Source organism: Cryptomeria japonica, chromosome 5 (assembly GCF_030272615.1).
Source record: "Cryptomeria japonica chromosome 5, Sugi_1.0, whole genome shotgun sequence".
Lineage (NCBI taxonomy): Eukaryota > Viridiplantae > Streptophyta > Pinopsida > Cupressales > Cupressaceae > Cryptomeria > Cryptomeria japonica.
In genome coordinates, this window is record NC_081409.1 from 731,483,076 (window position 1) to 731,771,433 (window position 288,358).

Below are 288,358 nucleotides of genomic sequence, written 5' to 3' on the forward strand. Positions count from 1 at the left end.
CCCATGGGTCTCTCATTTGGCATCCAAGTTTATTTTCTCTAGTGCATCTACTTGAGCATTTGTGGAGCTTGAAGGTCTGCAACTATTCAGCTGAATCATTGGGAACGATACCTCCCAAGTGATTGCATAACTGAGGGGGTGAAAGATCCTCTGAAGGGTTGCTCTTCAGAATTGGTACTCAGCCAATTCAAGTGTGCTTAATTGGAATCCTATCTTGTCAAGGTTCGATTTAGAGATCAGTTGCAAACTTACATCTTTGTTCATGTATCAATGAATGTCATTGTCTATCTTAGAAAGTCTGAAATAGTGATCAGAAATTAATTACAACAGTTGTATACTTCAAACTCCCATATTTCTGAAGCATGTATGACATCTATTTGACATAATGTCAATTCTAGTATTGATGAAAAATTGAGTTGTTCCCTTGGTAGTTAAATTGATATATGTTTCCTATATACTTTGCAAATCAGTAAAGTGCTTAGTTGAAGATTGCATGTAACTTGTTGGACAATATTCCTTGAATCAAAATCAACAATTCTTCCATACATAAGCAAGGGATACTACACAATCTAATCTGATCTTTCCTCAAACCTGCTATGATACGATGTTAAGTTTGGATCAGATTTAACAAGCAGGTAATTTCATATTTTATTTGTACTTTGATCTTCTAGAGAATACACAACGTGCTTAGGGAGTTATTGGCTCTGCTTATTGAGGAACTCTCTGATGATATTTATCTGCTATATAAGATTCAATGCGACTGAAGACATATTCATGATCTGACACAAAGAGAATTCAAACAGCCACAAGGAGTTCAATCTACTACAAATGTCTACAGTTTACTGTCAATTAACTTGGACTATATATGAATGCCGATCTGTGTGAATTAATACGATTTGCTGATTGTATATTGGATCGATCTGCTTGAATGTTGATTTGTTCATGAACTGCAATACAAACTTCTAATGAAGATATTCCATCTGCTATGTATTATCGAACAGCTATGTATTATCCTCCAATGTATATTCCGAATTTTCTGTGTGTGGATTGATCTGCCTAAGTGTGTATTGTGCCAAAACTTGTTGTGTCTAAAAAACAAAAAATACGTCCAAGAGAAAGACACATTGTCTATGTATATCAACCCCGACAGCTTTCCAATGGAAGTTGTGTCTTTTCCTTACGACATAAGTCGATTGCTTACAATAATCACAATCGGTTCTAAACCGATGCATAATCATATAATTTGTTTGTTCAATAACTATTAATCAAACCCGATAAGGTAAATTCGATAAAGCAATGTTTAAACATTAAATCGATAATGCATAATCAATCCTGATAATATTTCAAGTTGGTTCACCAAATATGTAAGGCCAATAGGCCATTCACATATTTGGTTTCACTGAGTCAGCATGAAGATTACGACCAAAGCTATATATCTTCAACAGAGCTCACTATGGAGTCAAATCAACATGTAATTGTATAGCCATAGCTATCACAATTACTGGCATATCTATGTTTGAGCATTTGAATTCTGAAAGTAGAGTGACAAGTTGTGAGATTAGTTGAAGTATGATTGTAATATCATCTTGCATTTATTCCTGTTGGTGAAGGTGATCCGGAAGTGTCTGCAATATGTTACTGAGGCATATTTACAAGACAATGTATTTACATTGGCAAATTGTTCAGTTCCGCATTCTACTGCACTTGAGCGTTATGACCTACGGTTTGAAAGGAGAGTATGTCTACACATGTTCTGTCAGAGTTTCAGGAGTTGAGTCGAATGTCCGTATTGGTGTACGTTTTATCATTAACCGAACACAGAATAAAATGTCCAATGAAACTCTATACTCTCTTAAAAAATCACCTCTTATGTTAAAACTGTGAGAAGATCATATGGTGATTCCAAGGTTTCTTTTGTCGGGTCTTGACGTGTGGATAAGCTCAATGGGCGTTGTGATATGCTAGTAATACACAAAGGGACTTACACATCAACTAGTATCATTTTGTACTTAGGCAAATTTATCGGTAAATGCACTTTGTTTTTGGATTTTCTGATTTGGGATTTCAAAAAAAAATAAAAAGGATAAGGGTTTAGGAATTCTAACTACTGCTAAGAACTCAAGAGATGGTGTAAACTGGTTGAAACCAATAAACAACACTTTGTCTCGCCACACTTAGGACAACTATGTAAAGCATGTTTAATCTTCTAAGGTTGTGCTCAAAATTTTCACAATTATGAATAATACCAACAATTGATCAATATTACTCAAAGTAGAAGTTAAGCATCCACATCAAAAGCTTAGGCTGACTTTACACATTGAATGAAAATCATCCATCCAAAGAAAGTATGAGCTAAGTTTCACCAATCTAAACTATCAATCCTTCATTCATCTAACAACTTCAAAGCAAATTACTCAAAGCAAATCTATTCTACTGTTGAAGAAAATATGCAAACATGCAACCATTTGGCAATAATAAGACTTCAAAACAATACTGATAAAGAACTTTTTATTACTCAAATAGCTCTGTGCAACAATTTCATAAATCTCTCCACACTGAAATGAAATGAGAGAATGAGTTTATATAGAGTTTTTGAAGGCAAAATGAAAGGCCGAGATAAATCTAAGATCAACGATCGAGATTAAGACAACTCAATTCTAGATAGAGTTTCCAAAACTAAAACTAGAAACAAACAAAAGCTAGAAAAGTGACACAAGGTGATATTTTTTAGGATTGCACCCCCTTCTCTTGTTGAGAGGCAGAATATTCAATGAACTTAGACACAATCTGATCAACCTCCTCCATCGTGACATGTGGCAGCATACTGACCCTAAATTCCAATCCTTCGAAATCATCTGCACATACAGCAAAAGTGATTTCCCAATCTAATTCCTGTTTTTGGAAAGCATCTTTCATGGACAAGAGGTTTGATGCCTTAGAAAAATTTTGCTTTAAGATTGGCTCAGTGGAGAAGATTCCTTGTGTCTTGACCTTTAGGTTTTCCAGCTGCATATCCTTCTCTCGGATGGTTTCTTTCTCAAGTACTTCCGCAACTATAAGGAATATCTTGTCACGAATTTCTTTTATCTACTCCTCAACTCTATCGGCATCATCCTTTACCTTCTCCAAGACCTCAATCCATGCAAACAATGTCCAATGCCAACTGCTGAAATCATATACTGCCCCTCCTTCAATTATATTCCTATCTATCAACTCTTGTTTCAAAACTCCTTTTAATGTTCTAAGGCATGGGACAGTTTTGTCTTGAATGTCTTAAAGGTCGGCCCATGCTTCTGCCATGCTTGCAATACTGGAGAGTAAAGAGGTCCATATGTCAATGCCAATCCTTCCACAAATGTGACTGCCTCTTTCCTTGTGCTTTCAATCCATGCCTTGGTCTCTCTGGCTATTGTCTTTTCTTCCTCAACATTTTCAGTGGCTTCTTGTGAATTCAAAAGTGGAGGAGCTTCTAGATTTGCTTGATTAAGTAGCTTAGTAGTCAAATGTTGAAGATAATCCCTTAGGCCCTCAACTTCTTATATTCCTTTTTCTTTTTTGTCTCTTCGTCCAGCTTTGCCTTCATGGAAGCAACTAAATTATCCAAGTCTTCTCATATTCATGGGGACCAATATCTCCCTTTGCCTTGTCTACCTTTGGCATAGCTATCTGCACTGTACGGTTGCCTGCCTCATCTCTTTGGATTGTGAAAAACTTCTCGGTGGGCTTCTTTGCTGCAACTTGTTCTAATCTGGCCAAGAAATCTGCCATATCATCTTCTTCTTGAACTTCTTCTTCTTGTGTCTTTACTTTCAATCTATCCTTTAACCAATCAGGAACAGTGCGTTGCTCAATGCCTTCCACCTCTTGGTTGCCTTATTCACATTGGATACCTCGAAGCGCAGAAATCACTCCTCCTTGAAATTCACCTTCCTCAACCTCAATTTCATTGTCCGACTCCAATACTTTTGTATCAGTAGGAGATGAAGGTTGCTCATCTTCTTGATGGATTGACTCTATGTTTTCTTCATGAACTGGGGAAGGAATGTTCATCTTTGCCAATGACATATCAATGGCCAATATGTCATTTACGTTTGCTGATGCAGTAGAACGAGATGGTTCTAGCCTTTGTTTCCTCTGAACAAGTCCTTTATTCATAATTGCCTTCCCTTTCTTTTTAGAACTTTCAATTGGTCTACCACTTTGAGATGCTTCTTCATGTGAAGAACATCCTTCTACTTCACCTATCAAGTCATAAGTCAAGGTTATATTTCTCCGTCTCAATCTGACACTGTTGATCAACCCACCACCTAAAATATTTTATAACTGGCCACATCAAGGTGGTCAAGTTTGCATGCTTTGGTTCTGACCATTTGATAGGAGAAAAAGGTGCATGCTCATAAAAGTTAGGCTGAGTATATTCTACATTGTCTTCTAGCTGATCAAGCACAAGAAAAGGTTCAATTGTTCTGATCAAACTTAACGACAGTCTGGACCATAGTCTCTTCCGAATGTCAAACTCATCAACTACATTTGCCCAAAAATCTTCTAAGTCCAATTTGTGTCTGAATCTTTCGCCATTTATTATCCCAATATTACTATGAGGATCAAAGTTAGCCCTAGACCGGTAGAATGTGAAAGGATACCATTGGATCTCTAGCCTGGCACTTTAAGCTTCTTGTGGTGTCAGACAAGACTCTTGCATATTTCCAATAAAGAATGGAAAGGTAATTGCTGCCTTTCGTCTTATTCTTTTGAAGCTCTGATATGTTTCCATTTGTCTAAGAACTTCAAGTAGGACCATCTTGTTGGTTGGATAGATTAGAAGTTGATAAGGATGGTCGTCAAAACCTTGAACTCTTATGTATGTAAATTTTGGAAACTACATAAACCAAGATCCATACTTGCTGATTAAACTTTTGGCTTCAGGAGATAACCTTTGATGAGTTCCTCCTTGTAATGTCCTTGTGATGTACATCATGAAGGCATCATTGACTCGCTTGAAATGGCTCTTCTCCTTAAGTTGCAATTGCGGGTAACAATCATAAGACCTAAATTCACCTTCACCATTACCAACTACGCCTCTACAGATCAATCCAGAATATCTATAAGTTCTAGCCAACAGGTAGATAATATAGGAGCTCATGTAGAATGACTTTGTCTGTCATAACCCGTCTTTGGACATTAGATTATTGTGATTAAATAAGTACGATAATTAAAACATTTATTAATTAACATTTAATAATATTGAAAAATTGTCTCATTTATGAGACTTCACAATTTTCCTCTAAAGTGAGAGGGTTGTCATAACCCCACATCCTGGTGATGTAATTAATATTAGATTTTGTGATTCTTCATCATAATAATAAATTATCATTTATTATGTAATTAATAATTGATGTTAATAATATTAATAGTAATAGTAATCATTCATTAATATAAAAATAATATTAATATTATAATAATACTGTCATGTTCCCTCCTAGATAGTTATATATATAATTATTATTGATTAATATAATAACTACCAAAAAATGATTAATTGGAATTTATTTACTTATTAAATATTATTATTTAATTAATATTTATTAATGTTTATTACTAGTAATATCTTGAAATATTCAAATAAAAAGATAAATTAATATTATATTATAAACACAATTTATTAATAGATATCCTTGTTTATTAGTATTTATTATTAACACCCTTATTATTAATGCCTATTATTAATATTCATGTGTATTAATGTTCATTATTATTAATAATCATATTTATTATTAATGTGTGAATGAGTATCCACAATTTATTAATAATTGACGCCATTATTATTAATGTTCATATTTATTAATTCATTTTATTAATGTTCATGTTTATTAATATTCACTACTCATTCCTTTCCCATGATAGTCAATCATTTTAATGCACCAATCTGCATTTAATTAGACTAGACATGACCCATTTGTGAGACACGTATGGAGAAGCAGGGCTTTTGGGAGGGGTCACAACCGGTCAATGGTCTTAAATACCATTGACCCTTCCTCTCCTACTCATATACAGCATACCATCACACAGAAAGGAGAAAAAGATAAGAAAACATCTGTGGTGGCAGTAAATAGGAAGTTGCAATAGGTACGAATCTGAGAAATATCATTACTAATATAACATAAGAGAATGCCGATAGCACAGTCCGATATGACTATTGTGATCGGAAGATATTGTGGTTCGGTTTGACATAAGATAATAATATATTACACATATTAAAATATATTTATCATATAACCTATGTTGCCAATATAATCCAAGGGCTAAGAATACAATACATTACTACCTACGCACATCTGTTTTAATACAGTAATTTGATACTATATTATAAGGAGGAAGACATCAACAAGTCAATAACATACTGTATACGTGAATATATACATATAGATCATGGGAAGTCAAATACTGCAGTCCGCAATATATATACATATATATAGTTCGTGACTATATACAGAAACAGAAACATATCACTACCAACGATATTAGCATCATATATATATATACATTGCATATACTCAAGTGTTAAATCAGAAATAGAAATTCATCACTCTAGGCAATAGAAAGACGTTATAGCAAATTATCCATTTTTAATTCAAATAAGGCTAACATGAGATTGAATATCAAGATCATCTTGCATATTTAATATCGGACATATCAGATATAGCAGAGATAATCTCATCAACGTGAATTGCACTAAGTGCAGATATATAGATCAGATCATCTGGCATATATGTGATTGTTCAATCAGAGATAGCAGTGATCAACATTTAATCTATATATATATTGTTCCTTGCATAATATTATTATTGTATATATATATTATATCAATTGCATAATTCAAAGTGTTATCATAGATCAAATTCATAATAATAATTGAGACTTAAAGGAAATAAGTCTCTTGCGATTGATTTTGCAAGACGGTGTCCCAAATTCACAAGTTATCCTAAAAGGGGACATCACAGTGGTATGAGAGCATTGTATTTTGTGAATATATTGCATTGTTCCTAAAATGGGACATTACATTGTCCTCTCCAAATTTATCAACTGTTCATGAAGATTGTTGCTGGTTATGCGGGACCAATCGAACATCTTGATTCCTGAAGTAATTTCATCTATGAAGTAGTATATCCATGTCTCAAATGGCGCACCCTTAGGGCTGCCTATTACTCTATTCAACAGTAAGACAATGTCACCATATTCTTCCTTGAAGTATGGGCACAACAAATTCTTTGGCACTTTCCTTTGGGGTCTTTTCTTTTCCAACCATGACTTGTTAATATTTGCCACATAGAGTTCAGACTGGTCATCATAAATCCTTTTGGTATCTTCTTTGATCTTGTAGGACATTCTATGATAGTTTGGAATTCCAAATGTTTCTTGAATGGATAACTCTGGAAGATTAGCTAATACCCTTCCATCAGGTTCAATGATCTCTCTTGATTGTCCATTGTAGTGTATAGCACACTCAATTATCAGCTCAGCACATTCTTTAGCCGGAGGAATTCCAGCTACCTGGACAATGTCATTTCTCATCATCCGGCAAGCAATGGGTGTTGGCAAGTGTCCATCATGACCGTACATTCTCTTTTTGAATTCTTCTTAATCCACATGTCCAAAGTCAGTGTCTATGACATTCTTCCATTTAGATTTGATCTTAGATTCCGGTTGTACTCCTTTACTCGCAAACTTCAATGGTGTTTTTGTAGAAGGTGCTCCTTTGGTGGTCATTAACCTGTATAACACATGAAAATTCAATATTATTTTCAAGACAACTTGCTGATTTTAATTCTGATTTTAGACCCTTTTTTCTTGAAAATTCCATTTTCAACTTGCAAAAGTTAAATTTCTCCGAAAAAACAAACTGAAAGTGGTCAAGAAATTGATAAAATTAAGAGAAATAAGACAAAATAACAAAAGAATTCAGTCAAACTTAAGATTTTGGGTCTTAGAAATTGCTCTTTGTGACTGAAATTCACCTTTGATTCTGAAAATTTTGTTCAAAACTCAGAAAAAAGCACTTAAATTATTGACTTCCAACACTTAAAAAATTTACTTCTTGAAAAATTCCTCTTGAAGATCAATTTTCACCAAAAAAAAAACGAGAGAAAACTTCTTCTCAGTTGCTCTCCAAATTTTCAACCTAAATAATGAATTTTGAAAGTGACTAGTTGAAAATATATAGAGTTAAAGAATTTAAACTTAGAAGCTTCATCTTTGTGTTTTTGTTTTTTTTTTGTTATTTTATTATATTTTTGTGTTTTAATGTTTTAAATCTTTCCAAAATGGAAAATTTAATTTCTCTCTCAAAATTCTATCCATAGTTAAACAATCTTCTAGAACTTTCTATTAATTTCCAAAATTCTTGAATTTTCGAAAATCTTTCTTAAGTGTTAAAATTATTTTCCCTTCGAAAATAATTCTAGTGTCGGAAAATATTAAAATATTTAATGTGTGAAGTTTACTTTCCAACCCGACTGTTGATTGCCCTTGATTTAATGTGCAATTTTGTCAAAATTATTTTTCTTCCAGCCATTTTTTGTCTTTCACCATGGCAAGTTGATCGTCATGTCTAATCTTCAAATCTTGGGCGAATTTTCATGCCTAGCTTAGGCATCTTCACATATTCCATTTATGCCTAGGCAAACTTGGTATGTGTCTTGCCAACTTACGTTTGTGCAATTTTTCTTGGCAAATTTTATTTTCTTCTTGAACAGACCTTGAAGTGTGTTTAGCCAAGAGTTTGGACAAATTTCTTCTTAACTTTGTCTTTGCCTTAATTTTCTTTCCTTGCAACTTTGCCTAGATGGCAGACTTGAAGACAAGTCAAACTTGATGTAAGTCTAGACAATTATCCTTAGCAATTTTCATCTTGCTTTAATCTTTTTCTGAATAGCAGTCTTTATGTCTAATTGAACATTGTCATTTTGTGCAAGCTTTAATTCATGCCATGGTGGACTTTGAGAAGTCTTGGACATGGGTAGACTTGAAGGGTGTTAGGCCAAGGCGGACCTTATCTTTCATTTGCCATCTTCTATGTGTTACCTTAGCTGGACTTTGAGCTTTATTTACCAAAATTCCTTGCTTAAGTCAAACTTTGCTTGGTCTTTGACATGCTTCTTATGCTTTGACGGAATTGGAAGCTTCTTTGCCAACATTGTTTGCTTTTCTAGATGGCGGACTTGGAAAAGCCTTGCCAACTTTATTTTGATCATGCCTAGGCAGGGTTCAAGTCATGTTTGCCATAAGTCGTCAGAGTCCACATGTTCTTGGACATGTTTGCTTTACTCGCGCTTTTCTTCTTCTCTTCATTCCTAGAGAACTTCATGTCTTCGCCAACTAGTTCATTGCATAGGCAGACTTTACATGTCTTTGGACATTCCCTTCAAGTGCCAAGGCGGACTTTGAGTAGGCTTGGACATCTTGTATGTCATGTCTTAGGCGGACCTTGAAGACACCTTGCCATGCTTTTCCACTTCTTTCTTGGCGGACTTGGATGATGTTTGGACATCCATCTAGGTGGACTTCATGTTGCTTGTGCCACACACTTGGTAGGGCGGAGTTAAAAAGTTTGATTGCCATCTTTGTTTGCTTGATCTTAACCAAAGGTAGGAGTTTGATTGACCTCTACCATGGGTTACTTACCTGAAGGTAGGAGTTTGCCAATTGTTTGCCAACTTATCCTTTGCTTGAACAAACTTGAAAGACTTCATGCCAAGGCGTACTTGGCAGCATGTTGGACATGTTTGCTCTTTGTTGGATTGAACCTCTTACTCCATACCTTCCAATTTCAGCGAATTTTTCATCTAGACAGCCATGTTGAAAATTTGAACCTACCATGTTGGACTTGCATCTATCATATTAATGCTGGATTATCTGGAACAAAACCCTAATTAGGGTTTCCACCTTGCTTTTTACACTTAAAGACCAAATTTTTGAATCCTAAAAACATAGGCAATAATGATATAGCCTAAGGACCAAAACCCTAATCCCACAAAAAAGCAAAAAAAACATGACCTTGCTTTTTGCACTTGGAGACCTAATTTTCCAAATCTGAAGACATGGGCACTGAACAAATGACCTGAGGAACAAAACCCAGGTTTAAATTTCAAAAAGCAGAAAAAAGCAAAGAGCAAGAGAAAAAAAGTTGCTTCACGGATTGTGCCCAAAGTACCAAAAACAAAACTTTCTAAATGTAAAAAAAAACAGCAAAAATTTCTAAAAATAGAAAGTTGTCAAAAATGACCTAATGAAATTGTGATCCTCATCCTTTAGATCTTCTAAGCACTTTGACAACGTTCAAATGCAATTCTAAGCAAGATTTCACTATTTGGCTTGGGATGATTTCAAAACTCTAACTCCAAACCCTCAGAGAAAATGGATTAATGAAATTGCAGAGCTACGACAAAACCCTAAAAAGCAAAAATGGGGGGTCCCCATTTATAATGCGGCAATGTGTGAAATAGGTCACAACAGTCCCCTACTAGGAGGCTGTCAGTTTCGCAAGAATTAACATACATTATTAAATATTATTATGCCTTATATTAAGCTATTGAGATTAGAGAACAACTAATTCTTCATAATACAATCAATAACCAATTACATTTAGGGTTTATCCTTATTACTTCCCTAACCCTAAGAGAAGATGGTTAATTATTGTGCTAGGGTGCTTGGAAACTACTCTATAAGTAGGCTCCCTCAAGGTTTCTGGAAAACATGTCCATACCCCATCATGGGACTTCTCCCTCAAGGTTCCAGGAAAACACGTCCATACCCAACTTGGGACTTAACTCTCATGTGAGGAATTACTCCACCTCTCCCTACACAAACCAAGCTATTCTCACAAAGGCAATAGCGAAAGATCAAGGACTAGACTGTTTAATATATTGGTCTCTCAAGTAGTACGAATGAATAAGAAATTAAGTATAAAGCTGATTTGCTTATTATTACCAATGCAAATTATTGACAATATTCCTAATATGTATTTATAAATATAATGTCTCATGTTATAGATATTTGTTCCATACTCTTAATGTTCCATATCATATAATTGCAAATAGTCACTTAGCAGTAAGTGAGATACATCATACCATAGTTGAACTACTCGCGACTCGGCTCGACTCGCCAAGCCCCTGGGAAAAAAACTCGGCGAAAACTCGAGAAAAACTCGGAAAAACTCGGCGAAAAACTCGGCAACTTAAAAACACGCTTAAACTTAGTAAAAAACGCATTTTTTTTGCAATTTTTAATGAGAAGATGCATCCAATGAGTCAATAAATGATAACACAAAAGAAACAAGCTGATTCTAGATATATTTAAATGCAAAGTGTCTACAAAATCGCATCCTCATGAGGAATGTTGATGGCAGGAAGCCTGAAGCAAAATAGTAAATTACTAAATAGTTTTTGTAAAACCAAAAGTAAATACATCATCACAAATTACAATTACAACTTCCTCTTCCCAGCTCTAGCAAAAACATGGGGAGAGGTAGAACTAGAGGGTCTAGACTGTCTAGTCGTATAAGTCTGTTGTGGGACTGGGCGTGACTGTGCCTCCTCGCTCGGTATGGTTGATTGAGACTCATCCTCCATCCTGGATGAAGCTATGTCTCCACCTGCCTCTGGCACTGGCAATGAATCCTCATCCTCCTCAATGTCATCCAGCCTGAAACCAAATCCACCCCCCTCCTCCATAGCCTGCCTCTCCAAATCAGTGATGTCAGTGTCGGAAAACAATGGAGGCTGCTCCTGTGATGTCCAATCACTATAAGGATCTATATCATCCAAGTCAATTGGACCAGCTTCTAGTTCCTCTACCTTCTTTACGCACAATCGAAGATTATATTGCACGTAGACAAGGTCATTGAGCCGTTTCTGCGCTAACTTGCTCCTCTTCTTCGTGTGGATTGCTTCAAACAAGCTCCAATTGCGCTTACAATTGGATGAACTGCAAGGCTGACATAAGACTCTGAGGGCAAATTTTTTGAGATGTGGGTGTTTCCACCCCAATTTTGCCACCAAGCATCTGCAAAATAAATAAAATGGAAAAGTTAGAAAGCAAAGAGAAAAGAGAAAACATAATTTATCAATCATTTTAGTCTTTAGATCCCAAAATCCAAATGGCAAATGTTATACCTGGGGTTTGAGTGGTTCTTCCTCTCCTAGCCAGCTCTGAAGAGAATAGCTTACCCCTTCCTCCCTCATAATTTTGGAGCTCACTCACAATGAGGTCTCTCTCCTCAACATCAGGTACCATCCTCTCAATGCATGTACTGAGGCCCTCCATGACTTCTCCATTCGAATCTGAGTAAGAACCCCCGAACCTAAAACGAGGGTTGAGGAAGTACCCTGCTGCATGAATGGGTTGGTGGAGCTGATTGTTCCACCTCCTATCAACAATTTCCCAAATGGGATCAAATTTGAGCCTATCCCCCTTGTAGTAATTTTTGATAGACTCTTTGGCCCTATCCATGGCCTCATAAAGATATCCCATTGGGGTTTTATCCCCATCCACCAAGCGAAGAACTCGAACCAAGGGCTCTGACACCTACAATTGAAAAATACAAATTACAAAAAGATCAAAATTTAAATAATGAAGTTACAAATTAGTAATGAGAGACTTGAATCAAGAATAACTAAAATTTAAAAATTAAAGTTTTGAAGTAACAACCTTCACAATCTCTGCAGCCCTTTGTGCAAATTGGTTGTCGAAGACTATGCATGCGACAGCCTCTCCTTCAGGCTTCTTTGAATAAGGTGAGTTAAGCCATTCTCCACTCACAAACATTTGTTTCAAAGAAGTCAATGCAGCAAGAATGCTTTGCAACGTCAAGAAAATCGTTGCAAACCTTGTGACACCAGCTCTCACCAAATCTTTCCCTTGCGTGTGTTGTCTCATCAAATTTAGGACCCAAGGGTGATTGTAGATATATTTGGTGATCCTCCTTGCATCTTCCACAACTGGAGTCACCCACTCAAGTTTTCCTATGTCCTCCAAAAGAAGGTCAAGGACATGTGCTGCACAAGGTGTCCAAAAAAGAGGGGTGCCTCTCTTGGAGGATTCTTCCTGCAAAAGAAGAATTTATTCTTAAGAAATATGCAACCAAGTAAAACAAAGCCCACAACAAATCAGAATATTGCTAATGCCTAAAGGTGATAATTCAAAAGGATTCTACCTGCTGACACATATGCTGCTGCATTATCTGTGATGATTTGCACCACATTCTCTACCCCCACCTCCATGATGACACGCTCCAAAATTCCAGCCAATGTTTCTGCATTTTTCACCTTGTTGGAGGCATCAACAGATTTCAAGAACACTACATTGTCCTTGCAAGCGACCAAAAAATTGATGATGGTGCGGTTCTTGCCATCTGTCCACCCATCAGAAAGAATGGTGCAGCCATAATTTGCCCAATCAATTTTTTGATCCTCCATCACTTCTCTTGCCCTAGCAACTGCATTTGTGAGCAACCTGTAAGTGCAAAGTGAAATTAGGTATTAGTACACAATTTTGATTTAGTAAACAAGAAATCTAAAAAATAATTAAAAATGAAATCAAGTGGACTATGTAGTAATTTACTAACCTCCCACTCAAATCCCTGCGAGAAGGGGCCTTGTACCCCTTTCCTGAAACTGTCATAGCAGTCACCAAATTCAGCCAATAAGCATTCTCCGCCACATTGAATGCAATGTTGTTGAAGTACCAAAAATCAGCAACTGCAATGTCAGTTTTCTCATGTACCTCCTTATTCCATCCACTAGCCTCTAATGATGGTTGTCCTCCAGGTGTGTTTCTAGGCACAAAATAATCACCTATCGACCCTGATCGTTGTGATGGAAGTGGAACAGGGCCCCGGCCAGGTACTCTACTAGAGGAAGCAGAAGCAATGGGCGAGCTGATGGTCGGTTTGCGGATACGTGGGCCACGCCGAGAGCCCACTATGCCCTCAAGTGCTTCTTCTTCCTCTTCAAGGTCAATAGAAACACCTTGAGATTCAGCTATGGTTGATCTCATGGCTAGTTTTGCCCTCTCCCTTTGCAGTTTCTTCTGTTCCCCAGCTGCAAGTAGGGCATTCATTTGTCTTTTTATTTCTTCATTGGTCCCAGGGCATGCTCTAGCATCATGCCTATCTATTCCTGCAAGGTGGTATTTGAGGCGGTTGATGCCTCCATGAAGTATTCTCTCACACTTTATGCATATAATTGACCCAGGATCGGGTCCCTCATAGGCATACCTCCATGCCCCATCTCTGGCACCTCTAGGACGGGTCCCTATAAATCCAGATGGGCATGGATCTAGTGGCCATTGCTCCCTTGCCATGATTAATGCTTACTTAACCTACACATACAAAGTGCAAAAAAAAATTAACATTTTAGTTAAACAATTTAGCACTAAGCAAACTATCTACATTAGTTTAAATAAATTTAGACATCATTCGAAGTTTTTGTTTTTAAAAAGTAGGGTTTGAATTTTTTTTTGAAAACTAGATTCTTCAAAAAAATTGTGAAAATTCAACAAGAATTGTGTTAAATCTTGTGTAAATAACTTAGAAATGATTTAGACTACCTAGGAATCATTTGTAATCAATCTAAATGCAACAAAAAATAAACAAATTGTTTTAAAAAAGCATAGAAAAAAAAATTTAAAAACTTACTTGGAATCTGATTTTCCCTTCAAATCCCCTTCAAATCCACTTGGAATCACTCAATAACCACCCCAAATCACCTTCCAAGCCTTCCAAATGAGTTTCCCCCTTCTCAGCCCAAAACATAATTGGAAAACAAAAAACAAATGAATTTTTAAGCCGTTTTCGGCTGTAAAGGAAACACAGGCGAGTTTTTTTCAAAAACTCGCCTAGTTTTTGCCAAAAACTCGCCAAAAACTCGGCGAGTTTTTGTCACTCGCCGAGTTTTCGGCGAGTATGTCATCTATGCATCATACCAATCTGTTGTCATGGGCAATAATGCTAAATCTTCTTCTAGATGAGTGTAGATTACTCATATTGTTCCTATGATATGATTCAATGGTTGAAGAGAAACTGACTGCCTACTTATATCTTGCAATTGAGTTGAGGATTCGTGTTCCATGCGACATGTCTCATATCTAGATACCATCATCTCCCTTCCTTAATGCAAATCACACCAATTCACATGTACCCGTTTAGTATCTAGTTTTTCTAGTCACAATGATTAGATTGCTTTTATTAATCCTTTATTTGTTATCGATTATGCCTCTATAGATTATGCATCGATGTAGGATGGTAGAAAATCATTAGTCTTGTGAGTAAGACAATTTTCCTAGCGATGAGATCTTCTTTCAGCGATGGGGCATGACAATTAAGGAATGATTATCTTCCATTCCTCACAGCCTCTTGGATTGTTGCACGATTATTTAGATTGTAAAGTCTTACAATTTGTAAGACAATTTCAAACAATTGGTTCGCTTTTTATTTAATGTCAGATCAAGGGGGCATGACAGTCTACCCTCCCCAAAATTGCTTGTCCTCAAGCAATGATCATTTTAACTAAATCTTCTCAATGTGAGAATCCATAACTAACCCTTGAAGATTTGAAATCTTAAGTTTCCTCTCATCCTCGTTTCTCATCACTTTGATTATTGTCCTAGTGTTTGCCTCATAGCATAGATATCTCTTAATGTTAACAAAAGAATTTAGAAGCATGACACTCATCTATGACTTAAATGCAATGTTCTTTCTAAATAAATTCATATCTTTTTTGGTTTACTCTAGTCATTCACATATTCTAGATTAACCCAAAAATACAAATCTTTTGATGATATGAATATGTATATAGTAATCATAGACACTCATAGAGTAGACAAACACATCAGGTGTGAACCAAACACAGAGCATACACATGCCAATTATTACTAGAATTTAATTATTAAGTAGAATGTATTCATTCTCTTCTTGACAATGAAACATTAAGGTTTTATGAAGAGGTTTCATCTGCCATATTTACGGGGGTGTTATGATTACTAGATTGGTTCCTCCATTAAGCTCCTAACGCTCATTGTCCCTTCTTTTGATTGTATGCTCTTAAGAATTCCTTTGGCATACCTTGCTTTTTTGCTAGGATTCTCTTTGATCTCTTCATCGGCGGTTGCTTCTATCTTATGGGCTCGACCTCTCTTTTCACATTCATGCCTTGGTTCCCATTTCTCCTTACATTTGTAGCATAAGTTTTTCTTTTCAAGTTCACCTTTATGGCAAATGTGCCCGCGTTCCCAAGGTTCCCCGCATTTCTAGCATAAGTTCTTTTTCTTAAGTTCATCTTTTAAAGAGAAGATTTTTTGGAATCTATCTTCCTTGTGGAAAGTTTTTGTATGCTCGTTTAAGGGTTTGTTACTTGTAGATGATGTTTCTAGTCTCAAGGCTTTTTTAATGGTATCCTCTAGAGATATTGGATTAAAGGCACTTAACAATCCTCGGAGTAAATAGATAGGTTAGCCTATCTTCATCAACACCTGAAAAATCTGACTGAATTTCTTAGGAATTGAGATATGTAATCCTGCACTATCCCTTTCTGTTTTAATTGAAACGGTTCTTTAAAATCTTTTTGGGGATGTTTCTGGTCAAATCTTTTGATCAGTTTTTGTGAGAATTCATCATAGGAAGTTACATTTCGGTGCCCTTGGATGTGGATTTCATGGTGACACCATTCCTGAGCCAATCCCTCCAAATATAGAATAGCAAATTGGACTGCACCCTCTTCTATCATTGGGCTGAGGGTAAAATAGGTATTCACTTTTATAACCATGCATGGGCTGTTATTTTATTAGATCCATCAAAGTTTGAAAGAGTTAATTTATTCACCTTGTCTCAAGTCTTTACTTGGATGTTTATTTTCTCTTCTAGGTGCCTCATGTTTCTTTGCTTCGGAAAATTCCCTAAATGGTATGGTTGTCCTCACACCTCAGGATCTAAACTTGTGTAAGCTATAGCAATTTCCTCAATTCTATTTGTCGGTGTATTAATTTCTTCTTCCCTCATTGGTATATCTTCCCTAGGTAGGAAAGACGGTTTTGGCATCCTAGATGTACAGGATCCATTATTATTTTCTGAATGATATGAACTTATGTCTCTCCCATTTGAGGAATTGGCCTTAAGGTCATTGATTCATATTTTGCAAGGCTTGTAGAAGCACTTGGGTTGTTCTTTTGTTCTGATCCATTACTGCTTTGGTTGCCATCTCCATGAATGTTTTCAACTCATCATCCATGTTATTGTTTTGATTGGGGTTTGGGTTTGCTGCTGGTTTCTTTCTTTCCCTTTCAAAGGCTCTTGGTGCCCTTTGGCTATGTTGCATTAACTTATCTTTCATAGGATGGCGGATAAAAGCTCTGATACCAATTGTAATGTCCCCTACTAGGAGGCTGCCAGTTTCCCAATAATTAACATGCATCATTAAATATTATTGTCTTAAATTAAGCTTCTAAGATTAAAGAACAACTAGTTCTTCATAACACAATCAATAACCAATTATATTTAGGCTTTATCCATATTACTTCCCTAACCCTAACAAAGGATGAGGAAATATTGTGCTAGGGCACTTGGAAACCAATCTACAAGCAGGCTCCCTCAAGGTTTCAAGAACACATGTCCATACCCCATCTTGGGACTTCTCCCTCAAGGTTTTAGGAACACTTGTGCATACCCATCTTGGGACTTACCTGTGTCGTGAGGAATTACCAGAGTTCCAAGACTCACATGGACTTGCCAAGACTCGGCGAGTCCCGAGCTGGGTTACCCTAGGCGAGTCCCAAGGGCCCGGACTCAAGCTCATCTAAGTCTTGGGCAAGTCTAGGCGAGTCCTTGGACTTGCTGACCCAACCCAAAACTGGCCAGTCCCAATGCCCAGACTCGGCCGACATCAAGACAAAATCAAAACATAAATTAAATTTTAAAAACATGTTTTAAGTTGTTTTTTTTCACTTATATTTTCTTCTAAGCTCTAAAAATCATCACATTTCATTCTATTCAAAAAATAGGAGAAGAGTGAGTTGTGAGGAAAAAGAAGATTGCATAGTAGGGCAGCGAGCAAAATTTCTTCAACAAATCGAATTGGGGCAGCGTAATACTTACATTTGGCACATCAAGAGCTTCTTAGAGAGGATTGGAAAGAGGCTGCATTTCATTTCAACCTTGTTCTAAGAGGTAAGATTGATTTTTTTTGGTTTTTTCATGTTATATAAACAAAATTTACGTTTTTTTTTTTCAACATTTGTGTTCATTTTCTTTCAAAGAAATCAGCAAACCCTACCATGTAATTTGCTGCCCCTTGACCCCAAACCCTCGTTAAATAATTTAGGGGGAAACTACGTCGATAAAAGTAGAGAAAATTTAACCTCTGAGTCTGATTGGGCTCCATATAAAAACATAAAGCAATTCTTTTTGGTTTTATGAACAAATTAAGATCTGCACTACTCATTTGTCTACAACATTCTTCACTTCCAAGGACATTCCTTCTCACACGGAATTGGATACCAACTGCATCATAAACTGCTTGCACAATGATTTCTTCACCTGTGGAGACGCTTAAGCGGCTACCAGGAATGAACCACACGCATTGTTTCCAATGATTGCATCATGGTAAACCACCTATTTAAGGAATCTAAGATTAGTACATCTGGTTTAACAACTAATTCTTTCTACCCAGATTCATACACAACACACTGGAAAATAACGAAGTGGTATGTGTAAATTTAAATAAACAAAACATGCTCGTGCAATGCCCATACATTCTACATGTACTTGAGATGATAATGAGTTCTCTAGTTACAATGCTCCTCTGAGCCTTAGACTTCTAGGCTCCTCTAGTTACAATGTTCCTCTGAAGTCTAAGGCTCAGAGGAGCATTGTAACTTTAAAAATTAAAATAGAATGTATTGGCTCCTCTGAGCCTTAGACTTCTAGGCTCTACCTTTTATGTTGATATATGTTTTGAACTTTTGATGCCATGGATTTCATATTTCGTGAATTTTGTAGACATTTGACACTATTCATATTTATAATTTGTTATTTAGTTTAGCTTATTTCCTTCAGCTCAAGCCTAAATTTGCGTTTATACTTATGCAATGAATGTAAACTTGTGTATGTGTTCAAAGTAGTTTCTATTTTATGAGATTACTGTGTTTTTGAGGTTTATTTATTAAAAAATGCATGAAAGAAGCTTAAAATCAATAAAAATCTTTGAATTTCTTGGGTTTTTCAATTTGTCAAGTCTTGGCCAAGTCCATGCGCCGAGTCCGAGTCCGAGTCCAAGTCAAAAATCAACTTGCCGAGTCTGACTCTTGTAACTATGAGAGGGAGGGTGAAAGACAAAGAGAGATGAATTTAGAAAAAGATACACAACAAGAGAGTATGAGAAAAGAGAGGAAGGGAGCCCTAACCATTTTTGTGATTCAATGGATTTAAAAACACTTTTTAACCATGCAATAAACAATTTTTTATTTTTTTTGTGGTGAAATATATTTTTTAAATATGAAAATTATATTTTTTATATATTGTTTTAGATATATAATATATTTAATAATATCCCAAGTAAATAGTAGTTTATCATAATTCTTACAAAATATTATTAATTATAAAACAACAATCATTGGATATGGTTATTAGAGTAGGTTTTGAGTTTATAGATTTTATATTTTTTTTAAAGAGTGATCTAGTAAATATTCATTAGTCTTGAAAATTTAATATTAGATGTGAAAAAGATGTTTAAATGGGAGGAAGTGAGCTGCTTTGGTTAATCAACAACTCAAACTTCAAAAGAAAAATTCAAGACAATGAAATGAATCAACACCTTACACGTGGGTATTTGAGTTCCTGTCATGTTGAAATAAGCTATGAAGAAATTACAACCTTGCGACCACCAAGCTCTCAATCTTGGGAACCAAAAGAAACTTCTCAATCTTGTGGATGGCCTCCATGTCTATGTTGTTGACGGCATCTAGGAAGATGAAGAGAAATTGAAGCACTTCCATGAACTTTAGCATGAATAAGGACAACCACAACCTTAAGGGAGATCGCTTTTAAGAACTCAATGAATGAATCTTAGGAAGGAAAGTAGAAGAAATGACTATGCATGCCTTTCAACATGTTGATGGTCATGGCCTCTTCTTTGTAGACATTAAAAAGAAGCAGCATTAGGCTTTCATATCCTTCCAACTTACCCTACCACTGGCTAAAGCCCATCCATAACCTCAAATATTAACAACATTAAAACGTATAATATATTTAACACAAATGCAAAATTGTGTTTACATAAAATATCATATATAACATATAAACTCAATATACAATTTTGTAATTAATAATATACTTTAAAATATATAAATATTATTTATTTTGAAGCTTTTTTACAGGCATGTAAGCACAGAAACTCAATGGAGGCCTGTAAAGTGTTTGACTATATAAAATAAGGAGCTATGTCTAATGCAACATGATTATTACAGCATAGAGAGCTTGTCACAATCAATCACCTCTTTTCTCGGTGTTTTAGTTGTATTATATTTATAAATGTAAATAAATATATTATAAATTTGTATATCTAGATTGTTTTTGATAATAAACCTGGAATGAATTCTCATAATGATTAATATGGATGTTTCCCTAGATGAATTACTAAATCACAAGATACATACAAACTACAAAGTTGCTCCTAAACTATTTTTGAAAGATGTTTTCCGTGTTGAATGTATGGTTAATCATAAACTTCTAGGAACAACGAATTATCTAGCAGGTTACAAAGTCAATTTATCAAAACAAACAACACATTGAAATAACAACAAAAAATAAGCTATGCATACATATACCAAAGATATGATATCAAACCATCAAATATACTTAATAATCCCTCTCCAAGATCTAGAAATCCATATGCAATAAAAAAGAGATCATTACCAAGATTGCAATGACTTAAAATGTCATGACATTTATCAAATCCTTAATACTAGCAAATGTGGCAACAAAAAACCCTATGCTAAAATGCTTGTCACAATTCATCACATAGAAGTTCCCCTAAAGGTCTATAAATGGCCAAAGAGACATTTGATTACAAATATCAGTTACCAATACAACGACCTCTTGGTGATTTAGAAAATGTGCTGCTTTGATGGTGACTACACTTGTACGAGTTGAAACTATAGGCAATCCTCGACACTTGTAGTCATGTGGGAATACAATTATTCAAGTTGTTAAAATTTAAAGGCTAAATATAAGGTTTTCATATTTGGTCATGCTATTGCATGAGTAAGATTGTTCCTAAGCATATTGCACGTCAATGAAGGGTATGAACAAAGTTAAGTGTGCTTTTCACAACAAAGTGTGGATTTCTCATTTCAAATAGCATTGACGATATTAGAATAATATCTTTATTATTAATTATTAATAGTCAATAATGTAATTTAATGTAAATAGCTTGTTTCTATTTTGGACGTTAGTTGTAAAGAGCAGATTTGGAGACCTACTACCCAGTCCTTTAGCTTGAGGCTTCCTTTGAAAAGGATCAAATAAAGTATCGATCGGCATGGATGGGGTGTATATCATTGTACTCAATCATGATTTTAGGGATAGGCATCTCATTAGAAATTGTAATGTCCCCTACCTGATCTATTTAAATATACTAAAATTGATAGATTTTCTTCAATAAGTTATTAACAAGTGCTTGTCTAGTTTCCTCATTAGCTGATTAATTTCATTATTCATAGTTCTTAATATAGATATCAAACCCTGCTACTACTTCAATTTTAAGGGAGAAGGGTTTACATATGTTACCAAAGCGCTTAGACACCAACTACAATAGGTTCCCTCAAAGTTTACAGATCCAAGCCCTTACCTATCTTGGGTCTATACCCTCAAGGCTTATTGGTCGCTGATCCCCACCCTATCTTGGGACTTAACCTATTGCTTGCATTTAGACTGCCACTCTTTGGAACATCTCAATCCCATCTTCTTAAATACGGAAAGTAATAACATGATTTAGACTATAAGTATATATATTTCTTATGTATTATGAATACGTGTATGAAATTAAGTATGACTATCATACATATTGCAGTCCATATTAGTATTACTATTAATTCTGCATAAGAACATTATTGGGCTTCATATATCTAATATTAAGGATACTTATTAAACACATCCCCATGCATACCACCAAAAACAAGGATGTTACTGCGTGTAACTTAATAACATTTCTGATCTGATCTGATCCATGGTGCTCTTACTAGATGCTTTTGATTCCTTTCCTTTATATCTCTCAATGTGAGGGAGAGGTCACACCTCTTCATCATGTAAGCCCTTTGGCAAGAGACACACCCTTTCACCATTCCCTTTGATAGAGTGCAACTCTTCATTATTTCTGCCCTTTGAAAGGGACACAACCTCTCATAATCAGATCTGCACTTATTATTTAAATTAGATCTGCACTTCTCATTTTCAAATTATCCCCCCTCTCATGTGAGGTTCTCTTCTCCCTTTTATATCTCATTGTTGAGGGAGTCACAACTTTTCCTTTCATGTCTTTTGACTTTTCATTAACTTAATTAATTTTTAATTAATCATATTTAATTATATTATTTTATATTTTAATTTTATTATTATCATTTATTATTAAATTTTATTTCAAAGTGGGGACGTTACAGAAATCTCATAGCAACTCTATTGCTTGCATATACATGCTGACAAAAATATTTACAATGTATGAATGATCAGATATATGGGCGATATGCAATGAAATGCAATATATACAGATGAGATGAAATGGGCGATCCATGGGCTATTCATAATGCTTTATTTCCTCATTGAACATGGTACTCTTGATATTGGACGAGGTATCAGAAACCAAGGTTGAGTGTTCCACCTGTAAACAAACATTGCAGACAAGGAAGGTTCCCCTCCATTCTGGTTCATATACGTATGGTCGAGGTATACAAATTTCTTGGAAGTGGAATTTTTTCTCCATTTGTGGTTTTGTCTATTCACATGTTTTTCCCACGTGAACCACAACCTTCTTCTTCTGTGACCTAGGACTTTGTGCGACGGATTTATTGTGTCGATTTTTTTTAGCCTGGCATGTATTATATTTGTGATTTTTCGCGACGCAATTTCTTCAACTTGCATGACTTTTTATGTCTGCAACTTGCTGCGATCTCTGGTCGTGCATTTGTTTTTCGTAGCGACTTTGCATCTCTCAATTTGCAACGATCGCGTCTTCTTTGCTCATTCCCACGTCATGGCATCATGTTTTCTTCTTCACACAACCATTCCAAGCCACGAACTCTTTCTTTAGCGAAGAGATTTGTAGAGTTTTTTGCATGCAACCCACGTTGCCTCTTCTCCCTGCACGCGATTCATACTCATCCCTGTGTGTGTCACCTAGGGTTTTCAAACCCTCTGAATTTTTTTCAATGATGGCTAGACCAGCACAAAAAAAAATTCAAAAAACCATGATCTACTTTCTACCGGCTAGGGTTTTGTAGTAAATTAGATTTTTTGTCGGAATTAATTTTCAACTGTAGATTCCTTGTGGGTTTTTATCATACTTTTTCGAGTAGTCATCAGATTTTTTGGGTCTTTCAAAATATGTGCATTGGGATTTGTGCCAATCGTACTTCATTCTATTTAGAAGTCTATCCCTGAATCTTCCTCAATTTTTGCATTGGGATCTATGCCTTAGGTTCCGTAATCAGTTTCTCACCTCTTTAGCAATTCTCGTGCCTTAGAAAGCATGCATGATGGCGTCATTGACCAACATAATGTTGGAAGGCAATCAACCATTTAAAGGCAAAAATTACAACACCTAGAAGCAGCGGATGATGACAATCTATGAATATCATCACCTTGATGATCTCAATTTGGGTAAAGAGAATCATCCTACCACAGTTGGACAAGATCACGATAAGTTTGATGAGTGCAACTAGGAAGCATTCATGCTTATCAAACTTTCGGTTACTAATTATCAGCTACCTCAAGTGCCATCCAACAAGTAAACTACAAAGATCTGGACTATTCTAAAGAATCTCCATGAGACATCAGACATGAGTCGTGTGTTCTTCCTAAAGAACTAGCTATTTTCTATCATGGCAGATGAGCGTATGTCCTTACAAGCCTTACAGGAGCATCTGACGAAGATTAAGGGCATTCAAGATCAACTAGAAGCAATTGGCCAATAAATGGAGGAAGAGGATGTCGTAGTAATCACCTTGAAGGGTCTACCTAAATCCTATGAGCACTTCATAGAAACGCTCAACATTACTTCAACGAATGTTGACTTAAAGTTTCCAGAGTTGTGCACCAAACTTCTACAGTAAGATCGTTGGAAACAATAGTTTGGTAGCAGTGCCACTTCATCCTCCTAAGAAACAAGCCTTCGCAGCCAAATCCTTTCACAAGGATAAAGGAAAATCTCAATCATCTCAACAAAAAGGTCCCAATCAGTCTCTAGATAGCTCGAAGAAGACGAAAGTTTAGTGTAACTACTGCCGCAAATATGGTCACTTGATAAAGGACTGTCGAAATTGTTTGGCTTCTAAACAACGGAAGCAAGGAGGGTCTTCACCTAAGGCCAATGTCGCAGAGCACTCAGAGCAAAAAGAATCTACATTCTACGCTTTCATGGCGAAACAACCTATAGATCATGCGAAATCTTCTGCTTGGTGCATAGACTCCGATGCTTCTCGACATTTCACTCATCGGCATGATTGGTTCATAGACTTCTCACCTTTCACTAATTCAATCATTTTTGGAGGAGGTGAAGAGTATACTGTTGTCGGCAAGGGCAACGTTCAGATTCAATTTGGTGGGAGGAATCTCATATTCCTCAATGTATACTATGTTCCCGGGATGGAACTAAACCTTCTCTCCATGAGCCAGATTATGCAGCACCCTCAGCTTGATGTGATATTCAGTTCACACAAGTGTTCGATTGTTGATCGTGCGATTCACACTACTGTGGTTGTTGGCATCAAGGATCATGGTCTATACAGACTTGTGCATACGAGTGATTCTCTTAAGCATGCCTTTGCAACTAAATCATCTTCTATCAGCAGTCTCTGGCATCAATGGTACAGCCACCTGAACATTCATTATCTTGCTCAGCTTGTTCGAGGCAATTTAGTTCATTGCTTACTTGAGATTCAGACTCAAAATCAGCGAGTTTACGGAGCTTGTCAAGCTAGGAAGTAGCTCAGGACACCATTCAAGGATGGTGATTCATGGTGAGCCTCAAAGGTACTATAGTTGGTTCATGTTGATCTATGTGATCCAATGAATGCACCTTCTAAAACTGGGTCCAGGTATTTCTTACTTTTTGTTGATGATTTCAGTCATAAAATGTGGGTGTACTTTCTTAGGCAGAAATCAGATGTGTTTACTGTATTTTGGAAGTTTAAGGCATTGGTAGAGAAAGAGTCTAGCTGTCCCATAGTCACTTAGATGGAAATCGTGACTAGGAATTTCTACGACATCATGACCAGCAAGGGATGAATTTTTAAGGTTAAAAACTTGGCATTTTAATACCACAATTGAATATAAAATGACATGCCTATTAGAGGAGATTCATATGTGCTTTAAATGCTTGCAATACATTGAATGGTCATTGTGAGGTCATAACTAAAGGACGGAAGAAGAGACATGAGTTCAATAACCTTATTTGTTATCACTAATCTTATTGGATAGTCGTTGGCATTGGAGGCTTTATTTGGGATAAAGGAACACAATTAAGATGGCATGGAAGCTTCAAGCAATTGAACAAAGTTGACACATGATTACCGCCCTTATTGAATGTACTGAAAGAGGTTCCCACCTATAGCTCGGGATATTCATTCTTATATGAATTTTGATATAGTTGTTGATAGCTTTTACCAAGAGTTTCCAAACTTAAGTGATGGCCCAATTTAGTAAACTCCAATAGTAGTTACAAGGTTAGACATTGTTAATATGTCGTCACATATTTGTCTTAGTTGTTGACTCTAAAGAAATTTTATATTGAAGTAACATTCCTAACATTTGAACTTGGTTATGAACTCTTTGTTAGTGATGTTGTTATTTAAATTTAAAAATTGCAAAGATTTATTAACAAAAAAGAAAGAAAAAAATGGACTGCCAATATATTGTTAAACAAAATATCTCAAATCATAGCCAAGAATCTACTTAGGAACTTTACAGATTAGTGGACACATTGAAGTGTGAAATCACAACAAGTACTATTTGTTCTATTTGAAGTGGCCATAATTAAGGTGGAGCCAAAATAAATGTGTGATTTACTATAGGCACCATTGTTGTCGTCATGATATTTTTCATGAACAACTATCAGACTTGTATATGGAGTCTATGCACAGCTCATTATCTCAAATTTATTCTAGAAGACATAGGAAATTTGAATGGATTAAATCCCAATGCATAAGGCCAAAAGCATCACCAAACATATGTACCAATCATACAAAGTTGTTACACATAATGTGCACCTTTGCAAATGGGAAGGAACTTCTTTGGGCAAGGGTCATGAGATTTTGCAAACAATTCCTAGCTTTGCAAAAACCTCTTTATGCCCAAAAGATGAATTTGAAATGGATGTTTATTTTGAATGAGAGGTCACAGGTTGGCTTTGTTGATCATATAAATGGTCTAAAATGTAGCAAAACATGTTTTTGCTGCAAGCTTTTGGACAAAGGTAGAGGAAATTGTGAGATTTTATGAGCCTTAGATAGTGTCATGATTAGTCAATGGGGAGAAATCCCCAATGGGCCACTTGTATGAGGTCATGGATAGGCAAAAGAGACTATTAGAGCTAAGATGGACCATGAGACACACAGATCCATGCCAATATGGGTGGTCATTAATAGGGGATAGAATCATAATATACATAATGTCCTCCCATGTTGCTAGATACTTCCTCAAGCACTTCACTAGAAAATTCGACAAGCATACCAATAGGAAAAAAGAATTTTTGCTACTTTTTGTGTTGTCGAAGGCAAGACCACTTTGAAACTAGGTATAGAATTTTCAAGATTGTTATTTTGTTTCTAAATTTTAAGTTCTCTAACAAGATAGAATGTTGACTAATTTTTGTTTTGTATGGCCAAATGGTAGAATTTTTTTGGCAAAGATACATGGTCATGCACATTTTAAGCCAGCCATGTAGTTTGTATGCTTGTGAGTGTTCTTGGAGTGTGTTTCAACACATACGCTCAAAGAAACACAATCATTTTACTAAAAAACAAATGCCTGATTTCGTTTTCGTCCACCATAACCTTCATCTTCAACTGATTAAAACTTGATAATAAGAAAAAAGTAGTATTTATGTTTGTAAGTTGCAATTATTGTTTTCTTCGAAATAGCAACTATTGTTGTTTTCTTCAAACTAATCATATGGGGAGTGTTGACCACGATCAATCGATTGACCTTGATAAGATTGATCCTGACTCAAAATAGATCTTTGATAAAGACCTTCAGATCTTGCAGGAAACCAATGTAATTGATGAAAAGCAGTTGAATCAACTTAGAAGGGAGCATAATGTTAGAGATTCATCATCAAGAACTGCAACCCTAGTAGATTGTACTTCATACTCACTAGCTTCATTGGCTCTATTGCCTTGTGTTTCTCTATAGTTCATCACTTCGCAACTTACATTTGTACTCTGTACTTTCTGATTGAGCTTGAGGGCACAAACTTTGAAGTGGAACTATGTAACAACACACCATGTAATCTATACTATAAACAACAATTTGCAACTTAATGAAAATATAAATATTTCAAAATTAATGGAGTAACTTTCCTTTACTTTCTCTCTCTCACTCTATGCAAATAAGATACATTTTGTATAAAAAAACAAATTATTTCTCTTTTTCTAAATTTTTCAACACTGTTTTGATTCTCAATATTTTTACAATATTATCTCAACAAGTTGAAAACACTTTTCTTTTTTGGTTAACTGAGATATTCTCGAGAAAGATATTTGCTTATGTGCTCAAAATCATTTGTAGATATTGTCTACAGCCTAAGTATTGTATATGAAGCACCCCTCACTTCACTAGACCATTTATTACTAATATAGCTTAGCCAAAAATGAAAACTCTCAACAATATTTGAAGAGCTATGCCACAGGGTTTCTAACTCAAAACAACTACTTCAAGGAGAGAAAAAAATTGCAAAAGAATGCTTACTACTCCACTTTTTTCACCACCTTCTAATCACCAAGATTCCTTAAAGAGCAAGGTGAGGGCATATGATGAGTAGCTAAAGTAAGCCACTATTCTAATACTACTACAATGAACACGGCCCCAAAAAGAGCTTAGATACAAATTGCAAGAATTGTGCTAAGGAAATAATGACAATACTCAAATATAAACTAAATAAAAGCAATAAAATGTTTGAGGTGCCACTAAAGGGACAATCCTTGAAATAGAGCATAAACTCAAATTACAATATTCAAAATGCCTTTCTCTTGTGCAAATACAACTATATATAGCTAACTAAAGACAACTACCATTATCCCATGTGCGTTGGATAAATACTCTATTCCAACTAACAAGTAGGGTGACTTGGAAAGTATATCTACCAAAACCTTTCTATATACATGTGTATAGAAAGGAGGCCCTCAACATACTGTAATATCCCAGACTCGGATATTGTTTCAAATCTGACGTGGGTTTTCAGTTGTGCTCATATTTTGTTCATCATAATATAATATTGTGACATGCTAACATGCAGATTGAACATGCTGTTAATGCATGATAGCTTCGGTAAGATAAATGATTGAATGAGAGATAAATGAAGTCTCTCATTCAATCATTTATCATATCGATAACTATGATAAAACCTTCAAGCAATTAATTCCTATTTGATAGCCATTCTACATTTGCATATAAATAACCTATTCATTGATAATCATACTATATATTTTGTTTATGTTCATCGATTATTAAATCTTGCATTTCAATTTATATCGATTAACATAAATTAATGATAAATAAATGATTAATGAAAATACCGATTAATATCGGGTGGCATAATAATAAAGGCTATCGATAGTTATCGGGTGTTAATCCTACATCGATAGTTATCGGTTGTTAAGACTAACATGCCGATAACTATCGGCTGTTAACCTTGTGCGAACACCGATAGACATCGGTTGTTATAAATAACTACACACCGATTGACATTATCGTTGAACATGCATTTGTTTAGTAAAAACAAAGAGGCACGATCAAGTAATGTCTTGATCGGTCATGACCGATCAAGGCATTGCTCGATCGTACCCCATTTGTTATATACTTATATTGAGTGGTATTTGTGAGATAGGACATAGAAAATATTAAATGCTCCTCTCACCTGCCACAAACAAGAAGACAGTCAGAGTCATACATTAAGGCAATAAGATATACAACAAGATTATTTAATAGAATATAACTTGTTATTGAATGTAAATTGAACATCATTTACATGCTATCAGAGCTATAGTTAAATCGAACCTGAGGCTGTTCAATTTTACGCAAAATTCAAATCAAGTATATATTCAACATCACAATCTTATCAATGGCTGGCGCTATCAGATTTGAAGATAGACTCGTAGGGGGTGACGACTTTTCCGCATGGAAATTCAAAATTCAAATGATTCTAAAAGAAAACAAAGTTGAATCATTTGTAAAGACTGAAACTAAAGAACCTGAGACTGAACCTGACCAAGCAATTTGGAGAGAAGGAAATGATAAGGCTATCAAAATCATAGTTGATGGGGTAAGGAACAATATTATGCCCATTATAAAGAAACACGAAACAGCCTTCAACATGTTCAAAGCACTTGAAGACGCTTTTGAGATATCCAATGGCAGTAGAACCTTGGCTCTAAAAAGAGAGATAAATCATATAGCCATGATAAAAGGAGAATCAGTCAATGCCTACTTCATGTGAATATCTACCTTAAGGGATGAACTGGCAACCCTTGGATATGAAATCCAAATCAAAGAATTAACCCTCATTGCTTTAGATGGGTTGCCTAGTATTTGGGAAACGTTCATCCAAGGCATCAGTGCAAGGGATAACTTTCCAAAATTCGATAGCCTAAACGTTGACTGTCTCCAAGAGGAATCAAGGCAAAATAAGAAAGAGATCAAACAAAAGAATATAGATGAAGATCTTCAAGTTCTAAATACGAACTCAAACAAAAAGGGCAAGCAGAAGCAATTCAGAAAGAGAAAAGGTCGTCACAGCAAGAACTCCTTCAAGAAGGACCTCTCTCAAATTAAGTGTTATAGATGTGACAAATTTGGGCACTATGTTGCCAAATGTCCAGAAAGAGCTAAACAAGCCACATTTGCCAAAACAGGAAAAACAAAAAGGGAAGAGGACTCCGAGAAGTATGTACTCTATTCAACACTCACAAATCAAGCATCAAACAAAGTAAACTCCTGGGTGATCGGCAGTGGCTCATCCAAACACATCACAAGATTCAGAGAAGTACTAGACTCCATGAAAGAGGAGAATGATGAGGAGGTAACCATCAAAGATGACTCTACACACCCTGTCAAAGGAATTGGAAACTGCACCATCAAACTAAAGTCAGGTGTATCATTACAACTTAAAGGAGTGCTATATGTTCCAGGCATTAAGAGGAATCTTGTCTCAATATCAGCACTGGAGGACAATGGATACAGAGTAACTTTCATGGACAACAAAGTGTTGGCTTGGCCAAAGAACTCATCCATCAAGAAAGCTAAAACAATTGGTCAAAGACAAGGCTACTTCTATGAGCTATGCGCATAGCCCAACTTAGCCCTAATTCATGAAACTACAGATGCAAATGAAATCTGGCATAGAAGACTAGGCCACCTAAATTTTAGAGGTTTATCATCAATGCGAGACCTTTTCACAAGTATACCTAAGCTAAAGCAATATCATTCAGGGGCATGCACAAGATGTGCCCTAGGTAAAAATACTAAGGGTGTTTTTCAGAGTAGTACTAGGAAAACAAGTAAAATCTTAGAGTTAGTTCATTCTGATGTATGTGGACCTATGTCTATAAATTCATTAGGGGGATTTCTATATTATGTAATATTTATTGATGACTACTCTAGGAAAACCTAGATCTACTTTCTGAAATGTAAAGAATCAGAAGAGATCCTTAACAGGTTTAAAGAATTCAAATCACTAACAGAAAACTACTCAGGAAAAAAAATTAAAACCCTAAGAACTGATATGGGGGGGAATACACATCAAAATTATTTAAAGAGTTTTGTCAAAATTCAAAGATTAAGAGGGAGTTAACAATACCCTACAACCCTCAACAAAATGGGGTAGCAAAAAGGAAAAATAGGACAATCGTTGAAGCTGCCAAAGCTATGATTCTTGATCAGAATCTAAATATCAATCTTTGGGCAGAAGCAACTAGTATTGTTGTATATATTCAAAACAGATGTCCTCACTCTCATCTCGAAGATAAGACCCCTGAGGAAGTCTTTACTAAAACAAAACCGGATATAAGCCACCTTAGGATTTTTGGATGCCCTGTCTATATTCATGTACCTAAGGAGAAAAGATTAAAATTAGAACCTTCTAGAAAAAGAGAAATCTTTGTAGGATATAGTGAAACATCCAAAGCCTACAGGATATATATACCTGGTCAAAAGAATATTGAACTAAGTAGGGATGTGATCTTTGAAGAAAACTTAGCCTTCAAAAGAGCCCAAAGTTCTCTAGATCCTGAAGTCTATATCCCCAACCCTAGCTTAGATAGAGATCCTATTCCTGAGCTTCAGAGGGAGAATCCTGAGGAAACTATGAGTTAAACTCAAAGTCCACCTAGAGAAAACCTCAAGAAAAGACCACTATGGGCCACCAAAACTTTAGAAGAAGCTCAGAAATTTTTTGCTCCCTTAGGAACCTTCAGAGAAAGCAAAAGGCCTAATAAATTCACCAGCTATGTTGCCCTTATGAATGATCTCTCTAAAACTGAACCAAACAATGTATCAGATGCACTTGAACATCAAGTATGGAAGGATGCTATGTCTGAAGAGTATTAGTCCATTATGAAAAATGATGTTTGGGAGATTGTTCCTAGGCCAACCAAGAAATCTGTGGTTTCATCTAAATGGCTTTTTAAGATCAAACATGTTGCAGATGGCAGTATTGAAAAACACCAAGGCCAGATTTGTAGCCAGAGGCTTCTCACAAAGGGAGGGAATAGATTATGAAGAAACTTTTGCCCCTGTTGCCAGCTATACATCAGTAAGAGTTGTATTAGCCATTGCAGCAGCAAAGGGGTGGAAGGTACACCAAATGGATGTTAAGACGGCTTTTCTAAATGGTGAGATCTCAGAAGAAGTCTACCTAGAGCAACCTAAAGGTTTTGAAATCCATGATGCAGAGTCTCGTGTGTAGACTCAAGAAAGCTCTTTATGGGCTCAAACAGGCTCCCAGGGCCTAGTATGAAAGAATTGACACCTATCTCTCAGGACTAGGCTTCTCCAAAAATGATGCAAATCCTAATCTCTACTACAAAAGAAATAAAGGTGATATGCTAATATTGATTTTATATGTTGATGACTTATTAATCACAAGAAATGATCACCTTATAGATCAATGCAAGAATAATCTATCCAAAGAATTTGATATGGACTTAAGACTCCTTCATTACTTCCTAGGATTGGAAGTATGGCAGAATTATGACAACATTATACTAAACCAAGGAAAGTACACCTTGGATATTTTCAAGAGATTCGGAATGCTAAACTATAGACCCATAACCTCTCCTATGGAAACCAACTTACATAAACTTAAAGATGCAGCAGCAGACTCACAACCCACTGATCCTACTCAATACAAACAGATGATTGGGTCCCTGATGTACCAAGTAAATACAAGACCAGATATCTGTTATGCAGTTAATGCTTTAAGTCAGTTTATGTGTGAACCGAAGGAGATACACCTGGTTGCAATAAAACACATTATGAGATACCTACAAGGTACCCTAAACCTTGCTCTCAAATATGAGAAAGTTGATATAGACCTACATGGATTTACAGATTCAAATTGGGCTGGAAGTGTGACAGACAAGAAAAGCACTTCAGGGTGTTGTTTCATCTAGGTTCAACTATGATATCTTGGATCAATAGGAAGCAATCTTCTGTAGCTCAAAACTCCACCGAGGCAGAATACATTGCAGCTTCTATGGCTAACCGAGAGGCAGTATGGCTTAGGAAGTTGCTTGTGGGGTTGTTTGGAGAACCTATGAAACCCACTGTAATACACTGTCACAACCAGAGCTGCATAAAACTTTCAGTAAACCCAATATTTCATGACAGATCCAAGCATATTGAAATTCCATACCACTATGTGCGAGATATGGTACATAGGAATGCAATCCAACTGGAATATGTTTGTACAGGAGATCAAACTGCAGACATTCTAACCAAACCTCTTTCCAAAGGGAAGGTTGATCACTTCAGAAAGGGTTTAGGTATGATAGAAAGGTAATTTTCTTTGTAATCTATATTTGCATACCTATAAGATGTTTAATGTGTAAACCTCTTTGTCATGATAGGACAATTTTTGGATACTATCCCTTAGGTTCATATCTAAGAGGTGACAATCTCTCAAGATAGTGAGCACTTGTATGGGAACATTATAAGGTGACGATCGTATAATGTCCAACCCAGTTATCATGTTGGATCTCTGGTGTGTCATGGATGTGCCATGATTGTGTTGTGATAAAACATTTGTATAAAGTGTTAGTGCACATATCACAACTTGCATAAGATGAGAAATTAATCTCTCTCGTATGATTATCCTTAAGTATTGCGTGTGTAGGCAATATTGATATCACATGCTTAGGTGATATCTTGTCAATCACAAGATTGATGTGATGGACTTCAGTATCACGTGTTTAGGTGATACTTCATATCATACGGTTAGGTGATACTTCATATCATACGATTAGGTGGTATGATTTCCTAAGAATGTCTAAAATGCTAACTATCAATTGAATTGTGATGCTTGAATATATTGTCTACATTCATCTTACCTAGCTAAGAGGGAGTGTTCATGCATGATAGCTTCGGTAAGATAAATGATTGAATGAGAGATAAATGAAGTCTCTCATTCAATCATTTATCATATCGATAACTATGATAAAACCTTCAAGCAATTAATTCCTATTTGATAGCCATTCTACATTTGCATATAAATAACCTATTCATTGATAATCATACAATATATTTTATTTATGTTCATCGATTATTAAATCTTGCATTTCAATTTATATCAATTAAGCTAAATTAATGATAAATAAATGACTAATGAAAATACCGATTAATATCGGGTTGCATATGATATATCGGGTCGCATAATAATAAAGGCTACCGATAGTTATCAGGTGTTAAGCCTACACCAATAGTTATCGGTTGTTAAGGCTAATATGCCGACAACTATCGGCTGTTAACCTTGTGCGAACACCGATAGACATCGATTGCTATCAGAGAAACGGGACTCGCCCGAAATCGCCTAAACTCAACGAGTCCGAGTCCGAGTCAGGCCAAACGAGTCCCAGGGGCTCGGACTCGGACTCGGCCGAGTCTGGAGGCTAAACTCACCAGACTCGCCGAGTTGGTGATTTTGGCCCAAAATCGCCAAACTTGGCGAGTCCCGAGCCCTGGACTCGGTCGGCGTTGGCAGCAAATAAAAAGTCAAAAAAAAAATAGTTTGTAAAGTTTTTTTAAATCCGTTTTTTAATGTTAATTGTCTTCTAGCCCTAAAAGTGACTTTCATTTCATTCACTTGCAAAAAAAGGAAGACTAAAGTGAGTTGAGAAGAAAAACAAGGGTGCATAGAAGAAAAACCAGCAAGGAGGAAGCTCAAGTTTTCTTCAATTTGTCACATTGGAGCTACATTGTGTTTCGATTTGGTGCATCAAGAGTTGGATAGGAAGAGTTTGCAGCTCATTTCAAACTTGTTGTAAGAGGTAAGATTGTTTTTTTTAACATTATTTTGTTTCTTATATGCAAAAATTCCATTTTCTATTCATTTATTTTGAAAGTTTTACATTTTCTTGTATGCAAGATCTTTTGTATGTTTGTAATTTGTATGTAGCATGTAGTATGTAGTTGTACTATGTAGGGTTGTATGTAGGGTTTGTAAATTTTATTTTTTTTAAATTGTAGGGTTTGACAAACCATACAATTTTTTTTTAAAAAAATTTACAAACCCTACTTTAGTTTTTTTGAATGTATGTATTAATTTTATTTTGTATTTGTAATGTTTTATTGCAGCAAACTTCACTTTATTATTTGCCTCAACTTCAACTTTCATAAAACTATCTTAAAATGTCTACTTCGGCTTCTAGACTCCCCATGAGAAAGGACCCTGCTTGGAAATATCATGAGGATTTTCCAGGGCAAGGAAAGGGGCAAACAAAATGTATGTTTTGCAAAACAATATTCCATGGAGGTATATATAGGCTGAAATACCATATTGCTAGTGTGCGTGGACATGATGCTGAACCATGCCTAAAAGCAGTCTCTGAGGCAATACGTGATTGTTATGTAATGGTTGAGGAGATTGAAAGAAAAAAAAAAAAAAAAAGGAGGATCGAGCGGCCATTGGGAGAGAGACAGTTTTAGGAAGAGGGACACAGTTAGGTTGTGTTGGAGGCCCTTCTTCCTTACCTCCATATCGTCCCACTCAGTTTGCTACTGCTGGTGCTTCCGTTTCTGCTTCTGCTTCTATAAGTGGCAGTGCCACCGCCACTTCTCATGCTCCTACCACTAGTAGTCATAGTGGGAATGTTACCATTGGACTTAGGATTCGTAAATCTAGGTTGGATTCCTTCTTTGTGCCTTGCACTACTCCTGGGTCCCAACCGTCGCTAGAGGGCATGGGTTGGAACAAGGAGGTCCATGATGCTGCTAAAATGGCAATTGGCAGGTTTTGGAGCTACAGCTGTATTCCATTCTTCGTAGCCAGGTGAATGTTTTACTTTTATATTTGATAACTTTGATTGTTTTAATTTTTATACTTAACTTATCTCATTGAATTTTTATACTTAACTTATCTCATTGAGTTTCTTTGCGACAGGTGTCCTTATTGGCAACAAATGGTTGATGCCATTACCATATGCAGGGCGAGGTTCAAAGCCCCTAGTGAGAGTGATTTGAGGGGACCCATTTTGTCTCAAATGGTGGATGATGTGAAAAAGGATTTAGATGAACAACGCCATATATGGAGCACTAAAGGTTGCACCATCATGACTAATGGTTGGACGGATAGGAGAAATAGAACTCTCCTTAATTTTCTTGTTTCTTCCGCAGGTGATTGATTAATTTTAGTTTCATATAGTCTTTAATTTTTTATTTTTTATCTAATGGTTTATTGAATGATCATTTACCTAGCTTTATTTTTTTATTTCAGGGGGCACCGTTTTCATCAAGTCCATTGATGCCTCCGCCCATTGCAAGAATGCCACCTACCTATGTGAGCAGATAGAGGAGGTGATTGAAGATGTGGGTGAGGAGAACGTGGTACAGGTGGTGACCGACAATGCAGCAAATTATGTTGCTGCGGGTAAACTTTTGATTACAAACTAATTTTGTTTGCAAATTAATTACTATCTTGTAGTTTGTACCTCCATTAATTACAATTTACAATGCAACAAATTATGTTGCTGCAGGTAGACTATTGATGGAGAGGCACCCATCTATAGTTTGGACTCCATGTGCTGCTCATTGCATTGACCTCATGTTGGAGGATATTGGAAAAATCCCATGGGTCAAGAGATGTGTAGAAAAGGCAAGAAATGTCTGCAAATTTGTATATAATCATTCATGGGTGTTGGCTCTTATGAGACAATACACAGAGCAGAAGGAGTTGCATCGTCCAGGAATCACAAGATTTGCCACAAACTTCCTCACATTGCAGTCCATGCTTAGGTCTAAGCCTGCCTTGAGACGTATGATTGTTGGTGAGGAGTGGTCTTCCTCATCCTATGCTACCACCCCTGCAGGGATAGAGATGGCAGATTGCATTTTTGATGAGCAAGGCTTTTGGGTCCCTTGTGATGAGATAGTGAAAGTAATTTTTTTATAAATTCTACAATTTAGCTTCATGTTTTATAAGTTATTATATGTATTCTCTTATTTGCTCATTTTTCTAAATTACACAATATTTTCAATTTTGCAGTTTGTTAAGCCCTTGGTGGTTTTGTTGCGAGTTGCGGATGGAGATAAGCCCACAATGGGCTATATATATGAGGGCATGGATAGGACGAAGAAGGCCATCAAATTCGTCTATGGAGCAGATGAGAGCAAGTATGGTCCCATTTGGGAGATCATTGATAGGAGATGGCATCATCAGTGACATAGGCCCATCCATGCGGTAGCCTATTATCTGAATCCGGCATTCCATTTTATCCCTTCTTTCAAGGCTGATGCGGAGGTCCTTAATGGGCTATATGCAATCATGGAGAAGATGGAACCTGCTGGTACTTCTCAGATAGACCTTTTTCGAGAGCTACAGATGTTCTCAGATGCACAAGGGGAGACCTTCTCTCGTCCTGTCGCCAAACACGCTAGGACAACTATGATGCCAGGTAAAAATAAATTGTTAGGCTTAGTTTTAGTTTTATTCAATACTATATTGTAACTTGTTAAATGAGTTCATGAGTGAGACTGATTTTATTCATTTTTCTCATTTCAAACTCAGATCATTGGTGGAACTTTTTTGGCCCAGAGACACCAAATGTTCAGAAGTTGGCCATTCGTATCTTGAGCCAACCATGAAGCGCATCAGGTTGTGAGCGCAATTGGAATATGTTTGAGCACATACACTCCAAGAGGCGCAATAGATTATCTATGGAGAAGATGAATGATCTCGTCTTTGTTCACTACAACCTCCGCCTGAGAATGAGAAAGAATGCAACAGTTGACATGTCTCCTATCATTCTAGATGAGGTTGATCTTGAAGCAGAGTGGACCAATGAGAATCAGACAGCTCCTGGGACTCCTATAGCTGTATTTAGTGATGATGACATTGATTGGATCGACCAGGTAGATATAGAGGCTGAGGCTGTAGCCATGGCAAAGGAGGAGCAGAGAACACGAGCAGAGATAGGAAATATTGAGACTCGGAGTGACACAGTTGTTCCTGATGTTGGTGAGCATGACACAGTCGTTCCTGATGTTGGTGAGCATGGCATGGTGTCACGGGGAGCAACTATGGCTGTTGAATCATCCAGGACCTACTTTAAATACCTTCGCAGGGGGCCAGGGCGAGAGGGTGCACGGCCATCTCAGCCATAGGCTTGTACACTTGTAGTTGTATTTAGTTTTACTATTTACCTTTGGTATTTGTATGAAACATTTGATGATGATCATATGATGACATGGATTTTTTATTCCATGAGTTTTGTAATATTGTGTACATTTGACAATATTTATATATCTATGTTTCTTATTTTCTTTAGCTACAATTTGCGTTTATGCTTATGTGATTGATGTATACTTGTGTATGTAATCAAATGAGCCGAGTTTAATGATGTTTTTGTGTCTTTAAAGTGTATTCAATAAAGGGTGTCTCAAACAAGTTTTAAATCTTCAAAAATCTCTAAATTTCTTGAGTTTTTCACTTTCCCGAGTCCAGCCGAGTTTGGAGCCGAGTTTGACGCCGAGTCGCGAGTCCGAGTCCGAGTCGGCCTTGCCGAGTCCGAGCAAAGTCCGAGTCTCGTTTCTTTGATTGCTATAAATAACTCCACACCGATTGACATTAACGTTGAACATGCATTTGTTTAGTATATAACAAATGGGGTACGATCAAGCAATGCCTTGATCGGTCATCGGCTGTTAACCTTGTGCGAACACCGATAGACATCGATTGCTATAAATAACTCCACACCGATTGACATTAACGTTGAACATGCATTTGTTTAGTATAAACAAAGAGGCACGATCAAATAATGTCTTGATTGGTCATGACCAATCAAGGTATTGCTTGATCGTACCCCATTTGTTATATACTTATATTGAGTGGCATTTGTGAGATAGGACATAGAAAATATTAAATGCTCCTCTCACCTGCCACAAACAAGAAAATAGTCAGATTCATACATTAAGGCAATAAGATATACAACAAGATTATTTAATAGAATATAACTTGCATATTGAATGTAAATTGAACATCATTTACACATGCAAGATCAACAATACAGGTTTTCAAGGAAATCAATCAATGTGATACAAAGAATCTAAATAAGCCAATGGTACTCTTTGATATAGAAAAGTATTACTCTTTACAAATGCATGCTGCTGTTACATTTCAAAAGATGCCTAATGCCATCAAGTAACACATACTCAGAATGCCTCCATACATAAAATAACAAACCCTCTGAAAATCTGCAAGATGGATCATTGAATCTCGTTGAAAACTGATCAATGATGTGCAACTGTGAATCTTGAGATGAATTCACCAAGTGGGCTGATCTAGGTTGTCGTCCTAGGGTTTACTGAACCTGCAAGCTAAAACTCTCAAGCTCTCAGGGAAAAGTTTCTTTGAAAATAGCAACTCAAGAATGAATCCTCATTGCACTTTTTCCTCCTTTTATAATACTTTTCCTTTTTGAAAGTAATACTTTATTTAATTTCTCTCTTAATTTACTTTTCCCCCTCAAAAGTGACTTGACTTTATAATTTGTCATTGACATTATTATAAAGTCACTTTATAAAATAAAGTATGTCCAGTTGCTGATTAATTAAATTTAAGTAATCCCATAGGACTTAGGACTAAATAACATTTAATTACTTAATTATCACTCAAAGGAAAGGGGACCAAAGAAACGGGAATCGCCATAAATCGCCTAAACTCGACAAGTCCAAGTCATACTCGCCGAGTCTCTGGGACTCGAAATCGGACTCGTCTGAGTTTGGCGAGCAAACTCGCCAAACTTGGCAAGTCCCGAGCCCCAAACTCAGCTACTGCTTGGGTTAAGTAAAATGACAAAAAAAAAACATTTTAAAAACTTTTTTTAAAATGAACGGTCTCGTCTTTGTTCATTACAACCTTCGCCTGAGAATGAGAAAAATTAGGGTTACAACATGTTAGCCAATAGAAAAATAACACCCGACGCCTTTATTAAATAATAAGTTTTTTTGGCCTAGCGGGGCGCCGCCCCTCGACCCCGCCCTGTATCGCAACAAGGAGCGCGCAAGGGGCGCTGCCACCAAACCCCCGTCGAAAAATATGGGGGGAAACTACATTGATAGAAGTAGGGAAAATTTAACCTCCGAGTCTGACACTGATTGGATCGACCAAGTAGATATAGAGGCTAAGACTATAGCCATGGCAGAGGAGGAGCGGAGAGCACGAGCACAGACAGGAGATTCAGAGACAGATAGTGACATGGATGTTCCTGATGTTGGTGAGCATGGCATGGTGTCATGGGGAGCGGCTATGTCTGTCGAATCATCCAGGACCTACCTTAGACGCCTTCTTAGGGGGCCGGGGCCGAAGGGTGCTGTCGTGCAAGCTCCTCTGAGCCATAGGCTTGTAGTTGTATTTACCTTTGGTATTTGTATGAAACATTTGATGATGATCATATGATGACATGGATTTTTTCTTCCATGAGTTTTGTAATATTGTATACATTTGACAATATTTATATATCTATGTTTGTTATTTCCTTCAGCTACAATGTGCGTTTATGCTTATGTGATTGATGTATACTTGTGTATGTAATCAAATGAGCTGAGTTTGATGATGTTATTGTTTCTTTAAGGTGTATTCAATAAAGGGTGCCTGAAACAAGTTTTAAATCTTTAAAAATCTCTAAATTTCTTGAGTTTTTCACTTTCTCGAGTCCAGCCGAGTCTGGAGCCGAGCCTGACGCCGAGTCCCGAGTCCGAGTCTGATTCGGCCTTGCCGAGTCCGAGTCCCGTTTCTTTGAAGGGGACATTACAGTCCTCCCACCTCAAGCAATCACATGTATCAAATCGACATTAAGCTCAAATCTTCCAGCCAATACCTGGATCCCAAATTAATCTAGGACCTTTGCATGGTCTCACATAAAGTATACAATGCTACAACATAGATATGAAGAGAATCTCGAAGACTCTAATTCTCAAAAGAACAATGATCCTCTTCATGTAATCAGCAAATTTACCAAAGTTTTGCCTTACTCCACCATATTTATGCTGCTCCACTCTGATATAAACTGAAAAATCTGTGTAAAGACTCTCTCTAGACACCACAGAAGCATGTGAATCATGAAAAACATTGTGTGACAAACCGCTGTCCCAAAGAAACCAGTTTTTCCATTCACCCTTATACCAAGAGTGGGGTGAATGAACATCATCATATAAGCTGCAAATGAAGGGATAAATGTCCCTCATCAAATCTCCATCAGAGAATATCACTTTAGGACTCATGGGTCTCACGAAAATCTGAAAGGTATCCATCAAGCGTGCGAAATCAGACATGCACATCCTCTCCATATTGCTGGTGCAAAAGGCAACAGCACTGCTGGAACAAAAAATCAGACCTAGAATCATCTTGGGCGTGCTTCCACTATCACCAACAAACAAGGATCCATTACCATTTCACCCCCTTAGGAAGAAGTCGCATGTTCTCCTAGATGCCTTTAGTGTTGATGTGGCTAAAATCGCGGAACTACGACTCTAAGCGGCCAACACAGAATAGAATGTACTCGCTGAGTATCCTATCCTCTCTTGAGATAAGGAAATCCCTAATGTTGTTTCAATTGATCAATGGGGATGACCTCAAGGTTTCGATTGTCAGGTCTTGACTACAGGGTAACTCAATGATTGATGTGATTTGCTAGGAGCACAAGGGGTCTTACAATTTTGCAACAAGATGGTCTACTGCAATTTTCGGACTGCAAAAAATAATCAAAAGGGAAGGGTTCAAGAAGCCTAAGGACAAGGATGATAAGAGTTGATGCAACGGGTAGACAGATTTTGATAAACCAGTTCTTATTTCGCCAGACACCCTCACAACTAGACAAAAATGGTGCAAGGTCCAAGAGATGAAGGATTTTCAGATCGGAGACACTCGTTTTGGGCACCCAATTCTAGTGCAGCCTAAGACGAACACCTACAGTTGAACTAAGCACAGTTTGGGTTTAGACTAACCATGCCCAGTAACCTACAATCAATAGACACGCAATGGTATGAACTAGAAATGCATCAAATACCCCTCTACACTTCACCATTAAAATCCTTGCACTCTAAAATTAACCAGCTGAAAGAAACCATGCAAATAGACTAAAACGAAGACAACACCATATTTCAATGTTTATATATTTGCTTCAGCTGCCATTACAACAATTTTTGCAACATCTCTATGCTATTCCTAAAATCTAACCTATTTTAACTCTAAAATCTAACTACAAAATTCTAACCCTTTACAATTAGAGGCATATTGCCTTTATAGATTTACAATTTGAACCGGTGGCCAAGATCAACTGCATCCAAGGGCTGCAACCTGCCTTCTAGAAGCTGGCAGCCTTAACCCATGCCCACTTAATTCTTAGTTATCCCTTCAACCACTATCTCAACTGCCTACCACTATTTGGGTTTAATTTAGGTCTATCTGGTAGTTGAACATAATTGTCCACAACTAAATTGTTTCCCCTCTATTTCAAAATATCTTGAGTGGGGCCCACAAGTAGTTTTACATTTAAACAATTTCAGTTTTCCAAACTGAATTTTTGGAATTAAATCCAGTTGTGCATCTCCCGAGAATGCATAATTCGGGTAGCATTCTACGTTCTTCGTCTTTAGTCCTGGTGGTGGACTTTAGCTTCTTGTTCAGCGGCACGCTTCCCAATGCTCGGTTCTAATCTTGCACTTCTGCATCTTTTGTCCTCCAGCTTCCAGCTTCGCTTGCGATCCTTCCTCGATTTGTGTTTCAAGATTTCTCCTGTTTTTTTCTCGACGATGCCTTCGACCTGCAAACAATCAAGTTCACTTTTAATAAATCAATTTGAAAAATTAATTAAATTAATTTAACAAACATTAAATTTAGTTGACGACGTCGAGCCTTGTCTCGGTGGAGTTCGGGCTTGAGAAGCTCTTTGTGAGATGTATCTTTTAAATGTTTTCGCTTCCTCTTTCAGATTTTGAGACCTTTAGGCAAGTTGAGAGATGTTGTGCTTCCTCTAAGCGAATTTCAAATGCCTTCATTAGATCCTTGGCTGACTTTGAAGTTAGGATGTCTGTAACTTCTAGTTCCCACGAATTGAAAGTTTGCCAATTGGATTTATATCGACCCATTGATATTTTCGGGCAAATGAAGGATTATTCGCAATTTTGCGTGATCATGAACCTTTTAATTCATTTTCAAGACTTAGGTGAACTTCGGCTAAAAGAAGCCTTTTGCGCGATTTTGAATGATTTTCTATTTTGAACCTCCTAAGTTAAATCACACAACTTGAGCCTTCTCCTATTTTTGGCCCCTTGCCTTCTTTTGCATGAATCTACTTGGTATTTCGGCCTACCAAGCCGATATTTTCCCTGAAAGGCACGATTTTATTTCTTCATTTTAGGCTCAAGAACCAAATCACGATTCTCACTTTGTGATTTTTGGCTTGTTGAGGCAAAATGCGAGATTTCGTTTTTGTCGAGGTTTTGCTCGGAGATTTAGCCCTACTGTGAAAGAATGATTTTCGGGCAAAAAACCTAAAATGCGCGATTTTTTCTTTTTAATTTTCGGGGCTAATGACCATTTCACGAAATTGTTCTTTCCCTCCAATTTCGGCCTAGAAGAGGTGTTTGCAAACTTCATCGCTTTGACATTTCGGCCTCCAAAGCCGATTTTGAAACTTTTCTAACTTTTCACCCTAAGTAGGAACTTTGAAAGCCAACCTCGGCCTATGGAGGAGATCAGCGAGATGTGAGCTTGCATTTCAGCCTAGAAGCTACTTTCATGCGTTTAAGTGATTTTCGGCTTGAAAAGCCGATTTTTTGAAAACTGAAGTTGCCTCTCTCCCCTCAGTCGAAAGCCAATTTTCACGACTTAGGCGCCCTTTTCAGTTTCCTTTGTTTATGAATTTCAGGCTAAAATCACAGTCTTTTGCGCGATATCAATTGGAATTCCTCAGTCTTTTTAGGCCAAATGCTGATACTGTGCGATTTTACATTGTTAGTCGTTTTCGGCTTACAAGCCGAGTTTGCAACCCCGACGAGTTTTAAGTTTCTTGGCTTTGCTAGGTGAGACAAAAAGGCAGAATGCAACAATCACGACTCTCATTTGACATTTCACTAGGTTTCACAGACGATTCAAACACGGACTCTATCTCTCCCTCCTTCACGCCAGGCAAACATAGCGGGGGTCCCCTGTCATAGAGACAGGGATGGGTGTGCGATATGCACGACACTTAGCTATTATAAAACTGATCCATACTTGTACCTCCTTAACTATTACGTTTTTTGCCTCCAACCAACTCCATGGTGAAGTACCCATCACAAACCAAACATTATCAAATTGTAGGATCTTCTTGTTAGGCAATCTCTTAGTCTCTATAATCAGCTCTCTAAGACAATATGCCTCATGTGATCTTAACAAGTATTCCTCCAATGTAATCATGTGTACAAAACAAGGAATATCAAACTTACTAATGGTTGTCATACCTTGCAAGTAGCTTAGATCTACAAGCTCCTTCTTAAGCACATCATTGTTGATTGATCCAAAAGTTGTAGCACCTATCTCACGACTGAAATTTGCATCTTCATGTGAAAGTTTCCCCATAGGTGTGGCTGCCTTGAGAATTGTTTTTCTGATTTGCATTCAAAGTCATGCCTCTTAGAATCAGCTACCTCCTTGACCTCTTCTTCACCAAATTCCTGTTTTGAAGCATTATGCCCCACCCAAGAGTCATGATGGCGTGATGCTGAAACGTAGGTGGATTCCTTGAGTACTTTGTGATGGGTTAGGTCTTTCTAATCTAAAATTATGTTCTTTTCCACGCACACTTCCACATATTCTTTCTCAACCATAGATTGATCATTCAAATCATGTTGTGCTAGAAGTCTTTGATCCACAAAACCTTCATATGTATGAACAATGTCTCTTTCAACATGGCTTAAATCTGAATGTGTACCCATGGCTACAATTTCATCATCCTTATTAGTCACAACATCCACATTTGTAGATGGATGTTCAAGTAATGGTTCTTAAAAAACAAATGTAGCGTTGTTATTATGCATAACCAAATCAAAATTAGCTTCCTCCCTTTCAGCAGCACTACCATTGCTGCCACAAGTTTCATGTGCCTCTTCTTCAAGTGAATTCCCAGCATTGGAATGATCTATATGCTCATCTTTAGTGACTTTGTTCATCGTTGTTATGCCTCTTATCCATCTTCTTAGCTTCTTCTTCCAAAAGCAATTTCTGAAACAATAATAACATATCTTATTGATATTTTTGAAATGCTTGAAAGAAGTCATTCATACCATTCATAAGCTTGTCCATATGTCGATCATTTCTTTGTGGACTTATACTATCCCTTCTATCCTTCCTTGATGGACTTGTTCCACCTTTATCCATTGTTGTAACTTTTTTTACACCTGTTGTATGTGATGTTGATTTCGGAAGGAAAGTAGGTGGAAATCTTCCATCTATAATTCTACCCATTGTTGTGACCTTTTATAAACTTGTTGTACGTGATTGAAACAACTGATTTCAAACTGACATGCAATTGATTAGAAGCAACATGCAACTATCTGGGCAGTCGCCAAACTGGCATGCAAGCTCTGGGTAGTCGCCAAAACTAACAAGCAAGTTCACTAAACTGACATTAAAGATCTAGATAGTTTCCAAACTAACATGCAAGTTCACCAAACTGACATGCACTAATCTAGGTATTCACCAAAATCACATGCAACGTTGAAACTCCAATAGGCTAGCAAGATCACCAACTCTGATACCACTATAATATCCCAGACTCGGATATTGCTTCAAATCTAATGTGGGTTTTCATTTTTGCTCATATTTTATTCATCATAATATAATTTTGTGAGATGCAAACATGCAGATTGAACATGCAAGATCAACAATACAAATTTTCAACGAAATCAATCAATGTGATACAAAGAATATAAATAAGCCAATGGTATTCTTTGATATAGAAAAGTATTACTCTTTACAAGCGCATGCTACTATTACAAATCAAAAGATGCCTAATGCCATCAAGTACCACATACTCGGAATGCCTCCATACATAAAATAACCAACCCTCTGAAAATCTGCAAGATAGATCATTAAATCTCCATGAAAACTGATCAATGATGTGCAATTGTGAATCTTGAGATGAATTCACCCAGTGGGCTGATTTGGGTTTCCGTCCAAATAGCCAAAACCTCTAGGCTTTCTGTCCTAGGGTTAACTGAACCTGCAAGCTAAAACTCTCAAGCTCTCAAGGAAAAGTTTCTTTGAAAATAACAACTCAAGAATGAATCCTCATTGCACTTTTTCCTCCTTTTATAATACTTTTCCTTTTTTAAAGTAATACTTTATTTTATTTCTCTCTTAATTTACTTTTCGCACTCAAAAATGACTTGACTTTATAATTTGTCATTGACATTATTATAAAGTCACTTTATAAAATAAAGTATGTCGAGCTGCTGATTAATTAAATTTAAATAATCCCATAGCACTTAGGACTATTTAGCATTTAATTAATTAATTATCACTCAAAGGAAAGGGGACATTAACACTGTAATATTTTGTCTATATTTTCCTTGCCAGGCTCGGTTTATTTTATCAAATTTGTTTAATATATTTGATCACATACTAAATTTATTTAAAATAAGTTCAACGATTTAGGAGCAGGCTCAAACCAAATTCAGAAGCATTTATTAATTCTTTTAATTCAAACCAATACAACTTATTCTCAGTGCTGAGGCACATGCATTGGAGAGGGTATTGTTGTGACGTATTCACACATCGCCCCATTGCAAATGGGGACCCCTACTCTTTTTGCTTTCTGGGGTTTGTTTTTCTCGGTCTTTTAGGGTTTTGTCTGTTAGCCTTTGCATTCTGAGTGTTGCCAAAGGGATCACTACGATAGAAGGCTCTGCTTGAGCCAGGGTGAGTCCACAGGGCCCCAGAATTAAGGTTTCTTTGAGAGTCTTCCTTAGGGCCTGGTTTTGCTCTTGTTGCTAATTGTGTCTTGCTTGGTGAGTGTGTATCATCCTTGAAGGTCTGAGTTAGGTCAAATTGGTGAGTGATGAAGTCTGGCATGTCATCCTGATCTTCAAATACCCTGAAATTTGGTTGTCTGGAATGTCTTCCTGATCCTGAAATTTGACTAAGTCTAGAAAACTGAAGAATCCTCCAAAAACTAGATTTTGCATTATAACTCCTGGAGGTCCGAAACCACTCTCAAGCATCCTGACAGTATATATGGAATATAACTTAAAGTATAAGAAAGAAGAAAGATATAAGGAAATGTCACTTATACTTAAATGTTATATTCCATACATGGATCCTGACGAAGAGACCAAAATGTCAAATTTCGCTCATGACCCTTTGAAAGGGTCCAGAGCAAAATTCTCCATAAGACATTCTAGTTTGACCCAAACTTAGAACTAACTCATTCCTAGGCATTACTGAGGGCAAAACACTTGTTTGGATGAAGAAATGTGAGAAATGAAATCAAGATTTGAGCCTAAATGTGAATTTCGCTCCTGACCCTTCCAAAGGGTCTAGAGCGAAATTCTCCTTAGACACCTTTTTTCTCCTTGTTTGCACTGGAAACCTTGATTCCTTGGGCATGGTAAGGGCAAATTGACATATTCTTGCCTTAGGAAGTGATTTGATGTGTTTGAAAGTGTGGGCTTAATCACATTTGGTTTATTTTGCAGATGGAGAAAACCAAGCCAGGGCAAGGATGACCTCTTCTAGTCCATCATCATCAAGGACGTTCCACGTGCAAAAAGGGAGGATTCAAGGCACTTTGAAGCTTTGGAAGACTCAATGAGTTCAAGGAATTGCCAGCTACCTCTAGAACCTTCACTTCGCCACACTAAGGAACCACAAGATGACAAAGGAAGGCAATGCTAGCATTTCAAGGAAAGGTACACCATCCATCAAACACATCAAAGACAAAGGAGCTCAAAGCAAGGGTCCGTTGAAGAAGCAGATAGTTTCAAAAGAGTTAATTAAGGTTAGCTTCTCAACATCATCAAATTGAACATCAACCAAGTTACAAGTGTCAAACAAGGTGGCATCCTAGTCATCACTCCTCCAGTCGGATTGGTCCACCTCAGCATGACCAGATTCAATGCAACTAATTTACTAGAGGCGGCACAAACTTTGATCTACCTAAACCGGCTTCTTATTGGTCCTCACCCTTGGAATGTAATTTTCTAATTGGCTAAGGAAGTTTGTTGTAACAAACCCTAATTAGGGTTTCTATCTTGTAATCCTAGCCATTGATTCTAAATCAATCAGAGTCGTCTATTTGTAAAGGGTTTCTCTATATAAGCCCTGGCTCCTCATTTGTAAAGGTTATTAGTTGGTTAATAGAGAATAGATAGTAGTGAATAATCAAAGAGTAGGAAATAATTAGAGTAGAGTAGAAAGAGAAGGCAAAGATTGTTGCCAAGATGTTGTTGTAAAGGACTTGTAAACTTCATTGAAGAAATGGTGAATTCTATGGGTCGATTCAACAATTTGCATGGTCTCTATAATTATCAAGTTTGATTTCATGTTATTAGATGAGTGGAAGAAATGTGTATGATCGATGGTGAAATTCGTATATCCATACTACTAGCAGTTTGTTGATTGCAGACTTGCCTTGTGTAGTCAACTGGAATCATTCAGCTTAAGCTTAACTTCAATTGTCACTTCTTCATTGATATGCATCAGCCTGATGGTGTCCATGCCTATAGCAATGATCTGAACATCATAAAGCTTTCCTCAGAAGATCGCACTAATCTTGTGGAGATGGTCCTGGGATGTCAAAGCAAGACTTAGTTAGAATTTCATCAAAGGCCATTCATTGCTCCTACATTCTTAATGTTAGGATTAGATCCTTCCCTCGCCCTTATCCTTTTTTCCTTTTTCAAAATCTAGGCTAGTGAAATCTTGCGTTCCAGTAATATTCAAAGCAAATCAGACGTTTAGGTCGTCAAATGTAAGTCCCCTTGTGATTCCAACAAAATCACATCATACCACGAGAAGCTTATCCACACGAAGAGAACCTACATACAAGAACCTTGGAGTTGCCTCGATTGATCCTTCAGCGAGATCTTCAGCAGTCGGGAGCTTTATTCAAGAGAGGATAAGGTACCTTTAGGTATTTTATTCTGTGTTCGCATGTGTACAAAAACACATCAACAAGTATCTATCTCATTCCCGGCTCAAGCAAATTGAGGGTTTGATTTTCTTATTGGTCACCAACACCCAGATATTATTGCTGCCTCCTACACATTAATCATCGCTGCATGTCAGACTGTCTGTGCCTAAGCGCTTTTCTGTAGACTTTCTGAGCTCTAGATTGCTAACATGAAGGCCCAATAATCACCGTCCTTGCATTCACTCAAAAAGCCACTCCTTATTACACCATGAATCGATATCATAAAGTGGCTGGGCTGCGATTTTATCAGGCAATCATGCCGCTGTCAAAGTCTGATCTCTTGCAGTAAAACTGAAATTCGAATCTCCACTTGTGTTGAGGGTTTCGTCCTGGAAAAACACCAACTCACTAAGAGGTAGAAAAGAAAATGAAATGAATGCTGAATGAATCCTCTCCTTGGCATCGAACCTCCTTAAATTCATTTCATTCTTTCCAGAAAGCTATCAGATGTGTCTAGAAAGCTCCCCTTGAGCGACTTAGGCTAGGCATTCATATATAATTAATTACTAAATATCACCCCCATGTAGACATCACCTAGGCATTAAATGTTAAGTCTTAAATGGCCCCCTTTCAATGACTTAATGAACAATTATAATAATTATTCATTACTATAGCTTTTTGGCCAATAATAACTTATTCCCTTCTTAATTTAACTAACTCTAACCCAGGGAATTAAGAGGCTAGAGTTTGACTGATGTTTGCCTGTCAAAAAGATGGGCACATTACACATACCAAGGCCTCCCTTATTATGGGGACTACCCATGCGACATGTTCTATGACTAATTTGAAGGAAAGATTTCAATATTTTGTATTTGACACCATGATGTTATGTTTGTATGGATCTGTTTGCAATTTAACATTCACCATTGTGTCTATATAAGAACAAAAACAAACAAAACCCACTGATCGCATATTTGAAAACCTTATCAAAGACTCACATTATGAACTTTCCTGAAAAAAAAGTTTGCATGCCTTTTGCAGACACATTCTAACCCAAGAATGACAAGCAACATTTCTACGTCTCTTTTACATGTAATTTCCCCACTGCAGGTCCTTGACACAAGCATTTCAACTTCCTAAACATGTTTGCATGAACATATACTACAATGTCACATGTTTCCAAGCCAAGCATGTTTACCCCGTGGGGTGGGTTATTAATATTGCATATCAACAGTTAGATGATAACCATAGGATAGAATAGTAACCAGAAACTCAGAGTAAAGCTTTCATTAATGCCAAAGTGTCTAGTACAATAATCATTCTCTACATCCGTCTCCAACAACAAGTACAAGAGCATATATAAAGACACGGTCGAGGGTTGCAGTTACCACCCGTGGGGAACCGTCGTGCAATGGACAACTACCCTCAACGACACTAACATACTTAACCAACGTAGCTTAACACGTAGTACAAAGCCCATTTTACAACCAACATCATCCCCCCCCCAAAGAAAAGTCGTCTCTGGACGACAAGGACAAAAATCCGGGACTAACACAACAAAATGGGGATAAAGTACATTGTATACAATAAGAAAATCACTGAGAAGAAGGGGATGAGGGGTCGTCCATGAAGGAGGTAGTTGCACCGCCAATGAAGAAGATGCAGGAACTGCTAACGCCAGTCAAGCCCGGAACTCATACACCTGATGCGTCCTCGCCTGAAAACCCTTTTCTGCTACCATGCGATGCTCAAGTGCGGATTTCACAAATATTGCTTCTGCAAGGAGTTCTTTTTTTCCTTGACATCACAGTCCTCCTATGCCTAAACCAAACTTGTCTACAAAACATGCTTTTCAGTCTCAACCTCCACCAACTACTACTCAAATGATACTGTCTCCCTCACCAATTTGTCCTCGATAGCCACCCGCGCTGCCCTCTCGGCATCTAACTCAATGGGTACGCTGAGCTAAGTCTCACGCTACTACTGCCTCCAACCTGGTGGTCAGCTCCTCCCGAGCCCTCTGTGCATCCACCAAGACAACCTCACGTCCAGCCGAGACATACTCTGAGTTCCTCAAAGCGTACCATTCATGCCTGGAAGTGGCCACAACCCTCTGGCACAAAGGCTAGGAGACGCCTCAAATCCTCCATCACACTCCCCAAAGGCTGAAAACTGAACTCAATAACTCCCTGGTGTCGTACGACTTCGCGTTCTTGCAATGCTTTCCCTCAAACTCTGTTTGTTTGCAACCTCCAAAATCCGTCTCCCTCTACGGCTTATGGCTTCCCCACCAATGCTTACCTTCATTCTTCTTTCTCACAGTACGGAACAACCCCAACACTTACCGTGACTTCTCTAATGCCCTTCGCCCAACTCAAAAAGTGTATTGTAGCTCAAAAATAAATTGGGGGTCTGGGGGTAGTGCATCATTTTGTGATATTTTAAGATGCCAAAAACCTTATTCTCCACTCTAATTTTTTTAGCGTCCTAGCTCAAGACTCCATCGAATGAATTTTCAATCTGGTCGTCAGTTTTTTTCTGTTTTTTTTTTTTGTAAATTAAATGCAAGCTTGTTTGAATGTCGGCGCATTTTTCATTTGATGTGCTATCACCACCGTTTATCCCTCTATGTCGTGGTATTTTTCCTTTCACCCTTTTTTTTAGCCACCGTCGTCGTCGTGCTCCTTCGGGCCTATGGTGGTATTCCATCGCCAATGACTTCCATCGACGGTGGTGCACCGTACGATGTCCCACTGCACAGGGTCCCACCGCATGGTGGTCTACCCGTGGTGGTTCCACTGTCTGGTGTCCCACCACCACTTTCAAAAATATATATATATATATATATTTTCTTGTTTCTTTCTATTTTCAATTTATTTTTTTCAATTTAATTTCCTAATCTAATTGTCCAAAGAGCCTTCGGCTCGGGTCCCATGCCTCTAGGATCGCCCTTCATTTTTCTCGGTTTGCCTCGCCCGAGAGTCTGCCACTTTGGTACAATGCCTCTCGAGTCGCTTGCCCAGCCTCTCGGGTCCCCTGCGCGCTTCTTGTGGTAGGGTTTCAATTTGGACCCGTTGATGTCAAGTCTATTTTCAATGGCCATCCGAAGACCTGGAACCATAAATTCTACAGGGACCACGGTCTCCTTCCCATACATAAGAAGAAGAAGAATAAAGATTTTGAACGCTACAGCCTTCCAGACAGGGTTCCAATCGTTGCCGACACGAATGATCTTGGGATTATCTACGTCATCGAGGTTTGTCTCCTTCAATTTTACCTCTTGATACTTGATGGGTTCTTCCTTTGGGAACTAGTGTACGATGGTGTCACTCACACAACCATCTCCCTTCCAACATTCTCTGTATTCCAACAGGTACACCTCCTATGTTACTTGCTCTGGTTCCTCTACTTCAAGCCTGTAGCTCTGGAACATTTCGTAATCCTCCATCTGCTAATGGAAGAGCCCATTCAATGACCTCATTTCATCCTCGGAGCACTCTCCTAGTTTGAGAATGCCTTCGTCGTTAGGCTCCATGCAGCCACGTCCTTCGTCCCTCGGGTCGCCTTCTCCTTCACCCTCTGATTCCGAAGATGATGCCAGTTCCTCACTAACCAACTACGTCCCAAGGTCTATGATAAACTTCCTTCCTCCATTCTCCATAGACAGAGTGTTCTTCCAGTTGTGGGTGGCCTTGGCTACCACCAGCCACCCTCTCCCTAAAATCGCATCATACCCTTTTTTCTTTAGTGGGATTACCACGAAGTCGAGTATGAAGGGTTGCGCCCCAATGGTAACTTGCTGGACCATCAGTGTCCCGATGGTTTGATTCCATGTTGATCTGCTCCCAGCAGATTGAATGTAGATGGCCACAGCGTCGGCTTCCCTAGCTTCCGCCGGGTTTCTTCTCGAAGAACATTCACTTCCGATCCACCATCGATGATGGTATCGGTTAGAATGGTGCCAAGGATACCCATCTCCACAATGGTCGGGTTCCTTCCAGTGTTAACTGCCAGCAGCCTGGGGTCTATTGCAGACCCTGCAGGAACATCTGTGTGGTGGTTGGTATTGGTGCGTGGTTGGGAGAGATTATTCAGCAATGCCATTCGTAATTAAGGCATCCTCTAGAGGAGGTCGTGTACCTTCACAGGCACCTCCAGTTTTAAAATTTGATTTAGAATAGCCTCCGCCTCCGATCGGCTGGAAGTACCTGTCGTACACTTCGCCTTCGCCCTATCTCGTATCTCTTTCTCAATTTCTTCCCGTGCTTTCCGTACCCTTCACTTCTCTGTCTCCGGGTCTAGGCACGTTGCTTGTCAGGCTTGGGCGCGAGTTACGGCCAACACTTCCTCTTCTTTGGTTTCCTTGATATTGAGCAAGTTGACGCCGGACTTCGGGCAGGTGGCATCTTCGTGGTCTCCCGGTCCGCACCATTTGCACAAATATTGTGTGGCCTCTCCCTTCAGGCAGTCTCGGGCGAAGTGCCCCCACTGGCTGCACGCTCTGCATTGTATCATCGGTCGGCCTTTGGATTCTTATTGGATCCGACTCCTTGTATTGTTATTGGTGTTATTGTTGTTTCGTCCTCCCCACCGGTTATCTCGATAGCCTCCCAAAGTTGCATTGTTGTTTGGCTGGGAGCTGTCGGTACCGCCCGATGTAGTTGGTTGTTCCTAGATAAGCAATACTTGTTGGTTTCGTGTTTTCATGTTGTAGGGGCATTCCCTGGTGGGATGCCCCATCAACTGGCATATATAACAATAGGCCTTCTTTCGGCAGGAGCCTTTCGTGTGACCGTTCGTCTTACATTCCTTGCACCAAAGCTCCCCTTCATCGGTCTTGCTCGGACCTCCCTTCATAACCTTCAGCTCTTTCATCATCCTCAGCATGTCCTTCTGCAAGGCTTGCACCTTTTTGCCGGACTCGCCATCGCTGTTGCTTCCCTCGGAAGAGTCATCATCCTCGGACGAGCTATCCTTCTTCTTTTTCTTCTTGGATGTCTTGGTCTCGCTCACGAGATCCATCGCTCTATTATAGGCGTCCTCATATGACGTTGGCAAAACAATTTTCATTTTTCTACGCAGGGAGGATCTCAATCCTTCCACAAACCACCGTTTCTTCAATCCATCCGCCGGTTGACTTTCCATCTTGCCCAACAATTCCTTTAGCCTTCGGCTATATGCGTGGATGGTCTCCTTAGTACCTTGCTTGGTACCATAGATTTCGGCTACAATTTCGTTATCGTCTCTTAGCAACCCAAATTTTGTTTTAAATGCCTTCTCCAATTTATCCCATGTGTTAATCTCAGTTTTGTCCATGTCAGAGTACCAATCAATGGCAACTCCTCTTAGCGTGGCTGGGAACTGCTGCACCCATTCGTCATGATTGGTCACCCCATTGACCAACCAAATTGTTTCACATGTACTGCAATGCCATACAGGATCTTCCTTGCCATCGCCTGTGAACTTTGGCAATTTCTACTTACTTGCCATCCCATCGTTGGGTCTCACTCCTTCGATGCCTTGTGTGCTTGTACCTAGTGATCCTCCGCCTCCCCCTCTTGCACCTGACCCTCCACTCGTGGGTCTTCCGGGGAAGGTTGTTGACTCCGAACCAAACAAATTGCCTCCCGTACGGTACCCTTGTGCTCCCCCGGCACCTTCGGCCCTACCGTCACCTTCAGTCGTCTCCCTCCGGTTGTCCCCCGAAATGGACAAGTTCTTTAGTAGGTCTCTGGTAGCGTCGATCAGGTTTAGACTTCGCCTTGTTTGTTCCACCAACTCTTCACAACTTCTTACCCTACGGTGGTATTCTGGCGAACTATAGAGTTCTCCTTCGGCACCCTCCGTGACTCCTAGGTTCCCTTCAGGCAACCCTACGACAGTGTAGAGAGTGTAATTCTCTTCGTCTATCTCTGCCTCTGCAACCTTCGTGACAACTCTTGGGTTCTCTTCGAGCAACCCCTCGGTCGATCGTCCCTCGGCAAGCTGCCTTAGCCTACGCCTTCGTTCTATTTGTTGTCTGAGATTCAACGCTCTTTGTGCCACTTCCCATTCGTCACTTTGTATCTTTTTATTTTTATCCTTATTTAGTATATTGGGCATAAATCACCTCCATACATAGCAAGCACACAACATTAACACAAACAAAACAAAACTTTTATTATTTTCCCTTTCGGCCACAATTTATGTCAACATTGTGCCAGGATTATTATAGTATTGCTTTATTCCTCCTGGAGGTTCAAGGTTCGATTTCCCCTTCGCCTCTTGCCATCACGCTCCACTTCCCAATGATGATTGTTTTCTTCGTACTATCAGAGGACCTGTTGGCGTCGCTCCTCACAGGCAATCTCCTCCAAGCGGGTTCGTTGTGCCAGTGATGCCTATGCAAGCAACCGGGGGAGGTGGTTCATCAACCGATTCACTGCTAGGCTAACTTTCAGTGCGGTCCACACGGCACTTGTTGGGACTTCAACCTCCGCGGCCTCTCTTCGGGCGTAGGTCTCGATGGCCGCCTGAAGCAAGATTGAGAATTCCCTCATTGCAGTGTCCTCTCCATCATAGAGCTCCGTTTGTGTGTCGTCGGCCTCTGGGTTAATCTCACCAACGAGTAGGCCAATCGTATCCGTACACCATCCACTCCTTCCTTTCCCGAGTATGTCTAGGCAAAGGCGCCAAATGTTTACCCCATGGGATGTGTTATTAATATTGCATATCAACAATCAGATGATAACCATAGGATAGAATAGTAACCAAAAACTCAAAGTAAAGCTTTCGTTAATGCCAAAGTGTCTAGTACAATAATCATTCTCTACATCCGTCTCCAACAACAAGTACAAGAGCATATATAAAGACACGGTCGAGGGTTGTGGTTACCACCCATGGGGAACCGTCGTTCAATGGACAACTACCCTCGACGACACTAACATACTTAACCAACGTAGCTTAACAAGTAGTACAAAGCCCATTTCACGATCAACAAAGCACAGAAAGTCAATAAAATTTCCCCACACCAGGTGTTTACAGACTAAAAAGCATGCCTGTCATAGAGGAACCCTGAAACACATGCATCTAATAACATGCAAGGGAAGTTTGAAATGTGCTTTAACTTTTGCATTAACAGAAAGGGAAAAATGTCTTCCCCTGCCAAAAAAACATGAAAGACAAGGAAACATAATGCTTTTTGTATACATATTTTGACCATCTACTTTATAGAATTTTTTAGGGCTGTTTCTTGTCAGTGTTATTGAGTTAGTTGTTAAAGAGATTTATGTATTGAGAACTTGTCTTAAGTTTGCAGAACTGTTTCTCTGATACTGGACACTTTCACTCTAAACTTCAGATTGCTTTAAGGTAATACATTATCTAAACACTGACTTCATTGAATAAAACATATAGTGTCTGTAAAATTAGTTTTACTAATACAGAAAGACTTTGAACATCTCCATTAGATAATAAAGAATTAGAAAGTTCTAATCTTTTGTCTTCTGAGCTTTGAAAAGTATTAGCTTTGGCATTTGTGACTATTGTTTGTAACAAATCCACAATTCTGAATACATACAGTTTAATTTCAAATTAAAATTTGTAAATTCAAATACATATACTCATAAAAAAAAAGGGTTGAGCATGTTCAACTTGGTCGTTTGTTCCCCACTATAAATTCAGGACGATTAGGATTCAATTTAACATTTAATAATGTAGAGCGCATACAAGCTTTACTTAAAATTAAAAAATAATATATGAGGCCAGCTGGAAAAGCCTAATCTGTAATGATTCAAAAATGAAGAAACATGTACCTTCTCTGGTAAATTTTCTAACCAGGACACTGTGGCATTAAAATCTTCAACCACCCATTTCTGTACCTCTGAAGGATTGATATCCGGTTTCTCGCTGCTGATTTCACCCATGCCTTTTGCTTTCTTCTGTGGTATCCATAAAGTCAAATAATACAAAAATATATATGGTTAACGATAATGTATGTCTACTGAATGATAGCAACGTGGAAAGAGGGAAAATATATACCATAGTCACTCATAGTGCTCTAGTCTGTCTTAGTCTGAATTAAGTGAAACTAGAAAGAATGAAAGAATTTATATTTAAGTCCACAAATGACCAACACTAAGTCAAAGAAACTGGAACATAAATCTGTCACAATAGCAAAGTACTTGGGCAAAAAGGGCCCTAGACACAATGCAAACACAACTAGAGAAAATTAAAATTTTCATAAAGAAATGGTTCAATTCATTAGCAGATGCAACTAAAGTAATTAACTGATAGTATAAGATCTTATGCAGAACTTTACAAAACTTTAAATTTATTTGTAATTAGAGAGATTCTCTAATCTTAACTCCAACAAACAGTTAACTGACAATTTTGAATACAATTGCAGCAAGCTTATGGCCAGCAGCCAGCATTGCACAAAGTGAAAGAACATTCATGAATTGTTAAAAACAGGTCAAGCTCATTATAGACTCTAAAAGATATTGTACATATGTAGCTAGTATGGGCTACAAAAAATAGATGTATGGTTGTAAATATTTTCATCGACAAGATAGATCAAATGATTGTAAGATGCAATTTGAAAAACATGCTCTCTCTCCTGTGATGTTGCCATTTTCTATGCAAGTCGGCTTTGATTTTATAATTGAATTTTAATAAACGAAGTTATTAATAATTTATAATATCATTTATTTTCTGGAATGACCTAGTTGAATAAATTTAGCAATTAATAAATATTGTTTTTTTTTCAAATAAGAATTGGTCCTTGGCCAACCTTGCTAGGGTGGTCAACTTTACCCAACCCTCTCCTATTTAAGTAGTTGTTTTGGCTCAGTTTGGGGTATGTGTGAATTTATCTGCTCTAGCTTAAGGTGGCTCCAGACACAAACCTGGAGACTCACCCAAATAGGATGTAGCCCCTACTTTTAATACTTTTAAAATTTAGATCCACCTAATGTGCGTCCAGAATTTTCCTTCGCAAGCTTAAATAAATTTTCTCAATACTTTATAATATTTTCTAATTTGGCCCCCTCAGTAATTTTTATCCTCCACACTTTCATAAATTTGTCTGTGAACTTTATCATATTCTCTAGCTCCAATATTTTATTAAAAAAATTATCTTTTCTCCACTTCCTTGATTGCTCAGATTGATGAAAGTTGGTTATGGCATAGAAGGATGTGCAATGTAAATTTTGTTAGCACGGTTAAGATAAGTTCCACTCAAGTAGTAAGAGATCTCCCTAAGTTGATGAAGCCTTATAATCCAATATGCAAGAAATGTCAATTAGGGAAGCAGACAAGAGTTACATAAAAGAGCAAACATTATAATTCCAATGGTTTGTTGGATCTTTTGCATATTGATATATGTGGTCCTTCTAGACTGAGAAGCTTGCACGCTGACAGATATTTCATATTGCTGATTGATGATTATTCAAGGATGATGTGGGTTATCTTCCTCGGGGAGAAATCTGAAGCGTTGGAGAAGTTCAAGATTGTCAAAGCTATGGTTGAGACCGAGACAGGATTGAAGCTGAAATCTTTGAGATGTGACGGAGGTGGAAAATTCACTTCCGGTGAGTTTAATGCATATTGTGAAGAGCATGGAGTTAGGAGACAGTTATCTGCTCCTAGAACGCCACAACATAATTGTGTTGTGGAGAGAAAGAATAGAACAGTTCAAGAAGCTGCTCGAAACTTGATGATTCAGGGAAATGTGTTGCATGTGTATTGGAGAGAAGTTGTGAGTACTGCAGTATACACTCTTAACCGAGTAAATATCAAAGGTGATACTGGTAAGACCCCTTATGAGTTATGGTTTGGTCATGCTCCTACTATTAGATATTTCAAAAAAATTGGAAGTAAATGTTACATTAAAAGCACTGAAGATCTTGGAAAATTTGATGCTAGATGTGATGAAGGAATTTTTCTTGGTGAAAAATTGTTGAAACTGCTAATGTGAAGGTTGATGAAGGAGATGTGAAACAGATTAGGCCTTGTAGATATGATTCAGGTGATGAAGATGTCAGTGCAGATAAAGGAAAGCCAATGCAAACTGTAAATCATGTTCAGAACGATCCAAAAAAGACTGAGAATCAAGGAGAAGTTGCAAATACTAATCAAAGAGTTCAAGAACCTGAAAATCAGGGAAATCCTAAAACTTGCAAGTATGTGAGATTGAATCATTCAGAGAATCAAATTCTTGGTGACAAGAATAGAGGTGTAATGACTCGGAAAAGACTTACAGAAGAAATTTGTTTGATGTCCAGGATTGAGCCTAAAAATGTTGATGAAGCATGTAAAGATGAGAATTGTGTTAAAACAATGAAAGAACTAAATCAGATTGAGAAAAATAATACATGGGAACTTGTTCCTGTTGACATGTTTTTTATGACAGCGTCGAACACAGAATAAAGTCACCAACAGTCACCTTATCCTCTCTTAATTAAGATGAGTCTGTATGCTAGGATTGCTTAAAGTTCAAATAGCTAATTCCAAGGTTCCTCCAGTGCGTGCACGTGACTCAGTTGTTTGATGGGTTTGTTGATAACCCAAGGGGCCTTACATGTGTTGGATTGAAGAAAACTCATGCAAGCTCAAGGATTTGTGCACGGATGATTTGCAATGAAAGCTCGAGTTTTAGATCTTTTTGATTTTTCGAAATATGCAAAAAGTAAATGAGAGTAGGGTAGAGAGGATTATGCTAAAGCTAATCTAATCCTAAGAATAGGAGATGGGATCACTCATGCAAAATCAAACCACGCTTCGTTTCGCCAGCAGAGCACAACTACACGAAGGCGGTGCAATCTTCAAAGGGTGCGTGGAGGTTTTTCAAATCACCAATATGGACCATCGAATCGAACAATCTTTACTGATGATCAAAGTTAAGCGTGCACACATCAAAAGGCTTAGACTAACTTTGCACGGTATACAACAATCAGCTACACACCAAAAGTATGAGCTCGGATTTTGCAACAAGTACTCCTATCAAATCCTGTTCTCCTAACAACATATAACCAAATCTAATCTAATTGAAGAGAGCAAGACCATGCAGATTGCGAAAATAGAACAAGAATACACCATCAAAATCGAACAATGTATTTAGTTGGCTACTTTAACAACCCTAATGCAACAATCTCAGATAATAATCTCTCCTCCCTTACAAATGAGGGGGGTCAACCCTTTATATAGGCCTCAACATTTAACACCCATTAAGCCCATATACAATTAATTACAATCCTGCCAAAAATGGCACCCATAAAGCATTAATTAACCATTACATTCAAAAAGTGCCCACTATGCAATGAATGTACCCTCATGCAAAAATCGCCCATGATGCCATAAATGCACCATCATCCCCTGAACGTGACGGCTGCATGCAAAAGATGCTCTATTAATTCTTCAAGCAATGACCGGGTCGCCATTTGGTCAAATATTCCGACAATGAATGTGCCACCATACTGCCATGCGTTCAATAGATCCTCGCCATGCAAGTGGACCCTGTCGTCGTATATCCGCTCCTGCACATCTAGAATTGTTGGAGAGAGAAATTTGATTCAGGAAGAATTGTCTTGAAGTATCTTCAATGATTGGAGAAGGTTTTCCATCAATTTTCACCATCTCCTATTTTTTAGGAATTTTCCACAAATTAGGGTTTCAAGCTCATGTGGGAGAGAATTCTCCTAAGAATCCAAATCTATAAAAATTTTGAAATTTTGATGTGACTTGATGCCCGAGAATGGATTTTTCAAAAAAAAATTCTGGGGAAATTCTGCTTTTCATTCTTCCTTGACCCTTGGATTTTCATGCCTTAGACAAATTCAATTTTCACACTTGAATGTGGATTTTCACTGGAGGGAAATTTCGTCCATTTTGAGAATCTTCCATGAATGCTTGATTTTGGTGCCCAACTGGAGAGTAGGGCAGAATTTTGACTTGGTGGATGATATTCATTCATTTCATACTTTTCATGAACATCCTTGTTTGGCGCCCTCACCTAGCACTTGGGCGCTATTCCTTCATGAAGGAGAAATTCATGGTTGTTTGGCTTCTCCATGACTCCTCTACTTGGCACCCTTCCATGTCTCTAGGCGGAATTTTCACCTGAGGAAGGAATTCATCATCTAGTGCACTATTCGTGAGAACATTTTAGCGCCCTCCTATGTTCCTAAGCAACATTTTGCACTTGGTGGGGAATTTCTTCACTTCCATGGATTCCTTGCATCCCCCAATTTGGCGCTCTTTCCCTCTCTTGGGCACTATTTCACCCTAAGGAAGGAATTCACAACCTTTCCTTCCTTCCACGACCAGTCCATTCTGGCGCCCATCCTTGGTCTCATATTTGTCTACGGGAAGGAATTCTCAACTTCTTCAATTCTCCTTGCACACTTTAATTTAGCGCCCTCCATCTTCCTAGAGTGGGTTTTTGACTTGAGGAAGGAATTATTTCATTTTGCATTCTTCCATGCCTTCATGGATCTAGCGCCCTTTGCTCCCTTTGGGCGCTATGTGGACTTAGGCATGGAATTTCTTTGTTTTGTGCTTTTCCATGATACTTCTCCTTGAGCGCCCTTTCAACTCCTAGGGTGGATTTTTTGCCTTGGCTAAGGATTCACAGACTGCGGAGTGAATTCCATGATGCATCAACTTTCGCGCCTTCATGGGTAGCAGGGCAATATTCCTCACTGGTGGAGGATTCAATGAATTTGTGAACCCTCCAAGGGACCTCCATTTTCGCGCCTATCTCTAGCCTAGGGCAGAATTTTGACTTGGTGCAGGATTCAGTGAATTTTGTGAATCCTCCATGCCTTCTTCATTTTTCCAAACAGAGAGAATTTTTTCGAGCTTTCCACTTCAGGAGTGGGCCTCCAGCACTCAACCATCTTTTGTCTTACTTTGTCTGCTTTCTGACTTTCCGGAACTAGAAATAGCTGCAAATGCCTGATCTTTGTCACCTTGCCCAGACGGTCCTATCAAAACAAACTTTCCAAAAATAGAAACCTTTAAAGTGTCAACGTTAGACCCCTAGATGATGACATTCCGAGACTCAGTAAAATCCCTAAAAAATAAGAACTTTCTAAAAATAGAAAGTTGCTCCATTTTGGCTCAAATTTTACTAGGAGGTTCCTTGAAGGGTCCTTATTCAAGTTGTATGTTTAGTTTTTCCAAAACCCTAACAAAAACCCCTAAAATCTAGGACAAAAGGCAAAAACCCTAAAAAGGACAAAACATGCCCTAGACTTCACCAAACTCGCTCAAACGAAAAGCAAGCTAAATCCAAATGACCCTCGAACACCTGCAAAGAGGAGAAACTGACGAGATTGCCACCAAAACTCACCAAAAACCAAGACCAAACGACCAAAAGGGCCTAAAAATTAGGGGGGTCCCTATCTGGGATGGGGTGATGTGTGATTAGGTCCCAATAGTTCCTAGACCTAAGGATAGAAATGTAATTGGAACTAAATCGGTTTTTCGGAATAAGTTGAATGAACAAGGTGAAGTTGTCCCAAATAAAGCTAGACTTGTGTGTAAGCGATATTCACAACAAGAAGGAATTGATTATGAGGAGACTTTTGCTCCGGTAGCTAGAATTGAAGCTATTAGATTATTTCTTGCATATGCTGCTCATACAGATTTCAAGATTTATCAAATGGATGTCAAATGTGACTTTATTAATGGTGAGTTGAAAGAAGATGTCTACATTGAGCAATAGGATGGATTTCAATTGACAGATGAAAAGGACATGGTTTGCAGGTTGAAGAAAGCATTGTATGGACTGAAACAAGCCCCAAGAGCCTCGTATGTCAGATTGGATAAGTATTTGATGAAGCTTAAATTTAATTAAAATTCTGCTTACAGTAATTTGTATTTCAAGATTGATCAAAATAACATTTTGATTGTTGAAGTCTTTGTTGATGATATTATTTTTGGAGGAAATAATTGCTTGTGTAACAAGTTTGTTGAAGATCTGCAGAAAGAATTTCAGATGTCTATGATTAGTGAAATGAAGTTATTTTTTAGATTGCAAATTACTCAGTTGGATAAAGGTATTTTCATATCATAGAGCAAGTATATGAAGGAAATGTTGGAGAAATTCCGTTTGGATCTCTCAAAGCTTGTCGGTACACCTATGGGGATCGGATGCAAGTTGACAAAATAAGATGATTCTCCAAAAGCTTATCAGACCAGATATAGATCTATGATTGGTGGTTTGTTGTATTTGACTCAAACTAGACCTGATATAATGAATGTTGTATGTCTTGTTCCTAAATTTCAAGTTGATCCTAAGGAGTCTCATGTAACTGTTGTGAAAATGATATTAAGATATTTTAAAGGAACAGTTGATTTTGGTTTATGGTTCCCTAAGTATGATGGATTTACTTTGAGTGCTTTTACAAATGCCGATTGGACAGGTGACGTTGATGACAGGAAAAGTACTACAGGTGGTGTATTCTTTTTGGGTAAGAAGTTGGTGTCATGGGCAAGTAAGAAGCAGAATGCTATCTCTTTGATGAATACATTGTTGCTGCTAACAATTGTACTCAAGTAATTTGGATGAAGCAGATGTTGAAGGATATAGGAGTTATTTATGATGAGCCTATTGCTATATATTGTAACAATTCAAGTGCTATCAATATCTCTAGGAATCTGGTACTTGTTGTGACCATTTCACACATCGCCCCATTGAAATGGGGACCCCCTCTTTTTGCTTTTGTTTTGCCTGTTCTTCTCTTTGTTTTAGGGTTTTGAGTGAGTGAGTAAGTCGTCTGGACTAGGGTTAAGCCTTAGGGTTTCCTTTTTGATGTTTTCAAGCCGAAGTCCAGTCCAATTTTGAAAGATTATTGAGCATCCTCGCGTAGATTGCAATTTTGAAATAGGATGAGCCTGCCGGGAGGTCAAGTATGTCTCAGGATGAGTCCAGTCGAGATTTTGAGGGCAAATTCAAGTTAAGTCTAAGTGTTAGCATTTTTGTGATTAAATTGTGCAATTTTGTCTGGATGAATTTTGACCAAATTTTGTAAGTAAGGTAACCAATTCCTGGCCTTGGAGACGACTTGGCCCTGCATGATGAAGTGATCTGAAGACCTAGATTTTGATATTTTAACTCTAAAATGGCAAAATCGCTCCTATCCCTCTCCCAGGGACCAGGGCGAAAATGATACTTTGTGCATTTTGGTTATTGACTTGTTTTATTTGCTTTTTGCAGGGTCGCCAAGAGAGACAATCGAGCATGAATTGAAGATTTTGAAGATTTTGAAGACTCAAAATGACAAGTTTTTAAGGTTTAAGGCCAAATCGCTCCTGTCCCTCACTGAAGGACCAGGGCGAAATGGCTCATCTTTATCATTTTGGGCCTCATTTGATCGAACTGAAACGTCAAGGACGCGACAAAGGATGAAATGAGCATATAGGAGTATCCAGACTTGGTCGTTGGCAATGAAAGATTGAAGATTTGACCTTTAAGACAAAAATCGCTCCTGTCCCTCACTGAAGGACCGAAGCTTGATTTCCAAATTTGCACTATCCTTGCAAGACCAGGACAATTTTATGATTGGAAGAGATCAAGAAGGACATGTTTTGTCCATTGAATATAATTTGAGCGACCAACTAGCAAGGAAATATGCTAAGAAGACAAAAATCGCTCCTGTCCCTCATTGAAGGACCGAAGCTTGAATTCCAAGTTCGCCTTATCCTTGCAACATTTGAATGATTTCGCGATTTGGGAAGAACAAGGAAAGTGTGTTTTATCCGTTGAATATAACTTGAATGGACCACAATGGAGAAAATCGATCCAAATTGGCTAAGGCGCTCCTGTCCCTCTCTCAGGGACCAAGGCGATTTTAAAGGAAGCTCCTGTCCCTCTACCAGGGACCAGAGCGATTTTCTCAAAAGACAAGTTTTTAGCAAGGGTGAAGCAAGTTTTACGTTTGAGATGAGTAAAGGAAGGCATAATAGCTCCATTGAAGATAATTTCGAAAGTTTGCAAAACACAAGTGGAGCCTATTTTGGCCAAGGCGCTCCTGTCCCTCACCCAGGGACCAGGGCGAAAAATGCATTATCAAGTTTCCCTTCCAACTCTGGTCGAATCCAGGCCAAGGCACAATATGAAGATGATGTTTGAAAAGCTTCAAGGGAAAACAAAGTTGCAAAGACCACACAACTGGACGAATAATGGCCAAAGCGCTCGTATCCCTCTCCAAGGGATGAGAGCGAAATCATCATATTTGCCTGATTACCTAACATTTTGAAGTGCCATTTTCGTTTAAAAGACTCGAGATGGATTAAGGAACAACATTTTATGCCTTGAGGATGATTTGATATTGATATGATTAAGGATTTTTGCCATGGATTAAAGATCGCTCCTGTCCTTCACTGGAGGACTAGGGCGATTTCTATAGAACCAGTCATTTCCTTCCAAAACCCCGTCAAGGCGAAGTCTTGCAAGGTCCAAAATGTCTTTAGGAAGACGATGAACAAGGAGTTAACGTCAAAAGTCGACAATTTTAAGCTCAAAAGCAAAAATCGCTCCTATCCTTCATTGAAGGACCAGGGCGAATATCCTTGGAAGAGCTCATTTGGTATTGAAGAAACGAGTTTCGCGCGCATAAAGCAAACAACGAAGATCATCGATTGCCTTGCAACATGAATTGGCGATTGGAAAAGACGAAAACCAAGGCTAAATGTGAAAATCGCTCCTGTCCCTCTCCCAGGGACCAGGGCAAAAATGTTCCAAGGTTCGCCCCTTCCAAAGATCACATGAATCAAGCCCAAGATTCCAAGCGAAAATGCCATTTCAAACATCAAGGATGAAGTTTCAAACGTAAAAAAATGAAGGATGGAGGACTAAAATACATGGGCGCTCCTGTCCCTCTCCGAGGGACCAGAGCGATGTTGATAAATGTCCCTTATATCTCCTATGCCTAGGCGCCAATAATTTTTTGAATTACATTAAATGCCAAATTTGCTAAAACGTGAAATATTTAATTAAATGGGCATTTAATAAGTTCGCATAAGGCATTTAATAATTAATTTAGCCTTTTAAAAAATCGAAACTTTAATTGCAAAGGCATTTTAAATTAATTATTATTAAAATTAAATAGAAAGGAGTGCTCTTGGGGTTTATTTTAACATTTTAATAAGGGTCGGCCTCCTCTTTTATTTAAATTTTGTTTATTTTTTGTTTATTTTCCAAGTCGGCCTATGGGGATTGCAATGCATGAGCACCTATATAAGGGAGGTATGTTATAGTGTTTTAATCCATCATTCAATCATTGTTTAAATGCGATTTGGAGAAGCAATAGAAAGAGCAAAATCTCATCCAAGGAGAAGTGCGAATTTTGTTAAAGGTGGAGCGAATTTTCCTTAAAGCGTTGAAGACCCCAAAGGGTGGCGAAGTTGAGAAGGAGGCGCACTTGCTAGAAGACTTCGATCTTCATTTTGCCTAGCGAATTTCCTAATTTTGCATCTTTTTTAGAGTTAGTTCTCAAGAGAGGTATGGCAAGATCTCCCTTGTCCAAATTTTGAATTTTGAATCGTCCTAGCCTCAATCTTGAATTTTGAATTTTGAATTTTGAATTTCCAAATTGCATCGTTATATTTAGGAAATGATAATTCAAGGATTTATCATGAAGTTTCCTAAATTCAAACTTTAATCTAGTCTATATTTCTACATTGCAAAATCTATTACTCATTATGAAATGTGGTGTAGGTGTCACGATGGCGACCCCAAAGGCAGGAGCATCCACCAGTCGTCCAGCCCTCATGAAGGAAGATCAAAGGAATGAAGAAATGGAGACCAAGATCGTGTCGAAGTGGAGCAACATTGGAGATACCAACTTGGGAAACTTCAGTGTGAAGAAGTTTCGAGAGGTCCCTTACATTGGCAAGCCATCACCTGTCGCAAGGAGAATAATTGAAAGTGGCATTATTAAGGCGGCCGGCTTCCCTTCAGCAATCCAGTGTTATGAGTTCATGATCGAGTGTGCTCGCCATTATGACCCACAATCCAGATCGATCGTGTCCAAAGAAGGAAACACTTTGGCTTACCTTTCAAAGGAGGCTATAAGTGAGGCTCTCCATCTTCCGGAGCATAGAGATATGATTTACAAAAGCTTAGAAGGAGCTAGGTCTATGTACGAAGATGATCCAGACACTTGCTTGAGCATCATCAACAAGAATTGGTTACTCAAGAGTCGTCCTGGCCTGAGCAAGATTCCAAACACACCACATAGGATCGACTTCCAAGAGGAGTATAGAGATTTGATAACATTACTCAACCGAGTCACAGGAGCTCCTCAAGCCTTCTATTTTGAGAAGTGGATGTTCTACTTCATCCAAGTGATAGTTCAAGGAAAAGGAACAATTCATTGGGCTAGAATGATTAGCCATTGCTTGGACGTACAGTTAAGAAGACTGAAGGCTACCAAGTCCTTCCACATGAGTTCATACATCATATATGCCTTGATCAGGAGTTTTGAATATGCAGGACTACCTCACAGAGGAGTGATCGGAAGAGGGCCTGGGGAAGTCAGAGTTTGTGTTTCTTATGTTCATTTGCATCATCCACCAGGAAGTGACTACAAGTTAGTCAATGATACCTTCACGATGAAGATCACCAGGACATTGCAAGGCGGGATTCACAATCGGCTATCTCAAGATGCACAAGAGCTTGTAAAGAGGTATGGTGCTTGGTTCATCCAATTTCAAAAATTTACTTATATTAGAGTTCATGGATGTCCTTCACCTCCCTACATGTTGCCGAGATATCCGACAGACAGAATAGTGTTACTTGAGGTAACTAGGCAGTTGGCAGCTTATGCGAAGGCATTCAGACACAGGCATGGAAATGGAGTTCCTGTGCCTATCATACTAGGAAATTCAGTTGAGGTATGTCCTAATGTTCCAGCCATGGATGATGCAGAAAGGGAGTTGGCCTTATATTCATTTTCATTCTTTGCCTTGAGAGAGAGTTTTGATCCTTATGGGTATATAGAGGAGACAGTTGGTAGAAAGTACAAACACGAATCTCAGGTAGAGGACTTTTGGATGAATCTCTCAGATGATTTTGAAGTAAAAAGAAAGATGCATTCCAAATTGCCTTTAGATTTCATCAAGAAATGCAAAATTTACAGAGTAGCAGATCAAGCTCAGGACAGTGGCAGACATCTCCAATCATCTTATGACCAAGAAAACAAAGCAGTAAGGATAGATTGGAACGAACCTGAGGTTTTGGATCTAGATGCTTTCAAGTTGAAGAGATTATCCATCCGATCCAGGACAAGGTGTTTGAAGTATTATGTACTATTCTTGGCAGGAGGATCGAAATTGAGACAGATGTGGATTTGCAAGAATTAAAAGAAAGAGTCAAGGTCATCTTTTGCAAAGATGAGAATGTTATTACAGATGAGCAACGGGATCAGATGTTTGCCACCATGCTCCTAATTGAGAAGAACAAAGAACTCGAGCCTGGATGGGATGCAGCTCTTCTCAAGGCTTTCGATCAAGTCATCCATTTGGAAGAACGAATGAGGAATCTTCCTGAGATTCCTATTGCTGAGATCAAAGGGATTGTGTCCAGATTCGTTGCATATGCTAAGAAAGAGCATTGGAAAGGGAATAAGATTCTAGAAGAAAGGTTGTTGTAGATGATGTGGCACCTTAATTATCATTGGTCTATGTTTCCTAGGTTTTTGTGCCAAATTAAATATTTGGCTATGCATTTAATATTGTTCAATAAAAGGGGAACTTTTGTAATAAAACCCTAATTAGGGTTTAGGTGTCAGAATCTCAGCCGTTGATCTTCTTTTGATCTGGGCCATTCATTGTAATTGAGGATGCTATTTATACCCTCACTCCTTTTCATTTTGGCATTAGAAAATTAGAAAGAGAGAGCAATAAGAAATAGTTAGAAGTTTAGAGCTTTTGAGAGAAGAAAGTATTTGTAGCAAGATTGAGCTTTGAAGAAGGAATTTCAAGCAATTGTTGTTTATTTTGGCTTTGAGATCAATAAAATATTGAAGTTATGGTGTTTTATTGCAATTCTTGTGGCTATCTTCATGGTTGTTTGTCTTCTTCAATCATTCTCAATCGAAGTAATATTTAAGTTTGAAGGACTAAGTGTTGGGCTTAATCTTTGGTGAGATTCACGTTCCAAACCACTAGCTTCTTGCTGATTGTAGGAAAGCCTTGCGTGGTCAATTGGAGAGACTTGAATCACCTAAACCTTCAATCGTCATTGAACTTTGGATATGTGCCTTTGTGGTAGTGTCTATGATCCTTGACGAATTGAAAGATCATTTGTTACCTTAGAAGATCGCATCAATTTCAGTTGAGTTGTTATTTCATGGCAATATTGAAGTTGGTAGAATCTTACCAAGTCCAGCCTACATTGAGTCATTCTTAGGATTAGATTAGAATTTACCCCTTGCAAACTCTATCTTTTGATCTTTTTTCAAAAACTTGTTAGTTTAGAGAAATCTTGTTCCTGCAGCTCGGAAGACATAAGGCCCCTTGATGAAACAGCAATCACAACGACCACTGGTGCTTATCCACACGTAGAGACCCTACATAAAAGAACATTGAAGTCACCCTGATTGATCCTTTTTTGCAACATCTTCAGCAATCAGAGGCTTTATTCAAGAGAGGATAAGGTACCCTTGGGTATTTTATTCTGTGTATGGTTGTGTACAAAATACACATCAACAGTACTGCATTCTAAGACAAAGCATATATCTATCAAGTATCATTTCTTGAGAAAACGTGAATGAGGAAGAAGTCAGATTGGAGTATGTATCTACAAAGGAATAGATTGCAGATATTTTCACGAAAACTTTGGCTAAAGATACTTTTGAGTATCTCCGGGAGAAGTTAGGGGTGACTGCCCCTCCTGATTAGAAATGAGATGCATGGATTTGCATCAGTTCCGTGAACTTCACAAAGATATCTTGTGATACGGATTGATGTGAGGCTGCTACTCAAGGGGGGTAGTTAGTGTTGTATGGTTCGAGCGATCAGATAGTCCCTTCGGCAAGAGAGAATTCTGATTTTTGAGACTTTGTCATTGATGTCAAATGAGGAGAGAAGCTTATGAAAAACATTGAAGCAGTTTGGAGTGATTGAGTTATTGGTCAAAGGGCAAGCCGATCCTTCTGATTTTGGGGGAGATTATTTTCTTTCTTTGCATTGATTGTTTTTCACATTCATATGTTCCCATCAATACCAAAGGAGGAGATTGTTGGATATTGCTTGATATGTTGTCATTGATGTCAACATATATGTGGAGATTGTTCATATGTGCATACTGTTTCAGTATTGATGTCAGATTGAATGAGTTGGTTGAGCCTATATGTTGCAGATGAGCTGATGTGGTTTAATGGGCTTAGAGATACTTATCTATAGTTGATTCAGCAGAAGTTTCAAAAGTCCGCATAATGTTTTGATCCAGTTATGAGATCCGGTATCGTAGTTGGTTTTTTAGTTGTTTAGTATTGGTAGTTTTGGTGAATCTGTATGTATTGCTTCGGAATTGCAATATCTTTTGTTGTGGATGTCTGGGATATGCTTTGGAATTTGATGTGTGTCCTCAGTTCGAGTGGTTCATAATTTGGTGATCCATAACAATATCTTTTAGTTTGACAATCGGTTATGTTGTTGTTCTTGAGCTCCGGTAGTGAGATGATGATGATTCTAGTAATATGAGTTGTTGTGGTTGTTGCAGTGTGATTCAAGTTGCGTATGGATGTTTCTAAATTGTGTGCTATGCGTAATGGTGGCCCGCATTGATTGTTGTGCAAGTCATTGAAGATTTTATTTGTCTAGTGATGTTCTCTGTCTTATGCGACATTCACAATGTTGTAACATGTTGTGGATGATCGAGGCATAATTCTTGAAGGTGTTTCATATTTGCGGTGGATGTTTAGGTCCAGACTATGTCTTAGTCGACATTGTTTTGGTCCGCATGCATTGTGGTAGTGTGTGATTATATTTTTGTAATGTGTAGCGTCTAGTGAAACGACCTATCTTCCATGGGCTAATGATGTGTATAAATAAGCATTGTAATTGTTGTGTAAGGTGTCTCTCTATGCGAATAATGACCTAAACATTTGGCAGTTGCGCAAATCTGTGAGAAGTGTGTTGCAGAGCAGATTACATAGTGAGCTTAAACGGAACTATACTCAGGGATGTGAAGATGCTATTTCATCAATTCATGATTCTCCGGATGTAATCCGAATGCTTTTGTAAGTGGATGAGACTTTGTGTAAGGTAGTGAACCTTCCTTAAGGGTTGTAGCCCTTCCGAGTTTTGTAATTTGAGCAGTGAGTTCTAGGCAGTGTGCCTGAATGCATGTGCATTCCCCATTGTAATATTTTGTAATATCCCTTGCCAAATCTGACTGAAAAATTTCTGATTTAAATGCTCAAGGAATATTGTAAAACACTTGTCATGAAACTTATGTATTTCCTGATTGTGGTTTCTTTTTGATATTGTGAGAAGTGTGTTGCAAAGCAGATTAGATACTGAGCTTAACCAGAACTGTACTCAGGGATGTGAAGATGCTATTTCATCAATTCATGATTCTTCGGATGTAATCCGAATGCTTTTGTAAGTCGATGGGACTTTGTGTAAGGTAGTGAACCTTCCCTAAGGGTTGTAGCCCTTCTGGGTTTTGTAATTTGAGCAGTGAGGTCTAGGCAGTGTGCCTGAATGCATGTGCATTCCCCATTGTAATATTTTGTAATATCCTTTGCCAAATCTGATTGAAAATTTCTGATTTAAATGCTCAAGGAATATTGTCAAACACTTGTCATGAAACTTATGTATTTCCTGATTGTGGTTTCTTTTTGATATTCTAATTTATGAGATGATAATATCCATTCATTGAACTCAAAAGGACATATATCAAAGTCTGAAAGTAAATGACAATGTGTGACTGAAATCGTATGAAATATGCATCTACAGTTGTTAGACATTTCTACGGCATGCATTCTAAGAGACCAAAATGCACTTACAGCAGATTGTCATTAACACAAACACTTGTCATACATACATGTAATTCTCAAGTGCCAATGAGTGGTACTAACAGCAATAAATGTAGCCTCCAACAATCTGAAAATCGCTCTTCAAACCCCTTTAAATTTATGTAGATTAACTCTTCTAAAATGCATTAGTACTACAGTGTTTACTATTCACGGGTACTGTTCACAGGCACTGTAGCAGCAAATAAACCTCTAAATATAATCCCTTTCAATATGTCAATATGCAAACAAACTCTGAAATAAACCCTCCAATCAGCTCAATATTGACTCATGAACGAAGCCAACTTTCACAAGCATAATCAAATGATATCGCACACCCTCTATATGTTGTTACAATGAAGAAGCCACGCTCTCCAATGCCGACAAGCCTTGAATCCTGCAAAAACCCCTGGTATTCTACACTTCAACGCTCCAAAGAAACTTCAATCAAAAACTCCAATCACATAATGAAGTTCGATTCCTTTTGCACACTTATATTTCTTCAAGAAGTTCGAACTTCTTCAAAAAGCTCTTAATTAACATTAAAATGTTATAATATTTCATTGGCATCAATAATGTAATTAAACCTTGGGTTATGTGCTCATAAATTATTAATAAACTTGGGCCCCTTCTCATGATAAATAGACCCTCATTTAAGCACTTTATAATATAAAGTCATTTTATAACTAAATAATATAATCTCCAAATAATTAATGTTTAATTGAGCCAATTAAACATTAATATCTCCATGAATACCTTGTATTTTCGAATGTCGTCTAAACTGGGAGCTAACATGAGGAGACTGCATATGACCATACCCCCTTTACTAAAAATAGCAGGGGTCCATCTCTAACATCACAAGACTTACTAAAAATAGTAAGTAGAGCAAATGATGTCCGAATGATGCCAAACAAAGACCAAACTGAAGCACTCTAAACACTGGGGATGATACCAATCCTCAAAAGACCCTCTAACCAACCCCATTAGTCTACGAGGGTTAGGGTAATAGGCTAATCCTCACTAAAGAACTGAGGTCAACAAAAAGGGGACATCACATATTTCACTTACTCCTAACAAGGTATTATCTCATTGTGGGTAGGTTTCCACCGTGGTTTTTCCGTTAACTAGGTTTTACACATCAAAAATATTGGTGTCATGTGTGTTATTGATGTGGTGTTGTTTTATGTTTTAACTGTTAATTATCAAATCTCAATTATCAAATCTCTATTGTGGTTTAAGTTGCAAAATTTTTTGAGCAAATCGATTCAACCCCTCCTTTTCACTTTGTTGCTTTGTTGCAAACAATTTGTATCAAAGCTAGATCCTTTGAAAGAAGCTTAACCGCTTGAGGAGATCCGAGATGGCAACATTTGCTTTCAAGAAACATAGTCTGAGATTTGATGGAACAAACTACACTCTCTGCAAGAGTCGGAGATGCAATGTCATTTGAGATGCATTGAAGAAAAATACTTGAAGATCACTAAGAATGTCTATAATGTTTCTCAGAATGGTCCTACCACTTCAGATGAGTTAAAGGAAGTAGAATACAATATTAGAGCCAAGGAAGCATTGTTGAGTGCCTTGACGAATTCTAAAAAGAACTAATGTGATGGATCTTGAAACTGCTCATGAGATTTGGATAACGTTGGAAACTTTGCATGAAGGTGACAATCATGTGATTGTTGCTAAGTTGCAGAGCTTGAAAGAAAAATATGAGAACCTGAAGATGAGTGAACATGAGAATATTACCTCTTTTATGCAAAAAGTGAATGAGCTTGTGTGCAAAATCAGATGTGCTAGTGGAGTCCTTGAAGAATCTGAGATTATTGCTAGAGTGTTCAGATTGTTGCCTCCTACATACAAACATAAAGTTGTTGCTATTGATGAGATCCGGATTGTGACAAAAGTGACGAGACATGTTGGTTGGCAAGATCGCTGCTTTCCAGCTAAGTGAGTTTTGTGACTCTCTTCCTAAGACTGAATCTGCATTAAAAGCTACTGTATTTGGGAAGTAGAGATATGAGCTAGGAGAAAGTTCTACAAGAGTGTCTAGATATGAGAAAGAGATGAAAGAGATGGAAGATGATAAAAGAGAGCTTGAGGAGCTTGAAGCACTTATTGCTAGAAGATTGCCTAAAGGTGTTGGTAAGTATGAAGGGAAGTTGCCTCTTAAATGTTTCTCATGTAATAAGATAGGACATTTTGCATCAAGATGTCCAAAAAGAAATAGAAATCCTAAGAAGCCATTTAAACCATATATGTCTAAATATCAGAACAAGTGTTATTATGCTACTGATGAAGGTGTGACAGATGATGAGTCTAACAAAGGAAATTATGGAGATGAATTTGTGTTCATTGCTATCAAGGAAGATGATCCGGTTAATACAGATTCTACAAGCTGCATTAATGAAAAGAAAGCCCTAGTTGCTAAATTGAGGAGAAAGATGAATGGGTAATTGATAGTGGTTGCTCCCATCATATGACAAGTGATAAGAGTAAGTTTGTGAACATGGAAAAATATGATGGTGGTGTGGTAAGATATGGTGATAACAAACCTTGTGTAATCCGTGATAGAGATTCTATTTCTCTTGATGGTAAGCATAACACTGATGATATCTAGTATGTTGAGGGTTTAAAACATAATCTTTTGGGTGTTGGTTAGATGGTTGATAAGGGATTTAACTTGCAATTAAAAAATGGCAAATGTAAAATCTTGAGTAGCTCACGAACTGAAATTGCATCAGGTACTAAGACTAAAGGTAATATGTTTCACTTGAATGTTGGTGGTAAAAGTTGTTTGATTGCCTAGATTGATGAAAGTTGGTTATGGCATAGAAGGACGTGTCATGAAAATTTTGATAGCATGGTTAAGATAAGTTCAACTCAAGCAGTAAGAGATCTGCCTAACTGGATAAATCCTTCTAATCCGGTACGTAAGGAATCTCAATCAGGGAAGTAGACAGGAGTTACATATAAGAGCAAACAGTATAATTGTAATGGGTTGTTGATTTTTTGCATACTGATTTATGTGGTCCTTCTAGAGTGAGAAGTTGCAAGGTAACAGATATTTCATGTTGCTAATTGATGACTATACAAGGATGATGTGTGTTACCTTCCTAAGGGAGAAATCTGAAGAATTGGAGAAGTTCAAGATTTTCAAAGCTATGGTTGAGACCGAGACAAGATTGAAGCTGAACTCTCTGAGATCAAACAGAGGTGGAAAATTCACTTCTAGTGAGTTTAATGCATATTGTGAAGAGCATGCAGTTAGGAGACAGTTATTTGCTCCTAGAACACAGAAGAAGAAAGGTGTTGTGGAGAGGAAGAATAGAACAATTCAAGAAGCTGCTCTAACAATGATGATTGAGGGAAATGTGTCACATGTGTATTGGAGAGAAGTTGTGACTACTGCAGTATACACTCTTAACCGGGTAAATATCAAAGGTGATAGTGGTAAGAATCCTTATGAGTTATGGTTTGGTCATGCTCCTACTGTTAGATATTTCAAAAAATTTGGAAGTAAATGTTACATTAAAAGAGCTGAAAATCTTGGAAAATTTGATGCTAGATGTGATGAAGGAATTTTTCTTGGTTATTCTATTAGAAGTAAAGCTTACCAGTGTTATAACAAAAGACTAAGAAAATTTGTTGAAACTGCTAATGTGAAGGTTGATAAAGGAGATGTGAAACAGATTAGACCTTGTGGATATGAATCAGATGATGAAAATGTTAGTGCAAATAAAGGAAAGGCAGCGCAAACTATAAATCTAGTTTAGAACGATCCAAAAAAGACTGAGAATCAAGGAGAAGTTGCAAATACTAATCAAAGAGTTCAAGAACCAAAAAAATCAGGGAAATCCTAAAACTCGCAAGTATGTGAGATTGAATCATTCAGAGAATAAGATTATTGGTGACAAGAATAGATGTTTAATGACTAGGAAAATACTTGCAGAAGAAATTTGTTTGATTTCCAATATTGAGCCTAAAAATGTTGATGAAGCATGTAAAGATGAGAATTGCGTTAAAACGATGAAAGAACTAAATCAGATTGAGAAAAATAATACATGGGAACTTGTTCCTAGACCTAAGGATAGAAATGTAATTGGAACTAAATGGGTTTCTCGGAATAAGTTGAATGAACAGGGTGAAGTTGTCCCAAATAAAGCTAGACTTGTGTGTAAGGGATACTCTCAAGAAGAAGGAATTGATTATGAGGAGACTTTTGCTCCGGTAGCTAGAATTGAAGCTATTAGATTACTTTATGCATATGTTGCTCGTAAAGATTTCAAGGTTTATCAAATGCATGTCCAATGTGCCTTTCTTAATGGTGAGTAGGAAGAAAAAGTCTACATTGACAAACCGGATGGATTTTAGTTGACAGATGAAAATGACATGGTTTGTAGGTTGAAGAAAGCATTGTATGGACTGAAACAAGCCCCAAAAGCCTAGAATGTCAGATTCGATAAGTATTTGATGAAGCTTAAATTTAATAAAGGTTTTGTTGACAATAATTTGTATTTCAAGATTGATCAGAATAACGTTTTGATTGTTGAAATCTTTGTTGACGATATTATTGTTGGAGGAAATGTTTGCTTGTATAAAACATTTGTTGAAGATATGCAGAATGAATTTGAGATGTCTACGATTGGTGAAATGAAATTTTTCAAGTATATGAAGGAATTGTTGAAGAAATTTGATTTGGATGGCTCAAAGCTTGTTGGTACACATATGGTGACCGGATGCAAGTTGACAAAAGAAGATGATTCTTTGAAAGCTAATCAGACCAGCTATAGATCTATGATTGGTGGTTTGTTGTATATGACTTAGACTTGACCTGATATTATGAATGTTGTATGTCTTGTTGCTAGATTTCAAGTTGACCCTAAGGAATCTCATGTAACTACTATGAAAAGGATAATCAGATATTTGAAAGGGACAGTTGATTTTGGTTTATGGTACCCTAGTCTTTTACAGATGTTGATTGGGCAGGTGATGTTGATGACACGAAGAGGTACTACAGGTGGTGCATTCTTGTTGGATAAGAAGTCAGTGTCATGGGCAAGTAAGAAGCAGAATGCTATTTCTTTATCTAGTGCGAAGGCTGAATACATTGTTGTTGCTAGCAATTGTACTCAAGTAATTTGGATGAAGAAGATGTTGAAGGATATATGAGTTTTTATGATGAGCCTATTGCTATATGTCGTGACAATTCAAGTTTTATCAATATATCTAAGAATCCGGTACTGCATTCTAAGACAAAGCATATATCTATCAAGTATCATTTCTTTAGAGAAAGTGAATGAGGAAGAAGTCAGATTGGAGGATGTATCTATAAAGGAACAAATTGCAGGTATTTTCACGAAACCTTTGTCTAAAGATACTTTTGAGTATCTCCGAGAGAAGTAAGATGCACGGATTTGTATCAATCTGGTGAACTAAGATGCATGGATTTGCATCAGTCTAGTGAACTTCACAGAGATATCTTGTGATCCAGATTGATGTGTGAGGCTGCTACTCAGGGGGTAGTCAGTGTTGGATGGTTCGAGTGTTCATATAGTCCCTTGGGGGAGAGAGAATTCTGATTTTTGAGCCTTTTTCATTTATGTCAAAGGGGAAGAGAAGCAAGTGAAAAACCCTCAAGTAGTTTGGAGTGATTGAGTTATTGGTCATAGAGGGAGTTGATCCTTCTAATTTTGGGGGAGATTATTTTCTTTCTTTGCATTGATTGTTTTGCACAGTCATATGTTGCCATCAATGCCGAAGGGGGAGATTGTTGGATATTGCTTGATATGTTGTCAGTGATGTCAACATATATGTGGAGATTGTTTCAGTTTGAGTGTTTCATGATTTGGAGATTCGTAAGAAAATCTTTCAGTTTGACAACAAGTTATGTTGGTGTTATTGTGCTTCGGTAGTGAGATAATGATGATACAAGTAATATGAGTTGTGGTGTGATTCAAGTTGCGTATGGATGTTTGAAGATCGTGTGCTATGCGTGTTGGTGGTCCAAATTGATTGTTGTGCACGTTATTGAAGATTTTCTTGGTTCGGTGTTGTTCTTCGTGTTATGCGACATTCACGGAGTTGAAGCGTGTTGCAGATGATCGAGGCATAATTCTTGGAGGTGTTTCATATTTGTGGCGGTTGTTTAGGTCCAGACTATGTCTTAGCCGACATTGTTTTGGTCTGCATGCATTGTGGTAGTGTGTGTGTTTATATTTTTGTAATTTGTAGCGTCTGGTGATCCGACCTATCTTTAATGGGTTGATGATGTGTATAAATAAGTGTTGTAATCGTTGTGTAAGGTATATGATCGTTGTGTAAGGTCAAGGTGTCTCTGTGTGCGAATAATGACCTAATCATTTGGCAATTGTGCGATTTTGTGAGAAGTGTGTTGCAAAGCAGATCATACAGTCAGCTTAATCGGAACTGTACTCAAGCATGTGAAGATGTTATTTCATTAGTTCATGATTCTCTGTATGTAATCCAAATGCTTTTTTAAGTCAATGAGACTTGTTGTAAGGTAGTGAACCTTCCCTAAGGGTTGTAGCCCTTCCGGATTTTGTAATTTGAGCAGTGAGCTCTAGGAAGTGTGCCTGAATGCATGTACATTCCCCATTGTAATATTTCACTTACTCCTAACAAGGTATTATCTCATTGTGGGTAGGATCCCACCGTGGTTTTTCCCTTAACCTGGTTTTCCACGTCAAAAATCTTGTTGTCATGTGTGTTATTGATGTGGTGTTGTTTTATGCTTTAACTGTTAATTATCAGATCCATGTTGAGGTTTAAGTTGCAGAAGTTTTTGTACATTGAATTCTGTAATATCCCTTGTCTGGTCTAATGTAAAATTCCATGTTTATAGCTAAAGGAATATTAGCAAACAATTCACATACAATCTTTTAGCATGTTGGTCTGAGTTAACAGTCTAATAACCTTGTGTGTTTATTAGCAGGAAATGCAATTACAAATGTTTGCTATGATATCTAACTGCAATAATGATTCTTTAGGTCCTTTACAAAGCATGGAGATGAAGTTTCAATGTCAAACATGCACCTACAGCCAAGTGGCATTTTTACGAACATTTGGCATGAGAACTACTGTTATTAGAAATATAGTATCAAAATGACCTGCAACTCAATCCACCTTTTTATTGAATGCAATTTTCCAAGTACAATCTATCAAGCTTAAAGCTTGCTCATGTATACACACACACGCCTTAAACTCAGTAAAAGATATAAAGTTGTCAATATGAGTCATAACAGTGACTATATTTGCATCATAAGCAACTACAGTTAATAGTGAGAACTGTTGAATTTTGGTGATCAGATTATATTTCAAAATTATTTGCCAATAATTTAGTTTCACCTCTTACGATTGTACCTATACAGTTCAAACTATGTATTCAATATGCCTTAATGATGATTTACTGATACATAGATGAACCACAGCACAAAAGAGGACTTCAATTCGATTGATGATTTAGAAGACAAAGATAGAGGACACAATCTGCTGTAGATACTGAATAATTCAAATATGAAGAATGGTGAAACTGAAATGTTATCTTTCTATCTGCTATCCTTGTCAATCTCAAAGTGGAGGAAAAAATTGAATAGATATACGTAGCATGATATCGAATTCAACCGACACGACTTCCTCAGCCATCACGTCTCTCCCTCACCATCACGATTCTCCAAGATCAATTAGAGAAATGCACGTCTAACAGTAAGTTTAGATAAAACGATTTAACATCAAATTGGTTTATATATTAATCGATTCATAAGCTAATCATAACATAGAATCGATTCTTAAATTAATCAATTCATAAACATATTAATCATAGTATAAATCGAATCATATATAAGTCGATATGTATATAATTATTATTTTGACATAACGATATATAATTAATTGGTCAACAAAGTTGTCTAAGGCCGATTAGGCCAATTAGACAACTTAGACGACTCAGTCTAATCAGATTCTGACTGACGTTATTCTTCAACACTCCTTAGCTAGGGAGGAATCCCACTCAAGATCTGAGTCACATAGTGATCTTCACTATGGCTATTCAGAGAGTGAATCTATCATGGCTACATCCATGAGAGAGAATGCAAAAGAACACAACTACCATGGTTACTCCCATGGACGATGAACAATTGGTTATCAGCTCAAACATCATGGAATATCCACAGACATCACCTCATGTTATATCCACCATTATGGCTTATCCACGAATATAACCTCACGTAATATCCACGATAAATATCTCCTCAAGTAATATCCACCGTTATGGCTTATCCATAGCTATCACCTCACATGATATCCACCATTATGGCATATCCATAAATATCACCTCATGAGATATCAATCATTATGGCATATCCATAGATATCACATGAATCACTTCATGTGATATCCACCATTATGATTTGTCCATAGATATCACCCCATACGATATCAACCATTATGGCATATCCATAGATATCACCTCATGTGACATCCACCAGTATGGTTTATTCATAGATATCACCTCACGTGACATCAACCATTATGGCATATCCATAGATATCACCTCATGTGACATCCAACCATTATGGTTTAATCATAGATATCTCCTCACGTGATATCAACCATTATTGTGAGATCGTCACCTCACAATGATATTCACCATGGCTCATCAAGAGGGTAAACACACAGAGTACAAGAAAATCATCCACCATGAACCATATCAAGGGATCGAGATAAGGGCCTTCACCTCAAGTTTCTCTCAAGGAGAAATGCATTAACAAGAGTTTATACATTAAACATCAATTCTCAATTAGAAGAATACATTAGTATAAGACATAACGAAATCAATGATGCTGAGACTCAACTTCAGCTATGACTTCATTCTCCACCATACCAAGCTTAGCACAAAAGTACACAAACTTTATTCTGAAGAGAGGCTTGGTGAGAATGTTTGTCCTCTTCTCATTAGTACTAATGTATCTTAATTGAATAGCAAACCTTTTCACCAATTCTCTAACTTGATCTCCACATGCTTTGAACTTTAATGAAAAAAAAACAAGGTTGGAGTCTGCATCACACTTGGTGTATTCCAAGCTCACCAAGTATTTATCTGTCCAGGAATATCATGACCTAAGAGTTAGCATAAAGACCTTCCACCCTACATACATAGGTCTCCATCCCATGAATCATAGTCCTTCGACTAATCACTAGAGAAACCCTCTTGACATGGTCCACTCCCTCTGAACCAATATGACCAAGAACCTTGGATATCAATCGAGGCACATCCACTTAGGTGCTCCCTCTATTACCGAAGCATCCCCTGCTCACATGATCCCAATTATGGAAGATATCTTGTTTCAAAAGACTCTCATCATCTAGTATGATCCTCATAAGGCTGGAAGTGCTAGATCCAAAACCACCGTGGATCTACTGTCATAAAATCGAGCCCTAGGCAAGAATATGATCATCTTGAGATTTAGAACAAAATCCCCTTTCAATATGCTCCCTCTCACTGAGAGAGCCCTCATGTCTCAATCTTGGCTTTGTAACTCTAGATGCTATCATTACCAACACAAGTGCCTCTAAGGCTTTCACAAGTGAACTGTTGCACCTCTACAAGTAGATATTTGTTTTATATAAAGAAAATGGAAATGCAAAATCTCAAAATCTCCACTAAAGTCCTCTGCATATTCCTCCTGAATTCCAATCTCTTTATCACAAATAGAACTTCAAAACTCTATAGCCTGAAAAGCAACAGACTGTGATTCTAAAGATATCCTAAATGTAAGGGAAAAATTTTGAGTAGTAAGTTGAAGAAATTTAAAACACAAGATATCCAAATGAAACTTGTCGTAAGCGAACATCTACTGACAAACTTGTTTCACAAATAGCACGCATAATGTAATTGCATGAATTAACAAAAAAAACAACATATTAAATTCATGAACATTATTCAACAAAAAAGAAAACTTATCTCTTTCAAATCAGAATATGATTCCATCTGAATCCTTTTGTGGAATAATCTCACCAACATCCGCAATGGAAGCTTGAGGCATCGTCCTGGTTGGACATTTCATTGCGTAGTGACCACATTTGTCACATCTAAAGCATTGGATTTCTGAAATGTCCTTCCTTCTTTTGAATGTAGGAGCACCATTGGATTCCTTATCATTCTTCCTTTTGAAATGTCCTTTCTTCTTTTAAGAGTGCGAGGCATGAACATGAATATCTTCATTTATGGAGCTTTGGCTAATGCCTCTTGTAGCCAATCTTCACTCTTCTTGAATGCAATATGTCTTCAATAGCTCAAACTTAGGGAGTTTTGATCTTGCGCTTATCCCTTGAATAAACGACTCCCATAATGAAGGGAGACCATTAAGAGCCAACATGGTTAATTCTTTGCCATTGATAGTGTGTCCAATGGTAGAGAGTTGATCTCTCAATTCAGTAATCCTCATGAAGTAAGATATGATGGATTCTCCTTTCGTCATCTTCATGTGGTTAAGTAGTTGTTTCAGCGCAAGAGCTCGACTTGTGTTGTTGATCTCATACATCTCCTCTAATGTCTTGAACATGTCACATGCCTTCGTCGACTTCGAGATGATTGGCACAATGTGATCTTTCACAGAATCAACCAACATTTTCATTGCTTTGTTGTTCTTTCTCTTCCATTGAAGCTTCTCATCCTCTTCTTTTGGTTCTGGTATGGCATCCTTCACGAATTCGTCTAATTCATTTTCCACCAAGGCAAGCATAACTCAAAACTTCCAAGATACGAAGTTTAATGCTCCTTCAAGTCTGTCCTCAACTTTAATTCCATTCACCATCTTGACGTTGATAGAAATAGCTGAACTTGAGAAAAATAGAAGATAATCTTGCTTATATCAATCTAATCTGATCTTTGCTCAATCCTGCTCTAATACCATGTTGACTTTTGGTGATCAGATTATATTTCAAAATTATTTGCCAATAATTTAGTTTCACCTCTTACGATTGTACCTATACAATTCAAACTATGTATTCAATCTGCCTTAATGATGATTTATTGATACACAGATGAATCACAGCACAAAACAGGACTTCAATTTGATTGATGATTTAGAAGACAAAGATAGAGGACACGATCTACTATAGATGCTGAATAATTCGAATATGAAGAATGGTGAAACTGAAATGCTATATTTCTATCTGCTATCATTATCAATCTCAAAGCAGAGGGAGAGATTGAATAGATATACGTAGCATGATATCTAATTCAACCTACACGACTTCCTCAGCCATCACGTCTCTCCCTAACCATCACGATTTTCCAAGATCAATTAGACAAAAGCACGTCTAACAGCAAGTTTAGATAAAATGATTTAACATCAAATCGGTTTATATATTAATCGATTCATAAGCTAATCATAACATATAATCAATTCCTAAATTAATCGATTCATAGACATATTAATCATATTTAAGTCGATATGTATATAATTATTATTTTGACATAACAATATATAATTAATTGGTCAACTAAGTTGTCTAAGGCCGATTAGGCCAATTAGACAGCTTAGACGACTCAGTCTGATCAAATTCTGACTGACGCTATTGTTCAACAAAAACCTGTTTGGTAGATCACCCAATGCTGTTGTGAAGAAGCAAGCAATATATGTAAGACGTTGTTAGGGTTTCAAGCAGATCCGAAGCAAATATGAACTAACAATTATATGCAGATTTAAATACAAAAGATAAAGAAATAAAACAAGACACAGATAACACAGAGATTTAACGTGGTTCACCCAGAATGGGTTACGTCTGCCATACAAAGTCGTCCAATCTTTCTTATTAGCCAACAAAAACAGTACATCAACCTTACAATGCCTTAAGCATCCCAGCCGCTTATAACATGCGTTTTTAGGGAAAAAACAAAGTCGGCCTTTTTAGGGTTTTATTACAATGTCGGTTTTCATCAATGAAAAACAGCAAAAAAAAATTTCTCGGGGGCTGCCGCCCCTGAACCCCTGCGGGCGAGGATATGTACTCAGTGTACAGTACTTTGCTAATCAGTCACCACATTTCAACAATCTCCCACTTCGAGACTAATCAGGCTCCACACCGAACAATCTCCCACTTGGAGACTGATACTACACGACACCACTGTACATGCAACATTCGCTAGATAAAACACTAGGATTTGACTGGTATAAATTCCACAATTATCAATCAAGAAGACCAACAGAAACTGATGAAGAAATCAGCTTCTCCTGTGGAATTGCCTTTGTGAACATATCGGCAAGATTCTCACTTGTGTGAATCTTCTCAAGCCGTAACTGACCCTCCTCCAAAACAGTCCGGATGAAGTGGTACCTGAGCTGAATGTGCTTTGTCCTTGAATGAAAAGCAGAGTTCTTTGCAAGATGAATGGCACTCTGGCTATCAGTATACAATGGGCTATCCTCTTGTGTCTAACCCAATTCCTTCAGAAAACATTGCAACCAAATCATCTCCTTGCTGGCTTCTGTAGCAGCAACATACTCAGCTTCAGTGGTTGAAAGTGCAACAAACTTTTGCAACCTAGAAATCCAACTGACTCCAATTCCCCCTATAGTAAAAACATACCCTGTAGTACTCCTTTGTGAATCAATATCACCCGCTAGATCAGAGTCAACAAATCCAATTAGAGCAACATTAGATCCTTTGAAACATAATGCTTTCGTAGTAGTTCCTTTCAAATACCGAAGAATCTATTTCACAGCACTCCAATGTTCCATACCCGGATTACTCATAAACCTGCTCACAACTCCCACTGCATGTGCAATATCTGGCCTTGTGCATACCATTGCATACATCAGACTGCCAACAGCTGATGAATACGGCATGTTAGACATTTTATTAACCTCTTCCTGTGCCTTTGGACAGATCTCCTTAGTCAATTTGAAATGACTAGCCAAAGGTGTACTAACTGCTTTTGCATCCTGCATGTTAAATCTTTTCAACACCTTCTTTATATACTCACTTTGGGACAAATTCAAGGTTTTATTTTTCCAGTCTCGTGTAATCCTCATACCGAGAATTTCCTTAGCTGCACCCAAATCCTTCATAGCAAATGACCTGGCAAATTTCTATTTAAGATCATTTATATGTTGCATGTTAGACCCAGCAACAAGCATGTCATCAACATAAAGCAACAGGATAATATAACTGCCATTATCAAATCTCTTAAAATATACACAATAATCAGAATGACATCTATGATAACCGTGTTCAGCCATGAAACTATCAAATTTTAAATACCATTGTCGGGGTGCTTGCTTTAGGCCATACAAACTTTTCTTCAACCTGCACACCAAGTTCTCCTTACCTTTGACCTCATATCCCTGTGGTTGCAACATGTAAATTTCCTCCTCCAAATCTCCATGGAGAAAAGTTGTTTTGACATCTAATTGTTCAAGATGTAAATCATCTGCAGCCACAAGACTAAGTACAATTCTAATTGAAGTCATTTTTACAACTGGAGAAAATATTTCATCATAATCTATACCTTTTTTTTGTGCAAAACCTTTTACCACAAGTCTGGCTTTATATCTTTTCTGACCTCCTTCCTCCTCCTTCAACCGATAAACCCATTTGTTAGGCAAAGCTCTTTTTTCTGCAGGTAAAGGGACTAAGTCCCAAGTCTTATTTTTCATCAAGGAGTCCATCTCTTCTTTCATCCCTAGCTCCCACTGTTGTTTGGCATCTACCTGCATTGCTTCTTCATATTCTTTTGGTTCACCAAAATCCGTTAATAAAATAGAATACAAAGAAGGAGAAAATCTTTCAGGGGGTCTACTTGTCCTCGTAGAACGTCTAACAATTGCAGGAGTTTGTAGGACAATCTGTTGTTGTTGAGCATCAGGTACCTGTGGCATTTCATTTTCAGGAATCTCATCCAACACCACATATTCTTGTTTATCCTGTTCATGCTTCTTTTCCTGCATCTGTTCTTTATACATAACCTTCTCATTGAATATAACATCTCTACTTCTAATTATTTTCTTATTTTCAAAATCCCATAACCGATAGCCATATTCATCTATCCCATATCCAATGAAGGTACATTTCTGAGATTTAGCATCAAGCTTGGTTCTATTTTCTTTATCAACATGGACAAAAGCTTCGCAACCAAAAGTTTTTAGAAAAGAATAATTTACCTTTTTACCAGTCCATGCCTTCTATGGAATACCACCATCCAAAGGGGTTGAAGGTCCTCTATTTATCAAATAGACAGTAGTATGTACAACATCTGCCCAAAAATGTAAGGGCAATCCAGCTTGCAAACTCATGCTCCTCGCGCGTTCCATGATAGTGCTATTCATTCTCTCTGACACACCATTTTCCTGTGGAGTTCTTGGAACTGTCTTCTGCTTTCGAATCCCATTTAAGGAGCAGTAATCTTCAAATGCTTTGCTGCAATACTCACCTCCATTATCCGATCTGAGACACTTCAACTTTTTTCCTATCTCATTATCAACCAAAGCTTTCCATTTCTTAAAAGTTTCAAAAACATCTGATTTTTGTTTTAGGAAATATACCCATGTTTTTCTGGTTGAGTCATCAATAAAAATAACATAATAACAAGAGCCACCAAGAGATGATATCTGAGCCGGTCCCCATACATCTAAATGCACAAGCTCTAACTTCTCACTCTTCTTCTCTTTCCCAACCTTAAGAAATCTAACTCTTTTCTGTTTGCCATAAACACAGTTTTCACAGAACTCTAAATCAATCTTCTTTAGTCCTGGCAATAGATTTTTGGAGTGAAGGATTTTCATCCCTTTCTCACTCATGTGCCCAAGCCTATGGTGCCACATTATCGAATCTGTTCTTGCAACATCTATTGTTGTTGTCCCTGCAATAACTTTATCTGTAGCACCTAAGGTAGAGTAAGTGTTACCAGTACACAGATATAATGTGCCTACCTTCGCACCTTTAGCTATTACTAATGATCCGTTAGCGACCTTCCACATACTGTCTGAGAGGGTAACTATGCAACCTTCACTACCTAGTTGCCCTACAGAAATTAAATTTATTCTTAAATTAGGAACATGTCTTACCTCCCGTAGAAACCAGTCATTTCCATTCTGCAACTTGATCTTTATCTTTCCTTTTCCAACAATTTGACAGGGCTCACCATCACCCAAATATACTTGTCCAAAATCACCTTGAACATAATCTAGAAAATATTTTCTATGGGGTGTAGCATGAAATGAAGCCCCAAAATCTATTACCCAGGAATCATTAACATTATCCAAACATAAGATTAAAGCATCTTGTAAAGTATTACTTGCAATATTAGCTTCCTTACTGTCATTTTCATTATTGTCTCCTCCTTTGTTTTTCCGAGACCAACAATCTTTCTTTAGATGACCAGGCTTTCCGCAATACCAGCAATCTTTCTTTCCTCTAGATTGAGAGCGTCCTTTCTTTGACTTCTCTCGTGACTTCTCATTCCTAGGGCCCTTTCCTCTTTCCTTTGATATTCCTCTATTCTCCACATTCAAAACACTATCCGATGATGTTGAAGTCTCACCTATGCTTTTCCTTCGCATTTCCTCGCTTAGGATAACACCAACAATATCATCAAATACCAAAGTATTTTTACCAGAGACAGAGTTACTTAAACAATAACCAAGCTATTCCAGCTTTCTGGCAAAGAACATAAAATCAAGAGAGCCCTAACCTCTTCTGCAAAGGTAATTTTTACCGAAGACAATTGACTGGTAATTGTATTAAATTCATTTAAGTGCTCTGCTACAAATCCTCCCTCACTCATTTTCAAATTAAACAAACGCTTCATAAGAAATACCTTATTCGAAGCCGAGGGTTTCTCATACAACTTAGCCAATGTTGCCATCAAATCTATAGCCGTTTTTGCTTCTGTTATATTGAATGCTACAGACGGTGCAAGGCACAATCAAATGGATCCCAGTGCCTTTCTATCTAAAATGTCCCACTCTTCATTTGACATTGTGGTCGGTTTCTTTGCCTTTCCTTCCAATGGCCGCCACAAATCCTTTTGATACAAGTAATCCTCCATCTACATTTTCCATAACTGATAATTCTAGCCGTTAAACTTTTCGACCTTGAATTTGGAATCCTCCATTGCTCCCACTCAAATCTGAAAGTCCTGCCAATTTACAGAAAACCTCGCTCTGATACCAATTGTTAGGGTTTCAAGCAGATCCGAAGCAAATATGAACTAACAATTATATGCAGATTTAAATACAAAAGATAAAGAAATAAAATAGGACACAGATAACACAGAGATTTAACGTGGTTCACCCAGAATGGGTTACGTCCACCATACATAGTCGTCCAATCTTTCTTATTATCTAGCAAAAACAGTACATCAACCTTACAATGCCTTAAGCATCCCAGCCACTTATAACATGCGTTTTTAGGGCAAAAACAAAGTCAGCCTTTTTAGGGTTTTATTACAATGTCGGTTTTCATCAATGAAAAATGGCAAAAACAAAGTCGGCCTCGGACCCCGGCGAGGATACGTGCTGAGTGTACAGTACTTTGCTGATCAGTCGCCACATTTCAACAAACGTGATCCTCCTGAAGCCTTACACGAGTCCTCTTTAAATTCACCCCTAATCTGAAAATTCTCAGACAGTGACTATTAAACGGCAGCCTCTATGTCTGCTCACACACCCCAAAACCTGTGATTTCCTTTAATAGGATGGGCACTACAGCTAGGGAAGGGAATCTGTGCAAGTTAAGACTACAAGAATATTTCTTTGGCCCTAGTTGAACACTACCTCCAACCGTCCTTGCACAGCTGTGTTTTAGACCCAAAACAAGTTATGGCAACTCCCACGTGCCTCCTTAAGCACCAAATAACATTGCCCTATCCTCACAAGGGGAGCACTTCAGTTGGAAAATAAAATCGAGGCACCAATAGGCCCCTGTGAATAAAATCGTGGTGTTCCTCCAGCTTGTACAAAGTTTGATAAAGTCTTTGTTTGTAACTTAGAAAACTCGGAAGATGCAACCAGCTAATAAACAAAAATCAATGAGGATATTAGCTTGCAAAATGTCTTCAATAAGCCCAAATCGAACTCTATCAAAATTTGGCCTTTGGCCACCAATGAGCACAAATGAGATGACTGTAGTATCACCTCCATGAATGTTGTTGCCTCTCTTTTGTCATTTGTCCTTGATGTCAAATCTTGGCATGCAGTTTGCCATATTCACTTTGATTATATTCAGTGCATTGGTATGGGTATTGTCATTCATAGCATAGTTTATATCCAGATAGTTTTTCTTGGTATTCAGTTGGTTCAGTGGACAGCATCTTGCTCTTGTTAAGATTTAATGTATTTGTGTTACTGATGTTTTGGCTACATGTGCAGATGAAAGGGTTCTATGTTGTTCACAAGTTCATAGTGATGGCTATTTGATTTAGTGTTAACACATTTAGGTGTTTGAGGTATATGATGATTCAGTTTTGTTTTGATATTCAGTTATGGTGAACATGTTGATTCACACATGCATAGTAGCATCACATTCAGGTGTTTGAAGTATATGATGATTCAGTTTAGTTTTGATATTCCGTTATGGTGAATATGTTGATTCACACATGCATAGTAGCATTGAGCTTCAGTTTTGCATCATGTACACAGCATGAATTCACTTTAGCATGCTTCAGCATTACATGCTTTACTTTCTCAGGTTTCAGTGTTACTTTGTTTTCAGATATGCTTTATTTACAAATGCTAACACATAGCATTATTGAGCACCTTCATTTACATGATTTTCAGTTTTCAGTTTAGACACTTAGCACATTTCTAAGTGTTGTTGGTTTTCATGTTTTTTATCTTATTGTGCATTTACATAGCACTAAGGCCAACAATATTATAAGGTATCGGGCCCACAACTTTAAAATTTTAGATCTGTTGTTAATAGTGTCGCGCGTTCATCTATAAGGTTGGCATCAACCTGTTTTTTAAAGAGTTGACTTATCTCTTGGCAGTCATTTGCATATAAATCAAACATACCATTATGAGCGGTTGGCAATACACATAGACAGATGTAATTTATGACATGGCATCTGCTGAGTTCTGTTGGCGTGAGCAAGTACATGTTTTTAAAAAGGTCTGAGCTGGACAACCACATGTTGGCATTTGATGGGAAAACTTATCTTGCTTTGATATCGGGTGACTAAGGATATAAACCTTGACAGTGACAGTTGTTGGTTTAAATTCTTTGACTGTGAAAGTGGTTTCTGGCATGGACAGCGTTGATATCTCACATGGCAGTGAGTAGGCAATGAAGTAGCACATCATTAAGTCGGTGACTTGTAAAGTTGAAAATGAGTATAATGTTCACTTATGGACTTCAAAACATTTTGTTTTTTACATTAGTATTCGGATATGAGGAGTTGCAAAAGGGAAGCATATTGATATTTTGTTTTTTGAAGGGTTTCTGGAACCCTAGCTGCTTGCCTTAGCACAGAAAAATGCAACCGTTTTTTGATTGGTGTTTGTGAGAATGTAATGCTGGCGAAAATGGAGGAGAATGTGGAAGTTATCAAGCTGGCTGTGCAGTTGCTCAAGTCTGGTTACGGTTTCATTTGGTTTGGTTTTTTGGTTAATAGTTTATCAAGTAATATCTTACCTGATAATACTTCTCCAAAATAAAACAGTTTTAGTTTTCTATTTTGAAATATAGTTGAAACCAAAAAGGGTTTTCTTTTAAAAGAGAGATAACTACCTTCAGACAGATTGAACTATTTTTAATAAGGATTTCAAAGTGTTTTTGTTTGAGTTCGAACCCGAAGTTCAGACAAGAGGTTTCATTTTGCAAATAATGAAATACTGAAAAACAGAGTTTAATCTTTGGTTGAAAGTTTATTTTATATGGTATGTTCTTTTAATCAAAGACCAAAAATCTTATTGGGTTTTTCAACTATTGAAGACATTTTATTTTTCTTGAAACCCTAACTTGAGGGTTTACTTCTTGGCTCAAGTTTTACAGTTTTGAAAAAGGGGTTTCTTTGTATTTTTGCTCAATATATTTATGGCTTTAAGCCATTGTAAAGGTAAGATGAAAAAAAAAGGTAGAGCTGCATTCAAGGTTATTATTGTTATATCTAAAATTTGTAAAAAGTTGAAAAAGACTTTTCCATCTCTGGTTTTTATGACAGAGAATTTTTATTTGCACTTGAAGAAAGTCTTTTGTGACACTATTTCATACAGTGCATAGTGTAGTTGGTAACATTGAAAATCAATCATTTTGTTGTACTCAATGATGGTGTTAGAACTGCAAGTTCAATGCAGTTTTAGGATCATTGTTGATTACAATTTTTAGACAATTGATGTTGTGAAGGGGTTTGGTTTGAGGTGTTGAGTTGAACTCCACCATTGTAAAGAGTTGAAATTTTTGGTTTGAATAAAGAGACAGGTTTCGAGTGGTTTTTTATACCCCATGAGGGTTTTTCCACTCAGGAAATTTATGTGTTATGTGATGTTTTTGTCTCTCATTCGGTTACATGTTCAAAAGATCTTTCTGTTAGTGCTCTGATACATTAAGTCTGTTTTAAAAATGTTCATAGTCAATGTGTTCAAATCATTCATTGCTCAATCATGCAAAGCTGAATTGTTAAATTTGTTGTGGTTGTTTTTAGTTCAAAAGCACAAACAAGATTGCTCATACTTTAATGGAACAACGCTATATGATGCTTTAATATGAGTGAAATGTTTCATATACACTTGTTTAAACATATTTCTCATTTTAAGTTCAAGGTCAAGTTTCTATTTGTGCATTTATGCCAAAAATTTTAAAAAATACATCTCTCTGATTCACCCCCCCCCTCTCAGAGTGAATCCACTTCCAACAAATGCAACCCTTCAAGAGATCTTTCACTCCCTCAGTTATGCTATCAATGGGAGTTTTCGTTCCCAAAAACAATAATCTGCAAAAACCCTAGTCTCCACAAACTCCACAAAGCAAATATCAATTCCTGGCTTATTAGAAGCTGAGCTAGACCTCCCTTTATACTTTTTTAATCCAACATCCAGAAGCTTCTAGAAATAATATTAATTTAATATTATTTCACTTAAGTGACTTTATGATATAATATTAAATTAACTTTATTCATTAAATTCATTAAATATAAAGCCATCTTTTAATTTTTTATTTATTTGATAACTTTATAAATAATTAACTTAATACTATTAATTAAAATAATTAATTAAGCTATCCATAAAAAAAAACAATAATTTGGACAACTTAACTAATTAAATTAATTAATTATTTTTACTCCAAAAATGGGGACATTCCAATTTCCCACAGACCATTGTGTTTTGCCTACGCATCAATCATTTGGGGCATAGTTGAACTACTCGCGACTCGGCTCGACTCGCCAAGCCCCTGAGAAAAAAACTCGGCGAAAACTCGGGAAAAACTCGGAAAAACTCGGCAACGTAAAAACATGCTTAATTTTAATAAAAAATGCATTTTTTTTGCAAAATTTAATGAGAAGATGCATCCAATGAGTCAATAAATGATAACACAAAAGAAACAAGCTGATTCTAGATATATTTGATTGCAAAGTGTCTACAAAATCGCATCCTCATGAGAAATGCTGATGGCTGGAAGCAAAATAGTAAATAGTTTTTGTAAAACCAAAAGTAAATACAACTTCCTCTCCCCAGCTCTAGCTAAAACTACTTTCAAACTTTCATCATATTTGAAATTTCATCATTCATACTCATAGTTTCAAACTTTCAACTCAAAGTTGGGGTCAAGGGGCATCGCCGAAGGATCCTGAAATTTGACTAAGTCTGGAAAATTGAAGAATCCTCCAAAAACTAGATTTTGCATTATAACTCCTGGAGGTCCGAAACCACTCTCAAACATCCTGACAGTATATATGGAATATAACTTAAAGTATAAGTGACATTTCCTTTCTTATACTTAAATGTTATATTCCATATATGAATCCTGACGGATAGACCAAAAAACTCGGTGATTACTTGAGGGCATAGTGGGCTCTCAGGGTGGCCCTTCCAAGTGAGTTTCCCCCTTCTCAACCCAAAACCATATAGAAAAACAAAAAATGCATGTATTTTTGGCCCTTTTTTGCTGTTATGCTAACCCAGGCGAGTTTTTCTTTAAAACTCGCCGAGTTTTTGACAAAAACTCGCCAAAAACTCGGCGAGTTTTTGGCAAAAACTCGCCGAGTTTTCCTGGCGAGTAGAAGTCATTACTACTCGCCAGGTCCAAAAACTCGGCGAGTTTTTGTCACTCGCCGAGTTTTCGGCGAGTGTGCCATCTATGATTTGGGGAAGCTTGTATTATATTTGCCCGACCCGTGACATATTCCGACCAACACGCAATTTATTGGATCGAACCATATTTCACCAGCTCAGTGCTCTGTCATCTATAGATAGATGCCCGTTTGATCTTTGTGGCCACTGCATTTTTCCTTGACCCGCATTACAATCCTTATTTGTTTGATTGCGCCGATCTTTTTCAATGGTGGTTAAAAATATATATGCTCACATTGGAATTCTCAGACCCAAGCTTCTTGTTTGGATAGGCATATATATAGTTGTTTGCAAACCAAGTTTTATTACTTAGTCCCTATTGTGAGTGCATTTCCTCAATGGTTATCAGCCCAATGCTTTCTTCCATAAGCCCACAATTTGTGATTCTACCAACATGAAAAATTTTGGCTCGCAATGTTGTTCAATAGAGGGTCGCATTACATCTATGACCTGCACTAACCTTATATGGTGTTGACTACAGTGGTTCAAGCTCAATTGTTTGCCCAATGCATTTCACATTTTGATCCCATTAGAGAATGTTTATGTGGCACAGAGAACATTGTTAGCAAGATCTACCACTCACATTGGCTCAACACTTTCCTTTGTATGCTTGGTCATATTCATTCAACGCAAGGTTAGCTACATTTTGCATTGATCAACGTCTTCTTTCCTTTCATCGGCAGTTTGAAACCTTGCATCACCAAACTTGATCTTGAATGTGTGGGAGGTTGGAGATTTTTGCCTAAACTGATAGCCTAGCAGTTTCAACTTTGATTTTGGTCTTTGGAAGCGTCTCTCATTCTATCATTGGGATCAACATTTCATGATTGTTGGATCAGTTTCAACAATATCACATAGCATCGAGCAGAACAGTAGTTTGATGTTGTGGTCTTTTGGTTGGCGTTTGTTGGCTGCGAGGTCATTTAATTTGGCCACTATGGTGTATTTTTGGCAGTTTTTCACTTTGCTTCTCACATGCTTTGTACTCTAATCGAGCAATTTATATCTACTTCTCACAAGTTGTTTAATTCCACATTCATGGGAAAGGCCTTGCGATAGCTGTTTATTAGTTGGTCATCGCAGCCTACTAAGTGAATTGTGGTGGGTCGGTTTGTGACGCTACTGACAATTTGTACTTGAGGCTCGATTGGTTGTCTTTGCTCCATGTGCAATCTATTCAATCGACATTATTGGATGGATCTTGTGCTGTAAGCGCCCACCATATGCATTTTTTTGCCACGGGCATTTTATTTGTCCCCAAAGCAGCTCAAGGTCGTATGGAGGACCAAGGGTTGAGTTGTCTTCAGCCCCAAAGTGCATATCGTGGCCCCAATGACTTGGGCAAAAAAGGAGGCATTTTTCAACAAGATATCATTGAAAAGCTTGTTCAGTCTACTTTCTAGTGGTGGTGATATTTTCTCAATATTTTGTTGTCTGAACAATGTTTTCGCCAGTTGAAGTCAGATCTTCATTTTTGGCTCCTAAGCTCGTAACTTTGTGCCACGATCTCCGATTTCCGTGATTCAAGCAGCATTGGAAAGCTAATGAGGAGCTCTATAAAGCCATCCAAACACATTTTCCAAATTCTGTCCCAGGTAAATAAGTAATTCAGTTTTGCATTTTTTGCATACTAGTGGATTAATTGGATGTTTTGGCAATTGAAGAGCTGCTTCTTTGATCTAGTTACTTCATTTCAGCTATATTTCATGTTGTTGATCTCTATTTGTGATTTGAGAATTGTATTATTAATGTCATCATCGATTATGCAATACATCCTTCTCTTATCACTTTCACTAAGGAGAATTAAGTCATGGGCAAAACAATTCATCAAACATTGTAGATGGCTTAATCTCTTGCCTTATCTTTATGGGCTCAATCTTGAGCCAAAGACAAAATGGAAGCAATCAGTTTGGGGTAATCAAAATGATCATATCATAGGGTTGATTGGTTGCAGCATTAGCCTAAGCTTCCCCCATGAAGTCTACCCCAAGTTCTGATGTATCAAGTGCCCACGCACAGTTTGGACAATTATTTAAGAGATTTTTGGATATCCTTATGTTCCTCCATTACCTATTTTTAAATTTGCAAAGTCTCTATTGAAAATTAGCACCAAATCTAAATCCAAGTCAAAATAAGCATGCAACGTTTTCACCGAGTCCAAGTCTCAACACTATGCCCTCTTCAATGTTTATTAGCTTAAATCCTCAATAACGATGTTTTTTATGCTTGCTTCAATCATAAATGTAAGATTGCAACCAGCCACATTACAACTTTCCAATAAATTGCTGGTGCTTAGAATATCAAGACTGATATAACATACTTCCGCTCTTAAACAATAATAGAGTCCTATGTCTTTCAAAGGCATACAAATAGGCCACACAATTTCAATGCAACAAAAAAAAAATTAAACAGGAATGACATGGTTTCCATGCCATTCTAAAATATGGCTTGGCCGACAATCAAACCATCAATTACATTGTTAACAACTCTAAAAACTGCAAAACATGCTTGTTTTACAATACAAAAGCAAGCAACATGTGGTTCAAAGAAAAAAATGTGATGTTCACATGAATACAAGGGAAAAGAACAGTAAAAATAGAATTTTTCTTTTAAACCCAAGTAAATGACACATACTTACGCTCTGGCCATGCTATGTCACTGACATGGAAGTGTGATGCTACATATCTGCCCTACTCACCAATGAAAATCTGTAAGAAAAATATATATTCCCCTTAAAACTTATTCAATTTCTCACATATAAATTTCAACCCTACTCTTTTTGCACTTTCATATTCTGAAATTTTCAAGGCATAAAATATTCACGAACGAGTTCTTGTCCTAAAAAGTCTTCCTCCTAGCAGACTGCTGGTCCTGTTGACACCCCTATGAAACTTTGCCTTCAATCAAGGTTACAATCAGTAAATCAGGAAATTTCTATGTTACCTGGAAACGTGTTTCCGACTTCAAGGCACCTATTTCGGAAACCGTCCCAGTTTCGGAGACTTGGGGACAGCCAGAAACGTTTCCCAGTCGTCCCTGATCCCCGAAAATTTTCGGAAACCGTCCCGGAAACTCGGGGACGGTCAACATTTTCTCCAGGGACCGCTGACTGTCCCCGAGACGGTAGGGGACGCACAAGCCGTCCCCTAGCTGTCCCGGAGACGGCTAGCCATTTCCGGCTCATACAGCAATAAAATAATTTTAAAAAAAAATTCAAAAATTATTATTATTTTAAGTGCAATTAATTTTTTTTTTTAAATTTGGATCCATTGGATGATGGAACCTTTGAGGTTCAGGCTGACAGTGACAGTGACATTGACTTGGATCAAGATTAGGGGCAGAAACATACTATTTTTGTTTCCATTTTGACTTTGAAGTTTGAGACTTCCGGACTTTGTCACTTTGAGTCTTCTCACTTCTAACATTATATGATACATTGATACATGATAGTTGATATGTGATATGATACTTATAGCTCTTCATCTATTACTTTAACTTTTCAATGTTTCATTTTGTTGAAAGTTGAAACTTGCAGCCTTTGCTTATTTAAATATTTTGATATACGAATCTATGATATGGTACTTGATAGTGTAACTTCTCATTGTTTCAATGAATTATATCTATGAATGCATGAAATTGAAATTTAAACTCTTATTTGATTCATTTGATCATGATTCATGATTCATGATGCTATCCTATGTTCTTAATCTTATTCGTTTGATGCTATGTTCTTAGTTCCATGATGATTCGATGAATGATCAATGATATTAGTATATTATATTACATAATTAGAATTAGAATCAAGATTCAAGACTCTAATTTATAAATGTTATTATGTTGCTACTTGCTATTATTAAATTTCATTATTCATATATATATATATATATATATATATATAGCTAGCCGTACCCTGCCGTCCCCTGTTCCGAGCAAAAAAAAAACGTTCCGGAAACCCGTTTCCCCGTCCCCCCGTCCTGGAAACTCGGGGTAGCATAGGGAAATTCTAGACATGTTATCAATGTCAACTGAATTATCCCAGCTGTCAACTTGTGAAATCGCCAAGCCCTGGTCCAGCTTGTCAAATAACAATGGTTGCGGGTTGCTCAAGGACGAGATGCGCCAAACAAAAGTGATAAGATAATTATAGTTTCACAAATCCAACACAAAAAAAGCAGATGAAATCATACTCAAAATTCAGATTCTTGAATGGTCAGGTTGAGAAGCGATTTTGTGATGGGTACAAGTTAAAACCGCACAAAGAGGTGGTCAAGGGCTTACAAAAGCTCACCTAATTAAGAAAGGGTCGATCATAAATGTTGCCTTTAGAGGGTGGCAATTCCCAATCCAAACTCTGCCCAACAACCTTCAAAAGTGGCTAAGCCAGCTTAAAACAATGTCAAAATAAAGATGCCAAGCTGAACACGAAACAAGGCAAGATCATTACTGAAAGAAATACAGGCAAAGTGAACACAAAACTGCAACCAGCATGTGGTGAACAATTTAGTGATCTGCAACAGCGTAAAGAAAGATCAAGCTTGGTATATTTTACACTTTTTAGGTGGCAAAGCCACAAAGAAAATGCAATTTAATGGTCATACAGTTTAAAAATGTGACTCAAATAGAAGCTAGTTAAAACATTAAAATTTTCACAGTTTTTGAGTGTCATTGCCACATGAAATTCCTACAGTGAGAAAAAGGATATCTTAAGTAAGCTATGCACCATTTTGATGCAGCAACACCGCATGAAAACTTTGCCTTGCATCTTAAATCACCAACTTCAGATTTTCAACAAAGTCAAGAGTTTTAAAGCAAAAATCAATGAATCATAAGCCTACATTAGGTAGAAAGCAGATTTTTAAAGCACTAAAGAGTCTATATTCAATTTGGAGCTATTTGAATGATTTACTCCCTCTTTGAATGGATTACATTACAATTGTTTTAAAGCAAAACATTTAATGAAATTATTTTAATTTTTATAACTATTTGATTCCTAAAAGCTACCTCTCAAAGGCTTACAAATAAGTGCTTTGAGCACATAAAAGAGAAACAAGATTTGATGCCAGACTTACACTGCAGAGATTGTCATTTGAAGTTTTAAGTCAAGCCATTGTATTTTTTTGTAGGAAAAGACACTTGACATTAAACTTATGTTATAAAAGTTGTCTAGCTATTGTTTCATAATTGTAAATCTATGTTTGTAATTTCCTAAAGTAAATCGAAAGTAGATTATTTTAAGTCAAACTTTGTACTAACAAAATTTGTCTATTTGAATTATGGCTTTGACTGTAATTTATTTATTTCCTTCACAAAATCATGTGATGTATATCTATCTAATCATTTCCTTTTGAGGTAGAATATTGGTCTCTGATTTAGCCAATAGTCAACATCTATTGGTGTTATTCCATTAAATTTGTTTATAACCAAATACTAGTCTAAAGTAAATAGTAGTAAGTAGTGTTACCCAGGGACCCATTTCCCCCTGTTTTGGCCACATTTTGGAAAAGGGGACATTTGGGGGATGGGGGGACAGCGAGAAACATCCCCAAGCCATCCCCTAAATTTCATTTTTCGCAGGAAACGGCTTTAAGACGTGGAAATGCTTGACACGTCCGGCGGGGGCCAGCCAGGGACATCCAAGACGTCCCTCAACCGTCCTAGGGACGGTCGCTGTCCCCCCCAAACAATGGTTTTTGACAGAAAAATTTATTAAAAACATTTCTTTTTGTTTGTTGAGTGGCCCCCACACATCTAGCTCGCCCTAAATGAGCAAAAACACCTAATTTTATGTCATTTTGTTGAGGATAACCAAAAATGAGAAAGAAGCGCAGCAGTTGAAGGAGAGAAACAGAGAGGAAACAGCAAGATTTGAAGAAGCTTTTGCAGCATTGAGACCACTCCAGGTAAGTCCATTGTTCCATTTTTTGTTTTTTTTCTTGATTTTTTTTCGAAGTTTGAAGAAAAACTGTCCATCAAATGTTTGTTTTTTTCCTCATATTTCAATTCTCTAAACTTGTCATACAGTGATTACACTCATAAAACATGGCCAGCAGTAGTGATAATGATAGTAGTCACCAAGAAGAAGTTGGAGGTGAAATAAATACAACTAGGGGTGGGAGTGAGGGTGTTTGGAGTGAAACACAACCACAAAACGGATAAGAGTGTCATTCAGCTACCTTGAAACCCTATGCACAAGGCCCTTTTAAACCCAAAAAACCTCTTCTTTGCCTTGTTCATCCCACAAACTTCAAAAAGAAAAATTCAGGAGGGAATAGGGTGTGGTTATGTCACATATGGCATACTAATATTAGAGAGAGCATGACAAGCTAGAGTGTTATACATTACATACGGAGGCAGAATGAGGTGGCCCCTGCCACTGCAACCACCTTCAAAGCCATCTACACTTCAGCGTATGTCATCTAGTGTTGGTAGTGATAGTGGTATTCATAGCATGGATGGCAAAAAAGGAAAGCGGAAGGCTATTGATAGTGGGTAGCCAGGGGCAGCTTCAACTATGTTCAATGTGCATGCATGGGAAACACAAGAGGCTTCCATTGCTTATGCCCATGCCATCCCATTTCATGTGGCCCGATCTTCTTAATTAAAAAAAGAGGTCAAAGATATAGGTGTTGTTGGTCACCCTTTTGTACCCCCTAAAGATCATAAACTACGCACTACCCTCCTTGACAAATCATATTCTATGGTGAGTTTGGTGATGGAAGACATGAGGCAGACTTGAATGAGGACAGGTTGTTCTATTGTGATGGATGGGTGGACCGATATTAGACACCGGCCATTCATCAACATCGTAGTCTCATGCACAGTTGACTCTTATTTTCTTAGAGCCATTGGTTGTTTACAAGAGAGGCCACAGAAGAGGTTGGGGCCTCAAATGTTGTTCAAGTGATCACTGATTCAACACATGTGTGCAAATTGGCAAGCTTGATAGTGCAAGGTGCTTAAAAGCACATCTTTTGGACTCCATGTTGTATTCATGCTGCATTGAAGGACGTAAGCAAATTAGATTGGGTAAAGAAGTGTTGGCACAAGCTAGAGATATTCAAATGTTCATACCTCGCTATCTTCAAAACATTTTGAAAGAAGAAATTTCTCAAACCTGTGGAGACAAGATATGCCCGTTACTTCATTTTGTTAGAGAGGCATGACGCCCTACAGCTGATGGTGGTGAATTCAAAATGGAATAGATGGCCTAATGCAACCACTGTTGGAGAAAAAGCCATCAAACAAAGGATCTTTGATGATGATTGGTGGTCCACAATGATTTAAGACATTGTTGATTTTCAGACTTTATTTAAAAATTTCTTATTTCGATAATTTAATTTTGTTGTTGAATCTTTCAAAGTTTCTAAGTTTCCTAGTTGTCAATTAACTTTGAAATTGATAATCTTTTTCTTATTCTTATCTGCACTTTATAGATATGTTTGCTCCATCATCTCACCTATTGTAGATGTCATCAAATATGCAAATATGGACTCTCCTAACCTTGGAGAGATATGAGACTTTTGACAGCATGATTCAAAAGATGAAGGAAGACATTTTGGCTAAGGATTAGAATTTGGAGTTATATAAGGAGTAAGCTAAGCCCATTGTCATGCAGAGGTGGAACACAATGAACTCTCCACTCCATATGGCAGCCTCTGCACTAAATCGAAAAATGGTATGAGCCCAAGCCTGGAAGGTGCCTTCCTTGTGATGATGACGAGGTGAGACGTGATTTTATGAAGGCCCTTCAAAAGATGTATTCATCTGAGGAGGCTAGTAGACTTCGCAAGCAACCGAATGACTCCTCAAATCTTGATGGTCCAAACTTCAACACACCAAAGGCATGGATGGATATAGCAATAATGGCACAAAACAACCATATTGGATGGTGGCAATGGCATGGTGCAGATGCACCAGATTTAAGGATGCTTGTCATTGGCCTACTTTCACAGGTTGCTAGTTCCCCTGTTGTAGAGAGGAATTGGTCTACATATAGCTTTATCCACTCCATCAAGAAGAACAGGCTTAACTCTAGACGAGCGGAGAATTTAGTGGTCGTGAATATTGCTCTGTCTTAAGAATCGTCAAACTCCAAAGTATCAACAGAGTCCAACGTTATGGTGGGATATTAATCCCGAAGACGCCAACCAAGTTCACAAGGAGGAATAGGAGGGATTGGTTGGAATTTGGTCAAATGATGCAACCTTGAGTCTGAGCCTAAAAGTGGCAGTGAATCTAGATTTGATGAAGATTAGGGGCAGCAGCATACTTTCTTTCTTTTACTTTTAGTTTTGAGTTTTTGACTCATTTGAGACTTTTGACATATATGATAAATCGAACATTCCATCCTTTAGGCATTTTGATATTGATATAATTGTATGCATGATATTGGCAGTGATTGTAGATTCAAAGAATTATATTTATGAATGTGTATGAATTTCAAGTTTCAACTCTTTTCAAGTCAAGTTCTATGTATAATGTATATGATGATTGGTGATTGATCGTAGAATTTCAATTTTGATTTATCAATGTAACATTGTTATCATATGAAATTATGAATATATTTGAAATTTGAAATTTCCTATTCTATATATGCTGAGTTACCGGGTTCGGCCCCTTAGTTGGGCATTTTGATATTGATATAATTGTATGCATGATATTGACAGTGATTGTAGATTCAATGAATTATATTTATGAATGTGTATGAATTTCAAGTTTCAACTCTTTTCAAGTCAAGTTCTATGTATAATGTATATGATGATTGATGATTGATTGTAGAATTTCAATTTCGATTTATCAATGTTACATTGTTATCATATGAAATTATGAATATATTTGAAATTTGAAATTTCCTATTCTATATATGTTGAGTTACCGCGTTCGGCCCCCTAGACCCCTGGTACTGGTCCAGTACGGTCCTGGTTCGGGGTTCGGGTCCGGTTTGCCTGTGGTTCGGACAGGGTTCATGGTTCACAAGCCTCATTCGAACCAGGGCGAACCCAAGAGGACCCAAGGTCGAACCCAAGAGGACCCGAGTCGAACCTAGGGGTCTAACAGCCCAAAAATGGATTTTTTTTTTGCAAAATTTAATTTTTTTTGAATTCCACCACATAAAAAATTAAAATGACCCTATGTCTCAAGCCACACACCTATGCATCATACAACCAAGAGAGAAGCACAAGTTTGTATGAAAGAAAAAGTCAGAAAACACAATTCCCGTACGTGAGAATGCACCTTGATTAGAATTTTGACTTCTTTGGCCTTGTTCCTGATGTCTTAAAAAAGCAGAAAATTGATGCGCTGCCTCGGGACCCTGCGAGGGGCGCTGCCCCTCAACTCCGCAAGGGGCTCTGCCCCTTGACCCCACTGGGGGCGCTGCTCCCAGACCCCCGTTGGGGGCGTTGCCCCAAACCCCCATTAGAGAATCCATTTGATGATCAAACTTTAAATTGTTGAAAGTTGAAACAATTATACTTGAATATTTTATCATTTTGACATTAAACTTGATGTATATGATGTTGTTATGGTATGATCATGATGCTATGATTACAAGTTTATGTTGGTTTTGTTGTTTATATGATGCTATGTGACATGCTAATCTTAATTCATGCTTATAGGCTGCATATATATATAATTTACATGTTTTTGTACTAACGAACCCAAATGAACCCAAACCCCTTTTCAAAATTTTGCCATACCGGCATACCGGGTTCTTTGAACCCGAACCGGTGCCCGAACCCGAATCGGTAACTTAGGATATATGTATACTCCATAGTCCCCCCCGTCCCCTAAAATGGCCAAAAAAAAAAAAAAGTCCCAGAACCCATTTCCCTATCTCGAAAACTTGGGGTAACATAGATAGTAAGTTTTTCTCATTAGTACTTGAAGTGTTTATCTTTCTTAATCTAAAACTCTTGCTGCAAACCTTGACTGTTGATGGTTTGGAGCTTGCATCTGGAGCAAACAAATAGTCGAATTAGATATTTATATTTATACAAAATCCCCATTAGTAAACTTATATAAGGTGCATAATTCCAAATTTGTTCATAGCTTTAGCCTTTAGATTTAGTTAGGTCTAAATTTGTTTAATGTGTATAATTGTAAATTTGTTCATAGCCTTAGGTTTTAGGTTTAGTTAAGTCTTAAGAAGCTTCTTTTACAATTTTAAGGATAGTTCTATTGTATGTGCTGTTCAATTTTGTGTTTGCTAGCAAGAAACAAATTAAAATGCTAACACAAACAATAACCCAACTTCCAAACAAACAAAATATGTTCATTTTATTGTATTGATACTAAAGAACAAGTTTATCTGCAGTTTAAGAAATGCTTCATTGAATAACATTTTTTAAGGTTTGATTTTAAGAAAATCATCCAGTTATAACAGTTTATTTATAACCATGACTGCCATTTATTATTAACTATTTTGTTATGTTCTACAATATGAATGAAAAATATGATGTTTATATTATTATATAAATGAAAAAATCATTTATATCAAAGAATTGGCTTAAGGAAACCTACAAATAGCTCCTCCAATTGTAAAAGCCAGTGATCCACGGAGACACGTCTCCCCCCCAGGCCCACATCTCCAGAATTGGGAAACGAGAACATGGCATCCCCTGTCATTCCACCATCATTGTGATGTCCCCGTCTAAACATGATAGAATTTAATGATAAATAATAATATAACTAAAAATATAGAATATATATATATATATATACCAGTGATCCACGGAGACACGTCTCCCCCCCAGGCCCACATCTCCAGAATTGGGAGACGAGAACATGGCATCCCCTGTCATCCCACCATCATTGTGATGTCCCCGTCTAAACATGATAGAATTTAATGATAAATAATAATATAACTAAAAATATAGAATATATATATATATATATATATATATATAACCAAATAAAAAGAATAGAATAAGATCTTAATAATAATAATAAACAAGATTTAATATATAATTTATATCCATTAAATATTAATATTAATTTCATATTTATCAAATAATAATATAAATTATACAATATTATATTATTACAAAACACAAATAAAAAGTTTTCACCAGTTCCTTGAGCTTGATTGCTGCTGCTATTTATGAGTATCTAGCGTATGAAATGGTGATCTATGTGGCAGACCAGATCTGACACATCAGAATGGTCTCCCTTGCAACAATATAAAGTCTTTCCAAACTCTTCTAAAGAGAAATACGAACCACTCAATGAGCCACATCACCTCTTGTCTCCATTCACAGGTATATCAGTTCCTATGCTGCCAATATAATTATCTTCAGAAATATTATTGCCCACACTCAATTATTCATTTGATGCCATCTTGACAAGCCCGATTAGTGATGAAGACTCTTATTAATTAAAGAATAGAAATCTGCATTAAGACAATGCTATTCACATGATTAGTCAGCGATGATTGAGAAAGCAAAGAATCGTTAAGGTATAGCACCTTGAGCATTACGGAGTATGTGATGAAAAGACACGTATTATGGGGGACAGATAACAAGAACTAGTGATAACAACAATTATGATTCTTTGGTCAAGCAAATTGACAATTATGAAAGAGGTCGGTCATGGATAGGGATGACACATCAAATCCAAAGGATCCCACCTTTCAGTTTGAAGGGGTATAAGATGCAAGTTCAACGCATTCTACAAGGGGAGGAGACGAACTACAAGAGGATTATAATAGAAGGACAATATCGATTTATATGTTAATCAGTTCACGGCAATGATATAAACCCATTCCATCGTTGAGGATTACGAGATTGTTCTAAGGGAACTTACAGCAGAGTGCATAGGTTGTCAAGGGGGGATAAGGTAGGGCTGCACCTGCATACAATCAGCAATTGTTTCAGAAATAAGACATCAAAGACCAGTTAACCCCATCGATCAATTACTACGCCTCAGTTGACAATGACATGAAGATATACAATTATGGGTGAATGAGACAATCGATATAGAAACAGCGATTTCAGGCAAAGGATTGATATTGTTGTCGCATCGATCTGACAAATCAATAATCAGTGACTGCACAAGAATAATAACTAATAAATTCAGAGGAAGCGAAAACAAATGATTAAGATGTGTGCTTAGTTTCATAATGGGAAGGCATGGTTGTTGGAAGGAAGAAACATAAGGTACAAAATAAGTGGTGTATGAGGATAATCATTATTACATCTAATGGTATGAGGGTTGTCAATAAAATATCAGACGAAGAGACAGCAAGAGATTCGGATTATGTATCATCTACTCATAAGAAGCTATCAAGATAAGTCTATCCTCTAAACTATTCTTAGAATTTTAAGCTAAAAATTATAAGAAAATATATTTAATTTTGAAAAAGTTTTATTTATTAATAATTTAATATATTACAACTCTCACTTTAAGTTTAAAATGTTGTTGCAGGACTAAATGATGGTAAATCCCAAAAGGGGGACATTACAATCGCCGTCAATACGCTATTGGAGACATGAAGACATCTCAGGCATCTCCAAGGAGTTTTGGAGAAGTCTCGACGTCTCCAAGACTCTTTGGAGACGCCCAGGCATCTCTCGAGGGGTGGGGAGACGCACAGAAGTCTCCCGTCCGGGCAAAGGAAAAAGCAACGAAATTTTATAAAAAAATTAATTTTGACTTATTTTTTTGGGTTTGGGGGTTAACCAAATTTGGCATGTGTCATGTCCCCATTCAAGACCTCAGAAAAAAAAGATTCAATATACGATTAAATAAGTTTTAATTAAAGATTTAAACTTATCATTAAAAGAACAAGCATGATATCACAGAACCATCAAGACCGTTACCAATCCATCATCCATATTCTCAAGATTAGACATGAATCGTTATGTTGATAGATAGATTACTCATGGGGGAAGACTAAATATATACCTGAACGGAGATGATTACAAGCTGATCTGATTTGTATTCACAGTCAACAACGCATCGGTGGAGAAAATCCTATAGAACATTAAGCTGAGAGCCGAGATGCCATCCCATGGGACACCCATCGTACGCACAAGACATATATTATCCATTAAGATAATAAACATTATTCATAAAGGTCTCATTATAATATCGGTTATGGTTTAGTAACACTCATTATCATATCAATTATGAAAAGATAACAAATCGACCTCTTATGTGAAAAGATACAATCATAGTTAAGATCGTGATTAAATAAGTAATAGCATTGCAACGGACTTGTCAAGAAGAAGAGGCACAACCTTTGGAATGAAGAGTTCCCACATCTTCAAAGGAGGCATGAAATTATATTAATACATCTGGAATCCATTTGCAAAGGAAGGGGGGGGGGGGGGAATTTATCAGACAGTATTATTCCAGTTTGGAGGCGTGAGAGTAACCTAGGTCGAAGGCCCAAAATCGGCAGCATTCACTACTCGGAGTATATCTGAAATAGCCCATCATTACTGCATGTTAATAGCATCAACATCAGAAATAGGATATTCCACATTGTTGGAAATACATATTTCCAAATCTGAAAACAACAATCTATTACTTTGAGTAATACCGTCATATTCATTCATTGCATGTTTAATCAATAGATCAGAAACAACATTCCAGACCATCATTACTGGTCAACCATAGCATATAAGTTAGAGCATATCCTCAGCGATTCTCAGGAAGTCATCTTTGCAAGTTTATAGAATTAAAATTGGAGCAGTATATCATCAATCTTCCTGGTGATCGGTACAAGTGACATTGAGCGTATATTATTAAATATCAGAGGCACCCACTGTCTAATGGTCATAATTATATAAAGAAGCCATCATCACTTGCTAGTCTTACTATTAAGATCAACTGAGTATACTTGAATAATCTCATCATTGTTGCGTTAAGCATTGATATATATATATATATATATATATATATAGAATAAGTCCTCTTGCATATATTTACTTGATTGAATCAGAGACAGCAGTGATCTTGTCTAAAACATTGCATCCATTGCATTAACACTAACATTATAACTGGTATCATAGAGTAACATCCCTTGCAATATTTGAAGTTTTGAAAAGAAGAATTCTCTTGCAATTGATTCTTATAAGTGAAATGTCTCTATTTCATAAATCATCACAGAAGGGGACATTACAGCATGGGCCCCACCCATGCCTCCTATGCATTAAAAAAACCCCAAAAATAAGTGATTTCACTCACATTTTTACTTCTGATTTTTTTTACCAGCAATGTGAAGAGGAGAAAAAACTCAAAAAATAGTGATTCAAAGAGTGAAAAAAGTGAGTGCAAGTGTAAGAGGAGTGAAAAGGAGCAAGAAGAAGAGGAGGAAGAGCATTCTACAGCATTTTGGAGAGATTTTTAGCAAAGGGTAAGTTATTTCTTGTTTTTTGTTTGTTTCATTTTCTGATTTTCAATTTTTTAATTTTTTTTTGTTGTTTAATCTTGGTTTTTCTTTTATTCATTTCAAAATCAGATTTGATGTTGAATCTTAAGGGCAAAATGATCAATGAACCATTCATCATTTTGCCCTCAAAATTCAACATCAAATTTTAAATTTAAAATTTTGTTTTCAAAATTGAAATTTGTTAAACTACGCTGAAATTACATGCTTATTGAATTTATTTTTATTTTTATTTTGTGAAATGCAATGTCAATATCACAATAAGCTCTCATGACATGAGTAAGGATGAGATGGAAATCCGTTCTCATAGTGGAAATGATTCAAATTATGAACCTAAGGTTGAGGGGGGTGACCATGGGGTTGATCCTAGAAACCAATCTAGTTCCATGGCAAGTGCACCAGCTAGTACAGGTTGTCCTTTAGAGTTATTGGCACAGTTCACTAGGGATCCTTATGATCCTAAATCTTCTCTCAAACAATTTGCTTCAAAAATAGAAGGCACATTAGAGATAGGTGGGGGCACAAGGAAGTGGCAATGCAACATTTGTGGTCTTGCATGGTTTGGTAGCATCATTAGAGGCAATGCACACTTCTTTTTTGGAGAGCAAAAGGTGTGGATCTGTGTCGCTTTTTAGAAGAGAACTAAAAGCATACAATACAGAATTGAGATCAACAAGCTTTGGGAATTCCTAATGACAGTGCAGTTGCAATCCCTACTACTTTGTCTGGTAGGGCAACACTTCAGCAGAGCTAGCAAGTGCAACATACTTCTTTTCATACATTGCAAACGAGAGGAGTGATGTCTAGACCTTCATCCACTTCCACTTCCAATGCCATGGCCCAATCACGAGAGGTTAAGGGGGAAGGGAAATGCAAGATGAAAAGTAACCCCATAGCTGACTTGTTCAACGTGCAGTTGAAGGATAATATAGATGATGCTATTGGTAGGTTCATGTAGCTCGGTCTCATTATAGTGAGATGATGTCGATGATTGTGAAGGGAGGACCATCATATGTGCCACCAAGTGAGACCAAATTGAGGATAACGATCTTGGATAAGAGTTATTCCAAGATCAATGTTTTGATGGAGAAGATGAAGGCATGTTGGGTGGCCTCTAGATGCAACATAGTTATGTATGGGTGGACGGACATCAGCCATCATCTACTCATCAACATCATGGTTACATGTGCATAGGGCCCATACTTTCTCAGAGCAATTGATTGCACAAGGCATCGCAAAGATGTTGATTTTCAGTTTGAGGTCCTCAAGGAAGCTATTGAGGAGGTTGGGCCACAAAATTTGGTCCAAGTAGTGACAGATGTAGCCCATGTGTGCACAGCAATAGGGAAACTAATTGAGGTGGCCTATAGACATATTTGGTGGACTCCATGTTATGTGCATTCCATGAACAATGCACCCAAGGACATGGGGAAGATTGATTAGATTCGAGGAGTAGTCAGCAATGTGAGAGATATGCAGATGTTTATCTACAACCACCACACTTCACATGCACTCTTCAGGACCTTCTCGAAGGAGTTCTTGAAACCAGTTGAGACCAATTATGCATCCTATTTCATTCTCTTGGAGAGAAAGATTGAGTTGCAAGAGGCACTGCAACTCATGGTTATGACCACATTGTGGAATATGTAGGCTGAGACCAAGATAGAGCAGGGGAGAAGGGTGAAGGAGATAGTGAAGAGTGATGTGTTTTGGACTGACAAAATACATAGTCTCCATCATTGCCCCAATTTTCTAGGTCATCAGATATGGGGATGGAGATGCACCTAGCCTTGGAGAGGTGTATGTGTGCATCAGTTCTATGCTTGACCAGATGAGGGCTATTGTGCGAGTGAAGGACCCCAATTTAGCATTCTACAATGAGCACATTCGGCCAATCATTTAGTGCAGATGGGACAAGCTCAACACTCCCTTGCATAAGGCTACCTATGTCTTGAATCCTAAGTGGTACAAGGCTAGGCCCGGTAGAGTTACACCAATTTAGGATGATGAGGTGAAGGTGAGGTTCTTTAGGTGCATAGAGAAGATGTATGATTCTAAAGATGCCGGCATAATTCACACTGAGTGGACGAAATTTGCCACTCTTAGGGGTTATTCAAACGCGACAAAGATGCATATAGAAACTGTCACGGGAGGACCCACTTTTGTGGTGACATTGTCATGGTCAGAAATCTTTGACTACCACTCTAGCAATCCATATGCTATCCCAAGTTTCTAGTTCTTCAGTTGCTGAGAGGAACTAGTCTATATATAGCTTCATCCACTCTCTTAAGAGAAATTGACTTAGCTCTAAGAGAGTAGAGAATCTTGTGGTTGTACATAGTGTTTTGCATCTCGTTGACCGCAAGAAACATGTATACAAAGAAAGTCCAACGGCACGATGGGATGTAGAGCCAGAGGAGCCATCACAGGTTGATGAGGATTCTACCACTTTAGATGCAGGGCTGGTTGGTGTTATCTTGAGGGATCTTGATTGTGAGGAGTCTAACAATTCCAGTGATGAGGAGTTTGCAGATGATCAGAGGCATCCCTTCACTACATTTTGTCTTTCGATATTTGTACTTAAAGCCTTATTTTGATATCATACTAGTAATTATAATGCTATTGCTAGTCATTGCAATGATGTATCATGTAATCATCTTTATGATATTAGATATTCATATTTTCGATATAATAGAAATCTCCAATTTGACAATTTCATTTGTCAAATTTTATTTAGCATTCAAGAAATCTTCATATTTAGTATTTCAAATTTTGCTATTTTAACATTTTACTAATTTTCTATAGTTTCATTTGAAATGTAATTCTTATACTATTATACATCTTTTCACAACTAGTTTTTCAAGTACCATATGTAAATCAGCACCACCACCCCCTGCAGTTGTCCCCAAACTGAGGCCCTTTATCCCCTTGTCCCCGAAACCCACACCCATGTCCCCTCGTCCCCAACAACTATGGAACACTGGTAAAGCTCAACAATCAAAGTAAAAGTAAATAGTCAACAACTCAACAGTAAGATATAATATGGCATAATGTAAAGGTACCAGCATCCTCAACATAGGAAAATCCATTTTGAGATGCACAATACTCATCACTAGGATATAATGAAATTTGAAGCATATCAGGTCTTCAGTTTCATTGGTCACTGAAAAACACATGTAATCATGTAAATAGGGTGGCATCTTCTAAACAATAAATATAGAGAGGTACTCACATTGATCCTAGCGCTGATAGTTTTTCCATGCAATGGTGGTTTCTTCTTCATTTGGTCTGGTTCTGTTCATGATATCAAACAATAAACAAGAACCCAAATATTGATTAAAGAAAAGAATTAGGGCTATAAATACAAATAAAAGGAATAGTTTTATAAGAATGTAAAATTTGACACCATTATCTGACTGTCCAAGTTCAATCTTTTCCAATCGAGATATAAGTATCTATCCAAACCCAAGATAAAACTTGATTGTGATATAGAACCATTACCACTAATAAAACTGATAAAGAACAATTACCATTAATAGGACTGACTGGACTGACATTTACGGGTTGCAATTTCCTCCATGGCTTGCCCACGTGCATAAGGTAAGGATCAATATCAACAAGCTTCCTTTTCTTGTAACATTCAGAGATCCACTCCTAAAGTAAAAATTTAAATCAGCACTGTTTTGATGCTTCATTTCACCTAATAAAGTAACTCAAAACATGTAGAAGCAAATCATGTAGCATGTTGGAACATATACTCCATAATGGCTTCAAACTAAATTTTGAACCAGCATAATTCTATTCATTGATTAATGTGCATCCAATTACAACCTAAAAACAGAGATAAATCAATCAACCAATTTATGTCACTATATACAGAAGCTGGTTTTAGTCACTCAAAAATAGAACAAAGGAAGTGTTCCAACTTTGTACCAATATAGCAACAGGAAAAACAAACATATTGCAAGTGATAAAAATGAATTAGGTGATGAGATCTGGGAATTAATAGAAAAGGGAGATGTTTGTTTGCAGATAGAGAAGATAGCACTACCCGCTCCTTCCCAATACAGGCACTAACATATGCATGGCTTAGCATGATCATATATACAATGAAACTGCCTAATTCTCATTGAAACTAAGGATGATACTGACTTCTATAGAAGATGGTTGAAAGACGATCATTTTTTAAATTAGATACTGTCAAGGAAGGAAACTCAAGCAAGCACAAGCAACCAGCTAGAGCACTTCCTAGGATAGATATTCTAGGTGAACATTGTACATATCGTGGTCCTATAAGCAATTGCTAGTATTTTTTATAGCAAGCAGTATTATATTGATCAGAAGATTTGATACTTAGCCCTTCAAGAGAACTGTAAGATTAAAGATATAGACTGTTTAAATGAATCCTTCAAGGGAATATCGTGAATATAATCCTTCAATTCTGCCATACACTGTTACATAGTCCTTGTACATGATTAAATTTGTAATATCCAAATTTTATGGATTAAATCAAAAGAGTTAAGATCTAGCTTAAAAGATACAGTTGAAAGTAGCATCAGTTGGTAACAAGGTTATACCGAGTACCTTGGAGTAGGAGAGAATATAATAATGGGACATGTTTTAGGTATGGCAAGGGTGCCTCAAACATTACAGGATGGCACAGGAAATATTTGTACAATAACTATGAAAATATCATTTAAGGCTACGACACTACAGAAAATCAAAATACAAATTGCACAAAGTTGGATGACTAATAATTAGAAGCTTAGAATAAACAGATTAAGGCCATAAGTTATCACCTAACAAGAAATGATTACAAGCATTTAGGTGAGACAATTCGAGTCCCAAATTGTGATGCCAAGAAAGAAAGAATAGTATACCACACCAATAAACTAACAATGTAAATCTGCATAATAACCTTGGAGCTGTGAAGTTGGCAAAAGTATATAGTTTTAGTCGGCTAAATAAATGTTTGTTATCTTTTGTAATTGAGATGATTAGTTCCCAACTACTTGTGGGTTGGCAATTGTCAGTTACTGGTGGTTGGTAGTCTTAACTAGCCCAGTATAATATTTTTATGTAGTTGTTTGTAGTTGGGAGAATTCTCTCCAATGTTGTTGTACTTATTGCATATCTTCCAACTATACATAGTGAGTTATATTATTATATTCCTATTTTCTATTAATCTACCTTTTCGTTTATTTCTGTAACTAGTAGAGTTAGGCAATAAACATTCGGAGTCGTTGCCAATACGAATCCTAGGGAAATATAATTCATAGACATGCGGTATGGCATTGTAATGGGTCGATTGGGGCGAAGAACCAATAGTAATTGAAACCAAAGAAGAGGAATACACAACAAAAGATGAACTAATACAAGATTTGGTGTACTTGTGGGAAGTATCCATTAACTCACACATTCAAAGAGAGGCTCTCCAATGAGAGGTTCCAGAGATTGCCATTCGGGATAACCTAATAGTGAATGACGAAGTTGACCATCTTCTCTGGAGACTGCTGAAATTATTGGCATGTAATTTTATCACCCTTTGAGACCTTCAAGAAGAGAAGGATCGAGAACAACATAGACAACATATACTACGGTGGTACAAAGAAAAAAACTTGAAGGTTGAGGAAGACCATGACATTACCAATAGATGTACCTTAGAAAAGTAATGCCCATGCAGTCAAAAGAGGATAGAAGACGTACTTCAAGCAATCAAGAAGACACTAAAGGATCTACAAGATCCCTTCAACTAAGAGAACAAAGTGAGCAACAAAAATGGCTGAGAAGAATTGCAAAAGCAATAAACGAAGGACTATTAAGGGAAAGCCCAAGTTCGTCGAGAAGTAGAAGTCGAAGCATAGAGTTGTTTGCCCTCTCGGGTGAATAACTTAAAGCATTAAGAACATAATGCAAAATAATGCCATAACTATCAGACAAAGTATAAGAGATATTCTATTCATAATAAGTGTATGTTACAAGTTACATTCCGAAGTATAAAAGGGTACCGAGGGGGTGCGAGCGCCAACTGTAGCACCGCAACTACCACCCCTCAGTTGCCAACTAACCAACACATTTACACATAATTAACTAATCTTATTCCTGTGTACAATAATGCCGCCAACATCATCCCCCCCAAAGAAAAGAAGTCGTCTCCGGATGACTTAATACAAAATAGAAATAACATGAAACAGAACTGTTGACGCCAGTCGAGCCCGAAACTTATACACCTACTGCGTCCTCACTTAAAAACCCTTTCCTGCTACCATCCTATGCTCAAGTGCTTCCTTTGACATCATAATCCTCCTGTGCCTAAACCAAACTTGTCTACAAAACATGCTTTTCAGTCTCAGCCTCCACCAACTGCTACTCAAATGATACTGTCTCGATAGCCACCGAAGTTGCTCTCTTGGCATCCAACTCCTGGGTACGCTGAGCTAAGTCTCACACTAGAACTACCTCCAACTTGGTGGTCAACTCCTCTCGAGCCCTCTCTGCATCCACCAAGGCAACCTCACGTCCAGCCGAGACATACTCCAAGTTCCTCAAAGCGTACCTATCCTGCCTAGAGGTGGCCACAACCCGCTGGCACAAAGGCTAGGAGACACCTCAAATACTCCATCACACTCCCCAAAGGCTGCTAACTGAACTAAATAACTCTCTGTTGTCATACAATTGTGCGGACCTGCAATGCCTTCCCTCAAACTCTGTTTGTTCGCAACCTCCAAATCCATCTCCCTCTACGACTTATGGCTTCCCTACCAATGCTTAGCTACAGGCTTCTTTCTCACAGTATGAACAACCACAACACTTCCCGTGGTATTCTGTAGCTCAAAAATAAATTGGGGGTCTGGGGGCAACGCCCCCAACGAGGTCGAGGGGCAGCGCCCCCGTGGGGTCTGGGGCAGCACCCCTCGCGGGGTCTGGGGCAGTGCTCCAGCAGGGTCGAGGGGCAGCACCCCCACCGCCAAGACCAATTTACAACCTTCGGAACCACACGAAAGTCCATGGCACACAGCATTTCTGTGATATTTTAAGATGCCAAAAACCTTTCTTCTCCACTCTGAATTTCCAGTGTCCTGGCTTCAAACTTCAGTGAATCATTTTAAATCTGGTCGTCGTCATCTTTTTTTTCTTTTTTTTTTGGCACTGTAATGTCCCCAATGGCACCCCGGCCATACAACCTCCCTGTACGGTCAACAACCTCCTTACCGTACGGACAACAACAGACACCTCCAATCATACAGCCACCTTCTCGTGCGATCGACACCCTTCCACCGTATGGCTCTATTTGTTTGTGCGTTGTTGTGCGCGTCTCTCTTTCTTTTTTCTTTTTTTTTCTTTTCTCTTCATCCGTTTTTTTGTTTGGCATGGTGCGGGGTTTCCTTCTCCTCCTTTTTCCTTGCATGGGCTGCGTGGTGCGGCTGGTGTCGTTCCTCCCCCCGCGGCTGTCGTTTTTCCTTCTCTCCCCCTCGGCTGTGCGGGCTTTCATTTGTTTCCACGGGGCTGTGCGGGCTTTTATGCGTGGTGTGCGGTGACCACCGCACAGTGGCATCCACCGCACGGTGGTTCCACCGTCGGTGTATGGTGGGCCCACTTTTTTTCTTTTTTTCATTCTTTTTTTACAGCCGTACGGTCAACTGTCGTACGGACCCGTACGACCGTACGATATTTTTTTTTTTTTTAATATAATCTAATTGTCAAGAGTCTTCGGCTCGTGTCCTATGCTACTAGGATCGCCCTTCATCCTTCTCAGTTTGCCTCGCCCGAGAGTCTCCCGTTTTGGTCCTGTGCCTGGCGAGTCGCCTGCCTGGCCTCTCAGGCCCCCTTCCATCCTCTCAGGTCCCCCTCAGGACTCCTGGGTGTCCTTCCGGCCTCTCGGGTCCCCTACACACTTCTCGTGGTAGGGTTTCAATTTGAACCTATTGGTGGCAAGTTTATTTTCCATGGCCATCCGAAGACCTGGAACCACAAATTCTATAGGGACCACAGTCTCCTTCCCGTACATAAGAAGAAGAAGAATAGTAAAGATTTTGAAGGCTGCGGCCTTCCACACAGGGTTCCAATCATTGCCGACACTCTTCGGATTATTTACGTCGCCAGTGTTTGGGGCGTCTCCCTTCCAATATTATTTGTATTCCGGCAGGTACACCTCTGTTGGTTGCTCTGGTTCCTCTACTTCGAGCCTGTAGCTCTGGAACATTTCATAATCCTCCATCTGCCAATGGAAGAGCCCGTTCAATGACCCTGTCTCATCCTCGGAGCACTCTCCTAGTTTGAGAATCCCTTCATCGTTGGGCTCCCTGCAACCCCATCCTTCAGCCCTCGGGTCGCCTTTTCCTTCATCCTCCGATTCCGAAGATGATGCCAATTCCTCGTCAACAACCTGGGTCCTTAGATCAATGGTGTACTTCCGCCCCCCTTTCTCCATAGAAAGGGTGTTCTTTTTCCAGTCGTGGTTCACCTTTGCTGTAACCAGCCACCCTCTGCCTAAGATGGCATCCTACCCCTTCTTCTTGAGTGGGATTACCACAAAATCTAGTATGAAGGGTTGCGTCCCGATGGTAACTTATTGGCCCATCAGTGTCCCAATGGGTTTGATTCCATGCTGATCTGCTCCAAGCAGATTGAATGTAGATGGCCACAGCGTTGACTTCCCGAGCTTCCGCCAGGTTTCTTCTGGAAGAACATTCACTCCTGATCCACCATCGACAATAGTGTCTGTCAAGGTAGTCCCCAATATGCCCATTTCTACCACCGCCGGTTGGCGTCCGCTATTGACTACCAACAACATGGGATCAACCGTGGGGCTTAGGACCTCCCTTAACGCAGGGTCGGCTGTGGGGCTCACGACCTTCCTCGTTTTCACCTGTGAGGGTACGGAGTTTAAGATAGCCGTTTTTAGCTACGGCATGGTCTCCAGGAGGTCTTGTATTCTCACGGGTACCTCCATCTGCAATATTTGCCCAATGATGTTATTTTCCGCTTCCGTACGAGATGATGTACTCGCCACCTCGTTGTCCCATCGTTCGGCTGTCATCTCATGTTCAATACTGGCCTTTGCCTCCCGTAATCTCTCCTTCTCCGTACGAGGGTCGGGATAAGTGGTTTTTTTCATCTGGGCGCGAGTGATCGCCAGTACTTCTTTCTCACCAGTCTTCTCAGCCTTCTCAATGTTGAGGAGATTAACCCCTGCCTGTGGGCGATTTGCGTCCTCATGGTCGCCTGGCCCACACCATCGACAGAGGTGCTGAGGGGTGGCTTCCTGCGTGCAATCACGAGTGAAGTGCCCCCACTGATTACAGGCCCTACATTGGATAATTGGCCGGCCCTTGGCGTCATACTGGATATGGCTTCCGTTATTGTTATTGTTGTTGTTCCTTCCGCCACCGCGTTTGTTGTCTCGGTAACCTCCAGATGATGTCGTTGTGTTGGTTTGCGAAGTTTCGACGATCGGTTGCTCTTGCGTGAAGAGAACTTGTTGGCTCCTGGTTTTCATATTGTAGGGGCATTCCTTTGTCAAATGTCCCGTAATCTGACAAATGTCGTAGAAAGCCTTCTTGGGACAGGACCCCTTGGTGTGTCCGTCACTCCTACAATCAGTACACCACACATCATTTTATTCTGTCTTACTTGTACTCCCTTTCATGGCTTTGAATTCTTTCAGCATTCCTTCCATGTCCTTTTGGAGAGCGTGCACCTTGTTACTCGATTTGCCACCGCTACTGCTTTCCCCGTCAGAATCTTCATCATCGTCAGATGAATATTTATTACTTTTCTTCTTCTTTGACGTTTTGTATTCGCTCTCTAGGTCCATCGCCCTATTATACGCGTCGTCATATGATGTAGGTGGAACGATTTTCATCTTCCTTCGGAGGGAATGCTTTAGTCCCTCCACGAACCATCGCTTTTTCAACCCATCTGCTGGTTGACTCTCCATTTTTCCCAGCAATTCCTTCAGCCTCCTGCTGTATGCCCGTACTGTCTCCTTGGTACCTTGTTTGGTACTGTATATCTCCGTTACAATTTCGTTGTCATCACGGAGCAACCAAAACTCCTCTGTGAATTCCTTCTGTAGGTTGGCCCACATGGCCACTTTTTGCTTATCTACATCGGAGTACCAATCTATGGCAACTCCACGTAACGTGGCTGGGAACTGTTGTACCCAGTCATCCTGGTCTGTCACTCTGTTGGCGAACCAAATGGTTTCACATGTACGATAGTGCCGTAAGGGGTCTTCCTTGCCGTCCCCTGTGAACTTTGGCAATTTTTGTTTACTCGCCATCCCACCACTCGGTCTCGCTCCTCTGGTGCCTTGTGTGCTTGTACCTAGTGATCCTCCGCGTCCTGCACCTGACCCTCCACTCGTGGGTCCTCCAGAGAAGGTTGTTGACCCCGAACCGAACAAATTGCCTCTCGTACGGTACCCTTGTGCTCCCTCGGCACCGTCGGCCGTACTGTCACCTTTGGTGGTCTCCCTCCGATTGTCCTCCGAAATGGACAAATTCTTTAGTAGGTCTCTGGTAGCGTCAATCAAGTTTAGATTTCGCCTTGTTTGTTCCACCAGCTCTTCGCGACTTCTTACCCTACAGTGGTGGTATTCAGGCGAACTGTAGAGGTTGCCTTCGGCACCCTCCGTGACTCCTAGGCTCCTTTCGGGCAACCCTACAACAGTGTAGAGAGTGTACTTTTCTCCGTCTATCTCTGCCTCCGCAACCTCCGTGACACCTCCTAGGTTCCCTTCGAGCAACCCCTCGCCCGGTCATCCCTTGGCAAGCTGCCTTAGCCTACGCCTTCGTTCTACTTGCTGCTCCAGAATCAAGGCCCACTGCGCGGCCTCCCACTCGTCCATTTCTGCTTTTTTTTTTTTCTATCTTTATTTAATATATTTGGCATAAATCACTTCTGTACATAGCAAGCACACGCCATGTACACAAAAAAAAACTTCTATTATTTTTCCTATCAGCCACAATTTATCTCAACATTGTGCCGAGATTATTACAAGGTTCAATTTCCCCTTGGTCGATTGTTCCGTGGGCGCGTCGTCGGCCTCTGGGTTCATATCACCGACGGTTAGGCCCATCGCGTCTTTCGTTCCTGAGTACGTCTAGGCAACGGCGCCAAATGTTTGCCCTCTCGGGTGAAAAACTTAAAGCATAAAGAACATAATGCAAAATAATGTCGTAAATATCAGACAAAGTATAAGAGATATTCTATTCATAATAAGTGTATGTTACAAGTTACATTCCGAAGTATAAAAGGGTACCGAGGGGGTACGAGCGCCAACCGTCGCACCGCAACTACCACCCCTCGGTTGCCAACTAACCAACACATTTACACATAATTAACTAATCTTATTCCCGTGTACAATAATGCCGCCGACAAGAGTCATAGTTAGGAGGAAAGGAAGAATTTTACTGATAGTGAGTAAACGGCAAGCAAGTGGTTAGAACTAGCAAGACACCTACCACTACGAAATAAAGCATACAAAGACCTTACCAACCAAATAGGCAACCCATTCGTATGGGCAATATCAAACGAAGAAGAAGAAGGAAACCTTGAGACTACATTTGTTGAGATACTTGAGAATAATGTACAATGCATAGAGCAACTATACATATTGAAAGAACCAAGAATAGGGGGCACTGAGCCGAAGCCCCCAGGAAGAAGAGAGTCAAAGAACAAAGAGGAAGGTAACCAAGGTACAAGAGAAATTGAAGGTGGACATGTAGAGGACTCATACATGGTTGTGAGTGCAACTGAAGCACCGGAATGTCGACAGAAAAAAAGTCTAACTAGGTCCAAGGCATAGGGTATATGCTGACCAAGAAAGATGGTGACTCCCCTAGCAAGTCCAAATGTCGACAAGCAAAAACTCCCAAAATTTATTGGAAATGAATCGGATGATCTGCTAAGGCATTGTAAGACGGGCAAAACTATTTGGATACCAAGCAGTCAATTGGATAAAGATTATTAGCGGAAAGCATTGCCTGCAACACTACAGGAATAGCCATTGACTGGTTCTTAGCACTTGATGATGAATCCACAAAATCCTGGGAAGGGTTGAAGAAAACATTTAAGGCGGAGTTTAAATTGCTAAGAGATGATAACGAAATTGTGGCTGAAACTGAAATCTATAACACTAAACAAAGGAAACATGAGAACGTACAAGCTTACAATCGTAGGCTCAAGGAGTTGTTGGTTAAGTTGGAGAATCAGCTAGCCAACGAGTTGAAGAAGAAGTGGTTCATCGAGGGTTTGGTTCCCTCGCTACACAAGAAGTTGAAAGTAATATCTCCCTCATTGTATGCTGATGCTTATAATCGAGCGATGGAAATTGAGAGAGAATCCAAAACATCTTCTCAAGGAAAAAGAAAGATGGATAATGATGAGAGTACGGAGGATAGCAATAACGAAGAATTGAAAATTGTCCAAGCCCTAGAACCAGACATGATGTGTATGCTTAAGGAATTAAAGGTCGAGAAGAAGAGTTCATAGGCAAGCAAGGAACTATGGTGCACTAACTGTAAAGTAGGTCACATAAATAAAATTGTCCAAAGAAGTTGTTCTACGACATCTATTAGATATTGGGACATTCAATCAAAGAATGCCCATACAATCTAAAGACAAGAAGCACGGAAGTGCTCTTTACTCAAGGGGAACAATCAACCCCATTGACCATACCTCCAAAATCACCAAACAATTCTAACGCATTGACTAGCAGATACCGCAATAGGCGAGGAAACAATAACCAGTACAATAATAACAATGGCCCAAGAAGCAGAAATAGTACAACGCCAAAGGAAGAACAATGATCCAATGTCGAAAGTGCAAAGATTAGGGTCACTTTGCCCAAGAAGGCCAACGTAATCAAAACAATTTGGGAATGGTGTGCAAGCGGTGTGGACTAGGTAATCATGAAGACACCGACCGCTTGAGACAAAAAGGAGTGAATATGCCGATCATGGAGGATCCAAACAAGGAATTTCGAAAGATCACCAAATTACAGTCAAAGAAAGCAATGTATCCAAATCCTCGTACAAAGAAGGAAAGACTTCAAGAAGCCAAAGCCAACGTGGAAAAGGCGATGGCGAATGAGAGAAGAACCTCCAATGAAAATGCAAGTACTTCACTACAGTCGAAATATGAAAAAACAAAGTACAACAGATGTTAAAAAACAATACCCATAAAGCCAACAAACCTTCTACAAACTATGCCACAATTGAAAGTAGCAATCACCAACATAGTATGTGACAACACAGTCGGCGATAACCAATGCAAGCCAGAAGAAGACCTGACAATGGGACCACCACCTAAAGGCAAATAGGCTACTGATCCCATGCTGCTAATGGTAAGCATCCCGAGGGGTTTCCTTTAGAGTAAGGGACACTCGGTCCTTCATACTGTGCATATTGAGTTTGATAATTAGAAGTTTTATTTGCTGCTACAGTGTCGTGAACAGTGCCGCGCTATAGTAAAATTGAAGAGGAGGGTTGGGCAATCCTTTTAGGAACAAATTTAGGAAGAATTTTGGCAGCTCTTCACATTGGGTTTATTGAAGATTCAGTTCAGTTTGATGGTGGTGGTGCTTCAGACTTTCAGATTTAGAGACCACCTTGTTCAAGGTATTCTACATCAGCAATATTCATTCTAGAACCTTGGCAATACCTATTGACTTCATTTGGAGATTTTGGAGACAAATTGGAGGCAGATCAAGGGAAGAATAGCTTGCTGTTGTCAGAGGTTGCAGACCTCTTGGTACCCTTCTTTTCACTCATATCTGAACACTCTTGCATCGATTCCTCTATTTAATGATTGCAGATTGAAGGTATAACCAAGGCGATGCTGTTTGGTGCATTTGTTGGTGTGAAGAGTGCATGAATTAATTATTAGAGGAGGCCGAACTATATCAGGTCCGCCCCCACCTTGGACCACGATTTCATACATAGACATCCCTCATCGCCCAAGGATCATTGGAAGAGGTTAGGCGCTATCAAAAGGCAGAAATCCGATCAGTTTCAGGCATTTTTGGTGACATTCATCAATAGTGACAATGGCAGATCTGAAGCTCCATCTACAGCAGACATGGTGATCATTTCATGTGGTATATTTCGCTGTCAAAAGGCCTAAGTGACTACCGATTTAGCTTCCTACCACATTGCAGATTGTACAGGTTCATTATTGCCCATTCTATGTTGCAACTTTGAGGTTAGAATAATAGTTTCAGTCCATGTCTTCAGACTAGATCTGAATATGTAAATGTTTCAGATTAATGTCTAGTTGCAACCAGCTCATGTAATGAAGCATTTGTCTCATGAATAAACAGTCTAAAACTTATCTTGCCAAATATCAATATTAATAGATGGTTTGCCAACTGTTTATAGTAACGTATAACTGCTGTTCCATTGTTTATTGATCTCTTTATTCATCATAAGTTCATGCATCTGAAAAGTAGTGCTAATCAGTCACTTCATATATACATCATGGCGGGGAGATGAAAGTCTGCCCTTCTCGAGATTGCTTGTCCTCAAGCAATGTCAATTTTCATTTTATTCATGATCTCAACCAACCCTTACAATATTGGGTAATTAACTTATGTTGCACAACTTGCTCAATTTGCAAGTTTGAACTAAGATTTGTTTTTGTCTTCACGTCAAACTAACGTATCTTAATGACACAACCAAGAGTTCGATGATAAATCAACAAGGGTATATATATGTGAATGCTGCAAATGATCGATGAGTGAACATTCAATTTTATGTGATTATTTATCAATCAGGTTGGTGAATGTATGATGAATTGATGCTCGATGGATATCCAATATTTGATGATTGATCGTTATAGATGTTTGATGATTGACGATTGATCTATAACTTGATTGGTGTTCGTTGATTGAATGAGGCATAATGACAAATTGCTTGTGGATTGATAGATTTCTTACTGAGGCTTAAAGGAATTGATGTTTCAATGAATTGCCCATATGACTTGAACCCAACATGAATTATTTGATTGATGGCTTGAATAGGAATTGTTGATGATTGAATGATGAATGTAAGATTGATCTAGATAGAATGAATTGTTTGAGTGTCTTATTACTTACAGTTGATAATTTTTCCAATGTTCTCTTTGATGAACGGCTGGATACTTGAATAAATTGATACATGATTATCTTTTACAAATGAAATGCTCTTCCTTTTTATTACTTCCGATGTGAGGGAGTCACATTTTTTATAGTTAGAACCTTTGCACAAGTTACAACCTTTCATAGTTGATCGCTACCCTTGGGTAATTATATTTTATTTTATTAAAACTTCCAAATTTTTCAAATATGATTCATGCTAGGGTGGCGGAACACTACATCCAGCCAACAGGTAACCTTTCTTAACAATTACCACTCTACCAACATCTAGCCACTAGTAATATGATATTTTCAGCACACAACTTCTTTACAAGTATCAAATGCCTTATTAACTCTCTGAACGTCTCCTTAATTCTCCTTATACGCCTGAAGAGAGGCCTCCATTTTGTGAGAGATGCATCCTCTTGTGGAGACATAACTCTTATAACAAACTAGCTCATCTACAAACTCGTTGGTTCAAAGTTACTTTCTAATCAACCTTCATTAAATCTCTTGGCTAGAATGTCGCCTATCCAGACATATTTTCTTAAATCTTTAACAACTTTGTGGTATTCCAACATCTTCTTGCATGAGCTTTACTTCTATTTGCCCACAATAACTATTTACAATTTGTTTTATCATTGTCACATAATTCCACTTTCTTTCATTAATCTACATTATTCATTACAACGATGAAAAAATCAGTCGACTTGCGATTTCTCACGAGCCAAATATGGCCCCAATTAAATTGTGCTATAACTTGTGGCTGAATTTTTGCAAAAACTTGGCACAATTTTTACCAAGAAAAATGGGGAAAATCGCAATTAAACTGTTTAAAAATCGTCATTGAAAAGAATTTATTTTTAATCGAAAACTCTAAATATTTATTAGTGCTTTACATTGTTTTGACCCACAATAATAACCTGGACATTTTTGTGCGGAAGAAAGGGCACGCAAACATGACGGGAGTCAAAAACAACTAGTAATCTAATGTTTTCTGCCTCATATACAGCCTGTACCTACATATTGGTTGACGTTTTAGCTTGTGTTGTATCTTGCTCCTCATTTCTCCTCTGGCATCTATAAGTTTTTCTATATATTGGAGTTAGCTTTTTTCTATGTGTTTTAGTTTGGATATTTAAAAACAGGGATTGAATATAGTCACACCATCCATCATGGTATCACCATATATTCAAACAGAATCAAAGGCGAAATAGCTGAATAGGAATTATGACACATCTTATTCTGCGGGTGTTTGCTGAGGAGTTGCACCAATTCTCTTAAATGGGAAAGAAATGCAATCAAACGATGCAAACCTCAATCAAAAGCCTTCAACTCCTGCTCATTTTCCATATCTGGGTCAATGAACTTTTGTTTTTAATTTCAAACAGAATTTGTCAAAGGTAAAAGGTACTTAACAAATTTGAATTCTTCCAAAATAAGAAGACATTATTTGCATTGAATAAAGAATTTACATCGTCAGTCCTAAATAACCTTACTAAATATATTGGACAGCCTTTACTAAAACAAAGATTTAAAATTATTTGTAATCTTCCTAGAAAGGACATACCATTGATATTTGCATTGTAACTTATCCATTTTTTGGCTAAATTAACCCAAAGTTACTTCTCTTTTTTCCCTTCAACACCCATGAGTTGACCTCAAAACTTAAGTGCTACTTTACATGGCAACTCTACAAATGCAACCTTTTGAAGGCATCATAACATTGAGCATGAAATAAACTTGCCCCGTGATGTGACTAAAGATTAATCTGTTTTTAGCTAGAAATATTAAAATAGTATCATAATAGTTGCTTGAAAAATCTGTTCTTCATTTGAACAAACAAGGTTCCTCCATTATGTGCTCAACCTTTTGGATGTTGCTTAAGTTCAATCATCAACATCACTAATAGAAATTAATCAAAATAAGTGGTTTTATGGTAGCAATGCTCCTAGAAACTATGTTTCAAGGAGAACTTATCTCTCTTTCCTGATGATGGAACACTTACTTTAAAATAGTAATAAATTACTACAAACTCTTTGAAAATTAACATACATAACACAATTTCTATTTGATCTCTACACAATTTACAACTTACTCAAATGAGTCTATTATTATTTTTTTATGTTGACTCACTTTTCTAGGTTTCTTTCAATTTTTTATAAAAGACAAAGGCTTCTGCAACTAGAGGTGGTGGAAGTAGAGCTTGTGGTTGAAAGAGGGATCCTTTATGGAAACATGGCACACCAGGTGCAATGCAAGGAGAGGTTATTTGTAGCCAATGCACAAAATCTATGATCGGTGGCATACACCGACTCAAATATCACCTTGCATGGATCACTAGAATGAATACTACGCCATGCGACAATTATCCTAAAGAGGTTGAGAGGGAGGCAAAAGAAAGGATTTCAGAATATGAGCAAAAGAAGGCAGATAAAAAGAGGACAGCGGAGGCAACAACGGCCCCAATAACAGATTTCAGTTCTACAAGATCAGGAAGTCTACGGGTGGGCAACAATATGTCTAATTATTTTATTCCTCCTAACACTACTAGTGCACAACCTGGATTGCAAGGTACTTCATGGAATAAGGAAGTGCATCAATAGGCAAAGGTGGCATGTGCTGGATTTTGGTATTACAATAGTATTTCGTTTAGTATTGCCTCTAGTCCATATTGGGAGCAATTGATCACTACATTGACCATGGCAGGTAAGGGGTTCAAGGCCCCAAGTCGTTATGTGTTGAGTGGGCCATTATCGTAGAATGAGGTCCAAAACACAATACAACTAGTGGAACAACAAAAAAGAATTTGCGGAAAGAATTGCTACACCATTTTATTTGATGGGTGGACGGATGGCAAGAATAGGACACTCATCAACTTTCTAGTTACTTCAAGGGGGCAAGTGGTATTTTTAAAATCAGTTGATGCCTCAAATGAACTGAAAAATGCAAAAACCTTGTGCAACATGATGGATGAGGTGGTGACAGAAGTGGGAGTGCAAAATGTTATTCAGGTTGTGACCGATAATGCAGCTACATATGTGGCAGTCGGCAAACTTCTACAGGCTAGGCATCTGACATTATTTTGGAGCCCTTGTGTTGCTCATTGCCTTGACTTGCTCCTCCAAAACAAAAAGAAACTAAGTTGGGTGAAGAATGTGGTTGAAGATGGAAGGGAAATCACAAAGTACATATGCCACCACAAATGAGTCTTGGAGCTTATGAGACAACACACTAATGGTAAGGATCTTGTGCATTCAAGAGTTACATGTTTTGCTACTAATTTCCTCAACTTATAGAACATATTAGGTGCATTTCCCAACCTAAAGTGGATGTTTGTGATTGAAAGATGGTTGGCGAGTCCTTATTATAGGAAGCCTAAAGCAGAGGAGGTCATGAAGACCATTTTCGATGATAGCCAAACTCATGGAGGAGATCATCAATGTAATTTTTCGAACTTCGATTAATGATTTACTTTTTAATTTTCTAATATTATACTTTGCTAATGTTAAATTTTTCATATCTAGTTGTCAAAACCATTGGTGAGGGTTATACAGATGGTGGATGAGGATAAAAACCCTATAGGGTGTCTATATGAGGCCATGGATAAGGCCAAAGAGGCAATTCAGCACTTGTATGGGTCAGATAAGTCCAAATATAACATCAGCAACATATTCATGCTGCTGCCTACTATTTGAACCCCTACTCTCCTACTTTCAAAGAAAATGCAGAGGTTCAAGTTGGCCTCGACACTTGTATCGCGAGGTCATTTGTTGATGAGAAAATTTAAGACCTCATACTTGATGAGTTACAGATTTATAAGAAGGAAGAAGGACCCTTGTTTTCTTCACATATTAGTGTTCGTAATAGAGACCCCTTGCTGCTAGGTAAAAAATGGGTGCTCTTAAATTTATTTTACCATTTATTTCAATCTTTAAGTTTATAAAAAAATTTACCAAATTATAAATGGCAATTTTTATCCTTGCAAATTTGTGGTGGGAAGATTATGGTGCCACAACAACGAACCTTCAAAGGCTTGCAATCTGCATATTATCTCAGGCTTGTAGTGCTTCTGGTTGTGAGTGCAATTGGGGTGTTTTTGAGGCCATTCACACACAAAAAAATGCAATAAGTTGACTAAAAGTGCTTGAATGACCTTGTATATCAGAAATACGACCTTTGATTGTATGAAAAGAGGGTACAAGTGTAGGGTTCACATGAAGCACTTGACCTAGATAACATTGATCCATATTCAACAGATTGGATTGTTGAAACTGATGATGCTAGTGCCAATGTTGATGTGGAACCATTTTTCACTGACAATCACTTAGTTGAGTTGGGGAGGGAGGCAATTAAATGGTCAGCAAAAGTGGCAGAACGTGAGGAGGTAGAAGACAAAGTTGGTGATCCAGCAGTTTCCTCACCTGTTGAGGATATTGCAGCAACAGCACCATCTACTTCAGCACCCACTCAACAGCAACAGACTTTTTTGAGCTTTAGTAGTAGACAATTTATAATTTATAATTTTCATTGATACGAAAACTGGAACTTAATATGTATTCAAGGATTGTAGTTATTTTGTAGTGATGATCTACAATATGTATGTGACTCAAATTTAGTCAGAGGTTGCACTTGTTTTTTGGTATATGATATGTATTTAACTCAAACTATGATTTATATATGATGGAAACCAGTAATATGTTATTAAGCTTTATAAATTTGGTGTATGTGTGTTTTTTTAAGAATGTTTTATGAAATTATATAATTTCAAATGTTCAATAAATTTGCCGATTTTTTCACGATTTATTGCTGAATACCATTTTTTTTTAAATTTTGGGCCAAAAGAGTTATTGCCGAGTAAGATTTTTTCACCTTTGATTCATTACATCAACCTAGTACTTGCGTTAGTAGACTTGCATAGCTCATACTTGCTTAAACTTGTTTATTTGGATTTCAAACATTATAGTATAATGCCCAAACCTAGTCTATTTTGTTTATATGATTAGTATAGAATTCAAAGGCATACTTGCAATAGACATACTAGAAATACATTAGGTATGAACCAAACACGGAGCATATGCATAAAAACACGGGCATACATGGATATATGCAAACATGGTGCATACAAATGAATACATGTATTCTTAGATTCCTTTTCATTGACTATAGTGATTCATTGATTCATCTTTACCCTGCAAGGTTGCAGGATCATGCTCCGATACCATTTGCAATGTCCACTTGCTAGATCACTCCCTGCTTTGCCCTAAATTCACAAAATCAAATGGACACAAAGCATATAATATAGTTAGAGGAACATTTCTTTACTTAGGAATAGGATGAACTAATTCTATTCTGGAAATCTAAAATCAAATTGGTAGCATTGCACACACATTTCATGAAATAAATCTATTATTAGAGCACGGAAATCATACATTCATCATTATGCAGCGAGCCTAATTTGTATGTGAATCTATGTCATAAAAGATATGGAATAAGGAGGCCTGGTAGGATGCCTTAAGATAGCCATTCTCTCCCTTCATGCAATCCCATTCCATTCTTCCATGGCTGGAGAATCTTGGGTTCATCAACAATCCCTCAACATACGAGTTGGAAGGGAAATTACAATAGGTTCCCTTAGCCGTTCTCTCCCTTTCACAATGTAATAGGGTGCCCTAATAGCTGTTCTCCCTACTTGCCATTGTAGCAAGATGCCCTAAGCTGTTCTCCCTTAATGCAAATTTCCTTCCCCCCACTGATAAACTGTTGCAGTGTTATATGTATATTTTAATGCTTATTAATATATAACACTTTATGTGCAATAAATTCATATATAAAACTAAATAACAATCTCTACATTACTACAATGGATTGCAATATTAACAAATTATTTTCTGATCTGATTATTAAAGCGTCCAGTGTTATGTATTCTTCTCTGCTGTTAGATCTTCAGAATGGACTAATCTGCTTGAATGATTTCTTATTGTTTTTATGATTGATGATTTTCTGATGCTCATTCCCCCTTCCTCCTTGGAGATCGAACTGTATTTATATCCTTTCACTTCTTAAAGAGTCAAGTCCTTTCTTGTTAATAAGGGTATGCCTCTTGCTTTCATGGCCCTTGGCTCTTCATTTACCAGCCCTTTTGAGATTACATTTATTTAACTAAACTCTCCTCTCTTTTTGGCGTCTGCCAAGAAGTAATATAATGGTATTCTTTTCCAGCTCCATTCCTTGGGAAAACAACTCCACAAGAGGAAGCAGTTTGATCAGCTACAAGTCAACATTCTTTTAGCCTCAACTAAGTTATTGAGAGCGATTAATCCCTTTTTGTCTTATTCCTATGAAAGAGTCCAAAATCACCATGTTTCTCTTTCCTTGCACTGGCTCAGCAAAGACCGCAAAGACTGTAAACTCACATCTTCTGTAGGCATATGCGCATATGAAAAGTCACGTCCCCTAACACAGCAGTGGCCAGCAAGATTGCCCCCACAAACACATTCCTTCTAAAATCTGATATTAGAACCATATCCTCCTTAAACTGGTGACTCTTCCTCTAATCAGGTTTATCTTGTAGTAATCAGTTTGGGAATCAGTTTAGGGAGATGGAAAAATGGCGAAGTCTTACTAGTAAGGCCATTTTCTGATTACTAATGCCCAATGATTTGTTTGTATAAGGTGCAACGGAGATACATCATGGTGGGGTCATGACAAATGAGGAGGATGACCTACAAAGTAGTGCCTAGGATGGTGGTCTGCAAGACAGCTCAACAACCTAAATAGTAAATAGTAAATCACTGAGTTATGATGAACATGCAGACAATCACTACACATTCATGTAGACAGAGATAGCTGAATACTGCCCTTCTGTTAGATGAGAATGATAGCTATGGTACATACTCACACAAAGAGAACAAGAAGGACAACAAGGCTAGGAATGAAGATTATGATGATCAGAGAACTAGGGTGATACACTTACTGGCTGATTTGCCTAACATAAATGTCAATGCAACTCTTCATCTGACCGCCAAGGACCAATCACGAAGTATAAGTACAATTACAAGAGACAGTTACAAAGAAAAACAGTACAGAACAGCTTTTTAATGGTTTACAGTCCATCTCATTTTTTATGTAATGGTTCATCTTCCAGATGGATGTTGTGCATGCATTTATGCTGATGTGGCATAAGCCTTGAAAAGGCATTTTGACACAAATAAAGTGGCACAAAGGTTCAATGTTGTGCCTGAGCTACAAAAAACTTTAGGCACTGCATGCCAACTTGGGATGAGCCAACCAAGTGAGGTACTTGCTAAAGCTCTACTGAACATGGGATCAATTTGTTTAAATTGTGCCCCTAAAGTGTAATGCCATATAACATGGCACAATGCAACATGTCACAAAGCTTCACAGCATTGTTAGCAACTTAGCACAATGTAAGTGAGAGCATAGCTTCGATCTGCTCAGAGGGTGTAAAGAAGAAAGGTAAGAGAAAATTTTATATTGTCTGTTAGCAGAGAGATTTAATTCTGAAGAAAATGGTTCCAGTCTTTGTATATGTGAATTTGTATTTTGATATTATGCTAGCAAAGGGTGTGGAGGGATATGAATTGCTGAAAATAAGTCACCGACATACTTTTTGTTCCAGAAACTAGTAGGTTGCATAAAGGAGGGGCCCTTGTCTTCATGTGTCAAGGAAAAGTCTACATCTCCTATCAAGATCCAGGTGCAGGATGTTTTGGAAGGTTCCTATTGGTGGTGAATTTGAAGAATTTTGTTCATGGGATCCTGAGAGTGTATTAAGTGAAGAATAAGAGATAGAAGCTCTCTATCAGTATTCTGTAAGATATTTTGTCACCTACAATGATGAATTCTCTATATTCCTTGCTAAAGACAGATTTGGTTAGCAGCTCTTGCTTAGGTGCAAAATGAATAAGAGTATGTTCATTGTTAGATAGTGATTAAGTGCATTCTAAATGTGTATTACCTTTCATAATTATTGGGGGAACAAATTTGATTACCCATCAATCAGTGGCTAAAATTGTCACTACTGTTTTGCAAGTCTAAGTCCTAAACCCTAATTATCTTTAGCTCCAAAGAAAATAGAAGCAATTTGTAATCAAATTCACATTAGGAAGTACTGATTGTTTGTAATGTCCCCACTTCTCTAGTTACTATTCAGTTGCATCGATTTGCCTATTAGCCATCTCCGCAGGCAAATTTATGGGGTAGGGGATGATTGGTTAGCCAAAGGGAACCCATACTTAGTCAATTCTTTACTTTGGTTAGCTTTTATATTGAGACTTTATATTATAATGTTATAAAGTCACTTTTCCTAAAAAATAACAAATGTTAATTAATTAAGCCTTTATAAAAATCACCCTGCACTCTTCCCTAGGTGATGAAAACTTTTTTTTTAAAGTGGGCCATGTTTAATGAAAAATTGACCCTCAAGCAATTCGAACTTATGAGAGAAAAGATTCCAATGGAATCTTCTTATGATGCCCAAGGAGGATCGAATTAGGGCAAAAAGCATAAAAGAAGACTTGGAGACTCATTTTTTGCATTATGTGATTGGGGATTTTTGAGAAAAAAATTATTTTGCAGGTCTGCGACGTATTTTGCAGGTGTGTGGATTGGAATTGGGGACGTAGACCTCCATTTCTGAGAGAAAGGACGAAAACCCTTTCATATTTTGTCACTTTGGAGTGCTGGGAATGCTTATATCTGTCCAACAAGGGTATTAATCAGAGGAATTTTGACACTTACAGCAGCAATAGGTCATGAGAATCAGATCTGAGCAGTTAAAGGGCAGATATTGGTGAATTATTGCAGTTTGTGGCCAGCCATACCTCTCCCAGCCTAACCGTACACTCCAAGCTTGCCTGGAATCCACAAAAAATAAATTGGAGAGGGTTTACATCTGGTTTTTTTGTGCAAATTTCATTGTCAGCATTAGTAATTAAGAATAAAATCATTCTTTCAGGTTTATGATGTCCTTGGAAGGAGATATGAGCAAATCAGTGGGGAAAATTGACCATTTTCAGTGAAGTCCCTTGGGAGCCAAAGGGAACTAGCAGCAGTTTCATCTATTTATGCAAGATTTGATTTTGGTAATTATTATTTAGGAGAATAGAACTCTTTGGAGCAGTTAGGACACATTGGAAGCTCCTGTAGCAGCAGCTGGATTCATTTAAGTAAATAAAGAAGCCCTCCGGGCAAGGCATTGGACTCCTGGTAGGCCAATTTTGGCATATCATTGTTGAATTCCATTATTTATTGACATTTGTTAATTGCTGTTAGAAAATCAGTCAAACTGAAAATTTATTTCCAGTCATTAGTTCTTGTTTATCATTGTTATTCAATTGCATTGTCAAATTCCCAAGGCAAATACATTACAAAAACACAAAAAAAGCATAAAACCTCAAAACAAACATATAATAATAAAACCAAATTCCCCTACCGCTGGCCAAACAATTCAGAATCATAAAATTAAATCAGATTGCTACATTCAGCACTCGGCATCTTTCATTGTTAACCCACCACTCTCAAAATTAGGTTATAATTTATTATTTTGCAGCTTACTTTGAATACAGATTCCAAAATTTTAGTCCAAATGACTATTGTAACCTCAAAAGGAATTTTTGATAAACAGAGATAATTTTGAGAAGGTTAATGTTAAGGTTAAATTTGAATCAGAAGTTTAAAAATATATTTCCTTACAACAGGCAAGTATCATTATTTAAAAATATATCCACAAGATATGGAGCAAAGAAATACAACCTTGGAAACAATAGTTCCACCATCCCCCTTCACCTGCATAAACTTGGGAGTATTTGGGAAGGCACAAGCAAGAAGAGTGCAATTAGAATTCCAATCAGGTTGATATTCTGCGCCCATCTGCAGGCCTTGTGATCGTAAATTCCCTCGTTCAGGATTCACCAAACCAGACATGGCAAAGACCACACCATCCTGTCATTATTGTGATTTATTGCAATCATCAGCCCAACTAGTCAAGAAATTAACGGAAGCAATCTATTAAAATGTGCATAAGTGAACCAAGCATGTAAATGTGACCTAAATAGTGTACAGTCAACCATGATTGGACTAGAACAGTCAGGAAGCAATGCAATATTATAAAACACTGATCACGAAGAAATAACCCAAACCTTTTCAATGCTACCTTACCAAAAGGGCTGAAAACGATCCACGATCTGGTTTACTTTGACTTCGATCTTCTTTTTTGTCTACTTCACTAGAACCAGACAAAATGGGACCATGACTAGAACTGGCTGCAATCACATTACTTGTAGGGTCTTTCATATTACTTGATATTTTTTGTTTTTTCTCTTGCACAGTAGTCTTTGGAGAACTACTATTAATTTTGCTATCTCTCGACAGAATATTGTCTTTAGATTCAATACGTGCACCCTTTCCAGTATGGTCACCTGTAGCATTTTTTGCATTGCCTTCTGAATTTTCTGATATTTGTTTAATCTTCCTCTCTTCACTTGGACCAGCATCACCCCCAGAGAATCCATTAGAATCTTCTGCAGAGTTCTTGGTGGTAACATTCCAAACTGGGAGCTTCCGCTTTTTAACATCCCCTTTGCCATTTTTGTAATCAATTAATCGCTCATTAGTACTGCAAGTTACTGAAGAATCACTGCTATTCACTCCAGGTTGCTTATCAGTGGAGCACTCTTTCAGTTTCCTTACCTCTTGTGGCATAGAAGTTTCACCAATAGGTTGCAAACTGTTGGCCTCAGTGTTGCAAGAAATTACATCTATTCTTGACAACCCAATGCATGCTCTATGTTCTTTAGTACCAAATGGCTGGTGACATATAATGCGTAGCTGTTTCCACCTGGTCATCACAAATTACCTTCCACTCTTTAGAAGATAGCCTATTAAAGGCTTGAGAGTTAAGAGTTATACTCTGATTTTAACAGATATGACCTTTGACCTATCTAGATTCAGATGAGATTTCAAAACCAACAAAATTACTACAGAAATCTATAGAACAGTGTTAAACTGTCTACGGGAACTTGTTTAACCATACATATTGGACATGAAGAAACTAAGTGAGCCCTAAAATAGAAGAAAGATCTGACCATCCTCCATAAAATTTGAGGAACAATGGTGAAAGTAAAAACTTTGCTCAGGAAGGAAAAAAAATAAAAAGAGTAACATGTTTTACATATGAGAAATAGAACAAGCATTAAAAAGAAGATACCTAAAGGATATGGACATATATAATTATAACCCATGGATGCTGAAAATGAATATTCAGAAATTAGATAATTGATAAATTTTTGCAATGAAAATAAGAAATTAGTTGGTGAACAGAAAATGTAGAGCAATATGGCTAAGATCCCAGAAATTGTTTGTAGGTCAAATTTATTTTTAAATGATGTCAATACCATATATCAACAAACCACCACAAAATAGAAATGTATTAGAAACCCAGTAAACATAACAGTACAAGTCAGTTGGCCATAAAACATCAGTTACAATTTATAGTTTATTTACTTCATAATCTCAACTCCTGAAATGCCCCATCATAACCATCAGTTTGTGATTGTTCCGCAACTAGCAAAATGATGCAGCATCCACAAGATGTCATTTCAGAGGTTATAGAATGTATAGTGTTGTAGGGTTAATTAGTAGTTGTTAGTTGTTGTCGAGGGGTCGGTGGTTAGCTGATGGTTGCCAATGGTTGGCACACGCAGCCAGTCGACACCCTTATATATATCTACGTACTTATCTTCAGGTTATGTTATGTTAGACGGGAAATGTTGTTTCAGAAATACGCTGCAATTCTGTGATCAATCAATATCTGTGAGTTCTCTATACATTCTACATGTGTACTGTTACGTTTTACTTGCATTCTATTATGTTCTGAACATGTACCCTATGGGGCAACATTTGGTGCCATTGCCTAAACGAATCTAGAGAATGAATTACCCGAGGCAACGGTAGACTTATGACATGGCGAGAACACTATAATGGACCAACCAGCAAGCGAACAAAGCACCAATGACAAAAAAGTATTCGAAGGGGGAAGAGCACTAACGAAGGACTGTGCAAATATAATGAAGGCATCCATTGGGACTTACATCCGTAGGGAGGCGGAACGCGTAGAAGTTCCTGAGAGTATGATTTGGGATGCACTCGGAGTAAGTCCAGCAGTGGATCATCTTATGTGCCACTTACCAAGGCTTTTAGCACAACACTTTATTGCTCTCCACAACATGTGAGAAGGGGAAAATCTGGAGGATCGCCGCCAGCAAATCTTACAATGATTCGAGGAGAGAACCCGACGGGAAGAGGAGTGTGACGAGAGCTGTCAACGGCAACGAATCCTCAATCCATACGAAGGAGGTAATTGATGCCAATGACTTTGAACAAAGATAGCAAGCGTGTACCGAAGGGACAAGAGGACGAGCACGAAGCTATCCAAAGAACATTAAGGTTGGAAGAGCAAGTCGAGCAGAGAGAGAGGCTACGGAGAATTGCAGAAGAATTAACTGAAAGGGACCACAAGAACACAGAAGGTTTACCCAAAGGAAACCAAGAGAGTGTCGAAGGATACGAAGTGGACCAGAATGCCGAAAGGGATACCAATGGGAGATTGGTTGAAGATGACCAAGTATTTGTAATATCCCAGTTTTTTTTTTTTTTGTTTTTTAGCAATAAGAGTTACAAGCAAACACCACAACCCGTTAAGGTTAGAGAAATAATCCAAACTGTTGAAAGGGAACCCTTCCACCTTTTGTTCACCGAGAGCCCAATCTGGGAGGGTGAGAGCATACAATGTTCCGGGGATTGTTAGCACCATAAATCAAACTGAAATTACAATGTCTGGGCAGCAAGCCAGCCCCTTCTGCTTATCCAGCAGGATAGAAACCAAACTCTTGGCGGTAAACCAGCCAAGGGAAAATAACAAGAAACTGAAACTCAATCACTCTACCGCATATTTCAGCAGGAGGACATTACATTAAGCTATCACTCTACCGCATATTTCAGCGGGAGGACAACTGTATTAAACTTATCACTCGACCACTTATTCAGTGGGAGGACTAAGTACATAAACTGAATTACAAAGCAAGAAAGCGGCTAAGCCAACCTCTTCCACTTATGCAGTGGGAATTACAAATAAGAACAACAAGAATGATTGATCAGTACTACTAAACAACCTTACAAAATAGAGATAAGATGAGAAGAGTAATGCAGATTATAACACTATGAACAATGAATTTCTGCTACATCCAAACTGCAGGCGGGAATTACCAATCAGTAGCCTATGGAAATGCTAGATTGCTCATAACTCCCTCATTTTACATCCGAATCAACTCAAACCAGTCCCAAACCCACCATATATCATGTGCAATGACAACCAATCAAAACCACAACCCAAACAACCCCTTATTTATTTTGCACGCACCCCAATGCAAAAACAGAAACCCACGCCATACCTAGGAATTTCAATTTAGCATAATAAATTCAAAACTGAATCAAACAAGCTGTAAACTTACAAAGTTGATCGCCAATGCTGGGAAGAAAGGAGATGATACCCATAATCGTCAGTCTCTCCAGCAGAAACGTATGAGCGAAAAGATACTTTAGCCACAAGCAAGCCAGCAAGTCTCTAGCATCATTTCAACACCAAAAATGTCTAAGCAACTTTGAGAATGTAGAAGGAATACAATGCACAGCTAGGTACTGTATTTCAAGTACGAAACCGGGAAGCACTAGGGAGATGCACTCCGAAGTCTTAGTTCTGTCGCCAAACCGGCAACATAACATTACAATTTTTCAAGATGATGCAAATGGGAGCCCAAGTCTCATTTATAACTTCACATACTCAAATCCAAATGCAAATTCCCTCAAATTCACTTCTCTCATTTGCCTTTCATTCCACCCTATGTGGACCCCAAGAGTGGCGCCATATCCTCAACACAACCCTCACGCCAAAAAGGCATGGGCCCACGAACTTCACTTGGCACAATAATATCTCCTCCAATAATTTCGACATCTCTTTATTTATCATGAAGTTTGCCAAGTACTTAGGAAAAAATAGACATTAATCCCAAATTCACTAATCAGCAACCAATAATCAGATTAATTAAATATTAAACCTTAGGATAAGGAAATAATATTTAATCGTGTCACATAAGACTCCCGTACTGATTATTATCACAACCAGGATAAAACTGAGCCAGGAAGACCACTGCACTACTGCAGAATCAGGACCCTGTCCACTGCCAAAAATAGAATTATGCCACACTGTCACTTACTAAAAATAGTAAGTCAAGAACTAATGCTCTGAAAAGAATGATCTTCGCGCTCAGAGACAGAGCATGGAGAGCTCAATAGGACAGTATCACCAAAATAGCCATTCCTTGACTTACTAAAAATATTAAGTTCTTGTTTCATCAATGCTGGACCCCTCATTCTTCATTCCACCTAGCCTACGGGTCTCAAGGATAGGCTAATGGACCACTGGAAGGTCATCAATGAGAAGGGGACATTATAGTATTTGAGTTGATCGAAAACACCCGACGCCATTTGGCCTGACCCTCACATTACAAGAAATTAAGGACGGTGGAGGAGTGGAACCATATACACGGTACCGAAGGAAGTCAAGGGGGTCGTAGACTGGAAAGACATGGAGTGAGGAGCACACCGAAAATAGATGCGTAGAGGATACGAGAGCAGCTGAGGGTGTCCAAAGGACACCAATGCACCATAGTCAAAACGATTTGTTCGAGTCTAGTGCACCGAACTTGGGAACAATTCCAACTGGACCAAGTACACAAAGCGGGTCACAGGGAACCACCACAATGTCGAAGAATCAGAAGTTGTCAAAGTTCACAAGGGATGGAACGAATGACCTCATACGGCACTGCAGGACATGTGAAACAATCTAGTTGGCCAATGGGCAGACCAACCAAGATGAGTGGGTGGTAGGATCTCCCACAACACTATGGGGAGTGACAATAGATTGGTTCTCGGAAATAAATAAAACAAAGGTCGGCACATGGTTTGACCTGAAGAAAGTATTCCAAGCATAGTTCAAAATGCTTCGTGATGATAACAAAATTGTAGCGGAGATCTACAATACGAAGCAAAGCAAGCATGAGAATGTGAGAACATACAACCAGCAGCTCAAGGAGCTGCTCGAGAAAATGGAGAATCAACCAACGGACAGATTGAAAAAACGTTGGTTTGTGGAGGGATTGAAATCTTCCTTAAGAAAGAAGATGAAAATTGTTCCACCAACATCATATGAGGATGCTTACAATAGAGCTATGGATATAGAAAGTGAAGACAAGACGTCACGGAAAAAGAACCGATCGGATGATGATGATACTTCAGAAGGGAGCAATAGCGATGAGGAAGCAAGCAAGAAGGTGCAAGTATTACAGAAGGACATGCACCGAATGATGAAAGAATTCAAGGCCATGAAGGGGAGTAGCAACAAGAGTGAAGGGGAATTACAATGTGCAAACTGCAAGGAAGAAGGTCACACGAAAGGCATGTGTCCTAAAAAGGCAGTCTGTGACATTTGTCAAGTATTGGGACACTCCACCAAGGAGTGCCCATACAATATGAAGACCAGAAGTGCACAAGTGCTCCTCATACAAGAGCAGCCATCAACGACCACGACAGCAACCACCCCATAAAGCCGGCCAATACAACTGCATCATATGATGGCTACCAAAACAATCGAAGAGGTGGAAAAAATAATAACCGTCAAGTACAATACGACGCCAAAGGCCGACCAATGATTCAATGTCAAGCCTCCAGCAAATGGGGATGCTTTGCCAAAGATTGCCCAAAGGGGGAAAATCCAGAGCGCCTCTGCAAATGGTGTGGTCCTTGTGGCCACGAGGATGCGAACTGCCTAAAGTCGGGAGTAAAACTGTTGACTATCAACAGGACGAACAAGGAAGGGATGTTGGAAATCACAAGAGCACAAGCAAAGAAAGATACGTACCTAGATCCCCGTACGAAAAAGGAGAGGGCACTGGAAGCTAAGGTCGACATTGAGAGGGAAATGATGGAGGAGCGAAGGGAAACAAATGACACTACCTGTACTTCGCTACATGCGGAGTCCGAGCAGAATGTCCTGAGACAAGTGTTGCAGACAGAAGTGCCAATAAAGATTAAAGACCTTCTGGGGACTATGCCACAACTGAAGGTGGCTATCACAAGCGCCATAAATGTGCCTATCCGTATGGCAGCACTCCACACGGAGATCCCAGTCAGCTCTTCTACAAAGCCAATGTTACTAGCAATTAACAAAAGAAGACACCTTGCGGTAGTGGAAATGGGTGTATCAAGCACAATCCTCACCGACACCATTGCAAATGGAGGATCAAGGGTGAATGTGCTACCAAAGGAGACGTGGAAGAAATTTGGGAAGCCGACACTGTGGCCATTGACATTCAATCTGGTGGGGGCCGACCAACACGGCATCAAGCTGATCGGAACCTTAATGGCACAACGGGTAACTATTGGTACACAACCCTTCATTTTGGATTTTGTAGTAGTTCCCCTAAAGAAGAAAGGCTATTATGCAAACCTCGAGAAAGGATAGCTCATCATTGCAAAGGTAAACCATAATTGGAAGCGAAATACGATATCCATGGAGAATGGAGGGCGGAAATTTGTTATTGACCTAAGTACGCAAGTGGTGAGCGAGGAGTTGGCATCCTCCTCGGGATCGGAGTCGGAAGGAGAGCCTCTTGGAATAGATGAAGGCAGACAACAAATGAGGCCGAACGATGAGGGCATTCTGGAGTTGAAAGGTTGCTCGGAAGATGAGGTGGGCTTAATGAACGGGCTCTTCCACTGGCAGATGGAGGATTACGAGCTCTTCCATCCTGAATGTAACATGTCACAAGTAGAAGAAGAATAGAGGGAGAAAGACATGTTTCCCTCTTAATATGGGGAGTATAAGGAAAGGGTGGCTCGAGTTAATGAGACTTCAGCGCACTAAATTAACAAGGACAAACCCATACAGTACGAGGATCCTAAACTTAAGGAGACAAACCTGTGGGACGAAGCAAGTCCGAAGAATATTCTAGTTGGTGACAACTGGAATCCCTTGCTGAAGGCAACAGCCTTCAAAAATTTTATGGAGCATAAGGATTATTTACTTGGACCTATAAGGACTTGAAAAGGGTTCCCCCGGAAATATGCATCCACAAGATTCCACTTGTACTACGAGCCCAGTCGGTGCAGAAGAGACTATATCGTATGAACAAGAATTATGTGGCGAGAGTGAATGATGAGATAGAACGGATGCTAGAAGAAGGAATCATATTCCGGGTGCAGACAAGTGAGTGCGTCTCACCTATTGTGATATCATTGAAAAGGAGGCGAACCAAGTTCGCATTTGTGTGGATTTTCGGTGTCTGAAAGTTGTCACCATCAAGGACCCATTCCCGATACCCTTCACAGATAGTATCCTCGAGGAAGTGGCCAGACATGAAATGTACTCCTTTAAGGACGGTTGTTCGAGGTACAACCAAATTTCTATTGCGGAGAAAGATAAGCTAAAGACCACATTTGTGGTCTGAATGTCGTTCGAGTTGTGCAATGCTCTCGCCACCTTCCAAAGGATAATCCTACATATCTTTGACAAAATGTCTGTGGAGAACTTCAAGGCATTTTTAGACGAATGGTACATCTACAGTAGACAAGACACCCACTCGGTGGCCTTGAGGGAATGCATGGAACGATGTCGAAAATCCCAGCTAGCATTGAATCCAAAGAAATGTCGATTTATGGTGCCTCGAGGGAAACTACTCGGCCATATTGTGTGCAAGGCATTGAATCAAGAACTTCACCCAGATTTCTTACCCTCTCAACAAGCTAACACGAAAGGGAGAGCAGTACGTATGGGAGATGGCACAAGGAGAAGCCTTCGAGGAACTTAAGACAAGGCTGGTGGTTGCACCTATCTTGGCCTACCCAAATTGGGATAGAGAATTCCACGTACATGTGGATGCCTCTAATTATGCTATCAATGCCACACTGGCACTGGTGGGAGGACATGGGTTAGATCACCCCATCTTCGCCAGTTGATTGTTATCAAAAGCAGAAAAGAATTATAGCACCACAGAGAGGGAAGCTCTCAGGATGGTCTACACGGTGCGAAAATTTCGGCACTATCTATTGGCAACTCCATTTACATTCTATGTCAACCACCAGGCATTAATGTACCTGGTGAATAAACCCATAATTCAAGGGAGGGTCAGTAGGTGGCTACTCCTACTCCAAGAGTTACCTTTACAATAATTGTACGCCAGAGAAAAAGCCATGTAATTGCAGATTAGCTATCACGGATCAAGTCAGGAGAGCTACCATAAGGAGTGAACGATGACTTTCCTAATGCTCATCCGTTTCAAATAGCTACACTACCATCATGGTACGCCAACATTAGGGAGTACCTATTGACTTCACGAGTTCCCAACGAACATGCTGCCAAAGGAGAGAAGAAAGTTGGTCCTCAGAAGTCAGACATTTGAATTGATTAACGGGTTGCTCTATAAAATGGAATCCAATCAAGTTTTGAGGAGATGCATAATGGAGGAAGAGATCTGAGGGGTGCTAAGAGAGGCACACAAAGGACCCGCAGGTGGCCACATGGGACCGGACACCACAGCTCGAAAGGTGTTGCTCGCAGGGTTATGGTGGCACACACTATACAATGATGCTCGTGAATGGGTCGTAGAGTATGACACCTGCCAGAGGGCAGGCAAACCACTTAAGAGAAACTTTATGCCCATAAATCCCCCCCATGCGCAGGAATTGTTCGAGTGATGGGGATTGGATTTCATAGGACCATTGAAGGCGAGCCGTGTGCGGAGGTGTCGATACATCCTGGATGGCAACAAAGCATCTGACTAAGTGGGCCGAAGCACGAGCACTGTCAAACAATTCAACCTTGAGCACGGCAATGTTTATATATGAACATATTATCACCCAATATGGCATCCTGATCCAACTGACGAGCTATAAAGGAGGACATTTTGTAAATCATGTGGTTAAACTCTTGACGACCGAGTTCAAAAAATTTCACTCCTTGTCGAGCCCTTACTACCCGAGAGCAAACGGGCAAGCAAAAGCTACGAATAAGATACCGGTCTCGGTCATATACAACTCATGTCGCGTTGAACAGGAGGACTCGAAGGAAAGGCTTTCATCTATACTTTGGGCCTACCGAACCACGTATAAGGTTGCAACAAGTCAGACACCTTTCCAGTTGATGTATTGCCAGAAGCAATCGTACCCACCAAGTTCATGGTACCTAGTTTGCGTGTAGCCATTGAGAATCGGCTTGGTGATATGGAAAGCTTGCGGGAAAGGTAGTACGCATTGGGCAAGCTGGATGAGCGTAGAATGATGGCTCAGTGGGCCACGGAGGCAACCCAACAACGTCGAAAAGTGTGGCATGATAAACACATTCGGCGTATGAATTTCAGCCCAGGCCAATTGGTATTAAAGTATAATGGCCAAAACGGGTAAGTTCAAAGTCCGATGGCGCGGTCTGTATACAATTCGGAAAGTTGGAGGAAATGGAGCAATCAGGCTATCGACCTTGGATGGCCAACCAGTCCGAGAACCAATGAATGGGTCGAAATTGAAGATATATCACCAAAGGAGGCAAAGACGACCCAGTTCAGACGGAGGCCGGATCGGACTAGATGACTTAAAAAGGTAATAATTCAGAAAAATAAAAAATAAAAATAAGAGAATTCACCGTATGGCAAAACAAAAGGAAGATCGTCGAAATCAATTAAAAACCGCACGGCAATATAAAAACCAATGAAGGCAGCAAAAACAAATCGCACAAGGAAGACCATAAAACCATCGCATGAGGGAGATAGAAGGCAGGCGATGGCAAATTAAGCAGTCGAAGTCATACAGAGAGCCAGTACAAAGAGCAAGTGGTAGACCGTATAGGAACGGGACAAGAGGAAGTCGTACAGACGAGTGCAACCATCTAAACAGAGGTTGTACGAGGTGAAGATCATCAAGCCATACCTTAGTTGTACGAGTGCACAGTCATACGAGGGTGTAGAGGAGTGGCAAAATTGGTAAGCAAACATTATAAGTATTGAGCTCACACGGCAACAAGAGGGTTGATGGAGTCGTGAAAAGCAAAACAGGACTGACAGAAACGGTTGCAACAGTTATCGAGGAACCAATTATTGAAACAAGGGAATGTGTCAGAATCAAGAAATGCAACCGTGATGGGCAACGGGAAGATTAGTCGAACATTGCCATATGGGGTAAGAGTTGCAGGCAAGATGGATACAGGGAAGGCTGTGAAGGCTACGAAGGGAAAGAAAATGTGGTCCAAGGTGACAGTCGACACCATCACATTCGAGGGATGGAGCGGCAACCCATGCAAAACATGGTGGTTGGAGTCAGCGAATGACGACCCGATCAAAGAATATCTTCAGCGTGCAGGGGTACACTGGGCCATTCAAATGCCAATATTTTCCATTCAAATGATAGTATTTTACAAAATGTCCTCCTTTATAGCTCGTCAGTTGGATCAGCATGCCATACTGGGTGATAATATGTTCATATATAAACATTGTTGTGCTCAAGGCTGAATTGTCTGACAGTGCTTGTGCTTCGGCCCACTTAGTCAGATGCTTTGTTGCCATCCAGGATGTATCGACACCTCCGTGCACGGCTCGCCTTCAATGGTCCTATGAAATCCAATCCCCATCACTCGAACAATTCCTACGCATGGGAGGGATTTATGGGCATAAAGTTTCTCTTAAGTGGTTTGCCTGCCCTCTGGCAGGTGTCATACTCTACGACCCATTCACGAGCATCATTGTATAGTGTGCGCCACCATAACCCTGCGAGCAACACCTTTCGAGCTGTGGTGTCCGGTCCCATGTGGCCACCTGTGGGTCCTTTGTGTGCCTCTCTTAGCACCCCTCAGATCTCTTCCTCCATTATGCATCTCCTCAAAACTTGATTGGGTCCCATTTTATAGAGCAACCCGTAAATCAATTCAAATGTCTGACTTCTGAGGACCAACTTTCTTCTCTCCTTTGGCCACATATGATAGAAATAATAGGGAGTTTGTGTTTGATTACAAGGAGTGCACAATTACAGTTTCATTTTCAGCTGACACATTCACTCGGGTGTTCGGCATTCCGAGAAAAGGCCGAAAGATTGATAAATCAGCCACGAAGATGACTGCCGAGTAGAAGCAGAACCTCCTACGTTTTGTCTGCTCAGGTAATTTAACACCTGCCGAGTGAGAGACCGTGAACACACACACGGGGTGCAATCTGAAGAAATCATTTATTATACCACGGGAGTGGCAATGTTTGCTCGACATCATGGAGAGCCGATTGACAAGGGCTAGCAGAGCTTCGGATACAGCGGTGCCACTACTCACTTTGATGAATGGCTTATGCAACGGCACAGTGTATGATTGGGCGCCTGTGCTATCAAAGCGGATTCATGAGTTTATGACATTACAACATAAAACCTTTTACATGCCCTATCATGCTATTGGACTTTTCTTGGATGTTGTACAGACACAGGTGCCTCCCAACCAATATGAGTTGTAGCCACAAAGTCATGTGGACCCTTCCCAACCACTCATATTCTACTGGACACACTTGGACACTTTTACAAGCAGCAATGATGCTCAATCCAACAAGAAGCATAGGCGTCAGGTAGTTGCATCAGAGAGTGAGACGGAGACAATTGAGGAGGACGATAGCAATGGAGAGGAGTCAAGAGATACTTCTTTGAGGGTTAGGGGAGGAAGTGATACGTTCTGGGGTTAGGGGAGGAAGTGATACGTTTTGTATAGTGTCACACCCTTGGGTGGACATGTATCACACGTTGTCTTTGCTCTAGCCTTGCTACAATTCGAGGGTGGATTGGCTCCACTTACTACTTCAGGTGTGACTGTTGGAGCCATACCTGTGACAGGATTTGGGCAATTGCGGACACCACTCACCTTGACACCTTCTAGTGTGGAGCCAACAATTGATGTCGTGGAGCCATCAGTTGAGGCCATGGGGCAGCCAGCAGGCACTTAGGAGATGCCCAGGGAGAAGGCCATTGAGTCAGAGACCTCAGACACAACCATAAATACTACCTCCATAAATGCTGATCCTAATGTTTTTAGGGAGGAGAGGGAAGCCATCTAGAATTATAACATAGCTAGCAAGATGAGAAATGAGTGAGAAGCCATCCAAAAAGAGGTTGTGACCACCTTTTGAACAAAAGACAAATCTTCCCCGCACTCACCAATTGCCAATTCCATGGTGGCAATCTATGCATTAATAATGTTATCCAAACCAACAAGAATTTACAAAAAAATAGCTCCCAAGTGTGATCTTGCACGCATTTGCAAAACCTTGTTCAAGAGAGAGATTGCCAAATGTACCTTGATATGTCATTTTATTGACAAAATGCATGTCCTCCACAAAATGAGACTATAGTTTTGGGTATCTTTGTCACCTCCTATTGGTCCCACTTGTCCTTTCAACGGACAGTTTGATATCAATTGCTCCATCTCAATACTCACAAGTTGATCATTGTGAAAAGTGTAAGATTTGAGGAAAGCTCTCTAAGCTTAGAGCTTATCTCTTCTCCTTCTTCCTTCTCTTTGGATTCCTTTAAGTCAACAAAGAAAGTGCATCATAACCATATAGAGCACTAAAAGGTAACATTCCAATGGACATGTTGTGTTAAGTATTGTAGCAGTATTCACCCAAGTGCAACCATTTGATCTATGAAATTTGCTGATTTGAAACATAATTTTTTAAGTACCCTTCAATCCTACTTATTCACTATCTTTGTTTGACCATCAGTTTGTGGATGGTAGCTAGTACTTGGTGACATTTGTGGCTGTCAAATGAAACAATTCTTGCCAAAAGGAACTGAGAAATCTGTTATCCCTGCCAATAACAATGTTCTTGGGCAAGCCATGCAATCTAATTATCTCCCATGTAATCTAAATATCTCCTTGAAAAATATACATGCTAATTGAGACATCATGAAATCTGAAGTAATAGCAAAAAAATGTGCACACTTGATCAATCTATCAACCACATCATAAACACAATCTCTACCTTGCACCTTAGGAATTCCTGTAATGACATCCATGGATAAGCTTTCCCATATTTGATCAGCAGTTGATAGTGGTTGAAATAGGCCTCCTAGAATGCTGGAAAAATTTGTTCTCCCTCGTTTTGTTGGCAAGTCATGCATTTTTTGATAGATTTATGAACATCTCCCTTCAATCCCTTCTATGCAAAGCTCTCACGGATGTTAGTTTTCATGATCAGATTATCCACAATAAACAGAAAACTAAAGTTGCACAGTAAAGCATACAAATAGAGGATCACACAACACAAGACTACCCTGGGAAAACCTCCCTCTTGGAGGAAAAACCCAGCAACAAATCAGATCTAGATCCTTTTATTAATTGTAGAATACAATGGCAATAAAGATCAGATTACTTATCTGATATAACTGTCAACCTAGGGCAGAATTAGAGTTACAGTTGTAACCCAGCTAGGGCACAATGTAACAGCAGAAGATAGCAGACTTATCTGTTTCTTATATAAGAATATCATCAGCATACAACTTCCAGCTCTTCGTAGTTCTTCACTGAAGATTGCAGACCTAATGATGTTTGTAGGCCTTCAAGAGGAACTCGCTATCCTCTTCAATGTATTCACTGTCCAAGATCGCATGAATGGCAAATGCTGATGGCAGAAGTAATTCGCTGATTCCTTGATCAGAAGTGGTTCGCTTGCCTTCAATGAGGATTCGCTAACCTCCAGAATGAGTGGGCAGATCTTGCAGAGCTAACTTCACATTGATGATGAAAAATGAGTGATGAATGCATACACATTAATCTCTATTTATATTTGGCGTGGAGACCAATTCAAGTCGGCTTCACCTTAAGTTTTGTGCCAAGACTTAATTACAATTATAGGGCTTACACGTTACCTTATGTCTTGCCCTATTTTGGCGTAATAATAATGATTAAGTTATATTGCAAGGGGAGCGCACCTATTTAGGGCCACACGTTACATGAAGTGATATAGGGTCGGCCCTATAATATGATGAACATGTTTCATGTTGCTTGGCGTGTAGGAGATAAAGGGCCCAGCTCTATTCGAGTTTGTGCACATAGAGATAGGGTCCAGCCCTATTTACACGCCTCCTTAATGAAGCAGGGCCCAGCCCCCTTTTGGGATTCGGACAACATTGGAATATGGCCCAGCCCTATTTGTTTTACACATTACATATAAATACAATAGATAGGGCCCTGCCCTATAAGGATTCGGATGATGCCTTAAGGCAATCCGAATCCTATTTATTTTCCTAACCTAGTTACAAAATCAACAACGGATTTTCTTGTAAACAATATAATATCCTTGATGTCCTACTAGTGGAGTATCATAAAAGGTTTTCAAAATCTTTTCCTTGATCTTACACTCATGCACCAAAAAGACTGTTTTTGTAGAGGATCAACCACTCTGTCACAACATACCTATCATTTTTAACAGCCCCATCAAAGATATCATTAGCATATGTGTAGCATACTCAACAATAATGGAAACTTTCAAATCAGCAAAAATAATGGAAAGTGAGCACAAAGTATGCCTCCTAGAAAGTGCATCAGCCACCATATTTTTCTTACCATTCAAGTATTATATGGCAAAGTCGTAAGCTTGCAACTTGCTCACCCAGTTTTGTTGGTGATCATTCAATTTTTTTTGGTTCAAAAAGAATTTAGAACTACTATGATCAGTGTTCACCACAAGGCTTCCTCAAACCATTACCTAAATTGTTAATGATGATAGCTTCGATCAGATAAAAATAATCATGGATGATAATTACATCAATAGAATGATTTATGATTTTGTTATATGTATGTATACCAATATACATAATAATAATAATTAAGTTTATTATTATTTTACATATACCAATATACATACATACACAATTATAAATGGATGTTAAATCATAAGTCATTATATTGATTCATTCTATGTGTAATAAATAATCATTTGAGTGAATGATCAAATGGCTGAACACACGTCGATCATCATTTCTTCCAAGTATAAATCTGTGTTTATCGATCTGCACTGAGTATCGTGCATGATCTAAACCCAATCGATATTGTGTATCGACTACCTTCATTGATCTTTACTATAATCGATAATGTGTATCGATTTACTACTCAATCTTTATGATAATCGATAATATGTATCGATTTAATGATGCCTGTGTTATCATCATTCTAACATACCGATTAGGAATCGGTTTGTTAATGGATTATAAACTATCGATTATGAATCGGTATGTATTATGCAATGATTAATGAATGGACATATCGGTGGAGAGACATGTCTCCACACGTGTGTAGACATGTCTATCCATCGATATGTCTCCTCATTCATATATATATATATATATATATATATATATATATATATATATATTCCCAGATAGATTGGTGAAAGGTAATGTTGATGTGTCTTTTGTAAACGATCAAACACAAAATAAAATACCCAAAGGTACCTTATCCTCTCTTGAATAAAGCTTCCCTGAATGCTGAAGATTTTGCCTAAGGATCAATCGGAGCAACTCCAAGGTTCTAATATGTAGGTTCTCTACTTGTGGATAAGCACCAGTGTTCGTTGTGTTTGTTGTTTCATCAAGGGGCCTTACGTACTTTCTATGAAAGCTGGTTCTTGTAACTACTTTTCCAATGAGGAACTGGATTTTCCTAATACTAACCGATGTTTCAAAAAAGGCAAAAGATAGGGGATTCGAGAGGGCTATACTAAACTAGGCCTAAGAATGACTAAATGGAGAGCGATCTTGGTGAAACACTACCAATCTCAGTATTGCCATAAAACAACAACTCTACTGGAATCGGTGCGATCTTCTAAGGGAATTCAAGGATTTTTGAATCATTAATGAACATAGATACTATCAATAGAATACATATCGGTATTCAAATAATGATTGAACTCTAAACAATTTCAATATCTCTAGTTGACCACACTAGGCACACTTACAATCAATAAGAGGCTAGTGGTTTTGATTATGAGCTTCACTAAAAGATCAAACACGACATTTATCACTCAATATAACTCTTAACATCTAAATACTATCTTCAATAAGAGCAATTCAAGAAGATGAACAACCATGTAAGAAGCCACAAAGATTGCAATAAAACACCATAACTTCAATATTTCATTGATCTCATAGCAAAATATAACAACAATTGTTCAACTTTCTCTCTTCAATAAATTTGTATAACTCTTCTTCTCTGCTGCTAATAAACTTATTCCTCTTAACTCTAACCTACAAATGAAATGAGTGAGAGCTTATATAGCATTCTCAAATACAATGAATGGCCCAGATTTAAAGAAGATCAACGAGCTGAGATTTTGACACCTAGACCCTAATTAGGGTTTGCTACAAAAATAACACTAATCAGATAAGCATTATCATGACATAGCCAATAGAAATTGGCACAAATAACGAGGAAACATCGTCCAATAGGAATTGAATTGCCACATCATTTCATAACAACTTCTCATCTAGAATTTTGTTCCCTTTTCCATGTTCATTTCTGGCATATTCAATGAATCTGGACGTAATCTCTTTGATCTCTGCAATGGGAATCTCAGGCAGGTTCTTCACTTGCTCCTCCAAGTGAAGGACCTCATCAAAGGCCGAAAGAAGAGTCATCTCCCATCCATGTTCCAACTCTTTTGTCTTCTCAATCAGAAACAAAGTAGCATACATCTGATCTCGCTACTCTTTTGTGATTATGTCTTCCTCTCTACAAAAGATGACCTTGATCCTATCCTCCAATTCTTGGACGTCCACATCTGTTTCAATCTCTATTCTTCTATCAAGGATTGCACATAAAACATCAAACGCCTTATCCTGAATAGGATGGATAGTGTCCTCAACTCGGCTGCACATACTATTGATGTCCTTGAATAAAACTTCTTTCATTTGGAGCAAAGTTGACCATTGTAGGAGATTATGGATTCCACCATCAATTATCCTCTCTTGTGCTAAAACCTATCTTGATGTCCTTACCACTTGCAATACTGGGATGACAATGTCTCTAGTGTGAGTGAATGCATCGACAGTTACCACTAGATTATGAATGATCTCAAGGACTTGGATAGCCCTGTGGACTGTTTTCATCATTCTTCCTACAAATTCCTTAGCCACCATGTAGGATCTGTCAATCCATGTATCCATGAGTTGGGCTAATTTTTTCATCTTTTCTGCCTGATTAATTGATTCAAGAGGGAGTGCCTGCAAGGGTGAAACTGCTGGATCCTATTGCCTTAATGGTTGGTTAAGGTGGCTAATATAATTCCTCCAAGCATTAATCTCCTTTTCCAACCTTTTATTCTTTTCCATTTCCTCTTTTAGTTTATCATTAACTGCCCTCACTGAATCAGTCGCATCTTCCATGGCTTGCTTGGAGGTAAGTGGACCAAGATCAAATGTCACTAAATCATATTCTTTTGCCATAATCTCATCATCGTACTTGTCCACTGCTAGTGTAGCTATCTGTATCTTTCTAGATCTTGCATCATCTCTGATTACTTTTGACATCTTTGTAGCTTTCTTCCTTTCAATCTCCTCTTGAGAATTGCCTAGAAGACTTTCAAAATCAAAAACTTGTTCTTCATCCTCAACCACAACTACCTTTGTAAGTCTTTCCCTAAGCTAATCTGGAATGGAAGACTTTCCTTCTCTTACTTGTTCTTCCTCAGGCAATGGCTTCTTGCCTCTAAAAGGAGATGTCCCTTCATCATCATTTCTTTCTTCTTGTTGCTCATTAACATCAACTTGGAGAGGAAGAGATTGACTTGATGAGTGTTGGGCATCCTTCCTTTGTCTTGTTTGTCATTTTGTACCGTGGATTCCATAAACTCATCTATCTCATACAACTTCTTTGTTTGGTCCTCTCCTTGACTTATCTCTTTTTCATGTCTAGAAGAAGCACTCGAGGGATGGTCAGGATTCACTTTCTGTCTCTTCTTGGACGATTCTCTCTTTTCTGGTCCCTCCTTTCTCTTCGACCCCTTAGAATGAGAAGTGTTCTCACTTGCACTCGCCTCTCCTCCTTCCGTTCTTGTTTCTAAGTTGAATGTCATAGCTATGTTTTGTTCCTTCAACTTTTGATGCTGAACATCCACCCATCTGCGAGTACAACTCAGGACTAGATCCACCAATGCTCTTAAGTCTGCTACTTCTTGCTCATCCCAATCTATCTTCACTTCTTTGTCTTCTTTCTCATAGAAAGATTGAAGATATCTGCCACTGTCTTGTACTTGATCTGCTATTCTATAAACTTTGCATTTCCTGATAAGACCTAAGGGCAATCGAGAGTGCATCTTTCTTTTTACCTCTACATCATCCTAAACATTCATCCAGAAGTCCTCTACTTGAAATACATGCTTGTACTTCTTCCCAACTGTTTCTTCCATATGACCATTAGGATCAAAATTTTCTCTCAAGGCAAAAGATGTGAATGAGTAGAGAGATAGTTCCTTTTCTGCATCTCCAGCTGCTTGAGAATTAGGTCATACTTCAATTGAATTTCCAAGTGAAATAGGTATAGGGATACCATTCCCATGCTTATGTCTTGATGCCTTAGCACACACTGCCAATTGTCTACTCACCTCAAGTAGTACTATTCTATCTGTAGGATACCTTGGCAACACACAAGGAGGTGAAGGACATCCATGGATCCTAATGTAGGTGAATTTAGGAAATTGAATGAACCCTGCACCATGTTTCTTCACAAGTTCTTGTGCTTCTAGAGATAGTCGATGGTGAATCCCTCCTTGTAATGTCCTAGTGATATGCATTGTGAAAGTATCGTTGACTAGCTTGTAGTAATTCTTAGGTGGATGATACAATTGAGCATAAGAATCACATACTCTTATCTCTCTGGGTCCTCTCCCAACAACTCCTCTGTGTGGTAGTCCTGCATATTCAAAGCATCCGGCTAAAAAATATATATCATATGAATTCATGTGGAATGACTTAGAAGGGACTAGCCTCCTCAACTGCACATCTAGGTGGTTGCTAATAATCCTGGCCCAGTTGAACATTCCTTTCCCTTGAACGATCACTTATATAAAGAAGAACATCCATCTATTGAAAAAGAAGGCTTGGGAGGCACCTACAATTCGATTGACCATGGTTATCAAGTCCCTGAATTCCTCTTGGAAATCAATTCTGTGAGGCGTATTAGGTATCTTATTTAGGCGAGGCCTACTCTTGAGTAACCAATTCTTATTGATAAAGTTCAGACAGGTATCAAGGTCATCTTCGTAGATAGACTTAGCTCCTTCCAGGCTCTTGTAGATCATATCCCTTTGTTCTGGAAGATGAAGAGCTTCACTTATAGCTCCTTTTGAGAGATAGGCGAGGACAGTTCTATCTTTAGCTACAATTGTCCTTGAATGTGAATCATAGTGCCTGGCACATTCGATCATTAGCTCATGACATTTGACTGCGGGAGGGAAGCCTGCAGCCTTGATGATCCCACTCTCAATTATCTTCTTGGCTATGGGAGATGGCTTGCCGATGTAGGGTGCCTCTCGAAACTTCTTCACATTGAAGTTTCCTAAGTTGGTGTCTCCAATATTGCTCCATTTGGATACGATCCTTGTCTTCAAATCGTCATTCTTTTGATCTTCTTTAATGAGAGCTTGTCGGGTAGAGGATCCACTTGCTTTGGGGGTGGCCATTTGTTACCTGGAAAAAGGCTTAAGTTAGGTTTAGGTATAGTAACCTAGATAGGTGATTCGAGACCTTAAAAGAACAATTTGACCTTCAATAAAATGATAAACCTTTAAAATTATGAATTTTCAAATTGATATCACCTATGAATCAAGCCAAATCATGAAGACTTAACTCCAAAAGAATTGATATTGAATTGAATCAGATCTTCAAGACACCTTCAAAAAATTAGATTGCACATACCTTAATCTTGATCTCTAGCTATCAACCTGAAAAAGATGGGTAAAAGGGAAAATTGCTGTTGAATTCGCCTTCTTTCCAAGTGATGTTCAAAGGAGTTTATTCTGCTAAAAGCTTCAGATCTGCACCTTAAGTTCGTCTTTTCTGATCTTCTGAATTGTCCTTGAGAGGATCAGGTCTGAAATTTGAAAGGTTAAATCTGCCTTGACCTGCCTTTATAGGATCTCTTTTCACCTTTTCAAACTTGAAATTCGCCCACCATCTGCTGGAACTTGTTTTCTTACTAGTTTGTTCTTTGTCTAATCCAGCTCATGAAGATTATTAACCTTCCATCTTCAGGTCTGAAATCAGCTTCTTTGACACTTGATGAAGTCTGCTGATAAAATTCGCCTCCTAGGTCTGCTCCTTAAATTCGCTTTTAGAAACGAATGTGTGAATGAATGATTAATGGTTTTGAAATTTACTTTCCTTTATAGGCATTTCCACCCTTTCCCTCAAGAGGCCAACTTTGTTATAAATGTCTATATAAAAAAAAAAATTTAATTGCATCTCTCCCAATCTGGCCGACTTCTTTATTGGAAATTGAAACTTGCTTTTGGTGCCAAGGATGAAGTTGGTTTATCAATGCAAACCACCTTGTTTGCTTCTAGGCCGACTTGTATCTAGTCTCCTCTCCATTCGGATTTTTTACAATAATGCAATACACTTTCGCTTTTGTTTGTTCAAGAGGTATATGCCTTTAAATATCAAATTTGCTTGTGCACTCTTGGAAGGGACATAAGCGAACCTAGGAGATGTTGAAGTTTCATCAATATTTGATGAAGGCACACTTAGTCTTCATGATCATTAGAAGATTCATGATGCGGGAAAGGCTTAAACCACCCTCAAGGAGGCTTGTCTAGACATCTCAATTAGCAAAACACCTCTCTTCAAGACATTTCGCTCTGGACCCTTTGGAAGGGTCAGGAGCGATTTTTTGCTTTCAGGCTCAAATCTTCCACTTTTTCAATCTTCAGTTGCTTCCTAACGTTCTAACTAAGGCTCCAAGGCACAAAATTGGTCCAAGTTTGAAGCAAGGAGGAGAATCTTATGAAAATTCGCTCTGGACCCTTTGGAAGGGTCAGGAGTCCAGAGCGATTTTTGCTATTTTGCTCAATTTACCTTACATTTTCATCATTTCATAGCCTTGAATTTAACTTTTCAATCCTCTTGCCATCATGATCAAACAACTAGCCTTTTGCCTAGCTCAAACAAGGTGAAAATAGGGAGTTCAAGAGATTTCGCTTTGGACCCTTTGGAAGGGTCAGGAGCGAAATTCATGATTAAGACACAATTCCATCCCTTCCTTGCTCCAAATTGCTTCTCAAGGCAAGTAAATTATAATCTTCTTTCCACCAATGCCTTAGGAAACCAAATCTTGATCTCAAACATGAACAAATTAGATGTTTTTAAGAATTTCGCTCTGGACCCTTTGGAAGGGTCAAGAGCGAAATTCACATTTTTGGACAAAATCCTTAATTTCCTTCACTTCTTAGGGCAAGAACATATCACTCCACTCCCAACTATGTCCAAGGAACAAAGATTTTGGTTTAATCAAGGAAGAAAATAGTGCTTATGGGAAATTTCGCTCTGGACCCTTTGGAAGGGTCAGGAGCGAAATTTGCCCTTTAGGTTGATTTCACACTTCTTTTCCTCTCAACTCACCTCCAACTTGACCTATCCAATCTCTTCTCACCATAATCAAGTCAATTTGCCATCTATTTAACTAGAAACAAGGTCTTTTTAATGCATTAGGCAAAATAGAGAGTTAAGTTGAGGATTTCGCTCTGGACCCTTTGGAAGGGTCAGGAGCGAAATTCTTCCTTTAGGTTGATTTTCACCACTTCATTGCCTTAAACTACCTTTCAAAGGCAATAATGCATCAAAGCCTTCCCAACCATGCCTTAGAAGTCAAAAATCTTGGTCATAACAAGGAGCAAATAGGGGTTATGGGAAATTTCACTATGGACCCTTTGGAAGGGTCAAGAGCGAAATTTGTCTTTGAGCTCATTTCACACCCCCTTTCTCCTTTCTTTGCCTTGGATCTAACTTCTCAAACCTTCTTCTATCATCATCAAGTCATCTTACCCTCAAAGTGATGTTTACTTCAAGGTTTTAGTGAAGAAATAAGGTCTCCCAAGAATTTCGCTCTGGACCCTTTGGGAGGGTCAAGAGCGAAATTCAAGCTTAGGCTCAAATCTTGACTTCATCTCCAACCTTTCCCTATCAAAACAAGAACTTTGCTTTCACAAATGCCTAGGACAAGGATTAGTTCATAGTTTTGGGGAAGGTAGAATGCCTTATGGAGAAATTCGCTCTGGACCCTTTGGAAGGGTCACAAGCGAAATTTCTTCTAGGCTCAATTCACCTCAAATTTGACTTGGCTTTGCCTTAGACTTGATCCTAGATCCATTTCCTTCCATATCCTTGCAAATTTGTTCAACCATTCAATGACTTAGTTGAAGAATTAGGTCCTTTTGGGAAATTTTGCTCTGGACCCTTTGGAAGGGTTAAGAGCAAAATTCATGTTTTAGCTCACATCTTTAACTTTTTCTTCAAATTTTCAAGCCAACTCCTTATGATTACATCTCTCCAAGCTCGTTCATGCTAGCATTCGCCTTCCAAGCCTATACTTTGATCACTGGCTTCATTCAATTGACTTTGACTCGACAAAAGACAAGACTCTGGCCAAAAAAAAACTTACAACCTTGACTCATCCTGACTCAAACTTCTCTTCTTTGCAAAATATACATTTTCCATCTTTCAAAGGCAAGATCCCTCTAAAATTACATCAAGGCTCTAGGCACAAAACAAATGACTTTCCCAAGCTTAGGTCAAATTTGGCTTTGAAAAGAACCCTAGGCAAGCTTTGTGAAGGAAACCGTAACTTACCCGGCCAAGGTGACCACTAACTCACTCAAAACACCTAGCAAGCAGAGAAAAAACTAAGCTAAGAGAAAGCAAGACCAAAAAAAAGAGAGGGGTCCCCATTTTGATGGGGCGATGTGTGAAATGGTCACGATAGGTAAGTACAGCAATCTATCAGTGCAAGCCTTTGAAATCGATCTCTTTCTCATACTCAGCAATATTTGTGATATAATCAGCGACACTTGAAGCATTATCAATACTTGGTGAATCAACTCTCCTTTGTGACTGTGTGTTCTACTCCAACAATATATCAACAAAATCTTCAAATACCTCTGATCCTCTGACTATGACCTTACTTCAATGTAATGTATTTGTCCTTTACCCAAGCACGTATGTCTAGGAGTCCATAGCTCTCTACACGAGAAGCACAACTTTTTCCTTCAAAGTCATTCCTGCATTCCTCATCCTTGTTTGGTTTAGGCAGTAGCACCTTAGGTTGAGGGAAACTCTTATGAAGAAGCTTTTTATTTAGCATCAGTGGTGCATTCTTGGAGTAAAATTAATTTTTGGTCACTAAATCCTACAAATTTAGAGCTCTATTGATGGCCTCTTCCAAGGGATGAAGATCAAATGCCCTTACCAAACCCTTGAGTGGTTCAGATAGACCCTCAACAACAAGAACCTATTGTGACATTTTCACAAATTGCCCCATTGCAAATGGGAACCTGTTGATGCGTGTTTTATGCACATAACATTTCAGAATAAAATACCAAGGTAATTTACCCTCTTGGACAAAATCACCTCAGATGCTAAGGCTAAGATCAACTAAAATGATTCCAAGGTTTCTACATGTCCGGTCTTGACGAGTGGGTAACTCAATGGCTGATGTGAATTGTTGTGTTCACTTGGGGACTTACACAAATGTTCAAATTATCTTCTTTGATCGTGAAAATGCGGAATAGGTGTGCTGACAACTTAAAATTTGGCAATGTAGCTCTAAATTTTGATTTTACCAAATTTACTAAAAAAGGGGGAAAAGGAATAGGGTTCAAGAAATCTATTCTAATCCTAGGAATGTAGGAAATGATGAACAAATTAGGTGGAATCGAACTAGGCAAGGTCTCACAAACAGGCATTGACACAAGCTTAGTGCAATCATCTAAGGTATACTTATTGATTTTCTAACTATTACCATCGCACATTGACACCATCCAAGTTGACGCTTGTCAAGGAATGCATAATAATTGAAGCTAAGCTTACTCAAATTTCCAATTGACCACACAAGGCGCACTTACCAACGGCAAGAGGCTAGTGGTATGGATTAATGATTCCACACAAATATACTCAACAAATCTTCCACTCAATCTAACATACATGAAAAGAAAATTCTAATCTAACTTTCTAATTTAACTTGGAGGAATTGAGAACCCTGAATGCAAAACAACATTTGAAGAGCAAAATCACCAACAATTGAACAATGATATAGATTCAAATAGCTGCAGCATATACCAAAAATTCTACAAAAACTCTCTTACAAATGAGAGACAAGGGGGTATATATAGAGTCTCATACAAAATGGATGGCCAAGATTAAAACTAAATCAAGGGCCAAGATCGTGCCAACAAAACCCTAGAATTGCCCTAATTAGGGTTTCCATCAAAAATGGTGCCACCAACATATGGCCCAATAAAAAGATACCTAGTCATCAAATAAGGAATCTTCCAAAAGATTCTTCCCTACAGCTCTCTCTTTCCTAGCATACTCCAAGAATCTAACCAATATAGAATCTAACTCCTCCATGGAAATGTTGGGTAAGGTATCTTGTTGTAAATCAATCACGTCCAACGTATCCGAGCAAACATCCAAAGTGTTCTCCCAATCTGGCATGAGCTTCTGCGAACTATGAACATGAATCAACAAAAAGACCAAATCATCTATCTGACTCTTCTTCAAAGAGTCTAACTAGCAAAAATACATAAGTTTCATCTTGTCTCTTAACTCTGCTAAGTGTAAACCACTTGCATCACTAACAACTACGCCCAACAACTCCTCAATTGAGGCAAAGATCTTCAGCTGAATGTCATGAATTGATCCTTCCATCTCTGTACAACTCAACTGGGCACTCTCAAAAGTTGATTTCTTCATGGCTAGTGAACAATACCAACCATGGAAATCATAAGTTTCATCTTGTCTCTTAACTCTGCTAAGTGTAAACCACTTGCATCACTAACAACTACGCCCAATAACTCCTCAATTGAGGCAAAGATCTTCAGTTGAATGTCATGAATTGATCCTTCCATCTCTGTACAACTCAACTGGGTACTCTCAAAAGTTGATTTCTTCATGGCTAACGAACAATACCAACCATGGAAATCATATATGTCTCCACTATGCACAATGTTCTCCCTGATCAATGTGGACTTTGGAATCTTCTTCAAAGCTCCGAGGCGTGGAATAGTCTTCTCCTAGATAGGCCGGAATTCTTCCCAAACTCCCTCCAAATACTGGATTCTAAACATGAGCCCTATTGTCCTATCATATGCCTGGACAAACTGAGTAAAAAAATCATCTGCTTGCTTTCATGCACTTTCGATCCATTTCTCCACCTCTGAGAGTGTATCTCTCACTGCCTCATACTGTGAATGTCGTCCACGATCAACTACGATAGGGGAAATAAGGGTGGGATTCTCACGCCTTATCCCTGCAATGTACTCTTTAAGTCTGATTTTCTCTTCTCTATACATCTCTTTTTCTTCAATCTCTCTATCCAATCTTGCACTGATCGCCTTAAGGTTATCACCTACCTCCTAAAATTCTTGCTCTCTTGTAGTACGGCCAAGGGCAACTAAAGTAATCTAGAAATCCATAGAGGTAGCAATGTCCTCCGTGACACCTCCAATAGGAACAGCCACTTGCGCAATCCGCATTCCTATCTCATCTCTAGCTATGTGTGACAAAATCTCAGCTCTCTTTGGTTCTTTTTCCTTATTGCTCCTAGCTAAGTAGTCATCAATGTCGTCAATATGTTGCACTTCTATTATTTTCTTACTTTTCTCCATACTCTTCATCAACCAATCAGGAATAGCGGCCATCTCCATACCATCATCGAGACACATCTCTCGATCAAGCCCTCTCAATGCCAAGATAACATCATCATCATCATTTGGATTGCTCCTAGTCAAATCATATACTTTATTTCCCAAACTAACCTCCAAAAGGACAGTAGGGGATCCTAGTTGATCATCATTCTCATTTGGTGGAGCAAATGTCGCTATGGCATGTAAATCCTGAACATTTCTGACAATATCACTGTGTTGGAACATTGTTGGGTCTCCTTGTTCTGTTCTGTCATTTCAATTTCCTTGATTGATGAGACGGTGAGAGGGGGTGAAGGAATGGGAGACAAAGGAATGGTAATCTTTTGTTTCTTCTTCTTGACTTCCTCAATCTTCTTCCCTCTAGACTTGACTTCTCCTGGTATGTTTTTCCATCTCTTGGGAGCTTGACTCTCTTCATCTGCATGAATCCTGACATCACTGATAGTCCTCTGATCATCCTTAGAAGCGGATTCTTTCGGTTTCATCTTTTCATAAGTGAAGGAAACACCCATATCAACTAACTTATTCATTTGAATATCTACCCATGCTCGGGAGAAACTCAAGACTTCTCTCACCAATATCTTCAAATCTATTTCTTCTGATTTTGACCAATTGGGTAATAAGATCGCCTTCTTCATTTCATTTTCATATTGTGGATGCGTATGATCTCTATCATCTAACACTTGATCAGGAATGAGGAAAAGTCCACACTTCCTCATAAAATCCAATGACATTCTGGACCACATTCGTCTCTTTACTGCCTGCTCGTCCATCAAGTTGGCCCAATAATATTCTATGTCTACTTTATGGATGAACTTCTCTCCCCTGATCCTTCGAACTTTCTTATCTGGATCAAATCTTTCTCTTTTCTTGTAGGTTGAAAATCGATAAAATGCAAGCTCATCACTCACTATGCTGGCGGCCGAGGCGGACTGGCAAACCTCCAACGTTTTCCCAACTGAAATAGGGAATGTCATGCCTGTCCTGTGCTTCTCTTTCTGAATGGAATCAAACTCTAGAAGTTGTCTCACCACTTCCAACAAGATCATTCTGTCGGACGGATACCTAGGAAGCCGGTAGGGTTCGGATTGAAATCCATGAATCCTGAGGTACGTGAAAGTGGAAAACCAAATATACCACGATCCATATTTCTCTATCAATTATGTTGCTTCTTTGGACAACCTCCTGTGGATTCCACCTTGTAGCATCTGCGTGATGTACACTATGAATACATCATTCACTCTCTTGTAATCTTCAACTCTATACATGTTCAACTGTGGGTAGCACTCGTAACTCCTGAATTGTCCTTGTCCATTCTCGACTTCACCTCTGCATATCAATCTTTTGTATGTAACAAACCATGCAAGCAGGTACACCAGGTAGGAAGTCATGGTAAATGACTTGGACCGCTCTACATTCCTCAGCTGAAAGTCCAGATTGCCACTTATAACTCTAGACCAGTTTATTAATGTTCCTCTTAGACAATCTTGGATGAAATAGAACATCCATCCATTGTATATTGCACCCTACGACATTCCCATCAATCGGTTAAGCAGGAATACTAAATCACTATATTCTTCTTTGAAATTTGTGCACATGAGTGTCTTGGGAGCCTTGGAATGATGTAGCCTAGGCTCAATCATCCACTCCTTATTCACTATAGCTTTACACGCATCCATTTTCTTCTTATATTTGTCTTCATATTCATCTTTAGTTACATCCTTCATGTCTGCTCCACGTGGAATTTCGAACACTTCAGCAATCGCATCCTCAGAAAGGTGGACAATGACAACACCCTTAGGAGTCTTGATCATTCGAAAGCGAGGATCATAACATCGTGCACACTCCAGGATAAGTTCACTACACTGTATGGATTGTGGAAATCCAGCGGCTTGGAAAATGCCACTCTTCATAATATTCACATAGGCTGGGAAAGGAATCTGGCTTCCAATTCCGAACATCCACTGTCGCATTTGTTTCAAGTTCAGGAAATGCATGTTCGTGTCCGTAATCTCCTTCCATCTGGACGACATCTTGGATTCAGGATAGAATCCAGTCTCTAGTATCTTATGATGCTCTCTCCTTTCCTTAAGTCCGGACTTCGACATCGCTCTTGTACGAAGCTCGAAGTTAACACTTAGGAAGTTAGCATTTAGACTTAATTAAGGTATGGAAATCAAGAAAGTAGTCCACACTCTAGATAGATTTCAACAAGTAAAATACAAAATGTGACAAAGTTAGGGTATGAAACCCTCATAAAATCAACACTTCCTTATACTTAGAAATTTTGTGCAAGTCAAAGTGCAAAAGAGTATACCGGATCAAGAGTGACTAGGGAAAGACGTGAAAGATTGTGTTTTCACACGAAAATATGTCTAAGGACACCTTCCATAGTCAACAATGGAGGTCAACAAAATCTGAAGACAACCTGCAAATTAACTTTTAAAGCATGTTGCAATCACTTAAATGTGCATGAATTTGATGAAAAACAAGTCAAATCCGGGAATAATGGTATGGCTGGTAAGAGTTAAATTTTCTGAGGACAAGCAGCCATGGCGAAGTTGCAGACCTGTAACAGCCCTCAAATGGTCAAGTGATTGACTGAAAATGACCTGAAAATGCTCCCAAAGATAAATCGCTAAGGTTGGAGTTCGCTGGGCAATGAAATTTAAGTCTGAAAATTGATAACCAGCCAACAATGGAGGCTGAACCAACTGCAATAATGGTGTCAAGACTCGGATCTGAAGCAACATCAGCAAGTAGGGAATAATGGTGACCACCAAACATGAGGTAATCCACCCAAAAATGGCACAAAACTCTTGCTAAATCAAAATTGCATTTTTCCAATCATGGCGCCAAACACTTCAAGTCTGAAAATGTCTTCAAAATTTACTTCAATCTGCACACAATCTGCTAACAATGGAGGTCAACCAGCAAGCAATGATAGTGGTGTCAAGGAAAATAACCAAAGTTTGTCAATACCAAAAACGCCACCCTTCACCAAAATCGCCAAACACACCGAAAATAGCACCAAACTTGGAAAATTGTGGCATTAAGCCATTAATGGCAGCCACCAAAAGGTTGCTAATCTGGACAAAATGGAGAAGAATGGAGTCTTCAACCAATCGCTTCACCAAAATTCACCACTAAGAGAGAAAATCGCACTTGCATGGAAACACCTGGCAAATTCAATAATAAAATAATGCTGGAGACTCCTCTCTTAAACTTGCTTTCATCCCTTACTTTCACCACACAAGCAATGTGGGATAAAAAACTCAATCTTATACTTGCCTGGCAAAACAATTTGCTTCTAGAAGGTTCAAAACATTAAATGCTTATTGCAAATTATTAATTGTTTTTATATTTTTTAAATAATCGTTACCTTTCATTAAAAAATAATTAAAATGGGGCTCACTTTATTAAAATATTGCAAATTAAATCAAAATTTGAGCCTCTAGGGAAAATTGATTTGAGTAGGGATTAGAAAATCCCAATAAAATTCATCAAAATGCACACAAAATGGGCTAGGGGAAAATCGATTTGAGTGTGGAATAAAAATTCCGGACAAAAATCACTTCATTCATTCAAAATACCCCTTTGGTGGAAAAACGACCTCAGTCTGGATGAAAATCGGGACTCAAAACCAATAAAAAATACTCTTAGTGGAAAATCGACTTCAGTCTAGAATGAGAGTCTGCACAAAAATCTTCAAAAAACTTGTCACAAATGACCCAGTGGAAAATCGATCTAGGTGTGAAATCATGACAAACATCATCCGCAATCCAATCCACACTCCCCGGTGGAAAAACGTGGGTAGTCAGGATAAATCCTGACACTTAATCAAAATTTAGCACTTCCAGGGGAAAATCGACCCTAGTGTGGATTCACAGTGGTGGAAAAAAGATGCAAGTATGGATTTCAGAAGAAATCCATGTCCAATCCAGATTTTGAGTGGGGAAAACCATGGGTAGTTAGGAATATGAAGGGAAAAGCACCTCTAGTATGGAATTTTGACCTTCTAACCCTTAGAATATGAATTTCATCCGGAAAATGATGATTATTCCACTCGGAATCACTAGAAAACTTCAAAATTCAATAAAACTCATTTGGACTTAGGCAAATTCCCCAAAAATTTGAGCGAAAAACAAGGAAACTTGTCGGGATAAAGTGCAAAATCAACTTGAAAAGCTTCCTAGGAGCAAGAAAACAACTCCAAAAGGTCTTGAAATACCTTAGCACTTTAATATCACCGACGTGGACGTTCAAAAACACGTTAACGCTCAAAGGGGTCAACACTTAGACAAAACTAGGATCATTTAAAATCTAAACTTTACGCGTTTGATAGGCATGATCAAAACTCCGAGACTCGGGCGCAAGGGAAAACAAAATTGCCCACAAAGCAGCCCAAAACCCTAACCTAAACACGTAGACAGCAGGAAAAGAGGGGGTCATGTTAGCAATGGGGCGATGTGTGAAAAGGTCACAACAGGACCCCACTTTTTTTCTCATTAGGATGGTTGTTTTTGCTTAGGTTAGTTAGTCTTGCATAGCTCGGCAATAGTTTCGGCTCCTAGCTCTTAAGGAAGGTGATGTCTTGTCCATTAGAAATGGGTAAATTAAGTTAGGAGTTCCTAGGTTGAGATGTGGAATGAAGAAATTTTCAAAGGATTTAATCTTAAGGACAAAATTCATTTTGAGGTGGAAATTCACCTCTAAGTCAACCTGAACTGGCATACCCTGGAAATAAGTGCCAAATATAAAACCGTGTAATACAAGCAAACTAATCACGGAAAGCAACGGTCCAGAGAAACAAGGACTTGTTCTGCATCGGAGTTGGGAGGAAAAGAAAGGCTGGCATCCTCATCAGTCACCATGAAAGGGCCAATGTCTGACGATGACCTGGGTTAAAGAGGGCCTGCCTGAACAATCCTAGAAGCTCTTGAAAAGCGTAAAGATTCCAAAATTTATCGTTAAAAAGGAAAAAAGCAGGCTGTGGTCTAGCAGTAAATTTAAAATATGGGAGTCGCTTACTGCTATAATGACTCGCGATCAAAATCTAGCAGCCATCCCCCGGAATCCGAGATTAAAATAAGTAAAAACACTCTCACATCAAGCTCAACTTAAATAGATGATATAGCAATCTGAGACACTGAAACCCATATGGAATATCCCTCAACACAGGTACGCTCCTCCTAAATGAATCAACCATCCAATAACAGAATTATATTCATTATAACTCAATTCCAATTCAAGTATGTTAAACACCTAAACGCTTGCACACTTCGTATCCCTAACGCAAAATGATTCAACATTTTTAAAAAATAGGGTTTGTTCACAGTGTTGCCTTTGCGGTGGAAAATTCTCCGATTAAAGCCTAACGTAATAAAAAAAGTTAACGGATGCTTCTGCACCTAAAAAATAAATAAAAGTAAACATATGGCATAAACCTAATGAATAGTAACAAAATAAAGTATAAAGATATATATTAAAATCCCACTTCAAATTGATGTGAAAAATGGGCTGTATATGAAATTCTGGTGAGCTTTAAATTAAGGATCGCTAGCTTTTTCAATCATTTTTTTCTTCGTCTATGGTCCCTAAGCCTAGTATTTATGAAGAAGAAAGATGAGAAAAGAAAACCCCAATTAAAATGGGCAAAGAATTTGAACAGGGCAGCTTTAAAATTTTAAAATATTACCTCTTTTCTGCAGCAATGGGAGAAAGTTTTTGGGGAATGGTATAGGTAAAACTCCTGGTCCTATTAGTCTTGTTGGTAAGATCCTTAAGTGTCATCACCTGCTGTGTGGATAATAATAATTCTTCTTCAGACCTATCTTCAGGCAAGCCATAAAGCTCTATAAGAGACGCCCCTGCATTCACTATTTCCACCCGCTCAATAGGCTTTGGAGGGTCTGTTTCAAGAACCAACCATGCTTCCTCTGAAGGTTCCTCGGTCTGCCAAATTCTGTAAAGTTCTTCTCGCACTACATTGTCTGCCTTGTGTACAGGCGACTCTGATGAACATGACTGCACTTTCCATTCTCCACCCATTGCAGAATTTTATATCATGTCGCTCTCATCACTATTTCTTATTCACAGACTTACAAATTTCAAAAACAAACACCTATTCCTATTTTCAAATTACACACGAAGGTTGAAGAAATTTTTTGGTTGTATCGTAGAGGAGAAGAAATTACTTGACCGACAAAGTTCAATGGGATAAAAATAATTTAATATTAACATGTTCGGGGAGAATTTCATATTTTTAAGTGGTTATGAGAAAAGAAATATTCAATATAGATTAAGACGTTACATGGAGTACGTAAAGATGCATGTTTTGTGATTTTCGGACACCTGCATTGTTCCTGTTAGTCCGAGGGATGAGCTTTAAAGCTTTTCAATTATATAATTTGTGTATATTTTTAATGTAAATTTGTAATGGTAAATTTTTTAATGCAAATAGTTTAATAAATTATATAATAATAAATGGTATAATTTGGTGTACAGTTGAATTTATTTTTAGATTTTTTATATATTTTTATTTTTATATATTTTTATGTATTCAATATTTTTTCATTTTCTTTTATACATTTTCTTATATATTTGATATTTATTACTGTAGACGTATAAAAATGACCATACTCCTAAATGAATATTTTATGTTCATTTCCCTATTTAATTAAATCTAATTTAATTAAATTATCCACATTCTTCTATTTTATTAAGTAAATTACTCAATTTATTTAAATAAAATTCACTATACCATTTAATAAATAAATCATTTTATTCAATTAAATCCCCCTAGCCATTTTAATTAAATTCAAATTTAATTAAATAATTATCCTAAATTGAATAAATCAAATTTATTTCATTGCAACCAAATTGAATGAAAATCAAATAATTCAATTTAATCCTATAATTCCCCATCCACTTGCAAAATCCCAAACCCCTTCCTAACCCCTTCTAGAATATTCTAACCAATTATAATTAACCTAACCCTCCTCTAAACTTTGTCACATCCCTAAGCAAAGGGAGGTCACTTCTCAAATGGCCCAAAGTCTTGGATAACCATTGAAGGTTTTCAACCTTCAACCACCAAAACCCCCAAAGTCTTTGAAAACCATTGAAGGCTTCCAACCTTCAACCACTTAATCCTCAAAGTCTCCAATAACCATTAATGGTTATTTCAAACCCTCCCACATGGTTAAAACATTTGTTTTGACTCAACCTCTACCCAACCCAAGGGTCTCATCAGGTCATTAATGCTTTGACCATGATTATCTCTTAATTATTTGCACAAAGGTTTATCTTTGGATTAGATCCTAATTCGGTGGGTAAACCTAACTTAGACTTGACCCTTAGCCTTTAGATAACCATGAGGTCTCCTCAAGCCTTTAATGCCTCCAACCTCTTCTTTCAACCCAATCCTATGTTGACACTTGTCACCATGTCATTGGTGTCAATTGTGCACATGGATCCCCAACTTTCAAACCTGGCCCTTGATTGAACCTTTCAATCCTGACCATCCATTGCCCTGTTTGTGCTATAAATAGAGCTCTCATTCCTCCATTTTTAACAATCATCATCTTTCAAATTTGAAGCATCACACTTATGCTCAAATTGTTTCAAGCTTTCATTTTTATATGCTCCTCATTTAGCTTCTTTTAGATCATAAATTAATCATGAACATGCATGCTAGAGTAAGTTATTTATCATTTTAGTTCAATCATAGAAGAAATATAATATGCTAGGATAATCTTCATACTAACCTCGTCATCTTATCATTTAGTTTGTTGCATTTCTAGCATCTCATCTAGCTTATAACACATCTCGTACTAAAAACAGTTAAAATCTCTCTCGTTCTCATATTTGCCATCCCTAAACCATTTTGCTCAGTAATCTGAGACCAAAACATTGGTTTGAGGGACATTATGAGATAGAGAACCATGGGACCCTCCTTGGGAAGCTGAGTAACACCACGTTACTCCATAGCTTGCATCAAGAAGTCCTATGTGTGTGTGTGGATTGGTATTTTACGTATTTCCACATTTTTAATTCTAACAACCCACTTTTCCCACATACATTTCTGGCGCCCACTGTGGGGCTCGAACCCCAATAAACTATCATTTTTTGAATTTGAAGACTTTTGCAAGTACGCGGGAAACTAGAATTGGCGCGTCTAAGAAACATTTTAGCGCATCCGCCTAACAGTTTAGCGCTTCTAGCCTACTGTTTAGCGCTTCTAGCCTACTGTTTAGCGCGTGGGCTTCCTGTCTTAGCGCGTTCAAACTGTTCCTTAGCGCATAACACTTTTTGACAAATTTTCCTGTAGGTGTCGACACCGGCGAAACACAGATCAGCGCGTCTACCTGACAGATTAGCGCATGGACCCAAAGTTTTAGCGCTTCACTTCCATATTCTAGCGCATGTCAACAGATAGTTAGCGCATTGAAATTCAAAATTTCCCAACAACAGACCGCGGAAAAAACCAAAACACAGATCAGCGTGTCCACCTGACAGATTAGCGCATCGGCCCAAAATATTAGCGCTTAGACTCCATCTTCCAGCGCATTTTAACAGACAGTTAGCGCATTGAAATTCAAAATTTCCCGAATAACAGACCGTGGGAAAACCAAACCATAAATTAGCGCGTCTGAACCACGGAGTAGCGCATGCAGTAAACAGAATAGCGCACGGAAATGGAACAGTAGCGCATTTACCGAGTATTGTAGCGCGTACAGTTTGTTCTGTAGCGCATCGCAAACAAAACCAACAAAAAGATTTTGTAACCGAATTAAAAAAAAAAAAATTTAGACTTGTGGAAGTCCCCCGAAACAAACTAACCAATTTCTTTTTGCAGGATTTTTAACAAGTTTCTTGCAGGAAAAGCGAGGAGATTTGTTTTTACAAGCAAGACGTTTTTTTTCTTTTGTTGACCTCGAAAATTGAAATTTGCTTTGTTGACGATCTATTTTCCGTAGATTAGATAATTATTGCTATAAAGGGTTAAAAAGAACACCATGCTTGTTGGAGCAACATCTCCAATTAGAAGTTAGCAAATTATTGTCTTGAAAGTTAAAATGAACAAACTTATTTGCCGTGTATCGAAAGTGGAAGGTATATGCTCTCCCCTTAACTGAGTGACCAAAAAGCCACACCACTCTTATGCTTTCAGTATTTCAAGCAATAAATCCTTTAGTAGGCCTGCCTTCCCGAGGAGTTGCACTCAACTCTTAAATTCATTTATGGCCGGTGTGAAGGGAACGACCTAAGTGGGGAACGGCTTTGACGCCAAGAATTCCAACCCACTATAATCAAATGTGGAAAGTGACGAAAGTCCTTTTCAACGGTTGCGCGCAGTGATTAGCCTTCCCCCAGTATCCTTGAGATACGTAAAGCCTTTGTTCTAAAGGTTGGGAAGCCTCCTGAGGGAGTTTATCACTGACGGCCGAACGGGAAGCCTGATTAAGAACCTTAGCATTAGAAACTTTGAGCTGAGTCAGTATCCAAACATTTGTAACATCATAGTGCAAGGGTGGGGAAGAATCTGCCCCCAAGATTACTCACCATATATCTCCCAAGATAACTACTCAACTGTGAAGCAATTCACTTTGGGTTAACTTCTGGCAAAAGGCAAAAAAAACGGGCGCCCTCTAGGGGGTGACACGGCTGTTTGAGCTGATGGAGTATCGAGACTAGTGAGCTATGATGTTGCTTATGACCTTTGAATAAAGAGTCTTTCTGAAGTGTTTATCTTGTATCCAACCTGTTAAAACATTGGGGATTTGAACACATCCTCGACAGAACATACACTTTATGTTAGATTAGGTGAAATGATTGTACTTTGTGTGCCGTGCTTACATTTTGTATTTCAAAAAATCATCCATCCTACTTAAAAATTCTCTCAACAAAAGTCAAAAACATCACAAAGACACCAAAAGGAAAAATCAGAGCAGTTTAGCACGTAAGAACAACATATTAGCGCGTCAAACAGTTATTTTAGCGCATCTGCAAAACAAAATAGTGCGTAACACAAAAACAGTAGCATTTCAACTGACAAGCAAAACAGAAACCAATCTTTTAGCGCGTACAAAACATATTCTAGCGCATGTCAGGAATGTTTTAGCGCATTAACAGAAACATATAGCGCGTGAAAGTCACAGTGTAGCACGTGATTCTCCAGAAAAACTTCACAGCAAATTTCAAAACAGATTTTTTTAGCGCGTGCAACAAACAGCTTTGCGCGTCTAGTTCCTGTTTTAGCGCATTAGCCAAACCAGTTAGCGCGTAGAAAATACAGTCTAGCGCATACATATTTCATAGTCAACAAAACAAAATTTTCCAGAATCAATATTTTAGCACGTAACCAGGGGCAGAGTAGCGCGGGGGTAAATAGTTTTAGCGCATTGAGAAAATTTACTAGCGCATTGAACACCTGTTTTAGCGCGTAAGAAAAAGGAGAAAAACAGAGAGTTGAAAAACCAAAAACTTTGAAAATTTCAAAATATTTTAAAACACAGTTTTTCATCAAAACACGTCTTTTATCAAACCCGCGTGACAAAAACAAGCCATAAAACTATTTCTCAAGTCAAATTTGTGTTAAACAAGGTTGTCCAAATCTGAAAACGAATCGAGCAATATAGGACGTCTTTCCTATCATAATCCGGAAACTTTTCATCATCAGTATCAATTCAATCCTTTAAACATCTTACGGATTTTATCTCAAAAACACTTGTCTAGAAGTTTCCAAATTGTCAAATCCAAGTTCCCAGATCGGGAAACTTTTATCCATATCATTTGATTCGCTTTATCGTGAAGGGGCAGCTAAACCTTCATCCTGATAAAGTAAGATTTGAAATTTTCAAAACAAGACTCAACTAAATCCAAAACAAATCAAAGGAAATCATTGATCACTCATGCATGACTAATCCCGTCATTCTGAGAAGAAAGAACCTCTATCGCAACATCACGTTGAAGAAACAGCAACCGAGCTTTTCCAAATTCATTAAGAGAAATAAATTTTTATACATCAATCGTCAACTCTTCAAATCCCATCGGGTATTTCTTCATCACGTCAAACGTTATATTCAAAACAAATCCAGCGAATTTGACAAAGAACCCCTGAAAACAAGAGCATACTGTCAAAAGTCTGCTTTTAATCAAAAGATAAACCGCGGAGGAAAGATCAATCCAGCATTCCTACCTGACGAGTGCATCACATATAACACATCTAGACCAGAACCACCAACGCCAGAGCACAACATCAACGAGGACTTTGTTCCTTTCATCACTGAAAGTTTCTATTGAAATGCCTGTCACTCGCTCTCAACGAAACAAACAAAGCGAAACACCTACGGAATCAAGTATGAATCGCAGATTATCAAATCCTTTTGAAGTTCCATCATCAAAAGATCCTGAAATTACTGACGCAATTCTTCAGGAATGCTAAGAAAATCCTTCATTCCAAAAACTCATCGAAAAACTCATGGAAAATGACAAAGAAAAATATCTACTTATGCTTACAAGCAAAGGTGTCAAAATTCCTGAAGATTTTGACGCAAACGTCTTTCAAACAGGATCTCAACAATACACATATCAAGAACAACAAAGGGAAGAAGAGACTCGCATACCTGAACAACATATTCCAGAACAACATATACCAGAAATGCGAGTACCTGTATTTAAAACCCCAGAACAACGCATACCATTTACTACACCTTTTCAGTTGAGAACAAATACGAGGGAAGAACTCTTCCCTCGGCAAGATAATGCACCCTTGGTTGCTCTTACTCAACAGATGCAAATGTTGCAAAGACAAATACACGATATGCAACAAGGGACAACAGTACGGTACTCTATAAACGAAATCTGTCCTTATCCATTTGACAGAATCTTAAACATGATACCTTTTCCTCCAAACTCAGACATTCCCAAATTTGATAAATATGATGGGAAAGGTGATCCTCGAGATCATGTTCGAAAATTTTGCACTATGAGTCTTGAATTTGCTCATAATGACACTTATCTGATGCGGTTATTCCCAAGAAGCCTAGGAGGACAAACAATGGAATGGTTATCCAAGATTACACCACCTGTTAGATCATTTGACGAATTGGTTAACAAGTTCATCACCCATTATTCTTACAACATCCAACATGCCATAACCATGTTAGATATCTGCAACACCAAACAAAAGAATAATGAAACCTTCATGTTATTCCTTCAACGTTGGCGACGCATGGTATCAAGGTATCCTCGAGATATTCCTGAAAAAGAGAAAATGGACATCTTCATTGATAACTTGAATGGTGAAACGAGTTACAAACTCAAACTTCAATGCATACCATCTTTTGACAAATTAATCGAAAATGGCATCCAAGTAGAGGAAGCTTGTGTCAAAAAGGGAACACTCAACTTCTACAAAGAAGGAACAAACTCATCAAACTACAATAACCAAAACAATACCAATCTAGACAAAACTCGATTTTGGACTCGAAACAAAAACGAAGGCAACAATGAATCATATGATCCTAAATCTAAGCAGCCAGTGCTTGCCTTATCAGGAAATACTCAAAATACAAAAAATCCTAAAAATACTACTCCCAGTACTAACACATATGCACCAAACAATGCTCAAGGACAACTCAATACCAACAACGCCAACGATAATCAAAACAAAAACCTGAATCCAGGGCCTAACAACAATTCACGCAACAACACCAACAATTTCCATAAGCGTATCTTCACACCATTGGGCCAATCATTAGAGTCCGCATTCAGAGAGCTGTTAGCTAACAAAGTTCTTTCTTTACCTCCAATCAACAATTATGAACCCCCAATCAAACCACCTTGGTGGAATGATTCACACTATTGTGATTTTCATCGAAACAAAGGTCATCGAACAAACGAGTGCATGAGATTGAAACACATAATCCAAGACATGATTGATCGAGGTGACTTAACGGTGGATGGTCTCAAAACAAATAATGATCACGAAGCCTTCAAAGATCCTCTTCCAAATTATAACAAAGATGGAGCATCCACTTCAAATGATACCCGCGGAGCTCGTATTAATCACATCTACAACAACACAATCAATCACATATCAGCTGAAGACCATCAAGTCAATGTTATAACCATTCGAGATAAACGTGATCATGAATTTGTTAATGTAACAACCCGGAATCAGAAATATGTCTTGAAGGGTCATACTGCACCTCCAACTACCACACCAAAGATCCAATACGACTTAGTTAATCAACTCCGCAAGACTCCGGCTCATATATCTATCCTGGAATTGTTGAAACTATCTCCAAAACACAAAGACATATTGGAGCAAGCACTCTTAGAAACAAATGTACCTCAAAATCTGGACACAGACAGATTTCAAGCTATGGTGGCCCACATGACAGAGTCTCATAACCTCACCTTCTCAGAGCATGATAATACTTCATTGAGTCATCCGCATAATACTCCTCTACATATTGAAGTCATTGTTTGCAAACACCGTGTCAAAAGAGTCTTAATAGATGGAGGAGTCGGACTTAATATATGTACTTTAAAGCTTATCCGTGCACTAGGTTTTTCAGAAGAATCTATTGATCCTTGTAAAAAGATTACCATAAAGGCATATGATGATGAGGAAAGGTCCTCTAAAGGAACAGTGATATTGCCTGTTCAGGTAGGACCAGTGCAAAAAGATACTCTATGTCAAGTTTTAGATATTGATCTCACCTACAATATCTTATTAGGCCAACCTTGGATACATGAAATGCAAGCAGTACCTTCTACATACCACCAGTGTGTCAAGTTTCCTCATAATGGACAGGAAATCTCCATATCAGCTGATCACAATCCATTTCAACATTGCAATGCAATGGGGGCAGCCCAAGACAGTTTGGTTCCTTATAACAGAGAAAAGCAGCGGTCTTCAACACCTGATCCACCAATAGCAAAATCCAACTCCTTATGGGGAGATTTCAAAAAGAAAATGCAAATCAAAGACCACGGCATGGGCGAATACTCTATGGAGCCTTTGTGTTTAACCAGATTGCCAACATCACCTAGATCACATGGTTTACCTACTCTATCAACACATCTGGCAACTCAGCCCATAACTAAATTTGATGGTGTATATGGTGAAAATGGATAGCAATAAACAACAATATTGAAAGACTAAAATGGATTCAACCACCAAACCCTAGCCTAACAATGAACAAAGATCCACCATAACATATGAAGATAACCTAAGACAATGCAAATATAACTCAAAAATCACAAAGATTATACCATCACATGTCTACTAGGGTTTTTGATCTCCATTCTTCCTATCTCCATTGATCTTGTTTGATATGCTTGCTCTCAGATTTTTGTATGCGCAAGAGCTCAACAAAGAACGGAATGTGGTTGCAAGTAGGATCGTAGTGTAGCCAAGTCCTCCAAAATTAGTCATTAGGGTCTTTGGTAATGAAGAAAGCATCTCCTTAAATAGAAGACACAATAGAAAATGGAGGGTTAAGATTGAGAGGTGTAAAAAGAGAGGTCGGCTAGGATTAGAGGGTAGGTATAAGAAATACCAAAATAATGAAAGGGGTAGGTAGTGTAGGAAATAAGAGATGAATGACATGTGTCATGTGTAGAAAAGGTTAATGAATTAATTAAATAAATAAAGATTTATTTAATTAATAGAAGAAGTAGGGCAATTAAATAAATAAAATATTTATTTAATTTAGGAAAGGGATAATTTAAATAAATAAATGTATTTATTTAAATGAGAAATAAGGCTAGAAGAGGATAAATGAATTAATTAAATAAATAAAGATTTATTTAATTAATAGAAGAATTAAGCTAAAGTAATTAAATAAATAAAATATTTATTTAATTAGACATGACAATTTTAGGTGTCTACATTTTGCCCCTCTTTGAGACAATGCGGCTTGTCGCGTTGTTTCAAAGAAGATAAGATGAACTGATACAGAGTTGCCCCAGGATGGGAATGATATGCCCCCTCGAGAGATTGGATGAAAAAGTCTGGAAAGATTGCAGACAATCTCGCGATAAGAAAGATGGGAAAGAATGGACTGATTGGATAAAGTGACAAGGTCACGGGATGAGGAATACTGACTCGGGAAAATGAAGGGCAGGGCTAGGGTAGGCTATAAGATAAACCACGGGTAAAAGACATCCTCATTGTCATCCACACCCATAGAAGATCACAGTGCAGAGCGAGAAAAGAGCAGCAGCAGTCAGCAGCGATGGCATTCGTTCATAGATTCGATCGTGTCCGCCGATTCCAGCGACCAGCCGATGCAGGAGGGCAGGTAGGCGGGCAGCAGAGGATGCAGGGGCAGGCTACGCCTATGTTTTGCGAGCGGGAGAGGAGATCGCCTACTGGAGGGATCTATATTATGCAGCCGTGCCAGCAGAGCAGCGGGCTAGGAGCTTCCAGAGGTCGTCGCGCACAGCGACGGCTACGGGAGGGAGCCACAGGAGACAGGCATCCAGCGGTGGGGTTATGGGGCCTCCACCACCACCAGAGGGACAGGGGGATCCAGGGGCAGGGCCATCTACAGCTCAGACTCCGTCGAGGCGAGGTGGCTCCGAGGGAGGGAGTTCCTCATAGCTATAGTGGGCTCCCATTGTATCAGTAGATGTATCATTGTTGGATTGTAGACACCTGCGGGTGATTCTTTTGTAGCCATATGATTCTTTTGACATCATTGTATTATGACACATTTGATTGATTATATATATGAGATGATTCATCTTTTGCGGCAGCTATATGCATGTGTACCTTGTGTGATGAGATGTTCTTATGTGATGTATGTTTTATGATATGGATGCTTATATGATGCAAGGCCATATATTTTTGTTCTTTTATGTTGTATATGTGATGCATGATGCAAATGAAAATGTATGTGATGCAAATGATTATTTATATAATGAAAATGTGAGATGTGCTAACATGTGTTGTATGCAGGATGTGATGCCATTATAATATCTATATGTATGAAATGCTTATATGTGGTGATGCAGGTGCAACTATATGAAATGCACATGTTTTTGGTGTGTCATTATACTCAGTCATGTGATAGCGGGCTACGCGGACTCGAGAAGGACAATGGAAGTCAATCAAGAAAGGGGGATGGAAGACAGAAGATATGAACGTGAAAGAGCTTCTTGTGCGTTATCATCATTGAGCTTTATTATGGCAGAATAGGTTATGACAATCGAGGCATATGTTCGGCCCAGAAAGTCATTGTACCTGTTTGCATGGAGATAAGACAGTCACAAACAAGGAATGCCCCAGTTCACACTAGACTCACAGTGTCCTCATATCCTTGGACAAGTCATAGTATTACTAAAAGACAATCCACAGACAGCAAATGCAAATAAGTGACGATACCCCATCCTCGCCTTTCTAGTCAAAGACATCCTGGAGATAGAATCTCTAGTCAAAGACATCCCGGAAAAGCTAAAAGACATGTCACCAAAAAGATAAAACCAAAAGAAAACCAAGACTCGACACCCACATCCACTGTAGTCCTCAAGTTTGTGTCTCTTGTCACTTGTTTAAGTCAAATTTTGATTGTGGTCACAATGTTCACTTTCACAAAAAGGATAGATAGCACTGAACCATATGTTGTCTGAGTCTGTTAAAAGATTTGATTTTGTTGAAGCCCATTGTTGCTGCTGTGTCTCCTTGGAAACTGACTGAATCCATGAAACCGATACCTTATTGTGGAGAAGATGGAACTTTATTGCGGATCTGCGATGCAAAATGTTGCTTTATTGCGAATTGTGCGCGGATAGACTGAAGAGAGCTGAAAGAAACTGTACTCCTCGAAACATGTGATGTTCTCAGTTCCACACCCATTACTAGACGCAGGAATTGGCCGTAGTCACAGATAGGATCGGATTTATTATGGATGGCTAACCAATCTCGGGTAGATCAATAACAAGCCATGATGGGAATGGGTAAGTTTATTGTGAGTGAATTGGTCGTGATTGTGTGCGAAGTGAAAGAATGAAAGGGAATCCTGAAAGAGGGAGGAGCAAAGTCCCTACGCATGGCGCTGGTGACCCAGTTTTCACCATGGTACTTGCCCAGGGCGCCACCGAAGTGGTTTTCACCGTTGGACGAAATTATTTCTCTTTACTTTTTTTTGGATTTTGCAATTTTTTTGTTGTCACAAGGCGCCTGTTTGCCAGGTTTTCACCAAGTAACAATTTTTTTGTTTTTATAATTTTTTTTGTATTTTTGATTTTTTTTTATTTTTTTGTATTTTTGCATTAGGATACTCAAAAAGAGCTTATGTGTAGAACCTGCGAAGGTGCATGCTATTGATAGGATCCTCCAAAGATTCACCTTCTATAGTTGAGAGCTGATATGCCCCAGATCCATATGCTGCTGTGATGATGTAAGGACCAAGCCAGTTGGGTTCAAATTTGCCCTTCTTTTCTCTATCTTGCTGATTCTTGGGGTTCTCTCTGAGGACTAAGTCACCTACCTCAAATGTGCGAGGCTTGACCTTGTGATTGTAACTGCGACTCATTCGTTGTTGGTAAGCCTTGAGATGATTAAAAGCAGTGTGTCGTCGTTCCTCCAACAGTTCTAGTTCTTGTAAGCGAGAGACCCTGTAGTCTTCATCGTTGATTATGTTTCTCAAGGAGACCCGTAAAGAAGGTAACTCGACCTCAATAGGCAAGATGGCTTCAGCACCATAGACAAGTGAGTAAGGTGTAGCTCCTGTAGGTGTGCGGACACTGGTACGATAGGCCCAAAGTGCGGGATTGAGTTGGACATGCCAGTTACGGCCAGCGTCGTCGACTGTCTTTTTAAGTATTTTGAGAATTGTTTTGTTAGACGCCTTAGCTTGGCCATTACCTTGGGGGTAATATGGTGTGGAGAAACGATGAGAGATATGGAATCGCTCACAGAGTTCACGAACATCCTGATTCTTGAAAGGACGCCCGTTGTCGGTAATAATGGAAGTAGGAATCCCGTATCGGCAAATGATGTAGTTCAGGATGAAAGTAGCGATTTGTTTCCCATTAACTTGCGTGAGAGGCACAGCTTCAATCCACTTTGTGAAATACTCTGTGGCTGTGATAATGAATTGATGTCCGTTGGAAGAAGGAGGGTGAATCTTGCCTATGAGATCGAGTCCCCACTGACAAAAGGGCCAAGGAGATGCAAGTGGCTGTAGTTCTTGTGCTGGTGCGTGTATGAGGTCTCCATGAATTTGACACTGCTTACACCTCTTGACAAACTGATATGCATCTTTTTCCATAGTAGGCCAGTAGTATCCAGTCCTGATGAGTTTCTTGGCCAAGGTAGGACCACTAGTATGCGGACCACATATCCCTTCGTGCACTTCTCGTAACGCAATCTGAGCTTCGTCACTCTCTAAACATCTAAGGAGGGTGCCATCTAGACCTCGTCGGTATAGGATATCAGCTAGGATAACGTATCGGGAGGATTGGCGGATGAAAGTGCGACGTTGGTTGTTCGATAAATCGGGAGGTAAAATGTTGTCGCGAAGGTATGTGAATATGGAACCATATAACTGGGATTCAGGACCAACAACACATATCATTTCCGTGAGAGTGATCTCATATGACGGAATCAGCAGGTTGTCAACCAGGAACTCATAACAGGTCTCATTTTGTGGTAGGTCAATGAGTGAAGCAATTGTAGCCATGGCATCAGCAGCGCGATTCTGTTCTCTTGGTATCTGCTCAAACTCTATCTTTGCAAAGTGTTGTTTCAGATCATCTACCAGTTGTTTGTAAGGCATTAGCTTTTCATCTTTTGTTTGATAATCATCAGTTGCTTGACGGATGACAAGTTGAGAATCGCCAAAAACACGAAGTTCCTGGATCTTCCACTGAACTGCAATTCTTAACCCCGTTGTTAATGCCTCGTATTCCGCTATATTGTTGGTGCAAGGAAATGATAAGCGGTATGACTTTGGTATAGAATCGCCTTGGGGAGTTATAAAGAGTATACCCGCTCCTGCCCCGTGCTGTGTGTATGAGCCATCAAAGTATAGTTGCCATGGCTTTGCAGGTGATATTGTTAGAATGGACTCATCTGGAAATTCTGACTGTAGAGGAACATCATCTATCATGGGAGCATCTGCCAGTTGATCTGCAATGGCTTGTCCTTTGATCGCTTTTCTGTCCACGTATTCAATGTCGAATTCACTCAAAATCATTACCCACTTGGCCAGTCGCCCAGTAAGTGTAGCTTTGTTGAGCAGATATTTTAGTGGATCAATTCTGGCAATCAACTTGGTCTTGTGAGTGAGCATATAATGTCGTAATTTTTGTGAAGCGAAGACCACAGCGAGACATGCACGCTCAATTGGTGTGTAGTTGAGCTCATATCCCACCAATGTGCGACTGATATAGTAGACTGCTTTTTCCTTGCCGTCAGGTATTTGCTGTGCTAGTAGTGCCCCCAGTGCTGTTGGAGTAGCTGATATGTAAAGTAGCAATGGTTGATTCGGAATTGGTGGCATCAAAACTGGCGGGTTCAAAAGATAGTCTTTAAGTGCCTGAAAAGCCTGTTGACAGTTCTCGTCCCATTTGAACTTAATGTTTTTGTGTAGCAGGTGCTGGAAAGGATTACACTTATCTGCAAGTTGTGCTATGAATCTTCGTATGGACTGGAGTCTCCCTTGTAAAGACCGAAGTTGACTGATATTCTTGGGTGGCGGCATGTCCAAGATAGCCTTGACTTTTGCTGGATCCGCTTCTATTCCTCTTTTAGACACAATGAATCCTAGGAGCTTCCCGGAGGTTACTCCAAAGACACATTTCTTTGGATTTAATCTTACCTTGTATTTTTCCAGCCTATCAAAAGCAACTGAAAGTATGTCCAAGTGTGTATTTCTGTCTATTGATTTAACCAAAAGGTCGTCGACATAATCTTCTACCTTTACATGCATGAGATCATGGAAGATAGTCGTCATGGCTCGTTGATACGTGGCACCTGCATTTTTCAGCCCAAAGGGCATGACATTCCAGCAGAAGGTTCCCCATGGACAAGTGAATGATGTTTTATGTTGATCTTCAGGTGCAATCCTGATCTGATTATATCCAGAGAATCCGTCCATCAAAGATAACATCTCATGGCCTGCTGTGAGATCAACAATTAAATCAATGTTTGGTAATGGGAAATCATCCTTCGGACAAGCCTTGTTGATATCCCTGAAGTCTGTACATATTCGGATGCTGCGATCTGGTTTGCTAACAGGCACTAAGTTGGAAATCCATTCAGGATAATCAATTGGGCGTATGAATCCGACATCTAGTAATTTCTCCAGCTCTGCCTTGACTAATAATGCCACCTGTGGATGCATTTTTCTCAATTTCTGTTTTACTGGTTTTGCCCCCGGTTTGACTGTTAAATGATGCATTACTAAGTCGGGGTCTAGTCCAGGCATATCAGCATAAGACCATGCGAAGTTGACTTGTCGTGCCTTAAAGAAGCTTATGAACCTTGCTTTCTCGGCCTCTGTCAATGATTGAGCCAAAAATATGTTGTGTGGAACCTCGGCTGTACCAATGTTTGTCTTTATAGTCTCCTCTACCAACATGGATGATTTTTCCTCGTATGATGCTGGGAGAATGTCAAGCCTTCCATCTTCGGGCGCCTCAGAGAGGTTTTCACCCTCAGATACGTCCTTTCTTTTTACTTTTTTAGAGTCAGAGAGCGCCACTGTGTGGTTTTCGCCGTAAGACCCTTGTTTTGTCTTTATTTTCACATTTTTGCGACTAGAAGGCCCGACACCCTCACCAAAGTATGCCATGTTATTTATCTCTATGGCGTATCCTGCTTTATGGTCTCCAAGAGGAAGATCATCGCGAATGCCAAGATAATCCACGATAGCTTCGTCATTTTGAAATGTATCGATCTGTGGTGGTCCATCCTGATCCCAGTCAATGAGTTGGGGGTGAACGAGGGGAAGGTCTTTAGTGTTTTTAGAATCCGCAAGGCTAATAGTGAAGATGTGGTTATATTCAGGTATGTCAAGGTAGTCATCGAGGTCGTCAATGGCACTCTCCTCATCAGTGTCGATCGTGGGTGAGTCCAAATTATCATCACTAGTAGCACCCTCAGGGACAGGTGTCCTCATCCTATGTGATCCTGACCTAGGGCCCTGAAACGAAGCTTGTGCGGGATCCTTATGGGTCGGTTCTTGACCAACTCTGAATTTCTTGTAAAACTCCTCCTCCTCTGTAGGTTCATCTGGCTCTCTAAATGTCTCATTAAGTTCATAATCGCTGGAGGATTTGTCTGAACCCCATTCCCACTCATTGGAGTCTGTGGAATAATTATCCTCTTGTTGAACTTCAGCCACTTTGACTCGCCATATCTGTTTTGTTTTCTTGTGTTGAATCTTGGGGTTTAGAAAACCAAGCCCCTTAGAGCGTTCCCTTCTTGTAGTTAGCTCAGGTTGTAGAGGCTCCATGACACCTTCTTTGCGTAGTCCGAGAGGACTTTTTCCATCATACCCGAATCTCTGCAGAATTTTGAAACCTTTACCATAGTTTTCACAGGGTATTATAATTTGATCATGTGTATCATCTCCAGCGTCCTTATATAGCATTTTATATAAACTTTCTTCCTCTAGTTCGCCCCATTTTTGAAAGACGGTAGGATCCCATTTGAGGAGCATGATGGAGATTTGCTTATTTGGATGTGGTCGCCCATATTCCTTGGGGGAGTTCATGACTTGTCGTAAGAACATTGTTTGATTCAGAGTGTATTCTCCCATGCCTTTGTCTTGAAACTTGGCTCTAAGTTCACCTTGTTTGGATGTCGAGGGCTTTAATGACTCAGGATCAATATATGCTGAAGAAGGAGTAGCCTCACGATTGCTGGGAATGATAATCTCAGTATGTGATCTCAAGTTATTGCAATATATGAATGGATTTGGATCACCATTGACCGTTACCTCGACTCCATTATGAGGAAATTTTATGCACTGATGGTATGTTGATGGGACCGCTCTCATTTCATGAATCCATGGACGTCCTAGCAATATGTTATACGTGAGGTCTAGATCCAGGACTTGACAAATCACGTCCTTTGTTACTGGCCCTATTCTGAGTGGTAAGATGACCGTGCCCTTGGACGAGCGCTCTTCATCATCATAAGCCTTAATAGTGATTTGGTTTGTAGCATTCACAGCTTTGTCAGAATATCCCAATTGTCTGATGGTGCTCAATGTACAAATATTAAGACCTGCTCCTCCATCTATCAGGACTCGTTTTATTCGGTGTTTATGTATGAAGGCTTCAATATGTAGAGGTGCATTGTGAGGCTGACTTATGGAGGCGTCATCGGCTTCTGTAAATGTGAGGGAGTGTGGAACGGATAGGTATCCCACCATGGCTTGAAACTGATCCACGTTTAGATCCGTAGGGACAGCAGTATCTCTCAAGGTTTTGTCAAGGACAGCTTTATGTGCAGGAGATATACGTAAGAGCTCAAGAATAGAGATGAGTGCGGGTGTTTTCCCTAATTGCTCTACAAGATCGTACTCAGGCTTAGTTGACGGAAGATTGGTATTCTTAGAAGAGGTTCCTGGCAATGTGATCTTACCTCGACGAGTTGTAACATGACATTCAGAGGTAGCTTCGGATGAAGATCCCACACCTTTTAGGACAATTTTAGGTCGCTGAGGAGGATTCTCAGGATTTTTATTTTTGATAGTAATGGTAGAAATATGATTGTCCATTGAGATGTGGTTAATAGTGGAATCATAATTGTAAGATGTTCTGGTGTAATTGGCTTGATCATCTGCGACTTTGCCTTTTCCCTTGTCATGTTTTGGGAATGGTTCCTTAAACACCTCATGCTCTTGGTTAGATGAATGTCCCTCAATCTCAATATCTCCTCTGTCAATGAGATCTTGTACAATGTTTTTCAATCGATGGCAATTACTTGTCTTGTGACCCTTGCTCTTATGAAATTCACAATATTCATCATCATTCCACCAATTCGGTTTTACCTTTGGTTCATATGGAGGAAAATCTGGGACCGTGATCACTTTGTTTGCTACAAGCTTTTTGAATACTGATTCAAGTGGTTCTCCCAATGGAGTGTACTTCCTTCGTGGTTTGGAAGCTGTTTGATTGTTCACTTGATTGTTGGTAGAATTTGATCCAGAAAAGATGAACTTTGGTCTCACTGTATTGGCATCAACAACACCATCATTAACTGTGTTCTTGTTCTTGTTCCAAAACTTTGGTTTGTCTTTTCCCTTAAAGTCCTCTTTGTTTTCTTTGAATAGTTTGATAACTCCTTGTTCAATTAAGACTCTTTCTGTTGCTAGGCCCTTTTCAATGACATCCTTGAATGTAGACAAACAAGCTTTTCTGAGATCATAACCAATAGCCTTGTTAACATTTTGTGTGAACATTTCCACCATTTGTTTTTGCGGGATTTCACAAGAGCATCTGCTAGCTAAGTTCCTCCATCTTTGCAAAAATGACGCAAAAGATTCTCCTTCTTTTTGTTTCGTATTGCACAAGGTAGTAACTGAGACATCTGTTTCAATGTTGTAAGAGAAATGTTGAATGAATGCCTCTGCCAAGTCACCCCATGACTTAATACCAGGAGGTAATTGAGAAAACCATTCCATCGCTTGATCTCCTAAGCTCTGTGGGAACAACCTCATTAAGTATGTTTCTTCTGCCGCTACCTCAATGCAAGCTGTGAAGAATTGTCTTATGTGTGCCTTGGGATCTCCTCTCCCTCTATATTTGTCAAATTTCGGTGTTGCAAAGTGCGGAGGAAACGGAGGCATTGGAATGCTCTTATCAAAGGGATAAGGGCATATATCTCTCATAGTATATGTGGGTTTTGATGTGCCCATGTCTTCCACTTTCTTTTGTAGATCTCTAATTTGTTGCTCCAAATTATTTTTGGGAGGAGATGGATTTCTTGTAGCATATCCCATGTTTGAAACACCCATTTGAGGAGGAGCTTGTTGCATGTACGGATGATACTGATCGTAGACATGTCCATATGGAGGTCTATATTGTTGCGACATGTATGGAGCACTTGGCATAATTTCTTGTTGAGGAACCCCATATCTGTTTTGTGTGTATAAACCATATTCAATGGGCCTTTCATTTTCCATTGTGTTGCCCCCAATTTTGGCATGAGGTCTTCTTGTGTCAAAATTTTGAGGAAGTCCTTGAGTATCCATTTGTCTTGGTTGACCCATATCTTGAGCATGTGTTTGAACATAAGGCCTCCATGATGGTCTTTGAGTGTAAGTATCGTGCATTTGAGCTTGTGTATGTGGGATTGCTGGTTTCTGAAGCAAAACTGATGGTGACTCCGGCATCATATTATTTGGTCCTCCACTATTTGGTTGAGTTTGTTGTGAAGGTCTACTTTCCATAAGTTGAGATAAGTCAAAATCATGTGGTATCTTAGCTCCACTTTGTGCCATCATGTTTAGAAAGTATTGACGATCTCTCCTCATTATCTCTTCAACCAATCTATTGAATTGAGGATCCATTATAGATTCTTGTATGTCTGCTGATAGTATTGAAGAATTGTCCACATTATCATTGTGTGTAGCGTTGTGTATAGCGTTTGCGCTTTCCATATTTGGATTGTGTCTATAAACATTCATGTCTGGTAATGTAGTGTGCTCAGGATTGTAGAAGACATCATTGTCATACTCATAAGAACTCATGTTTACGGGTCCTTGAGCTTCTTTAGCTTTTCTCCTAGATTTTTGAAGACGGGTTTCAACCATGAACTAGGTGTTAGACCAATATGTGAGAGACTTAGACGAAAATGACAAGGGTATGTAAGACCAAGAGTTGTATGGAGTGTAAATGAATCTGAAGTTTACTTGCAATGTCCAAAGTGTAAGACCAAGTATGTATGTTGTAGAGTAGGTGTGACTTCCAAAGAGAGGATAGTTTCTCTTGATGAGGTAAGCTGACCTTGACTCTAAGTAAGACCAAATGAGACCCAAAGGTAAGAAACCTTGATGAGGGATCACTTAGCAAAGTGTTGTAGTATGTAGTGTGTTGACAAAGTATAGTGAGGACAAGCAAGTGACTTTTTGACTCAAGTTTAGACAAGTATGACTGTAAAATGAGGTATGAAGCAATGATGGACTGTGTAAGACCTTAGAACAGACTGAATGCTAGATGAACCTGAAGAGATAACCTAGGAAGCTCAAGTGTGCCGAAACTGATTTCTTTGTTTGCTTGACTGTTAAACTTTTTTCAAATCCTGACACAGACGCCTCTGTATACTTCACAGACGCGGTTTTAAGACACAGACGCTATTCTGTTTGACACAAACGTGATTCTGAGATTTCCTGTTGATGTTTGCTAAGACTGACAGATTTTTGCAATTGTGGACACAGACGCGCCTGTATACTTCACAGACGCTATTTCCAGACACAGACGTGTCTCTGTTCGACACAGACGCTGATAAAAACACAGACGCTATTCTGTACTTCACAGACGCGTTTATCAGACACAGACGCGGTTTTAACAGACACAGACGCGTTTCTGTAACCTTAGTGCAATCTTTCCTATCTGTGAATTTGTTTTGCTGTGACCAAATCTGATTTTTCGACTGTTTTTCGTGACAAGAGGACACAGTGTTGATGACCCAATGTTTGCAGACTGTTTAGACTCCAAAAAGTGTGTTGTTTGATGTAAAAAGTTTTTGCATACACTTGAAGACACAAAAGACACAATGTTTTGCTGTTTTGTCTTGATTGTTTGAGTGTTTATCATAAGTCAAGCACAATTCTTATGGCTGGCCAGGACAATAATTGTTGATCCCACATGGGGTTTTACCCCCGAGGCTACGCTATTCAGAGCGGATACTTAGATGCTTGACCTCACTGGCTCCACCCTCGGCACTCACTTCTCGGGTCAGCCAAGCATCAGTCCCCATGAAAACTCCCCATGGCGAACTTTGTATCTCTACTAAGAACCGTATGTGTGTGGGCCGCTACCAGAGGTCCGACCTCCTGCCTCAACAACTAGAAGGATTTGGGCATCTAAAACAATGAGGTGCTAGTAAGGGCATCCGCTCGTGTGGCCATACATGCGGCACTTTCAGCTCTGTAAATACAGAAGGCTCCCAGCCGGTAGGGGTTACGCCCTACAAATGATCAAATAAATTTGATCAAACGGGTTTATGGGGAGACATAGTGTCGGTATGAACTAATCAGCACACGTTATTCATAGTTTTCACCATGAATACATTTGATTATAGTGGCTTGGAAGAAGATGGCTTTTCTTTTGCTACCACTTGGGTCGTTCTCTTCTCACTAGTAGTCCTAATGACCACACGGGAAGACAGGCCCTCTAAAGAATAAACACAAAGAGCCTATTGCTCAAGACACAAAAGACAATGGTTCAATTTTAGTGCACCAATTGAAGTGTTTGCTAAGCTATGAAGACAAGGCACACAAATAAAATTACAAAACCCTAGCTAAGGCCCTGCAACAAAATTGTTAGTAGTTTGGGTTGTTTCAAATGATAACCCCTTCCTGCAAGCACACAAGTTAGGTAAATTTTAAGAAAACCCAAAAAGACTTTGTGAAAAGGGGCCTTCAACAAAAACGTATTTGTCTCCAAAGCAAGCAGACACAGACGCGTCTGTCCGACACAGACGCGGCTCTGTGATTCGCAGACGTGATTTCAGAACACAGACGCCTTTTTATTCTGCAGACGCGATCAGAGGGTTCACAGACGCGATTCGGGATCACAGACGCGACTTTCGGAAATCTGCAAAAATAGAAAATGACAGAAACACAGACGCGATGAAAGATGTCACAGACGCCTCTGAAATACAAAAACGCAATCCGAACACTCGCAGACGCGAAAAAAACCTAAAATGTCGTCGAAATCGTCCGATCTGCAACTTCAAAAATGCAAAATCTGCAACAAAATGTTAAATGCAAAGGGACAAGAGTCCCACCGGGCGTGCCAAAATGTATATGGTGAAAATGGATAGCAATAAACAACAATATTGAAAGACTAAAATGGATTCAACCACCAAACCCTAGCCTAACAATGAACAAAGATCCACCATAACATATGAAGATAACCTAAGACAATGCAAATATAACTCAAAAATCACAAAGATTATACCATCACATGTCTACTAGGGTTTTTGATCTCCATTCTTCCTATCTCCATTGATCTTGTTTGATATGCTTGCTCTCAGATTTTTGTATGCGCAAGAGCTCAACAAAGAACGGAATGTGGTTGCAAGTAGGATCGTAGTGTAGCCAAGTCCTCCAAAATTAGTCATTAGGGTCTTTGGTAATGAAGAAAGCATCTCCTTAAATAGAAGACACAATAGAAAATGGAGGGTTAAGATTGAGAGGTGTAAAAAGAGAGGTCGGCTAGGATTAGAGGGTAGGTATAAGAAATACCAAAATAATGAAAGGGGTAGGTAGTGTAGGAAATAAGAGATGAATGACATGTGTCATGTGTAGAAAAGGTTAATGAATTAATTAAATAAATAAAGATTTATTTAATTAATAGAAGAAGTAGGGCAATTAAATAAATAAAATATTTATTTAATTTAGGAAAGGGATAATTTAAATAAATAAATGTATTTATTTAAATGAGAAATAAGGCTAGAAGAGGATAAATGAATTAATTAAATAAATAAAGATTTATTTAATTAATAGAAGAATTAAGCTAAAGTAATTAAATAAATAAAATATTTATTTAATTAGACATGACAATTTTAGGTGTCTACAGATGGTACCTTCATCCAATTGGGGACTCTAGCACATGAATCAGAAGATAAAGATGTTCTTAACTGGCTATACAAAGATGAAGAAGAAGCTAATAGAGCAACCGCTCTAGACATTGTTCTACCAACACACCTGTATGGAAAAGGTTACTTAATTATGAAACAAATGGGATATGGCAGTAAAGGACCTATTGGGAAATGCCAAGAAGGAGCCACTGAACCTATAGATCTTCCTTCACAACCTAGTAGAAATAAAGCAGGATTAGGTTCTAAATTCACTTTCCTATTAAAAAGGCCACCTCATACAAATGCAAAACCTCAATGGAAAGAAAAGAAGAAATACAAAGAAGAATCATGGCAGGAAGCTCTCTTTGAATCAGCAGAAACAATCCGTAAGGCAAGAGAACGTCAAGATCAGAAGATACATCAGGAAAAGCTTTTGAATCATAAGAAGGTCATATCTGCAGCAGTGGCTCATATTCACACACCAGTGGCTCAAGAACCAATCCTATCATCACAAGCACCCATCATTCCTCCCCAAGGAAGCACAATCTATGAACAAATCCAGAATGTAGAAGATGGATCAGATACAGAATCAACACAGAATGTCAAAATAGTATCTATCATAAGGATTTATTTTCGCCATACAACATACCTGTCTACAACACAGATAGAATTTGGGATGATGCCTATGAGACAGATTCAAATGAATATGAATGGGGTACCTACTCTGATACTACTACAAATATCCCAGATGATACTGATTTCATATCCATTTCTCAAGAAGAACATAACGCAGAAGATAGACCTCTCGAATTTGGACCACAACATATCTATGATGTTCAAGAAAGCGAACAGAAATATTATGAACAAATCTATGTAGAAGATGATACCATCGAAGACCTCGATAAAACCCTAAACTTCTTTAAGAACAAGACCCATCACGATGATAACTCTATTCTAACACTTACAGTAGTTGAACTTGACCCGCCCAATGATTCCTTACCACTTGTCTTCCCTGATCTCATCGACTGGACTGAACCTGAGACTCATGATATCCCAATTTTTCGAGATGATGAATCTATTATCCACTACCTATGTACCGTAAATCCCGAAACAGGCTCTGCCAGTGAACCACATAACGACATTTGTTCTTCAGGGAGTGCCAAGTCTCTCAGTCGCAAAAATGAATCAAATAATGAATCTAATGCTGAAAACCAGTCAATGGCAGCAAGGGATCCCAAAAAAGTAAAAATAAAGGACGCATCTGAGGGTGAAAACCTTTTTCAGGCACCTAACGATGGGAGACTTGACACTCTTCTTGAACATTTTCATGAGCGATCACCCATATTAATTGAGCCCACTCAATCAATCAACATTGGTACCACTGAAGCAGCCAGAAACATTCACCTTGCAGAATCTCTGACAGAGGAGGAAAGATCGGCATTCATCATCTTCTTTAAAGGACAGCAAATTAACTTTGCCTGGTCATATGCTGATATGCCTGGAGTGGATCCACACCTAATCATGCATCACTTGTCCATCTCTGTGGGGGTCAAGCCAGTCAAGCAGAAACTACGAAAGATGAATCCACAGATAACACTCATGGTCAAAACAGAATTAAAGAAATTATTAGATGTCGGATTCATCCGACCTATTGACTATGCAGAATGGATTTCTAACATTGTTCCAGTCTCAAAACCAGATGGTAGTATCAGAATATGCACCGACTTCAGAGATGTCAATAAAGCTTGCCCAAAGGATGACTTTCCTCTACCAAGTATTGATATAATTGTAGATCTCACAGCAGGCCATGCAATGCTCTCATTAATGGACGGTTTCTCAGGCTATAATCAAATCAAAATAGCTTCTGAAGATCAAGACAAAACAGCATTCACCTGTCCTTGGGGAACATACTGTTGGAATGTAATGCCTTTTGGCTTAAAGAATGCCGAAGCCACTTATCAAAGAGCAATGACAACAATATTCCATAATATGATGCACACATTTATGGAAGACTATGTGGACGATTTACTAGCAAAATCTTTCACCAGAGCTGAACATCTTGGCATCCTAACAAAGATCTTTGATCGGTTGCAGAAATTTAAGGTCCGACTCAACCCTAAGAAGTGTGTCTTCGGGGTTACATCAGGCAAGTTACTAGGTTACATTGTCTCAGCTAAAGGTATTGAAGTTGATCTAGCAAAGGTACAAGCCATCATGGATATGCCACCACCAAAGAATATCAGTCAACTTCGATCTCTCCAAGGGCGACTTCAATCCATCAGGCGATTCATCGCTCAACTAGCAGATAAAAGTCTGCCATTTAACCACTTGCTACACAAAAATGTGCCATTCAAATGGGAGACCAAATGTGCAGAATCCTTTTACCAAATTAAACAGTACCTGATGAATCCACCAGTTCTAGTACCACCAATTGCAGGAAAGCCTCTCATATTGTATATCTCAACGACAGATGTTTCACTGGGGGCACTATTGGCACAAGAAGATCAACAAGGAAAGGAACGCGCCATATATTACATTAGTAGAACATTGAATGGCTATGAGCTCAATTATACATTCATTGAAAAGGCTTGCCTAACAGTTGTTTTTGCATCTCAAAAGTTCCGACATTATATGGTAGCACACACTATCAAGCTAGTAGCCAAAATTGATCCTCTCAAGTATCTACTCAGCAAGGCAGCTCTCACAGGCCGATTGGCTAAATGGGTTATGATTCTCAGTGAATTCGACATCCACTACACAGAAAGACGAGCCATCAAAGGACAAGCAATTGCAGATCAGCTGGCTGAAGCACCCTTACCAGGAAAACAAACCATGGACATTGAATTTCCAGACAGGGACGTTTTTGCTCTCTCCTCCAAACAATGGACCCTATACTTTGATGGATCCTATACACAACATGGTTTAGGGGCCGGCATTCTATTCATCACCCCTGAAGGACACACTATGCCGAGATCATACAGACTTATGTTTCCATGTACAAATAATATGGTTGAATATGAAGCATTGGTCATAGGCATCAAAATGGCTGTCGAATGGAAAATCACAGAATTAAAGGTCTATGGAGACTCATAATTAGTCATCAATCAAATCAACAACAACTATCAGACAAAGGATGATAAGTTACTACCCTACAAACGGATGGTGGATGACTTCAAGCAGTATTTTGTGTACATCACCTTTGCACAAATACCAAGGTTAAACAACAAAGCAGCCGATGCAATGGCTATGATCGCTTCATTACTACAAATTCCAGAACAACAGAGTCATTATGAGTTCCTGGTAGAGCAACTGTTCTCCCCCGCCTATGACCACTCTGAATCCCATGTTATATATGCCTTAACCGGTTCAGATTCTTTTATATGGACCAATATACGACTACCTCAAGAATAATATCTTACCCATTGACCAATCCCGTAACCAAAAACGTAACTTTATCCGACAAGCTGCCCGTTACACCCTTACCGCTGATACCTTATATTGTCGAGGTCTAGATGGTACTCTTCTTCGTTGTCTTGATCGTAATGATTCTGATTCAGCTTTACATGAGCTTCACAAAGGTATTTGTGGCACACATTCGAGTGGCACTACTCTTGCTAAAAAGCTTCTACGAATGGGATACTACTGGCCTACAATGGAGAAAGACTCATATCATTTCGCCAAGAAATGTCCTAAATGCCAAATCCATGGCAATCTGATACATGCACCAGCACAGGAACTACAACCATTTACCACATCCTGGCCCTTTTGTCAGTGGGGATTGGATCTGGTAGGCAAAATACATCCTTCATCTTCAAATGGACACAAGTTCATTATAACTGCCACAGAATACTTTACCAAATGGATTGAAGCAGTTCCCATGACCACAGTGACTGGGAAACAAATTGCCTCTTTTATCCTAAATTATCTCATCTGCAGATATGGTATTCCAAGTTCAATCGTCACAGATAATGGACGACCTTTCAAAAACCAAGATGTGCAGGAACTATGTGAAAAATTCAAAATTCACCATCGGTTTTCTACACAATACTATCCACAAGGAAATGGTCAGGCAGAAGCATCTAACAAAACAATCCTAAAAATCCTCAAGAAAACGGTGAATGATGCAGGCAAAGATTGGCATGTACAACTCAATCCAGCTCTTTGGGCCTACAGGACTAGCATCCGCACACCTACAGGGGCAACACCATATTCCTTAGTATATGGATCAGAGGCTATTTTACCCTTGGAGGTAGAAATTCCATCTCTTAGAGTCTCTTTGAAAGGTTTGATTCCAGATGAAGAGTATCGAGTCAACCGACTGCAAGAATTGGAACTATTAGATGAAAGACGCCAACATGCTTATACTCATCTCAAAGCATATCAGCAACGCATGTGCAGGAGCTACAATCATAAGGTCATTCCTCGTAACTTCAAGGTTGGTGATCTAGTCTTAAAAGAAAATCCAAGAAACCAGCAAGATAGAGAAAAGAAAGGGAAATTTGAACCTAACTGGTTGGGTCCCTATGTCATCATTTCAGTCTATGGATCAGGTGCCTATCAGCTAACAAATTCTGAAGGAGATATGCTTGATGATCCAACTAACAGCATTCATCTAAAGAAGTACTATACTTAAGGTAGCTTAGTGCACGGAAAACGCCAAAAACAAACAAAAATAAATAAAAAAATCCAGAAAAAATCAAAATACAAAGTACAATAAAAACAAATGGTGAAAACCTGGTAAATAGGCGCCCTTGTGAAAGGCCGGCTCCTTTATCTATATCCATGTCAGTTTATTTATCAAAACACTATTGGCCATTGCCCGACACTTAGCATCTATCCATCCAAGACATACTTAGCGTAGTCACTATCCTAAGTTATCCATCTGTATCTATTCTCTTATCATATCTCACCATGGCTTGGAAATCACTGTACATAATTATATCCAGACGAACACTTATCTAGGGGCATTAAACTGTTCAAAAACTTGCAAACATTCACAGACATTCCAACTATTGTAAAACCTTAGACACAGGACATCCAACAAACACACTTCATCACAAACAACCAAAACACGAACAATACACAAGAAACTTAAGGATGGATGATTTTCTGAAGTACTAAAATGTTGCATTATCGCATTAAAGTCTTGATTATTTTGCATGTTGAACTTTTTAAATAAATTGGAATCTTCTCCTTATCTCATCAAAAGCTTCAAAGCCGGAGATCATGAGGAACTTCCAACATTTTCTTAGTCTTCTGTCTGGGAGGTGATCACTTGTACTGTGTGGATATTTGCCTCGAGACGTGATCCATATCACTGAAGGCCTGATTCCATTTCACGCATATAAATGATCTAATCTTGTATGTTTACGCAATATGCACTCAGGTCGTCCTGGTTCAATTATACCTTGACGCTTGTGCTATCTTGCAAAATCAAATATCATGTAAATTTTTCTCAGGTCATTATGGTTCAATTATACCATTATGCTTGTATAAATTTTCAACATATCCTAAACAAATCAATGCTCAATGATGATATCTACAAAGAAAGCAAACAAATGGCTATATCGGATGGCAAATATAGAATGAGGATGCTACCAAAAAAATAAAAAAATAAAAAAATAGTTGCATATCATTTTACAATTAGTTGCATATCATATCATACATCTCATTTTCAAAATATCATTCATCATTCATCATTGCATCCCTCACATGCATATCTATCACATCATCATGGAATCTTTCTTCACTTTCATATCTTCTATCATTCTTCTAAACTATCTTCATCATTCTTCCAAACTATCTTCTATCATTCTTCTAAACTATCTTCATCATTCTTCCAAACTATCTTCTATCATGTCTTATACAGGATATATCGTTCCTGAAACTAGATGTTTTGATCAGCTCTTATACAGGCAGTATCATTCTTGAAACCAGACACTCGATCATCCATGTCTTATACAGGTGGTATCATTCTTGAAACTAGATGCTCAATCATCCATGTCTTATACAGGTAGTATCATTCTTGAAACCAGATGCTCAATCATCCATGTCTTATACAGGAGGTGTCATACCCGAAACAAGACTTGCTCTCATTCCAATTAATCTAATCAATCTTATCAAACCCATGCATGCCATCACTATCTACTCTTCCATCTTTCAAACAACATTCTTCTTCTTTTGAGAGATCATTCATGCTTTGTGTGCACGAACGATCTCCCGAGGGGGCATTATCATATCAAATCTCAAAACAAATCCAATATCAGTTTCCACATTAAAACAAAGATATCAAAATCAAACGTACATCAACAACATGAAACAAATTTGCTCATCTACATCAAGTTCAAAAACCTATCATTTCATATCAACTTGTAACACAACTCAAGCTCTCAAAAACCATATCAAAACTTGTAAAACAACTCAAGTACCAAAATCACATAAACTTGTAAAACAACTCAAGTTTCCCACCTATATCAGCTTGTAACACAACTCAAGTTTCCAACCCATATCGGCTTGTAATACACATCAGGGTTCCCACATCAAACTTGAAATAGAACATGCAAATAAATCATATTTTGATCAGAACAACACATTGATATCTACATAACTTGAAATATCTCACATCAAAACAAGTTATACCGACACTCATATTGGACAACTACATAAAATCATGACAGCACGACACAAATATCGAATCTGGGGCATCACACATCAAATCAAATTTGGGGCATCACCATCAAAATATTGAATCTGGGACATTACACATCAAATCAAATCTGGTATCACACATCAAATCAAATCTGGGGCACGACTGGTAAATCAAAAGAGCAACACAAAAATTGCATTTGATCATAAATCATGATAAGGCATCATTTTCTTTGAAAGACACAGGACATCCAACAAACACACTTCATCACAAACAACCAAAACACGAACAATACACAAGAAACTTAAGGATGGATGATTTTCTGAAGTACTAAAATGTTGCATTATCGCATTAAAGTCTTGATTATTTTGCATGTTGAACTTTTTAAATAAATTGGAATCTTCTCCTTATCTCATCAAAAGCTTCAAAGCCGGAGATCATGAGGAACTTCCAACATTTTCTTAGTCTTCTGTCTGGGAGGTGATCACTTGTACTGTGTGGATATTTGCCTCGAGACGTGATCCATATCACTGAAGGCCTGATTCCATTTCACGCATATAAATGATCTAATCTTGTATGTTTACGCAATACGCACTCAGGTCGTCCTGGTTCAATTATACCTTGACGCTTGTGCTATCTTGCAAAATTAAAACTCATGTAAATTTTACTCAGGTCATTATGGTTCAATTATACCATTATGCTTGTATAAATTTTCAACATATCCAAAAATCAATAAATGCTCCATGATGATATTTACAAAGAAAGCAAACAAATGGTTATATCGGATGGCGAATACAGAATGAGAGATGCTCCAAAAACAATTAATTGCATATCATTTACAATTAGTTGCATATCATTCTTACATCATCATTTTGCATCATTATTACATCATTTCACATCATTTTTATCTTACATGTAGCAGCATATTAAAATCATACATCTCATTTTCAAGATACATCTCACAGCATATAAAAACATACATCCTGCATCACACATTACAACATTACATCATCATATAAAAAGGGAGTGGTACACATAAAACATGCATCCATAAACACATCACATTGGTCAAAAATGGTGTTGTATATATATATATATCTCTCAAAAAATGATCAAAATCTACAAAATGTGTCACAACTGTGTCCAGTACAAAGAATACACTGCTCAAAATACAATAGAGACCATGTCTCTCAAGTATGACTATCCCCTGATGGAGATGGTCTAGCTCCTGATGCACCTGCTCCTGGATCTCCAGGAGGATCCTGTATAGCTCCTGAAACACTCGCACCCGGATCGGCAGGTGGGTCCTGTCCCACTGGCCCTGTCACTCCACGGCTCTCAGATCGTGTCCCAGCAGTTCGAGATCGACTCGATCTCGACTGTGCAAAGCTCTCGACACGCCGCTCTCTAGGCACTGCCGCCTCATAGTGACGCCTATAATATGCAGCCTCCTGAACACTCCGTGTCAGCTCTCTAAGGGTGTCTCTCAAGGGACCACCCGCCGCTGCTCTCTGTACGGTTGCTAAGGCCTCCTCTGCTCGACCCCGTCGCTCCATCTCGATATCTCTCTCAGTGGTCAACTGAGATATCTGCCGCTGATACGTCAAAATCTGTGCCTGCAGCTGCTGCACAGTGATCTGTAGCGTCCGGATCTGCGCATCCTCTACGTGACCCAGCACACGAACCTGCAGTGGTACCTGTGCTGGCGCCACTCCCCCCACTCGGCCTGTCCTGGGTACAGGAGGTGGAAGTATATCTATCCTCCTCCTCTGTACTGGCCTCCCCACCTCCTCCTCTCCTCCCACTGCCGCTAATACCTCTGTAACTCTCCCCTCTCTCCCGACTCCAATGGCCAATCCACCCCTCCCCCTCTCAATCCGGCCCTGTCGCACCGCCCTCTACACACCTCTCCCTCTCCTCCTCCCTCTATCTCCACCATCATCCCCATCATCCCCCTCATCTCCCCCGTCTCCCTCCTCTCCATCCAAATCAAAAACCGGTCTCATCTCCTCTGGATCTGAGATCCTCGCAACAGCCCGAGCAGCAAATAAATGAGCAAACTCGTCCGTCATGCCAGCATCCTGTATCTCTGGGGCATAGTCCCAGATCTGTCCAGCCAAACCGGTAAACTCCTCAATAGCCACGACACTGTCAATGGTCGGCCCCCAATCAGCCACATCCTGCTGCCGCCGTGCGTATAGGCACGCCCCCTGTGGAATCCCCTGCTGCCTCCCGAACTGTCGCAAAACTTGGGTAACCAGAAACCGCTCAATGACGAATGGAGTCCTCCCAATCAGATACCTCGTTATGAAAACGAAAGGCATCTCCATCCCATCCTCTGCCCACACCTCATAGTCTGTATATGGTCTCCAGGTGACCGTATCTATATCGTCAAACACCCTCCTCCAGTGCTCTAGTTGTCCCAACTAGGCCTTTGTAACCATAGGCATAAGCCGCCCCTACGGGCCTATCTCTGTCTGCTAGTGGCCTAGCTGCTGGAATGTGCTCCCAACACCATACCTGTAAGAGGGTCACCCCTGCTGATAAACTGCTATATCCGAGGTATACTACCTCATGCAAACTCCTGTAAAGGTGGGCCAACATCGCTGACCCCCATGCAAATCTCCGTCCCTGAGTAACCATCTGCTCTAACACCAGCCCCCATCCCACTGAAAATCCCTTTGACCTGCGATCTGGACAAAGGAATCCTCCAATAAATCCTGCCAATACAGATGGCAGCGGTGCATAATCCAGATCCAGGAACTCCTGCCACGGGATCTCATAACCGCAGACACTCTCATCATGAAAAATCCGGCGCAGTGCCTGTGTGCCGCCCTCCTCCGTCTGCTCATAGGGCAATATAGCTCCGACCACAGGAATGCGCAAGATGCGATAACAGTCCTCTGGTGTCACTGTCATCTCTCCTGTGGCAAAATGAAAGGTGTTTGTGTCACTGTGCCACCTCTCTGCCAATGCTATCAACAGTCCCCGGTTCACAGTGAACCGAGGCATATCCAGAAGCGAGGTCAATCCGCATCGCTCAATAATGTCCAGGTCTGTCTGTGACAGACGTGGTATCAACGTCCATGGCCTGTGACAGAAATGTATGTGGGAAAAGTGGGTTGTTAGAATTAAAAATGTGAAAAATACGTAAAATACCAATCCACACACACACACAGGACTTCTTGATGCAAGCTATGGAGTAACGTGGTGTTACTCAGCTTCCCAAGGAGGGTCCCATGGTTCTCTATCTCACAATGTCCCTCAAACCAATGTTTTGCTCTCAGATTACTGAGCAAAATGGTTTAGGGATGGCAAATATGAGAACGAGAGAGATTTTAACTGTTTTTAGTATGAGATGTGTTATAAGCTATATGAGATGCTAGAAATGCAACAAACTAAATGATAAGATGACGAGGTTAGTATGAAGATTATCCTAGCATACTATATTTCTTCTATGATTGAACTAAAATGATAAATAACTTACTCTAGCATGCATGTTCATGATTAATTTATGATCTAAAAGAAGCTAAATGAGGAGCATATAAAAATGAAAGCTTGAAACAATTTGAGCATAAGTGTGATGCTTCAAATTTGAAAGATGATGATTGTTAAAAATGGAGGAATGAGAGCTCTATTTATAGCACAAACAGGGCAATGGATGGTCAGGATTGAAAGGTTCAATCAAGGGCCAGGTTTGAAAGTTGGGGATCCATGTGCACAATTGGCATCAATGACAGGGTGACAAATGTCCACACAGGATTGGGTTGAAAGAAGAGGTTGGAGGCATTAAAGGCCTGAGAAGACCTCATGGTTATCTAAAGGCTAAGGGTCAAGTCTAAGTTAGGTTTACCCAATGAATTAGGATCTAATCCAAGGATAAACCTTTGTGCAAATGATTAAGAGATAATCATGGTCAAAGCATTAATGACCTGATGAGACCCTTGGGTTGGATAGAGGTTGAGTCAAAACAAATGTTTTAACCATGTGGGAGGGTTTGAAATAACCATTAATGGTTATTGGAGACTTTGGGGATTAAGTGGTTGAAGGTTGGAAGCCTTCAATGGTTTTCAAAGACTTTGGGGTTTTTGGTGGTTGAAGATTGAAAACCTTCAATGGTTATCCAAGACTTTGGGCCATTTTGAGAAGTGACCTCCCTTTGCTTAGGGATGTGACAAAGTTTAGAGGAGGGTTAGGTTAATTAGAATTGATTAGAAGATTCTAGAAGGGATTAGGAATGGGTTTGGGATTTTGCAAGTGGATGGGGGATAATAGGATTTAATTGAATTTATTTGATTTTCATTCAATTTGGTTGTAATTAAATAAATTTGATTTATTCAATTTAGGATAACTATTTAATTAAATTTGAATTTAATTAAAAGTGGATAGGGGGGATTTAATTGAATAAAATGATTTATTCATTAAATGGTATAGTGAATTTAATTTAAATAAATTGAGTAACTTATTTAATTAAATAGAAGAATGTGGATAATTTAATTAAATTGGATTTAATCAAATAGAAAAATGAACATAAAATATTCATTTAGGAATATGGTCATTTTTATGCGTCTACAATTACAATCCATATATCTAAACATTTATTCATTGCATTAAAATTAATTTTTATTCTCCCTCCTTGCTCCTTCTATATCTCAAAACTCATAAAAATGTAAGAACGAGGCAAGGTGTGGTTGGGTCATTGAACTGAGTCACTAGGTTATCTCATAATACCAAAAGAAACGAATCATAATAATATTATTTTGTTCTAAATCAATCTCACACTATCATGTCATGCAAAATTGGTCATCAAAAAATTTAAACTTCAAATTTGTAAACTCTTATCCATTTAATTCATATCATGAACTATCTTGATACACATTTTGCATGATTTATTACTATGTATTGTATTTAAAAGCATAGAATGTACATCATTTTACATCCAAGCATTATAGATAACTTAATTATTGCTTAAATATTATAATTGTTGGCCATTTGGAGGAATTGATTATGTGTTGCATTGGTGTTTTGTCATTGATGTCAACACTAGTTGTTTGGATGCTTTATCGACATCTTTTTGGTCCCAGTAGGTTGAGTGGTTTCTGGTTGGTTTGGATCTGGCATGATCTGGTAGGCTCTGATATGATTTGGTTATGAAATTGGCGTATTCATGATACTCATATTCATATTCAGTCAAGTTGTTTTGGTCTGGTGATCGGATGTTATCTTGTTTGCTTGGAAGCTTAGCTTCTGGTTCCAGCGAGGGTTTCACCGACAGAGCTTTTGTTGAAGATCTTTGATGATATTTATAAGTGGTGTTGGTGCAGGTTCTGGTGGAGTTTCAGGATGTTGTTGGTGATCATGTTCGAGACTTGGCAGATGGATATCATTGCTTTAGCATGTGGACCTATATTGGGTCCCGATTGGTCTAGGTTATGGACCGGTTCAATGAAGCATGTGGATTGGACTTCTCGATATGTTTTTGAAATGTCTTATGTGTTGGATATTATTTTTTTGGTCTAAGGTCGACATGTTTTGTAATTATGTAATTGGTTTATTGTCTGGTAGCCAACCTGATTGTTTATGGTCGAGGATTTGTATATATAGATGTAAGATCTCATTGTAGATCAAATAAGGGAATGGTATATGGATATGCAATGTGCGAATAATGTAATATCATTCAAGTAGAGGATTTGGTCGATCATCAGAGATCAAATTGGGTTTATGTAAGAGGATTTAGTCCTCTAGTATTGAGCTTAATCGGAACTATACTCAGGCATAGGAGATGCTATCTTTTGCAGTTCAACACTTCTCCGGATTGTAGTCTAGATTTCTATGTAGTCGGTGAGACTCCTTTTGTGATAAGAAGTGCGCTCTAGGTTGTTGGCCTTCCTACAAGTGCATGCCCCTCAATTGTAATTCACATACTTATTGCAGAAATATTATCTAACTGTGGGTAGGCCTCCCACCGTGGTTTCTCCCTTTACCAGGTTTTCCACATTTAAATATTGGTGTCATGTGGATGGTATTTATTCTGTGATTATTGTTTATGCTTAATTGGTTTAACTGATATTTCGGTATTTGGTTTAAGCATTTAATGTTTTGGGTTCCAGTATTAAAGTTTTAATTGCTTAAGGTTCTAGTAATCTGTGACAAGTGATTCACCCCACCTCACCCCACCCCCCCTCTCAGTTGTCTTCTAGTTATCTAAACATTTATTTCTTGCATTAAAATTAATATTCATTCTCCCTTCTTTCTCCTTCTATATCTCAAAACTTAGCAAAAAGTAAGAACGAGGCAAGGTGTGGTTGGGTCATTGAACTGAGTCGCTAGGTTATCTCATAATACCAAAAGAAACAAATCATAATAATATTATTTTGTTCTAAATCAATCTCACACTACCATCTCATGCAAAATTGGTCATCAAAATTTTTAAACTTCAAATTTGTAAACTCTTATCCCTTTAATTCCTATCATGAACTATCTTGATACACATTTTGCATGATTTATTGCTATGTATTGTATTTAAAAGCATAGCATGTACATCATTTTACATCCAAGCATTATGGATAACTTAAGTATTGCTTAAATATTATAATAGTATACATGTTCATCATGCTAAAGAACTTAGGAACTTAATTCTACCAAATCTCACAAATGTTGTTTATTTAAGACATCTAGAAGTAAAGAAGTGTACTCGAACTTTAAGAAATTATACATTTGGTCGAGGATGAAGAAAGATATATTTCTTTATATAGTGAAATGTTTGGAGCGTGAAAGGATTAAAGTTAAGTATAATCATCTAATTGGATTGTTATTGTAGACATATAAAAATGACCATATTCCTAAATGAATATTTTATGTTCATTCCTCTATTTAATTAAATCACCCACATTCCTCTATTTAAATAAGTAAATTATTCAATTTGTTTACTTAAATTCACTAGAACCCTTTTTATCATTTAATTGGATAAATCATTTTATTCAAATAAATCCCTTCTCTCCACTTTTAATTAAATTTACATTTAATTAAATAGTTCACCCCAAATTGAATAATTCTAATTTATTCAATTTCCCAATTTGCAACCAAATTGAAATAAAGTAATTTAATTAATTATATTTTCCCTCTCCCAGTTGCAAAATCCTACATCTCCCACTTGCATACTAAACCCTATTCCTAATTTCTTCTAGAATTCATCTAATCCTAATCAATTAACCCTAAACCCATTCATTATCCATTTTCCCTAAATTTGAGAAAGTCACTTCTCAAATTTGGAGTAAAGTCTTCAAAAGGCATTAAAGCCTTTACCCATTCAACAAGCCAACTTGTTGAATCCCCCCAAATTTAAAGGACTCTTACAAATTTGTCCCCAAAGTCTTTAAACCATTAATGGTTAACTAACCCTTAGTGGCATGGTTAGAGACTTTTTGACTAACTTAACCTCCATCCAACCCAAGGGTCTCATCAAGCATTTATTGGTTTGACCATGGTTATTCATTTATCCTTTGCACAAGAGTTTACCTCTTGGGTAAAAGCTTTATCCATTGGATAAGCTTAACCTAACCTTAACCCTTACCTCCTAAGGTAACCATGAGGTCTTCTCAAGCATTTAATGTTTCTTACATCTCCTCTCAACCAACCTTATGTTGACAATTGTCACCATTTCATTGGTGAAAATTGTAAACATGGATTAACAACTTTCAAACTTAACCCTTGATTAACTCTTTCAATCTTAGCCATCCATTGCCCTATTTTTGCTATAAATAGAGCTCTCCTTCTTCCATTTTAGGAGACATGCAAGCTTTTAGTATCTCATTTATGCTCAATTTTAGCACATCTAGTCTCTCTTTGCAATAGGAATTAATCTAATAAACATTTTAGACTACTTCCTTTATCATTAGCTTAAATCATATAACTAGTATATCATGTTAGGATAGTATTACAACTAATCTTTTCATCTTATAATCTAGTTTATTGCATTTGTAGAATCATGCATAGATAGGATGCATTCTCATGTTAAAATCAATCAAAAGCATCCCTCGTTCTTGCATTTGTCATCCCTAAACCACTTTGCTCAGTGATATGAGAGCAAAGGCATTGGTTTGAGGGACCTTGTGAGATAGAGAACCATGGAACCAACCTTGGGAAGTTGATTCATCCTCCATGACTCCATAGCTTGCACCAAGAAGTCCTGTGGGTGTGTGGACAAGTCTCTTTGAGCTTCGCTTTTCACATTTTAAGTTTCATTGACCCGCTTTTCCCGCATACAAGTTGATATGGAACTTGATTTGTGTTACAAGTTGATATGTTTGTGAAACTTGAGTTGTGTCACAAGCTGATATGTTTGTGAAAAAGTTAAATGTACGGAAAAAGTCTAATGCGGGAAAAGCGGATCAATGAAACTTAAAATGTGAAAAGTGAAGCTCAAAGGGACTTGTCCACACACCCACAGGACTTCTCGGTGTAAGCTACGGAGTCATGAAGGATGATTCAACTTCCCAAGGTTGGTTCCATGGTTCTCTATCTCACAAGGTCCCTCAAACCAATGCCTTTGCTCTCAGATCACTGAGCAAAGTGGTTTAGGGATGACAAATGCAAGAACAAGGGATGCTTTTGATTGATTTTAACATGAGAATGCATCCTATCTATGCATGATTCTACAAATGCAATAAACTAGATTATAAGATGACAAGATTAGTTGTAATACTATCCTAACATGATATACTAGTTATATGATTTAAGCTAATGATAAAGGAAGTAGTCTAAAATGTTTATTAGATTAATTCCTATTGCAAAGAGAGACAGGATGTGCTAAAATTGAGCATAAATGAGATACTAAAAGCTTGCATGTCTCCTAAAATGGAAGAAGGAGAGCTCTATTTATAGCAAAAATAGGGCAATGGATGGCTAAGATTGAAAGAGTTAATCAAGGGTCAAGTTTGAAAGTTGTTAATCCATGTTTACAATTTTCACCAATGAAATGGTGACAATTGTCAACATAAGGTTGGTTGAGAGGAGATGTAAGAAGCATTAAATGCTTGAGAAGACCTCATGGTTACCTTAGGAGGTAAGGGTTAAGGTTAGGTTAAGCTTATCCAATGGATAAAGCTTTTACCCAAGAGGTAAACTCTTGTGCAAAGGATAAATGAATAACCATGGTCAAACTAATAAATGCTTGATGATACCCTTGGGTTGGATGGAGATTAAGTTAGTCAAAAAGTCTCTAACCATGCCACTAAGGGTTAGTTAACCATTAATGGTTTAAAGACTTTGGGGACAAATTTATAAGAGTCCTTCCAAATTTGGGGGGATTCAACAAGTTGGCTTGTTGAATGGATAAAGGCTTTAATTCCTTTTGGAGACTTTACTCCAAATTTGAGAAGTGACCTTCTCAAATTTAGGGAAAAGGGATAATGAATGGGTTTAGGGTTAATTGTTTGGGATTAGATGAATTCTAGAAGAAATTAGGAATAGGGTTTAGTATGCAAGTGGGAGATGTAAGATTTTGCAAGTGGCAAAGGGAAAATAGAATTAATTAAATTACTTTATTAAAAACACAACTCATCCATCTGAATAAATACTACATTTGAGAAGTCTAATGCACAGAAAAAGTCAAAAAAATCAAAAACATAAAAAAATCAAGAAAAAGCAAATAAAAAAGTACAATAAAAGCAACTGGTGAAAACCTGGCAACAGGCGCTATTATGAAAGGACAACTCCTCTATCTATATATGTATCATTATATCCTACCAGAAGATCAAGATAGAACAACGTTTACCTATCCTTGGGGAACATACTGCTGGAATATTATGTTTTTTGGCTTAAAGAATGCAGGAGCGACTTATCAACGAGCAATGACAATAATATTTCATGACATGATGCATACCTTCATGGAAGACTACGTGGATGATTTATTAGCTAAATCCTTCACCAAAGTAGAACATCTCAACATCTTAGAAAATATTTTTGATCGATTGGAGAAATTCCAAGTCAGGCTCAACCCTAAGAAGTGTGTCTTTGGGGTTACATCAGGCAAGTTACTAGGCTACATAGTTTCAACTAAGGGTATTGAAGTAGATCCAGCAAAGATACAAGCCATTATGGAGATGCCACCACCAAAGAATATCAGTTAGCTCAGATCTCTACAAGGATGACTCCAATAAATCAGGCGATTCATTGCTCAACTAGTAGATAAAAGTCTCTCAATTAATCATTTGCTACATAAAAATGCATCATTCAGATGGGAAGCCAAATGTGCAAAATCTATCTATCAAATCAAATAGTATCTAATGAACCCACCAGTTCTAGTACCACCAATAGCAAGAAAGCCACTCATTATATACATTTCAACAATAGATATATCATTGGGGGCATTGTTAGCACAAGAAGATCAACAAGGCAAGGAACAAGCTATATACGACATTAGCAGGACATTGAACGGATATGAATTAAACTATACATTCATTGAGAAGGCTTGTCTAACAGTAGTATTCGCCTCTCAAAAGTTTTGACATTACATGCTAGCACACACAATTAAGCTAGTTGCAAAAATTGATCCTCTCAAATACCTACTGAGCAAGGCAGCTCTTACAGGCCGATTAGCTAAATGGGTCATGATTCTCAGTGAATTTGATATCCACTACACAGAACAAAGAGCTATCAAAGGACAAGCAATTGCAGATCAGTTGGCTGAAGCACCACTACCTGGAAAACATACTATAGAGATCGAATTTTCGGACAGGGACGTTCTTGCTATTTCTACCAAACAATGGACCTTGTACTTTGACAAATCCTACACACAACATGGCTCAAGTGTTGGCATTTTGTTCATCACTCCTAAAGGACACACTATACCAAGATCATATAGACTTATGTTCCCATGCACAAATAATGTGGCTGAATATGAGGCGTTGGTTATAGGCATCAAAATGGTCATAGAATGGAGAATCACAGAGTTAAAGGTCTACGGAGACTCACAACTAGTCCTCAATCAAATCAACAATGACTATCAGACAAAGGAAAACAAGCTGCTACCCTACAAATGAATGGTGGATGACTTCAAGCAATATTTTGTACACATCACCTTCGAACAAATACCAAGGTTGGACAACAAAGCAGCAGATGCAATGGCTACTATCGCTTCACTACTACAAATCCCAGAGCAATAGATTCGTTATGAGTTTCTGGTAGAGCAACTGTTCTCCCCAGCCTATGACCACTCTGATTCCCATGTTATCTATGCCTTGATCGGTTCAGATTCTCCATTATATGGACCGATATACGATTATCTTAAGAACAACATCCTACACATTGACCTATCCCGAAACCAAAAATGTAACTTTATTCGGCAAGCCGCCTGTTATACCCTTACTGCTGATACTTTGTACCATCGAGGTCTAGATGGTACTCTTCTTTGTTGCCTTGATCGTAATGAATCTGACTCTGCTTTACACGAGCTTCGCAAAGGTATCTGTGATACACATTCAAGTGGTACTACTCTTGCTAAAAAGCTTCTAAGAATGGGATATTATTGGCCAATGGAAAAAGACTCTTATCACTTTGCAAAGAAATGTCCTAAATGTCAAATCCATGGCAATATTATACATGCACCAACATAGGAACTACACCCATTCACGACATCCTAGCACTTTTGTCAGTGGGGACTAGACTTGGTCGACAAAATTCATCCTTCATCTTCAAATGGACACAAATTCATTATAACTACAATGGAATAATTTACCAAATGGATTGAAGCAGTCCCCATGATCACAGTGACTGGGAAACAAATTGCCTCTTTTATTCTTAATTATCTGATCTGCAAATATGGTATTCCGAGTTCCATCATCACAAATAATGGACGACCTTTCAAGAACCAAGATGTACAAGAACTATGTGACAAATTCAAAATACAACATCGTTTCTCTACACCTTACTACCCACAAGGGAATGGTCAAGCAGAAGCATCCAACAAGACAATATTGAAAATCCTAACGAAAACAGTGAATGATGCAGGCAAAGATTGGCATGTACAACTTAATCTAGCACTTTGGGCATATAGAACTAGTATCTGCACACCTACAGGAGCTACACCATATTCATTGGTATATGGATCAGAAACTATTTTACCCCTGGAGGTAGAAATTCCATCTCTCAGAGTCTCTCTAAAAGGTTTAATCCCAGATGAAGAATATCAAGTTAACCGACTGCAAGAACTTGAACTACTAGATGAAAGATTCTAGCGTACCTACACGCATCTCAAAGCATATCAGCAACGCATGTGCAGAAGCTACAACCACAAGGTCATTCCCCGAATTTTTAAAATTTGTGACCTAGTACTCAAAGAAAATCCTAGAAATCAACAAGATCGAGAAAAGAAAGGGAAATTTGAACCTAACTAGTTAGGTCCCTATGTCATCATATTAGCCTATGGATTAGGTGCTTATTAGCTAACAACTTTAGAAGGAGATGTGCTCGACGAACCCACTAACAACATCCATCTGAAGAAATACTACACTTGAGAAGTCTAATGCACGAAAAAAGTCAAAAAAATAAAAAACATAAAAAAATCAAGAAAAAGAAAATAAAAAGGTACAATAAAACCAACTAGTGAAAACCTGGCAACTGACGCTATTGTGAAAGAACAACTCCTCTATCTATATCCATATCATTATATCCACAGTAAAGCACTATCGGCCATCGCCCGACATTTTATCACAAATATCCATTCAGGACATACTTAGCATAGTCACTATCCTGATTTATCCGTATATCCTTTCACCACATCTCACCATGGCTTGGTAATCACAGTACACTTAGCTAGGGGCAATATTCGTCAAAACTTGTAGCATGTTCAAGCCGTTAAAACTAGTTGCAAACTCAAAACATCATATCTAGCAACCAAAGCTCACACAATCACAAAGCAAAACATTGATCCCTTAACAGGATTCACAAAATACGATGGATGATTTTCTGAAGTATCAAATGTTGCATCTTGCATAAAGTTTTGACTATTTTGCACTTGAACTTTTTGAATTATTGGATCTTTTGAATTTTTCTCCATAATGCTTCAAAGCTAGAGAACATCGGGGGACTCCAATATTTTCTTAGTTTTCTATCTATGAGGTGACCATTTGTACTGTGTAAATACTTGTCTCGAGACATGATTCATGGCATATCATTGAAGACATGAATCCACTTTATGCATACAAGTGGTTTAATCTTGTCTATTTATACGCAATCTGCACTCAGGTCGTCCTGGTTCAATTATACCTTGACGCTTGTGCTATCTTGCAAAATCAAACATCATGTAAATTTTTCTCACGTCATTATGGTTCAATTATACCATTATACTTGTATAAATTTTCAACATATCCCCAAACAAATCAATACTCAATGATGATACATACAAAGAAAGCAAACAACATGTGGCTATACAAATATGACAAATGCATAATGAAGATGCTCATTTTACAATTAGTTACATATCATTTTACAATTAGTTGCATATCATTTTACAATTAGTTGCATATCAAAATCAATTAGTTGCATATCATTTTACAATTAGTTGCATATCATATCATACATCTCATTTTCAAGATACATCTCACAGCATGTCATATCATACATCTCATTTTCAAGGTACATCTCACAGCATGTCATATCATACATCTCATTTTCAAGATACATCTCACAACATCATGCATTATTACATCATATTCATCAAATATCACATCACATGCATCTATCTAAATATTGCATCATCATAGAATCATCATAGAATAAACCAAAGCATATAGAAAGCATAATCCATATCACATCACATGAGGATCAAAGAAAATGGTGTCATATATATATATATATATATATATATCTCGACAAATGATCAATATACAAAATATGTCATGTCTATGCCAAATACAATATAATGATCAAAATACAATGGAGACGACGTCTCTCAAGTATCACTATCTCCTAAGGGAGATGGCCTCACTGCAGATGTCCCAGCACCTGGATCTCCAGGTGGGTCATGTCTAGAGGGCCCTGTCATGCCTCTGCTCTTCGTCCTCAACCCAATCTCTCAGGATCGACTGGATCTTGACTGTGTGAAACTCTGCACTCAGCGCTCCCTGGCACCGCATCCTCATAATGTCTCATGTAATACTCTGCCTCGTTGGCTCTCAAAGCCATCTCTCACAAGGTGTCTCTCATCGGGCCACCTGTTGTCGCTCTCTCCAAAACCTCTGCTCGAGCCTTGGCTCGATCCAACCACTCCAAAGCAGTATCCCGCTCTATGGTCAGCTGTGTAATCTGACGCTGATGCGCCAACATCTATGTCTGCAAATGTTGCACTGACAACTGCAGTGATCTAATCTGTGCATCCTCCACATGCGTAGGAATCCGCATCTGCAAGGGTACCTGTGAAGGGGTACCCCCTGTCCCTCTACCTGTCCTTGATGCTAGTGGAGGTAACACATCTGACCTCCTCCTCTAGGCCAATCGTCGCACATCCTCATATCCTCCCACCACCACTATCACCTCCTCAACCTTCTCCTTTTCTCCAGCTCTGATCGCCAAACCTCCTCTCTCTCTATCCACTGCCACCCACCACACAGCTCTCTCTGCCCGTATCCCCCTATCACCACCATCTCCACCCCTATGTCCTCTCCTCCTCAACTCCATTCTCCCTCTAACTCCTCGTCGACCTCGGCCATCTCCTCTACCATCTCCTCCATCACCACCTCCCTCGTCTACCTCCTCATCGTCATCAAACACTCGAATCATCTCAACTAGATCAGATATCCTAGCCACTGCCCATGCTGCAAAGAGTGCTACAAATTCGTCAGTCATCCCTGCATCCACAATCTTAGGGGCATAATCCCAAATCTGGTCAGCTAAGCGAAAGAACTCCTCTATTGTCACTGCGCTGTCAATCGTAGGCCCCCAATCTGGGATATCCTGTCTCCGTCGAGCATAAAAGCATGCTCCCTATGGTATCCCCTGCTGTCGACCACACTGCCGCAGCACCCGACTATGCAAAAACCTCTTTATGACAAAGGGTGTATGTCCTATCAGATACCTGGACATGAAAATATGAGGCATCTCCATCCCATCCTCAGCCCATACCTCGCACCCTGTATATGGTCGCCAGACGACCGTATCAATATCATCCAACACTCTCCTTCAATGCTCTAGTTTGCCTAGCTTATGCTGGACAACTATCCCTCTATATCCATATGCATACACACATCCAACAGGCCTATCTCTATCTACCAGTGGCCTAGCTGCGGGGATATGCTCCCACGCCCCTACCTGTAGCAGTGTCACTCCAGCTGATAAACTGTCGTAACCCAAATACACTACCTCATGCAAATCCCTATATAAATGGGCCAACATAGTCGACCCCCATGCAAATCGACAACCCTGCATCACCATATCCTCCAGTACCAATCCCCATCCCACTGACAGTCCCTTCGACCTACGATCAAGACATAAGAACCCACCTATGAAGCTTGCTAGAACTGATGGCAGAGGAGCATAATCCAAATCCAAAAACTCTTGCCAGGGGATCTCATACCCGCAAATAGTGTCATCCTGAAAGATCTGGCGAAGTTCCTCAGTCCCACCCTCCTCCGTCTGCTCATAGGGTAGCAATGCACCTACTACAAGAATCCACAAAATCTGGTAGAAATCCTCAGGCGTCACTATAATCTCACCTGTCGCCAAATGAAAGGTGTTCGTATCGCTATGCCACCTCTTTGCCAATGTTGTCAATAAACCTCAGTTTATGATAAACTGAAGCATATCTAACAAAGAGGTCAAACCACATCTCTCAATAATGTCTTTGTCTGTCTGTGTCAATTGTGGTATCAATGACCACGTTCTCAGAAATTGCTCATGCAACTGTACTACTCCAAGATGCTCCTGTCAAAAACAACGCAAGTCCAATATTAGTTCCCTCATCAACACATAGATATCAAAATCAAATTCATCTCAAAAACTTGAAAACTTTGAACAAATCTAAATCAAGTTTCACATCATATAAATCCATCAAAACATATCAACTTGTAACACAACTCAAGTTCCACAAACATATCAGCTTGTAACACAACTCAAGTTTCACAAACATATCAACTTGTAACACAACTCAAGTTCTATATCAACTTTTAAAACAACTCAAGTTCCATAATCAATGCAGCTTGTAACACAACTCAAGCTCCATAATTCATATCAAACACATTCACATCAAAAACTTGAAAAATTTGAACAATTTAAATCGTTCCACATCATAGCAAAATCACATCAAATCTATATCAACTTGAAACATCGCAAATCAAATAAAGTTATCTCAAAACTCATATTGTACACACTTATCACACCAATGGCAGCAGACACGAAGACTAGCAAAAATGCACTTATCTCGGCAGAACTAGCATCACCATACCCATTTTTCTTCATTCGTCGATCCCATTATACCAATTTTTTTCCTATATGTGCTAAATCATCTTGTCTATGCGCTAAACTGCTTCTCATGCGCTAACCTGTTTTCTCCACGTGCTCTCCAATTTACCCTATGTGCTAGCAAAAACCTACGTGCTACCCTTTCCTTCGAATGCGCCCTCTAAACTACCCCACGCACTAAAAAACCCTATGCGCTATTCTATCCCCTCCACGCGCTACGCACTTAACCCTATGTGCTAGGTTACACTGATGTGCTATCTTGACCTACCCATGCGACCCCCTAGAAGCCCTATGCACTAGATATGCTCTATGCGCTACCCGTTTTACCCTCTGTGCTACCCTATGCCCCTGGTGCGCTAACCTAATCCTATGCACTAGCCTAAAATTTTTGGATGCTACCCTCTATTGTTAAACCCTACGCACTACGAAATTTTTTGTATGCGCTACCCTTTCGCCTCGACAAGCTAAAACGTGAAATCTGCATAAAAACTTCAAAAAATTGACCAAAAAAGACAAAATCAAAAATCAAACAGGGGTCAGAAAGGTTGACTTATTGGTGGTCCATATGCAGTGGGCCTTTGATACCTCCGCATGCGCTTGAATCGATGAGTAGAATACGGAATTGACATGTTGACTTCTCTCCAAATGTTGCTATCTCCAAAGTCAACAAGCACAAATGAGACAAAAAGGAATTACTTTTTCCCTTTTATAGGGTAAATCAAAATTAGGGTTGCATGGAGGAACGTGAAAATCGCTCGTGGTGTCTCATACCAACCTACCCAACATCATTATCGGGAGATGAATCAATTTATCACATTCATTATAGACCAAAATTTAAAATACTATTATCCAAATCAAATCAAATTTTTAAAATTTTTTATTCATCTCCCGAGGGGGCATTATCAACATCATTTTATCAAATCTAGGGCATCGATTATCAAAACCAGGGCATGACATGAAAATCTCAAAACGACATTAAAAAAAAAATAAAATTGATCATAACTAAATCACAACGACACATCATTTTCTTTGAATCAACATGTGCGCACACGTCACTTCAAAGAGGGGCAAAATGCAGACATATAAAAATGGCCATATTCCTAAATGAATATTTTATGTTCATTCCTTTATTTAATTAAATCCAATTTAATTAAATCACCCACATTCCTCTGATTAAATAAGTAAATTATTCATTTTATTTATTTAAATTCATTAGAACCTCTTTTTATCATTTAATTGGATAAACCATTTTATTCAATTAAATCTCTTCTCTCCACTTTTAATTAAATTTACATTTAATTAAATAGTTCACCCCAAATTGAATAAATCTAATTTATTTAATTTCTCAATTTGCAACCAAATTGAAATAAAGTAACTTAATTAATTCTATTTTCCCTCTCCCACTTGCAAAATCTTACATCTCCCACTTGCATACTAAACCCTATTCCTAATTTCTTCTAGAATTCATCTAATCCTAATCAATTAACCCTAAACCCATTCATTGTCCCTTTTCCCTAAATTTGAGAAAGTCACTTCTCAAATTTGTAGTAAAGTCTTCAAAAGGCATTAAAGCCTTTATCCATTCAACAAGCCAACTTGTTTAATCCCCCCAAATTTGGAAGGACTCTTATAAATTTGTCCTCAAAGTCTTTAAACCATTAATGGTTAACTAACCCTTAGTGGCATGGTTAGAGACTTTTTGACTAACTTAACCTCCATCCAACCCAAGGGTCTCATCAAGCATTTATTGGTTTGACCATGGTTATTCCTTTATCCTTTGCACAAGAGTTTACCTCTTTGGTAAAAGCTTTATCCATTGGATAAGCTTAACCTAACCTTAACCCTTACCTCCTAAGGTAACCATGAGGTCTTCTCAAGCATTTAATGCTTCTTACATCTCTTCTCAACCAACCTTATGTTGACAATTGTCACCATTTCATTGGTGAAAATTGTAAACATGGATTGACAACTTTCAAACTTTACCCTTGATTAACTCTTTCAATCCTAGCCATCCATTGCCCTATTTTTGCTATAAATAGAGCTCTCCTTCTTCCATTTTAGGAGACATGCAAGCTTTTAGTATCTCATTTATGCTCAATTTTAGCACATCTAGTCTCTCTTTGCAATAGGAATTAATCTAATAAACATTTTAGACTACTTCCTTTATCATTAGCTTAAATTATATAACTAGTATATCATGTTAGGATAATATTACTACTAATCTTGTCATCTCATAATCTAGTTTATTGCATTTGTAGAATCATGCATATATAGGATGCATTCTCAAGTTAAAATCAATCAAAAGCATCCCTCGTTCTTGCATTTGTCATCCCTAAACCACTTTGCTCAGTGATCTGATAGCAAAGGCATTGGTTTGAGGGACCTTGTGAGATAGAGAACCATGGAACCAACCTTGGGAAGTTGATTCATCCTTCATGACTCCATAGCTTGCACCAAGAAGTCTTGTGGGTGTGTGGACAAGTCTCTTTGAGCTTCACTTTTCACATTTTAAGTTTCATTTACCCGCTTTTCCCACATACAGTTATATCTACATTGCACACTACATCGTAAGTAACAAAGCAATAGTATGGTTATTTTATAAGGATTATCAATGATCCTATACAAACATAATACAATATTAGTGGTAGTGGCTAAACTTACTAAGGTAGCCTATTTCATGCCAAGGAATTTAATCTATGATGCTCCAACCTTTGCTAAAAGATTTGTAAAATAAATATTTAGGTTACGTGGAGTCCCTAGAAAGATCATGTAAGAAAAGGATGTTAGATTTACCTTGAGACTTGTAATAATTTTATAGTCGTAGCATCGTAAATTGTACACCCTTAATTGGGTAGTACAATTCCACGCTTAGGTTAGCACCTGCCTTAGTGTGTTTGCATTTTGCATTTTGCATTTCATTTAAGCATTTAATTAATTAATTTAATTGAATCTAAAGTATTTTATCATCCCTCTACATATCATAAAATTGGGACCCTTTACCCTAAGTGTACCCCTTTTTATTTTGTTCTCTCAATTAATGATTTCATCAAATACCCTAATTATGTCTTATTTTGACCTTCAAGGCCTGATTTTGCATATCTAAATGTCATAAATTCTCACATACTCCTAGAATTTTCTTTAAAATCACAATATCTTGCTTCCTCGAAAATTTGGTGAAAAGTTGGTCGGACCGTGTGTTTGGACCATGAGGTTACCAATATGGTCCCAATTTTTCTCCCCAAATTTTGGGAGCATGTTTTGGCGATATTTTAATATTCAAATCCAAGACATTGGCAAAAAATATTATTTCTAAGTCCGCCTATAACTCAAAACAAAGTTAGGGTCTCCTATATAAACCCTTCCTTTCCTCATTTGAAGATCTAAGATCTAGCAATTAAAGGAGATTCTTATGAAGTAAAATTGTAGATTTTATGAAGTCTACAACAACAAATCAAGCATTCACAAATTCTACATCAAGCATTTTCAATATCACTTAGGAGCTTTGAAGACATTGAAGAATAATAGGACATCATCAACTGATGATTGGCTTGTACCTCTCCCTTAGGGTTTGGTATGGTTTCATGTTGTTTTCATGTCTTTGTATGAGATTCATTTTCAAATTTACATTCATGCTTTAGATCTCTAGATCATTTGTGATTTGAAGTATTTGCATTTACATTTACAAGCTTTTAGGGTTTGCTCTCGAAAGCGTAGGGTAGAACTTTAGATTTATTTTCTTGTTCATTTAGGATCTTGCATACATGCAAGATTCTTGTACACACATTATCAATACATTATCGGCTATTTGTGGAGGTGGAAATCACCAAAACAAGGGGTTTGACTAAGGCAAAACCCTGTATAGCCACCTAGACACCCTTTTTCAAGTTGTAGGTGTAGGTACAGGAATCTGGTGAATGCATGAATTTTTGAATTGACAAAACACACACAAACAAACTTGGTGCCATAATTTGATCTCAAATCACAGAGACAAGGGTGTGGTTGTAAAGTTATGAGCCAATAGCTAACAAGATGAGAGGGTGGGGGGGGGGGTGAATCATACAAACTTAATCTTCCATAAAATCAACAAATTCAACCTCGGTAACTTATACTTCAGCAATATAACCAAAAATTGCTAAACATGCTAACTCATAAACACATAATCATCATAACACATATAACACCAGATTTAATGTGGAAACCCAAATAGGGAAAAACCATTGTGGGATTTCAGACCCACTAAGAAATATACTCTTCTAGAGTATGCTCGGTTAAAAACAAATCATGTTAAAGATTACAAACACATTGCTAGATGTGACCCAGTTAAAGGATTTCCCTCAGATCTGTTAGGATCTTCACTTTGTTAGAAGTGACCTTATCAAAGGATTTCAAACACTCAATTAGAATGTTACCTTGCTAGAGGATTTACAAATAAGATTGTTAGGTCGACTTGGTTAAGAGATTTTCTATCACTTTACGAAATAACAGTAATAAAAATATATCTGCAACTTCACATCTAAAATGCTAAAGCAGATTCTTATTTGCTCAACATTGTCTAGTCATAGGACTTATCTTGTCCCTCTGTTGGGCTCCCTACTCTGTTATTCAAATAGGTCTTCAAGCTTCTGTGCTCGGTAATCACTATGTAGCATCCTTGTGCTTACACTTGCCCACATGCATTGTTCATTAATAATTTCTTATTTATAAACAATTTGCTAACCGTTGAATCTCCTTGATCACATTTCCCATAATCAATCATAGCCATTAGATCTTCAATCTTGACTAGGTTCAATGTATCCTTTGATCTAAAAAATGTTTTACTTCGCCTAGGAACTTTCATTCCATTCTTGGAACTTGTGCTAGGTTAAGCAGTTCAATCTATGTTGTAGATCTAGCTCCTGAATTTTCAAAGCTGTAGATCCTTAACAAATTTCTTGCACGTCATATCAATCATTTAATCAACTCCAGCTAATCAACTTCCTTCATTAAATAACACTTTCATTCCTTCAATGATGTCTATCATAACTCGGTTACAACTCAGTAAATACTAAACTTCACTCGGTAGACATTATGCCTTCATTAACCGATATCGATAACCTTAGGGTTTACCAACTAGGTTCCTTAGGGTTTACCAACTAGGTTCTTTTCTTGGTGACATAGTATAGTATTAACCTTACAATCAACAACATATGTAGGATATCAAAACAATCTAAACATCATGATCTCATCATTGTCTAACTCGGTAATAGTTGCCCATTGAATAACTTATTTCTCCCCTTATTCATCACATTCTTTCTATGTCTTTTACGGACATCTTAATTCTCTTCAATTCAATCTTCTCAAGATATGGCAACATCATACTAAATCAAAATATCAATTTCTTGACATCAATGACAAAATAATGTTATAATGATAGTTATCATCCTTCTTCAGTTATATCAATAATCTCCTTCTATTGAAATGCCAACAGTGGCACCCTGGGATAGGCCCAGGGCATGGCGACCTAGGATAGCCCTAGGGCGTGGTGACTTGGTCCCTAGGATTTTGTAGTTTTTTAATGCCAAATCTGCATCTCAGACCCTCAAGACCTCAAATCCAAACATCCAGCTTTCTATCTGCATAAGGACCGAGGCACCCAATGCCCTAGTCTTGCCAATTCTGCTTTAGTTTTCAGCATTAGGTGCACCTCTGAGTCTCTTTTACAGTCCTGCTTTCTATATCTTAGTTTCAATTTCCACATAATCGATATTTTTAGTTTAAGTGTACTTTGTTTCTCATCTCTTAGTTTAGTTAATTTCTGCATTGTATTTCAAATATCTACTCCTCATTTATAGAAAATGAATAGAAACTGATGTCATGGAAATGGGGACAAGGCAACAACAAAGTTCAATGTTAATAAGTTAGTTTCAACCATAAAAACAAAACAAAGAACTAAAAACCATTCCAAACATATCAAGAGAGATTTCAAAAAAAGCATGAAAGAAGTTTAACAAAATAAAAGAAAGGAGAAGAGCCTCCCTAAGATGCTTCCATGATGCCTTTTGATGCTTCTCCCTTGTTTCTCTCCTCTCCAAGTCCCAAATGAGTGTAGCTCTCAGCTTTTAGCACTAGCCATGGATGCCATATGGAGATTCAAGATGGTTGAATATGATAAGCAAATACTATGCAAGAGTAGATAGTGATGCTATGAAAAAGCTCTATGCTAATGCCAGTATAACAACAATACTCTAAAATGCTTCTCTTTTGCTTGAGGAGAAGGGTTCTATTTATAGAAGAAATGGGGAAATGAAGGGTTAAGATTGAATGGTTTAATCAAGGGCCAAGTTTGAAAGTTGGGGATCCATGTGCACAATTGGCACCAATAAAATGGTGACAAGTGTCAACATAGGATTGGGTTGAGAGAAGAGGTTGGAGGCATTAAAGGCCTGAGAAGACCTCATGGTTATCTAGAAGGTAAGGGTCAAGTCTAAATTAAGATTACCCATTGGATTAAGAGTTAATCCAAGGATAAACCTTTGTGCAAATGTTTAAGAGATAATCATGGTCAAAGCATTAATGGCCTGATGAGACCTTTGGGTTGGGTAGAGGTTGAGTCAAAACAAATGTTTTAACCATGTGGGAGGGTTGAATTAACCATTAATGGTTATTGGAGACTTTGGGGATTAAGTGGTTGAAGGTTGAAAGCTTTCAAAGGTTATCAAAGACTCTGAGGGTTAATTTGTTGAACACACAAAGCATTAATTGCTTTTCAAAGACTTTGGAGTCTTTGAGAAGTGACTCCAATTTGCTTAGGAATGTGACAATATTTAGGGGATGGATTAGGCTAATTAGGAAGGGTTTAGAAGAATCTAGAAGGGGTTTAGGCATACAAGTGGATTTTGTAGGAAAATGCAAGTGGGAGAAATTTTGGTATTTTCAATTAAAATAAAATCATTTATTTCAATTAAATGGTGTAATTTGCATTTGGATAAATATTCAAATAAATATTAATTTATTTAAATGAGAAAAAGAAGATAAAGCATTTAAAATGCTTGAAGACTTTGAGGGAAACCATTAAAGGCTTGAAGACTTTAAGGAAAACCATTAAAGTCTTTAAGAAGACTATAGAAGGAAGCCATCAAGTTTGAAGACTTTAAAGCCATCAAGTTTGAAGACTTTAAAGCCATCAAGTTTGAATACTTTAAGGGAAACCATTAAAGGTTTCAAGTGGGTGAGGATAAATAGGATTTTAAATAAATAATTTATTTGAAATAGTTGTGCAACTTGCTTTTGTAGGAAAATACAAGTGGGTGGAGGATAAAGGTGATTTAAATAAATTATTTATTTAAAATAATCGTGCAACTTGTATTTGTAGGAAAATGCAAGTGGGTGGAGGATAAAGGTGATTTTAAATAAATGATTTATTTATTTAAATGTGAGAGGTGGGATTTTGGGGGTTTTAAATAAATATTAATTTATTTAAATGTGAGAGAAGATTTAATTAAATAAATATGATTTATTTATTTAATTAATGGTCTGAATTTGGTTAAGTGAATTAAATCAAATAAATTGAATAATTTATTTAATTAATAGGAGAATAGGGTTAAGATGAATTAATTAAATATTAATTTAATTAATTATTAATTGATGGTTAAATAATCAAATAAATACTAAGTATTCATTTAATTAAGTGGATAGATTTATGTGACTACATTTGCCCCTCTTTGAGACGGTGCGGTTTATCGCGTCGTTTCAAAGAAAGAAAAATAGGTGTGAAGAAATCCCCCATAAAATGTAAATTTAATGGGTGGTATGCCCCCTCGAGAGATGGGCCGAATGTTTTTGTTTTTTTTTTTAAATCGGGCGATCTCTCGAAAAAAATGAAAAGTGGAGGGGAGGTAGAATAGAAGAAATTAGAACTAATGATGAAAGAATGGGAAAAAATGGAGTGAATATGAAGAAACAACAAGCCAGCGAGTACCCTGAGGTCATGCAAGAGATACATAGCAGATGTAGTGTGGGGTTTGGATTGATGCTATACAATTGATCAAAATTGTTTGGACAATCTGGTGCAATCGGTTTAATTGCCCCGGTCAAGTCAAAGCGTGACAGTTGATGTCAGTTGGTCGCTTGGACATGATAAAGTCTGAGTAAGTGAATCAAAGTGACCTGATGTGACTTAGACAATTGATGTAATTGCCCGATGAAGTCAAGGTATATGAAGCAAAATACTCGTTGAGACTTAGACAATTGATGTAATTGTCCATTGGATTGTGTTTGATTGGTTGATCAATTGATAGTGTGTGCGTGTGATGGATGGTTGTGGGGAATCATGGCAACCCCGTTGAGACTAGGTCATTGTGATAAATGCCTGATGTAGTCTAGGATTACCATAATCGATTACCTGTTAAGACCCGAAGATACTTGATCAGAGTATCTGTTGATAGTCTAGGTGTGTGGGAGTCGATGTATCTGTGTAGATAGAGTAACTGGCTTAATTTTGTGGATGAGTGAGGATGGGAAGCGATGAAGGGATTAGGATGATGTTGATGATCAAGATAGGGAGGGTGAGGGGGGATTTGATGTTAGATAGAAGATATGGAGGACTAGGACCGAGTCCTATGGAAGAAGATGAGTAAAATAGAGTATGCATTATTATGACTACGTATGCATGATATGCAGCTATTATGAATGTATGGATGGGTGGAATGCAACGAAATGCAATATATACAGATGAGATGGAATGACGATCCATGGTGCTTTATTTTTCATCATTGAGCTTTAAAATGTTGTAAGAAAATACAAGCAACTTGACATAAAGATTCAAGGTGACTAGAGTATTTCTTAAATGGATTTTATATAGCAAGTTAATACAAGCAACTTGATATAATGGATCAAGTTGATCTGAGTATTGCTTGCAGAACAGACAAGGATTATCTCCTTTCATGCATGACTTGCAACGTCCTCCTTGATCTTAGGCTGATCATATCCTGAGACAAGTGCATACCGTAATAAGAGATAAAACCTTTATCCAGTTTGGATGAGGTAGGAGGAACCAAAGAAAGAGAATTGTACCTACAAACAAACAATATATACATAAAGAATAAAGAATATGGATCCTTGGTAATGGTTCATGCTCATATGGTCGAGGTATACGCTGTAGTCAGCAAGCCGTAATGATCTATGACTGCATTTTGCATAAGATCATGTAGCTTGGTGAACTTCCCACGTAGACACCATTAGTACATGCCCCAGTACTTCATCGGAAGTAATGCGCAAACGATACAAAACAATGCTGAAAGATCCCGATACAGATAAACAAATGATTGTACTCATAAATCAACCAAGTATTTGATAGCTTAACATAATTTTCTTGTCAAAGAAAATGTCATCTTGTCTTTGTTTTGATAAGGAAGGATGCATCCTTGTTTAAGACAGTTTGGATTGTTGATGTTGATTGTGTTGGTCGAGTGATAAGTGGTCATTTGTGTGAGTATTTTGTTAATGTTTGTTTTGTATCTGATCGGATGAATATGTACAAGGTGTTGTCATGTTTTTGGGTGATTTTCGATGGTTTTTCCGATGTTTTTGGATTTTGTGTAATAGTTTTTGAATGTTTGTGGATTTTGTGAGTCATTTTTGAATGTTTTTGGATTTTGTATTATTTGTGAATGTTTTTGATATTTTCTGGGACATTTTTGAATGTTTTTGATATTTTTGATGATTGCCTGAATGAAGAGCATAATGACACATAAGACAATGTAGAATCCACTTCCATCAATAGGTTAAGGGTATTGCCCCCAGTTTTTAGACCTGACTATGAAAAGGTGGGATGCTAGACGCATGGAGTACTTTCTTAATGACAGATGAATAACAAGCCATGGCTTTGGATGGATGGATGTATGTATGAAGTAAATGTGATCGCAACAAGTCTGAAAAGATAATGGAGCCATAGCCCTTACGAGTGGCGCCTATTTGCCAGGTTTTCACCATCGCACTTACTCAAGGCGCCACCGGAGTGTTTGTTCACCGTTTGGATGCATGATGATTTTTTTTATTTTTATTTTTTATTTTTTATTTTTTTACTTTTTTGAATGTTTTTGTATTTTCTTCAGGACATTTTCTGAATGTTTTGGTATTTTTCTGATATGTAGGGGAGCCTGATGCTCTATATAGCTTAGGTATAAAACCGTTTGAGGTGCATGCTGTTGATTGGATCTGCAAGCGGTTCTCCTTCTGATGTAGCCAACTGATATGCCCCGGACCCGAATACAGCAGTGACAACATATGGGCCCAACCAGTTTGATTCAAACTTGCCTTGATGTTCTTTGTTTGGTTGGTTGCGAGGATTTTCTCGAAGAACAAGATCACCTACCTCAAATGTACGAGATCTAACTTGGTGATTGTAGCTTCTACTCATGCGCTGCTGATAGGCTTTGAGGTGATTGTATGCAGCTTGTCGCTTCTCATCTAGTAACTCTAAGTCCTAAAGACGAGATACTCTGTATGCTTCATCATCGATGAGATTGTGCAATGAAACTCGTAAGGATGGTATCTCGACCTCAATAGGTAAGATAGCTTCAGCACCATAGACCAATGAATAAGGAGTTGCACCTGTAGGGGTCCGAATGCTAGTTCGATATGCCCATAGCGCTGGATTCAATTAAACATGCCAATCACGGCCGACATCATTGACTGTCTTCTTTAGGATCCTCAATATGTTTTTATTGGATGCTTCGGCCTGACCATTGCCTTGTGGGTAATAGGGAGTGGAAAAGCGGTGTTGGATATGAAATTTCTCACAAAGCTCACGGACATCCTGATTTTTAAAAGGAAGACCGTTATCTGTGACGATGGAAATGGGCACACCATACCGGCAGATGATGTAATTGAGGATGAATGAGGCGATCTGCTTGCCGGTGACTTGGGTAAGTGGAACAACTTCGATCCACTTGGTGAAATATTCGGTGGCGGTAATAATGAATTTATGGCCATTGGATGAAGATGGATGGATTTTACCCACAAGATCAAGACCCCATTGACAAAAAGGCCATGGTGTTGTGATTGGTTGCAGTTCTTGAGCTGGTGCATGTATTAGGTCGCCATGAACTTGACATTTTTTGCACTTCCTGACAAAGTAGTAGGAATCCTTTTCCATAGATGGCCAATAGTATCCAGCTCGCATGATCTTCTTGGCTAGTGATGGACCACTTGAGTGAGTCCCGCAAATTCCTTCAGGTACCTCTTCCAAAGCCTTTGTTATCTCACCTTGTTCTAGACATCGAAGGAGAGTACCATCAAGACCGCGTCGGTATAGGGTTTCGGCAATAATGGTATATCGAGCAGTTTGGCGAATGAAGGTTTTACGTTGGTTATTTGATTGGTTGGGAGGAAGGGTGTGATCGCGGAGATAGGTGTAGAACTCACTGTACCATGGGGATTCAGAACCAACAAGACAACATATCATTTCAGATTCGGGGATATCATAAGCGGGGATCCAAAGTTGTTCTACCAAGAACTCGTAGCGTGTTGAATTTTGTGGAAGATCTAGTAGAGATGCGATGGTAGCCATAGCGTCAGCAGCTCGATTCTGATCTCTTGGTATCTGCTCAAAAGTGATAGTAGTAAATGATGTCTTTAGATTGTCCACCATTTGCTTGTATGGCATGAGTTTATCATCTTTGGTTTGATACTCATCTGTTGCTTGTCGAATGACTAGTTGGGAATCGCCATATACTTGCAATTCTTTTAATTTCCATTGTATGGCTAATCTGAGTCCTGTGATCAAGGCCTCATACTCTGCTATGTTGTTGGTGCATGGAAATGTGAGCCTGTAAGACTTCGGGATGCTATCACCCTGAGGTGTGATAAACAGAATGCCTGCCCCCGAGTTGTGCCTAGTGTATGAACCATCAAAGTATAATTTCCATGACTGTGCTTCTGTAATCATGAATATCTCTTCATCTGGAAAATTGGAAATGAGAGGATGATCACCTATGAGAGGTGCATCGGCCAACTGATCTGCAATAACCTGACCTTTGATAGCTTTACGATCCACATACTCAATATCAAATTCACTTAGAATCATCACCCATTTGGCTAAGCGACCTGTCAATGCTGCTTTGCTAAGTAAATACTTGAGTGGATCAATCTTTGCAATGAGTTGCACCTTGTGTGTTAACAGATAGTGCCGCAATTTAGTGGCTGCTAAGATTACTGCTAGGCAAGCTCGCTCAATAGGTGTGTAATTGAGTTCATAGCCCACCAGTGTGCGAGAGATGTAGTAAATAGCACACTCTTTTCCTTCTGCATTATGTTGTGCCAGTAGTAAACCTAATGCTGTACTTGTCGCTGAGATATAAAGTAACAACGGTCTACTTGGATCTGGTGGCATCAACAATGGTGGATTCATGAGATAGTCTTTAAGCGTCTAAAATGCTTGTTGGCATCTGGCATCCCACTGAAAGCGGATGTTCTTGTGTAGCAGGTGTGTGAATGGGTGACACTTATCAGCCAATTGTGCAATGAATCTGCGGATGGATTGAAGCCGCCCTTGTAATGTCCTTAGCTGACTGATATTCTTTGGAGGTGGCATGTCCATTATTGCTTTAACCTTTGCTAGATCGACCTCAATGCCTTTGCTTGAGACAATGTATCCTAGAAGCTTCCCGGAGGTCACTCCGAAGACACATTTCTTTGGGTTGAGTCGAACATGGTATTGTTCCAGTCTATCAAAGATTTTATCTAAGATGTGAAGATGTCCTTCTCTAGTAAGTGATTTTGCTAGTAAATCATCCACATAATCTTCCATTATAGTATGCATCATGTCATGGAAGATGGTGGTCATTGCTCTTTGATAGGTCGCTCCTGCATTCTTTAGACCAAAAGGCATTACATTCCAGCAGTATGTGCCCCATGGACATGTGAAGGCTGTCTTATGTTGGTCCTCTGGTGCGATCTTTATTTGATTGTATCCTGAAAAGCCATCCATGAGTGAAAGCATGGCATGTCCTGCTGTCAAATCTACTATGATGTCGATATTTAGTAGAGGGAAGTCATCCTTAGGACATGCCTTATTCAGATCTCTGAAGTCTGCACAAATTCGGATGCCCCCTTTTGGTTTGCCAACTGGTACAATGTTGGAGATCCATTCTACATAATCAATTGGTCTAATGAAACCAACATCCAGGAGTTTCTTGAGTTCTGTTTTGACTAGCACGGCAATCTGAGGATGCATCTTACGAAGCTTCTGCTTGACAGGTTTGGCTCCTTTTGCTACTGTGAGATGATGCATGACTAAATCAGGATCAAGCCCAAGCATGTCTGCATATGACCATGCAAAGTTGATCTGACGTTGCTGGAAGAACTCTATGAATTGAGGCTGTTCCTCTGGAGTGAGAAGAGATGCCAGATGTATGATATGAGGGTTTTCAGGAGTCCCACATTGTATTCTTTGGTTTCCTCGATAAGAATCGTTGATCGTTCCTGTTGTGTACTAGCAGGGAGAATGTCAAACCCTTCATCCTCAGGCGCCTCAGAGAGGTTTTCACCGTTGGATACGCTCTTTCTTTTTACTTTTGTGGGATCAAACAGTGCCACAGTGTGGTTTTCACTGGAAGATCCATGTTTTAATGTTATATTTTTGCAGCTGAAGGGTTTGGCATCTGCCCCGAAGTATGCTGCGCTATTAAGTTGAATGGCGAATCCAGCTTTGTGATCCCCGCTTGGTAGATTATCCCTTAATTCCAAAAAGTCAATGATAGCCTCATTGTTTTGGAAGAGGTCAAGACATGGGGGATTTGGTTGGTTCCATTCGATGAGTTCAGGGTGGATAATGGGCATTACTTCATCGATTAGGTTAAGTGCGGGAGATGTATCAGTGAGGGTTAAGACAGTGTGGTGAAGGTCGTCGATGGTACTCTCCCTATCAGAATCCGGCGTAGGATGAGACGTAGGGTCTGTGGAAGATGTTTCCAGCTCAGGTACCCAAGTGGTCTTTATCTGTGCTTCTCCGTAAACAGGAATGTCTTTGCATGGCGGAGGTGGTGACGTGTCTTCCTCATCTGAGGTGTTAAGCTGTACAGAATCAAATTCCCACTCATGTGAGTCGGTCTCTGAATCACTTTCCAGCATCCGATTGCTATACCATACTGGGATGTCGCTGGAGTTGAATACTGCAGGTGTGATTGGTTTATGTACCTTTGAGGTGATCGGTGCTGCAGGAACTGTGATGGGGTTTAAAGGTTTTGTCACTGGAAGTATCGACAGTGTTGATTTAGTGGCTTCTATTGGAACGGCTGGTGCCATAGATGCTGCTACGGGTTCCAATATAGTTGCTGCTATGAATGGTTTTATTGATGTGATGACTGCTATGGATGGGATTACTAGTTCGATTGGTGGGATTTTTGGCACTGATGACGGTTGCGGTGGGTTTGTGAGCCTCGATGGGGCAGTGACAATATTGCTTGATGGTGCTTTGATTATGAAAGGTGTCCTCTTTACAGTAGGTGGGCAAAATGGTTTGCTAGGTTTTCCTTTAAATCTGAGTTTAGGAAGGATCTCTTTTTCAAAGCCTAGGCCTGTATTACCTTTGGGCTTGAACTCTGGCAGCAGCGGTTCATGTCGTCCTTGTTTGCAGTATCCCAAAGCACTCTGACCATCATATCCCATTCTTACCATAATGAGGAGGCCTTTGCCATACTGTTCTGTAGGAAGTGTAACTCGCGGTATGTCAGTGGTGATGGGATCTTTATAGATCCAGTCCGCTAGGTCCTCATCTTGTGTTTCTTCCTCTTGACTCCTTCCAAGGACGAAAGGCGTCAAGGCACATGCAGGTGTGATTAGTGGTTGCTGGAGTAACTGTTGTGGTTTACCATGTGTTCTAGGAGAAGTGGGCATTTGTCCCACACAAAAGAGCTGACTTAAGTTGTATTCTCCAGGACCTTCCTCTGCGACTTTCATCTTAAGCTTTTCTTGCTTGGGTATAGGAGTGTTTGAACTGGCAAGAGAGGCGGGATTTACATATGATGTGGAAGAAATAGCTTCCCTATTATTAGGAACAGTAATCTCCGGTTGATGGCTGATATTATGGCAAAATGCGAAGGGATTTGCATCGGCCAGGATTGTGATCTCTGCACCGTTATGTGGGAACTTGATACATTGATGGTAGGTAGATGGAACGGGTTGCATGGCATGTATCCAAGGTCTTCCTAATAATAGATTATATGGCAGAGGAAGGTCCAGAACCTGACAAATTATGTGTTTTACCACAGGGCCCACTCGGATTGGTAGTACCGCAGCTCCTTTGGATGAACGCTCTGCATCATCATAGGCCTTGATGGTGATCTTCTTGCGAGGATCCACTGATTCTATTGCATATCCCAATGCTGTGACCAACTGTAGTGTACAAATGTTTAGGCCTGCTCCATTATCGATCAAGACTCGCTTGATCCTGTGTTGGTTGACAAAGCCTTCAATGTGTAGTGAAGCATTATGAGGTTGTTGGAAGGAAGAGTTGTCACTTTCAGAAAAAGTGAGACAAGGTGATGACTTTAGACTTCCAACCATGGCTTGAAATTGGTCCGTATTTAGGTTTGCAGGGACTGATGCTTCTTGGAGTGCTTGATCCAAGATAGTTTTATGAGAGGGTGACAGACGCAAAAGCTCCAAAATGGATATAAGTGCAGGGGTTTTGTCTAATTGTTCCACAAGATTATATTGCTTTGGGGCGGAGGTGGTGCCTTGTGGAGCTGCCTTTATGGTGACCTTGCCGCGACGCGTAACAACATTGCAATTGGAGGTGGGATTTTTGAAGGTGATAGTTGCAATTTGTTCACTGGCATCATACAGGTGATTGACAGTGTAATTATACGCAGCTTGCGTATAATCAGTGGTATCAGGACCTCGTCTGGAAGTGGAAGGACCCCTTTGATCTTGTGATGGAAGTGGATTCTTGAACATCAGATGATCATTATTTGTTGTTTTTGGGTCATGTCCTTCAATCTCAATTTCTCCTCGATCAATAAGATCTTGAATGAGATCTTTCAATCAGTGACAATTACTTGTCTTGTGTCCTCTTCCTTGATGGAACTCACAGTGTTCAGTATCTCTCCACCATGTTGGTTTGAATTGAGGCTCATAATTCGATAACTTAGGTAGAGTGATCAAATTCTGAGAAATGAGTTGTCGCATCACTATTTCAATGGGTTCCCCTAAGGGAGTGTATGTGCGTTTTTGTTTTTGTGGACGAGGTCTTGGTTCATCATGAGATGTGATGCGACCTTGATTAGGAGGAACATTTGTGTTATTTTGAAGTGGAGGATTTTGTCCTGCAAACCGAACCACAGGTTGTGCATTTTGGACAGTCCGAGCATCCACAACTCCATCGTTGACGATATTCTTATTCTTGTTCCAGAAGTTTGGTTTATCACTATTGAAGCGCGGGCGAGGACCATCTTTTGGTTCATTAAAGATTTTGATGAGTCCTTTCTTGATGAGTGCCCGTTCACACTTTAAACCCTTGGTGATCATATCATTAAAAGAGTCTGTGTCTTTGACATCCAGGTGAAATTCCATTTCTTCGTTTAAGTTGGAAATGAATATTTCCACTAGTTCTCGTTCAGGTAACTGAAGAGAACGTCTGCTAGACATTTGGCGCCATCGTTGTAGGAATACTGAGAATAGTTCACCTGGTTTTTGTTTGGTGTTGCACAGATCAGCTATGGTGATGTCGCGTTCAATATTATAAGAGTAATGAGATAGGAACTTCTGGATGAGTTCCTCAAATGTTCTAATGCCACCTGGTAGTCGGGAAAACCATGACGTGATTGTTCCTCCCAAACTTTGGGGAAAAAGGCGCATTAGGTATGTGTCCTCATAAGCCACTTCAAGACAAGCGGAATGAAATTCTCAGACATGATCACGGGGATCCCCCTTTCCTCTATATTTTTCAAATTTGGGTGTTTCGAACCCACGTGGAAAGGGTGGCATATAAAGATTCCTATCAAATGGATAGGGATAGATGTCGTTAAGTGAGAATTGATTGGTCTTAACACCACTATGAAGTTGTTGGGCGAGATTCTCAACTTGTTGCCGCAACATCTCCATTTCATTTGGAGGAGGAGGTGGTGGGTTACCTCGAGGAATGTTATATCTGATGTGATTTCTACCTCTTTCTTCCTCATGGCGACTTTGTCTTTCTGATGCTTGTCTTAATTGGGCAAGATCAAAGTCCGAGGGGAGTTTGGCTCCTTCTTGAGCGAGTTTTAAGAAGTGAGCATCCGCATTGCTCCTAAGTATTTCATCAAACAATCTGTTAAAATGAGGGTTATGCTGAACCCTTTTGAATGTTGAAGGAGTGGGAGTACTTGGGTTTTCATCATTTACGTTTCCTCCAAGTGCTTCTTGAAATTCATTGAGGTTGTCCTCTTCTTCCTCAATTTCTATTTCTCGTTGCCTTGATCGCGATCGAGTTTGAGCCATTTTGTTTGCAAGTTTGTGTTGAAGTTGATTGAAGATGATGATGAGTTGTTCGATGAAAGATGGATGATTTAGTGTTTTGTGTTGTATGGGGATCTCTAGCACTTTAAGGTAGATGTAACCAAAATTCCTTCTTTGAATTGCTTGTTTGTTTGAGGAGTTTGGATGTGATAAGGTGTAGAGAAATCTGAGATGTGTTACAGATTTTGACTACCTAGCAATGAGAGGATTCACTCATGAACTAGTTTCAACCTGCGTAGATGTGTCTCTTAGGATGAGCTTATCCTAGATGTAGAAACAATCTAAAAGTGATGTGATGTGTTTGATTTCAAGCAATATCTAAAAGAGAACTTGGGACAAGAACCTCTTAATGTTTTGAGAGTTTTGGGATGGATTGATGATGGAATGATGACGTATGAATAAGATGATGGATGTTTTGTTTTCAACTTCATTAAAAACTTTGTGTTACAAATGGAACAAACTCTCCTTCTTCCCTTTCAGGCGTTGGTGGCACTTCTCGAGCTGTGTTGTAGGTGATACAGATGTTTGGGAAGAAGTTGGGATTAATCTTTCCTCCTTGATTTTTGTGATAACTCAGAGCTCTATATTGCATAAAAGCTCTGCGGTTCAATGATTCGGAATCAAATTCGTTTGTTTTAACTTGAAGATAGAGACGCATGCGATGTAGAAAGACTCTATGTGAGACAAAGATTTGTCTATTGAGATAGAAGAATTTCCTCCTTTTGATCAAAGCCTTTGAGCTTAATGGTCTCCTTCTTAAGTTGATATTCTGATGACACTTCTTCTTTCGCAAGATGTGAAGAATGGTCATAAAATTTGACTCTTTGTTGTTTGTACTTTGTTTTTGATGTGTTTGGTTGTTTTTGAGAAATGTTGGATGAGTACTTTGTTTTTGAAAGTGATTTGCTGATTTTTCTTTGACAAGAAAACAAAGCAAGCACACAAACACAAGAATGTTGCCCCCAAAGGCACAAATGAGTATGGGTCTAGATCAACCCAATCTTTGGACTTGTATATGACCCTTCCTTTAGATTTATTTTAAGGTGTAGTTCCAAAGCCTAAAGTCGGCTCAATTTGCACTAGGTCTGTAAAACGAACACACTTCAAACACTTTTTATCCCTAAGGTCAAATGGCCAGTTGTGATAAATTTAGCCCACATCTTGATATTTCTTCGACTCTGGTACTACATACTTTATGAATCCCGCCGTGGCAGGTAAGGATGTGATATACTAAGTCTTGCACGAGCATAACAAATAGATGATCCCTATGATGGGGGAGTCACCACTTTTATCAAGCCACAAGTGACTTTTCAAAAAGCTATGTTTCTACTCAAGGAAATATGTATGGTGAGTATCTTGGGAGCAAAACCATCTATGCTCTTGCACTAAATTATATCTCAAATATCCTCAATCAATAGAACGGGTGGGCTACTACTTAAAGGTGTTTAGTCATGTTCGATATTTTTGGACATAAGTTCATTCTGCAGTGACTCACTTAAGAGCCTTGTAACTGGTGGTGGGGCCCATTTGTCCTTTCGGCCAGTTACACTGTAGGAACAGCTATACCCAAGGCTACAGCTTTCGCTCTCACCTGATTTCTATAGCGGCTCGAAGGATTTACCGCTCGAGGTCGTTCCCAAGAGTATCGATCCCTTGGCAGGCCTCTCTTAAAAAGATAAAATTTGAGCGTTACTAACACTTTTCCCTTGCACCTAGGACCACGAGAGCCAAGGGAGAGGATAGTGTGTGTTAGAGGTAGGACCACTCGACCAACTCTTTTGCACAAGTGTGCCAAACACAAAATTCACTTGTTCCTTTTAATTTGTCATCGCAATGATTTTCTATCTATTTGGAGATGTTGCTCCAACAATCATGGTGTTCTTTTTAATTTTCAAAGGCAATTGTTGGAGTAAACTAGAATTTGAAAATCCTGGTCAACTTAATGAAAAACACATTTGCATGAAGTAAAATTGCTTTAAAAATGAGACAAGTTGATTGTGAATTTTATTTGCACCAAAATGGAAGTGTGGATTGTAAGTTTTATCTTGATGCAAGAAATAAAATTTGCCTTGTTGATTTTAAGCACCAAAAGAATTTGTTCCTAACTTTGCAACAAAAAAAATTTGCGTGTTTGTTTTTGTGATTCTTTTTAACTTTGAACAAGTGTGATTCTTTTTTAGAGCTCCAAACGAAAGATATGGTTCTTTTTAAAACTCCAAATGAAAGTGTAGTTGATTTTAACCCAAAAGGAAAATGAATTTATTTTATCCTAACTTGAAAGACAAAGTTAGCAATATGAACAAATTTATTTCCTAAGCTAAAATTGCTAAAAATAATGCTATTGTAGGGGTTAGTTAAAACCTGCACAAAAGATAATTAGTTAGAAAAATCTGCATGTTTTGGTGGGCTTCTACAAGCCTAAAATTTTTGGTTTTCGGTTACAAGGAATTTTCTTACAACTCTTTGTTACAATAGCTCTACTCTGTGTGAAAACAGAAGTGCTATTTAACATGAAAGAGCAACATTATAGACAATAGCGTTAAAGTATCAATTTGCGAAGGTGCTAAATTGAGAAGAAAAATGCAAGAGAATGACCTGTGTGTCAATTAAAACATTCAAAAGTTAGTAGTCTTCAAAATGATTGCTCTTTGATTCACGTCGGGTTCACCAAATGATGTCATGGAAATGGGGACAAGGCAACAACAAAGTTCAATGTTAATAAGTTAGTTTCAACCATAAAAACAAAACAAAGAACTAAAAACCATTCCAAACATATCAAGAGAGATTTCAAAAAAAACATGAAAGAAGTTTAACAAAATAAAAGAAAGGAGAAGAGCCTCCCTAAGATGCTTCCATGATGCCTTTTGATGCTTCTCCCTTGTTTCTCTCCTCTCCAAGTCCCAAATGAGTGTAGCTCTCAGCTTTTAGCACTAGCCATGGATGCCATATGGAGATTCAAGATGGTTGAATATGATAAGCAAATACTATGCAAGAGTAGATAGTGATGCTATGAAAAAGCTCTATGCTAATGCCAGTATAACAACAATACTCTAAAATGCTTCTCTTTTGCTTGAGGAGAAGGGTTCTATTTATAGAAGAAATGGGGAAATGAAGGGTTAAGATTGAATGGTTTAATCAAGGGCCAAGTTTGAAAGTTGGGGATCCATGTGCACAATTGGCACCAATAAAATGGTGACAAGTGTCAACATAGGATTGGGTTTGAGAGAAGAGGTTGGAGGCATTAAAGGCCCGAGAAGACCTCATGGTTATCTAGAAGGTAAGGGTCAAGTCTAAATTAAGATTACCCATTGGATTAAGAGTTAATCCAAGGATAAACCTTTGTGCAAATGTTTAAGAGATAATCATGGTCAAAGCATTAATGGCCTGATGAGACCTTTGGGTTGGGTAGAGGTTGAGTCAAAACAAATGTTTTAACCATGTGGGAGGGTTGAATTAACCATTAATGGTTATTGGAGACTTTGGGGATTAAGTGGTTGAAGGTTGAAAGCTTTCAAAGGTTATCAAAGACTCTGAGGGTTAATTTGTTGAACACACAAAGCATTAATTGCTTTTCAAAGACTTTGGAGTCTTTGAGAAGTGACTCCAATTTGCTTAGGAATGTGACAATATTTAGGGGATGGATTAGGCTAATTAGGAAGGGTTTAGAAGAATCTAGAAGGGGTTTAGGCATACAAGTGGATTTTGTAGGAAAATGCAAGTGGGAGAAATTTTGGTATTTTCAATTAAAATAAAATCATTTATTTCAATTAAATGGTGTAATTTGCATTTGGATAAATATTCAAATAAATATTAATTTATTTAAATGAGAAAAAGAAGATAAAGCATTTAAAATGCTTGAAGACTTTGAGGGAAACCATTAAAGGCTTGAAGACTTTAAGGAAAACCATTAAAGTCTTTAAGAAGACTATAGAAGGAAGCCATCAAGTTTGAAGACTTTAAAGCCATCAAGTTTGAATACTTTAAGGGAAACCATTAAAGGTTTCAAGTGGGTGAGGATAAATAGGATTTTAAATAAATAATTTATTTAAAATAGTTGTGCAACTTGCTTTTGTAGGAAAATACAAGTGGGTGGAGGATAAAGGTGATTTAAATAAATTATTTATTTAAAATAATCGTGCAACTTGTATTTGTAGGAAAATGCAAGTGGGTGGAGGATAAAGGTGATTTTAAATAAATGATTTATTTATTTAAATGTGAGAGGTGGGATTTTGGGGGTTTTAAATAAATATTAATTTATTTAAATGTGAGAGAAGATTTAATTAAATAAATATGATTTATTTATTTAATTAATGGTCTGAATTTGGTTAAGTGAATTAAATCAAATAAATTGAATAATTTATTTAATTAATAGGAGAATAGGGTTAAGATGAATTAATTAAATATTAATTTAATTAATTATTAATTGATGGTTAAATAATCAAATAAATACTAAGTATTCATTTAATTAAGTGGACAGATTTATGTGACTACAGAAACCCTAAGAGATATTCCTTGACTCTCTCTTCACTACAAGAAGTAGTCAAAGTGAGATAGCTCCCTAGGCTCTTTCGTATTCCACTGTGTGTACATGAGAGTGGGATTAGGTCTACGCTACTTGGTTCCATTTTGTGCTCCACATTTTGGTGAACCCGACGTAAATCCAATCTTCCTTAAATTTGTATTTCCTAGTTAGATCTAGATATTGCATCTTTCTTTTCATTAAAAAACATAAAAAAAAGTTTTCATTCATTGCATTGTGTGTTTTAAGTTTTGTATGCATTCTTCATTTCAAAAATGTCGAACCTTTATTTACAAGACTTTCATTCCTTTGATAATGCATTTGCTTATGATGATTATGAGTTTAGTAAGGAAGAACTAGATGAGGCTCTTGATGAGTTTCTATACCCTAAACCTTCTAAACCTACATTTATACAAAAGCTAATTAACCTTGTTACTATGTCATTTTGTAGTGATGAGAAAGATAAGTTGAATGGTTCTTCTCATGAATACATTCCTATCAACTCGTCCTCTAAATCTAGTAACATGGTGATTTATAACAATCCCCTTTAAGAGGACCTATCTCCTTTTTAATCTAAAGACAAACCATTTAATAGATACAATCATTCTATGTTGGATGATGCTCTTGATGATTTCATGTCTTTGTCAACTTCTTCAAACAAAGATCACACATCTAAAAGATTGATTAACATGATAAATGTGAATGAACATAGCAAACCTCTTTTTGTGGTTCAAGGTGCTTACCATTCTCCAACATCACAGTCTTTAAACCAACCTCTCTTTATGGTTCAAGGTGGTTATGGAAATGATCCTTTTTGTACCCCTTGCAAACCTATTATCACTGTGCAAGGAGGATATCCCACTAAGAGTCGTTATTGAGTATGCTAAACAAATAACTAGAGAGAGTTATCATTCAGTTGCTCTTACCTATAACACGAGAAAGAATAGGCAACCCAATCCTCCTCCAATTATTCCAACTTCACTTCCTAATCCTCAACATGTTCCTCTTCAAACACCTTGCATTTCATAAGCCATTGGTAAGGAGTATGATCTCATTGAACAACTCAAGGCCACTCCTGCCAAGATCTCCCTTTAGGATTTAATTTAAACTTCTTCAACATATCATGGAATGTTACAAGATGCCTTTAAAACCTTGAATATCCCATGAATAGTGACATCCAATAATGTGGCTTCTTTGATTGACTCTATAACCACACCCAAAGCTCAAATTGTGTTCACCCAAGATGAGTTACCTCCTCGTGAAGTTCAATATCAATATGACCCTCTCATGATTGTTGTTATTATCAATGGAAATGTTATAAGATGAACCCTTGTAGATAAAGGCTCTAGCCTTAATGTTTGTAGTGCTAACCTATTGCATAAGATCAATATGGACACTTCTCTCATCAAACTTGATTCTCTTACTATCTATGGCTTTGATAATGTGGCTAGGTCTTCATTAGGTATCATAACCTTGCCTGTTAACATAGGACCGGTTACCTTATCTACACCTATTCATGTCATTCCCAAAAATTTGATAAGAAAAGTATTTCACGCCCCCTCTGGCAATCCCCTGATTTTTCACAACCGCTCTAACAATGAGCAACCTCATACCGGAGAAAAAACATCCATCCAGTGTCACAAAATATGCAATGACTCCATACATAATTCTGTTCGAACACCATCTTCTCACTGATAAAAAGTTGTTCTCAGACAAATGAAGAAATTTGTATCCATTTCTACCCATTTTATCACCCGCCTAGTGAATTTATAATTAGAATTCCCTTCCAAGTGGTGGTGCTAATCCATGTGAAGAATCATCATCCTGATATCTTCTGCTCATCTCGTCAGTTATGAATTCTAGCAATCATGCCTGTAACTCAAGTCACCATCATTTTCTAGGCCATCACTCCATTGCCACCTACATGTGTTCACCTTTCATGAATGATTTTATTATGATCTTATTCCTTTCTTAATGTATAGTCTCCTATTTCAGGATTTTTGTTAACGAGCAAATCTCTGAATTTATCAGAGAACTCATGATCTATCATATCAAAATTTGGAGTTTTTCTTGATCCTTTCACATCTCTGAGATATCATCTTTGATTGTCTAATCAATCCCGAGTCGACAAGTTTGTATCCTGGTCATCCCATCTCTTCCTCGCGGGCTTCGATCGGTACCTCCAAAATCCCTCCTAATTTCATATTTGAAACTCAACTGCAGATCCTACCCAATTTGGCAAATCTAACGATCATTGTTTGTCAACGCAACATTTGACCCTCCATTTGTATCAACGAACCAACAAAATCATGACTAATCAGCACCACATCATCTTTCAACCAAACTCTGCCAACGACCCCACCGTAGGTCTTCATGGTCAATCTAGGACACGTGGCATCATCTCGTGACACCGCAGTCCATAACTTCCTTACAACTACCATCATGGGGATATGGGGGTCATCAGATCTATTCACTCTTTACTGCTTTGCACAATGCTCGTTAACTCCTCCAGAATTAAAAATTGAGCACCTTTCACCTGAGGACAAAACATCTCCATTCATTTTGAACATGTACCAATTGATAGGACTGTTAGTAAACCGACTTTTACCGCCTGAGAACTGGTAACACAATACTTTGATCGGTTATACGGCCAACCTAGTCTATTTCCGTTGAAAACACATGGCACAATCTCGCAATGCCACGATCTTTATAATTTTTGTACCTTTGACCACGAGAAAGCGCAAACCATTGGATTCATTCTATCTTTAGCAACCGGTTGAAATACTTAGGACTTTTGGACTTAAGAAAATTATGGGCGTGGGCACAAATATTTAAAGCGAGACTGATCATAGGAAAATTTTTGCACATGACTTAGGAAAAATCATATGTCATAAACCAGTTGACTACCACCTAATTCTTAAGAAATAAAATGGCCCCACAAATGGCAAACAACCCTTGGCTTTAAGTGGGAAAGAGGTAACGACATAAAATATCATTTCTAGGGCTTCTTTACAAAACATAAGAAACTTTGATAAACCCTAAACCCTAGAACTTGGATCATTTACATAGGATACAAATAAAACCATAAAATCAATATTTGAGCTCAAAATTAAAAATTTCATGCAATCAATTTTCAGAGCTATCAGTGGGTTTGATGGTACTCCTTGTAAAGTTACTTTTGATCTGTGAGTAACTACTGCACAATCTCTGTCTTTGGGATTTATTGTGATTGTAACTACTGTATCAAGGTTCACTTCATATCCCTTCCTATAGTCATTATGTGCAAGTTTGATATCCATGATATGTGCTATAAGTTCATCTTCAAACCATGTCAAATAAAACGGTTCTTCATGCCCCCAGTCCTTAAGACAGGGATTCTTCTCTTCATCATATTTTGGTGCTTCTGACATCATGCAAATTTGGTTATCATATTCATAAGTCTCTCGACATTTCTCATCATTATCAAGTGCTTCTTGTGAATCATCATTTACTACATCCCCTGAGCTAATGGCATGAATAGTATAGTCATATGAGACTTTTGTGTAGTTAGTTTTATTGTCTTGTGTTCCCGATGTAGATGCCTTCCCTTTATCATGTTTGACAAATGGAACCTTAAATATGGTGTGATTCATGTTTGTTGAAGTTTTGTTGGTGTTAATTGTGATGTCACCTTGATCAATCATGTCTTGGATTAAGTTTTTCAATTTATAGCAATTTGTAGTTTTGTGGTCTTTAGTATGATGGTATTCACATAAATCATTATCATTCCACCTTGTAGGTTTGAAAGGATCTGGTTCATATACTCTCACTTTTGGCAAAGTGATCATATTTGTCTATATTATTTTTTAACGATGATTCAATAGGTTCTCCTAGAGGTGTGTAATTCCTTTTTGGAGCACTTACCCTTGGGAATTTTGTGTTCATAGTTTGCGCAGTGTTTACATTGGTTGATACATTATTATTCTTTGTATGTGGACTAAATGATTGACTTGGGCTTTGTAAAGACAAGATCAGTTGAGCTCTATTCACTGTACGGGCGTCTACAACACCATCATTGGTCACATTTTTGTTTCTTGAGCAAAACTTGGATTTATCATTGTCGTTGTTATTGCCATTATTTTTGAGACCTTGTTCTACTAGTCCTTTCTCACACTTTAAGGATTTTTTAGTGACTTGTTTCAATGTGGTCAAATATTGCATTTGTATCGGGTACTTAATTTTAGGGATCAAGTTTTCTATAAACATGTTGACATTTGTTTATATAGATGATGTTGGTGCATTTTGAGAGGAACTTGAGGTCATCGCTTGTGTTTGTGTCACACGTGGTATTTGACTGCTATTTGGACCTAAAGTAGTTCCTCGTAGTAAGATTGTTGTGATATCAAAATCTTCAGGTAACTTGGCCTCATTTTGTAATAACAATGAGAGATAATTGTCTCTATCATTATGTATAAGAGCATCTAAGATCATAAGGACATGTGGGTCTTGTTGATTTGACTCAATCTCTTCATGTATTAAATTTTGTTATATCTCGTGTATTGTGGCCATTGCTTGAGGATTTGACCGTTGACTACTTGATATGTCCATGTTCCAAGTTGGATTAACCGATAGGTTTCTATTTGGGTCCATTTTACTTTTTGCCTTTTGTGACCTTGTGACGGGCATTTAAGACTTCTATATGAGGATGATTTAGAACCTAATGCAAGCTGATAATAACATAAGACTCTAGACCTAAATACAAAATATGCAACACTAGACCAGACTCTCTATTGGGGATTTGGATGTGAGACTTGTTGAGTATTTTGAGATTTTTGCAATGCAAGTTTTTCAAGTTTTTCTCTCAGACATTCTGTAGCAGTTTCTCTATCACTCCTACATGCAATTTTGTACTCTCTATCTAGCTCGTATCCAACTCCTAGGTACTGAGGTGTGCTTCTCTTTAATTGCCAATCCAAGTTACCTAAACCGTCAATCATTTCTCATTGACCCGTGTTTCACACTAGATTAGGTTACTCAAAGGGGAGCAAACCATCACCTGGAAGACCCATTAAGACACATGCTATGACTTTCTAGGATGTTTATGCAAATAATGATGAACTAAGACAGATGCATATGAGGATGTTAATAAGGACACAAATGAGGATAATAATAATGGCGTAAATGAGGATGATAATAAGGATGTAAATGAGGACTATGCAAGGACTTATGCAACTTCTAAGGACGATAATAAGGATGTAAATGAAAACTATGCAAGGAATTGTGCAACTTCTAAGGATGTATATGAGGACAATAATAAGGACGTAAATGAGAACTATACAAGGACTGTCTATGGTCACAAGTATGCAAAAATTTTGAGTTTGTAGGACCATCTAATTTTTTAAGATAAACTTTGTTTCCAGTAACTCTATCTGTATGACAAGTTTGTTGTTTTTCAAATCTGAGAACAGTTGTTTGAAGACAGGTATAGCTGACTAAACTGTGTTCTGACTAACTCTAAGAATTCAGAGACGTGTAAGGTAGGGCCTAAAATAGCCCAAATACTAACTCAATACTGGTCTGAAACAATGATACACATAAAATCATAGAAGATAATATTAGGCTAGAAAGTGGACACTATTCAATGAGGCCCCCACAACAAAATACTGAAACAAGATGAATGGATAAAGAGTCTGGCAGCACTGACTCCACTCCACGACACACACTTCTTGGGCACGCTAGTCTCTCTTACCCCGAAGATTCAAAGATCTTATCACCAAGGGATTTTTGTCTCATAATGCAAGGTACATGAGGGGTATCTATGGGGTACAATTTGCACTCCCAGAATCACTGAATGTGATATTTGGGCTACTAAGTTGGTTCTTATTGTAAATTTTGAGGGATCCTGATCCAATGATGGATTCTTAGAGCAAGCCACTTAAGACTTTAGTTAAGTTTATCGATGCAGGGAAGGCCCCCACATACGTCGAATTCACTCAACACTCTAGCTGCCTGACCAATATATTTATATAGTGGCTCGAAAAACCCGCTCGAGAGTACGCTGGGAAAGATGATATCCCCAACGCATCCCAATTCGAAGTACCTCTATGGGGTGATGAAATCCCTAGTCAAAGATACCCCTCACTACTAAAATAAAAAAAGTGGGTGTTGTTATCACCTTCTCCCTTTCTCCCAATACCCCAAAGGCGGATGGAAAGGCAGTTGATGCAACAGTAGGTCCACCCCAAACATTATAAGAAGTTCTTTCCTTTTAAAAAAATGAAGTGTGGGTTATTCTATTGAGAAGCTTGATTCACATTCATTTTAAGACCCAAACTTAGGTGTGAGATACACATGTGCATGTCAATTTTAGAACACAAAACTGAAGTGTGAAAGCATGCATGTCAATTTTAACCAGGTTTGTTTTAAGCCCAAAACTGAAGTGTGATATCATGCATGTATATTCTAATTAGGTTTATTTTAAGCCCAAAACTGAAGTGTGATAACATGAGTGTTTATGATTCAGTAATAATCTGATCCTGTCTGTAAATTCACCACATGCTACAAACAGATTATCAGTAACCCAAGAAAATCCACAGAAAACAGAAAACTTAACTATGAATATACAAATGTGTAATGATACCTGAGTGAATGCATGATGGTGTATGAGCTATTGTGTGATCTTAACAAAGTGAATGCGTAATTTTGACAAAGCGAATGCATGATTCTGACAGAGTGATTGCATGAAAATATCTAAGCAAATGCGTAAAACATAGACAGACCAAACAAAACCCCAAAAAATAAAAGTTTAATTTTGATCTAGAACCTGCAAAACAGATTGTGATGCCCTAGCATGATCTCTCATCATCCATTCTATATTAAGAAAACCATGTTTACTCTATATGAGAGAACTAGGCCGTTGTATTATCAATGGTTGGTTGGTCCTCTAGATCTCGTATCTTCTTTTCTACTTTTAGGATTTGTTGATGGCATCTGCCTTGTCTTCTTTGTTCCTTTGTCCTCCTGGCACCTGAAATCCTAAATTGTACCTTACGTGCCATAAGATGTCATAATTAAAGCACACAATAAGGGTAAACAATGTTCATATTTAACCAATTTCATACATAATTTAACATAATAGAAAGTAAGAAACAAGAAAGATTAGATAAACAGAACAAAGAAATAACTCTGTCGAATGCATGATAGAATCCGAGTGAATGCGTGACAGGATAAAGGCTATTGTGTGATGGGGTCCGCACGAATGCATGACCCTGTGTGATTGATTGCGTGAGCCTGTTTATGTGATTGCATGACTTTTGAATCTGTTGCACAATTCGTACAAAACCTGCAAAAAAAAGAAGAAAATTATGTACAACTTGCAAAAATCACACAGAAAACAAAGAAGGTTAATTAGCTGTTGTTTCACATTGGGTTCACCAAAATGTTGTATGTAAAATTCATCATGTAATCAATCAAAAATAAAAGGAAATCATGAATCCCTATCTAATCAAAGAATTCTAAACAAAACCAATGAAATAATGCAAACAAGCAATAGGAATGTAAAACAAATCAATTCAAACTCCCTATTCCATGATCGCATGTAGCTTCCATTGTTCTTCTCTTCTTTGTGGTATGATGACTCTCAGATATTGCATTGGCAACCTGCAAATGACACAAAGATTTGAAGTTCGTGATTCATCATGATTGGATATTGAATGCTCAATTTATAGATTATTGAAGAGGATTGATTGAGAGGTGGAACAAATTGATCAAGAGGTGGAACTCAGGTGAGCTCACATGTTGATTGATAGTTGAACTGCTAAATTGGAGGTGAAACAAAATAGATTGAATAGATAATATGAGTTAACTGATTGGGGAAAAAGATGATTGAAAGATGAAAAATGATGATTGGAGGAAATTAATTGATGACAAAGAAAGATTTATTTAGAAAAAGCTAACTAGAAGATAGAAAAAGAATGATTGGAGGAAATTAAAAAAACTGGTGTAATTAATCAATTAATTGAAATAATCAATTAAAATAGATGGAATAGTTAACTAATTGAAAGCTTTTTGGAAAAAAACAAAGTGGAAGATAGAAATAGAGATTGAAAAGATAATGATTTAATTAATTAATTAATTTAGCATGTGCTTGCACTTTGACTTTGATTTTCAATTTGATTTTTGAAATTATGCACATGTATTTGAAATTAGAAGAAATTAAAAGAATATGATTTAGATGAAATTAAATAAAATTAAAATTTGGGGATTTGGAATTGAAGAATTAATTAGCTAATTAAATAATTTAAAGAAAATATTTAATTATTTAGAAATGGAGTTTAATTAAATAAAAAATATATATTTAATTTAAAGGATTAAAATTATAATTAATGAAATAATTAATATTTAATTAATATTTAGACAAAGGGTTGAATGATTAATTGAATAGAGAGAGAAATTGAAAATGGAATTTATTTAAATAATAAAGATTATTTAAATTTAAGGATTAATAATCATAATTAATTAAATAACAAATATTTAATTAACATTAGAAAATGGCTTGAATGATTAAATTACGATAGAATTGATATTGTCCAATAATTAGTAAGATGATGAAGAAATATGAATTTAGAAGAATAAGATTAATCAGCTTGATTAAATAATTAAAGAATTATTTAACTGATTAGAGGAATAATTAGTACATGATCAATGAGACATTTTTAGGTGTCTACATGGAGATTGAAGAGTTAATTGAGTTAACTAATTTGATCAATCAATTATGATTTCAACGTGTGCTCTACGATTTTGAATTGAAATTCAATTTCATTCTTATTTGGATTTGAATATTGATTTTCGAATGTTGAAATGCACATGAAATTTATTGAAATGTGATGAAATTAGAATTTGGTGAAATGTGAATTTGGAGAATTGAAATTAAATGAAATTAGTTGAAATCAGAATTTGGGGATTTGGAGGATGAATAATTAATAAATTAAATAATTTAAATGAAATTATTTAATCATTAGAAATATAATTAATTAAATAACAAAGATTATTTAATTAAGGAATAAATCATAATTAATTAAATAAATAATATCTAATTAATGTTTTTTTTTTAATAAAAGGGTAAAAACTTTATTGAACATCAGAAAAATGCATTACACAAATAGGCAAAGCCCCAAGGCCCCTAGAGAAAACAACCAAGCCAACCACACATCAACCAGCTTCATTACCATCCATGTCCTCAATGAAAATCTTCTGCAGTTCTTGACAATAGTCCCTAGAGAGGTGCTCCCGACCTTCCACTTTCCAATCACTGTCATGATCTGAGGCCCACTTGGCCAAACAATCCACCCCACCATTCCATTCCCGAGGAATATGGATGAAGGACACCTGCTCCATTAAGGAGCTAATTTGGAGAATCTGTTGCACAATCCTTGCCAATTGCCACTGAATCCCACTCAACTTCTGCTCAGTCAACAAATTAACAACAATTTGTGAATCCAATTCACAAATCACCTTCCTACAACCCAACGCCAAAGCCCTCTCCAAAGCATAAAGAATCGCTAAACCCTCCATAAGATTATTAGACTGCCATCCTTTATGAACTGAGAAAAAGAAAACAATCTCCCCTCTGCTGTTCCTACCAACACCCCCTATTCCAGTCAGGCCTGGGTTACCCCTAGATGAGCCATCAGTGTTAATCTTGATAAACTCCTCCTGAGGAGGTACCCACCTTCCCACCCTTTGCACCTTCTTAATAGCCCATCTACCTCTCCGAACACAGGCAGAGGTCGGAGATAGCTCCTGCAATCCAAGCCTACTCACAATATTTGCCTCATCTCTACCCAGCGGGAAGTTCACCTCACACTTAGCTTCCACTGTCTCTCGAATCATAACTGTGATCCTATTCCAGACTTGTTGAACAAACAATTTGGCCTCACGAAAAATCCTCCTGTTCCTTTCGAGCCAGATCTGCCACAGAATGAAAATGGGCCCAATATACCAGACAGTTTGGATAAAGGAGGATGGAATAGGAGGTCTACCCAAACCGCTCCAAAATTCCACCAGAGAATCAACATGGACACAAGGATGCTTCCACACCCCCCACCAATAGTGCCATATAAGCATAGAGAAAGGGCATCTGAAAAATAGATGAGAGGAATCTTCCTCTCCATTACCACACAGAACACAGATAGAGGGCCCCAAGAATCCTCGCTTGCGGATATTGTCCCATGTAAGACATCTATTCCAAGCCAAAGTCCAAGCAAAGCAATTACACTTCGACCAAGAAGCATTATTCCATACCTGTTTCCACCAATTCACTTCCCTTCCCTCGAGTCTTCGCCTCGTCAATTCCCAGTAACCACTAGCCACAGAAAAGACACCCTTAGGATTTGGGGACCAAGCTAGCCCATCCCTCCCCTTAAGAGAGCTACAATGTCTATTCGCCAAAATGCCCTGCAGCTCAGCACATTCTTCCTCCATCCCAACCACCGACCACTCATCAGGATTCTTCCACCTTTCCAAATCCAGCTGACTGCACCTGTAGACCACCTTAAAATCACTCACCCTTGACCATCCTGCATCCAAAAACCTCTGGCCCAGGTTTCCAAGGTTAGGAAACTGATCAAGGATGGGAGGATAACCATCCCAAGAGTCCTTCCAGAAAAGGACCTCTTCCCCCCTTTTGCAAATCTAGAAAAGCCCTGCCTTAATGAGAGAGGCCCCCCAATTAAGTGTGTTCCAGATCGAAGAGCCCTTTCCTTCAAGCGGATATCTAGGGATTTCCTCCAATGGGATCCTCTGCATATATTTATTGGCCAGAATCCTGGCCCAACCTCGATCCTGCTCAACACACCACCTCCAGTACGGTTTAGCTGCAAGAGCCTCCCCAAAAAGAATAGATTGCCTTAACCCAAGCCCCCCTGCTTGCTTTGGGCTACACACCAGGTCCCAGTTGACCAGACTCCACTTGGAAGCTGAAAGATTTCCTGCCCATAAGAACTGCCTAGCCAGAGAATCCAAGTCCTTCAAGAACCACTTAGGTGCCACCTGAAGCATACATCGACAGGTCAACAATGCCTGAACCATTGACTGAATCAGTTGGACCCTCCCTGCAAAGGATAACCATCTATGGGTCCAGTGATCAACCTTTGATCAAAATTTATCCAAAATCCCCTGTCATGACTCCCTAGGAGGGTTTCCAGGAGAGATAGGGATTCCTAAATAGGTCAAGGGCAGGGAGCCAATTTGGAATCTCATAATAACAACAACCCTCCTTTGGATATCTTCTGGAGTGTTGAAAGAGAGGATAGAAGACTTATCCTCATTAATCCTCTGGCTGGACGCCGCAAGATATACATCGAGGACCTTCTGTAAATTGGAAGCTTCGTTGATCCGGGCTAGCCCCATAAGGGCTATATCATCCACAAACTACAAGTGAGACTGCGACTGCAGGTCATTACCCCAATTCCAACCTTGAATATTACCCAGGGCTACATTATGCTTAATCGGCCTCCCCAGACCCTCAGTAAGAAGAATGAATAAATAAGGGGAGAGGGGATCCCCCTGGCGGAGACCCCGAGAGGCCCCGAACAACTCAGTATGATCCCCATTGATAAGCACTGAAAAAGAGGTGGACGTAACACAACTCATCACCCACTGGATCCATTCATCAGCAAAACCAAAAGCCTTGAGGATTTTCTGAAGGAAGCACCACCAAACTCTATCATAAGCCTTGGCCATATCCAGCTTGATAAACATAGCCTTTTCCTTGGAGGTTGCCATAGAGTGGATGGTTTCTGTAGCAATGACCACCCCATCTAGAATTTCACGGCCTTCCACAAACCCACTTTGCTCCTCCGAAATAACACTCCCCAGGCACTTCTTCAATCTGTCTGCAATCAACTTAGAGATGATCTTGTAAATCACATTGCAAAGAGAGATGGGGCGGAACTAGCCTAACCGGTGGACCCCTTCACATTTGGGGATTAGAGCAATGAAGGTCGCATTCAAAGCCCTAAGCATCTGCTTATTTCTCTGGGATTCCTGGACCACATCCAATAAATCAAGCTTGATAATATCTCAGAACTCTTGAAAGAACTCAATCAGGAACCCATCCGGTCCAAGAGCCTTCCCTTTCCTCATATGGAAGACAATCCTCTCAAGTTCTTCCATCAAGATAGGCCCCAGAAGTTGCTCATTCATCTCCCTCGAGACAAGAGAATGGATGCAGGCAAGAACCAAATTCTCCTCCTCTGTTTCCCCCTGAGATTCTTCCTTAAAGAGGGACTGGAAAAACTGAAGAGCCTCCCTAGACATCTCTTCCAAGGATAAGCACTGCTCACCTCTATCATTAACCAGAATAGGAATGGAATTTTCGTGTCTCCTTGCTTTCACCGAGTTGAAGAAGAAAGTCATATTCTTGTCCCCCTCCTTCAGCCAATCAATGCGGGCTCTCTGCTTCCAATAAACTTCTTCCCTAGTCTCCCATTCCTCAACCACCTTGACAGCCTTGTCTTCTTCTCTGAGAAAATCCTTCGACAACCCATGCTCTCTGATTTCCCTGGTGATCTCACTCAACACAATTTGGGCAGCTTTCTTCTCACGAAAGATGTTCCCAAACCCTTGCCGGTTCCACTATTTAAGCTAGCGCTTAACAAATTGTAGCTGTTTGGCAAAAGTGAACATGGTAGTGCCAAAGGCCGGCCTGCCTTTCCTCCACCAGTCCGCCACCAGATCCTATAAAGAAGGGTCCCTAAGCCACATAAGTTGAAATTTGAAAGAAGGCGAGCGGGCAACCCGAGCCGAGGATGAAACCAACTTGATGGGCCAATGATCTGACCCTCTCCAGTCAAGAATCTCAGAAGTTGTGGACCACCCCCCGCTAATCCAAAAACAAGACACCAGAAAGCGATCCAACCACTCAGCGATCCAATTCTCACCAACCCTCCTATTGTTCCAAGTGAACACGCCATTGCTAGGCTTGATGTCAACTAGCTGCAGCCGGGAGATACTATCTTGGAAGAGGACTGAAGACGGTTCCAACCGCACGACACCCCCCTTCTTCTCACTCAACTCCAGAATGGCATTGAAATCTGCTGCCATAATCCAAGGATGGAAAGGGGCCAACCTTCGCATACCAGCCACATGAGACCATAAGTTATGCTTACATGGAAGATCAATGGGAGCATAGATATTTGAAAACAAAACGACCTCCCCAATCTCGAGGCTAGAAAGAACCTCGGATGTTGAGGATCTGGACATGGCCCACCAGACAAGGTGAAGCCTTAGAGGGTTCCAAAGACAGGCAACTCCTCCTACGGATCCAGCTGCCCCAACACACTGACATTCGCCATGCCCCCACAGCTTTGGCACAAGACCCATCATACTCTCCACTGACAGTTTAGTTTCTTGCAAGAAAAGGATATCAGGAGCATGATTCCTAATCAAATCCTGAATAACTTTTTGTCTAGGGCCGCTGTTCAAGCCCCTAACATTCCATGAGAGTACAATCATTTGGGAGGTTTGGAAAAGTGAGAATCCAAGGTCTTTACTGACCCTGACTCAATCAAATTCTCTCCCATCATTTTGATTTTATCCACATCCTTCTTTCTGCCAGCCTTTGAGATTTTTTCTGAGGCACTTTTCTTAAAATCCTTCTGATAAAGACCCAGGTGAACAAAAGACTTACTAGTCCTAGCTCCATCCGGTTCCAATTTCAGGGTTGTCGGGGACCCCTCCCCCCACCCAAAATCGCCTCCGAACCAGGGATGAGTCCCAGCTCAGCCCCTACAGCTTTCTCCAACTCCATTTGTTGGTCTCCAGTCACTACCAAGGCCTGGGAAAAGTCCTCCCTAGCTTTTTCTGGTGCCTCCCCTGAAGCCCCCTGATCTAGTGGGGTAAATCCCAGATTCACTTCCTGATGGCTGAGGTCATCTAGCGCTTCAAATCTATTAAAAGTATCCTCCTCCTCTCTCTTCAGGGACCTCTTCTGGCCCCGATTTCTGTTCCTTGTCTTCACTGGAACAAACCCCTCAGCCCCCACAACATCAGTCACCATATCACTTTTACCTTTATCCACCCTATCTTGACCTTGAGCCTGATGTTGAGGTTGGGACACCACTAGTTTATATCTAGGGCATTTACGTTGAAGATGACCATACTCATGACATAGTCGACAGCGAAAGGGTAGAGTCTCATAGTCTTGCTGTTGAACCCATGAGTAAGAGCCCACACACATATCTACAACATCTGGTAATGGTTTACTGAGATCAATTTCAACACAAATGCGTGCAAAGGTCATTACCTTTCTCCCTAGGGTTTGCGATGAAGATCCCACTAGTTTCCCCGGCAGTGCTGCTAGCATCCTTAACACGTCCTCTCGACAACATTCCACTGGAAGATGTGGTAACTGAACCCATACAGGGACTCTGTTTGGGAGCTCCTTCGAAGGGTTAAACCCTGCATGCCAAGGTTTGATGAACAACCCCACCTGATTGTGGAAATATGGGGCTCCTTCAAAAACCCTATTTCGGTCCTCCATACAATTGAAAGTAACCATAAAATAATTGTTCGCTAGCAGCATAATCTCCATTTCCCCATTTGGTGCCCAAGACCTCTGCGCCCAGTTTTCCAGGAATTGCAGGGAGACCCTCATTCGCAGAAATTTGCAGTAGAGTGAGTGTTTTGAAAAGTACTCCACATCTTCCGCTATCATCTTTGGAGGTATTTAATTAATGTTTGAGAAAGGGGTGAATGATGAATTGATAAGGGAGATAGAAATTGAATAATTAGTAAGATGGATAATGATGATTAAATTAATTCAGAAAAATAAGATTAATTAAAATAATTAGATAATTTAAAATTTTTTAATTAATAAGATGAATGATTAGTATGCGACCAATGAGAGATTTTTAGATGTCTACTGTAGTCACATAAATCTGTCCAAATTAATTAAATGAATATTCCCTATTTATTTGATTAAAAATCCACTAAGTCATTAGTTAATTAAATTAATATTTAATTAATTCATCTTCAAACATTCTCCTATTAATTAAATAAATCATTGAATTTATTTTAATTAATTCATTAAACCAAATTCACATATCAATTAAATGAATAAATCTTATTTATTCAATTAATCCCCCTTTTCCTCTTTTAAATAAATTAAATTAAACATTTATTTAAATCATTTATCCCTCCCACTTGCATTTTCCTACAAATGCAACTTGCACCTATTTATTGAAATAAATGAATTTTATTTTAATAAAATCCTATTTTCCCTCACCCACCAAACCCACTTGCAATCCTAACCCCCTTCTAGATTCTTCTAAACCCTTCCTAATTAACCTAATCCATCCCCTAATTATTGTCACATTCCTAAGCAACTTCGAGTCACTTCTCAAAGACTTCAAAGTCTTTGAAAAGCATTTAATGCTTTGTGTGTTCAACAATTTAACCTCTAAAGTCTTCTAAACCACTTATGACTCTTACATAACCATTTATGGTTATTTCAACTTGCACTCATGTGTCTCCTCAAGCATTTATTGCTTTGACCATGGTTATCCCTTTTGCCTTTGCACAAGAGTTTATCCATTGGATAAAAGCTTTATTCTTTGAATAAAGAATTTATTCACTCAACTTAACCTTGACCTTAACCCCCAAGTTGACTCCCAGGTAATGTCAAGCATTTAATGCTTATTCCCTCTCCTCTCAACCTATCTCATATTAACACTTGTCATCTTGGGATTGGGTTAAAAGCCCTCACATGGATTGAATATCATTCAATCCTGACCCTTGTTGAGATTACTCAATCTCAACCATCCATTGCTCCATTTTTCCTATAAATAGAGCTCATTTCTTCATAATCCAGATCCTTAAAACTTGTATGCATCTAAGTTATAGAGAATTTTAGAGAGCATTTAGCATAAATCACTAATATCTTGTCACTTTTCTTTAAAATAAATCATTTTAGTATCAATAGCATCTAGTATTAGCTTTTTATTCATATTTAGAGCAAATACTTCAAATCTCAAACCTCCATAAGCATCCATAGTGCAAAAGTTGTTGAGAGCTACACTAGTTTGGAACTTGGAGAGGAGAGGAACAAAGGAGAAGGAGCTAAGAGCATGTTAGGAGGCATTTGGAGATGCCTCATCATATTTACTTTCCTAGTTAAATATTCTCTCATGCTTTTGGTATCTCTTTTGATATGCTTGCTTATGATAGTTTTTAATTGGTGATTTCTAACGCTAACATCTGACAATTATTTCTTGTCTTGTGTTTGTTTATCCTAACCTTGTCCTTTTTGCAGAGCATCATTTGGTGATCAAATTGCAACTATTACCATAAAAAATCCACCCAATTCCGATTGCAATGTTGTTACACGTCGTGGCAAGATTATCATAAAAGCAGGTCCACAAGGCACCACATCTATCCCAAAGCAGTATAACCTTGTGGACCAATTAGACAAAACGCCCGCACTAATATCCATCTTAGAGCTATTGCGCCTATCTCCATCTCATAAAACAATCTTCAATCAAGCTCTCCAAGAGGCGTCAGTCCCTGCAAATTTGAACACAGATCAGTTCCAAGCCATGGTTGGAAGTCTAAGGTCATCACCTTGTCTCACCTTCTCTGAAAGTGACAACACATCCTTCCAACAACCTCATAATGCTTCACTACACATTGAAGGGTTTATCAACTAACATAGGATCAAGAGAGTCTTGATCGATAATGGAGCAGGCTTGAATATTTGCACTCTATAATTAGTCACAACTTTGGGGTATGCCATTGAATCAGTGGATCCTCGCAAGAAGATCACAATCAAAGCTTATGATGATGCAGAGCGTTCATCCAAGGGAGCTGTTGTACTACCAATCTGAGTGGGCCCTGTGGTGAAACACGTCATATGTCAAGTTTTGGACCTTCCTCTACCATACAATTTGTTGTTGGGAAGACCTTGATACACTCCATGCAAGTCGTTCCGTCCACTTACCATCAATGTATCAAGTTCCCACATAATGGATTAGAAATCACAATCCTGGGCGATGCAAACCCCTTTTCATATTGTCATAACATAAGTCATCAACCAGAGATTACCGTTCCCAATAATAGAGAAACCATCTCCTCCACATCATATGTAAGTCCAACTTCCCTCTCCAGTTCAAACACTATTATACCAAAGCAAGAGAAGCTCAAGATGAAAATTACAGAGGAAGGTCCGGGAGAATACAATCTAAGCCAACTCTTTTGTGTTGGACAAATGCCTCACATGGCAAACCTCAATAAATACTTCAAACAACACTGGTTAAACCAGCGTGTGCATTAACACCTTTCATCCTTGGAAAGAGTCAAGGAGAGGAAACCAAAGATGAAGACGTAGCAAAATTGATCTATAAGGATCCTATCACTACCAACATTCCGCAAGCTAGGCTTCCCACAGATCAAGATGGAAAAGGTCTTCTCATTATGCAAAGAATGGGATATGATGGTCAAAGTGCTTTCAGGTATTGTAAGCAAGGGCGACATGAGCCACTACTGCCGAAATTACAACCCAAAGACAATGCAGGCTTAGGCTTTCAAAAAGAGATCTTTCCTAAGCTCAAATTTAAAGGGAAACCCAACAAACCACTATATCAACCTACTACAAAGAGGTCGCCTTTGATTATAAAAGGAGCACCCTAGAACATCACAACTGTCCCATTGAAGCTAAAGATCCCAGTAAAACCATTCGCAACACCAATTGTCCCATCAATCGAACCAGCAATAACACCATTAACAATAGCAACTATATCAAAACCCAATATAGTATCTACGACATCAGTAGTTCCAGCAGAAGCAACATAGTCAACACTACCAATACTCCCCGTATTGGATTCTTTAATCCCCATAATCCTTCCTGCAACATCGATCATTTTATCTACAAAGGTACATCAATCGATCACACCTACAGTATTGAACTCAAAGGACATCCCAATATGGTACAATAACTGATTACTAGAAGGTGACTCATAAATCGACTCACATGAGTGGGAATTTGATTCAGTACAACTTAACACTTTAGATGAGGAAGACACATCACTACCTCCACCCTGCAAAGACATCCTTGTTTACAGAGAAGCACAGATAAAGACTTCTTGGGTTTCTGAGCTGGAAACTTCTTCCACGGACCCTACGTTGCATCCTACGCCTGATTCTGACAGGGAGAGTACCATCAACGCCCTTCACCACAATGTCTTAACCCTCACTGATATATCTAACGAACTTAACCTAATTGATGAGATAATGCCCATTATCCATCCTGAACTCATCGAATGGAACCAACCTAATCCCCCATGTCTTGACCACTTCCAAAATGATGAGGCAATCATTGACTTCTTGGACTTACGGGATAACATACCAAGCAGGGATCATGAAGTTGGATTCGCCATAGAACTTAATAGCGCCACATACTTTGGGGTGGATGCCAAACCTTTCAGCTGCAAAAATATAACAATAAAACATGGATCTTCTAGTGAAAACAATACCATGGCACTGTTTGATCCCATAAAACTAAAAAGAAAGAGTGTATCCAATGGTGAAAACCTCTCTGAGGTGCCTGAGGATGAAATGTTTGACATCCTTCCCTGTAGCACATAGCAGGAATGATCGACAATTCTCATTGAAGAAACCAAAGAATACAATGTGGGGACTACTGGAACTCCTCACCACATACATTTGGCATCTCTTTTAACTTCAAAGGAACAACCCAAGTTTGTCAAATTCTTCCAGAAGTGCCAAATCAATTTTGCATGGTCATATGCAGACATGCCTGGTCTTTATCCAGATTTAGTCATGCATCACCTCACAGTAGCAGAAGGAGCCAAACTAGTCAAGCAGAAGCTTCGTAAGATGCATCCTCAGATTGCAGTCCTAGTCAAAGCAGAACTTAAGAAACTTCTGAATGTTGGTTTCATTAGACCCATTGATTACACAGATTGGATATCCAAAATTGTTCCTGTTGGCAAACCAAAAGGGGGCATCCGCATTTGTACTGACTTCAGAGATCTAAACAAGGCATGTCCTAAGGATGACTTCCCCCTACCAAATATCGACATCATAGTAGACCTAACAGCAGGACATGCCATGCTTTCACTCATGGATGGCTTTTCAGGATACAATCAGATAAAGATTGCACCAGAGGATCAACATAAGATAGCCTTCACATGTCCATGGGGCACATACTGCTGAAATGTAATGCCTTTTGGTCTAAAGAATGCAGGCGCGACCTATCATTGAGCAATGACCACCATCTTCCATGACATGATGCATACTATAATGGAAGATTATGCTGATGACTTACTAGCAAATTCACTCACAAGAGATGGTCATTTGGACATATTAGAGAGAATCTTTGATAGACTGGAACAATATCATGTTAGACTCAACCCAAAGAAATGTGTCTTTGGAGTAACCTCTGGGAAGCTTCTCAAATACATTGTCTCAAGCAAAGGCATTGAGGTAGATCCAACAAAGGTCAAAGCAATCATGGACATGCCACCTCCAAAGATCATCAGTCAACTAAGGACATTACAAGGGTGACTACAATCCATCCGAAGATTCATTGCACAATTAGCAGATAAGTGTCACCCATTCACACACCTGCTAAACAAGAACATCTGCTTTCAGTGGGATACCAGATGCCAACAAGCATTCCAGATGCTTAAAGATTATCTCATGAATATGCCATTGTTGATCCCACTAGATCCAAGTAGGCCTCTATTACTCTATATTTTAGCAACAAGTACAACATTAGGTTTACTATTGGTACAACACAATGCAGAAGGGAAAGAGTGTGTTGTCTACTACATCTCTCACACACTGGTTGGCTATGAACTTAATTACACATCTATTGAGTGAGCTTGCCTAGCAGTAATCTTGGTAGCCACTAAACTGTGACACTATCTATTAACACACAAAGTACAGCTCATCGCAAAGATTGATCCACTCAAGCACTTAGCAAAGCAACATTGACAGGCTGCTTGGACAAATGGGTGATGATTCTAAGTGAATTTGAAATCGAGTATGTGGATCGTAAAGCTATTAAAGGACAAGTCATTGCAGATCAGTTAGCCGATGCACCCCTCATAGGCGATCATCCCCTCATTTCCAATTTTCCAGATGAAGAGATATTCATGATCATAGAAGCACAACCATGGAAACTGTACTTTGATGGTTCATACACTAGGCATGGCTTGAGGGCAGGCATTCTGTTTATCACACCTCAAGGTGACAACATCCCGAAATCTTACAGACTCACATTTCCATCCACCAACAATATAGCAAAGTATGAGGCCTCGATCACAGGACTCAGGCTAGCCATACAATAGAAGTTACAAGAACTACAAGTATATGGTGACTCCCAACTGGTCATTCGACGAGCAACTGATGAATATCAGACAAAGGATGACAAACTCATGTCGTACAAACAAATGGTGGACAAATTAAAGGCATCATTCACTACTATCACCTTTGAACAGATACCTAGAGATCAGAATCGAGTTGTTGATGCTATGGCTACCATTGCATCTCTCCTAGATCTTCCATAGAATTCAACACGCTGCGAGTTCTTGGTAGAATAGTTTTGGATTCCCATTTATGATATCCCCGAATCTGAGATGATATGTCACCTTATCAGTTTCGAATCTCCATGGTACGGTGAGTTCTACACCTACCTCCGCAATCACACACTTCCTCCTAACCAACATAAAACTTTCATTCACCAAACCGCTCGATATACCATTATTGCTGAAACCCTATACCGACGCAGTCTTGATGGTACTCTCCTTCGATGTCTGGAATAGGATGAGATAACAAAGGCCTTGGAAGAGGTACATGAAGGAATTTGTGGAACTCATGCAAGTGGTTTGTCACTAGCCAAGAAACTCATGCACACTTAATACTATTGGCCATCCATGGAAAAAGACTCCTACTACTTTGTTAGAAAGTGCAAGAAATGCCAAGTTCATGGAGACCTGATACATGCACCAACACAGGAATTGTAACCAATCACAACACCATGGCCTTTTTGTCAATGGGGTCTTGACCTTGTGGGTAAAATCCATCCATCTTCATCCAACGACCACAAATTCATTATTACCGCCACCGAATACTTCACAAAGTGGATCGAAGTTGTTCCACTTACCCAAGTCACTGGTAAGCAGATCACCTCATTCATCCTTAATTACATCATCTGTCGGTATGGTGTACCCATGTCCATCATCATAGATAACGGTCTTCCTTTCAAAAATCAGGATGTCCGTGAACTCTGTGAGAAATTTCACATCCAACACCGCTTTTCCACTCCCTATTACCCACAAGGCAATGGTCAAGCCGAAGCATCAAACAAGAACATATTAAGAATCCTTAAGAAAATACTCAATGATGCCTGTTGTGATTGGCACGTTCAATTGAATCCAGCACTATGGGCGTATCGAACTAGTATTCTAACCCCTACAGGCGTAACTCCTTACTCACTGGTCTATGGTGCAGAAGCCATCCTTCCCATCGAGGTTGAGATACCATCTCTATGGGTTTCCTTGCATAATCTGATAGATGATGAAGCATACAGAGTATCACGTCTTCAAGACTTGGAGCTACTTGATGAGAAATGACAAACTACATACAACCACCTCAAAGCCTATCAACAATGCATGAGCAGAAGCTATAATCATCGAGTTAGACCTCGTACATTTGAGGTAGGTGATCTTGTTCTTCGAGAGAATCCTCATAACCAACCAAACAAAGAACATCAGGGAAATTTTGAATCAAATTGGCTGGGTCCATATGTTATCACTGCTATTTGGGTCTGGGGCATATCAGTTGGGTACTTCAGAAGGAGAACCACTAGCAGATCCGATCAATAGCATGCACCTCAAAAAGTTTAATACATAACCTACATAAAACGTTAGGCTCCCATATATATCGGCAAAAATACCCCCCCAAAAAAATCCAGATAAAGGCCCTGAAGAAACATACAAAAACATCAAAACAGTAAAGAAAAATCATGCATCCAAATGGTGAACAACCACTCCAATGGCACCTTGGGTAAGTGCGATGGTGAAAACCTGGCAAACAGGCGCCACTAGTAAAGTCTATGGCTCCATTGTCTTTCAGGCTTGTTACGATCACATTCATTACATACACACATCCATCCACCCCAAACCATGACTTGTTATTGATCTGAAATCAAGAAAGTACTTCATGCGTCCGACATCCCACTTTTTCATAGTCATGTTTAAATTGGGGGCAATGCCCTTAACCTATTGATGGAAGTGGATTCTACATTACTTATGATTCATTGAGTTCTTCACTCAAAATTGTCTCACAAAATCCAAAAACATTGGAAAACAATCAACAAAATCCAAAAACATTCAAAAACTATCTCACAAAATCTAGAAAACATTGGAAAAACATCAAAAACAAATCAATCAAAAACATGACAACATGTTGAACATACTCATCCGAGTAGATACCAAACAAACATTGGGACATATTCCAAACACATGACCACATATCAATCAAACCTAACAATCAACCTCAAACACGCAAACTATCTTCACAAGGATGCATCCTTCCTCACCAAAAAAAAAACAAGATGACATTTTCTTTGACAAGAAAATTCTATTTGAAGCTATCAAATACTTGGTTGATTTGTGGGTTATTTATATTAGGTTCCTACAACATTGTTTGTGTATCTTCTGCGAATTATTCCGATGAAGTTCTGGGGTATGTACTAATGGTGTCTACGTGGGAAGTTCACTAAGCTACGTGATCATAGGCAAAATACAGTCATAGATCACTACAACTTGCTGATTATAGGGTATACCTCGACCATATGAGCACGAACCATTACCAAGGATCTATATTCTTTATTCTTTATATATGCTGTTTGTTTGCAGGTACGAATGCTCTTTCTTTGGTTTCTCCTACCTCATTCAACAAGATAAAGGTTTTATCTCTTATTACGGTATGCACTTGTCTCAGGATATGATCAACCCAAGATCAAGGAGGATGATCCAAGTCATGCATGAAAGGAGATAATCCTTGTTTGTTCCGCAAGCAATACTCTGGTCAACTTGACCCATTATATCAAGTTGTTTGTATTAACTGCTATATCAAATCCATGTAAGGAATACTCAGGTCATCTTGAATCATTTATGTCAAGTTGCTTGTATTTTTCTTACAACATTTTAAAGCTTAATGATGAAAATAGAGTACTATGGATCGTCATCTCATCTCATCTATTTATATATTGCATTCCATTACATATCGCCCATCCATTTACTCATTCATATGCGTGATTTTATATGCAAATGAGAACAAAGTTAATATGAGCAGTTATATGAAAATTAAGTTGGTCTTGGATACAATCGCGACAGAGTGCTCTGATACATCATCAGTGCATCATGCAAAGTCTAAAAAAGCCTTGCATTCATCTATCCTAATCATATCATCATCATTACATCTAGTTGCATTTCCATTAAGTATATTTCATATCATTTTAGTTGTTTACAATACATATAGTTCATTATCATTTATTAACATTAGTCTGCTTAGATCATTTCATCATTGCATACTCATAATGTTTAGATTCATTCCTATGATCAAATTGTCCTTGATTGTATTAACCATTACTATGCATTCATTTAGTATCTATTACCAGTCATCATTTATCATCATTTATCATCATTTATCACCATTTATCATTTATCATTGCATACATTCATTTATCTATCCATTAGTTAAAAAGTGCATTCATTCATCCATTTAGTGTCTTATTAATACTCATTTTATTTTTCCCTTAGCATTCATTTAGATTGCATTCATTCTCCCCTTTAAAATTGCATTAAGGTGCAGTTATTAAACCATGAGTTGCATTATTATTTTACTTCATCATATTTGGGCATTTAGAATCATAAAACCATTTGTTTCAAACATTAGTTCATACATTATAACATATGCATTCATTTAGAAATCATCATTTAAACATTTGTACTTTACATTTGTTTATCCATGTTACATTCATCTAACAAACCATATAGATGCATATCCATAAAAGAATCATTCATTCAAAACATTGCATTAACATCATTGCATATCATTATCTCATCCTTGTATTAATATAAAGTATAAGATACTATCTATATCATTATATCATTATGCATACATCATCATCATGACATTACATACATAAAGCAATACATCAAACAAATCATGCACATATAACCTTCCATTCACATGTTAGTTTCTAACATCATACAACATGCATATAGACATCATGTAAGAGTAAAACATCATAAAGCATGCATATAGGAATCATCTCATAAAACACATACATATATCAAGTACAAGTATCCATCTAAGCATAACTCATAAGATCATCATCCTGCATAGCATCCATACATATCAAACATGCATATCATAAACCAAAAATGGGATCTCCTCATATATATAAATCATCTCATGTATCAGAGAACAATGAAGTCCAAAAATTGGCTACCAAGAGCCATCCAAGATCCAGTCCAAAATGACAAATATAAATACATGCATGCAAAATGCCCTCTCAAATGCCACTCTGATCAGATACTGCACCACTCTCTCCACCTGCTCCCCCACTAGTCCCTGCATCATCTGATCTATCTCTCCGTGGAGGACCCATCAAACCACCACTAACTCCAGCACCACTTGACCTATCTCTCCGTAGAGGACCCATCACACCGGCACTGCTCTGCACCCTTTGAGATCGCTCTGATCTAGCCTGCCGCATCTGTGAATAGCTCAGTGCCTGTCGATTAGATGGGACCTCCTCCTCATATAGGCCCCACCAATACTCTATCTCATCGTGTGCTCGTCGGATCTCCCTCATCACCTCCCCAGTAGGACCCTGTGCTCCTACTCCAACCTGAACTCTCTCCTGCAACTCTGCTAATCTCTCCATGGCCCGATCTCTCTCTTACAAAACTACAGTCAACTCTGACTCCTGTGCAAATAGTTGCACATCTCTATCTACAACCTCCACATCTAGATCCTCTACCTGTGTCTCGACTGCTGTATGTTGAGTCTGTAAATGTAATATCATGTGATCCCGTAGATCTCCAGTGGCTCATATAATGCCGCGATATCCTCCCAGGCTATGGAACCGTCATCAATATACACATCCTCATCAAAGAATCTCTACATCGCTAGAGTCCCCCATAATCTATCATATGTGACCAGCTGACCCCGAATGGGAATATGTAGGATGCACCACGCATCCTCCAGTGTCACCGTCATCTCCCCCTGTGCTAAGTGAAATGTGCACGTCTCACTATGTCACGCTCTGCCAAGGTTGTAATCAAACCATGATTCATTTGAATCACGGGCATATACATCACATCATACAGCCCAATCATTGCAATACAATCCACCTCGGGCTCTGTCAGCCGATTGCGTAGCCCCTGTGTAGTCGGATGTCTCTCACGCAACTATAAGATGAGTAGATCCTCCTGCACACGTGCATCATCAATCATCATCAGTTGTTTTGTTTTAAAATTTCTTAAAGTTTAAACCTAGACTATCAACAGATACTTTGATCAAGTATCTTTGGGTCTCAATAGGTAAGCAATCATGGCACACCTAGACTTCAACCGATATTTATTCTAATGACCTAAGTCTCATCAAGACTGCTATGGTTCAAAACAACTCTTACCTCACATCCCTATCCATCGATCATTGACATCGAAAGATTTTTTGTTCACACAAACTGGGGCATCTATTTTCTTAAACAAAAGTGCCATCTTGCAAACAAAAGCGCTACTTTTTAGACAATAGTGCTAATCCCCTAACAAAAGCGCTTAATCAACCATACAAAAATGCTCAAACTACAAAAGCGCTACAAAACCTATGCAAAAGCGCCGCTTCACATCAAAAGTGCTCAATTGACCCCTCAATAGCGCTACACAAACAATAGTGCTCAAACATGCATACAATAGTGCTACTGCTAACAATAGAGCTCAAACAACAACACAATAGCGCCATTGCAGCACAAAAGCGCTAATTCATAGACAAAAGCACCAAAACATAGTTTCAGCACTATTGTCTCGACTTAACTTGGACTCAGCAAAAAACATATCAAAAATGCATTACAGTCAAAATTTCAAATTTGCCTATCACTGGTCCGTAGTCATCTGGCTGCTGGAATCATCGGACTCGCTCAAATCGATGCTCTGCTACTGGTACCGGCTTCCTGATTGCTGCTTGCTCCTCCAAATGGTCACTATCAGAGCTCAAATTTTACAATGGTTGCGGTTACAAATGAGTCTATTTTCACCCCTTTCTCCCTATATAAACCCCTCGTTGTAACCCCTAATTTTTCTCCGCTCACTGCCGTGGTCCCCGTGAACTTCCCAAGCGTCCTGTTTCTCCATTTTATCTCTGATTTCTTTTATTTTTCACTCACACTGCTAAAATCTTTTCTCTTACCACCCTGCCAATTTTCATTATTTTTCGAGAGATCGCTCGATTTTTCAAAAAATTTCAGCCCATGTCTCGAGGGGGCATACCACCCATTAAATTAACATTTTATGGGGCATTTCTTCACACCTATTTTTCTTTCTTTGAAACAACGCGATAAACCGTACCGTCTCAAATAGGGGCAAATGTAGTCACATAAATCTGTCCAAATTAATTAAATGAATATTCCCTATTTATTTGATTAAAAATCCACCAATCCATCAGTTAATTAAAATTAATATTTAATTAATTCATCTTCAAACATTCTCCTATTAATTAAATAAATTATTGAATTTATTTTAATTAATTCATTAAACCAAATTCACATATCAATTAAATGAATAAATCTTATTTATTCAATTAATCCCCCTTTTCCTCTTTTAAATAAATTAAATTAAACATTTATTTAAATCATTTATCCCTCCCACTTGCATTTTCCTACAAATACAACTTGCACCTATTTATTGAAATAAATGAATTTTATTTTAATAAAATCCTATTTTCCCTCACCCACCAAACCCGCTTGCAATCCTAACCCCCTTCTAGATTCTTTTAAACCCTTCCTAATTAACCTAATCCATCCCCTAATTATTGTCACATTACTAAGCAACTTCGAGTCACTTCTCAAAGACTTCAAAGTCTTTGAAAAACATTTAATGCTTTGTGTGTTCAACAATCTAACCTCTAAAATCTTCTAAACCACTTATGACTCTTACATAACCATTTATGGTTATTTCAACTTGTAGTCATGTGTCTCCTCAAGCATTTATTGCTTTGACCATGGTTATCCCTTTTGCCTTTGCACAAGAGTTTATCCATTGGATAAAAGCTTTATTCTTTGAATAAAGAATTTATTCACTCAACCTAACCTTGACCTTAACCCCCAAGTTGACTCCCAGGTTATGTTAAACATTTAATGCTTACTCCCTCTCCTCTCAACCTATCTCATATTGACACTTGTCATCCTGAGATTGGGTTGAAAGCCCTCACATGGATTGAATATCATTCAATCCTGACCCTTGTTGAGATTACTCAATCTCAACCATCCATTGCTCCATTTTTCCTATAAATAGAGCTCATTTCTTCATAATCCAGATTTTGAAAATTTGTATGCATCTAAGTTATAGAGAATTTTAGAGAGCATTTAGCATAAATCACTAATATCTTGTCACTTTTGTTTAAAATAAATAATTTTAGTATCAATAGCATCTAGTATTAGCTTTTTATTCATATTTAGAGCAAATACTTCAAATCTCAAACCTTCATAAGCATCCATAGTGCAAAAGCTATTGAGAGCTACACTAGTTTGGAACTTGGAGAGGAGAGGAACAAGGGAGAAGGAGCTAAGAGCATGTTAGGAGGCATTTGAAGATGTCTCATCATATTTACTTTCCTAGTTAAATATTCTCTCATGCTTTTGGTATCTCTTTTGATATGCTTGCTGAGGATAGTTTTTAATTGGTGATTTCTAATGCTAACATCTAACAATTGTTTCTTGTCTTGTGTTTGTTTATCCTAACCTTGTCCTTTTTGCAGAGCATCATATACAATACATACATACATACATACATATATATAGGGGTGGGTGAAAATAAATTTTGATGGAACATCAAAAGGCAATCGAGGGATCTCATGAGTGAGATGTGTGGCTTGTGATGATGAAGAAGAGGTCATGTGCAAGGGGGCTAGAAGGCTTCAAGACGACACTAATAATGAGGCAGAAGTTTAGGCAGTTTTACTTGCATTTGATTTAGCATCCAATCTAAAGGTGTTGAAATTACATTTGGAGGGTGATTCCCAAATTGTTGCCCAAGATTTGGTTAAAGGACATACTCCGTATTGGAAATTAAACAAATATGTTAATATGATAAGTGAAAAATTGAAAATGTTCAATAATTATTGCATCTCGCATGTGAAAAGAGAGGGAAACACTCTTGTAGATGAGTTGTCAAATGAAGCATGTGGCCTCGATCCAGGGGAGGTGAGGTGGTGGAATGACAGAAATGAAATCGTTAAATGGAATTAAGACGCATTGCCAAGTTGGTACGACATTAATTTCAAATCCCTTGTTAGAAGCTGGCTTTTTCCTGCGCAAGTGTGGGTTAATGAGCAGTTATTGTGACATGCTCTGAAATGACAACAATGATGGAGAGCCATGCATTAAATGCCAATTTCGTATTGCCCGCACTAATAATGAATAGACCTGGCAAGTTGGTGAAACCAGTTTCAAATCTGGTTTTATCATAAATCTCTGCAAATTCTCAGAATGCCCAAAAATGGAAGCTAATTTCACTTTGGAATCTTCCAAACTGATGTCGGTATTTTGTGATCTTGTTCCACCAAAGAAACTCGAGAAAATGTTTCTCATTAAAGACCCACTACTTTTGAAAGAAGTTCAACTGGTTTTAGGAGAAGAGGTGGTTGTCATCAGTCGCCATTATAGGTGCAGAGCATACATCTACTCGTTGCTCATGGCTTGGGGTCTAGAGCTAGGACACATGGTTGAAGAGGTACGAAAAGTGTTGCAGACACTAATCCCAGGGGAATATCTGTTAAATTTGGAATCCCTAATGGAGTGGGCGGTGTCGAGATGGGGATTTAATCTTGTAGAAGGTATCCAAGAGGAAAATGAGGAGATGAGGTTGCATCACTCACGTATTCAGTTTCTTCTATGCCATGAGGAAGTTAAATTGCATTTCAAGGATGATGCGAAGAGAGGCTAGGAAGGTCTATTGATCTTTTTCAAATAATAGACATAGAAGATGCGATCAGGCAGGAGGGTGGTGGGAGAGAGGTGGAGAATGTGAGCCCTAGGAGGTAGATTACAAGGAGACTTTCAACATAATTAGCTAAATAGGTGGGGGATGATGTAGAAGGTGGACGAGATGGCGGGGTGGTTTCTCTAAGCCGACGAGGTGCAACGAGTAAGGATACAGAAGGAAGAAGGGGGCAACAACATGCTAGAAGAGGAGGCTCTCGCGGTAATTAGGTGGCTGGTGAATTGAGTGCCTCGACCACAAGATGCATGAAGGAGGAATCATGAATAGGTTATTATAGGCACGGTACCCATAGGTGCCATTTTTCTTTTCTCTCTTTTTCAGTTAATTTTATAGTTGAACTTGAAACTACAAGTTGAAATGCCTATTTTTTGACAGGCAAGATGTAATAAGTTTTTTTTTCGTACTTTTAAGTATGGGGGGTGGTTGTGTGGGTGTTGGTTACTAGTTTTGAAATCCATCTTTTTGGGAGGGTGGTGATGGCAGTGTTATGGATGTTTTGTTTTGGGAGCCTTTGATAGCTCATTATCTTTCCAAAATTGTGATGCTTATATTTAAAATAAATAAAAATATATGTTTTACCGATCTACACACACACACACACACACACACACACACACACACACACACATATATATACATATACATAGACATATACATATACATATACATATACATATACATATACATATATGTATATGTATGTATATATATACATATATGTATATGTATGTATATATATACATATATGTATATATATGTATGTATGTATATATATATATATATGTATATATATATATATATACATGTACATGTACATGTATATCTACACATACATGTACATACATGTACATGTATATATATGTATATGTACATACATGTACACCTACATGTACATTTATATATACATATATATAAATGTATATACATACATATATATATTATACACACACATACACACACACACACACACACATATATACATATACATATACATATACATATACATATACATATACATACATACATATACATATATCTCTGTGTGTTATATATATATATATAATCCTAAATTGTACTCCCTTACAATTTTGTTCTCATTTTGGCCCTCACCTTAGTGTTTGTGTCCCAAGGCCTGATTGGAGCCTTGATTCTACTCACACAATGCAAATATCTCATAATTTTCAAAATGCACACCTCTTGCCCCTATTTTCTTGGTCCCTAATTGGTCAAGACCATGGTGTTGGTGCCCTAGTCCTCAAGGACCAGAGCATCCAATGCTCTGGTCCTCCCCATTAGGGCCCATTTTGAGTCCCCTCAACAGTAACATCATTTTGGTGGGGACCTAGATCCCGTGTTGGCTCATGTTGAAAAATTAAATTATTTTTCAACAAGCAAGTATAAAAGGAGGTCTACCCCTCTCATTTTGATATATAAATTTGATCAACTAGGAAAATTAAAGCAATAAAGAATTCAAATTCAAGTGAGCAAGCAATCAGTCTTGTTTCAAGAATTGGACCAGAAGTAAAGTCAATATTCAAGAATTGTAGTTGGAATTCATGTTCTATGTTTATTAAGACTTCATGAAATCCTAATTCCTTGTGGAGACAAGCAAAACTCCATAAAAAGGTATATCATTAGTGTTCAGACATTATTTAACATCTCCCTCAAAAGGAGATCATTTTCATTACTACAATTTAATTACATTTCATTTCTATTTCATGGTTAATTCCAAAACCATGGTTTGACCTAAGGCAAATTGATGTAACCAATTCTCGACAAGATGAGCGGTATGGATCAAATGATGGCAGGCATGAATGACACATGAATGACTCAATTTTCATTCACTATTGTTCTTCTAAAAAATCCCACCTTTTTTTTGCTACAAGAGAAAAATATCCTATTTAATTACAAACCAAAAATTTCCTTATTTGGCAGATATTTACAAAATCCAAATTTTGCCATTTTAGGTAATTTTCAAAACTATCCAAAAAATCACAAAACTTATAAGAACCTAAAAATCATAAATATGACACAAATTTCCAACTTTCTAAATTCATAACAATCATGGGTTTGAAAAAGAACATAATTTTTTTTCTTTCTAAAAACTCAAAAAAGATAGAAAAAGCTTGTTTTGAGGCTCAAGATGAAGGAATCGAGCCCTGAAAAGTTGATTGGATTGAGGTCCAATTGAACTATGTTCTCTTGGAAATCCCAAAAACTCCTTACTATACACCTCCTTGTAAAATTTTAGCCCAAACGGACAACCGAGTCAAAAATTATGACCCCGCGAAGTCATTGCATCACAAACCCCTATTCCCAACCTATTTCCCTTCTCTATTGTGTGTAGGAATAGGTACAAAGCCGTGATATTTATAATTGGCTTAATTTACAAAGACTAACAGGTTCCCCTTTAGATGGCGAAAAGTGTGGAGGACTAGAGTAACGTGCATTCTGGCCCTGACAAATCAGGAGCTCCTTCTGGGAACATATCTGACCACTATTATATTGCTCAGATCTAGGTTTGTGGCTCAATCCAATGACTGTAGCTCACTATTTATGCATTTTTACTTTAATTCCAATATATTTACCCTAATTATAGCATTATTACAATTCAACTTAAAAGAGGGAATCAATTCAAAACCTATTGAATCTAATAAGATTTTTTAGCCCTATCCTTGCTGATTTGAGGCTAGATCTATTAGGTTCACCCCTCTTTAATGTAATGGTGCATAAGCCTAAAATTAGTGGTTTCTACTATATCTAGTGGTGGAAACCCTAATTTTCACCATTATATATATATTAGGTTAGGTTAGCTAAAATAGGAACAAGGAGTAATCCCAAAAAGTCAGCATTAAATTAGTTTGGATAGTGTGTATTGTGGAAGATGTAAATCTAAGGTAGTAGACATGTGTGGTGAGAGTATTGAGCAGAATTGTCAATAGTTTCTTGAGGTAGTATGTCAGAGCAACCACATTCAATAAAGACTATCAGATGTTGTGATGTTGAAGGCCTATACTTTGTAATTTAATATTTCATGTATCCTGCCTTGAACGAGTGTATCTCAACCTACAAGTCCTTTGCGTCTTTCCCTAAGGAAGTGGTCCTCAACCTATAAGTCCTTGTGAGAGTAGCGAGTTTCCTTGGGCAATGAACCCTAAAACAAATATTTTAATACTTGTTAATGTAGTGTGAGATCACCATGATTTTTCCCTTCTTGGGTTTTCCACATAAATATGTTGTTCTCTTGTGCATGGGTGTTCGTGGCTATATATTTCATTATTGTCGACCAGTTTAAGGTTTTAAATTGTAGTTTATTTGTGCTCTAAAGTTTTGAGATTTTTCCAAGACTGATTAACCCCCCTAGTCTCGTGGTGTGTTTAACACTATCTCCTATAATTTATATCATGTTGACACATTTCTACATAAAAATATGTAAACTAATAGGGATATTTTTAATCATTTTTTTTATACATATATTTATTTACTTAGAACCTAATAATAAGGAAAATAAAATTGATCCAACTTCTTTTGAAAAGTGTCTTTATAGGATTTTCACAGGAAGAATAAAAGTTTCAATAATTAATGATCCCTCAAAAGATAATGTCATGTTAAGTAGAAATACATATTCTTTAGAAAATATTATCATCCATCCAAACTACTTACATTAAAAAGATTGAAGAATCTTCTATCTCAAATGAAGATTATCAAAGTTAAATTGACAAGTTTATGGATTAGATATCTTCTAATAAATATTAGACTAAAAGACCTAGTTCGGCTCAAACTCTTATGAAATGAAATAACCCAAAGAAACTTTTCCATCTAAAAATGACTAGGAGTCATCATACATATCATGCATTTATGAATTTCTATGAAATTGAAAAAATCTAGCACATATAAGAAATGAATGGTATAATGCAATTAGAGTATAATATTCTAATTAAGAATACAACTTGATGTTGTGTATATTGTAAAATAATGTGAAACTACTATAATAAAAACTTCTTCAAGTGTATGTAATTATGCAATTATTTCTTTATCAAAGATTACCCAATAGATTGTGATGTGAATTCAACATTCAACAATAAAAAATAGTGAAGTACAATTCACATAAAATTTACATGGAGAAACCCTTTTGAGAAAAAATCCATACCCAAAGAGATCCAAAGCTTGTATTAATCCTTCAATAGAGCTATATCAATACAAATTATCCCTTTGATTTTTGGCAAGACTTTGTTACTTAAACAAAATACAAAATAACTTATGTATCTAGCAACCGAAGTCACCAATTTATAGAAGAGTAGGAATGAGAATACCACTAGAGTATATAAAAAATAAGAGGAAAATATACCACCTACAAAAACCATTAGACACCTATGCATGGACAAAGTAAATAGTAATAAATATTCACATGGACCTTACAAGGCTGTCATATCCCATACCTAATCAAAAAATTGTAACTCCAAAGGTATCTTACGCCTCATTACTCCTAACAGTTGACATGCATAATTTGGCACACCAACATGCAACAAAATCCAACAAAATTTAATGGGATCTATTCATCTACCATTTGGATGGACAAGATGAGGAATCTTCTTGAATTAAACTATGTAACTATCATCAATTACTAGATATTTCCTTTATGAGTGCAATTACAATATGCCAACTAATTCTAAGTAAATATTTTTGTCCATCTCCTTACATGTCCAAGTCGCCTTCCAAAGATCATGGAAACACATGAAAATGAATTAAGATTGCAAGGTTTATTTATCATTATCCTAACATTCTCCCACTTTATAATTACATCTCTAAGATAATAGATCAATACCAATAATCAAATCGCTTGGCCTTCTTGCACCAAGAGAGCTTATCCATGATCACTAGCTTCATGAGAGAATTTGTAACATTATCTAGATTATTAATGTTCTCTAATAAGACCTTACAATTATCAACCATTTCTGACATAAAGTGATATTGTATGTTAACATGCTTAGTACAAAGTGTGATAAATAGTAGTTTTAGCCAAACATATAACACTTTGACTATCACATGCAATCCTAATACTCATTTAATTAGAACCATTACTTGTACCAAGCCTCTATAACCATACAACCTCCTTAGAAGCATATGCAGTAGCCATATACTCTTTTTTTATGATGGATAAATCAATCGTAGTCTATCTTAAACTCATCCAACTCAATCCACCTTCAAGTAAAGATAAAACATAACCAAAAGTGGACCTTTGACTATACAAGTCACTTGCCCAATCCATATCAACAAAACCCTATATATCCAATAACTTGACCACATCATCAATACTATGATAACATAAATTGCAACTAGAAGTTCTTCATAAATATGTAAACACCCTTTTTACAAATTATAATGCTCTCTTCTAGGGTTAGACATAAACTTGTTCAAAACTCCCACTACTTGAGTAATATTTGGTTTAGTGTAAATCATTGTATACACAAACTACCAACAACGATAGCATGAGACACCTTACACATTACATCAAAATCATCGTCAAATATAGGACACATCTAAACTAATATTAGTACCAATAAAAAATGCAATAGTTATAGGCTTATAGTCATGCATATTAAATCTTCACAAAATGGTATCCACATACTTACTTTAACTTAACCAAATTTTTTTGGGCTCCTAATCTTTGTTGATCTCTATCCCAAGAATATATTTAGTAACCCCCAAGTCCTTTATAATCGTGCCAAAATTTTGAGTTTTGCGCCCACTAATTATAACCTTATTGTTACCAATAAATAACATTTCATCTACATACATGACAATAATTAATATATAATCATCAATAATTTAACATAAAGTTGGAAGGGTGATGAGGAGAAGGCTTTGCAACATTGTAAAGTGGAAAACTGGAGCTTAGAAAATTCACCACTTGGAGAGGAGAATTCACTAAGACAATTTTCACTTGGAGGACTTTACATTCAAAAGAGGGGATGAATCCACTAGATCCAATCCTAAATGATACACGAAATGAATACTAAGTAGATTGATTGTGTTTGGAATGAGTTTGACCCTCTTTTGTAAGTTGAATAAGTAAAGTGTTGAAATTGAAGACAAAGTAAGTAGAAATAATGAGCTACAAATTCGGGATTTCGTCGTGCACCTGGATCTGAAAATTTTGAGATGATTCGGAGTTGCTCTACGAAATCTACCAAAAGTAGCAAGGGCCATGTGTTCGGACCACGTCATCCACCCTCTTAGTCTTTCGAACTTTCTGCACGTCGAAAAAGGTTTTTCCATCTCTACAAATAAAGCTTAATTCTAGAGGTACAACTGCACACCTGCTTCTTGCACATAGAAAGAAGGAGAAAGGGGTTGGGAATAGGGGTTTGCCTAAGTTAAACCCCGATTTGGAATAAACCTTGAATGAAATACTACAAATTCTTGAAATAAATGATGGAAAGGTATACCTTCAGATCTTTAATAGATGATGATATTGCTTTTTCTTCTTGAATGTAATCACATATATTGTATGAAATGCCATGAACATGACAAAAACCTAACACACACACATGCTTGCAAATGAATGATGTAATTATGCTCCAATGGATAGATGAAGAATATACAGTCTTGAAGAATGCTTGAATGCTTGATGTAATCTCATTGCCTTATGATCATTGTCGTGCATTTTTGTGTATAATTGACAGACGATAAATTAGAGGGCAAAATCTCCTTATATATTTGTTGTATCGGCACAAAATGGTTACTAAAGTTAGTTAATATATAAAAAAACCAAAACCATTTCAAGCATGATATCAAAAAAGTATGAAAAAGCATAAATGAGAACTATGAACATAAAGAAAGACTCCACTCATGATGCTCCCTATGCCATTTCGGTCTTCCTTGTCCTCCTTGTCTTCACGAACCGCATTTCTTTGAGGTTGTCAAATGAAGAGTGGGAGATTGATTAGGGTTAAGTGTGGAATGCTCTCAACTAGCGTAACAACATAGATGATGGATTTACATATGATAGATCAAAATGGGCATTATGATTTTTCTAATGATAAATGGATAAAAAGCCAACATGAGTATGCATAAAAAGTGGATCCTTTGATATGAGATAAGGGCTTCAATTTATAGAGTTGGAGGCTTGAAAATCGATGGTCAATATTAAAAGGGCGAACAAGGGCTTAGATTAAAAGGGAATGTGGTCCCAGGCTTGAGGGATTAGCCTTGTGACAAGTGTCAAAAGGAGAAGTGGGTGCAAGGGTAAGTGTGCTCACACATGTGTGTGAGCAAATCTTGGGAAGTCAAAGAGGTGGTCCAAGTGGAAATACTTGTGGCAAGGTGTAAGGGCTAGTGGAAGAGATTTTATGACATATGGGCTAAAAGAGGAATGAGTAGGGTAGCTCTATGGGGAAGAGCATCCTCACACATTTGTGAGAATTCCTTGGTCAGAGGTGATGTGGACATGTGAAGTGACTTGTGAGTCACATGCGGAGTCACATGTGGGTTTGGGTAGATGTGTAGTATTTTTAATTTTAATAAATACTAACATTGGTTAGGCTTTGAATTAATTAGGATAATGAGGGGATTAGGTGATAGGTTTGTAGGAATCACTAAATTAGCCTGATTAATCATAGATTAATTTAGCTAATTAGAATTAGGGACAAAAATGGAATATTCCATAAGATGAGTTTGATTTATTGAAATAAATCAATATTTGGAAGAAATAGAAAGGGGATATTAATTAAATATAATTTAATTAATTTAAAGGTAATGGTATGTTAATATGATTAATTAAATTAATCATACGATAAAGACATAATTAATTAAATATTAATTTAATCAACTTTATGTGTCTACACTTGCCTATCGTCAAACATTTTAATTTTATGACATAGGCTGACATGGGGGATTTATTTCATGTTCAAATTTGAGATAGGGCCTAGAGGCCAAAATAGGTCTTGATTAGGGAGGACTAGGGCTTGGCGCCTTGGTCTTGCCCTAATTTAGGCCAAGAACAAGGGGCTTGGCAAGTTACAAGGTGCATACATGAAGCTTGGTTACATAGGGGAGGCATAAATAGGTCTCGATCAAGCATGAGGATGAGACTGGTAAGGTGAAGGCCCCAAATGCAGTCAAAATTGCAAGGGGTGCAATTTTAGGATGCTACAAAAACTAATGATGCAAAAACCTAGGGTTTACCTCAACACAGGGGTCATTAAGGTTGCGAAGGAGGGCATACCACCTAGGTAAGCAACCCACTCCTCTCTTATTTTTTCTCTTTGCATTTAATGCTCATTCATGTTTGGTGTGTATTAATCTCAATTCACGTGTAAGGAATTGTTAATATGGTCATATGGATGACAATCCAATTATTGAGGCAATTAATTTATCTAGCCATGCCATTAAAAATGATGGTGCCCCTAAGAATGGTACCAAATCTTTCAATTTATGTTGCTTGAAACCCCAATCTCCATTCCTGGTTTTGCAAAATTTGACGTGAATTTTACTACCCTATTTGAAGGTAATGGAAAATCAGGAGGAGGAGGTAAGCAAGATACCCCTACTATTTCTATCCTTAGTATTGTTCCTAATCTTGAAATGATTAACTCTTTGAATTATAAAAAATCTTGGTTAAAAGGTGTTGTGTTTCTCGCATCTGTGGATGTTAATATGTTTCTAGCTCACAAATTTCTTGATGAATGGCTTAAAAATGTATGGATTAGAAACTAGGGTTTCATTTTTCTTTCTATATAATGATTCAAAAAGGGTTTTTTATTATTTTTTCAATGGTGCTAAATCTCAGGGGGCAATGATTGAGAAACAATATTGGTCCATTGGAAGTTGCACATTTATGGCCCTCAAGTAACCCCTTGATGTTGTTTTAGATGTGATTTTGGCCCTCTCTTGCCCTAGATGGGTTGTGGTCAAGAACCTCCCTCTGTTGTGGAATTTTATTTCCCATTTGTTGGAATCCATATGGAAAGTGCATAGGGTGGATAATTCCCATTCTTTAGTTCCCCATATGGATGCTAGGGTGTTAATTTCAATTAACTCGGGTAAAGATCTTCCTAGGTTTATTGTAATCAATGTCAATGAAGAACCCATGATCTGCTTAGTTTAAACCATTGGTGAGATTAATGATTGTTTCCTCTGTATATGTGAGGTCCATATTTAGAGGAATTACCCCATTCTAATGAAACACAAGCCTCCTATTAAATATAATGACACCTCTATTGGTTGTTTTCCTAGGAAATTTGTTAGATATTCTACCTTATTTGAATAGACTTCACTCAAAGGTACTTCAAACAATTTACAAGGACTTGTTTTGGAGCATATCAATTCTTTGAAGGAGGTAGTGAGGGTTGTGGTTACCACTCCACTTGCTAACCTCTCCACCCTTGACGATTCTTTAAAAATTGGGACTTTTAATGCTGACACCTTGCCACATTTGGCTATCTCTATCTAATTATCTCAGTTAAGAGAGACCAAGAAGGATACTTATGACTAGTTCATTCATCCCAGGGCTCACAAGTCTAGGAGGAAACATTCCCAACAACTTTCTCTAGAAAAACTTAGCAAGGTTAAGAATTGGATGGTGGAGGTTACACAATATCCTAATGAGCCACCTCCTATTGACCCTACTTCTTCTCTAATGGATGATGATTTCAAATCTCTATCGTCGATGGTTAGTATGACTAAAAAGGATAATCAATATTTTTTCAAACCTATAGCTAGGGGTATTAAAGAAAGGAGGCATTCTGGTATGAAGTTGAGTGAGTTAGATAGTCTGGCTATCCCCAATGGGAGAGCTACCCTTATGAAGCTCTCGAACAATTTTACTATTCTTGCAGAGTCTCAGATTGAGAAGCCCCAAGATGGTGAAATTGATAATTGTTCCTTCCCCCTTGGTGAGTACAGTCTACCCCTCTACCCATATTTGTAGTATCATGGTTCCTACCAACAATAGCCATAATTTTAGAGTTGACAAGGATAATGCATTCTTTGATATTATTGCTATTGATCCTCTTATTAGGAATAAGGCCTCTAATGAGAGCTATGACTTAACCATAGTACCTTATGATAAATCCAGAGTGATTCTTAGTGTTGACTGCTCTGATACTCACCTATTAGAGTCTGACTTGCAATTTGGGTCAATTTCCAATGATTTGGCCATTAGAGAGAAGCTACTTTTAAGTCAAGACAAAAGGAATAAGAAAGAAGAATATGAGATGTCAATTCTTGCTATAAATGGTCAATTCACTAAGGCTAAGAGGAAGAGGGGGAGACCTAAAGTAAAGCACTCTCCTCTACCTAAGAAGAAGGATAATAACAAAGAGCTTCCTAAGTGCTTTGACAACTTTAAGGCTGCTATGGACATTATTCTGTAATGTGTCTCATGGAATTGAATTGTATATCTTGGAACGTCAGGGGATTAGATCCCTGAACAAGAAATGTGTACTTAAGAGGTTCTTAAACCAACATAAATATATTGATATTATGCTCACTAACTCATTTGGGTGCATTTTCCGATGAAGATTTCCGACGAACTATGGGATTTCTTTTGCTTTGTCGGATTTTACAATGCAATTTGTGTCAAATTTCCTTCTTCTTTTTTAAACCTTGCCTGCGTTCAACAAAATTCCAACAACAATGGTGCTCATCAAAAGTCCTTGTCAGAATTTTGACAGAAATGAGATATGTTTTTAAAAAAAAGTAATATATGTGCCTTCATTATTTGCGGGCACAGTGCAAAAATTGGGAGGAAGAGGGCACATAATGAGCATTTTTCAAAGTTTTCTGAGATTGGGTAAGTTATGATCTCTTGCCATTGCCATTGTGTTATCTATTTTTTCATTGCAAATTTGATTTACATTTACATTTTGCAAGTTGAGGCAATTTCAAGTGTCGACTTGGGTTTGATTCAAGTTTTAGAAAATTCATCGTTGTTTTTCTCTTGGCTTGCATTGTACGTATACATTCTCAAATTCTTTTCTGCATATTAAAAACCCTAAATAATTCTTGCACAAAATAGTATGAATACTAAGAGGGCTTTTTCCTATACACGATCGAGCTCATGGTATTTTTAGTTATGTTTTGATGTCATGATTTTAATAAGGTTTCCCAATTTATCCTGCAAATTCTATTGTTTTGTGTTTAAGTTGTAAGCTATATTATATTTAATTTATATTAGGATTCAATTCATGAGCATTAATGATTTACACATTGCAACTTACACTATAACAACTTCTTTTTGTTTGGTATATTTGTAAACTGGTTCTTGAATCTTGAAACATGTCTTACCAAATATAGAGCATATATGTCATGCTTTCTGATAGAAATGATGTGTAAATAAAAGGATGTCACCGCGTCAAATTATGTTGTCTAGCCGATAGAATTATAAGACTAGTCTATCGAGTTGTCCTTTTAAATAGTAAATAACCATTGTGTTTTGTGTATGGATATTGAAACAAAATGTATCTTAAAAGTTTATTTACCTTTCAAAATGTTCCAAATTATATATGGAGTCCACAACCTGTTACAAGGGTAGTAATATTGTTCCCATGTTCTCTCAGCTTTGTAACTTCCATTTTTTTCTTAATCATAAATACTTAGAATTTAATATTGGTTTCATATTGATTCTTTTGCCTTTTTCAGTGAAGAGTCAAGATTAGATAGATATAGGGTGTCTTCTTAGATTCTAGAGAAGGTGTTCTAGAGTGTGGTGTACCAAATGAATGATTAAGACTTATCAATATCTATTATGATAATCCAATGTCTATTGATTTAGAGGCATTGAATGGCGGTGGAATTGCATGAGATCATGGTTGCATCCTACTAAAGTATTTGACCAAAGCACCCATTTTACTTGCGGCGTTCTTGTAATTGTTTCATGATTGTTTGTTTCCAATGCATGAGTGGCTGAATACTTGCATGTGAATTACACTATCACCACCATCTCTTCACCTCTCTCAAGATTTGTCCCAATTGGAACCCTTCATGAAGGGAAAGGGTACTTGTCAATTGACATGGTTAGCAAGGGAGTTTGTGGCTATGAGGTTAAAGAAAAGTACCCACATGATGTTTTTTGTCCTCTTGGTAAGATATGACTTGAGATAAAGTTTGGATACACATAAGGTCACGGGGTTGCTTCAAACTCACCACACATTTTCTTTTCTAGTTATGCTATCCTTTGTGAACTTGAAAAATAACTTACATGTACTACGTTATATTTTGGTTTCAAGACTATGACTACACACATAAATGTTTATCATCCTCCTAAAAGGTGGTTGAAATTTGTTCACTATATGGAACTAATGTTCTTTTTATTTTATGTGATTGATGTTGCTCTACTCTTAGAGCAAAACTTTGAGTTAATAGGTTACTACTATAGAACATTAATTTTTTGTCAGGCAAAATTCTAACTTAGTCCTCAAGTCTTACAAATTTTCCATAGATGGGTTGATTAGTTATCATGGACATAGAAACTCTCTTAGTTCTTATAATTTTTTCCTATATGAGTTGATCCAGTTATCATGGACAAAAATTCTCTTATTTGATAGTATTTTGCATATAGTATTTAGTCCTCAACCCTTATAACTTTCCCCTATATGGGTTGACCAGTTATCATGGACATAAAAAGTCTCTTAGTTGATAACATTTTACATATAGTCGAATAAAGGGTTGATGTTTTATGTTTACAATGGTGAGCCTCAAACTCAATTTATGTAAAGCTATATTTTTGTATGTTGTAACTAAATGCACATACAATTGGGAAGACATCAATTGATTGTCTTCAATTTACCTTTTTCTTGAAAGTTGATTAAGTTTTTAGCAGTGGATTATTGAATGGTAACCTATGTCGGTTACTTTTTGGAATCTTCATTACAGTGATATTTTTTAAAGAACAATGTAATTAATATGTGAATGGAGGGAAACAAACTTGTATCTTTAAACAAATTATCTTGGTGTGGAATGAGGTTATTGGGTAACATAAACAAATTGGCGAACAATGAGTTTTTATGGCTATGGTTTGTAATCCTTGATTCACAATATTCTTATATATTCCTAAATGAGTGAAATATAAAGATTCACAGTTTAAATCTGCTTGTAGGTGTTCCTTAGGTAGATGCCTCTTATTTTATTGTATACCAAAAGATTTGAGGGTGTCATGTATCAACATATATTTTATAATGTGCCTCATCTCCATTAAATGTCGCAAATTGGCTCTGTTTAAATCCTCAATAACATTGTTTTGTTATCTTTTTATTCTCTCGGACATATGAGCTATTTTGATTTCTTGGAAAATTGTGACTATATATGATGGGACTTTATATGGTCTTGAGTAACCAATTAAGTGTAGAAGATGAATCTGGTTAACAGGGGCAAACAAAGATAAAATTTAAACACACAGAACTCTGCTACAACAGAGACCAAATTCTTTTTATTCCTCACACAAATAAGATTTCAATTATATTTATTTATAGGTAAATTATCATCATATGAGTTGCATATATCATCTTTTCAATGACTCATTTCTCTAGCTTGTAATAACAAAAAGGGAAGGTTACCGAATTCATTTCTACATGGCCTTATTAGGTTACCTATTACATCTTGTAAGTGGTTTTATTAGGAACTTACAAACATATTTCATTCTCAAACCCTTAATTAACCATTAAACCCCAATAATATCAAATAATGATATAAATATGTCTACAAAAATTAAATAATGGAATGGTGAGTCGATGTAATCAGTTTTGATATCAATATAACATGGCTTTCTGCTCATTTTTCATGTTTTTGACAGTATAATAGTCTAATCACTTGAGTTTTCTATGTTAATACCATGAAGTTTTTGTTTATCTTCTATTGGATTTGATGTGGAACTGAAAAAAATTTAATTTAGTTTTTATTCTATTCAAATCCATCATTGTTTAGGCAAGATATTCAAGTTTTTGTCCAAATTATAAACCCTCGGTCTAGGGTATCTAGTGACTAGTAAAAATGTAATAACTTTTGTTTTCACGTGCATCAAGTCCCCAAACTTGGTAGTATAAAGGGGAAGGATGTGTACAATATGTGTTTAAGCCTACAGGAGACCATGTACAGATGGGGACATGTGTTGGTGGATGAAGATGACTGGAAATTTGTCTTAGATTGAGACAAAGTAGTGAAGTGGCAGTTTGATAAAGGTTTTGTGCATGCGGGTTGCTTGGAAGGAAAAGTGGTGGTTTGGAGAGATGTAGTAGCGAGTATTGAATGTGTCCAAGTGTTTGAAAGGGTAAGGGAAAATTTTTTGGGGTTGTGTTGGGTGACTGTCTCAGATAAAGGTATGACTGTCACAGTTGACAGTGAATTCTTGTGTTGGAACTTAAGTTGTAGTCAAAGGTTGGATTGTTAGGTTGCATTGGGGAATAGTATTGAGTTGTGTTGAAGGTATCTTAATATGTGTGAGGAGTCAAGAGTCCTAAGGTGTAAGTGTTTGTTTCAAACCAAGAGTTGTTAAGGGTTGTTGAATGCTTAAGGGGAAAGTTTATGGGACAATCACAACCATATAAGTTGTTTAATTTGTTGATAGAGGTATGAAGTTGTTAATAAGCCATTGTGAGTACTTTGGATTATGAGGATGGTTTGTTTGTGTGTAGGTGAGTTTAGGTTGTTGCCACAAGAATTAGAGCCTAGTTGTCAATACAAGGGTTGTTGAGTTGTCAATATGAAGGATGATGTCATAGGAATGTGTATGTGTTCAAACAAAAGTTGTAGACCAGAGTATGTTATGACCAATAAGATGAATTGTTTGTGAGATCAAGTTTGGAATGAAAGTTTGGCTAAGGGTGTTGAGGTCTAATGCATGAAGGCTTGACCATAGTGATCATTTGAAGAAGCAAAGAGATTGTGAGTGAGTCATGAATGATGGCGGATCTTAGAGATAGGTCTTGATTGTGAGTTTGAAGGTGTTGTTACCAAAAAAAGTTGGAACCATGAAGTGTTTCATTGCAATTTTTAAGAAGGCCATGATGGCTCCTCATCATTACATGACCCTCCTTGTGTTCCTCTAGGGTTCATGTGCTCTTGCACCACTTGTGACATCTCTTTCAAGAGTATAAGTTCTCCACCACTAGGCCAACTCAGGTTATCTTCTAACTCATGCATTGCCACTACTTTGTAGGCATTGATATCATTGTTTCATAGCACAATAAACTATTAATATATATGCATCCACATTATCTTGGTTTATTTCTAACTTTGAGTGTCATGGTGTTAAGTATTAATGGTGTCACTATCCTCACACTAAAGTGGTCACTACTTTGATCTTATTAGAGTGCTTTGACATTGTTGTAATATAGTTGCTGCTCTTGCGATCTGTCAATGACTATTGTTCATGATGATAGTGATGCCTCCTGTTCTGGTCATGCCTAAGACAAAATCTATACATATGCTTTAAGTTTTCTTATTAACTTGAAATTGGCATTATGTTGATCTCCACAAAACCTCGAATTACCCATCCCTGGGACATCCCCACACTGGGTACTTGGAGTACCCGAGTACTATGTTATAATGTTGAATGTTCAATGGTTTTGGTTCATTTTGCAATTTTTCTATGTTTAAGTATTTCAATTTGGTATATTATACTGAAACATCATTTCATAACTAACATTTCAAGTTATTTATAACTAGTTCTAAGAAGACTTCCGTACTTGTGACATCATTCTGCTTAGTTTGTGAAGATTATAGACCAAAGTTTCCATAACCCGATTTTTTTTGCCTATGAAGAAAGATCATGTTAGATAATATCAGCAAAGAAAAAAATAAGGAGACAATTGCTAGATTGTGGTCTATCTTGAAAAGAAAAGGTGATGGAAAATGTTATTGTCCCTGCAAAAATTGTAAGGGCTTAAAGACTAGAAGACTTTTAATCACAACAAGTGAGAAACATTGTAGGCAACATGGTCACATTGAAGGGGGGCATGATTATTGTCCATTGGTAAGTTGTTCATTATATTGTTTAAATAATTTATATATATAAGCAATCACTTAATGATGAGATCATGATCATTGTTTATTTATGTCGATTATTTTTATATAGGTGGAGCACCCTAGGGCACATGATATGGACTACCACAACCCGAAGAATGTGGTTTTCCAAGTGGAGGAACATGGAGGTGTGAATATCAAAGCTAAAGATAATGATCCTATATAAGAAGATGATCATGCGCTAGAAAACATAATTAAAGATGATGCTAAAAATACATTGATCCACGACACATTGAGTACTAGCACAACTGATCATGATGATCAAGAAGACTTTGATGTTGTTCATGATGTACCTCTACTTGAGAAGGCATACAAGCCCCTTTACGAAGGATCCCAAGCAACTCTTATCTCTGTTGTATTGTTGTTAGTGAACTTGAAGGTTATGAATGGTCTATCCATAACAATCTCACTTATGTTAAGGTATGTCATATATGTCATCTTTTTTCATCTATTTTTGTTGTTATTTCATTACAATTAATAAAGGGTGAAACATGCACCATTAGGATTCTTTATATTAACAAATTATATTTTTGGTTGTAGATTGATAGGTGAGTTTTTGTTACTAGCATCAAATATTCTACCTCTCTCAAACTGAGAAATATCTGCCATTATGAAATTTATTTGAATTGAGTATCAAGAAATAGATGCATGTCCCAATGATCATATTATATATCATAAACAACATGAATTTGGAAGAAAATTCCTTGAATTCCATATGAGTAGATCTCGAACAGATCAACTAACAAAAAAGGTGCCTCGCAAGGTTGCTGTTTTTATATTCCCATTATTCCACGTTTGTAATGATTATTTAGGTGCGAAAGCTTGGCGCAATTTATGGATTACCATGCATGCAATAGAAGTCAAGATGACATTATTCGAATGCTTGTGGAAGGTTCTACTTTTATGGAAATAGATGAAAAGTGGCCACACTTTAAAGAAGAACCTCATAATCTCAAGCTTTCATTGGCAGCAGATGGTGTCAATCCATTTGGAGAGCTGAGATCTACTTACTCGATGTGGCCTGTTTTTGTTATCAACAATAACATTCCTCCATGGATGTTAGTAAAGAGGGAGCACATAATGTTGGCAATGATTGTTCTAGGTATTTTTTCATTTAATAGTCATCTACATTAAATTATAAATATTGTAGCAAAATGGTCATAATAATTATGTAATGTTTTTATTCATTCAACCAGGTAAGTACCAAGTTAAAGATATGTGTCTATATATTGAGCCTCTTATCGATGAGTTGCTGGAGTTATGGAATGGTGTCACTATGTATGACGTATCTAGACCAATAGGACAAAGACAATTTCAATTCCATGCAATGCTTCTATGGACAATTCATGATGCCCCAGGGCTAACACATTTTTGTGGTATGTTATATTGTTCAACTTGCGCATAATTATAAATATAAAAATTATCATATTTAATCCAATTATACATGATCTTGTATGTCTTCAAACAAAGGGTAAATTTGCATGTCCAGTTTATGGTCCAAAGATGAAATCTCGTCATTCAAAAAGTTTATGAAAGAAGGTGTTTGATGAGTATAAGAATTTCCTCCACAAAAATCATAAGTATTGAAATACTGAAAAACATCTTTTCAATGGGAAATAAGAGACTACATCAAAGCCACGAAGAATGACACCTTCCCTATGGGAGTTGGAATATAATAGAATTAATCGTCAAGGTAATGCCATTCCATCTAATGGTTTATGTTTGGAATTTATATTTTTATATTGTGTTTTGTTTGCTAATGATGTAATTGATGATGATTGTCATTGTTAACTTTTTAAATTTATATGCCTCATGAAGGTCATCAAGGCATTAATGATCACCTTCCAAAGGGACTAAAAAGTTATCCCAGACAATTTAGTAGGTTGCCCTACTACGAGAAACTACAAATTGTGCTTTTGTTTGATAAGTTATGCATATTAAAAATAATATAACATAGACATTATGAAAAATATTGGATGGAAGGCGTGACAAAGAAAAAATTATCAAAATTTGTAGTGACATTCAGAAATCCAATCATGCAATGAAAATGGCATTCAATCAAATAGAGATGGAGACTGGATTAATATAAGTGCCCTTCACTGGTTATTAATGGAGCAGGAAAGCAATTCTATAAAAGAAGTCATACGAAAAATTCGATTTCCCATAGGATTTTCTGCGAACATAAACAATCTCATAACAAAGAAAAGTGAATTTGGGCCAGGAATGAAAACACATAATTGGCATATCTTCATTAGGGTAATTCATGTTCTTGTGTATTTACTATATAATTGTATATTGCATGTACTTTTTATTGTATTATGTTGAAAAATAATGAAAAAGATCATTTTATAATTATTGCAATACGTTCTACCTCTATCTCTCCCAGACCAATTCAACAATAATGTCAAGCAAGTTATATATGATCTTGGAAAATACATGAGGTAAGTTATGATATTTGTTCAATTTGTTGTATAGATATTATATTTGTGATTTGTTTTACTTGTTATGTAATATATTGTATATCATTTTATAAAGTCTCGTTAATATATTTGTGTCTTGAATCTGTTGTAGGTGGTTGTCATCTAAAGAAATCCATAAAGAAGATATAAAATATTGGAAGAGAAAAATTCCTCGTCTAATGTGTGAAATGCAAAAGTGTCTACCTTCAACTTTTTTCAATGCACAAGAACACTACCCCATACACCAAATTAAGGAGATTGAATTGTGTGGACCTATACACACAAGGTCAATGTGGATGGTTGAGAGGCACTTGAAATTTTTAAAGTCTTTGGTTTGACAAAGAGCACATCCTGAGGGTTCTATGGTGGAGGGATATATGGTATACCAGACTATGGTGTACATTACTGAATACCTTCCTAAGTTCACAACAAAGTTTCGTGTAGATCATATTTGGGATCCCAACCCCATTAACAAATTTGAAGGGGAGTATTCGATGGGGAAAGGTAGAATTAGGAAAGTGAGAGGTAATTATTTGTTATTGCAGTTATTATATATATATTGCAGTTAATTTATTCGTAATCTTCAATATACTTCAGTCATAAATTTCTAGTTATTTTTTGTACAATTTCTTGAGAGTGGGATGCAATATATTTGTATGTTGCAAACAATCTTTATTTGATGACAGTATAGATTCATCGATGTCAACAATTTGGTCACATATTAACATGGGAAGGTGTGGCTTCCTTGGTCAAAGAAGCTCACCGTAATGGAGATTCTAGTGTTACACAAAGGGAAATTGATTTAGCATATGGTTTAAGAGATAAACAGGTATGTATAAATATATTAATCACCATATTATTTAATTTTTTTCCAATTGTAATGATGTACATATTATATATGTTTGACATTTTGCAGGGGAAACACCACAAGGCTATGTGGTGCAATGGTCATAAATTTTACATCAAAAAGTTGGATGACACGAAGAAAACTTGCAATTCTGGAATAAGTGCAATATTTCAGCTGACTAATGTTTCGTCTAGAAGCGACATACATCCTCTAGTCTTAGAAAATTGATACTATGATATACTTGAGTGTGACTTTAGGTACTTCAAATCAGTTCTTTTCATCGTCCAATGGTACAGGCTACAATTGAATGAAAATGATCCTGACATAATTGTTATTGAACATGATAATTGATTTACAATGGTTAATACAAGGTCAATTGAGCGAGCTCGAAATGAGCCCTATGTTCTTCCAAGCCAATGTGAGCAGGTATTTTACTCAGAAGTACCTCATAAACCGGGTTGGTCATTTTTTGTTAGACATGATCGAAGAGGAAGGCTCGTAAAGTATAATGTGATGGAAGAAGAAGATACCGAAGAATTAGAAGATGATCATGATTGACAGCTAGTTGATGTTGTTCTTGACAGAAATGTTCATGAAGAAGAATAAGAAGATGATGATGATGATGATGATGATGATGATGATGATGATGATGGTCATGATGATGAGTTGGATGAAGAAGAAGATCAATGACATGAATGAAATGTATTGGTATGCGATTAGTATATTAGCTATTTGATATTGATCTCTTGATAGACATTTATTTCACTTATATATATAGTCACATAATTAATTCATTGTATTTTAAATTCTAATACCATTACATAATTAATTAATGATGTCCTAATAGTAGAACCATGCCACCCGTAGGAGATGGAGACAGATAGAGTGTCGGCTAGCCCTCATTTTGTGTGATATTTTTTTAAGTTTGTGTTTATTTATTAAATGTGGACTATTTATTAGCTATGCGATGGATGGTGATTTATGATACATATGTGATGGATTACAACATGTTTATGATGAGATATATGTGATTTATGATACATATATTTATATTATTACTCATATATTTAATGTATTTATTGTTTATCAAATTGCAAATGTAATGCTTATGATGCTCAATTGTTGAGGACCCTACACTTTCTAGATAAACGAAAGGTAAGGAATTAAAAAATATACAACGATTATGATGTCTGCATATTGTTTATGTTGTCTACTATGTAATTTTTAGCATACATGTATCATGTAATGCTTATGATGCTCAATTGTTGGCGTTGATTACATGTATATATTTTGTGTGATTCTGTCATCCTTGGTGGAAACATGTAATTGACTATAGACATCGCCAACCCTTTTGTTGAGGACCCTGCACTTTCTAGATAAACAAAAGGTAAGTAAAAAAAATCTACAATGATTATGATGTATGCATATTGATCATGTTGTCTGCTATGTAATTTTTAGCATATGTATCATGTAATTTTTAGCTAACATAAGATAAATGAATTACATATTCAGGAGTTTGAACCCCTTTGACGAGGATCTTGCATAGTGTCATGAATCGACAGGTATAAGTCAATACACCCTATATAAACCATTTATTAATTGATTGCTTTCTCTTTAATAATAAGCCAGGTTTTAGCAACAATATTTTATTAAAAATTTGATTTTTTTTTCTCATCGAAACCACATGTTATAGCTCATTCCACCTTCTCGGCCCTCTGATATGCTTTTATGAGTTTTAAAAACTCCAAAATTACTAGGAAAACAAACAACTCTTGTTTTTCAAACCTTGACATTAGCAACAAATCTAATACAATTATCAACACTTGAGGCCCTAGTTGGGCTTATTAAATTTTTAATCTCAACATCAACTTTAGGCCTGACTTCTTTGTCAACGTTACCCTCATTTGCAAAATATCAAGAACACACGATGAACCATCTATTACAAATTATTTTTGTCTCTCTCCATGGAATCCTAAAATTTATTTCCTCTCACAATAACAATCGACCCTATACCAACCATCTCTCTCATTTGATGGAGTGTAGGTACCACCAAATAGGTATTTGTCAGATTTGTCTTCCTCGAGCGAGGGAAATTTAGGAAGAGAATATGAAAGACATGTAGTACCTCTAAAAGAGGGAGATAAACTAGAGGTCAAAAGATTAGGAGAAAATTCAATAAACACACACAATTTTTTCTTGCTCAAGGGGGGTCATGTTCTTATGATGATGAGAGCATAGGTGACATCGAGCTACCCTTGAGGTACAAACATCTACAGAAACAATGGGTACCTAAGAAACTTCCTCCAATAAACATTGATTTTTGTGTTAACAAGAGGATATATCGCATAGCATCATCATCATTACATGGTTTGGGCCTATTTTCCATGGATGACATAAAGGTTTGTTTGAATTGATGGAGTATGTCAAACCTTGTTAAAATTATAAAAATTGGATGTAGATTGTTCGATATAAAAAAAAAAATGTGTAGGTATGCACTCTCAACAAATTATATACAAAGGAAAGATAATGATCGAAGTAAAAGAGTGGCTATGTACATTGATGGAAGGCTAAAAGTAACAGAGAATATTGCGGGTTTTATAAATAGTACATGACCTGGGTCAACTAATAAGCAACCCGATTGCATATTAGAGGTGCACGAGGGAAATTGTGTATTTGTATGTGCAATAAAATCAATAAGTGTGGGGGAAGAGCTACTAATAGATTACAATTTGAATCACATAGATACAAACAAAGTTACTATCATGGGGGTGGTATGTACTATATACCATTTAAACCAACCTTCAATTAATGACTCCAATATACCATTTTATTATTAAGTTTTTTTGCTAAGTCTATTGGTTTCATTTCGCTAATGTGTTTTTATATTTAATCTTTGTCACAGGGTGACATTCATTCGACACATAGCATAGACATGGATGTAACTCCTAGCCCTTCTACCCAGCAGGTAAACCTCATTGTAATTGTACAAATTAGATAGAAGTAAAATGTTATATTATTATGTTCTTTTCTTTAGGGTTTTGGATTAATTTTGATAATGTTACTAATATTCTTGTCACAGACGCATGTTCGGGGAAAGACACTTGCATTACTTGATGACATCTATACAGAGTTGGATTCAATATTATGTGACGATGACATCACATATTTCACAAACCTTGTCAAAATGATGAGAAAGATCCCAAAAAAAATCAATAGAGAAATTATTGCTTTGGCATACCAAGTCCCTCAAACTGATGCAATAAAAGAGAGGCTGCAACGATTGATGCAGGGAGCACAAAAATTGGAAGTAAGCAGTAATGAAATCTTTAATTATAACATAAGTTCAAAAATGGTTTATATTTTATACTCTTTTATGTCATGAACTAAAATATGTACGTGTTGTTTTTATAGGAAATATTGCGTCCTCATCGAGCTGGTGACCATGATCAGGGTACTCTAGGTAGTTCAAGTGATGACCATATTACATACATTAAAACTACTTTGATGCTCTGATATATCCTTCATGTATTCACAAGCTCCTTATTTTTATCCAACATGTGACTAATATCACTTGTGTTTTGATATCTTTTCAAACCATATGTTTCCTCTTTTACAAATCATAGAACTATTCATTCTTCATAACAACCCCAATACTTCTTTTTAACTAAGGTGTTTGTCTTCAATATTGATGTCTAGTATTTTTATTGCATGATTGCTCTCATTGATGCATAAACACTAAAGATTTCTCGCTTGGATCCTAATATGATCCATTCAACCTTCCAATATAGGCTGCATTTCAGAGACATTCCTAAACCAATATCATGGAACTACCAACCTTCCAAGGATCCAAACTAATCCAATCTACCCTTTCAACATGTTCGTCAACAATTTCAATATATATAAGAGGCACAATTCAAGTACAAACTCTTCTAGATACACCAAATGGATAGGTTTGAGACATCTAACAAGTTAATGTTTTGTATATTTAATGTATTATTCTTTAGGTGATGTCCATGTTCTTGTGCAAACTCCGCCTCATCAGATGCCATCCCCACCTATATTGCCAACAACAATTTTGGCAACACGCAACATGAAAACATCCTCTAGTGCACATCATACTGGCCTCAGAGTTGGTAGATCCCTCTTTTTCTCTCTCTTTTGTTATGTGTTTACTTCCCTTGAAGTGTTCTTTCTTGGTGGCATCTCATAGTGGATTCATTTTCTGCAACAGGATATGTACATGAGGATGCAGAGGCTACTATTGGTGATACCATAGCAACATTTCCTGGATCTTCTCGTATTGCTAGTACGAGAACATTGTCGGTCACATTTATGGCGACCGAAGATTTACTTCCCATAAAGATAGAGAAGGTTCCAGGTACATTAAAATTATTATTATATATAGTCTAATTGTAATTTACTTATTGATCACTCATTTTGGACTAATTATCCCATGATTTGTTTGCAGGAAATGATAAAATCAATGAAATTATATTGGAGATCTTTGGGCCCACCATACGTAAATGGTGGAATGAGCAAGAAAAAAGCTAAAAGATGAACTCATGAATCAAAAAAGGTCTATGTGTTGGTGATCAACATGAATCATGAGTTGAACCAAACACCAAGGGGAATGGGATGCTTCTCAGTAGGGATTGGTCAAATACATTGGGAGGCTACTTCTTAACCTATTTTACATACTTATGGCTTCCATGGAAGGGACTAAGTAACCAGATCCGAATTGATAGTGAACCTAAGTTGAAGAAGTTGGTCACAGATTATGGAGCTCCCAATGAGGTAGCATATGCTGAAGTAAGTCCTAGAGTCTATAGAGTAAATGAAATCCTCACTTTCTTCACACCTGCAATTCCCCAGTTATGTCAAGTAGATATGACCACATACAGAGGGCGAGTCAAAGGTTTCATTACAATAGTAAAGCAAGGGATGTGTTTGTTGGGGATTCTACGAAAGTACAAGATTTACTGCTACCAAAATGGTGTTGAATATATCATGAGGAGCACTCAGAGATATCATCTATCCCACGTCATAATGGGATTACAAAGTTGAGGAGTCCAATCCCATGCGAGGATATTGGTTATGTCATCAACATGGAAGAAACTCAAATTCCAAGTCATGAAGGAGTAATACCCCAAACAATGAATGTTATAAAAGAAACTTCCCAGTCAGGAAAATGCAATAGGGAGATCCTCATAGTTGAGATTGGTAAACAAGAAAATGAGGAAACTCAGTCTCAAGTGCAACCTCAAGAAGAACAATCCACTCCTAATACCCTTGAAGTACTCTTGCAACATGTAATTGAACAACCTCAAGTATTGCAAGACCTTGAACTAGAGGGACAACAACCACCTTCAGAAACTAATCTGATTACTGATCCTAAGGCGAAGAGTGTAAAGAAGCTGAAAGATAAAGTATGGTTTCTAAAGTTTGATGGGTATAGACCCAAGCAAGGCAGTGGAGCAGGCGTAGAGTTAACAAGTCCCAAAGGGAAAACCTTTCTAGCCTCCTACCAACTCCATTTCCCTTGCACTAATAATATGATGGAGTATGAGGCCCTAATTAGAGGACTACTCTTCGCTTATAAGAAGGGAGCCAAATGCTTAAGAGTCTAGGGAGATTCTAAATTGGGGGTTAAATAAGTAAGAAGCCAATATGCATGTCACGACAAAAGGTTAGCAGCATATAGGAATAGAGTATAGGGGTTGGTTGAAGATTTTGATGCTTTTAATATTCAACTGGTGCCCAAGAAAGTAAATGGGATATCAGATGCATTGGATGTTGCAGCAAGTACACTGGAACCAATGAGCCAATATCCTTTGAAGAAGATTTCCATAGAGTTGGTTTCCACACCTGCTATTCCCGATAACATCAAACACTTTCAAGTCTTTGAGGATGATACCCACATTCTAGATTTTCTTGCCAATTCAGGGGCTTTTGAAGAACAAATCATTGATGAGAAGGATGGATCAGATGATCTTGATGAAGGGGGTGATGAAGAAATTATGAATTTGCCTACAAACATTATTCCCAAGGGTATGGTCACTCTAGACAGGCTTTTTGATTTTGATCCCAGTGTAAAAGAGAGATTAACAACGAATTCAAATGCTGGGAAATACGAACCACATAATATTGGTCCAAAAGGCCAAGAGAAGATAGTGTACATTGAGAAGATTTGTACTCACAATGAAAGAGAGAAAATTCTGCAAATCTTAAAAGAGTACATTGATGTTATATCATGGGGATACGAAGATCTAAAAACTTTCGATACATCAATCATCACTCATGTTATACCTTTGAAACCCAATATAAATCTATTCAAATAGAAGCAACGACTGGTTAATTCATTGATAGAACCCTTGATTTTCAAGGAAGTTCAAAAGCTACTCTCTGCTAGGATTATTTGCCCAGTACATCACTCTATTTGGGTTGCCAATTTGGTGCCAATAAGGAAAAAGAATGGGAAAATCCGACTTTGTGTTGATTTTCGCAACCTCAATAAGGCATCTAGAAAGGATAATTACCTGCTTTCTTCCTTAGATGAGGTATTACAGATTGTTAATGGTTCAAAAATGATGTCATTCTTAGATGGTTATTTTGGATATAACCAAGTTTTGGTGAACCATGAAGACCGCATGAAAAATCGTTTACTATGAAGTGGGGGACATATGCATACCAAAGGATGTCATTTGGGTTAATTAATGTTGGAGCGATGTTCCAAACAACAATGGATATGGCTTTCAAAGATCTGATTGGAAAATGTATTACTATATATATGGATGACTTGACTATATTTTCCAATGTCAGAGAAGATCACTCAGACCACCTTCGAAAGGTTCTGGAGAGATGCCAAAGATATGGGATTTCCCTTAACCCTAAGAAGTGTGTATTTGGGATGGCTGAAGGAAAGCTCCTTGGTCATGTAATCTCTGAAAGAGGGATATCTATAGACCCAGATCGAGTAGAAGCGTTGTTGAAACTACAAATGCCTGGTAGTAAAAAGGAGATGAGATCTTTTGATAGGGTAACCCTAGCTTGCTCACACTTCACCTAGTTGGTGTTGCTCAATTCCACCAAACTCACTAGGTATAGCTATGCTCCAAGACCTCCAAGTCCTTCCCAATCTCTTCTAGGACTTTCTCTTTTCCAATCTCAAGGTGTTTGCAATAAGTGTTTGACTAGGAACCTTACCATTTCAAAGTGTTTCCCATATGCTCAATCTTGCTATCTTGACAAAAACTTGTCAATTTCACCCCCATACTATTGTGAGTCATTTTAGAGGAGTGGAGGTGGAATCTACCATGGAATTAATTAAATTTGGCCCATTTGTGGTTTTGCATTCACTATCTTCCTTACCGATTTCACCAATTTGCCTAGAAATAGGGCTACAAGGAAGAGCCCCTATTAGGCCTCCAAAATCCAGTTTTTGAGGGTTTTTGGTTTTACGGTCCAAAAGAACTTGCAAAATTTTTTGTTTTTCTTCAATCACTCACCTATTCCTAAGAGATTTTGGTGGTTTTGGCTTACCAACTTTTCGTACAGTACCCTATCCCAAAAATGAGGGTTTGGTAGGGTTTCTAGGTCTTTAACCGGCAGTGACTATTGAAT

At 38.0% G+C, this 288,358-nt stretch overlaps 4 protein-coding genes across 4 annotated transcripts; 1 reads left to right on the forward strand and 3 right to left on the reverse strand.

Annotated features, from left to right (window-relative positions):
• Nucleotides 1–7,638: 7,638 nt before the first annotated feature.
• LOC131876137 (uncharacterized) lies at nt 7,639–13,085 on the reverse strand. The gene is made up of 4 exons (XM_059220930.1): nt 12,706–13,085; nt 12,171–12,582; nt 12,054–12,060; nt 7,639–7,771 (listed from the first exon to the last, which is right to left on the reverse strand). Exons 1-4 carry the CDS (start codon nt 12,931–12,933, stop codon nt 7,639–7,641), a joined length of 780 nt encoding a protein of 259 aa, XP_059076913.1. The 5' UTR covers nt 12,934–13,085.
• A 23,184-nt stretch (nt 13,086–36,269) lies between these two features.
• On the forward strand, nt 36,270–37,243 carry LOC131876407 (uncharacterized). Its single transcript, XM_059221706.1, has 3 exons — nt 36,270–36,358; nt 36,459–36,611; nt 36,718–37,243. The coding sequence occupies exons 1-3, from the start codon at nt 36,295–36,297 to the stop codon at nt 37,131–37,133; spliced, it is 633 nt and encodes a 210-aa protein (XP_059077689.1). The 5' UTR covers nt 36,270–36,294; the 3' UTR covers nt 37,134–37,243.
• Nucleotides 37,244–42,831: 5,588 nt separating this feature from the next.
• LOC131069288 (uncharacterized) lies at nt 42,832–165,451 on the reverse strand. The gene is made up of 8 exons (XM_059220931.1): nt 164,941–165,451; nt 133,363–134,041; nt 132,958–133,146; nt 128,372–128,443; nt 111,593–111,716; nt 111,295–111,356; nt 57,147–57,272; nt 42,832–43,002 (listed from the first exon to the last, which is right to left on the reverse strand). Exons 1-8 carry the CDS (start codon nt 165,291–165,293, stop codon nt 42,832–42,834), a joined length of 1,776 nt encoding a protein of 591 aa, XP_059076914.1. The 5' UTR covers nt 165,294–165,451.
• Nucleotides 165,452–244,181: 78,730 nt separating this feature from the next.
• Nucleotides 244,182–245,483, reverse strand: LOC131876138 (uncharacterized). Its single transcript, XM_059220932.1, has 2 exons — nt 245,004–245,483; nt 244,182–244,736 (listed from the first exon to the last, which is right to left on the reverse strand). Exons 1-2 carry the CDS (start codon nt 245,481–245,483, stop codon nt 244,182–244,184), a joined length of 1,035 nt encoding a protein of 344 aa, XP_059076915.1.
• Nucleotides 245,484–288,358: the final 42,875 nt, after the last annotated feature.

Coding starts and splice junctions, on each gene's coding strand:
- LOC131069288 (XM_059220931.1), bottom strand. CDS start 165,293: ATGGGTGGAGAATGGAAAGTGCAGTCATGTTCATCAGAGTCGCCTGTA. Junction 133,147..133,362: donor GATCGTTTTCAGCCCTTTTG/GTAAGGTAGCAT, acceptor CAATAATGACAG/GATGGTGTGGTCTTTGCCAT. Junction 128,444..132,957: donor GTGGAACTATTGTTTCCAAG/GTTGTATTTCTT, acceptor TTGTGAATTTAG/GGCAAAGCAGGGAGTGATCT.
- LOC131876407 (XM_059221706.1), top strand. CDS start 36,295: ATGACTAATGGTTGGACGGATAGGAGAAATAGAACTCTCCTTAATTTT. Junction 36,359..36,458: donor TTTTCTTGTTTCTTCCGCAG/GTGATTGATTAA, acceptor TTTTTATTTCAG/GGGGCACCGTTTTCATCAAG. Junction 36,612..36,717: donor AGCAAATTATGTTGCTGCGG/GTAAACTTTTGA, acceptor ATGTTGCTGCAG/GTAGACTATTGATGGAGAGG.
- LOC131876137 (XM_059220930.1), bottom strand. CDS start 12,933: ATGAGACAACACACGCAAGGGAAAGATTTGGTGAGAGCTGGTGTCACA. Junction 12,583..12,705: donor GGGCTGCAGAGATTGTGAAG/GTTGTTACTTCA, acceptor TTTCAATTGTAG/GTGTCAGAGCCCTTGGTTCG.
- LOC131876138 (XM_059220932.1), bottom strand. CDS start 245,483: ATGGGTCTTGTGCCAAAGCTGTGGGGGCATGGCGAATGTCAGTGTGTT. Junction 244,737..245,003: donor AGTGGTTGGATCGCTTTCTG/GTGTCTTGTTTT, acceptor TAGCTTAAATAG/TGGAACCGGCAAGGGTTTGG.